Source organism: Lynx canadensis, chromosome E2 (assembly GCF_007474595.2).
Source record: "Lynx canadensis isolate LIC74 chromosome E2, mLynCan4.pri.v2, whole genome shotgun sequence".
In the NCBI taxonomy this organism is placed as follows: Eukaryota; Metazoa; Chordata; class Mammalia; order Carnivora; family Felidae; genus Lynx; species Lynx canadensis.
In genome coordinates this window covers 48,617,492-48,886,324 of record NC_044317.1, presented here as the reverse complement: position 1 = coordinate 48,886,324, position 268,833 = coordinate 48,617,492, and the positions used below count along the sequence as shown (strand labels likewise).

Sequence of the window (268,833 nt, the reverse complement as noted above, 5' to 3'; positions counted from 1 at the left end):
AGACAGCCCCCCCAGACACCCCTTCCCCTTAGATCTGCCTCCCCTCACCCCACAGCCCCCCCCAGGCACCCCTTCCCCTTATCTGCCTCCCCTCACCCCCCAGCCGCCCCCCAGACACCCCTTCCTCTTAGATCTGACTCCCTCCGGGAGGCCCCCCTCAGATACCCTTCTTCCTCGGATATGCCTCCCCTCGAGACAACCCCCTTAGACACTCCTTCCCCTAAAATCTGCCTCTCCCAAACAGCACCCCTCAGATACCACTTCCTCCTTGGATATGCCCCCCCCCAGACACCTGTGCCCCTATCTGCCTCCTCCCTCAGACATATTTTCCCCCTTGAATATGCCTCCTCTTTCAGACACCCCTTCCTCCTTGGACATGCCTCCCCTCTCAGGTCCTCTCTCTCAGACCCCTTACTCCTTCAGATACCCCTCTCCTCAAATACCCCCTCCCCCCTCCTCACCCGTCTCTCAGAACCTTTACCCTTCTGACAGCCTCTCCCCCCGCGGATACCCCACTACACAGACACCCCCCCACGCGCCCCCAGACCCTTGGACATCTGTTCCTCTCAGACACCCAGCCCTCGGGCACATCCTCCCCCTTAGATACTTTTCAGCCCCTCACCGCTCCTCCCTTTGAGACCCCACCTTTCAGAGAGAGCACTTTTCTCAGACCTCCTCGTTCAGACACCCCCCTCAAATACCCCACCCCCACGACGTGCTCTTATAAGACAGCCTTCCCCGCAGACACCGCTCTCCCCAAAGACCCCGCACGGCCGCTCTGCTCCCCACAAGCCCCACCTCACCCCTTGGACGGCAGACAAGAGTTGGCAGATGGCCCATTCCCTCCAGACCTGCCGGGTCCCCACGGGCACCCAGGCGGCCCCCCCCCGCCACCCGGTGTCCACTGCGTCTCTCCCACACGGTCCTCTCCATCACTCAGGCCCCCGGCCACCTCATCTGCCTCCTCAGGGTCCCCCCTTCCTGCGGCCACTTTGCCCCCACACCCCCATGTCCCCTCTGTCTCCCATCCAATCTCCCCAACTTTCTCTGTTGCTCTCCCTCCCTGTCTCTTCCCCCCCCCGCCCCCCCACACTCCTCTCTCTCCCCTTCTCTGTCTCCTCCTCATCTCTTTTCCTTTTTTCCATCTCTCTTCTCTCTTTCCTTGTCTTGCTCAACCCAGGGGGTCTCCTCCCATCCTTTCCCACCCCCTCTCCCCAACCCCTGTGCCCCCCCCCCCACCTCCCTCGGGTCTCTCCCATCTCTGGCTTCCCCGTGCCCCATCCCCTCCGTCCCTTCTTCCGCCGGCTCTCCCCTCTCCCCAGCTGTGCCACCACCCCGGCTCGGCTCGGCCCCCAGCCCGTCCCGCCTCAGTCTCCCCATCTCCCTCCCGGCTCCGGCTCCGCACCTCGCCGGCCACCTCTCTCCCACCTCCCGCTCGCTCTGCCTCTCCGGGTCCCCCTCCCTCCTGCCTCCGCCCCCGCCCCCACCCCCACTGGCCCCTCTCATTTCCGTGTTGGTTTTGATTTCTCTTCCCGACGCTTTCAACTCCCCGCCGCCTCCTCCGGACACGTTATAACGAGGAGCCGTGGGATCGGCGCTCCGGGCCCTGCTCCCACGCTCCCCCCCGCATCTCTCACGCATCTCTGCCGTCTCGCCATCTCTGCCTGCCCCTTCTCTGTCCCCGTCTCTGTCCGGTCAGGCCCACAGGGACTGGGTCCCTGCCCTGACGGACAGGGTCCACACCACCACGTCTCAGGGTCCCCGTGTCTCTCTCTGGGTCCCCACGTCTCTCCACGTCTCTCCTCCCCACATCTTTGTCTCTCCGTCTCGTCTCTGTCTCCATCTCTGTCTCCGCATCTCTGTTTCTGTCCCACTGTCCGTCTCTTGGGGTCCCTTTGATCTCGCCCTGCCCCTGGCGCCCCCCTGGCCCCATTGATCGCCGATCGACCGGTGGAAGGAGCGGGGCCTGCGGGGCTGGGGCTGCGGGGCCAGGCAGGGGCCCGGTTAGGACGCTGGACAGACGGACAGCCGGCCCCAGACCCGGTAGCTGTGGAGGGGGAGCCGCTGCAAACCCCCGCCCCGCCCCGCCGGTCCGCGCCGTGCGGATGGGGACTCCGGGCCAGCTTTAATTTTTAATTTTATTTTGCTTCCTCCCCCCCCCGCCCCCCATCTCCACCGCCTGCAGCCACGGCACTGAATGTGTGTGTGCTTGTGCGTGTGCGTGCAGCAGTGTGGGGAGAGGGGCTGGGCAGGCAAGACGCTGCCTCTCCCCTCCTCGCCAAGCAGTCACACAGACCCACAATCCGGCCCAGGCACACTTCACACAGACCCACACGGCACCCTCGGCCCCCCCCCCCCCGCCACCCGTGTCATACGCAACACACAGACACGCAGGTCAAAACAGCCACACGCCCCGTGACCACCACACACACACACACACACACACACAATCACGATGCTCACAGATATTCACAGAGGAACACACGGTTGTCTAGGGATACACACACCACCTTGATCCCACCCGGAAGCAGAGACACACAACCATGGACAGAAACACACTGACACAATCGCACGCAGACACGCAGACCTACGAGCATGCACGGACACGGCGCCACGGACACGGTGCCACGGACACGGCGCCACACCCACCTGGGCACACACACCAGCACAGCCAAGCCAGGGACACACACGAGGGACGCAACAGCTGCACACAGTGCCACACGCACCAGCACCAGAGACCCTGTGTCACACACATGGTGACACAGATGCACACGCGGCACCGAAACAGCCACCATGAGACCGCACGCACACACACACACGCACGCGCACACACACACGCACACGGACCAGCCCGCCCAGCAGCACGCTCACACCCAGAGGCCAACTGGGTGACGGGCTGTGTCGCGGCGAGGCGGGCACTCGGAGGTCAAGCCGCCGTCTGTCCGGCTGTCTGTCCACCCGCCCCCCACCCCGCACTTCTCCAGCGCGTGTCTGCGTGTATAAAGCGGGCACCCTCTCAGGCCTACGTCTGCCTCTGTCTCTCTAGAGATGGGGCTCCCGGCCTCAGGCCCACGGGCTGGCGGGGTCCGTCTCACAGAGGTCTTTGTTGTTCCATCCCTCTCTCCGCCTGGAGCTCCAAGAGTCTCAGGGTCTGCGGTTCTTGTCTCTGTCTTAGGGCGTCTCTGTCTCTCTCTGTCTCTGGGCGTCTCTGTCTCTCCACATCTCTCCTCGCCTCTGGTCTCCTCACCACCGCCCCCCCAGCACCCCGGCCCCCTGGGCTGGGGTTTAACCAGTTGTTTTGATTTCTCTAAGCTGCTCCGGCCGCCTCGGGAGCCGCCTCGGGCCTCACCCCCCCCACCGCCCCTTCATCCCTCACCCAGCACCCCCTCCCCTTAACACAATCTGCACAAGTGGAATGAAAATTGATTTTTTTTTTAAATTTCATATCTTCTCCGGGGCTCTGTCTAAAGAGGAGAGAGACGCGGCCCAAGACCCTTCTCCCGCTGCCGCCCCCACACGCGCACACGCACACACACGCCAACAGGCACACACCTCACAGCTAGACACACACGCGTATACACCCTGACCCTCCGTCTGCACCCGCGCCGGGGACACGGCCCTCCCTAGGCCACACACCCACGCGGGACACATCTGGGCACACGGCGGACACACGGCAGACTCTCGCACCACCCTCTCCAGGCCTCCACCGGTAGGCACGCGTCGCGCACCGTGCGCCCTGTCCCCTCCGGTCACACACGGCCCAGCCGCCCGCTGTCGCACGCTACCTGCGCGCGTGCTCGCACACGCATCTGCCCACATCTGTGCGCACACGGGCCCGAAGGCGGTCTCACCGCAGGCACCAAGGGGGCCTCTGCGGCTGTCCCGAGGAGGACTGGGCCAGGAAGGGGACGGGGGGGCTTTCCTGCCTGGACTTGCCCGCCCCCCCCCCACCCCCAAGGTCACCCCCACTCCCACCCCTGCCCGCATCAACCAAATGCTTCAGCCTGCCCCCGGGCGGGGGCGTCTCTGCATCTAGGGTGCGTGAGCACACGTGTACGTACGTTCGCACACAAACACGCCCCTGGCTGCTTCTCTCCAGGCCACACGCCGTCATCCCCACAACAGGCTGGCTCATTTGAGAGCTAGCGCATCTCCACACGGGCACACGAAACGCGCAGGGACAGACGGGGCGCCTGAGCGGCTCGGTCGGTTAAGCATCTGACTTTGGCTCAGGTCATGATCTCACGGCCTGTGGGTTCGAGCCCTGCGTCGGGTTCTGTGCTGACGGCTCAGAGCCTGGAGCCTGCTTTGGATTCAGTGTCTCCCTCTCTCATGATGCCTCTCCCCTGCTTGCACTCTGTCTGTCTTTCAAAAATAAATGTTCAAAAAAAAAATTAAAAAGTTAAAAAAAAAAAACAAAAACGGAGGGGCAGGAGCACGCAGGCCCCCATGACAGAGACCCACGGAATATACGCGACACACACAGGGCAGCGCGGAGCACACGTCTGTGCCCGCGCGTCATCACACACACACACACGGCCTCACGCGTGCTGGGGCGTCGGCTCCCACGTGGAGAGCACACGCGCACCAGCCGGACGGGCACACGTAGACACGCAACCACAAGCGCACAGGGCCTTCGACACTCTTCGGGGGCACACGCAGGATCGTTTCACGTCCGGCCTCGGACTCGGACACAAGCCCACAGGCTAGGAGACACGACGGCACCTCCTTAACACAAAACGCACCGCCACCCAGGCTCACGCGGGCCGGTTTGACGCGGTGGGGGTGGAGGTGGGGGTGGGGGGCGTGAGTGGGAGCTGTGACCACAGCCCACAGCTACTCCTTCACGGTGTCCCACGCCCACACTCGCCAGCCCGGCTCCTGGGGTGGCGCCCGCCCGCCCCCCCCCCATGCCTCCCTTGGACTAAGCCTTCTGGTCTCCTCGCCTGCAGAGGCGTGGGCCGTCCCGGTCACCGAGACAGGCCAGCAGACTTGGAAAGTTCAGACTCCGCACCACTCCAGAATCGTGGGCAGTCACACCAGATGCCCGCAGAGGAGCGTCACACGCACTAGGCACGCACGGGCTCACAGACACGGCTCAGACGGCGTCTCCCAGCCCCCATGGGCTCCCGCTCCCACGCTTAGTCCCCGCTGCCCTGGAACGCACAGGTCTCCGCAGGTCACGTCTGCACGCGCTGCAACACAAGTCACAGCCACATAAACCGTCAAGCCCGCCCCCACCCCCCACCGTGTCACACACACACATACACAAACAGAGTTACGGTAGCTTGCGCGTGTGCCCACGCACATACACACACACCAGACTCTCTGTGTGAGACAGGAGGACGGGCGGGCAGACAGACGAGGCACCGGCCTTCCGGCCCGGAGAAGGTGTGTCTGAGACGCGATTTGGGGAAGGCGAGAGGCACCAAGCCATGGCAGCACCAGAGACCTCACACCCACCCTCTCCCCCTCTCTCTCCCTCTCGCTGGTGTCTCTGGGTCTGTCTCTCTGTCTCCGTCTCTCTCGTTCCCTGAGTCCCAGTCTCTGCACGAACATCCCTGGGGCTGTGGCCAGCACGCGGAACCGTGTCAGTTGGGGGGGGAGCGTCCCCGGGGAGGTGGGAGCCGCAGTGCCACGCACCCCGCCTACCAAACAGCACTGGGGGAGGGGAGGGCGGGAGGCGCCACCGCGGATGTGGACCCAGAGCTCAGGCTGCTTCCCTACCCCCTGCCTTCCCCTTCAGAGACCCCAAGAGATGAGGAAGCGTGGGGGACGGTAGAGGGAGAGGGAGACACCCAGAGAAGGAGAGTGGGGGACAGAGACAAGCAGAAAGCAACAACCTACCGGGAGACAGAGGGGACAGAAGGGGACGAGTTAGGGAAACCTGGAAAAGGGGAGCGAGTCAGAGCCGCTTGGACAAAGTGATTAGGGAGACAGAGGTCGGGAAGAGAGCTGTTCCAAGGAGGGACCCCGTCAGGAGAAAGGAGAGGAGGGGCAGAGATGCGGAAAATTGAGGGATTAGGACGGAGGCAAAGGAGTGGGCAAGGAGGGCAGAGGCTGCAGGGGCTACAGGGGCAGAGGAGGCGGGAGCAAGGGGAAGGCACGAGTGTGGGCTCATGGCCAGCACAAGGCCCAGCTGTGGTCTTGGGGGGGGGGGGGCCCAGCATCCCCGGGGGCTGACCCAGCTCTTGGCTCCCACCCCAACTCCAAAACCCACCTGCCCCTCCTCCTCACCTCCAGGCCAGGTCCCACCTCCTGCCTCATCCTGAACCCCAACCTCTTCCCTAGACTCCTCAGTTCCAGCTCCCTCCCCTGTCTCATCCCTACACCCCAGCACCACCCTCCCCCGCCCCCCGCCAACTGCCTTGTATCAGAGACAGTGACAGAGGTGCAGGGGCAAGGGCTGTGATCTGGCAGTGCCGGAGGGGTGGAGGAACAGACAGCTGAAGGCAAGTGTGGCCAGCTAATCCCAGTGGCCGAAGTCCAAGAGGGCCCCTCTGGACCGTGATGGCCAAGAGGCAGGGGCACCCTGTGTCCTGTTCGTGGGGCTTGGCACCAAGTATGTGCTCAGGAAACGGGGCTTAAGTGAAACTCCTATTAAAAGGAGGCAGAGAACAGAGGGACAGACAGGGAGTCAAAAGGGACAGAAAGCCAGAGACCAAGGGGCAGTGATGAAGGTGGTACAGCGAGACGTGGGGTCAGGGGCACAGAGATGGGGGGGGGGGACAGGAAGACTGAGGGATGAAGCAGGGGGACAGACAGATGGGGGACTGAGACACAGGAACAGAGGGGGACAGAGAAACAGATGAGGAACAAAAATGGGGGAGAAGTGAGTGACTGAGGGGTCAGAGAAAATGAGGACAGATAAATGGGGGTCAAAGACCCAGGAAGGCAAACATAGAGGCAAAAAGGGAAGAGAGGCACAGGGGGACAGGCAAGCAGGAAACAGAGGGCAGGGCCCCAGAGCCTGGGGCCAAGTGCAGGTCCTGGGCCCATGGGAGCTGGGTGCCTGGGCTGCAGGGGATCCCACGAGGGCCAGAGAAGGGCCGGGGTCCGGCCAGGCTGGGGGAGGCTCGGGGCTCCAGGGGCATCGCACGGTGCTAATTCAGCTCCATCGATCAGACGGGATGAGAGCAATAAATTATTGTGACAAGATGCAATCCTGGCCCGCGCACTGCCGCCGAGGCGGATCGATCCCTGTCCCCAGCCCCACACCGGGTCCCATGCCCAAGCCCTGGCCCGGACGCCTCTGCCCATCTCTCTCTCCGTTCCCCCACCACACATACTCCCACCAACATCCAGGTGGGGCAGCAGCCCTTGGGAAGAGATGGGAGCAGAGAGGAGGCCATGGAGGGAAGATCAGCCCCCATCTGGCCCAGGTCCTCTTGCCTCCCTCACCACCCCATCCTCACCACACGACCTGGGAGGCAGCAAGTGCCGTGATGCCCGTTTCACAGATGCGGAAACTGAGGCTCAGACAGGAAAAGTAACTTGGCCAAAGTCCCACAAGGGTGAGTGGGGAGGCCTGGACTCAAACGTGGGTCAGGACTTCAAGCCCCCAAAACCTGTACTTTCGGAGGAGAGAACAAAGGAGAGGGAAAGAAGAGGTGGGAGGAGACAGAGAATGAGAAAGAGACAGAGAATGCAGGACACAGAGAACAAGAATCAGACCCTATAAAGAGAGAAGATACAGAGACACAGAGACAGACGGAGGTGGAGAAACACAGCGAACAAAGAGACAGGGAGGGAGGAAGAGAGAGACAGAGATACACAGAGAGACAGAGACTCAGATTCGGGAGACAGAGAGGACGCACAGAGAGGGAGGGCGGGCAGAGAGGCACCAGGCTGGGGAAGACGGGTGTGCAGAGATGGGTAGTTCTGCAGGGCAAGGGGTGTCTGAGGAGACAGGAGCGCGTTGGGAGGAGCTGGGCTGGCTCCGGGCAGCTTGGACGGTGGGAGGGGTGAGGATGTGAGTGACCAGCTCGGCCCCGGGGAGTGGGTGTCAAGAGACAGGTGTACGAGCAGGGAGATGGGACACGACTGATGGCAGGAGTGGGGGGAGAACGCGAGGCCAGGGAGCAGGAGGGCTGCTGGGTCACGGAGAAACAAGGGTTGCCAAAGTGACAGGGCGGACAGGTGCCTCTGTGGAGGAAGCAGGTCACCTGCTAGGCAGGTGGGGGAGGTAAGGACACCTGGATGACTGAAGTCAGATGGCCTCCAAGAACTGCCGGTTTCTGAGACCTCAGAGAAACTACTCCGTTTCTCGGGGCTCAGTTTCCTTCTCCGTAAATTGGGGATAAGAATAAGGACCTGCCTCCCGGGGGGGCCTCGTGAGGAGGAAACGAGACTGTGGTTAGAAAGAACGGAGGACACTGCCAGTCACCGAGACAGTCTGAATAAGCAGTGGCTGGCTGGGGCTCCTGGCTGCCTCAGTCAGTAGAGCGTGCAAGTCTTGATCTCAGGGTTGTGGGTTCGAGCCCCGTGTTGGGTGCAGAGATTAAGGTCTAAAACAAAACAAAACCAAAACGCAAAGAAACCGGGCAGGAGCTGGGAACATGTTCCGAGCAGGCAGGTGCTACTCAAGGAGCGGTCCGCGGGCCAGGAGCACCTGGAGCTTGCTAGAAATGCAAGTCTCAGGCTCCACCCCAGACCTGCCGCACCAGGGTCTCTGGGGCGAGGCCCGGAGCAGTATGTGCCAGCGGCCCCTCCACGTGTTTCCCCTGCACACTGAAGTCAGAGAGCCTCTGCCTTAAGGGAGTCTGTACGATGCAGAGGGCAGGTGTGGGAACCCCTGGGAACAGTGTTATGTGGTCAGCAAATGCTACAGGTGTTACTTAAGCTCATCGAGGAAGGTGTTCCCTGGGGGCTAGATGGCCGGTGACATGTCCTGTGAAAGGGACAGGTATCTCCAGAGGCGAGCAGGCTGGAGACAGGTGCGAGGGTTCTGAAGGTTAGGCTCTCAAGGTGCCGGGGTGGGATGGGGGGGGGGTGACAGGTCGCACGAGCAGGTAGTGAAGACGAGCACAGCTGAGACAAGGTGGCTGAGAGGTGTTGGGGTATGTACCCAATGTCTGTAAAAGTCGTGAAGGGGGGTGGCCTGGCTGGCTCAGTCGGCACAGCATAAGACTCTTGATCTCAAGGTCATGAGTTCAAGCCCCACACTGGGCATGGAGATTACTTAAAAAAAATTTTTTTTTTTTTTTAAAGAAAAAGCAGGGCACCTGGGTGGCTCAGTCGGTTAAGCTTCCGACTTCGGCTCAGGTCATGACCTCACGGTTCATGAGTTCGAGCCCCGCGTCGGGCTCTGTGCTGACCGCTCAGAGCCCGGAGCCTGCTTCAGATTCTGTGTCTCCCTCTCTCTCTGCCCCTCCCCCACTCATGCTCGGTCTCTCTCAAAAATAAATAAAATGTTTATTTAAATAAAAAAATAATAATAAAAAAAAAGCTGTGAGGGGACAAGAGCTACGTGGACGTCAGTGAGAGGGAAGGAGAGAAGGGGACTCGAACCTGGTTCACGTCTGTGGGGCAAGAGTGTGGCCAGGCTGCGGATGCCAGGGGTATGGCAGAGACCCACTTGAAGAGATGAAAAGCAGAGAGAGATCAGGGAGGCGACAGGTTGGAAGCCTCGGTACGTGTTTGCTGCAGGAGTGAGTGGACAGGACATTGGAGCCGGTGATGCTCTGGCAGACAGGTGAGGAAGGGGCAGGTGTGGAGAGACGCTGGGGTGACCTCGTGCAGCAAGGAAGGGGGGATGTGGGAAACATGGGGAATTAGTTCTGTGGGGAGGAAGAGAAGTAGGTAGTGCCTGAGGGACGGTGTGGGGCAACAGGTAGCTGCCTGAGGCCAAGGTCAGATTCCCCGTCCAAACCTGTGTACGTATAAGGTGGTGGTGTGAGAGACAAAAGAGAAGCAGAGACAGAGAGATAGAAGGAGCCAGATGCAACGTGAGCAGCAAGTGTGGAGGGGGGAGGGGTGACTTTCAGGACAAGGGCTCGTAGGAGACATCATGGCACGGGGAGGCACACGAGGAAGGGTGCCCAGGGCCCACTGCACGTGTGAGCAATCAAGCCGTGCCGATTAGGAGACAGGTGCGGGTAGGTGGGTGCATCTGCCGTCTGGGGTGAGTCACCTGAACTGACAAGTGGCAAAGACAGCGGGAAGTAGGTATCTTTGGGCCAAAGGATGGGAGACGGAGTGTGGGGGCGTTAGGTGCAGGCAGGGAGCGTGGTGGGAAGCAGGTGTGTTCTCAGGTGACACATGAGTGGGAAGTGCTTCTGGAAGGACAGGTACGAGGGTGGACAAGGTTAGCATTGGAAGGGAGGAGTATGGGACGGGAGAGGTGGGAGGGGGCAGGTTAAGAGGATGAGTGCTTATGTGCGAAGGACGGAGAGTGTGGGGGGGGGGCGGGGGGCGGAGAGAGAAGATATGGTGGACAGGTACTGTTTGAGACACAGAAGTGAACAGGAATGTGTGAGAAGTGTGTTTAATAAGTGTGTTTAGAGCTTCAGGGAATGGGGGGGGCAGGTAGGAAAGGGACGATGTGGCCTGCGTGGGACAGAGGCAGGGATTCGAATGGAAGGGGCCGATTTTGGAGAACAGGTGTTACCTGGAGAAGCAGGTAAGGGAGGACACGTGTCACCGAGAGATCATAGCATCTGTGGGGCAGGTTGCAAGGGACACGTGTTTACCTGTAAAAGCAGGTGACAGGAAATAGGTGACACCTACAGGACAGATGAAGAGAACAGGTTACCTGCAGGGGACAGGTATAAGGAGACTAATGTTACCTGGAGGTCCAGATGTGGGGAACTGAAGGGGACACGCTAACGTGACGGGTGTGTTGACACATGTGAGTGAAAGGTGTTACCTGCGGCCACAGGTGCGCGCAGCATCATGGCTCTTCAGGGCGATTCACTGCCTTGGTTTCACCTCCTTCCCGCTCCTCCCCTCCCCAGGGGCCAGGGCTGGCGCTGGGATCCCTCCGCGGCTTCGGCCCCTGGCAGGGCGCGCAGTTAGCTCACGCAGCAGCTCTGGGCTCAGCGAGGCCGGCCGGGCCTGCCGGGCAGCCGGGCTCCTGAGCTGCTTTCTCGGATGCGGAGCGCGTCTGGCCTCGGCCCCCGGGCAGGTAGCGGGCGGGCCGTTTTAGCCGTGATAGATCCGCGCGCCGCTTGTCTCTTAATCTCCGGAGCGACCGATCGATTCGCTATTTCCCTTTGTTGCCAGAAAATTCGATCCTGGGCCTGGAATTAGGTCCCCGGCTTAATCTGAGCGGAAACCAGCGAGGGGAGACAGAGACAGAGAGCTGGAGAGGCAGAGACAGGAGATAGCAAGAGACAGAGAAAGGCAGAGACAGAAGACCTGAGAAAGACCTGGGGAGAGAGAGGACAGAGATTCTGCGATCGTCCCGAGAGTTGGACCCAGGAGGAGAGAGAGATGCCCAAGACAGAGATGAAGAGTCAGAGACAGACTCTTGGAGTTAGAGGTGCCAGAGATGCTGGAAGAGACAGACACAGTCAGGAGAGACCCAGCCACGGAGGAGATGGCAGAGTGGCCCAGCATGGCCCTGGACGGTGTGGAATGACAGACAGCAAAGGCGTGCAGCATACTGGCCACCTGTCCCCAGAAGGACACAGTCCCTGGAAGGTCAGGAGCTCCCGCCCCAAAGTGTGCAGACCCATTTATTTTGGCCAAACGCCCCTTCCACCAATATCCAGACCCCAAATATCCAGAGCTAAGTGTGCAGACCCTCAGCCTTGAACTCCAGCTCCAATCCAGACCTCCCAGCCCACCACCACCCCCAGCTAAACCTTCATACTGACCACAGCCCCAAAGGTCCACGCCCCATACTGACTCCAGCCTCAAACTGTCAGCTCTCAACCCCAAATAGCCAGTCTCTTGGCTCTGAACCCCCGGTCCCAAATTTCAAGCCCTCAGTCCTGGTCTCTAAAACCTCCAGGATTCTAGCCCCGCACGTCCAAACCCCCCAGGTGGCCCGTCGCCCCGTTCCCAAATAGACCCCAGTCTCTGCCGCCCCCGTCTCCAGCGCTCTCACGCACTCCGCCGCCCCTGTCCCGTGCGCGCACCTCCCCCCTCTCCCCCACCCCACCCCACCCCACCCCACCCCCCAGAGCTGGGCGCTGCCCCCCCCCCACCCCCGGCCATCCTCCCTCCCGTTCCTGGCCTCCCCCTCCCTCTTCCCCTCCCCGGCCTGCGTCCGTTTATCCTGACGGTTCCCTCGGTAGTCACCCTTCCCTCGCCCCTCCCCCCTGCCCCTCCCCCTCGGTCCTTCCCGGTCTTCTCTCCCCTCCCTTTCCTTTTTTTTTCGGGTCGCCTCCGCTCCGGTCCGGCGAGAAGTGTTTAAAGTTCGGATCCCGCAGCCATGGCCCCGGCGGCGTCCTGGGGAGCGGGCTCCGGGGCGGGGGGCGGGGCCGGGCTGGGGGCGAGGCCCGGGGGCCCCGGGGGACGGAGCGGGAGCGAGAGTCACTGCGAGACCCGGACGGAGAGACCCGGAGACGGAGGGACGGCCCGGGGAACCGCGGAGAGGGGGCCGAGCAGAGACCGCGAGACGCGGAGAGAGAGCGCGGGAGAGGAGGCGGAGAGGCGCGCCGAGAGCCGGAGACGCGGGCCGCCGGGACGGGGCGGCGGCGGGGCGCGGGGCGCGGCGGCCGGCCGTCCTCCTGAGCCTCCTGCGCTGCTTCCTCCTCCTCCTCTCCTCCTCCTCTCCTCCTCCCCTCCTCCTTCCTCCTCCTCCTCCTCCTCTCCTCCTCCTCCTCCTCCTTTCCCTCTGCTCCTCCGCGCGCCGCGCGCCTCCGCCCTCGCGGCCGCCCGGCCGGCTCGGCGCGCAGATATATGGAGGCGGCGGCGGCGGGCGCTGCGGGGGAGGGGGCGGGAGCGCGATCGATGGAATATAATTTTCCTCAAACTCGGAAAATAAAGTTCAGAGCTGATCAAATTTGAAAACAGATGTCGAATCGCGACTCTAAATAAGGTTCGATCCCGGGACTGAGGGAGTGGGGGTGGGGGCGGGGTGGGTGGAGAGACCCCCCTCCCCTTTCTCTCCCCTCCCCGCCCCGCCCCTCCCGAGGAGGACGCGCGGACGAACCGACTGGCGGGCAGGAGGTGCAGGGAGCAACTACGCGGCCAGGACCCCTGCTGGACGCTCGAAACGGACCCGGACACACAGACACACAGGCACCCGGACATGGGGACGCGCGGAGACAGTAACACAGTGCAAACACACGCAGGATACACAGCCTAGTGGGCACTTGGGCACTCAGACACACACAGAGAAGTACATACACAAACAGATGGACCCTGAATCACTGACCCACAAACTGGACACACAGACACACACAGAACCATGGCGACACACGGTCACACTCCACCTCTGAACACACAAAGCTTGGGTGACACACAAGCCCAGGGCATCTGGACAGACACACTGACAAGCACAGAACCCCGGGGCAGGCAGGCTGACACTCCCCTTCACACGCCCCACGCCTTGTCAGGAGCTCACTCACACCTGCAGGGACAGGGAAGGGCCGGATCTGCTCCCGCTGAAATAACAAGAGCCATGGCCTCAGGCCTCCGAGAGCAGCAGCCCCCAGCCCCAGAGTTCAGCTCCCCTCCAGACTCCCTGGCCTAGCCTGACCATGGCCTTCGTCATCCACTCTCCCCTTCCCCTCCTTCCCCTCACTGCTTCTGCGCCCCCCCCCCCCCTTTTCTCTCCCATTCTCAGGTCAGGCTCTGCCCCACCCCCAAGCGCCAGTGACCCTTTCTCAGGGGAACAGCAGCCCTTGGAGTCACTTGCCTCAAGAGGGAGAGGGTCTCGGACCAAAACAACAGTCCCCAGATGAATATGCCCCGGCCAGGGCAGCTATGCAAGATCTCACCAGCCCCAGTGGCCCCTGGGCAGGGAGGCCAGAGGGGGTGGGGGGTGGGAGTGAGACGGAAGGATGGAGCGAGAGGATCTGAGAGAACTTCAGCAGGCTCCAGCCCCACCACCGCTCGCCAGGCACTTGGGCAAGTTACTCAGCATCTCAACGTGAGCTAGTAAGCGCGAGCCTCACTTGGCCCAGCTGCGATGCAGGGCGATCACGACAGCTACCTCCGAGGGAGGGGAGCAGCAGGACGGGGTGGGGGGGAGCGCTTCCCCCTGGGTCAAGCACGAAATAAACCACTTGCCATGAACGTCACTACTTTGGAACGATCATATTAAAAATACTAAACGTTCCTCTAGAAAACGAGAATCCCCTCATTTGTTTCCACGTGGACCCACGCTCTTCCAGGGAGCCAGCAGGAAGCCCCTGCACTGGGCGTCTCCACCCCTTCATTAGGCCATTCCGGAGACCCCTCTGGAAAGCCACCGGTCCTCCCGAGTGTCTAGAACCACTCTGGACTGTGTACAGCATCCCTGAAGATAGCTCACCGGCCGGACTTGAACCTCTGGGGTGTCTGTGACCTCCAGCCGACTGAGGAGAACACCCACCCACCCAGCAACTTCGTGGTCCGTGGCTCTGAATGCCAAGGAGGAGGTTCCAGAACACCCCCTGGGAGGTAGGACTCCTCGTCTGCACGTGATGCCATTCAGGGGAGAAACAACACCCTCCAGGTGTTTCAGGAAAGCTAGAACACTGTCAGGACATCGAGAACACCTACTGGAACGTACTTAATGACCATTAAATGCACGAAGGAACACCTGGGAAGAGAGAAGGGACACCTGAGCAGCAAGAACTCCATTAACTGTATGTTACACCCTTCAGTTAGAGAGCCCACCGCTGTGGGGAGGCAACACTTTTTACACTGCACGCAGCACCCTTCTGGAAAATAGTAGAACATCCTTGGAATGTTAGTGACAGCCACCCATAAGACAGCAAAGAGCACCAGCCAAGAGGGCTTTCATACTCTTTATCTCTAAATATCTCTTTGTCTCTAATCCCGGCCTCTGGGATTGGCGAGGGCAACCCAGGGCGTCCCACTGTAGGTAACACCTGTGAGGGGCTCGCATTGCCCAATCGGAGGTTATGGCTGACCGCCACCCCCCACCCCCACCCCACCCCCAGGAGAGCTCTGATGCCCTTGGTGGCCAGGACCAGATAGGCTGAACAGTCATGCCCAGAGGCAGGCACGCACACACCCGTCTGACCGCTCAGAATCACCCCCCTCCCCCCCCCCCAGCCCGGGAGAACACCTTCCTGATTTCTGTGACACCTTTTGGGCTGTGCATCTTTGGACAGTCAGCATTCCCTCTCTGAGCCCCAGGCGGTTGGCGGGGATCTGTGAGGAGGATGCCGGAGTGAGTGTGCCGCGTCCTGTAGGCCCGCAGGAACCCAATCGAAGGGAGAGTTCTGACCGGACAGCCTTCCCAGGGAGGGGCGTGACAGCCACCTAGGCTCACCGTCGCTCGTTAGCAGTATTGCCAACACCTACCGGACCGAAGGAAGCGTCTCGCAGGAGGGGGACCATTAAACTGTAGTTAACATCCCCAGGGAGGCTGCAATAGCAGACGACTGTAGTTAACACCCTACTGAGAGAGCACACCCTCAGGGTGTTTAATGCCCCCTGGAAAAGAGAGAGAGGACACCCTCGCCAGCCAGCAACAGCCAGTGGACTGAATCTATTACCCGCGAAGGCGAGGACACCTCTGGGATCTGTAACGCCCATTAGACTCTTTTGAACCCCCAAGGAGTGAGAAGGCCCCTCTGTTGGGACTAACGCTTGCGAGGGGGTCTCTGGGTACAGGAAATACCCACTAAAGGCGACCGAGAGTGGAGCCAGGATGGGTTTCAGCGGGTCACCCGCCTCAAGAATCCACCTCCTGACCCTCCCCCTGCACGGCTCTCCCTGAACCTCAGGAGTTCAAGAGCAGGGTGGACTGAACAGGGTCCGTGCATAATTACAATGATTATGGTGATTGCTTGGGGCCGGGCACGGGACCAAACTCTGCACAGAGATGAACTCGTTGACTTCGGTCAGTAACAACCCGGTGAGGTGGCTGCGGTCACTAGCATTCTCTCCATTTTACTGATGAGGAAACCGAGGCACAGAAGTCACTTGCCCCCTGTTGTACAGCTAGTTAGTGTTGGAAGTGGGACCCGAGCCAGTGGAGCCTGGCGGGAGGTGGGGGGAGTTGGGGGAGGGGGAGCCTGTTTTCCTAACCACCAAGCTGGCTACATCACCTGCTGTATACACCCCCACTCCACCTGCACGTATTAGACTCCGGTCCCCGGCTTTGAAGGACACAGCCTCGCCCAGTCTGCCAGCACTTTCTCTGCGCAGGCTGACGTCCCCACCGGCAAACCCTGGCTCGAGGCTCCCTGAGGGCAGGGCCTGTGTCCGATTCCTCTCTGGGTCCCCAGTGAGGGCAGAGCCTGTCGTTCAGGGACCTGGGGAGACCCAGGGAGGGAGGGAAGGGAAGAGGAGAAAGGCGGTAAAGAGGGGTGTGGAAAGGAGGGCGGGGGAGGGGGACCGAAACCGGGCCAGGCCTCACCCGAGGTGTTGGGGAGTGGGAAGGAATCCAGGGCCCAGGGGAGGCAAGTCTGCTGGGGGGGGAGGGGAGCAGACAGCATCCCCGCCCCTCCCCCACCGCTGCCCACCCCCACCCCCTGGAAGGTGGTAGAGGAACGCCGGCAGGGGATGGGGGAGGACGGACAGACCACCACGCAGGAGGCCGGCCGGAGAGCAGAGGGAAGCAGCCGGCCAGGGCGTGGTCATAGGGGGCCGGGGGTGGGGGTGGGGGGGTCAGACAGACGGACAGGCGCGGGGTGTCGAGGAGACAGAAGGACAGACGGGGCAGGAGGGGGGTGGTCCCTGAAGAAGGACTGGCAGGCTTGGGGCTCGGGGTTGGGCGGAGAGGACGGACAGACAGCAGGGAGGGGCCCGGGAGGGGGGGCCGACGGAGGGCGGCAGCGACCGGCGGCCAGATGGGTGCGGAGGGCCGGCCTGCAGGCGCGGCCCGCGAGGCCGGGGCCAGGCCGAGGGCGCGCGCGGTGGCGGCCGGCGCGGGGAGGCGGAGGCCGGGCGAGCGGTGGTGTTTGTGGAGCTGTCGGCTGCGGTGGAATTATGAAAAATAGCAGGCATCGGAGCCGGCCTTCAGCTTCGATTAGGGGAGATGGGACATGACAGGTGCGATCAATACGCAGCCGTTCTATAAAGTGTCAAGTAATGAATCAATTTCGACTAAATTTTCCATTTTTCAGAGGCCGTTCTCCGAGAGAAGAATATCCTCTTTTGTAAAGATATTATTATCGATTTCGGCGGCAATTTGACATCAGGGGTAGTTAATTCCACTCAGAATAAAATTGAAAACACTTGAGAGAGAAAAGAGAGAGGCGAAGAGTGAGACAGAGGGAGAGGGGGGAGGGCGGGAGGGGCCGGGGGGGAGAGAGACGGATGGACAGAGAGACAGAGACAGAGACATAGGGAGAGGACTGACGGTGCGGGGGGGCCCCCGGAGAGACGGGGGCAGAGAGATGTGCAGAGACACGGAGACAAACCGAGAGGCCGGAAAGCCCACAGTTACCAGGGGGCGACAGAGACTGAGAGAGACGTTCCGAGAGAGACTCAGAGAGAAGGGGGCTGGGAAAGCATGACAGAGAGACAGAGTGTCTCTGAGAGAAGCCCAGATGTTAGAGACTTGCCACAGAGGCGCGAAGACGTGGACAAAGACAAATTCAGAGAAAGGGGAAAATGGCAAGAGAGGCAGGGGAAACAGAGAGGGAAGAGACACAGAAAGTGAGAGCCAGGAAGGGGAAGTTAGGGAGCTGGGCGGGGGGGAGCTCCACTGAGGTTAGGGACAAGGGACCAGATGAGAAGGGGTGGGGCAGAGGTCCCAGGGCGGAGGACGCATGCCGAGATGGGTAGAGCCTGCTGCCCAGCCTGTGCTGTCCCCCCAAGTCACTCTGAATGGTGTGTGCGTCTCAGTCCCAAACTGCTGGTTGAGGCAGAGTGTGAGTGTGTGTTGTGCGTCCATGAGCTTCCCTGAGGTGTGATCCAGGCTCCTGGAGTCGGCCTGGGGTTGTGTTTCGGGTCGGGGGGTGTGTGTGCCCTTGCTGTGACTGGATCTGATGATTTGTGTGTTTCCCGGGACCCGTCTGTGTGTGTCCCTATCTCTGTGCCTGCACACACTGTGAGTCCCTGGCCTTGCAGCCCCATGGGTGTCAGCGGCAGGCCCAGGCCGTGGTGACAACATTTCTGGCTAGTGCCTGCCAGTCCCTCAGCTGAAGTCTCCATCCCCCCTCCAAACCCCTCCCCCAGCAGCTCACAGGCTGCCTGAAGAGAGGAGAGAAGGGGCTGGAAAATAGGACCCCTGGGTTCTGAGAGAGAAGATGGCTAGGGACCCCGACTTCTGAGTCTGAGGGAGGAGGGGCTGGGGGCCCAGACTTTTGGGTCTGAGGAGGAGGGGCCGGTTGGCATGGACACTGCCGAACAGGACGGTCCCCACAGAGGTAGTGGGACTGGCCGGGAAGGTCCTCAGCCCTCCTGTCAGCCTCCCCACCAGAAAAGCCTGTGCCTGCTGCCCCCTAGTGGACGTGGAGATGGGGCCGGCCAGGGACAGGGAGCCGACAAGGTCAAGGGAAGCAGAGGGACAGATCCACAGGGGAGCAGAGACAGAGAGACAGGGACAGAGAGATATGGACAGAGAGTTGAACACAGGGACAGAGACGAACAGGGGACAGAGGTGTAGGCAGACAGAGGAGCAAGGGTTGGGCAGGCAGAGGATTGAGATCTCGGATGAAAGGGAGAGAGAGACGACGTGGAGACGGGCAGAATCAGGGGTGGGGACAGAGGAGGTACACTAATGTTGGACAGAGAAAAAAGCTGGGCTGGTGTGGAGACTTGGGTGCAGATAGTAGGAGAGACAGACAGGAGCCATTTAGATAGGACAGTGTGACGGGGGATGGCAGATAGCTCTAGAGAATGGAGATGTAAGGAAGAGGAAACCCAAGGAACAGGCAGAGAGAAGACAGGTAGATAGACAGATAAGGAGGTCCAGACCCAGACAGAGACAGGCAGACACTCATGGAGAGACAGAGGCAGGTGGACAGAGAGGTACAGAGAAGCCAGGCCCCCCAAAGCCAACTGGTCACCCTGAGATGGAACAGAAAGGGAGATGTGGGGGGGGGATGAGGCTGAACCCCGGATTGGGGGAGACTGTGGCCCAGTGGGGGTTCCAGGCTGAGGGGCTTCCCAAGGCACGGCTTAGGAGTGAAGCTGGGGAAGGGGCTCCCCTGGCCAGGGTCTTTGCCCGTCACCCCCTCCTAATCCCCCCCCCCACCCGGCGGGCTGCCCGGCGGAGGCGACAGATTGAGCGATGAGACGCATTACGCACTTAATCCGCCTGATTGAATGTTTTGCTTTCGCCCAAATTGAAACATTAAACAACACGGGACGAGAAGAGGCGGCCGCAAATCACTCATGAAAGATTCATCTTCTCCCCGGCAGCCGCCACCGCCCGCCTCCACCGCCGCCCGCCCCAGCTGGGAAGCCTTGAGGGTGGGGGTGGGGGTGGGGGCTGGGGCAGCGCCCCTGCCCACTCGGTGGGGCCCCAGCCCACATGGTCCAGCGAAGTTCTTCCCCCTGTCCAGCCTCCATCCCACAGGTGGTCTGAGAGGGGACTTCAGATCCCTCGACCAGCCCGAGCAGCATGACCTTGGCTCTGTCCCTGTCACTCTCGGGGGGGGGGGGAGCCCTTTTTGCCCCCTCTGGGGTCCGCCTCTCCAGTTCCCTTCTTGGACCAGCTCAGGACCCTGGGGCATGGAGGGGCTGCTCAGTGTTGGTTTGGGGCAGGAGGGGTGAGGTCTGAGAGCCTCCTCTCTGTGTGGGTTCTAGATCCAGGAATGCAGTGGCATCTGGGCTGGGTGAGTCCAAGGGGGTGGCTGTTATGTCAGGATGGATAGAAATAGGGGGGCAGGGAGCGTGTGGCTGTAACTCCATGGGCCTGCGGATGTCTGTCTGCCTGTCTGTATCTGAGTGTAACTTTCTCTATGTGCAAGTGTCTGTGATTTTAAGGGTGGGACTATGTGTGACTTTATCTGCGGGTGCCCGTGTGTGCCTGTGTCTGTCTGTCTGCTTGGATTTGTGTCTATGTGTTGTTTGCTCTGGGTCTGACTTGGGGTCTGCATTTAACTGTTTCGTATCCAGGTCTGTTCTGTGCATCCCCGTATCTCTCTATCTCTCTCAGTCTCTGCGTATTTCCTTCCCTGTCTCTGGTTGCGAGGGCACCTGCTGGGGGCAGAGACCAGTCACCAGAAGGAGCAGGGCTGGGGTGAGGAGAAGCAGGGGAGAGAAGAGGCAAAAAAAAAAAAAAAAAAAAAAGACAGAGAGAAAGACAGGACAGTGGTGCCGCTTGAGAGCAGGGGAGCAGGGAGCAAGCGCGGGGAGCTGGGGGGGGGGCGTAGTGGGCGCCACGGCCGGAGCGGGTGATCAATATTCGATTTAGGTTTTAATTCCGGGGCTTTCGGAGCCTGTCAGCCCTGATGTATGAGCTCACACCGGGGCCGCCCAGCCAGCCACCCCACGGATGCCCATGGCCTAGTGGCCTGTCCTGGCCCCAGCTCCCTGGCCCTGCCAGCTGCCGGCTATGGAAGAGGGGGAAGGGGAGATGGGCCGTCCCGGAGGCAGAGGGAGGGGCTGCCCACGCACGTGTGCACGAGTTCACGGTGGGATTCGCACCTGGCCACCCGCTTACCTAGTGTACCTGCAGCTCTGCTCCTTCCTGCCCGTGTTGGAGGGAAACAGGAAGGAGACCCAGGCCCTGTCCCAAGGGACCCACAGAGCTCCTCAAGCGCGGTCTCAGGGACTCCCTGCTGGAGTCCCACAGCCTGGCACCGGTCACACACATCCAGATACACACACAAGCCCTGGGTTCGTGCATACCTGTGCATGCCCGGACATGAACATTCACGCGTCCACACACACGCCTCTGGGCTCCAACACACATGTGCACGCACACACACACACACGCTCTGATACACACATCCACACGTGTATCCTCTGACATAGGCGTGTCCACATACAGATTCTGACACACACACGTAACCCCAAGGCACATACAGACACATGATAAAGGTGACACATTCATGGGAAGTAGGAGCAACATGGGCGACCGTGTTCTGGGGAAAGAGCAAGAGACGGGAACAAAAAGACATAAACACTCAGGGACAGAGACCGACATAGTGACAGAGGTGGGGGAGTCTCAGGCAGGTAAAGAGAGCAACAGAGAAAAACTCAGAGAGCAGAGCCAGAGATGCTCAGGATGAAGCCAGGGGAGGCTGCCAGGACAGGTGGGGACGGCCAGTGGACCGAGAGGAGTGTGGGAGGGGGATGGGGGGCTCTCCCTTCTTCTCCAGATGCGCCCCCCCCCAAACCCTGTCTCTCTCTCAGGAAGATGGATCCACCGCCCTCCCTGATGACAATGCTGTCTGCGCAAACTTTAATTAACACTTTGAGTTAATTAGTTCGAGATCATTTAGGAGTAAAATGTTTTTATTAGGGAGGCTGCGAGCCTGTTGATGGATGGGGCGCGATTCGCTCTTCCGCCCGCGGGGACAGCCGGTAAACAGAAATCAATCAGGGGCCTCCCAACCCAGCCCCCCCACCCCACCCACCCCACCCCAGTGCCAAGCTCCCAGCCTAGGGCCCAGGAGTCCGGGCTCCCAGCCCCCGCTGCCTCGCGGGACCCAGGAGTCCTGGTCCCCAACCTTCTCCTCTCTCAGGACCCAGAAGTTCGAATCTCGAGCCCACCTCTCCCTCGGAGCCCTGCTTCTGCGCCCCCCACCCCAGCTCCATCCTCCTGAAGACCTTGACTGCTGAAGCCTCGGCTCCCACACCCTCCCCGGCTCTCGGGCAGAGATCAAGGGGCTGATTCACTGCTGGGGGTGGGGTGGGGTGGGGTGGGGGTTCCCAGGGCTGTGGTGGGACCCTTCCCTCGGCTCCCTCCCCGGGTCCCTGACTCCGCGTCTCCGCAACTTTCTCGGGGCCGCCTGGTCCAGCCCCCTGCCCGGCCGTCCCGGGGTCAGGCTCCCGCAGCCCCGCCCGCCCCGCTGACGGCTTCATCAGGTGTCTGGGCGGCGGGCGGGGGGAGGCCGGGCGGGCGAGGGGAGGCCGGAGGGCGGAGGGGCGGAGGGGGCGGGGGCTCCGGGGCCGATAAATCTTCATCAGGCGGCGGCGGGGGGGCCATTAGGCGCTAATGGGAAGATGGAGGGGCCTGTCGGCCGCGCGGGCCGGGCCTCATTTGTCCTGCTTCCCGCTCCATTGGCCGCCGCCCCCGCCCCGCCCCTCCCCCGCCGCCGCCGCGCGCCCCATTTCCGTCCAAACCTTTGCAGGGGGTAGGGGGGATCCTGGGGGTGGGGGGCCCTGAAACAAGAGGGAGTTGGAATGTAGGGACTGAGTTAGAAATGGAGGAGGGGGGCCGGGACGCGGAGGGGAAGGGGGATCGGTAGCTGAGGCAGAGTTTAGAACGCGGGCGACCGAGATAGAAAGCAGGCGGAGGGGGGAGAAGAAGGCTGTGGGGTGGGTTAGCACGAGGAGAAAGTAAATACAACTCCCTGGAGGAGGGAGGAACTGTGGAGGGGGGACCTGGAATGCGGGAAGGGTGGGGACGGGAACAAGGTGGGGGCGGAGGGGGGCGGGCAGGATTGGAATCAGGGGAGAGGGTCGGCTCTCCGGCCCCGGCCTCCAGGGCGGGGGGCGCAGCAAGGCGCGCGGGCGGCGTCCCTCGAGGCAGAGGCGCGGCCCCCGCCCGCCGCCGCCACCGCCCGCTCCCGGACTCGCGCCCCCCGCGCGTCCACTCTGATTTCTCGGCCCATTTTTCTTCCTCTCCTGTCACTCCGGCGCTCGCCCTCCCGCCGCCGGCTGCCCCGCCGCGCTCTGCTTCCCGCGGGAACCCCCCGCCGCAGCCAGCCCCGGGGGCCCGCAGCCGGGCTCTGCGCCGCAGCGCCCCCCGCTCCCACCCCGCCGGAGCCTCTTAGCCTACGTATTCCAGGCGTGTCACCCCCAAATCGGTCACCCCCAAAATGGACTGTCCCCTTGAACACCCACAGGAGGGACCCGGCGTTGGCGTCAGCACTGGGGCTGGAGACCTCAGAGACAGTGGCCAAGTCTTTAGCATTCCTGGGCCCCAGTCTCAGATTCCCCTAGATACCCACAGACCGGGTATGTGAACCCCACCCTCCTTCAGAAGTCCCCATGCAGGCTGAAGACCCCTCCGGGCAGACCTCTATTTTGAGCTGAGTCACCCCAGGCCTCATGAATAGTAACCCAGACTCCAAAACAAGGACTGTACTAACCTAGCCCCAAACACCCCAAAATGAGGATTCTGGGCCCCAGTCCCATTCACCCCAGACCTCCAGCCCAGGAAAATGATAGGATAAAGGAGATGGGCCTTAGCTCAGTCACCCCAAAATGAGCACCAGTAACTCCACAAGTCACCCCCAAAATAAATATTCTCCCAGACTCAGTACCCCAAAGTTAGGCATCAGAAGCCCCAAAGTTGGCACACCTAAACTAGACTTTCCTTACTGAACCCTAAGCAAACGTGAGGACCCAGGATAAATCATGATCTGGACACATGGGCCTTCAGCTGCTGCTACAACGTTCAGCATGTGACCCTCCCCCATTCTCAACACAAACTAGGAAATGAGACTGACACTCAGTCACCCCTAAACCGAGCAACCGCCATCTTGATCCCCGACTCAATCAATCCCAACTTGGGATCTGGGCTGCCAGTTTAAGACTGCCCCACACCAGGCATCTGGCTCCCCAGACTCATTTCCATTACCCCAGGATGAGGACCCCCCCCCCAGTAAATCACCTGGATGTTAGTCATTCAGGTCTCTACCATCACCCCAAATGTTGCATTGGACCCAGTCATTGGTGACCCTGACCTAGACATTCGAACAACCAGCCATTTGAACAACTATCCAGAGTTCCAGATGCTTCCCAACTTGGTATCAGCTGCCCTTAAAATATACACCTAAGTTTCTTCCCTTCAGGGCTCACCCCCATTTATAAGGGTTAGGAACGTTTCAGTAAGTTAAGCCACCAACTAGTCAGCTAGCCCCCCCAACCTCAGACACCCCAATGATAGACTCTGTGACACTGAAGCTTAGCGATCCCCAAATTACACCTTTGGACCCCAAACTTCAGTTACCCCTTTACTAACCATTAGAACCTCATAGACTCTTATCCTTCCAAAGTAGGCAAATCAAGTCAAGAATCCCCAAATCAGTTATCTGGAGCTGACCCTCAAGGTCCATCATCCTAAACCAAACTCTAGGAACCCCACAATCAGAGCGACTCAAACTCAGAATTTAGGGTGCCTGTCTCAAGCACCCCTGTAGTGGGTTGATGGTAGCTCCCCCCCGCCCCCCAACAAAGATAGGTCCATGTTCTAACCCCAGAACCTGCTAATGTGACCTTACCGGGGAAAAGGGTCTTTGCAGATGTGATTAAGTGAAAGATCTTGAGATGAGATCATCCTGGATTACCTGGGTGGGTCCTAAATCCAATGATGAATGTCCTTATTGAGAGACAGAAGAGGCTCAGTTGGTTGAGCGTCCAACTTTGGCTTGGGTCATGATCTCATGGTTTGTGAGTTCGAGCCCCAAGTTGGGCTCCCTGCTGCCATTACAGAGCCTGCTTTGGATCCTCTGTCCCCCTCTCTCTCTGCACCTCCCCTGCTCTCTCTCTCAAAAATAAACAAGAGGGGGGCGGGGAACAGAAGAGGAAACATGGACGGAGAGAAGAGACGGCAGGCAAAGACTGAGGCAGGAGGGCTTGCAGTCGTGAGCCCAGGAGGGCCAGCAGCCAAAGGAGCTGGATGAGGCAAAGAAGGATCCGCCCCTAGAGCCCTCAGAGGGAGTGTGACCCTGCTGACACCGTGACTTTGGACTTCTGGTCTCCAGAACTCCGAGAGAATACATTTCTGCTGTTCTAAACCACAGGAAACAAGTATAGCCCCCACCCCAAAACAAAATTCTGTATCTCTAGACTCAGTGCCCCCCGCCAAACTAGGGATGTGGACCCCCATGGTCAAGTGCCCCCAAACTAGCCTTTATTCCCCAGACCAGGCTTCTGGGTCTCAGACCAATTACCCACCACTGTGGCATCGGGGATCCACAGTCACCCCCAAATTTGTCAACTAGATCCTATCATCACCATTAAATGAGCCTCAGGATCCCCCACAGACAGTAACCTCCAACCTCTTTATCAGCACAGCTTCGACAGGCCCCGAACACTGAGCTCCTCTCAAAGGGGCAGCTGGGACCCTAGTGTCATCACCCCCAAAATAAAGTAAGTATTAGAACCCTTCTAGGTGGTTAACCCTAAACTCAGCAGCTGAGCCCCAAGGTTAGTTCACCCCTGAACCAGGTATCAAGATCCCCACATCAAGCCACCCCTAATCAAGGCATCTAGGCTCCCCAAAGTCAGAGGCTTCCTGTCAGTCACCCCTATGTAGGTACCTGGGTGATGAGCCTCAGACACCCCCAGACTAGGCAACAAAACCCCAAACTCCCTCACTCCGAAACCAGGTACAAGGAACCCCAGTGACAGTTACCTCAAACCCTGGCAACTAGGCCTTGAGGCTCAGCGAGCCCCAAATCATGTGTAAGTATTAGGAAATCTTCATTAGTAACCCCCAAACTAGGCACTTAGTCCCCCCTCTCAAATGCCCCTCCAAAACTAGGCTCCTGTCGGGGCGCCTGGGTGACTCAGTCGGTTAAGCATCCGACTTTGGCTCAGGTCATGATCTCACACTCCATGAGTTCAAGCCCCGCGTCGGGCTCTGTGCTGACAGCTCGGAGCCTGGAGTCTGCCGCGGATTCTGTGTCTCCCCCTCTCTCTGCCCCTCCCCTGCTCGCTCTCTGTCTCTCAAATATGAATAAACGTTAAGAAAAAAAATTTTTAATTCAAAACTAGGTTTCTGATACACAAGAATGACAACTCCCCCCAGGGAGGCATCTGATGACACGGTCAACCACAGTTGGCCTAGGGAGTCACTGCCAAACTTGGCATCAGAGTCCCAGCTGTCACATACATCTTGGACTCCCAGTTGGTCATCCCAACCTCAACATCTGGACGACTTATAGTAGGCACCCCCAAGCTAGACATCTGAATGGCTCGTGTCGGCTACCGCCACCCGTCACTCTCAGTTGGACCGCTGGGTCTCCAGAGGCGCTCACCCCAAACTTGACAGGCAGAGCGCCACAGGCATTGAGACCCCACAGTCATGCCGAGGCAGGCCTCAGGAACCACCTGCTGTCCCCACCTGAGCCTGCGCTATCACAGCTTCAGAGCCTGGCTTGCGACCCCCCAAATCAGGAACATGGGCTCACAGACACCCAGAACTTGGCAGGAGGGACTCTGGTCACCCCAATTTCGGTATCTGAAACCCAGCATCCCACCTCCCCAAAGGAGGGATCCGGGTCCCCGGTTTTTCTCACCTGCAACCATGAATCTTGACCGCCATAACCATTTGCCCCTGAACTACACTTTGACCCTGGGGACCCTGTTGTATCTGATTAAGACAGTCAAGGCTCTCTCACGCCCCCTCAGTCAGAAAGCCCCACAGCTCATTGTGCCACAGCCTCAGAGACCCCTCAGCCTGGCATTCGGGCCCCAGCCTCAACTTTCCCCACATTGGCTACCTCTGTCCCAGTGTCCGTCGCCCCCACACTCACGTGTGGGGGTGCCCCCAGCCTTGAGAGCCATTGACTCTGTGTCACAGACACCCCCAAACCCAATCAAGCATCCCTCCAGTGGATCCCGGGTCCTGGAGTCCTGACCTCCGGACTCCCAGGTTCCAAGTGCCCAGACTCCCAGCTTCAGTAACTCCCCAACAGGGCTCCACGCCCTTGGCCACGTTCACTCACAAGTGTACGTTTATCCAGGGAGCCCCGCACCTGGGTGCAGGAAAGCCCTGACTCCATCACCACAGGAACACTCAGGTATCAGCATCCCAGACTCGGCCGCATTTGGAAGGCCCCAGGGCCCTGCACCCCGAACTAGGAGACTGGAATGACAGTTCCTGCCACCCCAAACTGAGAAGGGCAGTCCTCAGTCTCTGCACCCCCAGTTGTACAACCACACGTCCAGCCTCTGCCCCAAGCCAGTCAGCTGCCTCCCATGTGGCCACGCGCCACACAGCTGGACTCCTGGCCTGAGACCCCACACCAGGCCCTCTGTCATGTGAAACGGGGCTCCCGCTCCCCAGTCCTACTGCCCCCAGAGCACCGGGCCCTTGTTATGAAACGTGTCCGCAACGAGCATCATCTCAAATCGTGCCATCAGATCCCCACTTTATGCTCCCCCGGACTAGACCACTGAGCTCCTCATCTGTTACCCCGAAGTACGTACCAGCCTCTGAGACCCTCAACCAGGTACCCCTATTCTGTCATCCGTAAGAGACAAACAGACACCATCCCGGTTCCTTCAAACTACCCACCGGCACCCCCAGTCTCTGCTACCCCATCCCGTCACCCCCAGATAGATCAGGGGAACTCCAACCCATCACCCCAAGCAAGGTGACGGGCCTCACAGTTTCTGAACCTAAACTGAACTGGTGTTCACACAAATGGGCCCCAAGGACACCAGTCTCTGTCACCTGGAACTGAGCGACTGAATCCCCCACTGACGACGCCCCAAAACAGGGCCCCCGACATCTGGTCTCATCACCCCAACCTAGACAGTTGATCCCAGCCTCTGTCTCCCCCAACTGGACAACAGAATCCAAATCTCTCTCAACCCAAACTGGACAAAAGGACCGCTCAGTCATTGTCGCCCTGTACTAGAAAACAAGACCCATAGTTTCTGTCACCCTCTCAAGACGACTAGACCTATAGTTTCTGTCACCTCAAATGTGACAATGGGGGAAATAAAGTCTGTCGCTTCAACTGCCTTCACAAGTTAGCAATCTGAGCCCCAGTCCCCCACCCAGACTACACAGCCAAACCTCCAGTCTTAACTGGTTTGTTACCCCAAGATATCCTGGGACCCCAGCCTCTGTCCTATAAAAGTAGACAGCCAAACCTCAAGTCTCCTTGCCCCAAATGCTCATTAGTACCTCCGGTTTGTCGCTCGACGCTAGATAACCAGACCCCCATCTGGCATCCCAAATATCTCAGGGACCCTCATCTTTGTCCCACAAAACTGGGCAGCCAGACGTCCAGAGTCTGTCAACCCAAAGGGTCCCTGGGACCCTGCTTTCTTTTATTTTTTATTAATTATTTTTAATGTTTATTTATTGTCTTGGGGGGGGGGCAGAGAGCAGGCAGGGGAGGGGCAGAAAGAGAGGGGGACGCAGATGCCAGAGCAGGTTCCAGGCTCTGAGCTGTCAGCGCAGAGCCCGATGTGGGGCTCTAACTCACGGACTGGGAGATCATGACCCGAGCTGAAGTCAGACGCTTAACCCACTGAGCCACCCAGGCGCCCCCCGCTTTCTTCCCTACAACAACCAAGCTTTCAGTCTCTATCAAATACTCCTGGAACCCGTTCTCTGACCCACAGCACCAGGCAGCTGACCCAAGACTCTGCTACCCCCGAACAAGGCAAGGGTCCCTCTGTCATTCAATATCGAACACCTAGGTGCGAGAAGTGTCACCTCACGCTAGAGATGGGGACCCCCATCCCCTTTAACCTTCATCTGGTCAGGCAGACTCATCTGCCTGAACGGGACCCTGAACGGAACAGACCCCTCATTCCACTCATGCCGAACTAGACCCGAGAACCCCAGACACTCCGTCCCGAAGTGGATTCTTAATCTCTGTCATCCTGAACTAGACAGCTGGCCTCCTAGGCTCTGTCACTCCAAGCCAAGTCCTGACTCCCAGAACCCTAGTCTCTGCCACCCGAATCTAGGCAAATGAACCCCCACTTTGTATGTCCCAACATCCAGATCCCCAGGATCTGGCCTCCCCGTGAGACAAAGAAAGCCCAGGGTCCTCCAAAATCCCAATCATGACAACCACGTCCCTAAGCTCTGCCTTCCAAGCCAAACAACAGACCCCACTCCAATGAGGTGACCAGACCTGCAGCGTCTGCCGTTTCAAACTAATCAAGTGGACCCCAATGTCTCTCACCCCAAACCAAAGCCCCGAACCCCATTGTCATCAACCCAAACCAGATAACCAGTCCCTCGGCGGTCTCTATAACCCCAAACTGGACAATTGGACTCTGTGTCTGATACCCCAAATGAGATGACCAGACTGCAAGCCTCAGACACCCTGATGGAGCACACCTGATCCCCGATTTCTGTTGCTCCAAACTAGTACCTGAATGCTCAGTCTGGCATCCCAAACCTTAAAATGTCGGTGTCTTGGGCACCTGGGTGGCCCGGTCGGTTAAGCATCCCACTTCGTTCGGGTCATGATCTCACGGTTCGTGAGTTCGAGCCCCGCATCGGCTCTGTGCTGACAGCTCAGAGCCTGGAGCCTGCTTCGGATTCTGTGTCTCCCTCTCTCTCTGCCCCTCCCCTGCTCGCAGTCTGTCTGTCTCTCTCTAAAATAAATAAACGTTAAAAAAATTAAAATAAAGAAACATTAAAAAAATTAAAATAAAGAAACATTAAAAAAATTTTAATGTTGGTGTCTCAGCCTAGCAACTACATACTATCTGTCTCCCCAAACTACATCTTAGAATCCCAGCTCCATCACCCCAATCCTGACAAAAACCCCCATCTCAGACAACTCCAGTCCCGGTCACTCCCGACCAGACAAAAGAGTCCCTAATCTGTCACCTGACATTTGAGAACTAGACGCACTGTGTTCTTAACCCCAAACTAGACAAGCAGACATTCCCCAAACTAAAAAATGTGACTCCCCAGTCACTGTCACTGCACATGGCCACGAGACCCCCCCCCAAACTCTGTTGTCCCAAGTTACACAGCAGGACCCCCGGACTCTTCCTGCTCTAAACTAGACAGCGTGGCCTGTCTCTGCTGCTTCAAGGGGACAACAGACCCCAATCAGTTCACCTCCAGCCAAGGGGACACGCTACCTTGTCATCCCAAGCAAAGGTTCTGGACTCTCATGGTCGTCCCCCCAAATTAGCCACCTAGATACCCACACCCCTTTTCTATCACCCAAAGCTAGATAAATGATCACCTCAAAGCTGATAAAAGATCCCAAATTTCTTTTTTTTTTCAATTTGAGAGAGAGAGAGAGAGAGAGAGAGAGAGAGAGAGAGAGAAAACTAGTGGGGGAGGAGCAGAGGGAGAGGGAGAGAGAGAGGGAGAGAATCTTAAGCAGGCTCCACACTCAGCTCAGGCCCCCACTCAGGGCTTGACCCCAAGACCCTGGGGTCATGACCTTAGCCGAAATCAAGAGTCGGATGCTTAACCGACTGGGCCACCCAGATGCCCCGTCCCCAGTTTTCTATTACTCCCAACTAGAAACTGTCTCCGCAACTGAGACAACAAGGTGTCCCATCTGAAACCTAAAATGAGGCTTAGGCACTCCCTGGCCCCGTCACTCAGCACGAGACTAGATCCCTTGTTCCTGTCATGCCAAACCTGGACCCACGGGCTCTTTAATCATGAAGTCGACAGCCACATTCCCAATTTGTCACTCCCGGACAGCCAGCTGGACTCCCAGGATCCGTCACCAAAATGGACGACCAGTCCTTTGTCCCCTTGGTGAGACACCGAGCCCTCCTGGTTTTTGTTGCCCCAATCCAAACCTCTCAACGCAAGGTCATTCAGGAGGCATGTCTGGGGTACAGGCTTGACCATCCGGATGGAAACTTCTGGTCTGAGACATCTCAATAACCCAACATCAGAATTAGGGACCTGTAATCAGTCATTCCCCGCCCCCACCCCCCCACGCGGTCCTCGACCTCTGGGCTGGTCTAACCTCTGGGCTCTCAACCTCCCAACCCCAACCATAACCCCCCAACCCCAGGCTGCTGACTTGCCACAGTGATCTCTGTCTCGGCCCTTGGGCCCCTGACCTCGTCATGTCCAAACAAGGCAGCCTGACCACATTCCCTCCAGGCTCAGCAGCATAAACTGGACGAGGTGGCCACCGACCCCGTGGGCTTGAAGACTGTCTCCCCCAGGAGCACAGGCATCTCGATCAGCAAACAAAACACCATCTACCACCCCAGACCTGGGATTGGGAGCCTGGCCTTGGAGTAGACCCGGGGGGTGTTGGGGGGGGGGGTGCGGCCTCCTCTCCTGGCTCCCAGGTTTCATCTCCCAGAAGCCCATCTCTGGCTCCCTCCCTGGAGAAAGTCTACAGGAAGCACTTTTCCGCCCTCTGGTGGCGGCCACTGGAAGCACGCCCCCCGGTGACTGACTGGGACCAATGTGGACCCAGACACCCAGGCCCCCTGGTCTCCCTGTCTTGCTGGAAACTGAAGCCTGGGGGTCATCCTTGCCTGCTCCCTCCCACTCAGCTCCCACGCAGGCCCGTCACGGAGCTCCTTGTCCTGAACCTGTCTTCCCTGTCCCTCCTCTCCCCTCCACGTCCCTGGCTCATCCTCCCCGGCCCCATTCCCTCTAACCCATCCCCCACACGACCCCAAAGGGATATTTCTAAAACTCACACCTGACCCTGTCCCCCCAGTGTTCAAAACCCTTCTAGAGCCCACATTACCTTAAGCTGAAATCCAAAGACCTTCTCTACGGCTTGCAGATCCTGCATGATCTGCCTCCAACAACATCCCCACCGTCATCTCCTACAGCTATTCTCCTCACTCCCTTCACCCAGTCACAAGCGCTGCCTTGTCACTGAGCAGGTCCCACCCCAGGGCCTTTGCACTTGCTGTCCTCTCTGGCCAGAATACTGTTCCTCCAGACCTCCAAGGAGCCATCTCCTCCTGGTGCCCAGCAGGGCCCTGCCTCCCCACGCTAAGTGAGCCCTCTCCTTCCACAAGGACTCTCTAGCCTCGCCCAGTCCGGTTTTATTGGTTTCACAAGCTGATCACTTGCTGAGTTTCCTGTCTGCTGGGTGTTTGGTTTGTGTATCGAGCGCCTCTCCCACCGAACGTGAGCCCCGGGAGGGCAGGGCCTCGTCTGTTTGTGGTGCTGCTGTTTCCCCAGCATGTCAGCCAGCGTGTCCAGTAACCCCAGGATATGAGCCCCAATGTAACTTTATATTTTCTACTCAATCACCTTTTTCTTAAAGTAGGTTTCATGCCCAGCATGGAGCCCAATGTGGGGCTTGAATTCATGACCCGAGATCAAGACCTGAGCTGAGATCACGAGTCAGATGCTCGACCGAATGAGCCACCCAGACGCCCCATCTACTTAATCACATTTTAAAAAGGAAAAAAGTGAAAATAATACATTTACCTCGTCTCTGCAACATATTGTCCTTCCAACATATAGCCAGGATAGAAAATAATTAAGACATTTTATACCCTTTCCTGCTAAGTCTTTGGAACCTGATGTGGATTTTATACTCACAGCACATCTCAATTCAGACCAGCCACGTTTCTTTCAAGTGCTCACTAGTCACATGTGGCTGGTGCCTCGTGTGACGGAATGATTCCAGAACAACGCGGGGTACGCAGTGGGCACTTGATAAAACACCTGCTGACGGAATGGTGAGTGGGTGGAGTTTGGGGGGCGACACTCCAGGTTGGAGAGGCCAGGGGGCCGCGCTGTAAGGTCTGGGACCGTGGCTCTGCTCAGGCCACCCCACCCACAGCTCTTCCCGGGGCTGCTTCCATGTCCCCTCGAGGCTCACTGAAAGGTCACCTCCTCGGAGAGCCCTCCCAGACCAGCCCTGTGTGGTAGCCCCGCTTTGCTGTCACATCTGCCTGGTGTTTCCCCTGCCGGGCGCGGTCCTCTTGTGTCAGTGCTCCCAGGTGGCGGAAGGTATTCATGTTACGACGAAACGCAGGCTGCGTCACTCGCAACCTCACTCAGGGTAAAACCACAGCCCTCACCGAAGCCGGCCAGTTTCCCGCTGCCCCCACCACGTGGGCCTCCTGGCTGCACCCCCAGGACCCCCAGGCTCGCTGCTGCCTCCGGACCTTTGACTCGCTTCTCCCTCTGCCCAGAGCATTTTCTTAAGGATCTGCAGCTGCCCCTTCACTCAGCGTCACCTGGGGGAGGCCTTCCTCAACCTGTGACTCGTCTCCAGAACTTTCTTTATGCAGGAAAGTGTTAACACGGTAGGCTGTCCTTGCAGAGGGCTGCTTGCATAGTTGGCCCCGGGCTGGTGTCTGGGAACTGGGATTCCAGAAGGCTTCCCCCCGGTCCTCGATAAGAGTGACTCACTGTGTCTACACTGTGCCGAGGGTACTGTTTATGCCGAACGCCTGCTTTCCTTCTGGGAGTCTGGGCTTCCGGTACACGCTAGACGGAGGGTGCTCGTGTGGCCGCCCCCCAGCAGAAAGCCTGGGCAGTCTCTAATGAGCCTCCCTGGCAGACATCCACACCCACTGTCACAACTCGCCGCTGGAGGAACCGAGCACAGCGTGTGGGAGTCCCCTGAGAGAGGACTCTGGGAAGCTGGGGCCGGGATTTCTCTGGATTCTGCCTCAAGTGCCTTTTCTCTTCGCTTTGTCACCTTCCACGATAAAGAATTACAGCTGTAGCTCCAACTATACACCGAGTCCTCCTAGCAAATCACTGAACGGGGCGGGGCGGGGGGCGTGGTCTGGGGTACCCCTGGCTGGCTCACTCTCCGCCCCTCCCCAGCACTCACCACCATTTGCGGTCCTATCATAGTTTAGTGGTTTATCTTGCTTGATGAATCCCCCACCGCCCCAGCCAGGGGCCCCCTCCTTCTTGGTCTCTGCAGTCTCCCCAACACCCCCCGCACGGGCCCACAGAAGAGCCCGGGGAGTATCGGCCGAAGGACGACTGTAACAGCTTTATTTCCGAAGCTGGAATCCCTCCCTGGGCCTGTAAGGGGGCTCCGGCCAGGAGTGCAGGGCCGTGCGGGGCAGGGGAGACCAGGGACGAGGCAGCTGCCTCGGGGGGCCGGCGGGTCCTCAGACACCTCACACTGGTTCCATCTGCAGCTCCTCCCCATCCCCGGCCTCGGTCTGGTGGAAGGCGGCATGGGAGCCGATGACCACGAGGGTGGCTCCTGCGGGAAAATGCACAGATCAGGGCCTCACTCCTCACCTGCCCCCCACCGCCCACCCCGGCTCCCCGGACCCTGTACTCACCCAGGACCCAGAAGACGGCAGAGCCTGCACCAGCCAGCCAGAAGAAGGGAAAGGAGACGGCCCCGGCCAGAGCGTACTGATGGGCTGGGCTCACCTCTCGGCCTGGGGGACAGACGGCATTGGACACTCGTGCCCTCTCCCCGGTAACTCCCAGTGCCCCCCACGCCAGTCTGGTGTCACAAGCTCCGGGAGCCTCAGGATCATCCAAACTCCTCATGTCAAGGGCCCCTCCAGCCCTGGCCTCACCCATTTCTCTGATGTTCCCACAAGAACACCTCCCTCCCTGCCCTCTCCCTGCTGTTCGCTGCCCTTCAGCCACACTCCTGCTAGGGAGCCCCCAGGCTCCCCCTTCCCCAGACTATCGCTCTCCTTTTTTTTTTTTAAATGTTTATTTATTTTTGAGAGAGAAAAGAAACAGAGTGCAAGCGGGGGAGGGCAGAGAGAGAGGGAGACACAGGATCCGAAGCAGGCTCCAGGCTCTGAGCTGTCAGCACAGAGCCCGACGTGGGGCTCGAACCCACGAACCTGAGTTCATGACCTGAGCCGAAGTCAGACACTTAACCGACTGAGCCACCCAGGCGCCCCAAAAGTTTATTTATTCATTTTGAGAGACAGAGTGCAGGAGGAGCAGAGAGAGGGAGAGAATCCCAAGCAGGCCCCACACTGCCAGCATGGAGCCCGATGTGGGGCCTGAACTCACGAACCACAAGATCATGACCCACGCCCAAATCAAGAGTCAGACACCCAAATGACTGAGCCACCCAGGCGTCCCTGTGGGCGTGTTTCTTGTGTCTGTACAAAGTTCCCCAAGAATCTGGTTTATGGCTGATGGAGAAACTGAATGATTTCACATAGTAATATAGATTTCTGGCTTCTCGCCGCACAGCGGAAGATCAGGTCTCTGTGCCTCCGTGGCAGCGGGGTCATGGCTGTGCTCCAGGCACTCCCTCCATGCCCTGTGTGTGCCTGACATGCCCCTCAGCCAGCTCACCCCTGTCATGGACGGAACGTGCAAACCCCTGAGGGACTTTCTCTTAGGTCTTCCCGTTTGAACCCAGCTCTCCCTTTTCACCACTCGGAACCGTGAGCTTCCCCCGAGTGGAGACTCAGGCCCCTCTTTCTTCCCAGTGGTGCCTAGGGCCAGTCTGGGACCACATGAGCCACAAACCTCAGCTTCCCTCTCTGAGCAGTCCCAAGATCTTTCTGGCCCCACCCCAGGAAGCAGGAAAGGGCAGGGACACAGATCTAGGCCGGTGTAAGGTCGCCACCTGGTGTCCAATGTGGGTACTTGCAGCTGATGCTTTCTGCAGGGAGGTGGAGGATGGAGGAGGAAAAGTAGGTTTGAGGGACAGGGTGAAGAGTAGGTTCTGGGGTATCTCCAGGCTGAGGAGTACCAACGCGGCGGGGCGGGGAGGGGGGGGGCGGCTGTCTGAGACTGGGTGTGAGTATCTGGTGTGTCTGAGATGGGTCGAGTTTGAGGGATCTGGTGTAGATCTAGGCTTGGGCAGACTAGGGTTAGGGGTCTAAGGCTTATGGTCCAAGAACAGGATTTGAAGGATCAGGAAACCGCCTGGGCAGGGGATTTCTCACCAAAAAGCACAAACTTGGACTGCAACGTGCGCAGATAGAGGATGTAACAGGCACCAAAGAAGACAGCCAGAGCCACCAGCAGCATGGGGGACGTCACCCTGGAGGAGGGTAGGGAAGCATGGGTCAGGCAGCTGGGAATGAGCCAACCAAGGGAACCTTGACCACCTACACCGGTGGATGGCAGGCTACGCCCTTGAGACCAGGTCACATCTGGTCACACTGTGTCCCTGCCAGGCTGACGGGGCCGTAGGGGCCTGGCCAGTGAGAAGAGGGACTGGACGCGGAGGGCGGGGCCGACCGGGGGTGGGGTGGGGGTGCGGGGTGGGCAGTGCTCTGGGGGGGGGGGGGGGGCGAGGCCCGGCCGGTGGGGTTAAGTGCGGGGCGGGAGAGGCACTCACACACAGTACAGGATCAGGCCCAGGAACACGAACACATAGTTGCTCTGGTAGTATTCCACGTTGCGTACGAGGCGCTGGCACAGCTCGCCCAGGTTGCGGGGCCGCGAGAAGCGCCGCTGGTCCACGAAGGAGCCCCAGGGCCGGATGGTCGCGCGGCGCCTCTCCAGCCACTCACGGCCCGCGCCCGATGGGATCAGTTTCGGCAGCAGGGTCCTAGTGGACGGGGCCGGGTCAGCGGTAGACCGGGATGGAGCCTGGACCCCCAATCCCCTACCCCCGAGCAATAAGGGGGCCGAGTGGGGGGGGGAGGGCTGGACTCTGGGGTGCTACGGGGTAAAGGTCCAAGACTTCTGGATCTTGGGAGGAGGGGCCGAGGGCCCAGACTCCAGAGTCCTCGAAGAGGACACCAGGGGCCCAGACTCTAGTGTCTGGGGCCCGGATTTCTGGGACCCGAGGGAGGAGGGGGCGGGGGGCCAGGGCTCCCGGGTTTCGGTCAGGGGCGGGCTAGAGCCAGCTTGCTCACGAGGCGCTCAGCCCTTCCGGCTCGGCATCCTTCTGCGGGTCCTTCTCGGCCGCCATGTCTGTGTCGTGAGGGGTAGGGCCGCTGTAACGAGCCCGGGGCTCTGCAGACCCCAGCAGCCCCGCGCGAGCTCTGCCCCACCCAGCGGAGCAGACGTGGCGCCGTTCCGGAGCCGCCGGGGCGGTGGTTCTGCCGCCGAGTATTGTGGGAGTTGTAGTCCTGATGACGCCCGGGAGGGTCTGGCTCGCGAAACACCTTGGGAGGTGCAGTCGCGTAAAGCGGCGGAGCGCCTCTGGGCATCGTGGGAGTTGTAGTTTTAGAAGCGGGGCGTTCGGCTTGGGGAAGGTGGGTCTTCAGGAGTCGGGGAGTTCCGGGAGATCGAAAGGCAGAAGCAGAAGCAGTCGTCGTGTACTCACTCCCCTGCAGGGTACAATGGGGATCGTGGAGAACTGTCGTCCTGACTCTAGAGTGCATACAAAACACCCAGAGGGCTTGATAAGACACTCACGTGTTCTGACTCCGCAGATCCAGGGTGGGGCCCGTTAATGTGCATCTCCAACGAGTTCCTAGGTAACGCGGATGCTACTGGTCCATGGACCGCATTTTGAACGGAGAGACTAGACAATTCGTGGGAATCTATTTCTTTCCTGGAGGCAGACACTGGCGAGAGGGCCACGGTCGCTGGAGTGGGTATCTGAGATGGAGGGCAAAGCCCCCCCCCCCCCGCCCCCCAACCCTTGAGCTCCCAGGGATGAATGGGTTAGGACTAGGGACTTTGGGACGCACCCTCCTCTCCCATAGGAGAGGGGAGTTGGGAAAGGGTTGAGAATTTTTAAAAGAGGGAGTTGTTGGGGCGCCTGGGTTGCTCAGTAGGCTCTGGCTCTTGACTTCAGCTCAGGTCATGATGTCACGGTTCCTGGGTTGGAGCTTTCACATGGGGCTCTGTGCTGGAAGTGCGGAGCCTGCTTGGGGTTCTCTGTCTCTGCCCCTCCCCCGCTCACGTGCTCCGTCTCTCTCAAAATAAATAAACTTAAAAAAATGTTAAATAAATAAAAGAGGGAATTGTTATAACTGAAAGACCCGGGATTCTGGAGTCAGAGATGAAAGTCTAGGCTGTGTCGACCTTGAACCTCAGTGACTTCATCAGGGCAGTGGAGATCCTAATAGTACCACACTCACTCATGGGGTTATGATGATTCAGTTAAATGGCCCATATACAGTGCTTGAAAGAGTCTTGACACTTTATTCACTTCAATAAACGGTAGCCAATGTTACTGCCGCTACATTATCATAAATGTTTTGATTATTTCTAGAGGTAAGCCTTCTCAAAAAAAATTTTTTTTTAGCGTTTTTATTTATTTTTGAGACAGAGAGAGACAGAGCATGAATGGGGGAGGGGCAGAGAGAGAGGGAGACACGGAATTGGAAGCAGGCTCCAGGCTCTGAGCCATCAGCCCAGAGCCCGACGCGGGGCTCGAACTCACAGACTGACTGTGAGATGGTGACCTGAGCCGAAGTCGGACGCTTAACCGACTGACCCACCCAGGCGCCCCTCAAAATTTTTTTAAAGTTTATTTATTTTGAGAAAGAGAGTGAGGGCAGGGGAGGGGCAAAGAGAGAGGGAGAGACAGAATCCCAGGCAGGCCCTGCCATGTCAGTGCAGAGCCCGACGCAGGGCTCGATCCCACGGACTGTGAGATCATGACCTGAGCCGAAACCAAGAGCTGGACACTTAACCGACTGAGCCACTCAGACACCCCTCAAATTTTTTTTAATGTTTATTTATTTTTGAGGGGGGGAGGGGCAGAGAAAGAGGGAGACACAGAATCCGAAACAGCCTCCAGGCTCCAAGCCCGACATGGGGCTCGAACTCACGGACCGTGAGATCATGACCTGAGCCGAAGTCGGACGCTTAACCAGTTGAGCCACCCAGGCGCCCCAAAAGTAACCTTTATACCCAACATTGGGGCTTGAACTCACAACCCCGGGATCAAGAGTCGCATGTTTTGCCAACTGAGCCAGCCAGGCGCCCCTGGCCTTCCTAAATTTAACAGTCGCGTATTAGAAGCTGCAGGCCCCTTGGATGTCCCAAGGTGTGGCTGGTGTCTGAGGCGTGGCCCTTCCTTTCCCCTAGTTCCCACAGCCACGGCTCCCTCTCAGCCTTTGCCCCTGCCCCTGAGTGAGGGTGGGTTCATGGCCAGAGTTCTAAAGGCGCACACCAGAAGGGCCTCAGGAAATGTGCGTGGAAATACGGGGATTGTGGGCTCCCTTACGTGGAGTTTCAGGGCTGGGTGGACCTGACGAAGAATATCCAGCCAGAATATCCAGGTGACTGTTAACTCCACTGTCTCCTAAGATCCACTGTCCCCTTTGGTTTGGACTTGGAGGCCTGCTGGAGGGCGTTCCCATGGGCTGGGGAGACGGCCCCTGCCAAAGGGGCCAGTGAGCAATAAGCCGGAAGGGCCCCTGTTGCGGGGAGGTCCCGAGCTGAAGCTGAAGGAGCCAATGAGCTGTACTTAGAAGGTCAGATTGGCCGGTCACCGTTCATCCCTCCCTTTGTCAGCCCCAGGCCTGCAGCCCAATCTTGTTGAGGCGTCCCCCTTGGGTCCGGCTACAAAGGAGGACTGTTTTTTTTTAAATTTTTTTTTTTCAACGTTTTTTATTTATTTTTGGGACAGAGAGAGACAGAGCATGAACGGGGGAGGGGCAGAGAGAGAGGGAGACACAGAATCGGAAACAGGCTCCAGGCTCTGAGCCATCAGCCCAGAGCCTGACGCGGGGCTCGAACTCACGGACCGCGAGATCGTGACCTGGCTGAAGTCGGACGCGTAACCGACTGCGCCACCCAGGCGCCCCTACAAAGGAGGACTGTTAAGGCACGGTCAGCCCAGTGCGTTAATGGGGGAAGTGGCACCCAAGTTCAAAGCCATGGGGGCAGCGGGGGTAAGCAGGGGCGCCCTCGAGAGGGACATGGATCTCGGGGACAGTCGGAGACAGAGGTCCAGAGGCCTCCTCCCATGGCCAACCTTGAGAAATTTGGGTCTGACTTTTGTTACGAGAGCTGTTGGGTTTCTTCAGCGAAGGTGTCGAACAGCATGGGCCGTGGACAGTGGTGTCCAGAGGCATTGTGGGGAGTGGCCCTCAGAGGGGTGGGGGGACTTCGAGTCAGGAGATGGGGCCTTGGCACAGGGGCGATGTGGGGGAGGAGGCCCTAAGGCAGAGAGTGTGAGAGATGGGAGGGCCCCTGAGGCAGGGACATGGGGGGAGATAGTGGGGAGAGGGGGCCATGACGGGGTGGGTCCTGAATTAGGGGGATGGAGGGAGATAAAGGGGCCCCTGAAAAGGCCGTGGGAGACGGGCCCTAGCCCTGTGTTCCCTCCAGTCTGAAGCCTCCTTTCTGCCTCTTGGATCTCTGCAGGGAGTGGAGCTGGGAGTGTAGGAGGGCCTTAGCACAGACGATCAGGAACCTGGGTTATATCCCTGCTGTGTGACTTCAAGGAAGTCCCTGCCCTCTCCGGGCCTCAGATTGCGCAGCCGTCTATGGGAGTACGGGTTTCCCCTACTATCCAAAATGGAGCGTTCCTATAAAACCTCTCAAAAGCCAAAATGGCGTAAAGTGAAGAGTATCCCCCGCTCTCCAAGAGCTCATGTCACACGACTTGACTTCTCCGAAAGACTTACATTCGCATCTGTTTTGGCTAACTGAAACAAATCTGAAGACCATTTTCCCTTTTACAGAAAAGACCACTACGCGCTCATGTAGGAAAATGTCATTGGTGCAGTGGGCCTGGGCACACACTCACGTGGGGTCTCGGCATCCTGGTCACCCAGACACCTGTGCCGGGAGGCAGGTGGGCCCTGATCTGGCCCCAGGCCCTCCTCTGACTCACATCTCTGGGCTGTGTTGAGCGTCTGACTCTTGCTTTCGGCTCAGGTCATGATCCCACAGTTCGTAGGTTCAAGTCCCAGATCGGGCCCTGCACTGACAGCACAGTGCCTGCTTGGGATTCTGTGTCTCCCTCTCTTTCTCAAAAATAAACAAACATTAAAAAAAAAAAAGGTAAACATAGTCTGTGCCATGGTCAGCAACCCCACTCCTAAGCGTGTACCCTGTACAACAGAGATGCGTACATGTGTCCTCATCAGAAGACACTGTTACAACGTTCCTATTTCTAGTGGCTCTCAAAGTTACAGATACATGGGACAATGTGTTCAGGACAAGAAGGCAGACACGTAAGACAACACGTTTGTAAGATTTCATTTATAAAAGCCCAAGAACAAGTGTGGGGGCTGCTGACTAGAAAGGGGCAGGAACTTTCTGGATGGATGGAAATGTAACATAACCTTGATCCGGGTGGTGGTTATGCAATGTAATTTTTTTTTTTAATTTTATTTTAGAAAGAGAGAGAGAGTGGGAGAGAGTAGCGGGGGGGGTGGGTGGGGAGGGAAGAGAATCTTAAGCGGACTCCACGCTCAGAGCAGAGCCCCACATGGGGCTCGATCTCATGACCCTGGAATCATGACTTGAGCCAAAATCAAGAGTTGGATGCTCAACTGACTGAGCCGCCCAGGCGCCCTGCAGTGTAATTTTTAAATCATCGAGCTGTGCCCTTAAGAGTTAAGATTTTTGCACTTCACAGAAAACTTATCTCAATAAAAAGAGTGAGAGAATAGCACAGCACTTAGAGGTTGGACATCTTAGGTTCAGATCCCAGATTTGTCACCTCTCAGCTGTGTGACCTTGAGCAAGTCATTTTCCCTCTCTGTGTCTCACACCTTGTGAGGACTGAATGAGCTGATGCACACAGAGTGCTTAGAAGAGGGCAGAGTACAGAGCGGGCACTCAACGGATCACCATCATCACCATCGTGGTCGTTGTCCTTGTCACCGGCATTGCCCCGTCCCTTCCCCATCTACTCTGATACGAGAGGCTTTCGAGACTCCCTTCCTCTTCCCTGTTCTGATCCCATAATCCCATTGCCTGGCCAATTCAAGCTGCTCTCACTCTAACCTTGGTTGGGTCTAAAACCCCATGACTCGAGGACTCCGAGATTCTGTGGCTCCCAAGCTCGTGCCAGGCAAAATTCCTGAAGCTTCGTGAATCACCCAGCAACAGGTGCCAGCGCCCGCCCACACCCCGGGGCCAGAAAGCAAGTACAACACACACTTCTCTCTCCCCACTGATATATTTGATAATTGTCCAGAACCAGAGATGGCATCAGCCAGGGGTGAGGGGGAGTAAAAAAGAGCCCAGGGAGGGGGCTGGGTGGGGGCAGGGAGGAAGGGACGAGGAGAGGGAGAGGAACAGAGACACAGAAAAGAGAGGGGGGAGTGGGGGGGATGGGGAGAGAAGCCAGCCAGAGGGGAGAGAGGGCGGGAGGCGGGAGGTAAGTTGAGGGGGTGAGGGTCAAGGTGGGGCCACGGGGAGAGAGGGCCCCTCCCCCAGAATACAAAATGGGGGGACTGGTGGGGGCTGTCCTGGGCTTGGGGGGCAGGGAAGAAATGGGCGATGTGGGGGGGGTGAGGTCAGTAGTAGGTTTCCTTCTCCACCCAACCTGGAGACAAAGAAAGAAAGAAACAGAGAGAGACATGGAGACGGGCACAGGAGAGAGACAGAGACGGAGAGGAGGGAGACCAGAGAGCCAGGGAGAGAGAAGTGGGGAAGGGGCGGAGGGGCAGCACAGAGGGAGGTGGGGGAGACACAGAGAGAGGTCAGCACAGGGCTCCGCCCACCTCGCCTCCACCTGCCCCCCTGCCCCCCAGCCTCCCCCCTCCACCCGCTGGGCCCCCTCACCCCCGGGGTTCCTGCGCAGGATGAGTTTGCGGATCTCATCGTAGACGAAGATGAGGAAACTGTAGGGGAAGGCACAGAACCACCAGCTGGGCCTGCGGAGAGGGGAGGGCAGGAGGGCCTTGGTGAGGGGTCATAATGGGGGACACAGCTGCAGAGTCTGGAGAACAGGAATGCCACCCTGGGGGGATCCCCCCTTGCCCTTTGGGCCCACAGGCGAGGGGTGCCCTGGCCGGGGCCTGCAGGCTGCCCCCTGTGAGGACGTCCTCAGGGGGCAGGTTCAGTGGCACCAGAACAGGGCCTGTGGCGAGCCTGGCGGGCTCAGTCGGTGGAGCGTGTGACTCTTGATCTCGGGGTTGTGAGTTTGAGTCCCACGTTGGGTGCAGAGATGATTTAAAGATAATAAAATCTTAACAATAACAATAATAATAAAAAGAACAGGGACTGTGATGGGGGGCACAGAGGTGGGGCCCAGAGAGACACCAGGAGAGGTGGGGCTTGTGAGGATGTCCTGCAGGGGAGGCTCCTCTGAGGCTTCTGGAGCAGGGTTGTGGGAGGGAGGGGCACTCACTTGAGAGGGTACATGCGGAGGGCCACGTCCATGCCTGGGCAGTAGGACAAGAAGGCAGCGAGGGCCGTCTCCTCAAACAACCCGAAGATGAGGATCTTGTTCCTGGAGGCACAGGTAAGGCTGGGCCCAGAGAACCTAACCCAGCCCCCAATCCCACAGGGACAGGCACACCCAAAGGCAGACGGAGACAGGCAGACCCGGAGTCACACAGAGACAGAGACGAGAAGAGACAGAGGCAGAGAGACGGCAGCACAGGAAGATCAAGACAGAGACGGGGCGCCTGCGTGGCTCGGTCGGTTGAGCGTCCAGCTTCGGCTCAGGCCATGATCGCACGGTTTGTGAATTTCAGCCCCGCATCGGGCTCTGTGCTGACAGCTCAGCGCCTGGAGCCTGTTTCAGATTCTGTGTCTCCCCGTCTCTCTGCCCCTCCCCTGCTCGCGCTCTGTCTCTCTCTCCCTCTCTCTCAAAAATAAATAAACATTAAAAAAACTAAAAAAAAAAAAAAAAATCAAGGCAGAGAGACAGAGAGAGCAACAGACACGCACACAGGCGCGGAGAGGTAGAGCCCGCGACACTCCCGCCCCCGGACACACACGTAGAGGCAGACTGAGAGAGAATCCGAGACAGACGGACCACTTGAGAGAAAATCGCTCAGAGGCCAAAGCTGAGACACGGCGCACGAGGGGAGGCACAGACAGACACACAGAGGGGACAGAGAACAGGGCCTCGGGCGGCCAGCCCTCACTTCATGCCCTGCTGGAAGACGGAGTTCCTCCGGGTCTTGCAGATGATCAGGTCGGCCCACTGCACGACCACGATGCTCACGAAGAAGGCCGTGTGGCACGTGAACTCCACCACCTTCCTCTGCTCGTATGTCTGCAAGAGCGGTGACAAGCGGTCAGCGCCCGGGGTCCACGTGCCCCCTGCCCGGGCCCCAGGGCAAGCAGCGACTCTGTCCAGGTGGGGCCTCCCCACTTTGGCTCGTGGCCCTGCGGGAAGAGCAGGGGCTGTACGGGGAAGGAGAGAAGTTAATCGTGGCCTCAGTTGTCCACCAGGAACCGGAGACCCTGCGGGGCTCCCGGGACAACGGACACCAGCCAGGCTTTGAAGGGATACACAGGGACGGAGAAGAAGGGGGCGAAGGCGTCCCGCCTGGTGGGGCAGAGCATGGCCAGGGGACTCGAGGACCTCGGTGGGCTGAGCCAAGAGTGCCAGGGGGCTCCCAGCACCCGGCAGAGGCCTTCACGGCGCCCCTGGGGCAGAGGGGCCGTCCTAAGGAGCAGCCCTGCGTGGCTGGGACAGCCGGCCCCGGGCTCCTGTCGTGGGCAGGGGCGCTGAGCGCTGACCGGGAGGCCCCCATGCTGCGGGGCCCGCTCACTCACCCACTGCTGCCCGTAACTGTCCTCCAGGTCATTGACGGTTCGGTCATCCCAGTTCAGCCGGATGCCCACCAGGTTGCTGGGCAAGAAGCCATTTTCTGCCAGGATCACAAAGTAGGAAAAGAAGCCACCGAGAGCCTGGATCATTCCTGGGGGTGGGGAGGAGATGAGCAGAAGCTCAGGGAGGGGCCGGCAGCCAGTCCAGGGCACCTATGAGGCCCCGTGAGACTCCCACTGGGAGGTCGGTGAGGCCGCCTCGGAACCCACCGCCCGAGCCTCATCTGAGGCTGGGCTCCCGGATGGCAACCCGAGGGCGCCACCTGGTGGTGGGAACCTGGGACTGGAGCCTCAGGGAAGGGTCTCACCTGGAGGCTCTCTCCCACCTGAGCCAGGCCACCTGATCATCAGGGAATCCCTGAGAAGGCCCGCGTTTCAGTCTAACAGGCTCCTCAGTGCAGGAGTGATCTCCCCAGGCCTCTGACCACCACCATGAAGCCTCTGCTTTCTGGAACACTCCTAGCAATGGGGAGCTCAGCACTTCCAAAGGCTCTGCACACATCACCTCCAGCAGCAGGTTGAGGAGGAGGTGGGAGGGGCTGGGGCTCACTCCTGCCCTCAGAGCGCTCACAGGCTGATCTTGTCTTTCCCGCCACGGAGGCGGGTGGGGCAGCGGGCTCTGCAGTGGCCAGCCTGGGGCCAACCCTGACCTGCCACTCCGTGTCCCATGTGCTCCTCAGATGCACCCCCACGCCTGTCCTCCAGGTGTACCCGCCCCACCTTGGTGACCAGCACCCATCTGTAAGTCACTCCTTCCAAACCTCCAGCACCAAGTCCTACTCTCTCCCCACTCATCCAACACAGGGTTTCAGAGTGCTCATTCTGGGCCAGGCTCTAGGCCCTGCACATCCAGCCGTAAATGAGGTGCGGTCCCCAAGTCCTCACCAATCTGCCCGTAGGCCATGCTGATGAGCCTCTCATTGACCAGCTTGTCCGTGCGTGGGTTCCTGGGCTGTCTCTTCATGATGTCACTCTCCGCAGCCTCGTATGCCAAGGAGATGGCAGGGACCTGGGCAGGCAGGGCCACATGAGCCGGGAGTGGGGGACCCTCCCTTCCCGGGGCCCAGAGAGTGGCTGGGGCTCACCATGTCAGTGCCCAGGTCAATGCAGAGGATGGTGATGGTGCCCAGAGGCAGCGGGATGTTGGCCATGATGAACAGTAAGAAGGGTGTGATCTCAGGAATGTTGCTGGTCAGGGTATAGGCGATGGACTTCTTCAGGTTGTCGAAAATCAGGCGGCCTGAGGAAGGGGCAGGCTCAGATCCCGGGCACCCTGGCCCTTCGCCCCTTCCCTGCCTGGTCCCTGAGTCCTTTCCAATCTACCCTCCCACCTGCCCACCTTCCCATGGAGACATCCAGCCATGACGCCCTGTTCAAACATTCTCGAAATATAGCCACTTTGGAGAACTGTTTGGCAGTTTGTATTAAAGCTAACCACCCCTCCCCCCACTGGTAATCCTACTCCTAGGTTTAAATAAGTGTTTACATCCACCAAAAAGTGCAGGAAGGTCCACCATAGCGTTACCACCATAGCCAAAACCCTGAACCGACCCCAATGCCCATCAGCATAGGAGTGGATAAACCAATTACGGTCCATCCACACAACAGAACACCACTCAGCAAGAAAAAGGAACCAGCCGCAGACACACCCAACTCCGTGGATGAATTTCACAGACGTTACGTTGAGTGAAACGTAACACAAACGCGTTCATGCGGCACGACTCCATTTAGATGAGGTTTAAAACTAATCTATAGTGCTTATTTTTAGGAAGGGAGATACGGGCTGGAGGGGACGCGACGAAACCCTAACGGGGCTTTATTCCTGCCACACATGCTCTGCTCTCCCCAAACGTCTGGTGTCTCATCCTGAAGTATCGATGGAGGGGATGATGATTGAAATGTGCTTCGACGCGGGGCCCCTGGGTGGCTCAGTGAGTTGAGTGTCTGACTTTGGCTCAGGTCACGATCTCGCGATTCGTGAGATCAAGCCCCACGTCAGGCTCTGCGCTGACGGTGCGGAGAGCCTATGTGAGATCCTCTCTCTCTCCCTCTATCTCAGCCCCTCCCCCACTGATACTTTCTGTCTCTCTCAAAATAAATACATAGATAGATAGACAAATAGATGGGGCGCCTGGGTGGCTCAGTCGGTTAAATGTCCGACTTCGGCTCAGGTCATGATCTCACAGTTCGTGGGTTCAAGCCCCGTGTCGGGCTCTGTGCTGACAGCTCGGAGCCTGGAGCCTGCTTCGGATTCTCTGTCTCCCTCTCTCTCTCTGCCCCTCCCCTGCTCATGCTCTGTGTCTCTCTCAAAAAAAAATAAAATAAATAAACAAATAAATAAATATGCTTCAACATGATCCAGTGTGTATGCTGAGACGAAACAAGATTGGCCATGAGCTGTCGTGGATGGTGACCAGGCTCTTTGCTCTGCTGTGCGGTCTGCCTGGAATTTCCCCTACTGGAAGTTAAGCTTTGTGGGGGTTTTTTCCACCTCAGAGAGGCCTCCCTTGCCCCCCGCCCCCAATCTAGGCAGGACCCTCGATACATAGCATCCCCCGCCGGGTTGCTCCTTAGGGCTTGTCACAATTTACAGCTAGGTTTGTTATGTTACAATCTGTTTGCTAATTTGTTAAAAGCTGCCGCTCCCACCTCCTTGAGGGGAGGGACCAATCACGTCTGCTCTGCTCACACTGTCTGTCCAGCCCAGTAAATGCCTGGAAAGTGTGAACGGTGTATCCACAGATGTGCGCACTGTGAACACACAGACGACTTGGGGAATAAGAAAGGGGTAACCGTGGTGTCTTCTGGGACAAAGGAGACAAGGGATAAGGGCATTTGTCACTTTAGGCACAGCTTTACTGCTTAGATTCCCCTTGATCATGCATTATTTTTCGCATTGGGGAACGTTTCAAATGTGAGAGAGAAACTGCAAGAAAATGCACCGCAGCATGAATAGTGACTATTTCTGGATGGTGAGCTTATGGGTGATTCTAATTTTCTGCTTAATGCTTCTCTTAATTTCCTATAATTATCAGGAATGCCTCTGGTGATCGGAATAAAATTAACTGTGAACAAGCCCCATCTGTGGCCACACTGAGGCCCCCTCAGTGTCCCCCACCCCGGACACCAGGCCCGGCCCCACACATGCTCCCTCACACCGCCTCGCCTGTGTGCATTCTGTTCCTCGGCCCAGAACTCCCTTCCCTGCCATTACTCTACGTGAACATTCCAACTCAGCCCTTGGGGCTCCATATAGCGATCCCTGTCCACTCTGGGAAGCTTCCTTGCCCCCTGACCCCGGGCTGGGGGAGGGGGCTCCACAGGGGTCCCGAAGGACCCTCTGCTTCCCCATCCTTGCATTTAAAGGTATTTTAAAAATGCTTCCACGTCTACATCACCCACCCAACTGGGCCTGCGCTGGGCGATGCTGGGACCCAGAAGTGCGTCAGCACAGCCCCGCCACCAGGGAGCCCCCAACCCCACGGGGTTGAAGGGACAAGCTGAGGCTTCACCGGGGCTCAGGAGGATTCTGGTGTCTCCCCACCATCATTCGGCTGCAGCCGAATGGGTCCCTCTTGCCCTTCTCCGACCTCATGCAGGAAACCCAGTCTCCAGGACCACCCCGGCCAACTCACCCTCTTCTACACCCGTGACGATGGAGGCAAAGTTGTCGTCCAGCAGAATCATGTCCGCTGCCTGCTTGGACACGTCAGAGCCGGCAATGCCCATGGCCACACCGATGTCTGCCTTCTTCAGGGCAGGGGAGTCGTTCACGCCATCGCCAGTCACGGCCACGATTGCTCCCTGGAGGGACAGAGAGTGAGGATGACGCCCAGGGGCCTGGCCCCAGCCCCCTCCTCATCAGGGACCAGAAGTCCTGGCCCCTGAGGGACTTCAGGCTGAGCCCACCTGTCTCTGACAGCCCTCCACGATGATGAGCTTCTGTTGGGGGGACGTGCGGGCGAAGACGATCTCCGTGTGGTTCTGCAGGATCTCATCGATTTGCTCAGAGGTGAAGTCCTTGAGGTCAGTGCCATGGATCACACAGGCCTTGGCATCCCTGGGGAGAGCAGAGAGCTGCTCAGGACTCATGGGGATTAGTGGACGGACAGCCAGGCCAACCCAACCCATACCACACAGGAGAGGCAGAGGACCAGGTTCTGAAACCGAGCCTCAGGGAGTATAACTGACTTGCTCAGGGTCACACTGCCCGTGAGCAGGAAAGCTGGGACGCGGCCCTGCACCAAGCTGTCCGTCCTCACGTGTGGAGGGGGAGCAGGACCCAGGAGCCGTGTCAACAGGGGAGACCCAGGAGGAAGGGGCACAGACGGTCCCAGTGGGAGGCCAGGTGGGGGCAGAAGCCTGAGCCGGCAGGGGCGGGCTCACCGGGGGTTGACCTGGCTGACGGGAATGTTGAGCCGGGCAGCGATGTCCTCCACAGTCTCGTTGCCCTCGGAGATGATGCCCACGCCCTTGGCGATGGCCTTTGCCGTGATGGGGTGATCACCCGTGACCATGATGACCTGTGGGCATGGCGTGGAGACGGTCCAGCCTCCCTGCCGGCCCCTGGGGCCCCGGCCCCGCCTCCCCGGCTGCCCCAGGCCACACCTTGATGCCGGCGCTGCGGCACTTGCCCACTGCGTCGGGGACGGCGGCCCGGGGCGGGTCGATCATGGACATGAGGCCGACGAAGCAGAGGTTGTCCGTGGTAAAGTTCACATCGTCACAGTCAAAGGCAAAGCCTTTGGGAAACTGCTCCTCGGGCAGGTAATAATGGCAGAAACCTGATGGCAGGACGGGTGGGGGGTGTGAGGGCTCCAGCCTCGGACCTCCGTGCTTCCCGCCCACAGCTCCCAGCCGTCAGGGTCCCCGCAGTCTGGACAGTCCCAGCCGGCGGGGGAGTCTGTCAACATTTATTGCCTGAAGATGCCTTCCCCTCTCATTCATTCATTCATTCATTCACTCATTCATTCATTCATTCATTCATTCATTCATGGTGCATTCTGGGAGGTGCTGTTCTAAGCCAGGCTCTGGGCGGCATCACACCCCTCCACACCCTCAAGGGCCCCCCAGAGCTGGCCCAGCCCCTGCCCCAACTCAGCCCCACCCGTGGAGCGCACCGAGCACTCGTTCGCCCAGGCCGCCGAGCTCGAGGTAGGCATTCTGGAAGGCCTCCTTCATCTCCTCGTCCAGTGGCTGTTCCTTGCCCTGCAGCAGGATGGTGGAACAGCGGTCCAGGATGCGTTCGGGGGCGCCCTTCATCACCAGCAGGTATCGGTTGTCGTTGGGGTCCTCGGTCTCGTGGATGGAGAGCTGTGGATAGGGCGGAGGACGGAGGGTGGAGGGTGAGCGTGCCGGGACGTCTCAGGACCAGAAGCTGCCCGCCCCCAGCTGGGGGAGAGGACTCCCCTCTCCACCTCCAACCCCCCTCCAGCTCAGAGCCACGGGTGGTAGGACAGACCACAGCTGGGGCTCCCTCGGAAGGCACTGCCCAAATCTCTCTACCCGAGAGCTCCATCTGGCTCTTGGAGTCTCCCACAGAGATCTCGGCTCACCCCTGCCCATGTCTGTCTCTCCATCTCACAGATATTTCTGCCCATGGGTCTCTCTCACAGAAATCTCAGCCACCCATAGGATGTGTCTCTCTCCCTGCCTCACCCAGCTCCCTCTCACCCCACATCTGACCTGTCACCAAATCTGCTCAGCTCACCCCTCAGATACACCCAGATTCTGACCTCTCCTCACCTCCCCCCTGACCTCCCCCTCCGGCCACCCCCATCTCTCCTAGGGAATGTCACAGCAGCCTCCACACTGAGTCTCTGTGTCTGCCCACCCCAGCCCTTCATGTCGCCTCCCCAAGGCAGCCAGGAGGCTCCTTTAAAAAACGTGAGGCAGGGGCATCTGGGTGGCTCAGTCGGATAAGCGTCCAACTTTGGCTCAGGTCACGATCTCGCGGTTTGTGGGTTCGAGCCCCGCGTCGGGCTCTGTGCTGACAGCTCAGAGCCCGGAGTCTGCTTCGGATTCCGTGTCTCCCTCTCTCTCAGCCCCTCCCCTGCTCACGCTCTAGTTCTCTCTCTGTTTCTCAAAAATAAACATTAAAAAAAATTAAAAGAAAAAAAACCCCACAAAGTGTGAGTCAGTGGAAAACGGTGCAGCCACTTTGCCAAAAGGTCTGGCAGTCCCCTAAAAGGCTCAATGTAGGGGTCCCATCTGGGCCAGCCATTCCCGAGGCACAGGCAAGGTCTGTACGTCCACACAGAAACGCGTGTGTGAACATTCCCAACAGCGTCAGACACAGTGGCTCAGGGGGGCGAACAACTCGTATGCCCGTCAGCAGGGGAACGGGATGAACCAAATGGGGGGTATCCGGACGATGCAACATTATCCTGCCGCGCAGAGGTCTGCTTGCACACCCACCACAACGCGGACGGACCCCGAGAACGCTACGCTAAGTGAAAGACGCCAGTCACAAAAGGCCACGTGTCATACGATTCTGTTCCTCTGAGATGTCCAGGATAGGTCAACACAGGAGAGACAGAAAGTAGGTTAGTGGTTGCTTAGGGATCGGGGAGATGGGGGACGGGCAATAGCTAAGGAGTGATGGGGCCTCCTTTCGAGGTGATAAAATGTTCCGTGGTCGTGTAGTTGATTCCGCTTATCTGTGAATATGCCAAAATGCGGAATTACAGACTTTACGTGGGTGGCCTATGGTATGTGAGTTATACCTCGATGAAACGCTTTAAAAAACATTTTGTTTAATGTTTATTTATTCTTGAGAGAGAGAGTCAGAGCATGAGCAGGGGAGGGGCAGAGCGAGAGAGGGACACAGAATCCGAAGCAGGCTCCGGGCTCCGAGCTGTCAGCACAGAGCCCGACACGGGGCTCGAACTCATGAACCGTGAGATCACGACCTGAGCTGAAGTCGGACGCTTAACCGACTGAGCCACCCAGGCGCCCCTCAATGAAATTCTTTTAAAAAACATGAGTCAGGTCCCATCTCTCCTCTGTTCAGAGCCCCCCCGTGGCTCATGTCCCTCTTAGAGTCACAGTTGAGTCCTCCCCACGGCCCACAAGCCCATTGGGACCTGACCAGGCACCCACTGCCCTGGCTCACCGCTCCATCATCCTGGCTGCCTGGCTGTTGTTCAGACACATCAGGAAACCCCTGCCTCAGGGCCTTTGCACATGCTGGGCCCACTGCCTAGCACAGTCTTCCCCCAGACACCCGCAGCTGGCATATTCTGTATCTCCTCCTGCCTTTGTCATCGTCTGTCTTCTAGCACTAGAGTATAAGTTCCATGTGAGGGGAGACTCTCCTGCTTCACTCACTGCCACAGGTACCAGCACCTAAAACGTATGTGCCTGACATGCGGTGGCTGCTCAAAAAAATGGATTTGTTGAATGAATGAGAGATCTCTGGCCGGCACTCACTCCCTGCTGCAGGATGACCTCCATTCCTCTGCCTCCCACTCTGGCAGAGGCCTTACTCTCACTCTTGGGTCTGCCTGTTCCTTACCTAACCAGGTCGATACTATCATTCCCATTTTACAGACGGTGAAACCAAGGCTCTGGGAGGTTAGTAACTGGCCCAAAACGAGGGGGCAGCGGGGCAGGGGTGACCACCTATAGGCATTAGAGACTGCGGCCCAGGCTCGCTCTCCCGGGCGGCCCAGAGTACCTGGTATTTGTTGGTAGAATTGAAGGGAATCTCGGCCACTTTCTTGTTCCGTTCACGCATCAGCTTCACGGAGCCGGAGGACAACTCGATGCACTTGAGCAGGGCAGACTCTGAGGCATCCCCGGCCACGTCCCTCTAGGGGAAAAGAGGGCTGTGAGCGCGGAGCAGCGGGCGGTGGGCGTGGGCAGGGCCGAGGCGAGGCGGGCAGCTGGACCCACCTTGAGCACGGGGATGTTGTCCTGACCTCCCTTGAAGACGGCACGATTGCAGAGTCCGGCGATGTGGGACAGGGCTACCCAGGTGTGCGAGCTCTTGTCGAACGAGGTCCCTGAAGGAGGCATGTGTCACAGGTCACGGCGTCTCGGGGGCCAGACCCCCCCCCCCGTCCCTGCCTGGGCCCCACTCTCACCTGACTGGTCCTCAGTGGTGTCAGCCTCATGGATCTGGTTGTCAAACCACATGTGGGCAACCGTCATGCGGTTCTGGGTGAGGGTCCCCGTCTTGTCCGAGCAAATGGTGGATGTGGAGCCCAGGGTCTCCACGGCCTCCAGGTTTTTCACAAGGCAGTTTTTCCGAGCCATGCGCTTGGCGGTCAGCGTCAGACACACCTAGGGGACGTCCAAGGGCCGGCAAGTTACAGGTAGAGGCCGGCCGCAGGGCTGGACCGGCAACGTGAGCACCAACAACCCACCCGCCCGGCCCAGAGACAATCCGGGATGGCCCGTGGAAGAGTTAAGCGTCAGTGAAGCATCCGACTTCGGCTCGGGTCATGATCTCGCGGCCCGTGAGTTCGAGCCCCGCGTCGGGCTCTGTGCTGACCGCTCAGAGCCTGGAGCCCGTTTCGGATTCTGTGTCTCCCTCTCTCTGCCCCTCCCCCGTTCATGCTCTGTCTCTCAAAAATGAACAAACGCCAAATCATTCCGTCGATATGAAATACAAAAACTACACTGCTTAGAAGCCGGGGTAGGGGTTACCTTTGGGCTGGTGGGGGGTGCAGGGGGAAGCCGAATAAGGTCTTGAGGGGGTTTCTGGGGAACTCGATCTGGGTATGGCTGACACAGGTGCATGCTGACTCAGCAGCCTGTGCGTCTGTACGCGCGCCCCCAGGTATGCACACGCCATGTCTATAAAAAGCCTTTGACCTACCCTAGCTTTGAACACGCTAATATGGAAAATGCTCCAGGATATATTAAGTAAAAGAATTGGGGCGCCTGGGTGGCTCAGTCGGTTGAGCGTCCGACTTCGGCTCAGGCCATGATCTCGCGGTTCGTGAGTTCGAGCCCCGCGTCGGGCTCTCTGCTGACAGCGCAGAGCCTGCTTCGGATCCCGTCTCCCTCTCTCTCTCTCTCTGCCCCTCCCCTGCACTTTCCCTGTCTCTCAAAAATAAATAAGCGTTAAAAAAAAAGTAAAAGAATCAAGGAGCAGATCAGGATTCCTGGGACAGTCCCTTCTATGCACCCTGAAAACAGCATTTACCCACACGCTATGATACGCCCACACCTGCTGGGCAGCGGGAGGGTGGGGGGAACCACTACTTTCTTTTTTAACTATTTCCGTGTATCCTTTAGACTTTTTACCGTGAAAGCGTACTTCTTAATTTTGTACGTGAATTTAAAAAGGGCCAGGACCGCGAGCCCCTTGTGCCTTGCAATGTGTCTCAAGATTCTTGTGCGCTTGTTTTGTGAGGCGGGCTTTCTGAGTCCCCAGGCCCCGTCGTCCAAGATCTAGGAGGCTGGGCCCTCGGTGTGCAACCTGGCCTCACCAGGAAAATTGCCATCAGGCCCCCCGCCCCCCTCTTCCCTCAGACGTGGGAGTCCGGGCCTTACAGTGACAGTGGCCAGCAGGCCCTCCGGGACATTGGCCACGATGATGCCGATGAGGAAGATGACAGCCTCAAGCCAGGTGTATCCGAGGATGAGGGACAGGATGAAGAAAGAGACGCCCAGGAAGACAGCCACGCCGGTGATGAGCTGGATGAAGTGCTCTATCTCAATGGCGATGGGCGTCTTGCCCACCTCCAGCCCCGAAGCCAGGGTGGCAATGCGGCCCATGACAGTGCGGTCACCCGTGGCCACCACCACACCTCGAGCCGTGCCTGTGGGGTCAGAGGGGGTTAGGCTGAGGTGGGGATGGGGTCTCAGTGAAGTTCAGAGGAGCCCCGAATCCCAGATGCACAGCCCTCCGTGTGGCCCAGCCCTGCCCCAAGCTGGGTGCCCCCGGCACACCCTGCCTCACCTTCCACGCAGTTGGTGGAAAAGAAGGTGATGTTCCGAGTCTCCAAGGGGTTGTCGTGTGTGCAGTCGGGAGAGCGGGTCTGGGGCTCTGATTCGCCGGTCAGGGAGGAGTTGTCCACCTGGGGGTGGGTGAAAGGAAAAAGGGCTCAGCCCTGGGATCAGGGAGCATTTGTCCAGAGGACACCGGGGCCGAAGCCTGTATCCCTGGAGGTCACAGCTAGAAGCCGGGAAACCTGGGCGGGTGAGTGGTGTCTGGGGGGCTAGAGGTTGGGCTCTTGAAGGAGGGAAGCAGAGGTTTCTTGCCAAGGTCTAAGATATTGATGGGTCTGAGGGGTGGCGACCAGGGGCCTGGACTCCTGGGTCCTGCGGGAGGAGGGGATGTGGGCTTGACCCCTGAGTCTGAGGAAGGAGGGGCAGGGGGCCTCGACTCTTAGATCTGAGGGAGGAGTGGGCTGGGGGCAAGACTCCTGGGTCTGAGGGAGGAATGGCTGGAAGCTTGACCCCTGAGTCTGAGGGGGGAGGGGCTGGGGGTCTGGACTTCTGAGTCTGAGGGAGGAGGGGCTGAGGGCCTGGACTCCTGGGTCTGAGGGAGGAGTGGGCTAGGGGCTTGACCCCTGCGTCTGACGGAGGAGGGGGCTCGGGGCAGGACTCCTGCATCTGCGGGGGGAGGGGCTGGGATCCCGGACACTTGAGCCGCTCCAGGGAGGACAGGCCCACCTTGCAACCGTGGGCTGAGATGATTCGCAGGTCGGCCGGGACTCGGTCTCCACCCTTGATCTCCACCAGGTCCCCGACCACCACCTCCTCAGCATTCACCTGCATCTTCTCACCCTCCCGGATCACCAGGGCTTGCTGGGGGCAGAAGGGAGAAGAGTCAGCATCCCGGCTCTCTGCCTGGGGTTGTATGGCACACCTCACCCCCGCATTCCGACTCCCCGCTGGCCCCTTCCTGGGCTCCACTCACCTGGGGAACCATGTTCTTGAAGGACTCCATGATCTTGGAGCTCTTGGCCTCCTGGTAGTAGGAGAAGCAGCCGGTGATGATGACCACGGCTGCCAGCACGATGCCCAGGTACAGCTGTGGGGAGACACAGGGTCACACCCCAGAGCCACTCGCCTTGACATTTGCAGAATCCGGGAAGGGAACGATGAGTCAGTGGGGGGAGGGGGAAGGGTCTGTATTTGTGCGTCTGGCCGCAGGCTGCGTGGTCCGTGTGTCTGTCGGCCCGTTCGTGTTTGAGACCCTCTTTCTGCACATGGGTGTGTTTGAGTCTATGGGTCAGTCCGTGTCTCTGTTTTGCGTGTCCATCTATCTTTCCGCCTATGTTAGAGAGTCTGAGTGTATGCTATTATCCATCCACGTGTCTGTCGGTGTTTAGGTCAGTGTGTCCGTCTGTCCGACTGTCTGCATGCCTGGCTTTAAATTCACGGCGCTGTGTTTGAGACTTTGTATGTAGATCTCTGTCTTTCTGTCTCTCTCTGTCTGCCTAGGTCTGAGACTCTGTGTCTATCTGCCTGTAGGTTTCACCTTTTTTTTTTTTAAGTTTTATTTATTTATTTGTTTGTTTATTTATTCATTTAGTCCTGTGTCTGTCAGTCTACGTCTGTGTGTCTGTGTGCCTGTGTGTCTGTACTAGGCAGGTGTGTTTGAATCTCTGTCCAGGCGTGACTGTGTTGACTTTACATGTGTTTGCAGGCATACTGTGCACGCGTGTGCGTGCATGTGCGTGTGCGAGGATCTCTACGTAGCCAGTGTGTGGCTCTGTGTTTATGGGCACAGTGTCTATTGAGACTGTGGCCCCCGCTGTGTGTCCCCTGTGTTGGGTGATGGGTCACGACAGACCAGCAGGTAGGCATGCCTGGCTCTCTACATGGGTGTACTCACTTTTTGGGGTATCTTTCAGGCCATGACCACCTGGTGGAGCCTGTCCCCAAGGCCACTGAGATCACAAAGCCTTAGGATAGCACCTTAGCTCACGCATCTGGCTGTGTGACCTTAGACAAGTTACCTGGCTTTTCTGAGCCTCGGTTTTCCTCATACCTTCTCTGGTTCCCTCACCGAGTGATGATGAAAGTCAGATGGGAAAAGAGTTGGAGACTGGGCTCTGAGAAGTCTGGAGGGGTGGGAGAGGCAGGGTAGGATGCGTGCCCCTAAATGCATAGGCCCTTGGCAAGGGCCGTGGGGAGGGCACTCACGTTGTCGCCAGAGGGATCGTCCTCTGTGCCGGCCTGGATGCCATAGGCCAGGAAGCAGAGGATGGCTCCGATCCACAGCAGGATTGAGAAGCCCCCGAAGAGCTGGCGGCAGAACTTGACCCATTCTGGGGTGGTGGGTGGTGGTGTGAGCGCGTTAGGCCCATCCCGGGCCAGGATCTCCTGGGCTTTGCTGTGGGTCAGACCCTGGGAGACACACGATTCACACAGAACCCTCCCTGAGCAACCCTGGCACCCCCACCTGCACGAGTACCCCAGGCACCCAGGGGTCCTGGCCCCCAGCCCCCTCCCCCCTCAGGCCCAGCCGCACCTGCACGCAGTCTGTGTTGTATTTCCGGCAGACCTCTTCCACGGACATCTTGTGCTCTGTCTGGGGAACGAGAGTTTGTGGGGAGGCGGTGAGAGCCTCTCCGGGGAGGAGCAGGACCTGAGAGCCTCAGGCCCATCCCCAGCCTGGATCTCCTGTCTGGGAGGGTGCACGGGCACAAAGGGTGGGGCTTACCATAGCCACCTCCTTCTTGAGGTCATCCAGGTCCCTGCGGTCTTTGGTGCCCTTGCTCTTCTTGGGCGAGCCCTTGTCATCTTTCTTGTCCTGCGAGGTGGCGACACGATAGCTGTCAGAGCCACCAGACTGCGGGCGAGAAGGGGTTACAAGGGGGACACCGGCCCTCCGTGCCCCACTCTCACCCCTGCCTGCTTCTGTGCGGGTCTGGGGGTCTCAGTCTGTCTCCCAGGGCTCACCTGCACCTCCCTGTCTCTGCCCTGTGTCTCTGTGGGGGTCTCTCTCAGAACCGAGGGTCTTGTCTCTTGCAACTGGCCTCACCATCTCTGACTCCATGTTATCTCTGGGTCTCTGTCCCCCAGGGTCTCCGTCTGGGTCTGTCTGTGCTTCTCTCTGTTTCTGTGCCTACTCCTGCGGGTCTTTCCCCCTCTCTCTGGGCCTGTCCAAACTCCCCGAGCGTCCATCTCTTGCTACGTCTGTCTGTCTCTGTCTCTGGGTCTGTCTCTCCAGGTCTCTGTGCCTCTCTTGTCTTATTGCTCTCCTTTGTCTGTCTCCTGCCTCTTCATATTTCCATCCGTCTCTCTGTGGCTGTTTCTTTCCCTGATCTGTCTCCCTTGTCACTTCATGTCATCCGTCTCTCTTCCTCTGAGTCTCTTGGCGTGTGTCTCTGTATAGTTTTGTCTGTCTGTCTGATCTCTGGCTCTTTATGTCTCTCTGTCTCATATAATGTCCATTTCTGTCTCTTGAACCATCTCTCCCCGAGCCTGGCTGAGTCTCTCTCTGGGTTCTCGTATCTCTCCAAGTCGAAGTGTTGTGGGATCTCAGAAGGTCTCTGTGTATCAGTATTTTCTGTCTCTGTGTCGTTCTCCGCCCTTATTTCTGTTCCTCTCCTTCTTGTGTCTCTGTCTTCATCTCTTGAGCTGTCTTCTTCTCTGGAATGCTGGGCGTGTCGCTCCCTATCTCCTGTTTCAACCACCTTGTCTGTCTACCTCTCACCATCTCACTCTGCAACCTTCCCGTCTGTCTCTTTCGGGTCTGTCATGGCATCTCTGTCCTTCCAGCTCCAGATCTCCCCACTATGTCATTCTCCCTGTCTTCTCTACCCGGCTCTTTTCCTGGGCTCCTTTCCCCAGCTCCATGGATGTCTCGGCCTCTGTCTCTCAAAGGACCCAGCAAATCTCAAGAGGCCTCACAGGCTTGGCAGGAATGGAGAGGAAAGGTGCAGGTGTTGGGTCACAGCTGGGACAAAAGCCCCGGAAGCAGGCTGCTATGCACAGGGATGGTGGCCGGCTGGATATACAGCCAGTCCTGAGGGCCTTAACTGACAAGCTGTGGGCCCTGGCCTCCCTCTTGGGGGTCGGTGGGAGCCACGGACAGCTCTGTACAGGCGACGGGCAAGGTCAGGTCTCTGGAGGACAGACTAGGAGGTGGCTACGATTTGGGGTGCAGATGGGCAGGACGCAAAAGCCCCAGGCCTGGCTTGAACTGGATGCAGTGTGAGGGGGTGAGTGAGGTTCTAGTCCGGGAGCCCGGGCGAATGGAGAAGGCAGTGTCCCTGGAGGCTGGCAGGAGAGGCGGGGCCAGGCCAGGTGCTGGAAGAGGGCTGCTGACGGATCCTGCGGGCCCAGAGCCAAGCTGGGATCCCAGGCTCAGGCAGCTCAGCGCTAATCCCCTCGTGACCTTGTAGAGGGCTGAGCTGCCTGCCGTCTGCCCCCAGACCCAGAGGCTGAGCCTGGGGGTTGCTGCGGCCTGGAGGCCCAGGAGCCTCTGAGAGAGTTTCGGGGGGTGGGAGGGAGGCTTGGCCCTGGGCCAGCCCTGCAGCAGCACTGCGTCTGACTCAAAAGCACAGAGGCCTGGGGGACAGGGAGGGCACATCTCCATTCCCGGAGCCAGGAGGGGTCTTACCTCCCCACAGGGGTGGACCCACGGATGGAGAGAGGTGGGACAGAAGGTCACGGGGTCAAGGTAGAGAAATGAGGGGGAGAACACAGGAGAGGAGAGAGATGGGGTCCTGGCAGGAGTTGGGGAGAAAACCAGCAGCCCACCCCTGAAACCTCAGGAAAAGCTGGGAGAAAATACTTGGAGGAAGGAGGGGCTGGGGACCCTGGACCCCTGAGTCTGAGGAAGGAGGGGCTGGGGGTCTGGATCCTGGGTCTGAGGGAAGAGGGGCTGGGGGCCTGGACTCCTAGGTCTGAGGGAGGAGGGGGTGCAGGGCTGGAGTCTGGATCTGAGGGAGGAGGGGCTGGGGGTCTGGATCCTGGGTCTGAGGGAGGAGGGGTTGGGGGCAGGACTCCTGGATCTGAGGAAGGAGGGGCTGGGGGTCTGGATCCTGGGTCTGAGGGAAGAGGGGCTGGGGGCCTGGACCCCTGGGTCTGAGGGAAGAGGGGCTGGGGGCCTGGACTCCTAGGTCTGAGGGAGGAGGGGCTGGGGGCCTGGATTCCTGGGTCTGAGGGAGGAGGGGCTGGGGGCCTGGACTCCTGGGTCTGAGGGAGGAGGGGCTGGGGGCCTGGACTCCTGGGTCTGAGGGAGGAGGGGCTGGAGGCCTGGACTCCTGGGTCTGAGGGAGGAGGGGGTGCAGGGCTGGAGTCTGGATCTGAGGGAGGAGGGGCTGGGGGTCTGGATCCTGGGTCTGAGGGAGGAGGGGTTGGGGGCAGGACTCCTGGATCTGAGGGAGGAGGGGGTGGGGACACCCCAGTCCCTGGCAGGCGAGCCTTGGCTCCTGCTTGCCCTTGCTATGACCAGACTCCCTTGGGGGCGGGCTTCCATCTGCTGGAGGGGGAGCCGAGGCTTTCCCAGTCAAGGCAGGAGGCCCAGATGGGCGCACTGCGGGGCGGGAGCGCCTCTGAGGGTGGGGGACATGCCTGTCTCGCCGCAGCCAGTCTCTGCGTCTCCTCACCGTTTTCCGCTGTCCACCTCCCCCTGACACCCTTTAGCTCACGCAGCTTCTGCACCTTGGCCAGCCTCCCCCCCCCCCGAAAAGGGTGTCTGGGGCCTTCATCTCTGAGCATCTCTTCCTCCACTTCCCCTTTTGCTTTCTGCCTCCTCCTCCCATCCTTCAAGCTGACTTTGGTCATGTCTGGGTAGGAAATGTCTGTCCTTGGGTCTCTTAACGTCAGACTCAGTTTCTCTCTTTGTCTCTGTATGCCTCTCCACGTCTTTGTCTCACCCATGTCTCTGCATGTCTCTCTGACCATGTCTTTGTCTCTGTGTCTACGTCTCTTTCTCTCTGGCTCTTTCGGAGCATCTCTCTCTGTCTCTGCCTGTTTCTTTCGCTCTTTCCATATGTTTCTGCCTCTCTGCCTCCAATGTCTAAAGAGCCTCTCTTCTGTCCCCTTCTTTTCCTAATGCCTCCCTTCCTTCTCTGGGGCACGCAGCCTCAGTCCTCTCCCCTAATCTGCCCACAGTTCCCCTCCTTCCATTCCACTTACCTGGAAGCCATCACTGACTCTCACCTCCCCCCTTCTCTCTCCCAGTCCTCTCCCCATCCAATTCTTCTCCATCCCCCTCGCCCACCCCAAGTCACAGATTTGCAGCCCCACCCCCACCTCCATCCTTGGGCCCATCAGCCTTCATCCGCCATCTTTCTCCCCATCCCTCATACTCCCTCTCCATTAGTCTCTCCCATCCGGACCCTCTGTCTTCATCCTACCCAGCCCAGCCCACCCTCCTCCTTCTCCCACTCTCCCCCACATGGCCCCGCCCCAGACACGCAGGGAGGAATCCAGGGCTGCAGAGGGGATCAGGTGGTCAGCCAGGGAAGGAGGCGGCATCTGCTGGAGAGACTCACAGACAGACAAGGACACACGGACACAGAGGCAAGGGCATAGCCAGACATGCACGATACACTCCCCCCACCCCCCACCCTCCACCTTTGCACACATGCGCCCTCAGCCAGGCACTCAGTCTCCCTGCCATGGCTCTCCTGCTTCTCCCAGCCCCCCCATATCAGCTTCCCCAGATTAGGGGCTGGACACACACCACAGCCCCAGGCCACGCGCCGCACTGCGGAGCCCCCCCATCCAGGCCTGGAAGGAGAAAGAGAGGTCATCTGGTGTTCATCCCATAGCCTGGGCCTGTCCCCACCCGGCCAGGGAAGCGGAGGGGTTTCAACACCCCCAGACACAAACACCAGCTCTCAGACACACCCAGACACGACTGCAGACAGACACAACCTGGGGCCGCCGGATCGCCGGCAGACGGTGCTGGCAGGACCTGACAGAGCCAGGAGCTCACACACGCGCACACGCACACGCACACGTACGATGGAGCATGCCACCACACCAGGTCAGGCAGAGATGCCGAGGGCCGGTCGGTGCCCCTCGGACCCCGCACACAAAGACACGCCAACATACGCCACAGACCCCGCGGCCCCAGGCGGCCCCGTGCACACGCTCAACCGGGGCACACCAGACGGACGGGCCGGGTCACGCAGACCTGGCCGCGGAGCGCAGGGGTCCCGGAGCCCCAGCCTCCCCCCTCCCCCCCCCCCCCCCCCGCAGACACCCAATGACACTGGACCCACAATGTCGCACACACGCACGGCCCGGCCGGCCCGAGCACCTACCCCCATCTTGGCGGCTCCGGGGGAGAGGGGCGGGCGGGCGGGGCGGGGGCCGGGGCAGAGGCCTCAGGGCGGGCTCAGGCGCGGGCTCGGGCTGGGGGGCCTCTGCAGCGCCCGCGCCTCGGTCCGCGCGTCCGTCCGGCCGGCAGCCCTCCCGCACTGAGTCTGCGGCGGCCGCCGCCTCCGCCTCCTCATATGCCCGCGCCCGCGGGGGGGCCGGAGCCGGCCAATCAGGGGCGCCGCCGCCCTGACGGATGGCCCGCGGCCCCGCCCCCGGTACTGCAGCTGTCCTCCCCGCCCCCCAGCCTCCGCAAAGTGGCGGCACCGCCGAGGAGGGGGAGCGCTGCGGAAGGGGGGATCCCGGAGACCCCGCAATGAGGGGCTTGGAGACCCTCGCGGTGGGGGGTGGCGCTTCCGAGGAGGGGGCGCTGAGGGAGAGAGAGTCCCGAAAACCCCCTCACGGTGGGGGTGTTGCCACCAGGAAGAGGGCTGCGCTGTGGGAGGTGGACACACCGGGTGGGGGGAAAGCCCCGCAAACCGCCACGATAAGGCAGGGGGCCCAGAGCCCCTCCCTCCGCAGTGAGGCGGGGGCGGGGGGCTGGAAACCGTGTGGGGGTGCTGTTCAGGAGGGGGAGCTTGAGGGAGCTTAGGAGGCAAGGAAGACCTCACACTGAGACCCCCTCACCCTTTGCCCCGACACACAACTGCACGGGTCCACGGCAGACACGTCACAGCCAGAGGCCCCCACCAAGCCTCGTACTCACCCATAACTGTCACCTAGATAGCCCAGATGGGGAGGACACACAACCCCCCCCCCAGCTTCACAATCACATTCCAGAACACACCAGCTTGTACCCTCACGTGCCTACTACACCACCCCATCACACAACCCTAGAGATTCACCAACGCGTGGAAATAAAACACACGCCCTCCCATCACAAAACAGAATCACAATCACAGTCATAAAGTGCCACGTAGATTAACACACACCCTCAGAACACTACATCACAGACATGCCTATCACACACTCGACCATACCTGGCCCCGTACCATTTCACATAGGGACCGACAACCACGAAACCCGTAAATCCATAGACCAACACATATCCACACTCGGCACCATTGCACACACATAGGCCTTACGCAGCCTCACACACCACACGAGCCTTTGTTTTGGACACTGCTGCAGAATCACACAACAGCACACACATCAGCACACACGCCCCCCCCCCCCAGTGAGCAAAAGCCCACAGGGCACAATCGCCAAAGCGTTGCTAATTGTGAATGACAGGCAAAAAGGTGCACACAGAGTGACACACAGCACAATAATTCACAGAAATAGATCACGCGATACCATCCCACACACTTCCCACACTACACACATCATATAGTATAGTGCGATCACATACACCTCTGCTGTACCTGCAAACACAACCCGATGCCCCCACCCACATGCCACACACATCCCATCTCGGTATGCACACACACAGGCTTGGCTAGCACACACACCTTGGCCTGCCACACACACACACACACAACACCCCATCAGTCACCCACTGAAGCCTAAGGAGTGTCACAGCCTTTCACCCCCACCCCTTGCTCTATGAGGAACACCCCACACTTTCCCTAGGGCCTGTCGAAGGGGCAGAGAGCAAGGGAAAGCTTGTCCCTGTAGTTTTCTCGGAAAGTGGGAGTGGATGTGTGGGGGACACAGGCAAGGGGCACAGCGTGAGCCTGGTGTGTATGGGGGGTGGGTGGGTAGTGAAGGTTACGGACCTGGTCAGGGAAATATGTGAAAGGCTAAAATAAAGGCTAGAGTGAGACACACACAAAAAGATAGAAACAGAGAGACAGATATTCAAAGCCGAAGAGAGACAAGCGTGGACGAGGAGACAGGGCCAGAGAGTAAAAGCGGCGTAGGGAGTCATCTTCTTTGGCTTTCCCCAGCACCCAGAGCCTCGGCCCAATCCTGTACTCTGACCCATCCCCATCCCTCCCTGCTGTCCCTTGTTGCCATGGTAATAGGGAGGCCGAATATGCAGCAAAGGAGGCTGGGCCTGCAGACCTGGCCTGTCTCCATGGAGACTGGGGAAGGGGGGGGAGCCACATCTTCTAGCCCAGGTGGTTGGCACCCAGGTCCCCTCTGCAATTCTGCCCCCTTCCTGGGGGCGTGTGTGGTGGGGGGAGGACCCATATCATCCCTCCCCCCCCCCACACCTTGCCTGTTTCTGGCAGGGATGGGCCTGGACCATGGGGAAAGGGATGGGGGGACAGGGACAGAGATGCCTAATAGGGTGTTTGGATCCCTGGAGATTCTAGGCTCTCTCTCCTCCATTCTCCAGTTGTGCTGGGGGAGACCTTGGCCCCCCCACATGACACCCCAGATACAGGCTATGTCCCCCCCTTATGCACTCCCTCCTCAGACACTAGCCTGGTGAGACTGATGACTGTGCACCGTGCTCCCAGCGCGAGGCTCTGCGGAAGTTGAGGGGGAGGAGGGAAGACTTAGGAAGGTCACAGGGATGGACAGGGACAGGGGAGCTCAGTGAGAGAAACATAAGGAGAGACTTAAGAAGAAATAGACACAGTTCAGGAACAGATAGAGGCCGATACAGACAGACTGACTGACAAAGACAGAGAGGCCAGCAAAGTCAGATGAGAAAACAGATGGAGGGAAACAGAGCAACAGAATTGCTCAGTGAAGGTGACAGAGAGACACAGGGACATAGAGAGCCAGGCAGAGACACATTTGGCAAACTGGGGAGACTCAGAGATAAAGACCCAGGAGATACTTGGAACAGAAATGGGGACAAGTGGGAGGGCTCGGAAATGGGGAGAGACCTTAGAGATCAGCTGCATGGTATTGGGATCGAGAAGTGGAGAGACCAGAAATCATATTCTAGTCACCTCAACACACAGAGTTCGGCCCAAGGGCAGAGACATTGATTAAAGTCTGTGCAGTTGATGTGCGGACCAACAGAGACACTGAGACCAGCTCGCCCCCACACCTGTCCCGGAGGGGCACACACACAAGTGCCAGGGGCACAGAAGGGTCCAGGTGGAGACTGGGGGGGGGGTCCTGTGTGTCAGGCGGGGTCTCCTGGGTGTGGCCTCCCCAAGGACCGAGAAGGCAGGCAGGCCCTGCAAGGGAGACAGGGCAGTGCGCTACAGTCGCGCCGGCCGGTGCTGAACGGACAGCTCCCGGCTTCCGGCAGCGTGCCCGAGAGGAGGGCCCATCCTCTCCTCTCCCCCACGCTGTCCCACTCAGTCTGGCTTCCCTCACCGCTCCGGCCCCCTCCTGTCTCCAACTAGTTGTCTTTGGCTTCTAGTCTCCAGCCTGTCTCTGTCCCACCTCATCTCTCCTTCTCTCAGCCCCAGTTCCCTAGGGTCTCTTAACTTTCCTGCTTCATCTGTCTCTCCGTCTGTCTCATCCCTCTCGTCCCCTTCTCCATTCTACCTCACCTCATCACGGTTTGTCTCTGTCTCTCCCCGCCTTTGCCCGACTCTCTACTCCTCCCTCTCTACCCCCCTCCTTGTCTTTCCCCAGCTCTCCCTCTCCCCCACCCCTGCCCCATCTTTTCCTCACCCCACCTCTCCATCTCTCCCCCTTCTACTCGGCCTCGTTATGGCTCTCGCTGTGTGACCTTCACTCGTCCTTTCTCAGCTGCAGTTTCCAGTGGAAACCTCCAGCGGGGCGGGGGAAGGCGGAGACAGAAAGCAGACCCACCCCTCTCCCCTGCTCAACCAGTCCTTCAGCCACCCCCAGTCTACTGGGATTTCTCACTTCCTCTCCTGGGGACTGGGGAGGTACATTTTCAGCCGAAACACAGGGTCACAGTCACAGACAGGTGGAGATGGCCCCACGGACGTATGTACACACACAGGCACACAATTAACAAGTTACCAAATCACCCTGGCCCAAGCACACACCTGCCACTTGCGTGGCCACCCCAGGCAGGGTCACACTGAGCAGTTCACTCACCCTCCCCTTCCCCCAACCCCATCTGGTTTCTGTCTTTCTGTGTCTCCGTTCCCTGGTGTCTCCTCCTCTCCAGATCCCTGCATCTCTCTCCATCTGTCTCAGGGTCTCTGTCGCAGCCTCCTTCTGTCCTGAGAGAAGGTCAGTGGAGAGGGGCCAGCTGCCAGGACCTGGGCTAACCTGCTGGCTGAGGGCAGGGCCCAAGGGTGGAGAGAGTCCAGGAGTGACCATCCAGTGTGTGGTTCTCAGCAGACTCCCTGGGGAGCCCGAGCCTTTAATGCCCTCATACCTCCAGGAAATGAGACCCAGGTATCCCCAGTTTTTGGGGTTTTGTTCTTTTTTTTATTCCAACAGGGCCTGGGGTGTGGCAGGGGGAGGGACGGGGGCCCAACTGACCTCCTCCCTGGGGGGTGTCTCATAGAAATTCCGAGGTTTCTCCCCAAAAAAAAGAGAGAAAGAGAAGAGTTGAGGGGCGCCAGGGAACACCCATATGCCCAGAGGCCCTCCCGTTCTCCAGAAGTGGGGAGGGCTGTGTCAAGTCTTGGGGAGCCTGAGCAGTCCCAGGATGGGGCTCTCCTCGCGGACTGCTTTCCGCTTCCGGAACGGCCCCGCAGTCCCCGGCCCCCGGAGTCCTCGATTCCTGCGCTCCTCCTGTCCGCAGTGGGGGGCGGGGGCGCAGTGCGGGGTCCGCGGCACCCTCTGGCAAGTCCACTAGGGGGCGCAGGAAGGCTCCGGAGCCGGGCCTCGGACGACACCGTGAGCCGAAGGCAAAATCGCGGCGTCCGGAGCACCGGGGCACAAGTCCCGACCCTCGCCCGCTGGGGAAGCGGGGGCGGCCCGGGCTCCGTCCCTGCGGTCAGTCCCGCCGCCAGCCCGGCTCCGCCCGTGGTCACTCGTGTTCGGCCAGCTCGCGGGGGCCTGCGGGGCCTGGCCGCGGCCGGGGCGGGCTGGTGGCTTCGGCGGGGGCGCCTAGGCCACGCGGGGGCGCGCCGGCCCCGGACGCCCGCAGCGCCTGGATGCGCCGACACTCCTGGCAGACGCGCACGTGGGTGCAGGGCGTGGGCGCGGGGGGCCGGGCCCCGCCGGGCGGCCCCGGGTCGTCCAGGAGGCGCTGGGGGCCCCCGTGCGCGCCGCCCGCATCCCCGCCCGCGCCGGCCGAGTAGAGCTTGCCGTTGCTGAGGCGCATCTCGCGGACCGCGCGCAGCGACAGCAGGGCCCGGCTCGCGCCGCCTGGGCGCCGGCGCCGGCGGGAACGCGACGTCTTGCGGCAGGACACCGCGTGCCGCAGCTCCTGCAGCATCTCCTGGCACACCGACACCTGTGGGCGGCGCAGGGCGGGGCGCGGTGGTCACGGTCCGTCGCTCGCTCTCCTCGCCGCCGCCCCCTCGCCTGGCTTCTGCGTCCTCTTTCCCTTCTCTGCCTCGACCCCCCTCACCCTGCGCCCCCGGGCTCCACTCCTCCCCTCCCCTCCCCTCTTAGCCTCCGCTTTTCGCGTGCTGTCTCACCTCTCAGCCTCTCTGCTTCCGTCCTCGGGTTTCTCCCTGAGCCTGCCCTCGCCTCCTATCCAGGCCCCTGTCTTTCCCTTTCTTGTCATTCCAAAGTCTCTGACTCCCTCCTGCTTGTTTTCCATCTTCTGCCTCTAACTCATGCTACCAACTATGGCAAGACCTATTTACTGAGCGCCTGCTGTGTGCAGGGACCAAAACAGGAAGTCCCTGCCCTCGTGGAGGTTGTATTCCAGCGAGCAGAGACAAAACTAACAAAAATGTAAATACAGGGAGTATGTTAGCCCGTGATGAGTGCTGGGGAGAATAAAATTGGCAAGAGGTGGGGAGCGATACTGCATCTGGAGTAGGATATTAGGGAAGACGCACCCGGAAGACCTTCAGTAAGACTGCAAGGCTGTGCAGGACAAAGGTGCCGAAAGGGAACCGGGTGGTTTGTGGGAGGAACCACAAGCAGGGGCAGGGTTGCTGGAGTGAGGTTCCCAGGAGAGAGAGAAGACAAGGTCCAAGAGCAATGGGGCCCACAGGCCACTGTAAGGGTCCGGCTTTTATTCTGAGTCAGGTGGGAGGCACTGGGGAGCTTTAAGTAGAGGACTGCTGTACACAGGATCTCCCTGGTGCTGTGCTGAGAACAGACGGAGGAGGGCAAGGGCGGGCTGAGTGGCAGTGGCCAAGGAGGTGAGAAGGGGCTGGATTCTGGGTGTATTTTGAAGGTGGAGCCAATAGATCCAAGGGAGGCATGAGACAGAGGGGAGAGCCAAGGGTAATCACATCTTGGTCTGAGCAAGGAGAATGACAACATTGCCTGGTGCGTGGGCAGGAGCTCTGCCTTGGCCATGTGATGTTAAGTGGGTTACCTGTCAGACATCCATGGGAAGATCAGAGTTCACAGACCCTGGGTCCAGGGAGAAGTCCCTGTGAGGGATGCTCACTGGGGGTTATGGCAGGCGGCTCCCTAGAGTCCTGCCCTCCAGTGTTCCCACCCTGTGTGGTCCCCTCTGCCTTTATATCAGGGCTGCTGTGTGACCAACAGAATACGGCTGGTGGCTTCTGCTGGGTTGGCCCTTGGATCACTTGCTCTGGGGCAAGCCAGCCCAGCCGCCACGGCGTGAAGACACCCAAGGAGCCCTACGGAGAGGTCCCTATGGGAGGGACTGAGGCCTCCTGTCAGCTGCCATTGAGTGTGTATGTTCCCCATGTTCTTTATTCTATCCTAGGATGTTTTGACACAGAGAAAACCTTGCTGGTCAGGGAGAGAGGGGCCTTTCCACAGCTAGATTCTTAGGGATAGCAGAGGGCTGAGAGCCCAGCTCTCATATGCAAACCAACCGATCCCAGCTTGTACCCCCACCCTCCAGCTTAAGCTGACTCTCACACCAGGCTGCCCTAAATCACCCAGGACCAGGTACACACAGCTACAGACCACCCTCTAGCCCTGAGCCCACCGACATTATCCACACTAGCCAGTTCTAAGCTGTTTGGCCTGCCCGGTGCCCCAGTGCCGTCTGTGGCCTAGGCTTTCAGCTCCGGTTCCTGACCAAAACCTGGTGCTTCCCCTGTGGCCCTACGTGGGTGGCATCACCCCGTCCTGGAAAATGTAACAAAAATCTTCTTTTGGTGGCACTGGCCTCTCCGTGTCATCACTTAGTCACCTCCATAAATCAAAATCCTGCAAGTACATTTGGAGACAATACGCCACCTTGGAAGTGGACCCTCTGGGTCCAGGCGAGCCTTCGGCCAACATCATGACCATGACCTCATCAGAGACCTTGGCAGCCAGAACCACCCGGCTAAGCTGCTCTGTAAACTGATGTAAGTTTGCTGTTTTGAGCTGCTGAATCTTAGGAATGTTACGTGGTAATAGACAGCTAATAAAGGTCATCAGTATAGCGGTGGTCTTACAAACCATTTGGCTGGATGGGGTCACCAAGGGGTGGAGGAAGACACAGAAGAGTCCAGGACGGAGCCCTAGAACCCCTCAACAAAGGACGGGCCACAGAGGAAGGAGAAAGGGGGGGCGTAAGCATGAAGAGAGGGTTTTGAGGCGAGAGCTCAGCTGTGCCAAAGCCCATCACTACCTCACGTATGACGAGGCCTGAGACCTGGGCTGGATTTGGGCCTGGGTCACTGGTGACAAGCAGCTTCAGTGGGGATGTGGATGGGAGTGTGTCGGAGACTAGATGCAGCACAGGAACTGATGCAGCAGAAAGACACTCTTTCAAGGTTCTACGGTTAGGGGAGGAGTGGGGGTGGTGTCCAGGAAGGGAAGCGGGGTCAAGAGAAATTTCTGGAAGATGGGAAAGCTGATAGCACGTCTGTATCCTGACAGCCTTGATCCAACAGAGAGGAGGAAACTGATGGTGGGCGGAGGGAGCAAAGAACCGCTGAGGGATGTCCTTGGGGGGGCGAGAGAGGAGATGGGGGCACAGGGGAGGGTGCCTCAGCTGGAATTATGGGTATTCCCTCGGAGTAACCGACAGGGCGAGTGGAGAAAGACAGGTGCCTGGATGTGGAGAGGTCTGTATGCTCTCCTCTAACTCCTCCGCTTTTCTCAGGGAAGTGGAAGTAAGGTCAACAGCCAAGGTGAGGAGGGGGAGGGGGCTGGGGCCTGGAGAGGCGGAGGTGGACCCGTGAGGGAGCGAAGGGGCATGAGTGGAAATGGAGGAGTGTCACTGGGCAGCACCGGCCCCGTGGAGCTGGGACCAGCCAGCAAGCCCGCTGTCTTCCAGCCGCACCCGCTGCCTTTTTGTCACTTCTCAGTTCTCCTTGCTTTACCCCCTGCCCCTCCCCACTCCTTCTCCCCAGCCCTTCTTTCCCCTGCATCCTCACCTCTGCCCATGCCCGCTTTCCCTCCTCTGGCTTTCCTCACGCCCGGCTTCCCTCTCCCTTCTGTCCATACGCACCTCTCCTCGGACCCCCTTTGCCCCTGGGGGCTCTTGGATCCTCTCTGTGACCTGCTCCTGGCCCCTCACTGCTCCTAGACCCCCTCCAGGAAGGCTACCAATGCCACAGTCTCCATGCCCCTCCGCCCCTGACACCCCCTTTCTCCCCCACGCCCTCTGCCAGCCTCCTCACCTCTTCGGACTCTGCCGACCTCCGTGTGGACCATATGAATTCCATGACCGCCACGAAGACGGCAATGATGAGGCCACAGATGAGCACGACAAAAATGCCACCAATGTTCTCCATGCCCAGACCTGGGGGTCGAGGGGGAAGTCACAGGGTGGGGGCTGCGTGGGCACGGGGGCTTTAGAGGGCTTCGGGATGGGCGTGGGGTGTGGGGGAGCTGACCTTTAGCTCGATGATCCTCCTCCTTGGGGCACCGGCCCCCCTCCCACCACTTGCGCTTCAGGATCTCCAGCCGGTTGTTCTCCTGAAGCTGCAGGATGGCCAGGGTGATCTCATCCCGGAACGGGGAGCCTGCACCGGACGGACAAGGGGTAGACTGGCCGTCGGGGCCCCGGAGCCCTGCCCGCCCAACCCCCAACTGCCCCCTCACCACGACCCTTCCTCCTGCCTCCGCCGCATCCCCGGGGCTCGTCCCCCTCTACCTTCAAGTCTGACCACTGCTTGCCACCTCCACTGCCACCACCCTGGGCTGGGCCCCCACTAGGCCTCATGTCACATTTGTCACCGTCCCCTCCCTGCCATGCCCCTCACCTCCCCCCACCAGCCAGAGGGACAACTTCAGAAACAGTCATAGAGCTCGCCTCTCTCGTGCTCAAAATTCTCCAATGGCTTCCCGACGCAGAGAGCACCAGGTCCTTCCCTCGGCCTCGAGATCTGGGGTCCACTGGCCCCGCCACCTGAGGCTCCTGCTGCCCCCGAGGCTCTCTGTGCCAGCCACACCGGCCTCCCAGCTGTGCCTCGAGTCCTCCAGGCACAGTCCCACCTCAGGATCTCTGCCTGGAACGTTCCTTCCCTCCTGTCACTCAGGCCTCTGCTCGCATGGTGCCTCCTCAAGGGGTCTTCTCCAATGACCTTCACTTAAAATGGCACCAAGCACCCCCTCCCTGTCACTCCCTTCCCCTTACTTCACCTCAGAGCGGTTATCACCACCTGACATCACTTTATAAAGCTGCGTGTTTATTGTGTCCTTGCCGTCTGCGCCCCTGGTCGAAGGCAGGAGGCTGGGGGCTTCGCGGCCCCCTGCTGTGGTCTTCCAGCACAGTGCGTGCCACACACAGTAGGGCATCAGGCAATCTGCTCAGTGAATGAATCTCCAGCCACCTCTCTCCTCCCTACCCTCGGATCCTCTCCTCAAACCATCCTTCCGTCCAAACACCCCACACGTGTCCCGTCCTGTCATTTCCTCAGTCACCACACCTCTTCAGCATTTCCCAGGTGCCAGAAACTAGGGACATGGGCAGGTGGAGTCATTAGTATTCAGCAGCCCCTACGATGTGCCGGGTTTGTAGACCCTTGGTTAACGGACATTAATTCAAGTCCCTCGTGATCCTGGTACTACCGGGTGTTACCACCCCCATTTTCTGGACCAGGCAGGTGACATTCCTGCCTAAGGTCATGCACGGAGTCGGGGGGCTGGTGTGGAGCTGGGATTTGAATCCAGGTCGGTGTGACTCCAGAGCCCGTCCCCCCGAAGCACTGGGCTACGTGCTTCCCTGGCACAGGGAAGCTGCTAAGACTGGAGGTCATTTGTTACGCAGTAATAGATAACTAACACAGCAGTCATCAGCAGATAGATGGATTTAAAGGTCAAAATGTCAAGATTTGGTGATAAAATTGCTGGGTTTCCAGCACTGAGCCCTGAAAAAGCATGTCCAAGTCTCCCAGGCAGACCCATCCCTGCCCTCGTCCCTTCCATCATCTATATTCTGAGCACCTGCTCTGAGCTGGGCTGTGGGCTCCGTGCAGAGACTGTAAGGTACATAAACCCAGGTCTTCCCCCTCAAGGGGTCCTCGGGCCAAAGGGGAAGGGGGCAAGTGTCATGGCCTGCAAGTACTGGGCTATGCACAGTCACACGGGATTCTCCCAACAGCCATGGAGGGCTGGAACTGACTGCTGCCAGGCCCGTGTTTGCGGGTTGAGTGCAGAGGCTCAGAATGGCGGTGACATCCGCCCAAGGCCACGCACAACATACCCGGCCTGCCACAGGGAGGGCCTGGCCCAGTCCCGGGCCGGCTCACGTGGCTTGGTTTCGGATACCCAGGGCCCCCTCCACATTCCCCAGCCCCAAGGCTGCCATACCCAGTGGCATGCCGATGCCGTAGCCCTTGGTGTCGAGGAGGCCCCCGATCTGGGTGAGGTTGCAGTTGAGACGCCGGTGGTACTCGTTCATGGTGGACTCGAGCAGGAAGGCGTAGCGGGAGTTGAGAACACGCGCGATGCCTTCTTCCGTGCTCTTGACAAACACACTGGGCTGCTTCGACTGCATGTAGTTCCACATACGCTGGTACGTCTGGTACCGTGAGTTCTGGGGGGGGGGACACGGGGAAGTCAGGTGAGGGCCTTTCCACCCCCTGCATTTCCCCTGAACCCTGTCCCCTGCCCTCCAGGAAGTCTCTCTCAACTGGAAAGAGTGAGGAGACCAGAGGAAGGCAGGAAGAGCCAAAGTCAGAGGAGAGGGACAAGACAGATTGCGCAAGGTCAGGTCCAAGCCATCTGCACGCCCACCAGGCCAGCGAGGGCCCTGAGGACAGAAGGCTTGGGAAGAAGGAGCCATGGTCTATTCTTTAGCCCCTCTTCTCTCTTCCACCCCTGGGCCTGGCTCAGCCTGACACCCAGCCCTGTCTTCCGAGCGCTCCCAGGCCTAATGCACAGAAGCTCAACCGCAAATTTACCCAGCGCCCAGCCTGGGTCGGGGAGACCTGCAGCATGCCAAATAGGACCATTTACTTCCTTTAGGCCCTGCAGGAACCTTCTGGCGAATGCCCCACTCTGCCCCAGTTAGAGCCCCGAGGGAGAGGCCTGTGGAGGCCAAGCTGGGGATGACCACCCCCGTCACTACTCCTGACACACGCCTTCCTTCTCTGATCTGATGTTCAGACGCTGCTCTTCCTGTGTGCCCCACAGGCCCCTCCCCAGGGCTCAGCCACCTCCCAAACCTACTTTTCTATTTTTCCCAGCTGCAAACTGGTCCCACGACCCACCAGTGAGACCTCCTCTCCTTCATGCTTCAACCAGTGGCCCCTGCCCAGCTCCAGCCTCCCTCAGACCATTAGTCTACCCCTGTTTGCCCCAGAGGGAACTTTCAGCTCTAAACAGGTCACCCCTGCCCAGTAACTATTCCCACCTCCCCACTTCCAGGTCCTAATCTCAGCCCTATCTTGGCATTTAGGGCCTCTACGGTCACTCAAGCCTCCTTGCCGGGCTTGCTTTCCTTTGATTCTTTCCCACCACCCCATAATACACAGGGACGCACACCTTTCATCTTGAAGGGCCTTGCCTTCCTCTCTGCTGGCCCATTTCCCCAGGCCTGACCCTTCTAGCAGCCTCCATGACCCCATTTGGCCCATCTAGCACTGATACAACATTAGCTCCCGTATCTGCCTCCCTTCTGTTCCCTGGGGGGAAAGTCCAGTTTCTCCAGCCAGACAGCAACACTCCCTGTGACCCCACAAGTGTGTCTTCTGCTTCTCAGCTTCCCTGACTGTCATGACAATCAATCCCTCTGACCCAGGAGGCCCTGCCCAGCCCCACCCTGGGCAGCTATGCACGATGGGGATACCAACACCAAGCCCGGGCAACTTCAAAGGCCCCCACCTGAAAGAAGGTCATGGTGGAGCCAGCATGGATGGTGCCATACTCAATGTTGGTCTGGTCTGCCAGGTCATCAGCTGACTCCACGGGCACCTCCATGCGCTGCACGGTGAGGAAGGCAGCCAGGTTGGCCGTGTAGGAAGAGATGATGATCAAGGTGAAGGCCCACCTGAGGGGGAGAAGGAGCGAGCTACAGTCTGGAGGCCCTCGCCCCCGGCCACCCTCCCACTGTGGCCATGCACCCTGTTGGTGGTGCCACTCTTAATGACCTCAGCATCTAGAAGGCTCAGTGACTGCTGACTAGTGGGAAGGCTGGAAGCACCGATTCTAGAGCCAGACTCCCTGGGTTTAATACTGCTTCCAGAGATTTCCACTTTCAGATCTAAGAGAATAAGATATCCTGAAAATACCCTCCCACCATCAACAACTAGAAAATTAGACAGAATATAGAAAACTATTTAAAGACGTAGGACAATAGGCATCACAGGACTGTAATCCCTGAGGAAAAAAAAGCAACGAAGTGAGACTTATCGTTGCCCAGGCTGTCTGGCTGAATTTAGTTTATAGAGTGAGGTGCCAGAAAGGGAAACCCAAACAGTCTGGCAATCTCATGAGTTGCAGAGGTGGAGACCAGAGAGGCCAAGATGGCTAAAATTTGTGGGACAGGGAACCTAAGAAGAGGGAGCTGCACAGAGAGAAAGGATTCCAGAAATGTGCACAGAGTCCCCTTGAGTCTTTGGCTGAATATCAATCTGTGTACAGATAGGGTGGAACTCTAAGGGGCCAGAGAAGAACCGCTTTCAAAGACAGAACAATTCCCAGGGTTTGCACAGGGCTGGGAACCTTTTGAGATCTCTCCAGCCTGAGGAGCGAGATCTGACCGAACAGATGAGACATTCAGTAGAGACCCCAAAGGACAACATATTACAAACAGAGTTAAGTCAGCCCTAGAATAAAGACTATGCCAGATCTCTAACAGCTTTAAAAAACAGGCCTGGAAAGGATCAAAATTATCCACAAGGAATTTAACTGCCCGCCAGAGAACGTCCAAGACTCTTTAAAGTAATACATTCAACAACGTAAAACAATGTAAAATTCAAAATGTCTGTTATCCAATAAAAAATTACCAGATAGGGGTGCCTGGGTGGCTCAGTCGATTAAGCAACTGACTTCGGCTCAGGTCATGATCTCACGGTTTGTGAGCTCGAGCCCTGGGTGGGGCTTTGTGCTGACAGCTCAGAGCCTGGAGTCTGCTTGGGATTCTGTGTCTCCCTCTCTTTCTGCCCCTCCCCCACTCACACTCTGTCTCTCTCAAAAATAAATAAACGTAAAAAAATTTTTTTAATGAAGAGATTTTTAAAATGAGGAATATGTCTTTTATATTTACCCACACATCTACTATTTCTGGTATTCTTTGTTGCTCCATGTGCATCCAAGTTTCCATCTAGCATTAGATGGAAGAAATTTTACCTGAAGAACTTCCCATAACTTTTCCTTTGCTTTTAAAAAAGATTTCATTTTCATTTAAAAAAATTTTAAACATTTATTTATTTTTTGAGAGACAGAGACAGAGTGTGAGTGGGGAGGGGCAAAGAGAGAAGCAGACACTGAATCCGAAGCAGGCTCCAGGCTCTGAGCTGTCAGCACAGAGCCCGACAGGGGCTCGAACTCACCAACCATGAGATCATGACCTGAGCCGAAGTAGGAAGCTTAACTGACTGACCCATGCAGGCGCCCCAGAAAGATTTTATTTTTAAGTAATTTCCATACCCAACGTGGGGCTCGAACTCACAACCCAAGATCAAGAGTTGCACACTCTTCTGACTGAGCCATCCAGGCACCCCCGTCCCCAAAATAACATTTCTTGAAGCGCAGGCCTGCTGGCAATTAATTCTCCCAGCTTTTGTTTGTATGAAACATTTGTTAGTGGATCTTCGAAGGATCTTTTTGATGGATATAGAATACTAGATTGACAGGTTGTTTTTCCCTTTCAGCACATTTGTGCATTGTCTCCTGGCTTGCATACTCTCTGACAAGAAGTCTGTTGTCACTGTTATTTGATTCTTGCATGTGTCATCCGCACCCCCCCCCCCCCCCCGCCTTCTGGCTGCATTAAGACTCTCTCTTTATCACGGGTTTTCAGCAGTTGATTATAATGCGCCTTGAAGTGCTTTGTGTGTATGTGTGTTTATCCTACATGGGTTTTATAGAGTTTCTTAGATCTGCAAGTTTATAATTCTCATCAAATTTGAAAAAGTTTTCACCATTACTTCTTCAAATATTTTTTTTTTCCTGTTACTCCCTTTTTCTCCTCTCCTTATGGAACTTCAATCACTTATGTAAGACCACTTGCTATTTTATTCCTCAGGCCACTTAGACTTTGTGCCCCATTGTCAGTCATTTTTCCCACTGTGAATTCCATTTGGATTCTATTCTGTCTATTCTATTCTATTGCTGTCTTCCAATTCTCTTTTCTCTTCTGCTGCAGTGTCTGATCTGTATAAACCATTCCAGTAAAATTTCCCATTCAAATGTTGTATATTTCATCTCTACAAGTTCCACTTGCTCCTTTTTTATATTTCTCTCTGCATTACACTCAGGTTTTTCTTTATATCCTTGAGCATTCTGAATATACCTATAACAGCTCTTTAATACCCTCATCTGCTAGTTCCATCATTCTGCCAATTCTGGGTCTGTTTCAAATGAGTGACTTCTCTCTCACAGTTTCCTGTACCTTTGTATATCTGGTATTTTTTTTTATTTAAAAAATTTTAAATGTTTATCTACTTTTGAGAGAGAAAGAGACAGATTGTGAGCAGGGGAGAGGCGGAGAGAGAGGGAGACATAGAATCCGAAGCAGGCTCCAGGCTCTGAGCTGTCAGCACAGAACCTGACATGGGGATCAAGTCCACGAACCATGAGATCATGACCTGAGCCTAAGTCAGACGCTTAACTGACTGAGCCACCCAGGCACCCCCTCTTTATTTTTTTAAAGATTTTATTTTATTTTTTATTTTTTTTTTTTTTTTAAATTTTTTTTTTCAACGTTTATTTATTTTTGGGACAGAGAGAGACAGAGCATGAACGGGGGAGGGGCAGAGAGAGAGGGAGACACAGAATCGGAAACAGGCTCCAGGCTCTGAGCCATCAGCCCAGAGCCCGACGCGGGGCTCGAACTCACGGACCGCGAGATCGTGACCTGGCTGAAGTCGGACGCTTAACCGACTGCGCCACCCAGGCGCCCCAAAGATTTTATTTTTAAGTAATCTCTACACCCAATGTGGGGCTCAAACTCACAAACCCGAAATCAAGACTTGCAAGTTCCAGGGGTGCCCAGGTAGCTCAGTTAGGTCTCCAACTTCAACTCAGGTCATGATCTCGCAGTTTGTGAGTTTGAGCCCCACATCGGGCTCTGTGCTGACAGCTCAGAGCCTGGAGCCTGCTTCGGATTCTGTGTCTCCCTCTCTCTCTGCCCCTCTCCTGCTCATGCTCTGTCTCTCTGTGTCTCTCAAAAATGAATAAAAGTTAACAATTTTTTAAATAAATAAATAAACATAAAAAAAAAGACATTTACTGTTTAAGCAAACACACACACACATACACTCCTAATATATTATGGGGCTCGTAAGACAAGTAGAAGTAATCTATATGACAAGAATAGCTCAAAGGATAGGAGGAGAGATGGGAGCATACTGTCATAAGGATCTCCATCTTATGTGAAGTCGTACAATGTTACTTGAAAGTATTTTGTAATCAATTAAAGATGCATATCGTAAACCCAAAGCAGCTACTAAGAAAAATTTAAAAAGAAGTATGCTATTGAAGTATGCTTCAATGGTAGACATGAAACAGAATCCTAAATATCTCAATAAATCCAAAAGAAGGTAGGAAAAGAGGGAAAAAGGAATCAAAAGAGACGGAACAAATTACAAGTAAATAGCAAGTTGGCAGATTCAAACCCAACCATCACAGTCATTACGTTAAAGGTAAATGGTCCCAACCAAGGGCTGGCAAACGATGGCCCACAGGCCAAATCTGTCTTGCTATCGGCTTTTGTCCAGCCCGCAGGCTAAGAATGGTTTTCACATTTTTAAATGTTTAAAAAGAAATTGAAGAGTATTACTTCAAGACACGTGACATATAAAATTCTATTTTCAGTGTCAATGTCCATAAATAAAGTTTTACTGGAACACAGCCACACTCATTCATTTATGTATCGTCTATGGCTGCTTTCACAATACAGTCAGAGCTGATTAGTTGTGACAGAGACCGGATGGCCAACAAAGCCTAAACTATATATTATTTGGCCCAATACTGACAAAGTTTGCCAACCCCTGCTCCAAGACCTAAGTACATGCTGCCTATAAGAAACTCACTTTAGGGGTGCCTGGGTGGTTCAGTGGGATAAGCGTCTGGCTCTTTTTTTTTTTTTTAACATTTATTTATTATTGAGAGACAGAGCATGACCATGGGAGGGGCAGAGAGAGGAGACACAGAGTCCGAAGCAGGCTCCAGGCTCTGTGCAAACAGCTCAGAGGGGCTCGAACCCACAAACTGTGAGATCATGACCTGAGCCGAAGTCGGATGCTTAACCGACTGAGCCTCCCCGGAGCCCCATCTGACTCTTGATTTCAGCTCAGATCATGATATTGTGGTTCGTGGGATTAAGCCTCTCATTGGGCTTTGTGCTAAGTGTGGAGCCTGCTTGGGATTTTCTCTCTCTCTCTGTCTCTCTCTCTCTCTCTCTCTGCCCCTCCTCTGCTGTGTGCACCCAGGCACGCTGGCTCACTCTCTCTCAAATATAAATAAACTAAACAAACAAACAAAAGAAACCACTTTAAATATAATGATCTGGGGCATCTGGGTGGCTCAGTCAGTGAAGAGTCTGACTCTTGATTTCAGCTCAGGTCATGATCTCATGGTTTGTGGGTTTGAGCCCTGCATTAGGCTCTGTAATGACAGTGCAGAGCCTGCTTAGAATTCTCTCACTTTCCCTCTCCCCCTCCCCCACTCATGTGCCCTCTCTCTCTCCCCCTAAAAAATATACATACATACATACATACATACATACATACATACATACATAAAATGATCCAGGTAGGTTGGAAGTGAAGGGATGGGAAAAGACATGCTACACCAACACTAAGCACGAAGAAGCTGGGGTAGCTATGTTAATATCAAATACAGGTAACTTCACAGCAGGCATATTACCAGGAATAAAGAGGGGGCATTATACAATGACAAAGGGATCAATTAATCAAGACAACATAACAATCCTAAACATTTATGTACCTAATTACAGAGCTTCAACATTCATGAAGCAAAAACTGTTAGAACTGAAAAGAGAAATAGACACGATTTCTCCACAATTACAGGTGGAGATTGCAACACCCCTCTCTCAATAATTGATAGAACAGGCAGACAGAAAATCGGTATGGATATAGAAGCCTTGAACAACGCTATCAACCTACTGGCCCTAATTGCCATTTATAGCACACTGCGCCCACTGACAGCACGTTCTATGCAAATGCACACAGAACACTTACCAGGATAGACCATATGCTGAGCCATGAAACAAGTCTCAATAAATTTCAAAGGATGAAAATCCTACAGAGAATATTCTGACCACAACGGAACTGAACAAGAAATCAATAACAGAAAGATCTCTGGAAAATCCCCAAATCCTGGGTCTATCACTGCCTGGCCGTGTGACTTTGGACTCACCTGTGAGCTAAGACAGTCACAGGCTGCCCCTCACAGGGCTGTGGGAAGAGCGAGCCACATCTGACACAGAAGGAGCACCGTGCGTGTGTGCGCTCACTATCTTGGTGACTTGGGAGAAGAGGCACCCACTGGCCTTGCTATGGAGCCCAAGAGCAAGCACTTGTCTTACCCTGACCCTTTCTGGCCTCCTGCCTGGCAGGTGGGCGTGGCCGGGCTCCCTGCAGATAGTCCAGATCTGTGGGCCATGAAGACAGGCAGAGGCTGGGAGAGCCTCCCAGACCCACTCACCCCCTCCAGCAGATAGTAACAAACACAGCAGCTAACCTCTGCTGAGCACACACGTACAGCGCTGTGCTAGGCCCTGGGGTGGGGGTGGAATAGAGGACAGAGGGATGAATAATACAGCCTCCCGCAAAAGAAAATCAAAACCCGACATGCAAAGACCCAGGGTCTGACACAACTCTCCAGAAACCAAGTCCCTTCAAACCCACTGCAAGGGCCAATGTCATTCACTCAAGACAAAACTGTTCAGTGCCTAATACATAGCAGGTACCACCTTGACCCCAAGGATACAGCGTGGCTGACTGGTGATAATGACTGGGCAGGGGCGGGGGGGGGGGCGCTCACTGGGACAGAGCAGGGGGACACAGATGGGGAGCCTGAATTGGAAGCAAGGATGTGCACTCCATTTTGGACAAGCTATTTTGGGGATGCCTGTAGAGCACACATGGGGAGGGTCTGGAGGTGAGGACTTGGTAAGCATCAGTTACAAAATGCAAGGGGAACCAGGGCTGGATGAGAAGGACTCGGAGCGTACAGAGTGGAGAGCCCCCTGGGAGGCGTCTGAGGAAGACGCGTGGTTAGGTGTTGGGCACCCTAGTGGCTCCTGGTGTTGTTGGGTGGGGGCAGGTGTCCAGCAATGCAGTCCAGTCTAAACAACAGGGAAAATCCAGTACCCGACTCTCTGCCCCTCACTCCTTGGTAGACAAAAGCCAAAAAAATGTCTGCATGGTTATAACAGAAACCGAAATTTCTAGAAACGCATGCATTGTTCAGATTGAGGAACAACCAGATGTTCTTGTGTTTGAAAGTTTGCCAAGAACCCCTCACCGGTTTGGAGCTCAGGCCTCTGACACAGCAGCCCTGCTCACGGTATCTGAGTCACCGAATCAAGACTCTTGGAACGGTTGTGTTAGTAAATCGCCACGTGCATGGTGATTTGTGTTTGTGCAAACACACTCATTTACCGAATAGCTCAAATCGTCAAGTCTCAGGTGTCCACATGATTCTATTAAATGGTCTCCCTTCTCGTAATTTCCAATGTACCCATTACAAGCGAATGCAGCCACCTGACTCCCGCGTTCTGTCTTCTAGCACAGCCCCGCCCAAGCATTTATGCATCACTATCCTATTACTCTATCATAGATCACTCCCCTTTCCCCCCTTCGTATTGCAATTAGGGCGCGTATTACCGATTTGTTTCAAATCACATGTGTACGTAGGTGTGTAAGGAGATATATTACCCTTGAATTTCATCAGGGTAGGAAAGCAAATGTTACAAAATGTTTGTGGTAAAATGAGGGCGCTGGGGCTGCAGGTACTGTCACGTCACTGGTGTGGAATGAGGAGCTCCTTGTGAGAGACGGCGAGGGTGGTCACCACCGCCCCGCCCCTGGCCCCTGCGAAATGAAACAGAGGATCCAAAGCGGGAGGAGGGAACCAGAGGGCCACCACAGCCTGGAAGCAAGGAGTTTCTAGAAGGAGGGTGGCCTATATGCACGTACTGGATGCGTCAGTAAGGGGGTCCTATGTGACCCTGGTGGGGCCAGGGGAGGGAGAGCCAAGCTGCTGGCTAGATCTGAGGTTGCCAGGAGGACTCTGAGGACAGGACGCCTTGAGGAGGAGTTGAGGAAAACAGCAAATGAGTGGCTGAAGACATGGCCTAGGAGCCTACCTGAGGTGGATGGACCTGAAAGTACGCAGGGTTCAGGGAACAGGAAAGAGGGAGCCCCAAGGACCACTTTGCGAGAGTGACCAAGGGGGAGCCCGAGAGGATGGGGCTGAGGTCAGGTATAACCTCAAAAACATGGATTTTGAAGGGCGCCTGGGTGGCTCAGTCATTTGAGTGTCTGACTTTGGCTCAGGTCATGACCTTGTAGTTCGAGCCCCACATCGGGCTCTGCGCGGTCATTGTGGAGCCCACTCTGTATCTTCTGTCCCCCCTCTCTCTCTGCCCTTCCCCCACTCACACTCTCTCTCAAAATAATTAAATAATTAATAATAAATAAATTATTAACAATATAATATACAATTATATATAATTATATATATAATTATAATATAATATTAAAAATATTAATAAAATAAAATTAATAATAAATAAATTAATAAAATAATTAATTAATTGAGGCAGAGCTGTCCTGAATGATGACAAGGCCTTGGGTGTGGCTGTAGGAGGCTGGGACCCCAATGCACACTGAAGATGAGGGGCTCAGGAGGTGGGTTCAGGGCCCTCCGGCAACCAAGTCCCCTAGGATACTGGCCCCGGACTGCCGAGTCACTGTGCTGGGGTCACATTTGAAAACTAACAAACATCTGTTGAAACATCCACTCACCGAGCGAATGTGTGGGAGGGCTGAGAGTGAAGACGAGAGTGAGCTTGGGGTCAAAGTCTCCAGTGAGAGGGGGCGTGACTGGGAGCTTCCAGGGTGACGGTGATGGGTACAGGCGGAGAACGCCCAGCTGAAGAGGTCCCTGACCCAGGAGCAGAAGGGAGGGCCTGCAGAGAGGAGGTCACCGGTCCGCCACCTGGCCTGAGGATGTGGCCGTCTCTGTCACATCAGGTCTCTGGGCTGTCTGGAATGTTCCTCCCTCTCCTGGGCGTGGACACCTCTGTTTTAGCCTTTAGGACTCAGCCTAGGTGTCCCCTCCTCAAAGGGGCTTCCCGGAGTGACCCCATTCCCTGCTGTTCTCTCTCACGGTACCCTGTTTGTTTCATTTAGTAGTTTGCATGCATGTTGACACGTGTGTGACATTGACAATGTCGGTAGGTTGCAGGTGGGGTATGTGGGAGGCAGAAGAAAGCTCCTCCTCTTGCCCCGCCCCCAGAGATGTCTACATCCTAAGCCCTGGAACTCATGAGGTATTGTCCCCTTATAGGGTAAAAAGATCTTTGCAGAAATGATCAAGTTAAGGAATGTGAGTTGGGGGAGATTATCCTGGATTATCTGGGTGGGCCCAGTGGTATCACAAGAGTTCTTATAAGTGGAAGAAGGAGGTTAGAGCCACAGAGAAGATACGAGGATGCAATGCTCACAAGCCAAGGAGTACAGGTGGCTTCTAAAAGCTGAAACAGGCAAAGAAATGGATTCTGCCCTGGGCCTCCAGAAGGACCCAGCCCTGCCAAAACCTGGACTTTAGCCCAGTGAGATTTCCGCTTTCTCACCTCCAGACCCATATGATGTTTATGGGTTTATGTTGTTTGAAGCCACTAAGCCTGTGTAACCTGTTGCAGCAGCGATCGGAAACTAATACAGGGTATGTAACACTTGAAATGATGCCATTCCCAAAAAATGTCATCGAGACCCAAAAGGGTCAAAGACAGTGGGCCAAGCGAACTGCCGACAACTTGCTCTGTGGTAGTTCGTCCCACTCAGTTGGGACAGAAAAACCTGCACCCATTAAAGGTTAGTCGGGAACAAGTTTTGAATGAGACAATGTCTTTGGGATTCACTTGTTCCTGGAACAAAATGGGACGTTCCTGTGTCTGTTTATTTGCTTAGCTATTTATTCTGGGTTCCTCTGCCTCTCGAGGCCGGATTCTTCACCTGAGTGCCTGGCACAAGGAGGGGCCTGAGAAGCATCTGGTGAATGACTGTCGATGCGTGAATTCTAACTGACAGGGAGGAGGGGAGGAAGAAACGCTCTTCCAGAAGGGCCTGGGGAGGAGGCTGGGCTCAGGTGGCACCGGGGTGAGTGGCCCCGGGGAGAGAGCCCGCTCGGCCTGGCCCTGCCTCGGGAAGAGTACGCGGTCTCAGCCCTCTCATGCGTAAGACCAGGAAGATGCTGGCCTATCCGGTGCTCCTGAATTTTCAAGAAGAGTGAGAAGTCTGGATTTGTGAGTGGATTTGCCCAATTTTAAAATGTTGCTAACTAATTCAAATGTTTAAAAAACCTGGGTGGCTCAGTCAGTTAAATGTCCAACTTCAGCTCAGGTCATGAGCTTGTGAGTTCAAGCCCCGTGTCAGGCTCTGTGCTGACAGCTCGGAGCCTGGAGCCTGCTTCGGATTCTGTGTCTCCCTCTCTCTTTCTGCCCCTCCCCGGCTCTCTCTCTCTTTCAAAAATAAACAGACATTTAAAAAACCGTGGTCCAGACACAGGTTGACAGTGTCTGGTCTCTGACATGTGACTTCTTGGAGCTTGTGATGGGGGCTAAATAGGCTCTGTCCAGGTTACTGGGGTCCCCAAGGGACTCCCCAAGGAGTATGTGTCCCTGGACCGTGCAGGCTGCCCCAAGTCTCTGTGACTGCCTGCGCGTGTACGAGTCAGCAATAGCCACGCGTATGCTGTTCCAGTTATAATTCTCACGTCAGAAGAAGTACTTTTCTGCAACAGCCCAACCGAATCCTGCGGCGTGGGGATTTTTATCCCCAGTTTTCAGATGAGGAGACTGAGGCATGGAGAGAAGATGTGGCCTACGCAAGGTCATACGGCTAGTAGCGGGCAGAGCTGGGGCTCAGCTCTCTCCACCCCATTCCCCGCCACACAGTTGCCGGAAGGGGACCAGAATCCTCCCAGGCTTGGAAGGGGCCCTCCCCACCCAGGTTGGGACAGACAGAAGGCCTCTTACCAGACTCCGCTGACGCAGCGTGTGGACAGCGCCCGGGGCATGATCTCCGAGCCTTGTTGCATGAAGCCCCCTACAGGGAACCAGAGGCTGTTGCCCAACGTGTACTGGTTCTCCAGGATGTGGGGGCGTGCCCGCAGGCACGGGTGTGGGTTATACCACTCGTAGGGGCTCAGCCTGTGAAGAGACACGGGGGCGAGGGGTGGATGGAGCCAAGGTAGAGAAAAAAAGGAGAGAAACAGAGGAAAGCGACAAAGACACCATGATGTGAAGAGATGGGGGGGGGGAGGCAGTGAGAAAAAGGAGGGAAAAGAGAGGCAGAGAGAAACAGAAAGAGATACACACAGAGGGAAGAGGAAGAAAGAAACACAGAGAGAGACACACAGAGAAAAGGCAGAAAGAGATGTATAGAGAGACACAGAGGGAGAGAGAGAGAGAGAGAGAGAAAATGGAAGTGGGGGGGAGGGGAGAGGCCCAGACAGAACGTGCAGGTCAGTCACGGAGGCCCCAGCCCACGCCTCTTCCCCACCTCCTTTTCTTTTTTTTTTAAATTTTTTCAACGTTTATTTATTTTTGGACAGAGAGAGACAGAGCATGAATGGGGGAGGGGCAGAGAGAGAGGGAGACACAGAATCGGAAACAGGCTCCAGGCTCTGAGCCATCAGCCCAGAGCCCGACGCGGGGCTCGAACTCACGGACCGCGAGATCGTGACCTGGCTGAAGTCGGACGCTTAACCGACTGCGCCACCCAGGCGCCCCCCCACCTCCTTTTCACGGGCAGCAGGCAGTGGACTCACCTGGCGGCCAGGAACAGGACGCAGCTGACGGCCAGGTAGGCGAGAAGCATGAAGAGCCACACGGCAGGGGAGAAGGGGTCCAGGAAGGAGAAGTAGCCAGGCTTGCGGCCCTGTGGGGGGAGGGAGTGAGGCCCGGAGCCGCCCTGGCCTCAGCTGCGTCCCCAGCCCCCGCCTCGCCAGGCGCCCGTGAGCCCGAGTGGCCCATCAAGGTCCAGCCCGCAGCCTCCGCTGCCCTTGGGGACACAGGTGTCGTGCCCACCACCAGGCTCCTGCCCCACAGCCTCCGCGTCTCCAGGGGAGCCCTACCATGTGCACTCGGTAGAGGATGCTGATCCCCAGGGTCATGAAGGGTTTGGAGAAGTCGATGACCTTCTCCCGCTCGGCTGTGATGGTGAATGCGGCCACAGCCAGGTCTGCCTTCTGCTGGAGGGGAAGCAGGGCGGGGGCAGAGGGGTGGGCCAGGGAGACAGACGGGCAGTTAGGGAGAAACGCCCCGACAGAGCTCTCGAGAGAGAGATCAGCAGGAGCTGAGAGACCGGCAAAGAGAAAGGATGAAGACAGAGGGGCCAGGAGCCTACACCAGGTCCAGAATGGCACCCTGGGCCCAAAACTGGAACCCTGTCATCTCACGTCTGCCGGAAGAGGCTCCCGAGGCCCCTTCCCGGCCCAGCCGCCCCTCCCCATCCTGTCACGTTCGTTGCTAAGGCCTTGCTTTAACAACACCCCCCACCGACCCGCATATCTCCCACCTCCCCCACCACCCAGGTCCTGGAGACAGCCTGGCATTGGTGTTGAGACGCCCGGATGGTGACCCGTTCAGGGCCCTTGTCAGGCCTTGGTCTCCACTTCTGTCTTCAGAGTCAACAACTCGGAGCACGTACTATGTGCTGACTCTGCACCAGGCTCCACACTAGGTAACACTTTCTATAGATTACCTCGAATCCTCCTTCCAACAGCTCCCAGAGGGCCACTGCTAGCCCCATTTTAGAGATGGAGAAACTGAGTCTCAGAGAGGCAAAGGTACCAGTCAGCAAAGGCAGGAGCTGGGGACCTTAACGCAGAGGTGGGACCTCTACTCTCCTGCCACCGGCAGGCACTGGCGACCTACGTGTGTGCATGAAGGCGCCCCCCAGACACAGGACCAGCGCCCAGCTCCACGGAGGGAATGACCTTGGGGGGAGCTGCACGTGGTTTCGAGTGGGGGAGGGGCGCCAGGGGTCCGGGCCTGAGGTGGCGAGGGTGGGGAGCCGGTGGGGTGGGACGCGCAGAAGAGTTTGGGTTAGGGTCTGGCTGGCACGTCCAGAAACCCTGATCCGAAAGGCTCACTTTGCTCCAGCTCAAGAGGACTCGGCCGGCCTTCAGCTGTGGGCTGGACACAAGACTGGGGAAAAACCCAGCGCTCCGCATACCCTCCCTGCCACACAGACATACACACGCATGGCACCCGTGAGCACTGTGCACGGTCGTGTCTCTGCCACCACTGACGTGTGCACACCACACCACGTCCACACACACGTGCTAAGACACAGGCTGACCCAGGGACGCACCACCCACACAGGTGCAGGCGGACAGACTCATGCCCTGTCCACGGTGCGGGGAGGGGCGGAGACACACGGCGGAAGGGCCTCCCCGGGAGGCGCGGGGCACACACTGGCACACGCGGCCCTCACATGCGTACATACATGACGGAGCAGGCAAGGCAGGGCGCTGGGAAGGGCCCGGTGCGGGAATGGGGAGCCCCGGCTCTGCCCTGAGTTCGCTGGGTGACCTCGGGCAGGGGCTTCCACGTCTCGGGGCCTCAGTTTGCTCATCTGCAAAATGGGGATGAGGGTTGGGCAAGATGTCTCACACGGCTCTCCTGGTCCTGGGATTGGGACCCGGCTCCCAGGATATCCCTTCCAGGCATACTGACTCTCCCCCAGGCCTCAACTTTGAATTGACTCCAAATTCAAGCAGAGACCACCCGCAGGGCTGAAATAAGAGCAGAGGTCCCAGGAGACTGGCCCAGGAGGAGACACACACTCACCCAGGAGGGGCTGAGACTGGGCACACACGAGGTAATACAGGTCTGGACAGAACTGGGGCGGGGAGGGAGATGGCACCAGCCTCAGGGTGACTTGAGGGCAGGGAGAGGGCACAGCCCCAGAGCAGAATCCAGAGGCGGCAAAGTGTGGCAGGGGCCCAAAACCTGGCTGGATTGGGGGAATTCCTCGATGGGGACAATAAGGAGCATTTTGCCCCTCTTTATGCACTTGCCATTCTTCTAATATGTGAACTGCCAGGAACAACGTCAGCTCACACAGGAATCCTATTACTTACAGGTGCCCATGGGAGGTGTGCCCTGGGAGGGCCCTCCACGGGGGGCCCAAGTCTCCATTTCAGAAGGCAGGAGGCAGTGGCTTCTCGGATGGGCTCAGGAGGGCACTGGTGGTCCCTGGGTCAGGTGCCAGGACCCCACTTCCTCCCTAACGGGCTCCCAGCTCCTTTCTGTCCCATCCCTTGCTCTGCTCACTAGCCTCCTCACCCACTTGGAGACCTCACCTAAGGCTCACACCAAGGCCAAACCTGCTCCTTCCCTTTCCCGAATTCTCCACATCTCCTCTAGCAGCAAGAGCAGTGGTTCTGCTGCAAAACACAACTCATGGGGTGCCTGGGTGGCACAGTCGGTTAAGCGTCCGACTTCAGCCAGGTCACGATCTCGCGGTCCGTGAGTTCGAGCCCCGCGTCAGGCTCTGGGCTGATGGCTCAGAGCCTGGAGCCTGCTTCGGATTCTGTGTCTCCCTCTCTCTCTGCCCCTCCCCCGTTCATGCTCTGTCTCTCTCTGTCCCATGTCTCCCTCTCTCTCTGCCCCTCCCCCGTTCATGCTCTGTCTCTCTCTGTCCCAAAAGTAAATAAACGTTGAAAAAAAAATTTTTTTTTTTTTCTTCAACGTTTATTTATTTTTGGGACAGAGAGAGACAGAGCATGAACGGGGGAGGGGCAGAGAGAGAGGGAGACACAGAATCCGAAGCAGGCTCCAGGCTCTGAGCCATCAGCCCAGAGCCTGACGCGGGGCTCGAACTCACGGACCGCGAGATCGTGACCTGGCTGAAGTCGGACGCCCAACCGACTGTGCCACCCAGGCGCCCCAAAAAAATTAAAAAAAAAAAAAAAAAAAAAACACAACTCAGATCTGTCCACTTCTCTCCATCCCCCCCTCCAGGCCCCCACCATCGATGTGTCTCTCCTGACAACCTCATTAGCCAGCTCACCAGCCCCCCAGCCACCACTCAGAACACCACAGTCCAAGGGGTGCCTGGGTGGCTCCGTCGGTTAGGCGTCTGACTTCGGCTCAGGTCATGATCTTGCGGTTTGTGAGTTCGAGCCCCACGTTGGGCTCTGTGCTGACAGCTCACATTCCGATTCTGTGTCTCCCCCCTTCTCTGCCCCTCCCGTGCTCATGCTCCATCTCTCTCTGTCTCTCAATAATAAATAAATGTTCAACAAATTAAAAAAAAAAGAAAAAAGAATACCACAGTCCAAAGGGAAAGTCCTATTTAAAACTCTTGGGTGGCTTCACACTGCACCTAAAATAAAGCCCTTTTCCAGCCAAGAGGCCCCAGGTGATGTGAGACCCACCTGCATGCTGGCCTCACCTCATGCCCTTTCGCCTCACCCACTCGGTTCCAGCTACAATGGCTGCCTTTTGTTCTTCAAAATGCAGTTTCATTCCCCTCCTCAGGGCCTTTGCATGTGCTCTGTAGCTCTTCCTCAATATTCGAGGCTTAGTTCATACCTCACTCTTTCAGCCCTCCCCATAGTGGCATCCAGATCGCACTCACCACCACCCCGGGTCCTCTTTCTCATATTACCCATTACCCTGTTGTTTTTTTTTTTTTAATGTTTATTTATTTTAGAGAGAGAAAGACAGATTGAGCACACAGAGAAGGGACAGAGAGAGACAGAGGATCTGAAGCAGGCTGTGCACTATCAGCGCACAGCCTGACTCGGGACTTGAACCCACGAACCATGAGATCATGACCCGAGCGGAAGTTGGACGCTCTATATCCTGCTTTATATCCTGCTTAGCACTAGTGAAGATGAGCCTGCCATTTGCTTATTAACGGACTGTCTTTCCTACTAAATTACAAGCTCCTTGCCTATCTGGTTAGGCACAACCTACACGGAGCTTCCCAACAAATACTGTTGGAGCTTGGCCAAGCCTCGCCTCTCTGGACGGCACCCAGGGCTGCTCAAGTTCCCACCATATCCCTGGGCCTCTGGCTCCCTCTCGCGCCAGCTGCTCTCTGGCCTCTGTATCCCTGAATACACCACTTCCTCCGCCCGAGGCACCCCACTCTGCCCTGCAGAACTGGACCCACCCACTCCTACAGGGTCCCCTTGCTCCCTCCCTCCTCTGCGGCACCTTCTATGGGCTCCCCACATGCCAGGCCCCCCTTGATCTATCACAGCATTGAGCTCAGTTTGGAAAAGATCTGTTTGCTTTTCGGCTTCTGCTACCAAACCTGCAAAAGCAGGGCCAGCTGGATGCATCGTTGTCTCCTCTGCTGAGAGCCTGGGAATGTCACCCCTCCTCAGGGAGCCTCCCAGAGCCTCCCAAGCAGAGATAGCTCTCCTTCCGTGTTTCATGGAGCCGCACATGGGTCTAAAGGCTCACACTTACACAGCATGTACCCCATGGCCACCATTTTGGGGCGTCCCCTCCACAGAATAGTCCCCAGAGGGACCCTGTCCTTCCCACCATTGAAGAAACAGAGACATAGTAAGGGTAAGTACCTGGATGTAGCTGACCCCAGGATTCAGAACTGGTCCCCCTCTGAGGAGTGTCACCTGTCCGCTGTCCCCACCCTCCATGGCCGGGGGCATCTCAGGACAGGGTCCAGGTGTGCAACTCCTCTCTGGTCCCAGGGAGCTCGGGAGATGGGTGCTTTGCAAATGACTAGAGTGAGCAGGTCCTTGAACTTCTTGTGAACACACAGCAAACTCGGCCCCCACCCTGTCCCCAGCGTTGTCCCAGGCTTCTGCCTGGGGTCCCCTTCACACCCCCCACCCCTCACTTCTGTCCCAAGCTGTCCTGATTCTGTACCCCTAACACCTCTGGGATCGCTTCCCTCCTCCTGCCCAGATGCCAGCATCTCAGGACTGGAAAGTCCAGCCAACGGCTCAAGGGACCCCAGAAACTACAGCCTGGTCACAGCAGTCCTGCTTAAACCCAGCAACAACTCTCATTCTCCTTCCTCTGCCATCCAAACTCCTCACCCGGGCCCCTGAGGCCCTGCCCCACCCAGCCCCTCACTACCTCACCAGCCTCACCCCCTGCTATATACTGAATGTTTGTGTTCCCCCCACAAATTCGCATGTTGAAATCTTAACCCCTAACATGATGGTGTGAGGAGGTGGGGCCTTTAGGAGGTGAGGGGGGCACGAGGGTGGAGTCAGTGCCCTTATCCCATTCCATCCAGAGAGCTCCCTCGCCCCTTCCACCACACGAGGCACCGCAAGATGGCTATGAGCCAGGAAGAGGGCCCTCACCAGACATCAACTCCGCCAGCACCTTGATCTAGGACCGCTCAGCCTCCCAAACTGACAGAAATAAATGTCTGTTGTTTACAAGCCACCCCATCTGTGGTATCCCGTGACAGGAGCACAGACTTAGACACCCGCCATCTTGCTCCGTGTACCTCCCGCAGCAGCCACGCTGCCCATTCTGTCTGTCCATCCATTCATTTGCCTACTTGACAAATGTCTGCAGAACACCCACCACCGACCAAGCACGATTCCAGCTTTGGGAATCCAGCGGTGAATGTAAACCGATAATGTCAGGTGCTATGAAGACAAAGCAGGGCAACGTGATCGAGCCTGCTGGGAGACGCTGGTTTGGATGCACTCCCCACTGCGGGGAGGTCTGGAGTACAAACGTGGACGAAGTGTGGGGCGAGGCCCGAGAAGAACTAGGGAGAGAGTTCCAGGCTGAGGGACAAGCACATATAGCCCCCGAGATGGGAAGGGACTTGCAGTGTCCAGGGTGGCCAGAGCCCCTGGGAGGGGCCGGCAATGCAGCAGAGCAGGGAACAGAGCCCTGCTGGGCCGGGCAGGCATGGGATGGGGGCTGGACGCTACTCCAAGGGCAACAGAGACGTTACATCAAGGGTGTGAGCAGGCGGATGACGTGATCTGGTCACCGTGAGAACAGACCACAGGGGCGAGAGTGGAAGTGGGTGTCTTGGGGGGCTAAGGAAGTCCGTGGAGATACTTGGGGTGGGGCTAGGTGGTCAGATCTGGGTTTCACTCTGGAGGACAGACCCATCCTTAAACTGCAAGCTCCTTCTAAGGTCCTCTCAGAGCCTTTGGAAGCCCCTTTCCTACCTCTTCCTCCTCACCCTCAATTTCCTAGCACAGTCACTGATTTCCTAAAGAAGATTTTCCTCCACAAGGGGACCCTGACATTTAATCTCTGGAATGAAATCCGGAGAAATCCAAAGGATGAGCCACCTGTAGAAATGATGGGATAGATAGGGCTGTCTAAATGCCCACAGGCCAACCAACCAAAGCATTCGTGATTGTCCCCCAGCCCCAAAAGCCCTCTATCCCAGCTGTTTCTGTTTTGCCATCAGCTCTCTGTCAGACTCTGCCAATAGGGGGCGATAGCGGGACGCTGCAAGGCTGGAGGAAGAAGGGACCTGCCTGCTCCTTTGGGCTTGCTCTCAGTGGATCCTCCCAGGGCAGCATTTAATCCAGTTTGTGGCTTCCCTGCATTTGTAGAACCGGCCTCACCGGCCTCACCAAGCCCCATTCGGGGAAGCCAGCGCCAGCCAGCAAGCACCTGCCTCTTAAGCTTCCAGCAGTTTCGGTTCTTCTCTCTACAGAAGAGTTCCTTCAGAGCTAGGGAAGCAGCCATTTCCCGCCTTGCAACCTCCATGACACCTGGAGAGCAAGGGTGTGCAAACTGCGGCCCTCAGGCCAAGTCCGGTCCATCTGCCTGATTTTGTGAATAAAGTTTTATTGGAACACTCCCAGGCCCAACTGTTTAGGTATTTATTGCCTATGATTGCTTTCCATCTGGCACAAGAGTTGAGTAGTTGTGACAGTATGGTCTGAAAGCCAAAAAGACTTCCTATCTGGCCCTTGACAGGAAAAAGTTTGCTGAGGCCTGCCTTGGAATTCAACTTTTACCCTCGTAGTTACCTAGTTAACAACTTGGTTCCTAGTGAATGAGTCTCTGGGACAACCTGTGTCCTGGGAGGACCCTGACTGATGCAGAAATGACGACAGCCCGGTCACGAGAGCACTCGGGCCGCAGGGTCACGCACCGTTCAGCCTCGAGGAGGGCCCACTAACGAGCACTTTCTCAAAAGGAGAACAGTTAATCTGCAGAAGAAGGCACAACCCGCTCCCAAACCCCAGAGGTCTGCACCGTGAGTCACCTCCAGGTGCCAGTGTCCCTATTTGCCACCAGCACTCTGCACGTCCCTGATCTGCTGGGTCATCAGGCCCAGGTGGTAGATCAGCTTGCACACAGCTGGCATCTGCAGCGGTCTTCGCGTGCTCTGGGCCTCCCTCAAAATGAAAAGCCGTGTGGGTTTCTAGTAAACGGGCTGAACCAGCACACAACTTATCCCCAAATCCCCAACCCCACCCGACGTCACCAGTACCAGACAAACAGCACCCCCTCCTCAGAAGTCTGAGTTTCAGCTCCGTGGGGCCCTTTGTCTGAGTTTCTAAGTGTTAATCTTTCCAACTTCTTCCCCTGTCCCCTTAGGCCCTCAGGACGGTGGCTGCTTCCTGCCACCCTGTGATCCCTTAGTTCGCTTTCTACCCTTCCAGTTATCTGGTTAACAACTTTACATTCAGGTAACAATTCTTTACACCAGATCCTCTCTGTTCAAGTAGCTGTTGGGATTCCATTCAAGTACCTGGTGCTATTTTTGTCTCCAGATTGGATCCTGACCGGCTGATGTCAACAGCACGTTGACTGCCAACCCCCTTAAATGCGATTTCCTGCTCACGAGATCTGATCGGTGTAATATTGCCAGTGGAGCGGACCAGCGTGACCCCGGGTGCACTGTCAACATCAAGTTCTCTGTGGCCTATGTGATGGCAGAAAGCAAGGAAACAGGTATCACCCGGAGGCAAGACTGAAGACTCCTGGTGGACCTCAGAAAGCGTTATGGAGAAAAAAAGCATTTGCCAGGTCAGTAGCTCACACCAGCTGCCAAGGGCTGTGTTGACTTCCTCCAGCAAAGCTACTTAATTTGGTCCGGCCACCGCAATCGGAGTCACCGCCTGATTACATTTACAATAATCCACAGTCCTTGTCCAAGATCCATCTGCCTCCCGCACAGGCCGAACCGGCCAGTTGACTGGGGATGAGATCACTACCTCTGCTTCTTTCAAGCCGTTAACGGCGGCACTGATCTCTGCAATTCCCCCAAAGGACGTAGAATTGCTTTTGGATTACTATCCTGGGAAGGACGGGGAATTCTAGGGGCTTCCGCTCGGTTCTTTTACGGTAACGGCCCCGACTCCACGGGTCAGCGAGCCAGTGTGGGATTCCGCTGGCTGCAATTATACAAGTGGGACCACGGAAAACACAGGGTGGGTCTGAGGACCTATCGGACCCATTCTGAGTGGAGCTTGGCTCAGACTCCATCTATCACCTGACCACATAAGGCCTGCTGCGGTCCACCAGGAAAAATCAAAGTGATCCGCCATCTATAAAAATGATGGTGGGGGACACCTGAGTGGCTCAGTCGGTTAAGGGTCTGACTTCGGCTCAGGTCATGATCTCGCGGTTTGTGAGTTTGAGCCCTGCGTCAGGCTCTGTGCTGACGGCTCAGAGCCTGGAGCCTGCTTCGGATTCTGTGTCTCCCTCTCTCTGCCCCTCCCCGGCTCACACAGCTCGCTCTTTCTCTCTCAAAAGTAATGAACGTTAAAAACTTTAATTAATTAATTAAAATGACAGCAGGCATCGGGGCAAGGGTGGGGGTTGTCTATCTAAAAGCCAATCACAACCCTCTGTGGGAGGGGGAGCCTGTATAGAAACTGCTGTAAGCTTTTCCGGAAAGCGGCTGGATAATATAGAACAAAAGCCATACGAAGGGACCTCCTCTTTTACCTAGTCATTCTATTCAGAGAATCAGTTCTAATCAGCTGCAATGCAGACCGTGCTTGGGTGCATAAAGACAAATAAAAATACCTGAAAACAACTAAATACAAAAAAAAAAATGCTTCGCTAAATCACAGTCTCTCCACATGGGGATTAGTATACAGCTATGTAACACTCTGTTTAGGTCGAAACATTTAGGTATTATTTTTGGCCTTTCTGATCGGCAGAGGTTTTTTGGGTTTTTTTTGTTTTTTTTTTTTTTTTGTTTTTTTAAAGATTGATAATACCTCTTGCTGGCAAAAGTGTGGGAAATCTGACATTCTCGTGCACTTCTGGTGGGAATACAAATTGGCGGAACGTTTTCGAACATCCATCTGGCAGTCTCCGCTTAAACAACATCGTTCACTCTCTCTGACCCGGCGCTTCCGCTGTTTGGAGTTTATCCTCCAGGAAGACACCCACAGATCCACAGCCCAGTTGATGGTGGCATTGTCTACACTAGCAAAAACTGGAAACCACCCAAACAGGGGATGAGTTAAATAATTCATGCTCAGCTGCACAATGAAATCCGTATTTCTCCTCTTGAATTTCAGAGAGTCACCTCCAACAACCCATGCCCAGAGACAACTCTTATTTCCCCAAATCCACCAAACAGCTCCTCCCACGTCCTCCCCATGGGGGAAACCAGACTCACCACCCACCCAGCTGCTTAGGCCACATCCTGCAGTCACCCTTGACTCTTTCCCTCGTGAGCACACCCAACATGGCCAGCACTGGAGTATAAGCCACCTTCTTTCTGCCTTCTGAACCCTCCAGTGGACTTCTAAATGGACCATCCTGGGTCTACTCTTCTCCCATTACGCTCTTTCTCAAGAGAGCAGCCGGAGTGATCATTTTTAAATGATTCGAAAATTAAGGTCATACGTCCGTACAATGGAACATTATTCAGCCCTACACAGGAATATATGGTCCATGATCCATGCTACAACATTTTTGAACCTTGAACACGTGGCGCTGAGTGAAAGAAGCCACGCAAAAAAGGCCACATATTGGATGACTCCATTTACATGAAATATTTAGAATAAGTAAATCCAGGGAGACAGAGAGATTGGTGGCAGGGGTTAGCTGACTGGTGGTTGTTGGGAGCTGGGGAAAGGGGGAATGGGAGCTGACTGCTTCATGGGTATGGGGTTTTCTCTGGGGGTCACAAAAATGTTTCAGCACTAGGAAGAGGTGGTGGTTGTACAACATTGTGAATATACTAAATGCCGCTGAGTTATACACGTTAACATGGTTCATTTTACGTGATACGAATTTTACCTCAACAAATAAAGCAGAAACAAATGAGATCACGTCACATTTCCTGCGTCAATCCTTCCACTGGCTTCACACACAATGAAAATAACATCCAGGGGGCACCCGGGTGGCTCAGTCGGTTAAGCGCCTGAGTCTTGACTTTGGCTCAGGTCATGATCTCACAGCTCGTGAGTTTGAGCCCCACATCGGGCTCTGCACTGACAGCACAGAGCCTGCTTGGAATTCTCTGTCTCCCTGTCTCTCTGGCCTTCCCTTGCTCGCACATGTGCGCACACGCTCTCTCTCTCAAAAATAAATATCAAAAGGAAGAAGAAAAGAAAACAGAAAATAACATCCAAACTCCTTACCCGCAAGGCCCCGTGATCCAGGCTCTGCTCTGGGACCTTGTACTCTCCCTCACCCACTCCCCACAAGACTCTGTGACAGCAGTAATTTCATCTCCATTTCAAGAGAGGACACTGAGTTCAGAGAGGCGACCCGTTGCGCGGGGATCACGTGGGCACCTGAGGCTGGCTCCGCCTGACCTGTAACTAGCTCCTGGCCGTAGGGGGTCTCCACGGAGGCCACCCCGACCGTCCCTCAGGATGGGGCACTCACTGCCCCAGCTGCCAAGGGTGCTGGTGGCTGATCCCTCTCAGCTCTGTGGGTGGAAGAGCTTCCTCGCCCAAGGCACTGACCCTCCCTGAGGACAGCCCCTTCCAATGACAGGCCGGTGGGGCATATAAACTCCTACCCCTCACCTCGGGGGCTGTCTTTGAGGCCATTCCGGCTCCAGAGCTCCAGCTCCCCCGCCACAGGGCCAGTCGTAACTGCAGAGTCTTAACTCTGCCCAGGCCGGCTCCTTCACTCCCTCACAAGGCTGGTTTCCAAGGGGGCCTCCTGCCTGCTAATCTCCACATCAGAGTCTGCTTCCCCGGACCAACCTAAGATATCTGCTTTGCCCTTGAGGGCGGGGCCTGTGGGCACAGACTTTATGGTGTGGGGCACTATGGCTACAACGTGTGAGTGACAGGTCAGACTGGCATTGTAGAAGATCCTACTAGGGGACAAACCAGAAGGGAGAGAGCTGGGAGGCCAAGAGGCCAGTGAGGAACCGAGGGGCCGGGGCCTGAACTCACGGCCACGACAGTGAGGCCAGGGAGAAGGCCAATTCCAGCAGTGGCCACTGGGTGGAATAAACGGACCGGAATTCAAGACTGGCCTGGGGACAGGTGGGGTGGCTGGGAAGATTCCGGTGCCCCGGGCTGGCTTCCATCTGGAAGTCACTCATCAGTTCTGGGCCAGCCTGTTGGGGGCCAGCCCTGGCTCTGCCGGTCACTAGCCGTGTGGCCTAGACATGGGACCTTGGTGCCTCACTCTCCATTAGAGAAAACTGGGCTGAGACCAGGCCCTCCTCATGGGGTGGGGTTAATACAGTTCAGAAAGCCAGCGTGCGTGGGCATCATCCTGTCCACTCTGAGCTTTCCAAGTACCTGCTGGGTGTCTGGGAAGGACCCGAGGTCGGAGGCACCTGGCTGCAGCCCCGTGGGAGGGGAGGGCGGTGTGGAAATCCCTTCACCTCTGAGCCCCAGAGCAGCAGTGGGAGGACAGGGATTGTTAGGATCGTTAAGTAACACTTGAAAAGCCTCCGGCGTGTGGTGTGGAGTCAACAAAGGCTGCTGCTGCGGCTGCGGCCGGGAGAACCCGAGTACCGCACGAATCTCCGTGTACTTGGCCGTCCCACGGCAGGCAGGCAGGCAGCTGAGCCTCTGCAGGGCCAAGCCCCGCCCACCCTTCGTGTTCCCAGCCTGCTCCTCCTCCAGTGTTCTCTCCCTAAATGTCACCGCCGTCACCCAGCTGCCCAGCAACAGAGAGGCTCAGTCCTCTCTCCTACGTCCCCCGCCCCAGGCAGTCACCAAGCCCTCCCCCTGTCCCCCCCTTTGCCATCCCCCTCCCCCCCTGCAGGCCATCCTGCTGACCCCCCAGCCCGAGTGATTCGGTTTCCTCACTTGAGCCAGTTGAAACCTTGGGGACACATACCAGGAACCTCCTACTGACGGCCCAACTCTTAACCTGCTCAGTAATAGCAACGCCAGGCCTGGCCACTGTATCCCCAGGGTACAGCACAGGCCTGGCACACAGTAGGCCCAGGTATATGCTAGCTGGTTTGAGAACAAACACGTGAACGTATGCACGTGCTGGCCAGGCTGGTAGGAAGAACGTTAATAAGAATAGACAATAGAAAGGTGCCTAGGTGGCTCAGTCGGTTGAGCGCCCAACTTCGGCTCTGGTCATAATCTCACGGTTGGTGAGTTCGAGCCCCACATCGGGCTCTGTGCTGACAGCTCAGAGCCTGGAGCCTGCTTCAGATTCTGTGTCTCCCTCTCTCTCTGCCCTCCCCCGCTTGCACGCTCTCTCTCTCTCTCAAAAATAAAATAAACATAAAAAATTTAAAAAGAAAAAGAATACAGAATAGAGCACATGCTTATAGTACCCACTACCTGCCAGGCCCTATTCTAAGCCCCAGGAATAACTCGTTTCATGCTTGTGACAGCTGTGCGTACTAGTGACTATTATTTCCTCAATCATACTGTTGAAGAAATGATGTTACAGAGAAGTTGAGTAACTTCCCCGAGGTCACACCGCTAATAGGCCGCAAAGCCACGATTCAAACAGGACTCGGGACCACAATCACAGCAGCCCATCAGAAAAGCTCCTGGCCTCTGTCTTATGCTTGCCCCAGATGACACCATCAGGCCAAAGCCTCCTCCCCTCAGGTAGGCCTGAGGCCCTGGGGGTTAAGTCAGGGGCTACTCTCCTAGAATCTGCTTATTTCTGGGGACACCGATGAATGAATGGTTCTGAGCCTACATGACTGAGGACCAGGGTGTGGAAACGGAGGTCATGGGGAAGCAGGCCAGTCTGGTGGGAGCTGGGCCACCAGCTCTCCTTGCCCCCTGTCTTCTCAGTTTCTGGCCTCAGGCCCTTCAAACCCACCCAGGGCAGAAGCTTTCAAACAGGCTAGCAGCTGTGGGGCAGTGCCTCGGGCCTGCCCCTGGGGTGAGGCGGGGAGAGACCTAGCCACCAGGACTCCAGGGACACCCCCACTCTGCCTCCACCAGAGTTATTCGGCTTTGTCCAAGGGTTCTGAGAGTGCTTTCAATTGGGAAAAAAGGTTCTGCAGTCAAAACAGCTTTTGAAAATCAGTGCCCTGAGGAATAAATGCCCTTGTTAAGCAAAGTGGCCTTCTCAAGTCTACCTTGGTGACATTCAGGGGTTTGGATGCAGTGAATTATGGGATGGAGGAGACAGGAGGGTGAGGATCCTGGATGTCCTCAGCCAAGTCCAATGTCAAGGCTTCCGTGACTATTCGTGGCCACAGGTCCCTGCTCTGTGCACCTGCCCTAGGCGAGCCGCAAGCCTGGGGCCTGTCTCCCAGGACACAGTCCTGCCCCCAGGCGTTCACCTACATGGTTTCTCCTGCCTAGAATAAATACAAGGAGGGACCACATATTGAGTCCTCCTGCCTCTGACAAACAACACGTGCGGTACTGTCCCTGTTTCCCAAAACCCTCATGACAGACCCATGAGGCCTCCTTATCCCCATCCTAGGCAGGGAAAAACAGAGGTTCACGAAAGAGAGACAACTCACCTGAGGATTCAAACCCAGACTGGTCTGACTCCAACAAAATACTCTTTCCACACCACCCTTGCCTACCACCTCCCACACCCCTGCCTCTCTCCCCTCCTCCCCTTCATCCAAATCCCACCCACACTCAAGGCCCTTCCAGGGGACCCCATTCTCTCTCACCCTGACTCCCCTTCTATAAATGCCACTTCCTATTCTCTGAACACATTCCCTTCTTCCCATATCCCCCACCTTGCTGACTGCCTCACACACCTTGGGAATCTGCTTGGGTGTCACCTCTTCTGGGAAGGCCTCCCTGGATGCCTGGCTGGGTCGGAAGCCTCCTCTGGGTCCCTTCTCTGAATTTTCTCCGTCACAGCCCCAAAGGCTGTCTTGTGGTCATCTGCGTTCCTGCATCCTAAGGACACCCTAAGCTTTTGAGAGCAGGGTCCAGGCAGGTCCACTGTGCTTACTGCTATAGCCTACGCCCAGCATGGTGCAAGGCACACAGTAGGTGCTCAATAAATGAGTTCAACAGGCAGCCCTGATGTCTGCCATGTGTGAGGCCCTCCCAGCAGGTGCGGGGCACAGTGCACCAGCGAGCGCTACCCCTGTCCTCCTGGCCCAGCCCTGCCACCTGTAGGAAGCCTCTCTCGACCCCCTCAGTCTTTGTCCGATTCCAGCTCCATGTCTCTTTTTGTGCACCCAAAACATCTCTGAGAGCCAGCTAAGCCAAGGTGGCGTTAGGGGAGCATCTGGCAAGGCAAAGCAGGCCACTGGAGGTGACACATCGCCTCTCATCCCCCACACCGCGCCTGCCCCATGGTGCTCACCAGGCACAGCAACACGGCGCACCTCGTTAGGCGCCAGTGGCTGAAGTGCCACTGGCTGGTGGCCTCCCCACACCCACCTGGGCCACGCCCCCTTCCCCAGACCCGGCCCGGCCGTACCCGGTTGATGAGCTCGCCGACCATGCCCGTCCAGGAGCCGTTGGGCTCTGGCGCCCCGTACAGCCCGTCTTCCACCAGCCGTAGGCGGTAGCGGAAGCGCAGCAGCTCAGCCAGCTCCCGCAGCATGTCCACGCAGAAGCCCTCGAAGCGCTCGTTCCCGGACAGGGCCTGGAAGTTTGGCCGCCGCATGACGTACGGGTTCTCCTGGGAAGCAGCAGAGAAGCGAGGTCAGGGCCCGGGCGTCCAGCGGCTGCTGGGGGAGCGCGGATCAGGAATCCACCGCGCTGCGGGATGGAGTCACCGCCTCCGTTCCTTGCGCACAAACGCTCAGGGTGCGGACTGGGCCTGGAAGCTAGGGCCACAGACGCCGGGGGCTTCCCCTCTGGCAGATCACGGGGAGCTGTTTTAATCTCCACCAGCCAACCTGATGCTCAATCGTCTCAAACTCAAATGCCTACCAGGGGAGGCGCGTTAGTAACCTAAGAGTGAATCACACTGTTGGGAGATTGTGCCAAACTGGAACAGGGGCTTTCAGATTTCTGACTAGGACCTCACAGTAAGAAATACATTTTACCTTCCAATGCGAACCACACATGCGTGCGCGCACACAGGCACTTAAATAGACTTTGTTCCTTGAAATGGTCCGTATCCTTAGTGACTAAGGGCAGCACACCCTGATTATTTTCTGTCCTGCTCTACCTCGCTTTCCTACACGACCAGTAGCGACCCACTGAACTGACTTGATGAGCTAGCACGGGATCAGAGGGCCACCAGGACTTAGCTCCAGCCGACACCACCACCACCACCACCACCAGGGAAGCAGGCCTGAGATGCCAGATGGCCCAATGTCAAGAATGTTAGAAACCTCGGCTGTTTTGTAAAACGTCCTGATTACAAAGGTTAACAGCCACACACATTCAAATACCAATCCTTGTGATGCTTTGCAGGCTAAACAAATAACCTGAGACTGTGAAGAGGTTTGCTACCTTGATGCTTATTTCTGAGGGGTTCCAGCAAACCTTACTGACCCCCAGTGCACCAAATAAGCACAAAGGCAGAGGAAATGTGCCAAAGGGCTAGTAAGACGAGGCATATGAAGATGATGTCAGCAAAAAGGGAATCTTATCTTGACACGGTTATTGTCTGAACGGGTGTTTGTATAGTGTCACTTCAGACTTAGGCACAAAGGAAGTTAGGACTCAGGACACAGCGGCAGGGGTAGGTGGGGGGGGGGGGGGCCTTGGCAAGAATCTCCACAATGGTTACCTCCCACGGAATCCCTGCTATGTGCCCAGCCCCTGCACTTCATGTGCTCGCAGGAAAGAATCGCTTTAACTCCTGGCACTGACCTCACACTGGAGGCATCATCAGACTCATTTTACACATGTGGAAACTGAGGCTCACAGAGGTCAAGTGAGGCGACTGGTTACACGGCGACAGGGACGATGAGGCCAGGTCTTATTATAGGCTCTGGATTCCGGGACCACACCAAGCCCCACAGCTGGGGGGTAGTGGGATGGAGGGAAATCAGTGCTTCTCACTCTCCAACGAAGCTGCCTTTCCAAGCCCAAAACTGTGGAACTGGGAGTAGGAATGTGAGATAATCCTAATAATAGCAGCGGTAGCTAGAATTTCTTGCAGGCTTGCTGTGTGACAGCTATTCTGTCGGCGTGGGAAGTCGATATTATTACCTCTGTTTTAGAGATGAGGACACTGAGGTCCCAAGAAGTGAAGTAGTAAGCGGCCAAGACGGACAAGCTGGTCTGACTCCAGAGGTCTGCTCTTAAGCCCCGTGCAAGACAGAACCAAGGTGGACACAACCAGAAAGCGGCATGGGAGAAGCCAGACAGACGGAGGACCCAGGCCGGACCCAGCATTAGAGCTGGGAGGTTCTCCCCAAGCTCTTTCGATATACAGAGCAGGGAAGCTCAGGGAGGTCATGTGTCTTGTCCAAGGCTACGCGGCGGTGAAGCAGGGCAGTGGGGAGGGAAGGTGGGGCGAAGCTGGGGCTCAAAACCCGGTTCCCGGGCACGTTCAGTGAAGCCCTTGTTCCTTCCACCAGGGCTCAGCTGATCTCCAAACTCAAGGCTGAGGCGCTTGGGTGGTGGATCTGGGTTCAAGGTCTCAGGATCAGGGTCTGAGCTTAATAAGGTCAGAAACAGAGACTGGGGCCTGTGAACAGAAGTCAAGATCAGAAAACAATGATCTAGGACTCAGCAGGGAGCCCCAGACCATCAGAAGCAAGGGTCTTATGGAGCCGCTCATTCAGGGTTTTCAGACTTGTTCAGAGCCTTCTGCGGAAGTACTGCAGACAGTGGGCTGGTGCTAAGTCTGATTCTAAGAATCCATCCCACAAATGGCTGCGCATCTGTACATAAAATGTACGCCCGACAGAATCATGGCAGCACAGCTCCCGGTGGGAACAAAGACTGCAACAGCCTAATTTGGGACAGGTTAAAAAGATTATTGATGTCATCAAAGACTCCTAGGCAACTACTAAAATAACAAGTTCTATCGGATATATTAAGAGAAAAAAAAAAGCCACAGAACAACGTGTACAATATGCTACTCTTTGTGAAGGAAAGACTGAGTGCTTGTACATGCATAGAAGCTTCTGGAAGGATGTGGCCTCTGAGGGAAAAAATGGGCGCCTGGAGGGAGAAGGAGCCTGGCTTTTCACTCCCCACCCGCATGTGCTGTTTGGATTCTATTTTACATAGGTTTGTATTAACTTGTGTGTCTTCCTTGATATGATGAATTGTTTTAATTAAAAAATGTAATACTAAATATTAAAATATTAAAATTTTTTGAAGTAGGATATCTAAATGTATACAGAAACACAAATGGTCAGGAAAAGCCAGAGCAATCCTAAAGAAGAAACTGGAGAATTGACCCTATTGGGTATTAATTAATACTTAATTTACAGCCATGGTATTTGATGGGGCACCTAGGTGGCTCAATTAAGCGTCCGACTTCAGCTCAGGTCACAACCTTGCAGTTTGTGGGTTCAAGTCCTGCATCGAGCTCTGTGCTGACAGCTCAGAACCTCGAGCCTGCTTCAGATTCTGTGTCTCCCTCTCTCTCTGCCCCTCTCCTGCCCGTGCTCTCTCTCTCAAAAATAAATAAATAAGTAAATAAATAAATAAATAAATAAATAAACATTAAAAAAATAAATAAATAAAATAAGCTTTAAAGCTATGGTATTTGAAACAATGTAGTATGGGACCAAAGATAGACAAACTGACAATAGAACAGGGAGCTTGGAAACCCACACATAAAGAGATACTTGAGGGGCACCTGGTTGGCTCGGTGGGCAGAGTGTGCAATTCTGGATCTCGAGGTTGTGAGTTCAAGCCCCACATTGGGTGTAGAGATTACTTAAAAATAGTAAAATCTTTACTATTAAAAAAGAAGATGCTTCATCACAAAGGTGAGACTGGTGAAGGAGAAAGAATGGTCATCTTTAATAAATGTGCTGCTCAATTGAACATCCACGTGAAATAAATATTCTGAGCCCTTGCCTCACATGGTACATAAAAATCAACTTCATGTGGATTGTAGCTCTAATCGTACAAGGTAAAATGATTAAGTTTTTAGAAAACGAATAGAAGACTATCTTCATGACCTTGGGGTAGGCAAAGAATTCTTAAATTCTAAAAGCATCGGGGCAACTAGGTGGCTTAGTAGGTTAAGCGTCTGCCTTCGGCTCAAATCATGATCTCATGGCTCGTGAGTCTGAGCCCCGCGTCAGGCTCTGTGCTGACAGCTCGGAGCCTGGAGCCTGCTTTGGATTCTGTGTCTCCCTCTCTCTCTACCCCTTCCCTATTCACACACACACACACTCTCTCAAATATAAACAAACAGTAAAAAAAAAATGATAACTTCTAAAAGCATTAATCAAAAAGGAACAGAAAACATGGATAAATGGACTTTAGTAAAATTAAAAATCTTCCCCTTTCACCAAAAGATTGAAAGTGAAGAGGCAAGCCACAAAGGGGAAGATATCTGCACTACACGTATCTGGCGAGAACTTGTATCCAGAAAATAGAAATGACTCACAAATCAGTAAAAAGGTCATATATCCCCATTTTTTTTTTAATTAAAAACAAAAAAAGACTTGGATGGGGGACTTTCCAAAAGAAGACTGTTGGGGCGCCTGGGTGGCTCAGTTGGTTGTGTCCAACTCGTGATTTTGGCTCAGGTCATTACCTCACAGTTTGTGAGATCGAGCCCCGTGTAGGGCTTTGCACTGACGGCTCGGGGCCTGCTTGGGATTCTCCCCCTCCCTGCCTCCCTCCTCCTCCCCCCCCATTCAAAATAAATAAATAGACATTTAAAAAGAAGACAATTGTCAAATAGCCAATAAACCGCAAAAAAGGTGGTCAACCTGCCTGTTAGGGAAATGGGAAATGGAAATGAAAACCACAATATGGTGGGCATGAGGGTCAGAAGGGTACCGAGCTCAGGGCTGTCGGGAAGACTAACAGAAGCCAAGAATTGGCACAGCACTGAGATATCAGCCATGGCGGGTGCTATCTCATCAAGGATGCAAGGAGAGCATGCCTTTCATGCTGGGAAAGCAGGCGGCTTTCTTACCTCATGCAATCCTCCCACAGGCCTTCAAGGTGGGATTATTAGACCCATTTTATAGATGAAGGTATAGACTACCTGAAGCGGTAGGGGGTGAAGTCAGGAGGAGAGTGAGGGCTGACCGACCCCAGAGTCACCAAAGAGAAGGATGAAATGTCCCAGCTTGACGAAGACCATCACAGGGTCCACCAAGTGTTCTGGGAAAACTCTGCAGGAGGGAGAGGGGCTGGAGGCTGAGGGAGAGCCCTGCACAGCCTTGCCTCATTGGGCCTTTTTGTTCATTTTATTTTTATTTATTTATTTTTCCTTTAAAGTTTAGTATTTTGAGAGAGAGAGAGAGAGCACGAAAGTGCAAGAAGGGCAGAGAGAGAGGGAGAGAGGGAGAAGGCTCCACACTGTCAGCACAAAGCCCGATGCAGGACTCGAACTCACAAACCGTGAGATCATGACCTGAACTGAAACCGAGTCAGACACTTAACTGACTGAGCCCCCCAGGCGCCCCACCTTGGCCCTTCTTTTGCACCCTAGCTTCCCTGTGGGGCCTCTCTCAATCGTGGTACCAGCCACCCTCTCGGCTCCGGAGCAGTGAGGCCTCACCCCCGGACAGCCTCCCCTCCACCTCGACCTCCCCCTGCTCTCCCTGCTCCCTCACACCCAGCCCCTCTGCCAGCCTCAACCCCCACATCAGCTCCCCCTCCCTCCCCACAGCCCCTGTTGCGGGAATACAAGTCAGAAAACACCGGTGAACAAATGGGCAGGCCCAGCTGTGCACATGAGGCCACCGCCTCCACATCCAGTCTGGCAAACATTTCCTAAGGCCCCCTGCTCCTATAGCTCATGCTTCTGGGGATGTCCGGCCCTTCCCTCTGTGTGCTCCCCACTCCTATACAGCTTCTTTTTGTTTTTTTTTAGATGTTTGTTTATTTTTCAGAGAGTGAGACAGAGAGAAAGAGAGAAGAACACAGAATCCCAAGCAGGACCTGCACTGTCAATACAGAGCCCAGCTCGGGGCTCGAACCCACAAACCGTGAGCTCATGACCTGAGACAAAGTCGCACGCTTAACCGGCTGAACCACCCAGGTGCACCCCCTTCACAGCTTCTGAAGCCCTGTCTAAGGCCACCTCTTTTGTGACGTTTTCCTCAAACCTTCTGAAGCTGAATCAGTTCCTTCTTTCTTCGGGGGGAGGGGGGTCCCCTCATTATTCTGTGTCGGAATTATTATGTCCAGGTCTGTCTCCTCCATCAGACTGGGATCCCCTCCCCCAGTGCCACCCAAGAGTAAGGAAACCACAAGACCATCTGTGACTATTCATGTGCTTCCGGCATTTGTGTAAGGTCTGGTGCACAGTAACTTCAGTAACTCTTTGTGGAATGAATGAATGAATGAATGGTGAATGAATGAATGAATCCATCAAGAGAAGCCTAAGTGTCAGCAAGAAAACAACGCTGGCTCTTGGACAAAAGGGGAGACAAGTATGAGAGAGAGATGAGGCCTCCAGGGTCATGGCTCAGCTCTCCTGACATCCCCTCCCTGACCTCTGTCCCTGCTTCCCACCTAGGACCCTGTCTCTTCTGGCCCCAGGAAGCCTCTGGATCTGACCACACTCCCCCACGCAGGGAGGTGTGACTTCTCCCAGCCAGCCCAGCCTGGCCCTCAGGGCCCCTCAGTGAGGCTGTTACAAAGTGTCTGGTTTCCCGTCTGCGGGCCATCTGTCCCTCCCCAGCAGGCTCACTGGCCCTTCTCCAGGGGGACACGAGGTCCACATTAGATCAGGAGTCCCCTAGGGGCAGAGAGAACAGCTCTGCGCCGCGCTGCTCGAGGGGGCCTCTGATGTCCTGCGGAACCTGTGGTAATCCTCTCAGCCTCCGCGTCCACGGCTAGGAGCCGGCCCAGCTCGCGGGCTTACTGAGGGGCTCTCATAGATGGCACGTGCCAGCAGGCCAGGGACTTGGCTGCTCTGAAGGGCACGGCTGCCTGGCACACCAGCCTCCAGGCCCAGCTGCTCTGGGCCGCCTCCAGCTCACTAGGTCCTGTGCCTCACCCCCTGCCGGACCCCCCGGTGGCCCACTGTGCCCAGCGGGAGGCGGCAGGGTGTGGGAGAGGGGGCACAGGCTCCGAGCAGGTCGCTCGGCTCCAGCTGGGATTTGTCCTGTGACCTGTTTCCTTACCTTCAAAATGAGGAAAATAAGACAAACCTCATGGAGCACCCGAGAGGTTTACAGAGCAGTGCCTGGACAGGGCCCAGCACAGCGGCTGGTGCAGAACAGGGTGCTCTGTAAATTGTCGCTGACGCACAAAGCCCCCCCCCCCCCCCGCCCCGGTCTCTGATCTGCTAAGCACAGAAGCAGCACCCATGGGGGCTACAGGACCACGTCCTTGGCTGGTGCTCAAGTACAAAAGGACTGGAGACGCAGAGCCCGGCGGCTACGGATCACGCTCTGGAGCCTCAGGGACGTGACTTCCTCCCTGGCTCTGCCACGTACCTGCTACGGGACCCGGGGCAAGGTGCCTCACCACTCAGAGCCCTGGTTTCCACATCTTCAAGATGGATATTAAGTTGTCACGTGTCAACACACTCAGTTGGCAAGTGTGGCAAAATGACCACTCTAGCGACCGTGACTTCTGGGGGCCAGACACTGTGTGAGGCGCCCTACCTGTGCAGCCTCGTGGAATCCCCACGACCGCAGTCATTCCTATCTCTGCCGTGCGACAGCCAGCTGGCGGAGCCTGTGCCCTCCCGTGTTTCAGCAGCGATTAGGCCGGTGACACCTTGGCCACAATCAGGATTGCTGGGTGCATGGGTCACATTCCCTGCTGGTCTGTGTGCGGTGTGAGCCAAGGGATCCTCCTCCTTCACTAGGACTGGGCTGGGGCACTGCTCAGGAAAGGCCCCTCCACCTACTGCCCCCCCCCCAGGGCCACTCACCAGAATGGTCGTGACCACCAGTGTCTTGTTGGCCAGTGTCTGCGACAGGTTGATGTCCAGGGTGGTGGCGTTCATGGCCAGGGTCCGGTTAGAGTACCATACCCCGATCTGGGGCAGAGAAGGTACCATCAGCACACGCCGGCCCTGCCCCCACCCCATCAGGACTCTGGAGCGTCCCCGGGTCTGCTCACCTCACGGTGGCCTTGCCGGGACTTCTCCAGGATGCGCAGGGTGTAGTTGGTCCTCTGCCCTTTGCTGTTGAACTCGACCCGCCCGGTCAGCCCGTCATACTCTACCTAGCAGGGCGGGAGGCGGGCAGAGGGAGGGGTGGCAGGGGCCCAGACATAGGGCGGGAGAAGCCCAGAGAGATGGAGACACAGAAGAAGGAGACAGAGAAGAAGAAGAGAGAGAGAGGGACCAGGGAGGACCGCGGTTAAACGAGAAAGACAACACGCCAGCAAAAGAAAGGAGATGGGACAAAGATGCAGGGGGAGCGCAGTGCAGACAGGGAGAGGGAGGTCCAGAGGGGAGAGATGGAGGAGAGGAGGAGGAAGAGGCCCAGAGACAGACAGCAGGAGGTGGGTGGGGTTGGTAGCGGGGGAGAGGGCAGAGGGGCCACAGGGTGGACACAGTTAGCGTCCCAGCCTGAGAAGGACAGCCCTGCCCCCTCGGCCCTCCCCGCTCCCCGCTCACCATGCGCAGGTAGTTCATGAGGCTGGTCCCATGGGGCCAAATATTGGCCGACGTACAGGCCAGCGGCTTCACACCGATCTCTTGGCTGCGGTTCAGCTCCCGGACGGCACTCACCACCACGTGCACGGCGTCAAACATCAGGGCCGCCGACAGCTGGGGTGGGGGGCAGAGGTAGAGTGAGGATGAGGAAGAGGCAGCTCAGGCAGGGGGCCCCAACGCCCCCGTGGTGCTACCCACAAGCCCTCAGACAACTCCCGTCTCTCCAGGAGCATGACACGGTGCAGGTCGGCAGTGAGGACCGGCCTCTGAGTGTCTTTCTCAGGGAGTCAGGTGGCAGCGGGAAAAACGTGCATGCTGCCCGTAGCTTTGTGGGAATAGCTCCTCCTGAATCATGCAGCCCTGCGCCTGTTTGGGGACGGGCTGGATGGCCAGCCGCGTCACCTCCACAGGGGGATGCTGGTGGGCCTCAGGGTGTGCCCGGGAATCCGCATCAGCGTGGCTGACGCAGGATGCAGGGTGTGGGAAGAGGGCCACAGCCTGATTATGGCTGGGCGCACGTGTGTGGGGGCTGGACGGAAGTGCCTGTTTGTCTACACGCAAAGTGCCAGGGGGGGCGTGGCATCTAGGAGGCAGGCGAGCATAAGGGCTGTGAGCCTGCGCCTGGGAAGCAGGCGGCTCTGAGCTGGAGACCCGGCTCTCCTATTTCCTACGGGAGGCCCAAGTCCCCACCCTGCTCGGAACCTGAGTGTCCTCCCGTGTAAGATGGGGATGATTGTCATCTCTGCCTCCACAGGCTAACGTGGGCACCAAAGAAAGTAATACATGTCAGAGTTCAAAACTGCCCGGCACACAGTGAACGCTTGATACAAATTGGGCACCGAGCTGTGACTGAGGACGTGGGGCATCTGTGTGTGTGTGTGTGTGTGTGTGTGTGTGTGTGTGTGTGTGTTTGCGGGAGTGTCTTCGCTGGGTTGGTGTGAAGGTCTGAATATCTGTGTTGTGTAGACAGCTGCAGGGGCACACTCAAATGTACCTCTACCCACGTTATGTCTGCACCGCCTGACTGCATGGCTCAGTGTCCACGTGCGTTTCTATGCGGTAGGAGTGCCTTGGTATCTTGGCACAGGACTAAACGTCTGTGAACAAATACACCTAAGTGTGTACCTTTTGTATATTTGCGTTTATTCAACATATATTATTGGACACCTACCCTGGGCCAGGCTGATTTAGGTGCTGGTGATACAAAGACAAAGAAAACAGAAAGAAAACCCTGCACTCATGGAACTTACGGTCTAGATATCCGTATCTGTATCTAAGCAAAACATAGAGAATTAGATATGCAAGGACAGGTACTGTGCAGAAAAATACAGTACAGAAGGGAGCTGATTAGCAGGGAGTTTCTCGTTTTTATGGTGGGGACCAAGGAAGGTCTTATAACTGAGGGAATGTTTGAGCAATGACTTGGCAATGAGGGAGTGAGTCGCTAGTTCTCTGGGGAAGCACATATGAAGCAGTGGGAGGAGCAAGTGCAAAGGCCCTGGGGTGGGCATGTGCTAGGGCCATAGAGGCACCTGGAGGAGGCCAGTGTGGCTGGGGCAGCCTGGGAGGTACAGAGGAGGAAACAGATCAGACTTATCTTGGGGCCACAATGTGAGGCCTCACAGTAGGTACTTGGAAAGTGAGTGGGGGCGCTGGAGGGTTCTGGCACCATCTCACCAAAGTACAGAAGAAGTGCTCACCGCGGGACCTGGATAGGTGCTGGCTTCACAGTTCTCCCTCCAGGACATGTTGAGGCTGCGCACAAACTCGGGGTAGAAGGGATGTGAGGTGTTAAACATGGAGAAGCCCAGGATGTTGGAGGTGTCCTCCACGATCCCGTCCAGGTGCAGGATGGGGAAGTCCTGGGGCCAAGAAGAAAGGGTGAGGCCTGGGGCCAGGCCCCACATGGGGCAGACACCCTGGGAGGGGGGTGGGGGCCGGAGGGGCCGCGTTGGGGTACGCACCATGGTGGTGAGGATGTATTTGTAAAACGCTGAGGTCATTCCCAGCTCTGAAGCCTGGAGGACATGGGGCGGCACAGAGGCGACAGGAGGGGCGGAGGCCCACAGGCAGAAGCGAGGAGACGCCAAGAGAGGAAGAGAGATTTAGAGACAGGCCTAGTGAAGACACCCATGGGAAACACAGTAACAGACACCCAGAGACGGAGACAGGGAGAAGGAGCCGCGCAGGGGCAGAGGGAGACCCTGCTCCCTGATGCTGCACCAGTGGACAGGCGACCTGGGTGGAAGGAAGGCCTTATTGGAGGAGAGAATGGCACCCCCAGATGCCCGCATCCCCCTGGAGGGCACTTACAAGACTGCCTTCTGGAGACAGACAGGCAAAGGGACGCCTTAGAAACAGGACAGGCCGGGAGGGTAACCTCAACTTTAAGCTTCTCCCCGCGCTGCCCCAAAGCCAAGTTGGGGTTGCTACTATGTGGGGCCCAGCTTGGTCACAGGCCAGATAACCCCCCCCCCCCGCCATCTTTACAAGCACTTCGCAGCGAAAGGCAACCGACTGGAATCTCAAAATGCCTGTTTGGAGACCCTTTCTTCACAGTCCTTGAGGCAAACAAAACTAGAAGGCCTCTCCTGCCACGGTGTCCGAGCCTGTCCCCGCTACGGTCATTAGAACATTACATGGCACCAGCCAGCATCGGCCGAGTGGCAGGAGCTGTTATCGTGAGGCTCACAGCCCATTCCACGAGAGGAGAGTGACCACGGGTCCCTCGGCTCGGCTCGCGGGACCCCAGCCCAGGCCTGCCTGCCTTCCGAACACGAAACCTTTTCTCTAAAACTTCTTGCCTCAAGGGCCCTATGGATTCTGTCCACGCTTCTTCCTGTACACTACAATCAGTAGTGACATATGGTTTTAATTTAAAAAAAAAGAAAAAAGAAAACTGGAGAAAAATAAATAATACAGATTAGATTACGAGGACGAATTAAGAGCAGGGAAGCAATGAATGATTAATGAATGTGGGTCACTGCTGGAGGGTGTGTGGCAGGCCCCGGTGCTACCCCCTCCCGGGCGCCCTTGAGCCAGCCTGTTTAACTCCAGCCTCTTAATCCACAAAATGGTCATCACGCCTGCCCCGCAGCCTGGGTGGGAGCCAAATTAAAGAGTCCGTGCAAAGTGCCTCCACGCGGCAGGACGGGCACTCAGTGCAGATGACAGGGAGCTCCCCGCACCAGCATCTACTCTGGGCCAGGACCTGTCTGTCCCAAGTGCTTCCCCACCATCCACTCACTACCCCTCAGGGCAACCCACCGAGGCAGCAACTGAGCACAGAGAGGGGAGGCGACTGTCCAAGGCTCGACCACCGGCGCGACCGCGAAGTGGCCAAGCTGAGACAAACCTCACGATTATCATCCGCTCGTAGGAAGCGGGTCTCTACCGAGTGACTCCTGAGGCCCGTGGGCATTGGGCGACTTGCTCTGTCACCCAATGCTTCTGCCCCGACCCTGTAGAGAGACAGAGACTGGGGGACTCACTTTACGGAGGATGAGGTGGGAGATGGACGCATTGGCATCAATGATGATGGTGGACACCTTGTCATCGCGGATCTCCTTGAGCAGCGGTGTGGGGTCCCGGCTGTCATCCAGCATCCTCACTGACAGCGTCTCCTTGGAGATGAGGAAGCCACGCACTAGCTCCTCCAACCGCAAGAGGCCTGGGGGAGCAGGAGGGCCCGGGTTAGGGTCCCTGTAAGTGTCCCAGGGTGACTTCCTCCTCCTCCAGTGTAGGGGAGCCCAGGAGGGGATGAGGGCTGTACAGCCCAGAGCGTGGTTGGCTCTCTTGGGATACTGGGCCCGTGGACCCTGTGCTCGACCTCCACACACCTGTCCCCTGCCACCTTTCCGCCGCTGGGACGTGTGACGGGGATCTCAAACTTCACTCACGCAAGCCACATTTCCACTCCTCTCACCCAAGCCACCACCTGCCTGCCAGCCACTCAGGCCCAAACCCGGACAGCAGCCCGGCCTCCTCCCTCCCTCTCCCTCCCTCTCCCTCTCTTTCTGTCTCCCAGATGCGCCCAACCCACCCAGGCTCTATCTGCAGAGTGCAGCAGACCCCACGTGCCGCACCACCGCCACCACCCTGGCCTAAGCCACTGCCTTCCCTCACCTGTTATGACAGCCACACTTGTCCCCACGTCCGTCCCCGTCACAGCAGCCACAAGCGTGTAGAGCAGATGTGTGCCTCCTCTGCCCCAAACCCTCTAACAGCTCTGGCCCATTGAGAGTGGAGGCCCGCATCCTCACAGCCCCCGGGCCCCACTCCACCCACCCACCCCTCGCCATCCCCTTGACCTGTCTCGCACACGCCACGGCCACGCTCCTGCCCTGTGGCCTTTACACTAGCTGTTCCCTCTTCTCCCTGGACCCCCATGCGGCTCCCTCCCTCTCCACCTTCAGATCTCTTACCCAAACATCACCACCTCGAGGAGGTGATCACCATCCCATCTCGAATGGGAGGACTTACTACTTCCTAGCTTCTCCCACAAGACAGCAGGCCTGACAAGGACAGGGGTTCTGGCCTGGCTCGCACACGCACCGCTCTAGCCCCAGGACCCAGAACAAGGTCTGGGCCGTGGCAGGTGTTCAGTAAATACCTTTTGAAAGACGAGTTTCTCCTGGAAGTTACTGAGCACGGCCCTCTCTCTTTTTCCAGCTGTGCACCCCACCCACAAACCCACCGGCCTGCCGGACATCTCCACTTGATGGTCTCCGAGACGCCTCGACCCCAACCGCACCTCCACCTAACCGTTCTGTCCTCCTCCTCCTCCTCCTCAGGCGGAACCCAGTCACCACAGCGACGGCGCCCTCTCCCTTCCCTCGTGGCTCCTCAAACCCATCCTGGCCTCTCCGGCCTGCCACCACCACCAGATACCTAACCAGTGCCCCTTCTCTCTGCCCGTCTCTGGCCTCCCGGCCATAGCTCGTGGCATTCTCCAGTCAGTTCTCTCTGCTGCAGCCAGCGCTCTTCCTGCGACACACACCCGGCCTGTCCCCCGCCCCGCCCTGCGTGGGAAACTTGCACCACCGCCATCATCCTCGGGCAGAGGTGCAGGGCCCTACGTGGTCATGCTTCCTGCACGCGCTGCTCCCCTGTTCCCACACTGGGCACCGGGCTCCCTGGAAGCATCCTTGAGCCTCTCAAAGCGGCCACGTTCCCTGGGCCCTCGGCCCCTGCCCTGCCACACCCTCCCCTCTTCCTGACCCCAACTCCTCCCCAGCCTTTAGGTCCAGCTTAGAGGCCCCTTTCTCGGGGACACGGGATCTGAACTTTCAGACCCAGGTAGGATTCCCTTCTACGTGCTCCGACGGCACCCCGCCTGCCCGCTGACAGAGTATGGATCACTCTGCGTCACAACCGCTCGGCCACAGCATCCCCCACGGACCCTGGAGTCCAATCCGGGACCACACCTAGTGCAGAAGCGCCAGGGCCTCGCAGGGGCCTGGCACATAGGTGCTAGTTACTATCTGTTGACTAAATGGTCTCTCGGGGGAGGTGGGGGGGGTCTGGGTTCCTGACGGGGAAGGATGGTGGGGACCAGGGGAGCCTGTGCCGTGCGGGAGACCAGATCTCTCGGGCAGGGGAGTTTGGGGGAATAAAAACAAAACACCCAGTTCTCCCTCACACTCGGCCTTGGCGCAGATGAGGCTGGCCGAGGGGTAGTTGAAGGACTTGAGGATTCGGGAGACGGCCAGGCTGACGTCCTCGTTACTGGGGTACAGGCTGACGGACGCGAAGCGCAGGTACTGCAGGCGGGGTGTCTCCTCGGGACCCACCTTGATGTGGGGGATCTGGACAAAGAAGGAGGCTTTGCTTCTATCCTGCGGCCTCCTCCCCAGCCTCGCCTCCCAGGGACCCACCCCTGCCCTGTCCCACACTCTGCTCACCTCCTTCTCTCCACAGATATGGCTCACGGTGGAGGCAGACGCAGGGCTGGACGAGGGCCCCAGGACGGACACGACCCCCTTGGGCAGGATCTGACACACTGCGAGGGGTGGGAAGAGACCGCAGTCAGGGACCTTCCTCTCTGTCCCCACCTGGCCCGGGAGCACATCCGATCCTTGGAGCTGCCCGATCCCCCTTGGCCGCCCCAGACCCAGAGGACCAATCCCTGGTCCCACCCGCTGCAGTGGACAAGACAGAGACAAATGGGGAGAGATGGCAAGAGGGATGGGTTAGACCATGAGAGAAACAAAGAAAGAACAAAGAGGAAAAACCAGGGACCTCCTGGCTGCAAAGCTAACGCCCGGCTCCTCAGCCTCTATCTCACTCACTCCTCCTTTCCAACAACGCCTCACAGCCCCTCCACCGCACAACCACAGCGAGGGCCCCTCTCCACCCCACATCCCAAACACCGCTCTCCTGTGGCTTTCGTTTGCTCCTCTTTCTTCTGCGTTGTTTTGTTTTTTTTTTTCTTTTTTCCCCTTGAACTTGCGCGCGTCTCAAAGACTGGGAGGCAGAAGCTGTTTTTTCTGCCTGCCCGGTGCCCATTCTCATGGCAAAACCCTAACTTCTCCTCAGGGAACCATATGTTTCCCAGGACTGGCTGGCACCCGAGCCAGGATCACAGAACCACACTGTCCTGGCCACAGTGATTGGTTCAGAGATGGGGACGGGCTCAAAGCAGGCCATCAAGAGCCTTCCCCAGGTTTCTGCTACAATTATTACGTAGTTTGCTAAACAGGTAAGATGTAAGCTTTGAGCTACTGGGGCCGTCTTGCCACCAGTTAGGGAGGGTATTCCTGAAAATGAACCCAACTTAGAGGAAAACAGGACCCACGGATGAAGACAGAGAGCTTCCTGGGACATGATATGAGCGCCTGGATCTAACCATGCCTGAAATAGTCCTGGGACATCATTTGAGTACCTGGATTTAGCCATGCCTGAAATTAGTCCTTAGGCCTTTTCGTATTATAAGCTGATAAATTCTCTTTTTCCCTTAAGGCAGACTGAGTGGGTTCCTGCCACATCCAACTAAAAGCATCCTAACTAAATGCCTTACCTTCCTCTAAACTTGATTCTTCTGTGCCTTCCACATTACTGAAGGCCCCGTTTGTGCAGACCAAATATCTAGAAACAATCCTTGCCTTTAATCCTTCTCTCAATAGACAAATTAGTCACCAAGTCCTGTCTCTTTTGTCCTCAAATTTTCTCATATCTTTCCCCTTCTCTCCCCTGCCCTACTTTTTAGGGCTCTCAACTCAGGCATGCCAACTCAGGCATGATCACCCAAATCTAGCCTCCAGATTCACCTTCCAGAAGCCCGCTCCCTGACCTAAACCCATTGGTGGCCCCCTTCTGCCTACAGGTGAAGGTGACATCTTTTAGCCTGCCACTGTCGCCTCTTTGAACTGGCCCGTCATTCTGCCCAGCCTCACCTCCCACTGCTGTCACACTTCAGCCCCAAAGTCTCTCATGATCTCACCAAGCATGTCCTGAGTCCAGGTAGCCAGGACAGGCTCAACCCCACACCCTGTTCTTTGGCTCCATATATCCCCCTCCTCTGCTCCAGCTCCAGACTATAGCATATGCCTGGAACACCATTTACCTCCTCACCCTCCATCCCAGCTTCTCCCAGTTTGTGTTCTGTGCTGCGCCAGTCAGAAAAGTACAAGAAACACTGTACCCCATTCTCCCTCTCGCTAATATGAAACACACGTGAATATAACAAAGGCTCTGATGGGGCCTGTAAGAAAGAAAACCAATCTAAGACACATTGCAGACAGCATCTCCTGAGGTATACGACCCCAACACATTTGTTCAAGAGATACCCATTAACATTTACTCAGTCTGTCAGTATCCAACAAATACGTATACACCCCTACTATGTGGCTGCTGTTCTACAGGGCATACTTTGAGCAATGCCACTTTTTCTATATCCTGCTTGCCTTTCAGACCTCAGAACTTTGGTTTAGCCCTCTCCAGAATGCCTTCACTGTTCCTGCCCCTGAGGCCCCCTGGCCTCACTGTCCAGGCCCCTCATTACTCAGCTCTGGGCACTGTGTCCCCAGCCAGCCATGAGTTTATCTTTCAAATGAGGCTCTCAGCTCTTACAAGGCAGGACCGGGGCTGGCACCCTCCCTACCTCCCCATGCTCGGCAGCACCATCTCTGGAAAGGAAAAAGCAGAGCAGACATGAAGGAAGGGGCAGGTGGAGCTAGAAAGAGACAAAGCAAGCAAGCTGAGGAGGCCAGGAGCTGAGGGACAGACCGAGGGCTACCAGCCTGCCCTGCCTCACCCCACGCCCCCTGTGGCCCTGCTCACTGGTGTCCGTGGTCTCGTACTGGCTGTCCCGCTGAAGCTCAAAGATGTCTACTTCCACCCGGGCCTTGGCTGGGACTTCGATGATCCCGTTGATCTGCTCCCGGGCCAGAGCCAGGGCCAGACGTTCGCCGCGGCCACACACTGTCTGGTCATCCAGGATTGCAGCTGAGGGGACACGGGGGTTGGGGACCAGACTCCTGGGTCCTGAGAAAGGAGAGGCTGGGGTCCTGGACTCCTGGGCTCTAAGGTAGGGGTGGGGATGCTGATATGGGTCTAGACTCCTGAATCTAAGGTTGGACACAGCTGGAGATCTGGACTGCTGGGTCCGGGCGGGGGGAGAAGGCGCTGGGGGCTGCTGTTCCCTGTTGCGGAGGAAAGCTGAGACCTGAAGCCCAGATTCCCGGGTCCTGAGGGATGGGCAGGCTTGGGAGGGTCTCTGCAGAGGCGGGGCAGGGGCTGTAGGGCCTCACCCATGCGCAGTGATGAGAGCACCTGGCAGCTGGGGCTGGCGAAGGCAACAATCAGCAGCAGCAGCAGCTCAGCCGGCATCTTCCTCCCCTCCTCATGGGGACGCAGCTGCCGCGGCCCCCACTCGCCACCTGCAGGGAGCCCCCCACCCATGGGGAGATTGCTGAGGTGGGGGCCTCAGAGCCCTTTGGAGGACTGCTAGATGGGGTGGTGACCGGAGACCCCGGGACATTGTGAGTGAGCGCTGAAAGGCCCTGCCCTTGTCAGAAGCTGACAACACCAAAGGCATTGATACGAAGGAAGCTCAGGCTCTGAGGAGCACTACCGGGGAGGAGCTCACGGCACTGAGTGGGACAGGCATGGCTAGAGGACATTCACAGCTACCAAAATGGGAGGGATCTCAAGTAAGAGCAAATTCCAGGGACCATCCCCACCCCAGTAGGAAACCAGGAAGTGCCACCCCCCACCCAGTCCCGCCCCTGTCTCTGGGCAGGCAGCGGTTACTAGGCAACAGAAACTGGCTGGAGAGGATGCGGTGGTTGCTAGGCAACCCCATCCCAGGCCTCACTTGCCACTTTCCTGACGTCCCTGGTTCCCACAATCCCGTGGGGAGAGTGGCCTGGACATCCGGGGTCTGGAGGGGAGAGTATCCGGGAGTTAAGGAAACTTGAGGAGAGAGGGAATGATGGAGAGAGACAGAGACACACGTGGAGACACACAGATGGAGACAGATGGATGGACCCGAGGAAGCTAAGGAGCTAAAAAAAAAAAAAAAGAAAGAAAGAAAAAAAGTAAAGAAAGAGAAGACAGAAACAGGGAGACAGAAATAGGAAGAGAGGCTTAGAGAAAGAAAATACAAAGACACCCAGGAAAGGAGAAAGAGAAAAAACAGACAAAAATACAAGGGAACAAGAAGACAAGAAGACAGGGGGGACAGAGATGAAGAGGACAACGGAGCTTCTGGGTAGGGAAGGACAGGACTAGGAGCAAGGAGGAAGGATGAGGCAGGAAGGCAGGGAGCCATGGAGACGGAGGAAGGTCAGGGTGGGGAGAGGAGCATAGGGCAGGCAGCAGAGAGGGAAATCAAGGCATAAGAGAGACACAGAATAGAACAGGAAATACAGAGAACGGAGAGAGGACACAAGCCCACTTGAGATGCCACCAGAGAGAGCTGGAAGGGAAGAGTAAGGCAGGGAGGCTGCTGTCTGCCAAAGCAGGTGCCAGACTACAGCCCCCCACCCTGCTCAGGGGAGCTGAGGATTAGGGGGAGACAGTGCATCTTTGCTTCCCAGACGGCTCCAACGCCAGTGAGTTAGAGTCCTCCAGGTACCCCAGCCTTCTATGGGGCACCCCCCAGGCAGGGATGAGTTTGGCTGGATGCACGGCTTCTCCTGGCCGAGAGCCGTGCCCCAAGAGAAGGGGCGTTGGGCTTCCAGGAGAGAGCATTACTGTGAGGCCCAGAGTGCTGTGAGGTGAGCCTAGGGGTCTCGTTGCACCCCACCTGATCCCCATGGATGGAGGGCTTAAGGTAGTGAGACAGCAGAATGAAACCTGCCAGGGGAGGGTAGAGGCACAGTGCAAGATTTTGGACCATCCTGGTGGCCAGGAAAACCTAGGCCATGGCAGCAGGAGAGCCAACAGTCTCTGCTCTGCCCCGACTCCCACGTGACCTTGAGCAGCTCCCTCTCTCAGGGCCTCTGGGAAAGGCAGGCTGAGGGGTGGGAGGGCATCGTGGACAGGCTGGGGGCTGCAGATGGTAATCCGGATCTACAGTGAAGACTTCAAGGGTGGAGGAGCAAGGGAAGTTGGGGGACCAGGAAGAACTCTCAGGGGGAGGATTGTGGAGGGCGGGGCTTGGAGAGAGGCAAGAGTTGAAGGGGGGTCATCCCGAGACATCAGGGGCTTCTGGGGACAAACCAGGGAACAGAGACTAGAGGACAGGGAAGACGGAGGGAGAGACAGGGACCAGAGGGCAGGGTCCCACAGGTGGCAGACATGGGTGGGAGCAGAAACACAGAGTGTAGGGCCAGGGTCTGGGACAGCACATGGACAAAGACATACAGGAAGGCCCAGACAGAAAGACAGACAGACCAAAAAGAGGTACCTGGGGCTAAATGAGAGAGAAGGACCCACGCAGGGCGCCTAGAAGTGAGACACCAAAGGAAACGGAGACAAGACAGAGAGCGCGAGGTAGCAGAGGCAGGGAATCGGGCAGGCCTGAGCCCCACAGGCCCAGACACTTAGGCAAAGCCAAATAAAGGTGGAAGCATAGCAGCCAACCAGGCAGAAGGAGCCGAGTGAGGGGCCCTGCCAGGGGAGGCAGACAGACAGGAAGGCAAGACATCACCAAGGTGAGAAGGCAAATCGGTGAGACAAGTGGGGTGAGGGAGAGGGCAAACACACAAGAACACAACAGGTGCAAAGACTGCAGGAAGGGGAAAAATCTGCAAAACTCTGCAAAGGAAGAGAGCTAGTTGGAAAGAGAGCCGGAGAAAATGTATGCAGGAGCCACACAGCAGACCTAGAGAAGAGGGAGGGGCGAGTGGGGCAGACACACACTAGAAGGGGCAGTGAGGGCCAGGGAGGGAAATGGAGGCAGGGAGGAAGAGCGAGGGGCACAGGCAGGGACAGGGTGAGTGCCCACATAAGGGGGCCAGTCCACCCAGAGATGCACCCACCAGGGTGTCTTGAGGAGGTGGTCGATCCCAGAGCCCACAAGGCCCGAGGCATGGGGAGGGATGAGGACAAAAAGGCCAGGCCAGGACGTAGAAGTGAGCAGAGGATGGGGGGTGAGTGAGACCACCAAGGAAAAGACAAAGTAGACCACGGAGTGGCTGCGGCTGAGGAGAAAGGAGCCAGACCCAGAGTGGATCTGGGGGAGGAAAGCAGAAAAGTGAACAGGAAGACAGGCTCCAAGTGCAGGGGCAGAGGAGGACAGGGGAGCAGGGGCACAGGCAGAGCAAAGCATGGATGGAGAGAAGTGGATAGAGGGCCAAACCTGTGGGTGCTTCCAAAAGAGCCAGACGAGATGCAGGGGAGTTTTGAAAAAGGGGGAGAGAGAGAGAGAGAGAGAGAGAATCAACAGAGACACAACAAGAAAGAGTTAGGCTAACAGCAAAGGAGAGAGAAGTTGGACAGAGTCAGAGAGAGGCCTGAGAGACACACGAAATGGAGATGGAAAAAAAAGGAAAGACATTTCCAGGAGACGGACAGCGGATGGGACAGGGATGGCAGGCAGAAAGGATGAGGAAAGAAGAGAGGCGGAAACAGAGGGAGAACAGAGCCGGTCGCCGTGGGACCGCGGCTGGAGAAAGCAGGGGCGGAGACTGGCCAGGAGTCCCAGAGAAGGAGTGAGCCCGCAAGTAAGAGCCAGGCAGCCCCTCAGGACCCCAGGGGCTGGGGACAAGGCTGAGCTGTGCACCCAGAAGAAGGGTGAAGAGAGGCTGAGGTGAACAGAGGTTGGGAGACGGGGGAGGCACAGGGCAGGCCCTTGCTCGTGGAGGGGGGCAGGGGGAGGTGGGGGCCCCACCAGACGGTCGTGAGCCCAGCCTTCCAGGACCCAGGCTGGCCCGAGCCCAACCCCCGCCCCGCAGACACTCACGGATCCTGGTGGGACGGAGGGCTGGGCTCCCTCGAGGCCCGAGAAAGACAACGGGGAGATGCTCTGGCGCTGGGTGGTGGTGTGGCCGGGGGCGGGGGGGAGAGGGCAGTCCACGGGGCCCCCTCCCCCGCCTCCGGCAGTGGCCCCCAACTAATCCAAAACGGGGGCTCCCCGGAGTGGGGAGGAAGGACAGGTGGAAGAGGAGAGGGCGGGCCAGGGAAGGGAGGAAGGGGAAAGGAGAAAATGGAGGAGAGAAGGGGAGAGAGGAGAGGGAGAAGGAGCAAATGGAGGGGAAGGAGGGAGGAAAGGAGGAGAGGAAGGTGAAAATGGAAGGGAGGGGGGCACAGGCAAAGCCGGGGGAGGGGGAAGCCGGCCCAGGAAAGGGCCCCCGCCCCCTCCCCTAGCCGGGCCGGCCTGGGGGGGCCACGGGGGGCGAGGACTGGCTGGAGACAAGGAAGCCGGCCATCAGGAGGAGTGGGGGAGGGGAGGGCTTGATTGGGGGGAGGGGGCCACCCCTTCCCCCCTCCCCCCTGGAGCCTTGGCCCTGCCCTGGATGAGGCAAGGGCCTGGAGTCCTCAAGCCCTCAGCCCCCACGGGAAAAGCATGCTAGGGGCGGAGAGAAGCCGAGGGGTGGAGGGGCTGGGGAGGATGGGGTGTTGGGAGACCCGGAGAGCCAAGAAGGGGGCAGGCGGCGAGGTGGAGAGATGGGGAGGAGGGAGAGGAGGAGGGAGGGAAGGATGGAGAGGAGCAGGTGGAAGAGGAAGGCAGAGGAGGGTGGGGTGTCCCGGGGGCGCCCGGTGCAGGGCCTCAGTGGGAGGGCCTGGCCACGGACTCCTGGTCCCCTGCGAGGCGCAGCCGCCGGCTCTGGGTCCCCAGCTGGGCCTGCCTCCCTGCTGCCGGCCACCGCCGCCACCGCCACTGCTGCCACCGCCACTGCCGCCAACACTACCACCACCACCACCACCTCCGCCGCCGCCGCCGCCGCCACCTCTCCTTCTCCCCTCCGAGGCCGCCGCCTGCCTGCCTGCCTGCCCGCCCGCCGCCCGCGCTGGGTCCTGGAGCGCGGGGCGGGGGGGAGAGAGATGAGGGAGGGAGGGAGGGAGGGAGGGAGGCAGGGAGGAGGGCGGGCAGGAGGAAGGGAGGGCAGCAGGCGGAGAAAGAGGAGGGAAGGGAGTGGGGGGGGGAGGGGGAGACCGTATTGGTCGGGGCTGGGGGGCCTGCGAGGAGAATGCTGATGAGGGGAAGGCGCTGCATTGGATGGAGGGCCCACCCCTGGGCCACCCCCTCCACCACCATGCCACCGCCCTGCCCAGGAGCCCACGGAGATGAGAGGCAGGGAGACCTGAGGAGAAGGCCATGGAGCTGGGGGGAGAGGGCTACAGAGATGAAGAAAAATGCAGAGGAAAAGCAAGACAGCCATCAAAACTCACAGAGGTGGGCCAAGGTCCACAAACCCCACAAGGACAAGAACAGGGGAAAAGCCCAGATAAAAAAGAAAAAAGCCTATGGAGGCATGGGAGCAGACCAGAGACAGCGACGGACCTCAGAGACGAGGGCAGCTGGTGGACAGAGAGAGAGTCCCCCAGGAAGATGGAGAGAGGCCCATGAGAACAGAAAGCACTCCCTGGACATAGGGAGTGGTCCACGGGGACAGGAGAAGGCCACGGACAGGAGGAGAGGCCCGCAGAAATGGAAACAAGAATGCATATCATAGAGACAGGGAGGCGGGCCAAGCAAAGTGGGAGAAGGTCACAGAAATGGGGATGGGTGGGTACAGATACCAGGAACCCGTAAACACAAGGACGTGTGGACACAAGAGGTCCCCTAAGGCGGGAGCAGCCAACTCCTGGAGACAAGGGAGAAGCCCCCAGAAGTAGAAATAGCCCCATGGAGAAGAAGAGATGGGGCGGCAAGTATGGGAATTCTCTATAATGCATAGAGACGTGATGCACCCAAGACATGAGCGGGTGGGGCGAAGAGGCCTTCCTTCTCTAGCTACCACTTGAGCAGAGAGGCAGTGAGAAAGGGCAAGGAACTGGAGGGCAGAGCCAGAAGTGGGAGACTCCCTTCCAGGGAGCCCACTGCAGCATCTCAGAGGGAGCTGAGCAGGACAGGGGGATGGAAGACAGAAGCAGTGACACAGATCTCGGAGTGGGGGTGGGTGGTGCACGGCTGGGTGGGGGGGTGAAATTTGGGGGGAAGGAACATGACAGTTGGCGCTGAAGGCTGAGCCCGTGACTCACCACCACCCCCAATGCTCGTGATGGGGAGGAGACACTGACACACTCACGTGCAGCCCCCCAGCACACGTGACCATATGCCTTTCTCACACACACACACACACACACACACACACACACACACAGAGCACATGGCAACCCTTACACCAGCTGAGCATAGGAAGCCCTCATCCCATATGGAGCATCCCTGACATACGTCTGACACATATACGGCATCCTGAAGGACCACCAACTTTGCATACACTTCCTCACCCTACGTGGGCAACACCCATGGTCCCCCAACACCCACCCTCAGCTCCAGCTAAGCCTGAAAGCCCAGACTCATGCCAGCCTATAGGCCTTTGTTTATGCAGGGCCCCCCCCAAAAAGAATGCCTATCCTCTGTAAAATAAACCTACCCCAGAAATCTAGTCCCATGCCACCACCTGCACAAAGACTGACCCAGGGCTCAGCCTGCTCATGTATCATCAGAAGAGAAAGATCCTAGTCAACCCAGATAAACTGGAAAGTCCAAGCAGAAGGTCTGAGCAGAAAGGGGCCTGACACGCCAAGCTGGACCCTTGCATTTTCAGGCAGAAAAGGGGGCTTTGGCAGGAGTGAGAACCTGCCCAGGTGCACGGGGCCTATCAAAGCCTGAGGCTGACTTCCAGGTTCTCTGGCTCCCACCCCAGGGGATTTCACCCTGATGGCAAACGCAGATTACCAGCTTTGGAGCTCACACATTCCCACCAACTTCTTTCTTCTGCTTCTTGCATTCATCCATTCAACATGCCCCGCAGGACAGGACATCCACCTGCCAGGCAATAGAGCCTGGGGGGGCGGGGGGGAACCAAGAGCATAGACCAGGAGTCAACTCCTGGGTTGGAACCCTGGCTCTGTCTCCTCCAAAGGACAGGCAAGCTACTTAACTTCTCTGGGCTTCTTGAGGTCCTAATGAAAACAATTCCCACACAGCTTTTACTCTGTGCCCCACAACCATGAGGCAGGGGTTAGGGCCTTCATTTCACAGATGAGGAAACGGAGGCACAGGGGATTTAGCTTGTCCAAGACAACAGCTGGAAATGGCAGGGTCAGGATTTCAATCCAGACAGCTTGGTATAATTATATTGGCTTGGTGTTAGGGATTTCAATTTAGTGGAAAGCTAGGACAGCCAGTTAGAAATCAACTGAAGGACACCACAAAGGTGATGACTGAGAAGTCACACCTAGGTCCTACTCAGTGCTTGGGAGTCCCTCAGTAGCTTTTAGCTTCAGGAAGGTAATGACCAACTCCTCGAGACTTAGTTTACTCCTCTGAGAAATGGGGTGGGGGTGGGGGTGGGGAAGCAGTTAGTACAGAGAATCTCTTGAAGCTCCTGTCCATGGGTTGGTTCAGAGGGTAGCTCTAGAACGTAACAGTGCGAGGCCAACGCCCTGAGGTTGGCCAAAGGGGGAGAGTAGTGATGGCCAGAACCCCTGGGTCAGCGCAGAAGGAAGGCACCTTGGAAGGAAGCAGAGTCCGTCTCCTACAGGGTCACTTTCTGCAGGTTTTCATCCTAGTCGTCCTTCAGGTTTTCTCCCCCCACCCCGCCCACACTCCCCGTTTCTTAAATGAAACTCTCTTTGCTTTTCGTTTTTCCCCATTTCCTCCCCTCTCCTTCAGGTTTTCCTTGTTCCCTCAGATTCCCTCGCTCCTCGCTTCTCCTTTGACATTTCCCTTCCCCCCTTCCTCAAGAGTCCGCCGGCTTCTCTCCCCTTCCTTCTTGTTGCTTCCGTTCCTCTTTTTAATGAAGCGAGTCTGGAGCCTCAGTTTCCCTTTTTACTCCATGTGCTCGCTGCTGCAGTTTCCCCTCCCCATTTCGCGCTGACTGATGATGCTTCACTTTCTCCGTTCGCTCCGCCGCGGTTCCAGTGCCACAGTTCCCCCACCCCCACCCTCTGGGTGTCGTGTGCCTCAATTTTTCCGACTTCCCTACTCGACCCCGACCCGACTCCAGCCCGGCGCCCCCAAGATGGCGCCCGCAGTCTCGCTCCGCCGCCTGACGTCACCGCGCGGCCCTCCCTCCTTCAGGCGTCAGGCGGAGTCGACGAGGAGCTGGAGGAGGCGCATCCTCCAGGGGGCTTAAGGGGGCGGGCACTATCAACCCCGGGGCTGGCCGGTGAGGGAACATCGCTAGAGGATTGGTTGGGCACTGCGAAGGATCCCGACGATCCATACTATTGGCCCAAGGCTCAGAGACGTGAGCGTCGATTGGTCGAACGGCAGGAGCCAGTCAGGCGCTGATTGGGCGCGTTCGGCCGTTCGCGGAGCGGCCGAGAAGGAAGGTAGGCGGGGCGTTGCTGAGGGCGATTGGGGGCGAGAGCGAGGCTGCGGAGCAGACGAGAGGCTACGGCGGGAGCTAGAGAGGGCGCAGCGCTAGGGTGGCCGCGCGAGGGGAGTTGCGGCCCGGGCCTGGGCCCGGGGCGTGCGAGACGGCGGAGGCGGGTGAGTGCGGGCGGGCGCGCGGAAAGCCGGCCTGGCTCCCCCTCCCCCCCTCCTGGCCTCCCCGTGCCACCCCGCCTGCGCACTGAGGGCCGGAGGGGACGCGCGCCGGGCGGGGAGGGCGGAGCGGCACCAACGGCCGGCCGGGCGCGCGGGCGGCGGGGCGGGGGCCGGGCCGGGGGCGGGGGTGGTGAAAGGGGCTAGAGTCGTGTGACGGTCCCAGTGAGGAGGGGCGAGGCTCGGGCGAGGGGCTGGGAGGGGCCTGGGTGGGAAGGGAGGCGTTTGGGCTGCCTCTAGGAGAGGCTCCAAGGCTCATCGGGGCCATGGTCTGGCCGCGGGCCGTCTAGGACCGGAGGGGGGTGGGGTGGAAGGTTAGAGGCGGCCTGGGTGTCCGGGGAGGGGGGTAGGGCGTGAGGAAAGAGGTAATGAAGTTAACATAAAGAGAAAACCTAGTTATGCTTGTAAGGAATCAGACCAGTGACAGGGATTTGGTGTGAAAAGATGGTAGCAAATGGATATCCTTGGAGGGGAGATTTAGAGTTGAGGGCGAGGTCCGAGTGTGGAGAATGGGGTTACGTTAACGTGAAAAGGAGTTAAACCAAAGGGGGGTGGATACCACTGGAATGGGCTGAGAGGAGTCTCTGTGCATAGGGTTATGTTATGTAAAAAGGGTGGGTGTCCCCAGGATAGGTTGGGTAGAGGTAATGTTTTGAAAAGTAGGGAATTCGGTCAGATGAAGAGTAGGAATTGGGTATCGGTGTGCTGGATGGGGGAGGGTCTTGGTATCTCTGGAATGAGAATGAGATGTTAGGCTGACAAGAAGTTAGGGGTCTGGGTATCCCCAGGGTAATAAGCTGGTGAGAGGGTTCTGGGTGTAAGGAAGAGGGGTTTGGCTATCCTCTGGGTTGGGGGCTGGAGGGATTCGACATAATAGTAAGATAGGGTCTGAGTATTTCTAAAGGGGTTTTGGGTAGTAGGAAAAGTGTGCGTGAAAGTTTTAAGGCTCTGTGAGGGGTAGTCTGGATATTCCTGGATTGCGTTATCTTTCTGCAGAGATCTTTCTGCAAAGCAGAGAAACTAAGTTGTTAATGAAGAGGAGGTCTGATTATCGCTGGAGTGGGTTAGGGTGGGTTTGGCCTTTTTGCAAAGAAGAGGGGCTTAGGTTGATATGAAGAGGGGATCTGGGCGTCCCTAGATGGGTTAGGGAGGGAGGGTGGGGTCTTTTTTGCAAATAAGAAAATACTAGGTTAATAATGCGAAAGGGGGTCTGGGTGTCCCTGGCGTGGGTTTGTAAGGAAGGGTTTAAGTTGATGTGAAGGTGGTATGTGGGCATCCCTGAGATGGGTTAGGGTGGGTCATTTTGTAAAGAAGAGGAGCTGAAGTTGACATGAAGAGGGGTGTGGGTATCCCCATAGTGGTTGGGGTGGTTGTGTATGAAGATGAGGCATTTAAGTCAATGTGAAGAGGGGATCTGGGTACCGGAGAGGACATAAGGATTGTAGGTGAGGTCTCAGCGTAAAGAAGAGGTAATTACGGTGAAGAGTATCTTGAATTAGGGTGGTGAGTAGAATCCAGGTGTGAAGAAAGGGTTAGGTGTTTTTGAAATGGGGCTGGGTAATCTGGATAGGGGGTTGGGTTGTAGGAGAGGGCTTTGGTATATAGAGAGAAATTTGAAGTCGGGGATCTGGGTATCATGGGGAGTGGTGAAGGGGGAAAAAGTGTAAAATGTGATGGGTTAGGCCAACATGAGACAAGTTGATTGAGGGAAGGGAGAGTTTGAGGAGTCTGGGCACCAGAGGGAGAGACCGTGTATACTAGATGTTGGGGGTAAAGGAGAGGGACTGTACCCTGTGAAGGCCCTGAAAGTGGCGGGCCCCTGTGGCAGTCCTCTGGGTGTAAATAGAAGTCAGGAACCTGGGGGAGGGAACAAAGGGGGAGTGAGGCTGGGAGAAGTGGCAGCGGTCAGGGCCTGTGAGGACGCTCCCGGGCACCTGGGAGCGGGAATGGGGTAGCGAGTTGGTAAGAAGAGGAAGTCAGTGGAAGGAGGTTTGAGTGGAGAAGACACAGGCTCCTGTGTGATGGGCGTGGCTGTGGGCCAGCTGTGAGGCACGGGAGGTGAGGGGTTGGACAGGTTATAAGGATCTGGTGGGTGGAGTTTGATGCGTGTTGGTTCAGAGGTGAGGAGGGTAGATTCTGGGAAGGGACCGCTGGGAGGTGTTGCGCTTGGTCTTGTGTGTGCAGGAGAGGAAGGATTGTTAGGTGGGGGGGGTGGGAGTGGAAAACGGAAACAAGTCCGAGGGTAAGGTACATCTAAGGTTTCGGTGGGTGATGAAGGGAAGGAATCGTCCCTGGGAAGGACTGAAGAAACGCTAGTTTAGCTGTGCTTTGTCTCCACCTCCCTCTTTTCACAGCCCAGGGCCTCACTGCCACCATGACTGAGGAGTCGGAGGAGACGGTCCTGTACATTGAGCACCGCTATGTCTGCTCTGAGTGCAACCAGCTGTATGGATCCCTGGAGGAGGTGCTCATGCACCAGAACTCCCATGTGCCTCAGCAGCACTTTGAGCTGGTGGGCGTGGCTGACCCTGGAGTCACTGTAGCCACAGAGGCAGCTTCCGGCACGGGCCTCTATCAGACCCTGGTGCAGGAGAGCCAGTACCAGTGCCTAGAGTGCGGGCAGCTGCTGATGTCGCCCAGCCAGCTTCTGGAGCACCAGGAGCTGCACCTGAAGATGATGGCTCCCCAGGAGGCAGTGCCAGCCGAGCCACCACCCAAGGCACCTGCCCTGAGCTCTAGTACCATCCACTACGAGTGTGTGGATTGCAAGGCTCTCTTCGCCAGCCAGGAGCTCTGGCTGAACCACCGGCAGACGCACCTCCGGGGCACTCCCACCAAGCCTCCGGCCCCGGTTGTCCTGGGGTCCCCGGTTGTCCTGGGGCCCCCTGTGGGCCAGGCCCGCGTGGCTGTGGAGCACTCATACCGCAAGGCAGAAGAGGGTGGGGAGGGGGCCGCTGTCCCTTCTGCTGCTGCCACCACCGCTGAGGTGGTGACTGAGGTGGAGCTGCTCCTCTACAAATGCTCCGAGTGCTCCCAGCTCTTCCAGCTTCCGGCCGACTTCCTGGAACACCAGGCCACCCACTTCCCTGCTCCTGCCCCGGAGGCCGAGGAGCCTGCCTTGCAGCAGGACACCCTGACTCCGTCCCCTGCAGAGGTGCCCGCGTCTCAGCCTGATCCCCTGCCGTCCTCTGACCACAGTTACGAGCTGCGCAACGGTGAAGCCGTTGGGCGCGATCGCCGGGGGCGCAAGACCCGCAGGAACAACAGCGGAGAGCCGGGCGGGACGGCCGCCCAGGAGCTCTTTTGCTCCGCCTGTGACCAGCTCTTTCTCTCCCCTCACCAGCTACAGCAGCACCTGCGGAGTCACCGGGAGGGCGTCTTTAAGTGCCCTCTGTGCAGTCGTGTGTTCCCCAGCCCTTCCAGTCTGGACCAGCACCTTGGAGACCACAGCAGCGAGTCTCACTTCCTGTGCGTGGACTGCGGCCTGGCCTTTGGCACCGAGGCCCTCCTCCTGGCCCACCGGCGAGCCCACACCCCGAATCCTCTGCATTCGTGTCCGTGTGGAAAGACGTTTGTCAACCTCACCAAGTTCCTGTATCATCGGCGTACGCACGGGGCGGGGGGTGTCCCTCTGCCCACAACACCAGTCCCGCCAGAGGAGCCTGTCATTGGTTTCCCTGAGCCAGCCGCAGCAGAGACTGGAGACGCAGACGCCCCGGAGCCCCCTGTGACCGAAGAGAGCCCGGGAGGGCCCGCCGCCCCAGGCACCTACCGCTGCCTCCTGTGCAGCCGCGAATTTGGCAAGGCGTTGCAGCTGACCCGGCACCAGCGTTTCGTGCACCGGCTGGAGCGGCGACACAAGTGTGGCATCTGCGGCAAGATGTTTAAGAAGAAGTCTCACGTGCGTAACCACCTGCGCACGCACACGGGCGAGCGGCCCTTCCCCTGCCCGGACTGCTCCAAGCCCTTCAACTCGCCCGCCAACCTGGCACGCCACCGGCTCACGCACACGGGGGAGCGGCCCTACCGGTGCGGGGACTGTGGCAAGGCTTTCACGCAGAGCTCCACCCTGAGGCAGCATCGCCTGGTGCACGCCCAGCACTTCCCCTACCGCTGCCAGGAGTGCGGGGTGCGTTTCCACCGCCCCTACCGCCTGCTCATGCACCGCTACCACCACACGGGCGAGTACCCCTACAAGTGTCGCGAGTGCCCCCGCTCCTTCTTGCTGCGCCGGCTGCTGGAGGTGCACCAGCTCGTGGCCCACGCTGGGCGCCAGCCCCACCGCTGCCCATCCTGCGGGGCTGCCTTCCCTTCCTCGCTGCGGCTCCGCGAGCACCGCTGCGCGGCTGCTGCCGCACAGGCCCCGCGGCGCTTCGAGTGCGGCACCTGCGGCAAGAAAGTGGGCTCGGCTGCCCGGTTGCAGGCGCACGAGGCGGCGCACGCGGCTGCCGGGCCCGGAGAGGTCCTGGCTAAGGAGCCCCCTGCCCCTCGGGCCCCTCGGGCCGCTCGCACGCCTGTGGCCGCCCCGACCGCCTTGGGGGGCGCGGCCCCCGCGGCCCCCGCGGCCCCGGCCCGACGCCGGGGCCTGGAGTGTAGCGAGTGTAAGAAGCTGTTCAGTACAGAGACGTCGTTGCAGGTACACCGGCGCATCCACACGGGCGAGCGGCCGTACCCGTGTCCGGACTGCGGCAAGGCCTTCCGCCAGAGCACCCACCTGAAGGACCACCGGCGCCTGCACACAGGCGAGCGGCCCTTTGCCTGCGAGGTGTGTGGCAAGGCCTTCGCCATCTCCATGCGCTTGGCAGAGCATCGCCGCATTCACACGGGTGAGCGGCCCTACTCGTGCCCAGACTGTGGCAAGAGCTACCGCTCCTTCTCCAACCTGTGGAAACACCGCAAGACCCACCAGCAGCAGCATCAGGCCGCCGTGCGCCAGCAGCTGGCAGAGGCGGAGGCTGCCGTGGGGCTGGCCGTCATGGAGACTGCGGCAGAGGCGCTGCCCCTGGTGGAGGCCATCGAGATCTACCCTCTGGCTGAGGCCGAGGGGGTCCAGATCAGCGGCTGACCCCGTCCCTTCTCCCCCTTCAGCACCGCCATGTCCCGTTGCTGAAGAACCTCCTCCAGCATTCCCTCAAATCTGTAGATACCGTGCCCCTCTCTCCATCTCTCCCAACAGCCGTGTAAGTTCTGTAACTGGATTTATTCTCTCTTGTGAGGGGGTTGCTCTGGGGTCCTTGATGTGCGTAAAGGTGCCCCCCCCCCCACCTTCCACCTTTTAGCACTGGTGGTCCCAAGATGGAACAGTCAATAAAGACTGAGTTGGACGTTTATGTGTTTCTGTCTGGCCCAGCTGTGTGGGGTGGGATTTGGGAGCCATGAGCCCAGGTTCTTGGGTCTGAGCTTTTATGGCTGTGTTCTCAGCACCTGGAACAGGGCCTGGCAAGTGGTAGGAGCTCAGTGGACATTTGCTGAGTGGAAAGAGGACGTGGAGTCCAAGGGTGTGGCTCAGGGAGCGGGGATATCACCCTGGTGCTCCAGGGGAAGAAGCGTAGCTGTCTTGCCACTAGAGGTCCCCACAGCCCCATAGAAAAGCCTGAAGCTGTTTCAATTGGTGGCAGGAACATTGGGAAAAGTCTTCAGATTTCTTTTTGCCCCTTCTGCACCCCCATTCTTGGCCTGATGTGAGCCATCTCCCTCAAAGCCATCTGGTTGTCTCACTGGATCCCTGAGGGCAAACGCAGGTCCGAAAGGTATGATCTCCAGGGCAGAAGAAGGTGGCTCCTGGGACCAGACCCAGCTGTGGAGTTGGAGAACTCCGATTCTGGGGGTGGACAGCCTCATAAGGGGAGCTGCCTTGACACCTACCTAGAATGGGATTCTGTCTTAACTAGTAGACGTGGGGAGAGGGGTGGTTTGAGTGACTGGCTGGTATTTGAACGTCTAGTTTACTTCTAGTACTTACATGTTTATCATAATCATACTCCTCTTGTGAGGGGAACATTTTGCAGGGAAGGAGTCTGAAGTCAGAAGCAGTGAGGTGATTTACCCAAGGTCATCCAACCCACATAGGATAGAGCTTGAATTTAAGCCTAGTTTCATCTGGTTTTATCACCCTTCTGCTTTTCTCCACAGTCTAATGCCTTTTACTTAGGAGAGGGCGGTCGAGAAGGATGATGGTGACTGGTGGGAATGTCCAGTTGCTTTGCTTGAGCCGCAGCCCAAGAAAAATAAGCCCCGCCAAAGTCATTTCAGTCTTTGTGTTGGAGAAAATTCTTATTTGGGACCCTAATAAATGAGAGGTGAAGGGAAACCGTTTGTATGGAAACCAGGAAGAGGGAGGCCTGAGAGCTGTCCACTCAGACCCTGTTACTCTGAACACCCCCTCAACAGCCCCGTCGCCTCTGGGCACTGGGCTCAGAGACCTACACTGGTTTTGTCTTATGTTCAGGTGAAAACGAGAGATTGAGAGAGGGAAGACTTATCAAGACCACATAGGTGGTAGACCAGAGCTAGAAGCCAAATCTCGTAACCAGTAATAGAGATTTTACTACATAAGCCTCATTTTATTGAAAAAAGTTCAGGGACCCCTGGGTGGCTCAGTCAGTTGAGCGTCCGGTTTCGGCTCAGGTCATGATCTCGTGGCTCCTGGGTTCGAGCCCCACGTCAGCCTGTGTGCTGACGGCTCAGAGCCTGGAGCCTGCTTCGGATTCTGTGTCTCCCTCTCTCTCTTTTCCTCCTCTGCTCACGCTGTCTCTCTCAAAAATAAACATTAAAAAGGAAAAATAAATAAAAGTTCAACCTGTTTGACAACCGGACAGCTCCTAATGAAGAGCAATTATGTGTTAAGTAGTTGTTTCAGAGCGTGTTGCTCGTGGGCACCATCTTTGAGTGACCTCATACCCTGCAGAAAGGACTCAAGCCATCTTAGCCCAGCATGCTAGATCCCCTTTAATCCCCACGTAAAGGTTCATTCTCAAACTGCCTCCTCAAGAAGAGCTGCAACATCCTGAAAGTCCTACTGAATAAGTGCTTAGAACAATTGGAGGATTTATCCTTGCCAAACCAGATAAAGATAAGGTTATATCAAAAGGGACAGGAAGGGGGTGGGGGTGGGGGCGGACCCTGAGAGTGCTGGTTGACTCCAAGATTCAGCAGAGAAGAATGGCTCTGTGACTGTGGGATGATCACCCTTCCTCAATTGTGGTTCTTTTTCAGAGCTTCTAAATGAAAACAAGACTCATTGTTCACCGTCACTCTGCTGAAACTTGATGGTCCTCAGTTGAACTACTGTCTTAAAAAGGGTGGCATGGGACGTCTGGGTGGCTCATTCGGTTAAGCTTCTGACTTTAGCTTGGGTCATGATCTCTCGATTTGTGAGTCCGAGCCTTGCGTTGAGCTCTGTGCTGACAGCTCAGAGCCCGGAGCCTGCTTTGGATTCTATGTCTCCCTCTCTCTCTGCCCCTCCCCTGCTCTTGCTCTCTCTCTCTCTGAAAAATAAATAAAAATTAAACAAAACGGTGGACTAATCAAGCCCTTGTTGGATGCTGGGTTTTGAGTTAGGCAAAGTTTCTTTTTTTGGTGGGGGCACAAGTGAGCGAGGGGCAGAGAGGAGGGAGAGAGAGAAGCGGGGCTCACTCGGGGCTTGTGTTTTTACCCGAAGCGGGGCTCAAGCTCATCCAGTGTGGGACTCCCAACTCACCAACTGTAAGATCACAATCTAAGCCAAAGTCCGATGCTTAACGACTGAGGCGCCCTGGGCAGGCAAAAGTTCTTGAACTTTAATGTTTATTAGGCAATTCCCCTAGAGATTGATTTTTTTAATGTTTATATTTGAGAGAAAGAGGGAGACACAATCCGAAGTGGGCTCCAGGCTCCAGGCTGTCAGTCAGCACAGAGCCCATGGGGCTCGAACTTGTGAACGATGAGATCATGACTCGCGCTGAAGCCAGACGCTCAACCGACTGAGCCACCCAGGCCCCCCTCCCCTAGAGATTCAGATCCAGCAAACGGGTGGATGAGATCCAGGAATCTGCATTTTAAACACACCAATTCTGGGGTGCCTGGCTGGCTCAGTAGAGCATGTGACTTGTTAAGTTTATTTATTCTGAGAGACAGAAAGCGCAGGGTGAGGGGCAGAGAGAGAGAATCCCAAGCAAGCTCTGCTGACAGAGCACAGAACTCCACGAACCGCACGATCACGACCTGAGCCGAAATCGAGCCGGACGCTTAACCAACTGAGCCACCCGGACACCCTGAGTGTGCAACTCTTGATCTCAGGTTATAAGTTCAAGCACACATTGAGTGTAGAGATTACTTAAAATCTTTAAACGTAAATAAAAACACCAATTCTGATGCAGGCGACTTGCTGATCACTCTAAAGATCCTGAATCGTCCATTTTTAGTTGGATGTGGAAGGCTTGCCTATGCAGAAATGTCAAGGGAACAGAATGGTGGTCCTCTAGTGCCCGCTATGCTCCTGACAAGAGGCCCGAGTACGACTGTACAAGGGAGGGCATGTGGTGCCGTCGGGCACATTCACGGGGCTGCAAGTGGATGCAAGTTCAACTCTAAAGAGTGCTCTCAGGTGTGCTGTCTGTGCTCGTCACTGGATAGCCTGGGTGACAAGGAACTTAAGTCTGTATGGTTCTGACCGCACGACCCTACAGGAAGGGGCTGGACCAAATGACCTTCCTCTGTACCAACATCCCACTTCCCCATCCTTCCAGACTTACCTTGGGAACCGGGGAGGTGCTTTTTTATTCTTTCAGTCTTGCCCAAACGAGGCAGTGCTAATTAATACTTTTCGTCCAAGTGATCCAGCCCCTCTTCAATTCTTCCTTTCTCCTGTCTCCCCCATCCCCTACAGTTGAGTTTGCAGAATACCAGCATCCGTATGCCAAGCGTACATCAGAGGATGGAACAATGACAAGGTGACATGGTGCCAGTGAGAAAACCCAGTTGTTGACACCGTTTCTGATTTTCAGTGGTGAGGTCGTGGGGATCAGCCCGTGGCCTGGCCTGTGAAGCCGTTGTTCTTGCCAATTGACGTAGTCAAGCTGGGCACAAAAATTTGAGTGAATGAGTTCATGTCACTCTGAAGAAGAGCGTGCCCTGGACCACCAGACAACTTCGAAGTCGACTGTTTTGAAAGGGTCTTGCTGGTCCTCTGGGGATGGAAGTGGGGGAGGACTCACCGGTTTCCTGACTTTCCCATAGTTCTCATCTATTGAAGACCGTGTGCTAGAGATCTGTTCTAAGCACTTATTACATCATCATCTCATTTAATTCCACAAACCCCACAGATGAGAAGGACATCGAAGGTTATATATGAAAAGTCACATATCTATAAAATGGCAGAACTGAGAAACGAATCCAGACGTTTGAATTCATCCTAAATTCTGAGACTTAGGTCTTCTGATTCGTGAGAACCTGGCTTGGGCCCTCCTTCTGAAACATTTACTGTTTGGACAGAAGTAAAGCCCTCCCCTCCATAGCACACATGTACCCACCACCCTTCCCAGAACACAGAGGAGACCAAGGGAGAGCAGGCAGCGTTTCTCTCTGTACAGTTTTTACTTTTTTATTTTTTGATGTTGTTCAGATGAATGACACACTCAAGTTACAAAAATGGGGCCTTAAAAGAAGCACATTGTACAATGAACAAGCAGATTGGAGTTAAGAACACTGAAACGCTAACCCGCTACCACGAGAAGAGACAGGGTGGGGGGGACAGGATGGGGAGGGAGGGGCTACCAACACAGGGGTCAGACAGAACTGAAAGTGGGGCTAACTTGCTGAGAACGGATGAAAGGCAGGTCTCCTCCAGGGCCTACTCAATTTCCAGATGCCCTTCCTGGTCTCCCTTGCCCACTACTAGCCACCTCCACCCCTCCCCATTCCAACCTGGTCATCTGAATGAGTAGGTGAGAGACACCCACCCCAGAAAGGGCTGAGCCACTCAGATCTTTACAAGGTGGGTGGTCATCTTGCCCTATTCCAGGCTTGGATTTGGGAGCTGGTGGTGGCAGCAGTGGGATAAGAAGCCAGAAAGGAGCTAGCAGAGAGAGGAGTTGATCAAAGATCAGGCCCCTGCTTTTCCCCCAAAGACTCCTTGCCCCTTTCCCACCCCACCATGATCCAAAGGCCCTCTCTACAAGTGGAGAGAGGCCCCCAGTCACCCTGCAATTATGTAAATAAATAAATACTGAGCCCCTGGGCTTGGAGGACAGGCTGGGGGAGGGGCAGCAGGGATAGAGGAGAGGATGGGGAGGCAGTAGGGAGGGGTCACAGACATAGTAAATAGTTGTCTCCGTCCCAGCAACACTTCTCTCTAGATTTTGCTCTCCTTTTTGTGTTTGTTTAACAAGGAGCTAACATTTCAAGGACAAATACTTAAAAATATACATTATTTTTTCTTTTTTTTTTCGCCTTTGTCATCGTCATCTTGCTTTGGAGACTGCTGAGGTCAAAGTTCAAACCGCACGCAGGAACTGCGGCTTGGAGTTTTTGTGTATTTTTTTTAATTTTTATTTTTTAATTTTTTTCACTTTTTTTTCCAACGTATAAAAAGGTAGCGGAGTTGTCTGTGGGTTTTTTTTTTTTTTTTAAATGGTTAAATCTTTGGTTTGTTTCTTTTTTCTCTTGGAGGCCTTTATCTCTCGCACTTGCCTTTCCCACTCAGAGGCCAGTGGGGGCCCGCGTGTCTCAATCTTGCTCAGTCTGTCTCACTCTCTCTCTCTCACTCAGTTCCCCCTACCCTGGGCTAAAGGGAGAGAGAGGCACCCTGGGATTCGGGTGGGCCAGGAAATTAGTCAGGTCAAGAGGTCAGTCGCCTACTTGGCTAATCCCTTACCCTGTCTTCCCAGGGCAAGGGGCTTGGAGACCCTCTCTTGGCCCTCCCAAGGGAGAAGATGTCTGGGAAACTCATACCCTTCCCCCACCCCCCACTCCTGATCTTAGCCTCAACTCATACAGGGTTTGGGTTCCCCATTTCCACCCACCCCCACTTATACCCCCAGCCCCTCCCTCCCATTTCCAGCCCCCACCCTCCCAGAAGAGAACAGAGAGAGGTGTTTTAGTTACTGGCATTTCTTTTTTTTCTTTTTTTTTCTTTTTTTTTTGGCACAAAAGGCCCACCATTAGGGTAGGCCCATTCTCTGTCCCTCCCTCAAGTAGGAGGTCAGGGCTGGGGAGAAGAGAAATTCAGAAGGCTCCCCCTTTCTCCAATCCACTCATCTTCCTCTCTTTCTAGCCCAGGCCCCTGGCCCCCCACCTCAGACATCTCACCTAGCCCAGAGCCTGGTTTGGGGTCTCCCTCCCCATCCTCCACATAAAGTCCCCCAGCCCCCCAACTCTCTCGCTCACACACAGACACACGGACACAGGCTCTGTACAGACCACAAAATAAAAACGATGAGATAGTTTTGTTTCCCGGAGTCGAGACAGGGGGTACTGGAGTGGAAGGGGCAGAGCGGGGTGGGGGGCATGAATTCCCCCATTACCTTCCCAACCCTGGCTCTCTCCAGCCCCCCAGCCCCTTGCCCTGGCTGGCCCCCAGCCAACGATATTTGGTTTCCTTTTTTTAACATTAAAGTTCTATGAGGTATTTGGTGCCTTATCTCGAGTCCTCGGGGGAGGGGGGCCCAGGGGGGAGACCTGGGGCACACTTGCCCCTCCCTCCCTCCCACCCCCTTCCCAATATTTGGTTTCACAGCTGTAGTTAAAGCTTGGGATTTGGTTATTTTTCCCCTCCCAGGAATTTTCTTTTTTTCTTGTTTTTCTTTTCCCAGTTATGGGGGTTGGATGGGGAGGGTCCCCACCACCCCCGGCTGCACAGGGGTCCCTCCACCAGTGTCAGGGCATCGGCCCCATCCCTGCCCCCTGCTTCCTCCTCTCCTCTCTGCCCCACTCCCCCCACATCGGGGTGGGGGAGAGGTCCCAAGTGGCAGGACTTGATGGGGAGGAAGCAGGATGAAGTGGGTGGTGGTGTGTCCTGGATTTTCTTTCCTTTTTTTTTTTTTTCTTTTTTTTGTTTTTTTTTTTTGTTTTTTTTTTTTTTTTTTTTTGTGTTTTTTGTTTTTGTTTTTGTTTTTTTGGTCTAGAATCATAGTTTTTGTCTGAGTCATCTCCACCATGCCTTCCATGCTGCCTGTCTTCTCGGAGGGGTTTTTGGTCGTAATTCCTTTCACTTTGCTCTGCTCAAATGTCCTTCCTATCTGTTCAGGAGCCCTTGGCCCCCCTCTCCACCCTTGGGCTGGGGCCCAGGCCCTCTCGCCAGTCCCTTCTCTTCAGGAAATAAAAATGGACACACTCAGAGGTAGGGTAAGGGCAGGGAGTCGGTTCAGCGGAGAAGCTTACATTCCGGCGAGGACGGGTCGATGGCACGCCAGGCCCGGCGGTGCCAGGGCGGGAGGGGCGGCCACTCCGCCGCTGCCCAGACAAGGCACCCCGAGACCCCCGAAACAGCCGAGTCTCTGCCGTCTCCGTGGCCCAGCCCAACAGTTTCATCTCCCGGGTGGGAGAAGGGAGACAAGAAAGAAAGGGAGAACGCTGAGGCCTCGGGGCCCAGGGCGGCGTCCGCCTCTCCTCCGAGTGTCCAGCGGCACCCTCTGGCTCCCGTGTGCGCTGCCCGGCGGGGGCCAGGCCTCTGATTTCCATGGCTCGCGTCCTTCACAGCAACACTTTGGTTTGAGGAGAGACACAGCAAGGTGGGGATTGAGAGGGGTGAGAGGGAAGCGAAGGAAGAGGGAGAGAGGAAAGCAGAGAGAGAACAGACTGAAGAGAACAGAAAAAGAAATCAAAGGAGGAATCAAACCGCCCGAAAGTTTGTTCGTTTTCCTTCGTCCATTCTTTTTGCTTTCTCATTCCTTTCTTCCTGTTTTGTTTTGTTTTGTTTTTTTTTTTTAAAGCTTTTTCAGTTGATTGGGGGGCAGGGAGCTTGGGGCTCTTCACCCCTGTCCCTGACCGCCCTCTCTCAGCCCTGCCCACCCGCTTCCATCCGCCCTGGCTGAGGGACAGGCCCTGCCCCAGCCTCCCCCTCCGGCTTTCCCGAAGACGACGTCCATGAGGTATTTGTGAAGAGAAAGAAGCGTCTGTCCTTCCATCCGCCTTGGGGACCAAGGGCCTGGACCACTGGCGCAGGGACTTGGTTCCACCTCGCGGCTCCTTCTTATTCTTGAAGAGTCCTCGTCTTCTTTCCCTTAAATATATATATATCTATAAATTCTTTTTTTTTTCTAGTTTTAATTTATTGTTTGTTTGGTTTTTTTTGTTTTTTGTTTTTTGTTTTTTTGGTTCAAAACTTTGTTGGCCTCCACAATAGCAGGAGGGCAAAAGTGGCTCCCAGCGATGTCTCTCCTCTGTCCGTCGAGATGTGTCCAGGGCTGGGCAAACAGGGGTCCAGCCAACACTCGAGGGAAGTCTTGTGGGAGTGGTGGCCACCACAGCGCCCTCTCGGATGGGGACCACAGATCATGGCACTGTCCCCGCCACATGGACCCTGATGGGGATGCCACCTCGAGGAACCCCACCACTGGGGTGCGTGCGTGTATATATGTGTGGGGGGGGGGGAGAGGAAGAGGCATCTGCCAGTATCAGAGGGGCACAGGGTGGGAAGAGCGAGGTGAGTTCTCTTTTTGGTTTCTGGTCAATGTCAAAGAACGTGAAGGATCCCACGGATAGGCACTGGAATATGAATTTTTTTTTTTTTTTCAGGGAAACTGACAGACGAGGATGGAAAAAAAGACAACTTGAATGCCCTCACCTCATCCCCTCTTGCCTGAAGCTTCCACCTTCCCCTGGGCTGGGGAGGGGGGTAGATTCCAGAGCAGAGGAGGGTGACAGAGTTGAGGGGGGACATGTGAGAGCTAGAACTTCGCAAAACAGCCTAGCCCACCCTTCAAAGGGAAAAGGGGGGAGGTACAAGGGCTGAAAAGTCATCCCAGGCCTGCCCCTGAACTCTCCCCTGGCTGGGGGAGGGGAGGAGGTTAAAGCGAGACCCCCTGCCCAGGTGGGGAGAGTTGGGGGTCGAGGGAAAGGGGGGACACATGGTAGGGACACATTCTGTTGAGCGCAACGCTAAAAATTCTGTACATCCTTTGGATGAAGCTACTGAATATTTGGTGTAAGGTTGTTCAGGCCCTTTCTCTTTCACCTTCTGGAAAAGAACATTTGGCGGGTGGTTCTGGGCCCACCCCATCGGCCCCAGGCTGTGCCCCGTCTTCACTGGCCCAGGGCTGGGGGCTGGGGCTGGAGGCTGGCACATTCTCTTTTGCCTTCTCTGGCCCCCACTGGGGGAGGCAACGTTGGGGGTTGGCCCCACAGCCAGAGGCTCGGCGCGAGGTCCTCCCTGCAGAGGCTTCTCTGCCCCTGGCTGGGGTTCGTATTTGGTGTCGTAGCGGTGAGGGTGAGCACACTGAGGTCTGGCTCGCAACTGGTTTTTGGTTTGGTTTTGTTGGGGGATTTTTGGTTTTGGTTTTTGTTTTTCACCTCTGGTTCCTTTGGGGCAGCTGGTTTCTGTTGTGATTATTTTTGGTTTCTTTTTTGTTGGTTGGTTTCTTTCATTTTCTTTCCTTCTTTCTTTTTGTGTGTGTGTTTTGTTTGGGTTTTTTTGTTTTTTGTTTTTTGTTTTTTTTTTGGTTAGTTGGGGTTTTTTGTTTTTGTTTTTGGTCTTTCCTCCCTTGTCACTCCTGTCCAAGGACCCTCCGCCCCACCACTGCTGGCCTCCTCGCCCTCTTCCCAGGCGGGGGACTGAGGTGGGGGTCAGAGGAGTAGGAGGGGAGGCAAGGTGGGCCCTCACTCGGGCTTGGACCCTGCCTCGGGGCCCCCGGGGCCTCCAGGGGTCTGTGCTGCCGCCTCACTGCAAGTGGAGGAGGAGGACGAGGACGAGGAGGAGGAGGACGAGGAGAGGCCTGGAGACTTGCTGGAGATGGAGGCTGCCACGGCCGCAGCCGCTGCCGAGACCAGGCCCACGCCAGGCGGGGCGCTGAGCAGGGGCAGCCCAGCGTGGTTCAAGAAGAGCGGCGAGGTCACCAGGCCGGGGCTCCCCGGGGCCGCGCCGGCCGCCCCCAGCACCAGGTTCCCGCTGCCGTCAAGGCTGGTAAGGGGCAGGGTTCCACCAGAGGCCAGGGCTGGTGGGGAGAGAGAGAAGCTGGGCTGGGGGCGCCTTCTGGCATCCTGCCCGCAGCGTCCCCTGTCTTCCCATCTGCCCCACTGATCCCCATCAGCACCCCTCACACCTTCCCCAAAGGTGAGATGGGTATGAAGAGGCGAGCGATGCAGTGAGCAGGGGCAGGATGGCATGGCTGGAGCAGCAATGGGGGGGGGCTCGAGGCCCCAGGGGGCCAGGCTGGAGGCGATGGGAGTGACATGAGGCAGCACGCACCTTGGATAGTGGCCAAAGGGTTGTTGCTCATGAGGGCTGGACTCAGCCCGGAGCTCAACCCCACCATTGTGCTTCTGCAAGAGGCAAAGCAGAGGCGTTAGCAGGGGCAGGGACCCGCCGGGCGGCAGAACTGGGGCGCGGCTCCCACCCGGGAAGCAGCGGCGGCGGCGACCCTGCTTCTCTCCCCACAGCCTCCCTAACTGCAGCCGTCCACTTACCCCGTGCTGGGGTTCAGGCCCGACAAGCCGATAGCCGAGTGGCTGCCTTGAGGGCTGGGATTTGTGCTGTTGGTGGTGGCCGGGGGTGGGGGAGTGACAGAGGGGATGGAATTGAGGGGGGGCGCGGCCCCGCCCCCGCCCCCACCCCCTCCGGCTGTCCGGCTGGGGTGGAGCGTCCCCACAGCTGAGGATAAGGTAGTAACTGCCAGAGAGAGACAGAGAGATGGAGACTTGAGCTTCCACTCGTCCTCCTCAGAGGACCCCGGGTCGACTCCGGCTTGTCTTGCGGCCCAGCTCGTATCTCCTCCGGAGGAACAGACAGGCCTCCCGCCCTCTCTGCCCACAGCCCCGGTGACAGCAACCGCTAATCGCAGTGTGAGCAGCTGCCACGCACTGAGCCAAGCCCTGTGCCCAGTGCGCTCACGCGGTGCGAACCCCGCCCCGAACCTCAGCGCCGGCTCCCCCTCTCCGGCGGACCGAACCGGGCGCCCTGAAGACCACGCCCTGTGGCTCCCTCTGGGGGCCAGGCAGGGGGTTGCGGCTGTGCGCGCCGAGGAGGACGGGGCTCGGAGCCCAGACTCAGGCCAGACAGCCAAGGCAGCAATTTCCTGACTGTTATGCCCCACCTGTACCCTTGGACGAGTGCCTTTACCTCTCTGGTCTTCAGTTCCCTGATGTGGAAAATGGGCATAATAATAGAAGCTACTTCATTAAAAGGGCCTGAAGATAAAGTGAGTTAATATTCTTTCTAAAGAGTTTAGATAGTGCCAGGCACACTCTTACTACTTTATAAACTTCCACTTATTATTTCTTAACATGAGAAAAATCAATATGGCGTTTTTTTTCTTTTATCCCTTTTTTACTTTATTTATTTCAGTAATCTCTACACCCAATGCGGGGCTCGATCTCACGACCCCAAGATCAAGAGCTACTCTATTGCCTGAGCCAGCCAGGCTCCTGTTACACATGCCCTGCCCCAGGAAGGCAGCAAGGGGGGCTTTATGCACAAGTAGCCGTGTGTATATGTGTGTGTGTATTACACACACCCAAATACTTATACACACTCTTATATGTACATATTCACGTATATAGCTTTGTAGGTATTATACATTCACAATAATTTTATAAAAAACTGAGGCTCAGAGAGGTAAAGTCACTTCTGGAGTTCACATAGTTTAAAATGTCAGGAACAGAACCCAAGTTCAACTTTTAGCAACCCCAAGCTTTTCTCATATGAAATCCTGGAGCAGATGAAAGCTGAACTGCTCCCACAAGGAGGGGTAAGGTCACTCTCTCCCCTCTGTGCCCCCTGCCTCCCTCATCCCCAAGCTCAGCCTTGAGGCCCACAGGCACCCTAAGCCACTAGAAAAACCGGTGCCTGCACCGTGTCCTCCCAATGCCCCCTCACGGGCTTCTGCCCTCCCTGACCTGTTGTGCTCAGACTGCTGGAAGCTTGGGACAATGGCAAGGTCCCGGCGCCCCCTTGGGGTGTGACCTGGGGAGAGAGGAAAGAAGGCATGGTTAGGCCACTTTCCCAGCAGCCCCCATGATACTCTCTGATGGTAAGACCCCCCGTTCATCTGCCCCCAGGCTGGGGAGAGAAGGGGCTTTGGGCACAATGCTATGCTTGTATTATGCCAAGTTCTTTCCATCATATCTATCTTAGCATCTTCCTAAGTGATCTGAGCCACAGGGAGGAAATAATCATCAACTGAGAGTGTTCCCCCACCTCTCTTCTGACACCAACCAGTTGCAGGTCTGAAGTGCACGCGTGCACGTGTATGTGTGTGTGTGTGTGGGGGGGGGTTATGATGACCAGGGGTGTCTCTGCATCAGAGTGTTGGGATGTCACATTGCCTTGATTTTCTGGAACCACCCAGCAGCCTCCTTCTTGGCCTCCGTGCCTCCAGTCTCATGCTTCCATCAACTCTAGAAACCTCACTCTTAATGTGACCCTCTCCCTCCTCAGCTCAAAACTCTTCCTCAGCTCCTCACCGCCTAAGGTTCAAGTTCGAGCTCCTCAGCATGTTACTTGGGAGTCTGGCCCCCGCCTATCCCCTACCCCTACTCATATACATATACATTCCCACTCCAACCACATTAAATTGCACTGGAGTTCCTCAGATTGGGCTCAGCACACCCAGGCTTCCAGGCCTTTTTGCACAGCAGCCCCTTGCCTGGGCTTCACGGGGCTGGCTACCTCTCCCTTGTCCTTTGTAACTCAGCTCGGATGGTCCCTTCTTCCTCCATACCAGGGAGGGGTGGGACGCTCCTCTGGGCCCCTTGTTCCTCGCTGTAGTGTCGCAGCCCTTTCCACACTAGATGCAATGAAAGGGTGTCCCAGTGTGTCTGATCCCGAGTGGGTCTGTGTGCTGCGGTGGGCCTGAGCGTATACTCAGTATGTAATGCTGTCCCTGCCTGCCTCTGTGTGGTTGTGAACCTGTGTGTGTGGGAGTACCTCCATCCCCTACCTGGGATCCATCCCTGTGAGGCCCCGCCCGGTGATAACTGTTTTTGGCTATGTCGGTGTGTGTCTGCGGGTGCCTGCATCTCTCACATAAGACCGCAGTTCCTTGGAAACTGTGTCCCTGTGTGACTATGCTTTATCCATGTGACAGACGGTCCCCAAGGGTGAGTCTTCCTGCCTCCGTGCCAGGCACTGTGGACCACCAAGTAGGCCTGGCTTCACAGAAGCGCCTGCCTAGGGGCGGGGGTCTCCCAGAGCCTGCCAGAGCTTTATGCCCCCACCCCCCAGAAGCGTTCTTGGTACCAGATGGGGGCTGTAGCTGGCCGGCTTCCCCGGGCTGGGCAACATGGGGGCTGCGCTGCAGGGGTTGATGCGTTTTTCCTTCTGGCGCCGGTTGCAGAACCAGACGCGGATCACCTCCTTCTCCATGTGCAGCTGCTCCGCGATCAGCAGGATCTCCTCTGAGGTAGGCTTCTGGTTCTGCGGGCAGAAGGGCTCCGTTAACCGCAGGTCCGACCCCCTCCCTCCTCGGCCCCCATCCCCGCCGGCCGTCAGGGCCGCCCTGGAGGCCGGGGTCTCACCGCTAGAAAACTCTTCTCTAAGGCGAAGCGGACGTTTGTCTCAATGCTGGTCCTCTTCTTGCGTCTCCGGCCGGGGAGCCCGTCGAAACCCAGGCTGGGGCTGCTCAGCTGGTTGGGACTGGGCAGACTTGAGTCCACAGACATAGTCTCTGTGCCCGGGAGGAGACGGGGAGCATGAGAGGGCGCCTCCCGCGCGCACAGCCGGCCGCCCGCTCTGGGAGCCCCAGCGCAATCCCAACCTGCGTCATTGAGCCACTTCTCCAGGAGGGGCTTGAGTTTGCACATGTTCTTGAAGCTCAGGTTGAGGGCCTCGAAACGGGAGATGGTCGTCTGGCTAAAGTCGTTGCCGTAGAGCTTGCCCATGGCCAGGCCCACGTCACCCTGGCCCAGTGGGGAGGGAATGGGAAGGCGGTCAGGGCCAGACCTCTGGGCCACACCCTGGCCCCGCCCACTAGCCGACTTCGGCCTCTCGTCCCGCCCACCACCTGGCCACGCCCCCCGGCTCAGGAGTTGGGTAGCGGGTGCCCAAGAGAGGCGTGGCCCGTGCCTCACCCACCACCTGGCCAGGCCCGGTCACCCTCTGCCCATAGCCCGTCCTGCCCGGTGGCCCCAGACCTGCGTGAAGCCCAGCTTGATGCGGCGCTGCTTGAAGGTGCGGGCGAACTGCTCCAGCTCCTCCAGGTCACTGGGCTCCTCGGGGTGGGATGGTGGCTCCAAGCATTTGGGGGGCTGCGGGTGCGAGAGGTGCGGGTCGGGCAGCGTGGGGCGGGTCACGGCCTGGTGGGGTCGGCAGGAGGGTGGGATGCAGGGCCGAGGACCGGGATGGGGCTCAGCAACGGCTGCGCGGTTCCCCCTCCCTCCCTCCCTCCCTCCCTGCCGTCCAGCCTCTTCCTGCTCACTCTCCTCTACCTGTCCCCAGGAGGCTGATCCACACTCATTGTCAGTCCCCAGCAAAGAGACACTCTGCTTCTCCACTAGGGTCCTCTCACTGCCTGGAACTCTCTGCACATACCCCCACCCCCAGCCTGCAAACTCCCAGAAAGGAGCAGCCAGCTCCTTTAATAATAATCCTTCATGATGCTTTACGGATTTCAACGCTCCCTCCTACCCATTTTTTTTTTAACACCCCTTTCAAAAACTATGAACTATTGGGGCACCTGGGTGGCGCAGTCGGTTAAGCGTCCGACTTCAGCCAGGTCACGATCTCGCGGTCCGTGAGTTCGAGCCCCGCGTCGGGCTCTGGGCTGATGGCTCGGAGCCTGGAGCCTGTTTCCGATTCTGTGTCTCCCTCTCTCTCTGCCCCTCCCCCGTTCATGCTCTGTCTCTCTCTGTCCCAAAAATAAATAAACGTTGAAAAAAAAAACAAAAAAAAAAACAAAACTATGAACTATTTCAGGGCTTTTTCCCCCCCGGGGGGGGGGGGGATGCGGGCCATGGTTTTATCCTTCTTTCAGGAAGGGAATCAAGCACTGTGCTACCGAATTCCAGGGTAACTCAGGCAAGTTTCTTAAAATCTCCCTGGGCCTCCATTTTCCCCTCTGCAGGATGGAAATAATCGTGGCTGCTCTACTGAACCCATGGGGTTATTGGGAGAATCCGGTTCAAGGTTACAAATTAAGTGAAAGTATTTTTATTTTTACTTTTTTATTTTTTTTTTAAATTTTTTTTCAATGTTTATTTATTTTTGGGACAGAGAGAGACAGAGCATGAACGGGGGAGGGGCAGAGAGAGAGGGAGACACAGAATCGGAAACAGGCTCCAGGCTCTGAGCCATCAGCCCAGAGCCCGACGCGGGGCTTGAACTCACGGACCGCGAGATCGTGACCTGGCTGAAGTCGGACGCTTAACCGACTGCGCCACCCAGGCGCCCCTATTTTTACTTTTTTAAAGTGAAAGTATTTTTTAAAGTAGATGGGGAGGGTGACTGGGGGATTTACAAAGAAGCAACTGCTCTCTCTCTCTCTCTCTCTCTCTCTGGAATGCTTCACTTCCCTAAAAATAAAAGATCTGAAGCAGGTGGTGAGTGCAGCCACGTTGGTCACAAAAATCCTTGATCCATTACCTGAATGCTGGGGCAAGATGTGTTTTGGAATTCAGAAATTTTGCAGATTTTAGAAAGCCTACATGGGCACATATCAGAAATAAGGTGACCCCCCCATCAGGGTCAAGGCATCACCCCATAATTGAACACATTAACAGCCCCCAGCAAAGCAGGACTATCACACAGGAGGGAGGAAGGAAAGCCATACTCCTTGCCCCAGGTCTAGAGGGGTTTGGCAGCCAAATGACTTCTGGTCTCACATTACAAAAACAGCTTGGTTTTCCAAGCATTTTGGATTTCAGAATTGCAGCTCAGCCCTGTATTAGTCCGTACATTTGGGGGGCTTTCTGAAATTGTTCATATTTTTTGAAAGGACTGTTAAAAAAATGGGTAGGAGGGAGCGTTGAAATCCGTAAAGAATCATGAAGGATTATTATTAAAGTCTAGAAGCCAGTCAGCAAACTGAAAGGCCAGGCCACAGCCTATAGGTTTTTTGTGTACTTAGGCACGTGTGCATTTTGGGACACAGCAGGGGTCAGATCAAAATCATTCATCAGGTTTCTCAAAGGAGTCCATGTGTCTGAAAGGGCTAAGAGCCACTGGCCTGGCTGACTCCCCTCATTCTGTGGAGGAAGAAGCTGACCCAGACAGGGAGAGCAGCTTGACTGAGGTCCCATAGCAAATCAGTGGCACAGCAGGGCTGGACCCCAGATCTCCTGACTCCTGTCCTGGCCCTGATAGTTGTGGGGAGGGTCAAAGGGAGAGGAGGCCCTCTCCTTCCCACCCCTGCTCACCCAGCCTGGCACACGCGGGGGGACATTCTCACCTGCGTGGGCAGCCCGGCCCGGGGCTGGGAGGTCAGAAGAGCTCCCTGGGTTTGCTGAGGTAGCTGGAAGAGATTTGGCGTCGGTAGCAGGCCTGGAGAGACAAGGGGAATGCACGGGGTGAGGGGGGAGGGAGAGTTTTGTGGAAACATCGTCAGGGACCCATCCTGGTGGGACCTTACCTGGCTGACTCTGCTGGGCCTGCGGCAGCAGGAACTGAGCGGGTGGCTGGAGGTGGTGACCCGGCACAAGCACCAGCTGCTGAAGCTGGAGGAGCTGCTGTATGTCCTGGCAGGGAGGGGGGTGGACAGAAAGACAGCCTGAGTCCCGGCCCGGCCCCATCTGCATGGCCTGCCCTGGCTCCGGGCAGCGGGCAGCGAGCAGCGGGCAGTGAGGGATAGAACCTGGTCTCTGAATGGCGCCCCTGAGCTAAGGGCACCCAGGAGGCTTCCCCCAACCCCGTGGCTACCAGAGCGTCCTATCTGGGCTGTCCTGGGAGGGCTCGCTCTTTATTTACCTTTTCTTTCTTGAAGAAATATTTGCCTTGTCTTACATTCCCACAGAACAAATAGCATCGTTTAAAAATGTAAATCAGACCAACTCTTCCCTCCTTTTTAAAACACTCAAGGCAAATGATAATCATGTCTGGAATTACCTTTAAAACACTCCAGCAAATAGTGAGTGAGTAAATTGGTTCAACCACTTTGGAAGATTCTTTGGTAATGTTATGGTTTGAATTGTGTCCTCCCCTCAGAAGATAGGTAGGAATCCTAACCCCCAGAACCCTGGAGGGGTTCACATATATGTGAACCACATATATTTGTGCTCCATGTATATTTGTCAGATAAACCAACACTGATGCTTCATAATTTACTCAACAACTTTTATGCGCAGTTGAAAATTATGTCACTTAGAGTGACATTATTTTGCCTTCGGGGAAACAGAGGGATGACTCATGCCCCTCAATTCCTCCCAGTGCTATTATTATTCCAAAGACCAATTTAATGTCCTAGGAAGTAAACAAGCTGAGGAAAAGGTCAAGATGATCAAGGTAGAACTAAGTCTTCAGGATGGGTCCTAATCCGATATGACAGGTATCTATAGGGTAAGGGGGAGTGTGGACACAGAGACAAACATGCACAGAGGGCAGGCACTGTAAAGAGACCCAGAGAGAAGACTGGCCAACCTGCCAACACACTAGCTTGGGACTCGGAGCTTCTAGAACTGTGGAATAATGTCTACGGTTTGTTGTTGTTGTTGTTGTTTTTAAATAGGCTTCACGCCCAGTGTGGAGCCCAATGAGGGGCTTGGACTCACAACCCTGAGATCAAGACCTGAGCTGAGATCAAGAGTCCGATGCTTAACCCACGGAGCCACCCAGGCGCCCCTAAATTTCTGTTAAGACAGCCAGTTTGTAGTCATTTGGTAGGACAGCCCTAGCAGACAAATACTGGCACTGTTTATGAAAGCCGAGCCTACGCCTGCCTCATGACCCAGTGGTGCCACGCCAGGGTATAAGCCCCCATAAGTGCATATGTATGCTCACCAGAAGACATGTATCATAATGTTCACGGCAGAACCATCTGTAATAGCCAAAACCTGAAGAAAGCCCAAGTACCCATCAAGAATCGAATAGGTTGGGGCGCCTGGGTGGCTCAGTTGGCTAAACGTCTGGCTTCAGCTCAGGTCATGATCTCACTGCTTGTGGGTTCGAGCCCCACGTCGGGCTCTGTGCTGACAGCTCAGAGCCTGGAGCCTGCTTCGGATTCTGTGTCTCCCTCTCTCTCTCTGCCCCTCCCCTGCTCATGCTCTGTCTCTCTCTGTCTCTCAAAAAATAAATAAACGTTAAAAAAAAAGAATTGAATAGGTAAATAAACTGATTCACTGGAACAACAACGAGAAGGGCAGTCTACAATCTATAAGAACACACAGCACTATAAACTTCCCAAACATGATACGTGGAAGAAGTTAGACATGATAGAGAACATCCTGTATGGTTCCATTTGCATGATAGAAGTTTGGGAGGTGGAGGTTAGAAGGCATCCCAGGGGCTCCTGGGGAGCTGGCCATATACAGTTCTCAATCTGGGTGTGAGTTACATGGGTGTGCTCAGTTTGTGAGTGTCAGTGATCTGTGCACTTTTAGTATTTGTTATACTTCAATGAAAAAATTTCAAAACCTTTTTATGCTTATTTATTTATTTTGAGAGAGAGAGAGCGAGCGAGCAAGGGAAGGGCAGAGAGAAAGGGAGAGAGAGAATCCCAAGCAGTTTCCACACTGTCAGCATGGAGCCCAGTGTGGGGCTCGAACTCACAAATTGTGAGATCGTGACCTGAGCTGAAACCAAGAGTTGGACACTTAACCAACTGAGCCACCCAGATGCCCCCTTTTTTTAAGGGAAAGAGGGAGAGAAAAAAAAAAATCCAGCATCTCCAGTGAGGAGATAGACGAAACAGGATTGGCAAAATGTTGATATCTATTGAGCTGGGTGAAGGTACATGCAGTTCCTTATATCATACTCTCTACTTTTAGGTTTGAACATTTCCAAAAGAAAAAGCAAGACCCCCTTACACACACATACACAACACTCCAATGGCTTCTTGTAGCCAGAACAATACAACAAAAACTATTCATCTGATCTCTATGGTCCTTAATACTGAAACCTGTCCTAGTCTTCCTACCTCAGGACCTTTGCACGTGCAAAGGTTCCCTCTGCCAGGCAGTTCTAGTTCTTATATTCCTGGACCCTTCTTGTCACTCAGGTCCTCATGTAAAATCACCTCTTCAGAGATATCCTCCTTGATCATCTAATCTAAACCAGCCACCACCATACCTCCTGTTACCTCCATTTCACCTCCTTTATAAGACTTATCACTATCTCAAGGTACCTCTTTTTCTGTTTACGCTTTCACAGTGCATCTCCCTCACTGGTAAGTCAGCTCCACGAGAGTGTGATCTTGATGGTTTTGGTCATCATTATAATCTCAGCATCTAGAATAGCATCTGGCACCCAGTAAGTACTCCACATATATTTGTCGAATGAACCAACACTGATGCTTCATAATTTATTCAACAACTTTTATGCGCAGTTGAAAATTATGTCACTTAGAGTGACATTATTTTGCCTTCGGGGAAACAGAGGGATGACTCATGACCCTCAATTCCTCCCAATGCTATTATTATTCCAAAGACCAATTTAATGTCTTTGGAAATTAATGTCTGAGGAAAAACATAAGTAACTTGACACAAATGGGTTCATTTCTTCAACATATAAAGAGTGATTACAAATCAATAAGAAAATAACTAACAATCCAATAGTAATCTGGCCAACAGGTCTGGTGATTGCCCAGCAAATACAAAATACATTCAATACAAATGAATGAAAAAACATTCAGATTCACTCACAAGAAGAGAAATATGGCTACAACTGCACTGAGATACTTTTTTTTTTCTCTTATCAGATCAACAAAGAGAACGGCAGTGCATAACATGCTGTGTCGGGGTGTATGAGGAAGCAAACACTCTCAGGTGTCACTGGTGAGAAGATAATTTGGCAATGTCTGTCAGAATTACAAAGGCATATACTCTTTGACCCATTCCACTTCTAGGAATTTATCTTAGAGATACATTCACACTTGTGCAAAGTAATCTCTCTAGAAGGATATTCCTAGCGGCCTGCAGTGTTTTAGCAAAAGAGTTGAAACAAGCTGAATGCACAGCAGTGGGGAATAGGTAAATGAATTAGGGTGGATCTTTATGGTGCAATACTATGCATTCATGAAAAGGAAGGAGGACACTCTTTGTGTCCTGATATGGAACAATCTCCAAGATGTCCTGTTGAGTGGAGAGCTCAAGAGGCATGACAGAGGGTATGATGTGCTGCTGTGTGTGTGTGTGTGTGTGTGTGTGTGTGTGTGTGTGTGTGTGTTTTAAAGTATATCTAGGTATTCCCTGGGTATGCGTAGACTATACCTGGAAAACTACACCAGAAACTGGCAAGACTGTAAATCCTTCCATAACTCGAGTTTTGAACATTTACCTAGCATACATAAAGCAATAAAGCTGTCCCACACCCACTGACCCAATTGAACAGTCACTTCTGCCCAACATCCCTGTTTCTCCAACCATTCCTGTTTCGACTGTTCGAGGCAGTTCCCTGTCTACTGCAAAGGCTTCTGCCTTCTCCATGTGCTTCGGAAAGTGGACAGAGTACCCAAATGCTCCTGACCTCTTGCTTTGTCACTCTAGCTGCCAGTCATCTAAGAATTCGGCTTAAGGGGCTTGAAGTCCCAATACTCTGTCCTTTGAAACTGTCCATTCTGCCTTCTCTTCCAAGACTCCTCCACCTGATAACTCACATGGCAGCCTCCCTTCCACATGAGGCCTGGCCCCCAAGTGAGTGAAGCTTGGGATTCAGCCCCTTCCCTTTACAAAAAACCCTTCCCAATCCCCATACCTAATTTTGGTTTCATAATTTTGTCTTCTTTTTCTCAGAAAGGCCCTGTACACCTGGGTGGCTCAGTTGGTTGAGTGTCTGACTTCAGCTAAGGTCACAATCTCACAGTTTGTGGGTTCGAGCCCCATGTCGGGCTCTGTGCTGACAGCTCAGAGCCTGGAGCCTGCTTCAGATTCTGTGTCTCCCTCCCTCCCTCTGCCCCTACCCCACTTGAGCTCTGTGTCTCAAAAATAAATAAACATTAAAAAAAATTTAAGGCCCTGTAACTCGTATAAACATCAGGCCCCACAAACTGAACCCACCCTGCTCTAAACTGCAATGCATTTGCTTATATACAGTTTTCCCTCTGCTACACTGAAACTCGAGAAGGCAGAGGCCATGTCTTAGTTTTCTTGCATCCCTGTCCCTCAACAGTCTGGCAAGCCCCCATTAAATGCACACTGAACTGAATCCAAGAATAAAGCCAGAAATAAAGTCTTATTACCAGTGTTCTTCTGATTAGCTTGCTGATTGCAATATTTGTTAACTACTCTGTCTCCCTAGTGTGACTCAGTGAAAATCCCACTTTCTCCCCAGACGTCTAAAAGAGAGGTGTCTGCAGATTTCTTTCTGAATCAGCAGGGAGAAGAAAAGGGAGGGGGAAATGCACCCAATTTGCAAAAGGTCTCATGGTGAGAAGTCCAAATGAAAAACCCAAACACACCCCCATTCACTGTTACTCAGACCAGAAACTTAGGGATCAGTCCCGACACTCTCCGTCCCTTCCTCTCCACCATCCGATATACCTTCAAGTGCTAAAAGTTCTAAACTTTTTTGTGCTCTGAATTATTTGGTGTCTGACAAAACCTACTGGCTCCTTCTCAGAGTTAAAAAAAAAATGCGTGAAACGGGGAGCCTGGATGGCTCAGTTGGTTAAGCGTCCGACTTCAGCTCAGATCATGATCTCGCGGTTCGTGGGTTTGAGCCCCGTGTTGGGCTCTGTGCTGACAGTCGGGAGCCTGGAGCCTGCTTCGGATTCTGTGTCTCCCTTCCTCTCTGCCCCTCCCTGGCTCACACCCTGTCTCTCTCTGTCTCTCAAAAATAAATATTAAAAATTTTTAATAAAAAGTGCATAAAATGAAATACATAGGATTTCATAGGAAATCAACTGTATTGAAAAAATCATCAAACATTTTGAATAGATAATAATAATCTTTGGGTTTCTTTACAGCACATTAAATAACAAGGTCAAGCAGTACATCTGATGACTACTGTAATTTCAAAGTGATGATGAACGAAAACAATTACTTTAAAGGATCTGTGACAAGTGTATCGAAATATCTTTGTATTCCATTGTCCAAATACTTATACAAAGTCCAAGTACTGCTAATGCTATTGTGGTCTGCTGTCTATATTCATAATAGAAGGAAATTCAACATTTGCAGTTAGAGGATAGAAAAAATTGAGACATAAGCTTTTCCCATCCAAGTTCATGGACTCCCTGGAATTCTATCCACAGCCCCCTCCAGGAGGTTCCTGTTCTGAAATGTTAATTGAACAATAAAGCTTCTACTGGTTTTTATCACATTTGAAACAATTCAACTCCTTGCCCTGACCCTGCATGACCCCGCCTTCCTTGTCTCTCACAACTCTCACTCCCTAACTCTAAGCCAGTCACACTAGTGTTCTTTCTGTTACTGAACCCAGAAGAGGTCCCCACCTCAGGGCCTTTGCACATGCTGTCCACCACCCCCTCTTCTTGATCTGCACATGACTGGCCCCTCTTCATCATTCAAGTCTCTGTAAAATGCCCCCTCCTGAGAGAAGCCTCCCTTCTCTACCTGCTTTGATGAGTCTTCCTCTCCTCAATGTCTATTACATCATACTCTTTTCCTTCCTTTATAGCAATTATCAGCTATGAGCAGGCACCAGCTTGGAGAGGGCACAGACTTGTCTCTCTTATTCCTCACTGTATTCTCCATGCAAAAAGGCGCTCGGGCATAGTGGATGTTCACTAAACATTTGCTGACTGAAGAAATTACAGAATGGGAGAAAGAGAGAAGATTCTGGGTGCTGTGCTGTCTCAGGACTGGGGTTAGCCAGTAGGAGGCCCCATTTCTCCACAATCTACAGGCAGCGAGCAATCTGAAGCCACTTGGGGGCGTGTTACGACCAAGTCAAGCTGGTAGAGAGGTTAGAGGAAGTGGAGAGAACCGGGGAAGGGCCCCTGGCCAAGATACTTAGTGGCTCTGTCCCTAACCTGTGAGAAAAACTAGCACACCCCGCCAACGCTGAAAAGGGAAGAGATGGTTTCTTGGGTTTCTTGTTCATCACTGTGTTCTGATCACCTCCACCCTAGTACAGGCACCCAGCAGGCCATCAGTGAATTTCCAACGAGTGAATGAGTAAAACCTAGGACAGACCGGTGGAGTCTCAGAGCAGACTGGCTGCGTTTTGACGCACTGAGATCTTGGCCACAGTTGGGCAGAAAGACTGACAGTTTACGTGACTCACGGGTGAACCGGAGGGCAATTGTCCATTTTCCCGTTTGGACTCAATTCCACCTGGGGGTGGAGGGAGGTGGAGAGAAAGCCTTTAAAAGGAACTGGGCCGCGTGGGCCCAGGTGCAGCGCCTCACTCCAGCGCACAGGGCAGACTCCCCATCCCCCAACTGCAGGCCCCCACACATGCTCTGGCAGCCACCCAGCCCGGGATGGTGTCTGCGTTTCACTCAGCAGTCACCCCTGAGATGGCACACCATGGCCAGTTCTGGACACCCCATCCCAAGACATGGACAGCTGTCAAGTCCATAGCAGGGAGGACAGGAAGGGGGTGTCTGGGGACCACGTAAACTACATTATCATCAGTCGTGTTCAGCATGAGGATGGGCTTCCCGACCCTCTGAGCCGTGTCAGGGCACCCGGTGGTGGAGTGGGCTGCGTGGGAAGGCAGAGAACACCTGTCCTGGGAGCCACTGGGGAGAAACTGCACCCCCACTTGCCCGGAACTGTGCCGCGGGAGCTCCCACATCGGGTGGGAGGGAAGTCAGAGGGGTGCAAGGGTCCCTGCCGGCTGGGAACCTGGGGGTTCTGAGTCTCAGCCCTGTTGCCTGCTTCTAGCTGTGTGACTCGGGGGAAGCCAGCTCTTTCTTCTGGGCCTCGGCCTCCTTAACTATATAGGGGGACAGTGCACAGGCCTGGAAACCTGACTGTCCTTCACACACTGTGGGACCCTGGGCACCCCTTCCCCTGTTTAAGTCTCAGTTACCCCACGGGGCTCTTAAAAGAATTCAGCGTGACAATGCACCTAGCGTGTTTAGCCCGATCTCTGTTCACTGAAGCGGGCCTGCGTAAATGGTAGTCATTATTACTGAGTCACACCTTTCTCAGGGCCTCGGTTTTCTCATCTACAAAATGGGGTTAATAATGTCTAACTGTTTACAGGATTGCTCTGAGGCCCGAGTAATATTAGCATGTGCAAGGTGTCTGGGAAATCACAACACGCTCCCCGAGCACAAGCGTTTGCTAGCCCTGCACCCCCATGTCACTCCCCCCACGTCACCCCACCGGATCATGAACTCTCAAGGGCAGGAAACCCCATCCTCTGCCCGGCAGCTGTGAGCTGTCCACACCCAGCCTCTCCACCGAGCTTCAGCTTCAGATGTCCGTCTGCCTATCTGATGTCTCCACTTGGATGATTAATAGACTCTTTATACCCTGCTGTGTCCAAAAGGAAACTCCTGGTTCCCTACTCCAGCCCTCCAAATCACACTGTGCCTCCCCTGTCTTCCCCAACTCAGGAAGCTCCCTCACCACCATCTGATTGCTGAAGCCCAAATCCTAGGAGTCATCCTTCATCTATCCTATCCGTATAAAATAGCATCCCAGACCCCATCATCACCCTCATTTCCCACCTGCATCGCTGCAAGGATTTCCCACTGGGCCCCTCGCTTCTACTCTGGTCCCCCACAGTCCATTCTCCCCGTGGCAGCCAGAGGGAGCTGTGGAGAGGGTCAGTGGGGTCATGCCACCCACCTGCTTAAAACCCCCAACAGCTTCCCGTCAATGTTTCCCTGGTAAACATTCCAAACTCCTTGATCTGCCCTACAAGGCCCTGCAAAACCTGGTCCCGCCTGCCTCCCCCTCACCTCTTAATTTGTCCTCCACTCACTTGCTCTGCTCTAGCCATACCACTTTCCTCTGTGCCCTGATGTCAAGCTGCTTTCCACCTCAGGACCTTTGCATTTGCTGTTGCCTTTTCCCAAGTTCTCCCCATGGCTTCTTCTTGACTGACTCATTCAGACCTCAGCTTTCAAAGGCCACCCTGTCAGTGAAACTTTCCCTGGCCACCCCATTAAGAGTGGCCTCCTCCCTCTCTGACACCAGCCCACTTCATTTTCTTTAGTACGCTTCCTCTAAAGTGGTCTTGTTTTGCTCATTTGTTTACCTGTTTACTCTCTGCTCCCTACTAGAACATAAGGTCCTCAAGGGCAGCCACTGCTGCCTTGTTCACAGCTGTCCCCTTGGGGCCACAAACGGGCACCTGGCATACACAAGGTGCTTCATAAGTGCTGGATGAATGCGTGAATGACTCTGTCATTCCAGGCACTTCCCTACAGGAAGCCCTAAAGTTTGGGGGGAAGGGATATGGACAGAGGTGGCCTGTCTCTAGTGTGGGATTCTCTGTGCGCCCCCGTCCCCCAAAGGTTGGCCCTGCCACGTGGAGCCCAGGAAGTCCCAGAGATTGGGGCGGGACACCAAAAAGCTGAGACCCATCTGACGGGGAGAAGAAACACCTACATGCACATTGTGTGTTACATCCCGTGCTGCCTCCTGTTAAAATTCCAGGATAGATGAGCAACAGCAGACCCCAACCAGTTGTGGAATGACTGGTACGCCTCGGCCCAGCTCCTGGCCGCCAGGGGCCTGTGGGTACACTGACGACACGCCTCCAGGTTTGGCTGCCCTGGCACCTGCTGCCCCTTCTCCAAGCCTCGGGAGCCATCTCTTCCTCTTGGGGACTGGCCCTCCCCCATTCTCAGGTCACATGGCCCAAGTGGGCTGACCCTACCTCCTTGGGGGGCAGTGGCTGAGGACACTAACTCAACCCTGGTCGGTGGGAACAAGTCTAAAAGTGCCGGCACCCATTCTGCCTGCCTCAGAATGAAAAAAGAGACAGAGTTTGGGGCTGGGCCTCTTCAGTGATCTGAGCCAAATATCCCCTTCTATGTCTTCAGCCACCTGGAGGGGAGTCTGGTCTAGCTGACACCCCTCCTAGCTCATCCTGCGCTGTCTTCCACTGCCGGCCCCCCACCCCCGCCTCCCGGAGCCCCCCCTACTCTCTCATTTTACCTTCCATGCCTGAAACAGCTTTCTCCACTCCGTGTACCTGGTAAACTCCTACTTGTCCGGGCTCAGGTCAGGCACCACCTCCTCCAAGAAGCCTTCTCTGATTCCCTCAGGCACAGGTCACCTGTCTTTTCCCACACTCCCACCACACCCAGTCGGTTTCTCTGGGAAACCTTTGTTCAGTAGGGCCTGCCAGCCTAAAAGATCTTGTCGAGCTTTATTTGCCATAGTCATATCATGAAAATAGGGATTTTTTTATTCCCTTCCAAATACAAAATGATGTTTTAACAGTTAATGTAAATTTTCAATCAATGTCTACCCCTACCCCAGACAGTCTGAACTACTCCCCTGGAGAGATGTCTTCCCTACCCTTGATTGAAAAGCTGCAGCAAAACATCCCTCATTGATTCAGTAAACATCCAGGTGGCCCCTTTGGTGGAAAGCATCATGCTGAGCGCTGGACACACAAATTATAAAAGTGTGTTATAATTGTCCCTTTCTCTGTACTAGCTAGGAAAATGCAGGGAAGATTCCTGCCAAACTGTTTAACTGACACTACTTTGGAAGCTGGTGGTACAGGGACGGATGGGGGACTTTCCCTTAGTACATTATGTAATTTTAAAGTGATAGGGCTAGGGGTGTTGTTTACTTTCTTAGTATTTTTCAAGTAAAACATTTCTTAGTGGTTCATTGGTGTGTGTTTCCCTACAAGACCGGGAGGCTTTAGGGGGCAAGGAAGGGTCTGAGTCACTTCTAAGTCTTTAGCTTCCCGCCAGGGCCTGACACACAGGGGGCTAGGAAATGTCTGTGAAATGACCATAGGACAGAGCTGAGCAGTCATGGGAAGTAGAATTGGCAGGCCCAAGAGACATAGACTGAGGAGAGGGGTCAAGCCCAGGGGTGGAATGACTGTGGATGCAGGGAGGCAGTAACACAGGAGGAATGTGGTACCCACGTTCCGGGTTGTTCCTGGTCGGCATGGTGCCTGGAACTGGGGATAAACATTTGTCTGTTGGGGAAATGAGGTCACAGGGTGACAGAACTCCCAGAAAACAAACTCTTGGTCCTGGCTTTGCAATTGCAGACAACAGGACTGAGCAGATGAGAGCTGGGGAGGGAGGAGCCAGAGGAAGGGGTTGGCAGGACGGTTAGAGGAGGCGTCCTTGAGAATCAGAGACTGGGCGGAACAGCAGGTGGCAGAGGACTAGCTTGCTACAGCCTGGGTCGCTGGGTCCTTGGGTCGCAGGGAACTTGGGGGAGGTGGTTCTAGGAGTTTACAAACAGAAGGAATGCCTCCTGCTCCCAAGGGGGAATGGCTTGGCCAGTTTGCACTGGGTGGCTCTCTCCCTCCCCCTCCCTGTGGCCTTTGTTCCTTCCACAGATATTTCCTCAGGCATTTTCAGACACAGCACTGGTGATTAAGGCCAGAAGGAGAGGAAAGGGCTGGGGACTCCCAGAGGGGGCAGGAGGCAGGAGGCAGGAGATTATAAACCAGCTGGAGGGAGGGAAGTCATGGAAAACTTCCTGGAGGTGTGGACTCCCAAGCTGAGGCTTAAAGGCTGAAGAGGAGCTGTCCAGGTAAAGGGAGGGAGCCGACTTCCAGGTAGAAAGGAGAACAGAGCAGGGGCACTGATACTTGGGACCTAGTGAGGAGCCCCGAGCCTTGGTGTTGCTCCGTGAAGAACTAACTGCAGGTGCTGTGAGGCGACCTCCTGCTGCTGGGGTCTCTGGTGGCCAGAGCGGGAAAGCTGGGGACAATAGCTAAAGGCAGCGGCCCCGGGTCCTATGGTTAGAGCCCTGGACTCCCAGGCCTGGCTGCAGGGCTATCCTGCCCCTTGTGCTCACCGGGTGACCTCGGCCAGGATGAGGATTTGTGGATTCAAGGAGGTCACCGTTAGTACAGCACCTGCCAGACTCTAGTTACAGTCACCATGGCGAGCCAGCCATTGTGAGGCTAAGTTTGGAAGAGCCGTCACGGGGCAGCGGGCACAGATTGCTGTGTGTGTCTGTACAGAACCAGGCCCAGAGGCAGGAAGCCCTAAGAAGGCAGATACCAGCTCAGCGTTAAGGACGGTCTCACCTGGAAGCATTGGTAAGTAGTGGAACGGGCCTGCTGGAAGCTGAACTCTGTCAAGGGAACAACCTTATGGGTACTGGACACCTCTGTGTAGACAGCATCTGGCCCTGGGGTTTCATGGAAAGGGGTGGGTAGAGAGAAAGAAAAGCAACCCAAGGAGCAGCCATTGTGGGAAACACAGGGCTGAGGGAAGTCAAACAAGGTTCCTTGCTGCAGGACTTCTCAGGACCTTCACTGCCCTGGAACACAGGCTACAGACTCAAATGTTTACAGAACCCAGGCAGACAGCACAAATGGGTGACAGGGGCAAGTGTGAATGGGGTGGAGAGTGCAGGTCTGTCAGGAGGGGAAGCCTGCTCAACTCCTACTCTGTTCCGACTATCCTTATGGGAAATTTTTTGGCCACTATCATGGGTTGAATCAGGGCTCCCCAAAAGATACGTCAGAAGTCCTAACCCCCAGTGCCAGTAAATGACCGTATTCGGAAACACGGTCTTTGCAGATGTAATCAAAGTAAATGAGGTCATTGGGCCCTAATCCAGTGATCGGTGGGAAGTGTGAACACAGAGACAGACGTGCACAGAGAGAAGGTGGCCATATGACCACGGAGGCAGAGATTGGAGCGATCCAGCTATGAGAACACCAAGGATTTCTGGTACTTCCAGAAGCTAGAGGAAGCAAAGAGGGGTTCTCCCTAGAGCCACCCAGTTTGTGGGGCTTTGTCATGACAGCCGCAGGAAACAAATACAGCCACTAACTCATGATTCAGTGTGTACCCAAAGTCTCCAGAATGGCCAGAGGACACAGCATTCCCTGACCCAGTGGCCACAGGCCCCCGTTCTGAGAGTCTCTCACTGGATCCTCCAGGGCACACATTTTCGGGCACTAGTTCAGAGTCTCAGCCTTTCCTTTTTGTGCCCACATGGGCACCCTTCCACGGGGGTGAGTCCCCTGGTTTCCTCAGCTGTAAATCGAGGACGAACCCCACCAAGATACACAGAAAGCGCTTAGCCGGACACTCCATCACACGGGGGATGTTCTCCCTCTGAGCCTCGCTTTTCCCCACCGAGACATGGGGGGCAGCATCCCCCAAGGCTTCCTGGGGTTGCTGGGAACTGCCTGGCACACACCGGTGGTCCCAATGGTCGGCCCCTGTGGACCGGCCGGCCCCCTGCACGCCGGGCTTCTGCGCATCGTCCGCTGGAGGCTGTGGGCCCCCCCCGGGGCTGCCCTTACCTGTGCTGTGAGCTGGATGGGCTGGGACAGGGTGAGCTGTGGGGTCCCGGGGGGCTGGCTGGCAGGCTGTGGTGGCGGCAGGTCGCCTCCCCCAGAGGAGGCCGGGGGCTGCGAGGTCGAGGAGGAGGCAGAGGAGGAGGAGGAGGAAGAGGAGGAGGAGGTGGAGGAGGCGGCGGCAGCGGCCGCGGCGGCATTGGACTGCTGCACGGCTGCGGCCAGGAGCTGGGCCTGGGCTTGCTGCAGGAGGAGCTGCTGCTGAGCCGGCATCAGCGCCGTGAGCTGCGGGGGTGGGGGGCGGGGGGGCGGGCGGCAGGGGGGTGGGGTGCCGGGGAGGGGTGTGGGGAGGAGCAGAGAAGGCAGAGAGGGGTTAGTGCCTGAGCCAAGCAGGTTAGGGCACAAGTCTCACAGGACGACTGAGGGGGACAGGAGGCAGGCGCGAGAGCGCGGCCGCAGTCCTGGCGGGACACCCCATGCCACCGGTCCTGTAACAGGTGGGGGGTGGCTGGTCTCTGCCCACGTGCCCGTGCTTCCCCGAGTACTTACCCCGGCTAGCTGGCTGCCTGTCAACATGAGTTGGGCCTGGGGCAGATGCGGCTGGGCTGGCTGGGGGGGCGGGGGTGCTGCGGGGGCTGAGTCGCCACTGGGGTCTTCAGCCTTGATCTGGGGGGGAGAGAGGCAGGGTCCGGGACCCCAGAATGTTAAGTGGAGGCCAGAGAGAATGCCCACCTGTGAACCAAAGAGAGGGCACGTGTGTGGCAACAGCAGCCTGGGGCCGGCCGGCAGAGGAGGAGTGGACCGGGGTATAGAGGCAAGACCCTGTACTGACCGGCCGGGGGTCTTAGGCCGCCTTTCTGGCCTCAGTGTCCTCAGCAATCACATAAGGCTAACACACTCCCTGCACCCAAACCCCCTACAGGAAGAGGGTCACCTTTGGGGAGCAGTTTTCCCCTCTGGGGGGTCAGCTTCCCCATCTGTAAAATGGGAAATGTGCCAGCAGGGGACTTGGAACATCAAAGGGTAGAGGTTCTGGGTCCCACACCCCTCATCTGCATTAGCTACAGGTGCATCTCTTATTAATGGAGTAAGACTTCGCTGGAAGAAAGGGTCTCAGGTTATTAAAAAAAAAAATCACCACCTTAGAACATGGGTCTGGAATTCAAACGAGTGTGGAAACAGGCAGACAGTGCAAATGGGTGACCCGGGCAGATGAGGATGGGGTACACTGGCAGGGTGTGCAGCCCTCCCGAAGGAGAAGCTTGCCCAGCTCCCACTCTGCTCCCACCAATCACTCATTTTAAAATCGAGAACAAAAACACAGGGCGCCTGGGTGGCTCAGGGGGTTGAGCGTCTGACTCCCGATTTCGGCTCAGGTCACAATCCCATCGGTACTCTGCTGTTGTGCAGAGCCAGCTTGGGATTCTCTCTCTCTCTCTCTCTCTCTCTCTCTCTCTCTCTCTCTCTCTCCCCCCCTCTCTCTCTCTCTCTCTGCGCCCCTCCCCCCTGCTTGTGCTCTCTCTCTAAAATAAAAATAAATAGATAGATAGATAGATAAAATCTAAAGCAAAACCAAAAAAAAAAAAACAAAACAAAACCCTAAAAACAAACCAAAATCGCTGGCAAGACCCGCAAAGCACATATGAGGGCCAGATGTGGCCCAGATGCTGCCACCTTTCAGCCTCCACCCCAGAAGTCCACTGAGCCCCTCCTTCATCTCGGTGTGGGATGTGGATGCCTCTCGCATCAAACGCATAGGACAGACCGACACAGTCCTGGCCTCCCTCCTCTCCTAGACAGAAAGCCAGACCACGGTGGACTTGCCTGATTGGGCTGTTGGTAAAGGACGTGTGGGGGTAGGAGGAGGTATGCCTTGAAGAATCACATGCTCAGGCCCAGAGGGGACACCGGGCTGAAAGGATGATCCCTAATCCTTCAGCCCAATGGCCCAGCACCATTTTGCAAAAGGGAGTCCAGAGAGGGAAAGCAACTGCTGCGAGGTGACCCAACAGCTTGGCAGGGGTGTGGCATTTGGAATGCAGACTGAGACAGACAGAGGTCGGGGAAAAGGCCAAATAACAGAGGGTGAGTGGAGTGTCCCAGGGTACGGATACAAACGTCAGGAAGTTTAAGGGGCGCCGAGATGCATCGAGCCACCGTGAGTGTTAGAAGCCAGGCCAGTGGCCGTCCCCGGCAGGGAATCAAGGGCCTCTGGAAGTCTGGTCATGTTCTGCTTCTTGATCTGGTGCTGGCTGCATGGGTGTTCAGTTTGTGAAAATCCACAGAGCCATACATTGAAGATCTCTGTGTATGTCACATTTTAATTAAATGTTAAAAAAAAAAAAAAAAACCCCAAAAAAAACAACCCACACCAACATGGTCAGAATATTGGTCCTCTTTCAGGTTTCTTTCATGCATTCCTTCTGGTTCTCTTGAGAAAGTCTCCATTAGGTGCTAGGATGGCTCTAAGGCCTTGTCCCCAGCATGACTCATCTCCCTTTTTAAGGAAAGAAGGAAAGCCCTCAGGCTTACACCTGACAGGCAAGAGTCTCTGGGTACATTTTAATAATCATTGTATTGGGCACCTGGCTGGCTCAGTCAAAAGACACTGAGTCTTGATCTTGGGGTCATGAGTTCAAGCCCCACATTGAGCGTGGATATCACTTAAAAAAAATCACTGGGGTCCCTGGAGGGCTCAGTCGGTTAAGCATCCGACTTCGGCTCAGGTCATGATCTCATTGTCCGTGGGTTCAAGCCTCGCGTTGGGCTCTGTGCTGACAGCCCAGAGCCTGGAGCCTGCTTTGGATTCTGTGTCTCCCTCTCTCTCTGCCCCTCCTTTGCTCACGCTCTGTCTCTCTCTCAAAAATAAATAAACATAAAAAAAATTTTTTTTTAATCACTGTATTTATTTCCATGGCAAGTGATTCTGGTTTTCCATTCATGAAATTTCCGCTAAAAAAAATGTATTTCAGCTGTTGAAAAAGCAAGCCAGTTCATGAGCTGAAAATTGTTGAAGCTGATTGATGGGTACCTGGGGGGTTATTTTCATGCTACTCTCTTTTTTTCCTCCTTTGTTATCTGCTTCACATTTTCCATAATAAAATATTTTTTTAAATGAAGCCAATTAACAAAATTGTGATGTAAGTAATGGTACACAGCGGTGTATGGATGTGTCTGAAATCGTGATGGGAGCACATGAATCACTGCAGTTGGGGAAAGACTAACACAGAAGAGGCCGAGTGAGATGGAGAACAGGACGTAGTGTGGACAGAGGCCTGGAGTCAGAGGCCAAAGCCCTCTCTGCCTCGGGCTTTCTCCGGGAACCAGGGTCCAGGCTGGGGAAGAGCCGCGAGAATCCTTCCTTCCCAGGGCCCCACTGGTTTCCCCATGGAGAAGCAGGGCTGCGGTGGGACTAGGAGAGGCTGCAAAAAATGCAGCTGGGGAAGGAGAGGGTGGGGGTAATGGACATACACTCTGCTCCAAGAGCTAAGGCCAGAACTGTGCCCGAGATCAGAGGGAAGGAGGCCAGAGCCAGACCCCTTCTCCCCTCGGCCCTGTCCAACTCACTCAGCACGAGATACCCACCCACTAAGCTGCACCCGGGGCCCCAGAGCCCATCCAATCCGATAGCCCCCATGTTAGAGAAAAGGAAACTGAGAAGCCCAGCGGTGGTGGTGGGTGGGCAGTGATTTTCCCATGGTCACAGAGTAGCTCTCGGCTCCCAATGCCATCCCTCTGCTACCTTTGGCCAGGGTCAGCAGTCCTTCCAAGGACCACCCCCGCGCGTGCCCTCCATGCTGCCTTCAGGCCTCTGGACCTGCGGCTGCCTCCACCAGGCTGGAGCGTGGAGACCTGGGCCCCAGACACCTCAGGAAGCCCAACGATGCCCAGCAGCAGGCAGGGCCCCATGTGGATTAGGGATTTGTTCTGTCTGGCCACGTCCAGATACCCCATCATCCTTAGCCATTCTTACTGGGTCTGCCCCCCTCCCCCTTACCCTCCTCCATTGGCTGGCCCCTGAATGTGTGTGTTGGGGGGCTGGGGTGGGGCGGGCCCCTGTCAGGGAAGTTGGGATGGGGGCGGGGCCTCAGCTTCCTGTTGTTCATCACCCTGGGGCTCTGGGGGGGATTTCCCTGGCCACCCCCACCCCCCCAGGGAAGGGGAAGGAGCCTGGGTGAGTCACAGGCCTGGGGCGGGAGCCTGAGTGTGAGAAGGAGCCAGAGGAGCCTTGTCACCGAGTTATTGGGGCTCCGTACCCTTCAGGCCCCAGGCCCACAAAGGTGCGTGGGACCCCGTCCCCGATACCAACCACCACCCATGACAGGACACCCTCCCGGTTCCCCCATCCTGGCGGTTCTGATAGGTGCTTACCTTGGTGCTGGGGCCAGTTGGGGACACGGAGAACGGGGAGGTCTTATTCTGAGGGTTCTGTGAAGAAAAAGTTGGGTTGGGGGAATGGGACGAATGAGATGAAGCAGCTTCTGACACCCCGCCCCTCGCCCACAGGGGCCACCTCTGTTCCCTTCTCCCCCTCCCCACCCCTCCTGCCCATCCACTCCCTCCGGACCTGATGGTTAGTGTCTGGTCCATTTCTTTCAGTGTCTGCAACAAGAGGGAAAGAGTGAGGTGTCACCTGTGCCCCCCACATCCCCGCAGCTCCCCCACCACGCGGGGCTTCTGCTCTCTCTGCTCCCCTCCCCACCCACCTGTGTGCTCTGCCGGGGAGTCCAGACCTTGCTTCTCGGCCTCCAGGGGCTTAGACATTCTTATTTCTGGGGACAGAAGAGGCATGTAAGTGGGGTGAGAGGGGGGAAGCCAGGAGGGCTCTCGGGGCCCCCCCTCCAGCACCACCCCAGCCTCTCCCCAAATCCCCCGCACCCCCTGCCACCTTGCAAGTGCCTCTTTGAGGAGGCATGCCCTCCTTACTGGGCCTCTGCCCTCCTCTGGCAGGACAAGAAAGGGCCTTCAGGCCTTGGGGGTCTTGCCTGATCCTTTTCACCCCTGCAGAAGGTGGCACAGGGAGGGCCACCTCCCGTGAGGCCTGGGGCGGGGTGGGAGGTAGCCGGTGGTCGTGAGAAGGCTTCGGTGCCCAGGAGGAGGTGGGTGATGTTCCACAGGAGCGAGTCAACCTTGGGCCTCCTCCCGAGGCGCGCCCGTCCTGCCTCACCAGGTTTCGGGTGAGACATGTTTTCCACTCTGAGTGGGGCCTGGGGGTGTGAAGGACTGCAGCGTCCCCAAAGGAGTGAGTCTTCTGATCTCTGCCCCTCCTCCAGCCCACAACGTTCCCGTCCACACCTCACTCCCACCCGGCCTCCCGCTCCTGGCCTCCCTTCTCACATTCGGCACACGGGGCCCAGCAGCCCCATTCTGACCTCTGAATTCCGACTGACTCCAACTGCATCCGGCTCTGCCCCTGACCTGGTCCTTGGACTTAATCCTAGGCCTCACCTGGACTTCAGCCTTGAATCCCAACTGCACACCCCAATCCAGCCTGGGTGTCCCACTGTACAAATGCAATCCCATTCTACAGTCCCATAAACCCAGGAAATGACAGGAGGTGACAGGCAGCAAGCTAGCACCGGGGACAGAAAGCAATGGAGGCAAAGCGATGCTCTGTCCTCACAACACTCTGATGCTGGCAATGGAAAGGTGATCGTTTACCAGTGCTAAGCACAGTGTTAAGGATGATTCAGGGCTCACAGTAACAGTTGGTGCTGATATTACCCCCATTTTATAGACGAGGAAAGTGAGGGCCCAAGAGCCCAGTGAGACAGCAGAGGCGCCCTGACTGGACACCTGTCTGCATGACTCCAGGGTTCACGCTTCTAATCAGGACTGCTATGGTCTACTGGACCCCCCCCCCCCGCCCCGCCAACACCCCACTGTGACTTCCGCCCACCTCATCTCCAGCTGTCACCCCTATTCAAGTTCACCCTGACTGACACTGACTGGAAACCCAACCCGGGTAGACCCTACATAAACCTGGGCTTCTGCCCTATCCGTTCTCGATCCCCTTACCCATCCTGAATCCCAACTCCTATCCCGATGGTCCGAGTCCTCCATCTGACCTTGACTCCCAGCTTGACCTCAGACCTTTCTCCTGACCCTGAATCTGACTAGCAGGTCTCCCCCACAACTCACTCCACATCCCTGCCTTAAAACACGATGCCACCCTATCAAAGGGGCTGTCCAACTCAAGTGGGTTCTGCACCCAAGGTATTTTAAAAAGGCCAGCTACAGTAGCTAGGACATCCTCAGCAACTGAAAAAAAAAAAATGTCCAGGAATTTTGCAATTGAGGGTTATTTGACATGAAACGCTGCTCGGCTTTAAAATTCCTGATTAAAAAGCCAGGTCACACACTGCTGGTGGGAGTGTGAATCGATATAAGCACAATTCAGGAAAGCTGGGGAGGCACCCCCCCCCCAGGACCCAGCACATCCACTCCCGAGTGTCCATGTGAGAGAGAGGGGCATCCTGCCCACCAGGCCCATGGGCACATGTACCCAGCAACCCTTTTGAAATGACCCCAAACTGGCAACAACCCAAGGGCCCGTCAGTGGATCAACACAATGTGGTATGCCCATACAACGAAACACTCCACCGCAAGAGAAAGAACACGCTCCTGAATCACACGCACTGCTGAATCTTGCAGGCGTGACACCAAGGAAAAGACATCAGACACAAAAGCAGACAGACAGTAGGATTCCAGTTACGGGAAGCTCAGAAAACAGGCCAGATGATATCAGGTGACCAAGGTCAGATTATGGGTACCTTTGGGGGGATGCTGACGGGGAAAGGGTGTGGGGAAGCCTGCAGAGGGTTGGAAATGTTCCGTATCATGATCTGTCGGGTGGCTCTGTGGTTCTATCTATACATATGTAAAAATTCATCAAGCTGCACCCTTAAAATTTGAGCACTTTATTGTATGTATGTTTTCACACACAAAAAAGAAAAAAAATTAAAAGCTAAAACAAACAAACAAACAAACAAATGAGTACACAGTCCTACTAAGGCATAGGTTGGTGAAGGAGGTGTGGGGAACAGGTGCCCAGGATGCCACGGGAGCTCAGGTCCTATTTCCAGGCACTAGGAGGGGCATGAGTGGATAATGATCTTGAGAGACACAGGAGGACGCAGCAGGTGCTGGTGCCAGGCGCGGAGACCCCACTCCTGCCTCTGAGATATCAAAGGCAGAGGTCCAGCCTAACCCTGCCTCTAAAGGGCCCTGAACTTGGCCCAGCTCCAGGCAACTGCTAATGCTAGTGTGGTCCGGCATCCCACCCCGCCTAGCATCCCTGAAACCCCTGCCCCAACCCCCTTTCCTGGCCCCTCCTTCCAACTAGTGTCGTCCATCTTTCCCCAGGGAGATCCTGCCTACAACCTGGCCCTGAACCTTTCCACAGCTCCCTATCTCCTCAAGAAAAGCCCAGATAGGGTCTTTAAAGAGGTAATTAAGGTAAATGAGACCATTAGGGTGGGCCTTAATCCAATATGACTGGTGTCCTCGTGAGAGGTAGATATTGGGACACAGACGCGCAGGAAAAAAGACCATGTGAGGACACAGGGAGAAGATGGGCATCCCAAGCTAAAGAGAGAAGCCTCAGAGGAAACCAACCCCACTGACACCTTGACCTTGGACTTTCAGCTTCCAGATTTCAAGAAAATGAATTTCTGTTGTTTAAGCCACCCCATCTGCAGTACCCCATTATGGCAGCCCTGGGAAAATGATACGGCCTCCCACGGTCATGCCCTCCCACTGTCCTAGCCCTGAGCCCACAGGGCTGTGACCTTCTGTGTCTTAGTCCTTTCCCACCAGACCAGAGGGTGGGCAGGCCGGGTCTGACTCACTGCTGGGTCCCTGGCATCACCCAGCTTAGAAGAATGGGTTATAAATGTTGGCCGAACGTCCCTCCCTGCACCTCTCTCTCTTACTTGTTCCTGCCTCTGTTCTATTGTCCCTCTGCCATTTAACACATTTCCTGAGGCCTTGGTGTGGGCTGATCCCTCTGCCTGGAAGGCTGTTCCTCACTCTGGCCACCTGGCGACCTCCTACTCATCCTTCAGGACCCTGAACAGGTTCTGTCGTCTATGGCAGTGGCTCCCCCCACCCTGGCTCCTGCTGGCCCAGCGTCTCCCCTTGTGACTGTCCTAGAGGCTGTAGCCATCTGGGCCCCAACAGGTCTCCCCCATCAGACTGGGAACCCCTTGAGGGCAGGTCTGACTCATCTTGGGGTCCCCAACACTGCCCAGCCCAGGACGTGCGGGTCGAGTGAACAAGGGGGGCCCGAGGCCCTGATCTCCCCCATCGCTCCAGGCTTTTGGCTCTGCTCTTCCCCCACCTGGTGACCTTTTCTTCTCTAAGAGCAAACCCCTGCTCCTCTTTAAGGTCCCAGCTCACACGTCACCTCCTCTGTGAGGTCCTCCATGCCTCCTCAGGTGGTTGGTGTCTCTTGTCTGAGAACCCCGTGCCCCTAACACACCCTGACTCCCTGGGCAATGGCCTCACCCTGCCCCAAACTGTGAACTCCTTAGAGCCCAGGCTGGTGTCATAATAACACTAATGCATGCAAGAATCTCCGACAGGCCAGGACCCAATCCTGTCCCAGACAAGCCTTTCTCCCTGCTGCCACCTGCCACCTTGACCTTGAGCCCCAATCCCCAAGCAACTCCCACCTAAACCTTTAAGGTAACATCTCCTCTGCAGGGACAGTGGCTGAAGAGGCAAAGATGGCTTAAGGAGAAATCTCCACCACTCTGTTTCCATAGTTGTCCCTAATTCTTCCCCGACCCTGACTCCCACACAGCCGGGCACCCCCACAGCATTTGGCTGGGCTGACGGCAAAATGGCCAGTGTCGCCCTTCACCCAAGCCTGTCTCGCTTTTCTTTCCTCCCCCATCAGAGCCCAATCTGAGAAAAGGGTTTCATAGACTCATCCCCACCAAGCATGAATAGGGGACTCCATTTCCACCACAGATCCAAAGCCAAATGATGCCTTAACACTCTAGGACATTGGCAATCCCCTTAAGAGGCCTGCTGAGGCACCCATCCTACAGGCTATCAGCCTCGGCCCAGGCCCCTCTCTCCTGGCTCTGGAGAAATACTGACGCCTATTCCCACTCAGACACTCTGCTTTCACTGGGACAAGGTAAGACCGGGGCATCTGGATTTTGAAAAGCCCCCACCGCCACTGCCACCGCCACTGCCACCGCCACCGCCACCGCCACCTCCACCAGGTGATTCTAATATGCTCCAGCTCCCTGCACCTTCCAAAATCCATCTCAAAGCCTCATTCACACAGAAAGGCTGCTTGGTTATATGGCCATAGCCACCCCTCCCTTCTCTCATCCCTGGCAGTGTGTAACTCCTTAGAGGACCAGGCAGGAAAAAGCGATGCAGAATCCTAGCGGGCCCCTTGAATCCTACCATCCTGGGGTCAGACACACCCAGGGCTACCCACACCCTTGGGGTCACACTCGCTTGCCCCACTGCCTCAGGCCTGGGACTCTGGGTCCCCTCCGCCCTCCCCACCCCTCCCTTACCCCTCCCTCTCCGGACTTTCACTTCTCCTCTGCATTTCCCCCAGCCGGTTTTAGCAGACTTGGGCCAGCTTCTCGTTAGCACTTACCGAAAATGGGGCTAAATATAGAGGGCCCAAGGGCTGCCCCTCACCCCTCCTGGCCCCTCTTGGCCTGTCCCCTGGGTCTCCTGCCTTCACAGCCGGCTTCAATCAAGGCTGTGGCCTGGGAGCCCCTGTGGGCAGGGTTTGCGCTGCCGGGAACCTCTGTGGGCCCAGCTGGCCCAGTCCCTGCCTCCGTAGGAGCAGCACTGCACCTCCCCCCCCCACCCCATGTCTGTCCCCGAGCGAGCGGCCTCAAGGGAGTGAACACTTCTGAGCTGTCAGGAGGGAAGGATGGAGATACAGGCAGCAGACACAACAAGAGAGGTGGCCCCACAGCTGTGCCACGGAACACACACACCACAGCCTCAGCCAGGCAGGGCCCCAGACAAGGAAAGAGATCATGCAGACACACACAGGGACAGGTGTGCAGAGATCCTGGGTCGGGATGTTTGTAGAGAAGACATATGCCCAGACACAATGACACGGGTAGATATGCAAAACACACACCCAGACATGCGCATGCACACCTGCGTTTACATACACACACACACACACACACACACACACACACACACCCAGAGTTACTCAGATACACACAGATGTGCACACACTCATACATCCAGAGTCACTCACAGACAGATACACAGATAGACACACAGACACACACAGGTGTGCATACATATCCATACCCAGGTCACTCAGACAGACATACACACATACGTGTAGACACTCACATGCCTAGAATCAGCTCATCCTGGGAGATGGCCAGGGGGGACTCCCAAACCCTGAGCTCAGGCAGGCCAAGTGATCTGGCCAAGGCCACGCAGTGTATTCATTCATGTCCAGGCAGGGAACCCAGGCGGGCCTCCCAGGCAGGGCAGTTCTGTGAGAGATCCCAAGTAGGGGGTCTAACTCAGTACCTAGCACACACGAGGCCCCCATTCAACCCCAGACAGGGAGGAGTCAGTGGTGGAGCAGAGCTCGGAGCTCTGCATCTACACTGCACGTGCACCTACACATATACATAATTGCACATAGAGTCACCCCGATAAATAATCATGTGCCATCCTGCAAGTTGTCTTCCCTCCACGTCAACCCCCTCCCTCACCTCCTTTGCCTTGCTCATACCCACTCATCCTTCACATCTCAGCCCAGACATCCCCTCCTCCAGAAAGCCCTCTCTGACACCCCACTGGCCCAGCTGGGCAAGTCTTCTGGGCTCCCACAGTTCCCGTGCCTCCGACCCCTCTGCCTGTGCTCCCTCCGCTTTCTGGCAACAGGTCCATCTCTCCCACCAGGAACTCCAGGAGGACAGACCTGTTTCCGTTGTGTTTCCAACACCCAACACGAAAGTGCTCAATAAATACACGTTGCTGAAGGGCCACAGGGATACCTGCACATACACTGATGCGCGTAGGATGGCACATGCCAAATCAAGACCCATCCCCACGGACACTCGCAAATGTGACACAAGCCGACAGTCATGCTTACATGGCCGCAAATGAAACAATCACCAAGTACTGACGCTTGCTGTGTTCCAGGCACCGTGTTAAGCATTTACACGTATTACCTCGTTTAACTCTCCCGTCAGCACTGCTGAGAGATAGCTATCATTATGCAGAGATAGACACATTTCACCAAAGGAGCCAACAAATACAAATCACCTTGTAGGGTGCCCGGCACACAACATTCACTCAGTCAGCTGACACATAATACATTTTTGCGTGGTGATAAGTGCCATAAAGAAAAGACAGAGCAGGGCAAGGGGTCTGAGAACGGTGGGATTGGTTGCCAAGTCAGACGGGGAGATCAGGGAAGGCCTCCCTGAGGAGGTGATATCTGGACAAATGAAGTGAGGCAGTGAGCCAAGAGGTCATTGCCAAGGCTAGCCCACAGTGCCACACACAACAGACCCTCACACACAGACACATGAGTCACACTCAGAGGACTCAGAACCACCACTCACATATACACGCACAGAAACGCACATACCAAAAGCCCTGCAGCTCAGTGTTCCCAGCCCTTCGCAGCCCTCACCCACTGGTCCTCCTTATAAGAGCCTGCTACCAACACTGGGCTCCATCCTCCCTCCCCTAGAGCCCTCAGAACACTGCAGCGGAGATAGTTGGGGGGAGGACAGAAGCCCCCAGGTGTCTGGAGTGGAAGGGAAGGGGAAAGAAGAGCTGAGGGTTGAGGGCGGGGACCCAGGGTGGGAGCGGGGGAGCTGTTGAGGTACAGAGCGAAAGTGCAGAGGAGACAGCTAAGGAGGAAGGGCAGGGCCGGCAGCGGGTGCTGGCCCCAGGCCCCTTACCTGGAGCCCCCATGCTGGAGTGAACCGTGCTGCCCGCCCCGCAGGGCTGGGGGAACAACTGTGTCATCTCCCCGCCCTCTCTGGGGGCCAAGCCCTCTCAGCCGGAAGTCACCCAGGGAGGAAACCACAGGGTCCGCCCCCTTCAGAAGGGAAAATACTCTGGCCCCAAGGCCCACCTCAGGAGGCGGTGGACCCCAAATCATGTGTGTGTTGGGGCAGTGGGGGTAGTGGGGTGGAGGGCAACAGGCTCGAGGAGCTGAATCCTCCCACTGGGTCTCCAGGAGGTTCCTGCAACAGCTGCCCCAGCCCTTCAGCGGCCTCCACCAGGGCAAACACATCTGGAACAGGGCATGTGGGTCTGGGAGAAAGGGTGGGCCCGTAACAACAACAACAACAACAACAACAACAACAACAACAACACTAAACCCTGGCTAGAAGTTTTTTGGGGTCTTTCCCAATGCCACACTTGACAGGTGCACCTGACAGGCATCATCTCTTGAGATGATCACTATTTGCCCCATTTTACAGACGAAAAGATTGAGGACCTGAGAGCTGAGGTGGCTTCCCCAAGGGCCCAGAGCCAAGAAGCATTGAAGCCAAGAAGCACAGCAAGTGACGTTCGCGGTGGGTGTCCCGCAAGGCTGTGGAAAGGGAGGTACCCAGCCACGCACCTGTCCGCAGGTGAGGCGTCCGTCCACTGAGAAGGAAGCGGTGCCCTGGGACAGTGGCTGTGAGGGCGAAGAGGAAGGGCCGCTTGGCCCAGAGTGGCAAGATGTCCACCAGGGGCAAATGCGGGCGCCCCAGGCGGTTTGGGCGAGGGGAGCCCCGGGTCCCCTGACAGACTGCCCGCTGGCCTTTCACGGAACTGCGCTCCCGGCCCAGCATTTCCCTCCGCGCCCGCCAGAGGGCGGCAGCGCCCAGCCAATAGGCCGGAGGGAGGGGCCGGCTGCGGAGGAGGAAGCCCCTCCCTCCGCTCCCCTCCCCGCCCCCCCACCCCCACCCCTGCGCGCACACCTGCGAGGGTCACACAAAGGCGCAGGACTCCCAGCGCACGGCGGCGCAGACAAAGGCGCGGCCGAGCCCGCTGCCCTCTTCCTCTTCCCCGCGCCCGGTCCGAGGCTGTCAGGCCACCTGGCGCCTCCAAACAGGCCGCCTGTCCGCCCTGGGCCCCGCGAGACTCGCCGCGCCCACGCTGGAGGAGGACTCCCAAGCCACACGCGCACACGGACGCTTGGACTCACCCAAACGTATACATACACTCAAGTATTTCTACACATGAGCCCCGGCACTTCACACACATGTGTCCACGCGCAGACACACGGGAACCCTCCTCTGTGTGCCTAGGCTCCCTACCCAACATCCCTAACTCTTGTGTACAGAAACCCCTGGGCACCCTCCTGTGGGCACGAGGGCATATCTACACATGTGTGCTCAGGCACGCCTCCTGGCCACGTGTGCCCACATTCACACCCATGCACACTAACTCGGGATATATAACACACAGGCAGACCTTCCCCGGTGCCCTTCCTTCTGCACACAGGCCCTGTGCATCCAGACACACCCAAGCGGGCAGGCCCACTCAAGGGTAATGACCAGTGTTTTTCACATCTGTACACAGAGGGGCCAGTTCCCAACTACCGACACTCCACAACACCCCGAATCATAAAGACCGTTTCACTGAGGAGATCCACAGACCACACGACATCAACCCAGCTTCAACTCAGACCTCCTGCCTCCTGGTCCACCCCTCTCTGTCTTTCAGATGCAGGGTTTCTGTGCACAAGGGCCTTCCCAATAGCGGTCTGGCGGCAGTGGGGTACCGGAGCCTCATCTTGAAGCTGCATTTGCACAGCAGGTTTTGTTTGGATTTGGGATTTATGTCTTGAGGAGGTTGGAAATGAGGTCATAAGGACATTATGGGGGGCCAAAACCTCACCAAGCCACCCCCATACTCCGCCACGGACACAGTCAATGTCATCCATGTCAGGTACGTGCTTTCTGGACATGACTGGGTGTCAGCCCCTTATGGTGAGCACGAAAAGAAGCACCACCCGTTTCGGGCGCTGCCTTCCCAGGTCTGTAGCTGAGTGGGGGAGCCAGGAAAGGGCTCAAGCACTCCCCCTTGGGATGAAATCGCCCTACCCCTCTTGCCTCCCAGGCTGACTGAGTCCCTGACTTGGAGTCAGGGAGTCCAATGAGAATGGGTCTGAGACGTCTGCCTGGTGGGAGAGGACAGAGGGGCAGCGTTTGGGCCCACTGGGTGGGGAGGCCCTGGCAGCCAGGAATGGGAGGCCCAGGCAGGGCAGATAGTGGCCTCTCGGCCAGAGAAGAGGCCTCAAGCCATGTTGAGCGAGGCAGGTAGGGTGTGGGAGCTGGGGAGCAGTGGGGGGCCTCTCGGGGTGCAGGGAGCCTGGGAGGGAGGCAGCGCAGGGGAGGCCAGGCTGGGCTCAGGGCTGAGCGGTAATTAAAGGAGACGTAGGGGGCTCCCCAGGGCCAGCGGGGCTGGTAACTGACACGCGGGCCCCATTGCTCTGCTCATATTTCTCACCGGATCGATACGTTTGACTCCCGACAAGACAATAATCGCTTGTACGCGGCCGGCGAGTCGATCAAATACATTATTAGAGCGAGGTCCCCCGGGGGCCCGGCGGGGAGTGGTAGGGGGGGAGCAGCCAGCCCACCGGGGACAGCAGAGCGGGATTCTTCACCCCTCAGGGCCCCCAGCCATGGCCTCTTCCTCTCTGTCGCCCCTGGGGACCCTCTCTGTGGCTTGGTTCCCTGGCTTCTTTCGGGATTCCCGCTGTCTCTGGCGACCTCTCTACTCAGCCCCCAACACATCCCTGCTCTGCGTGGGGACCCAAGGGGTCTTTCTCCACAAGTGCTGCCTCATCTGTAGGGCTCAGCGTGTGGGAGCTCAGAGAGGCCCCTCCGACCCCCAGCTTAGCAGGAAACAGGGAGACTGTGTTGCAGGCCACACTGAGTCAACAGCTGGGCCAGGAGAGGAACTGGTGATTCATTGACACCAACCTTCCTCTGCATCTCAGCACATCGGCCTTCAACAGAGACCAGGCCAGGGCAGCCTCTGGGGGCAGGGGGGTGTCAGGCAAAGCTGGCTTAGGGACCCAAACACATAGGAAAACAAGATGAGGAGTGGCAGACAGACACAGAGACAGAGGGGTGTTTGGCTAGTCCTGCTGCAGGGTCATGCCATCCTCCAGTGCGCCCCAGCTACTCTCAGACCAAACCCAGCTTTGGCCTGCCCTGGGCACTGCTTGCCCACCTCTTCCCCCACCTTCCTGGTTTCTGGGCTTGAGCCTTCATTTCCTGTTCACCCTTGGCCTTGCCCTCAAAACTGCTTCTCCAGTGCCCCTAAGTCAAGGTCAAGCTGCAGCCACCCTATGATCTGCTTAGGAGAACCCAGCATCCAGAGACTTAAAATATTTCTCCTTTGCTGCCTTCATCATCATCGTCATCATCATCATCATCATCAATCATCATTACCAACAGCAGCAGCAGCAGCAGTGTCACTGTCTATTCTGTGCTACTTGAGCCAATACAGCGGTTCCCATCTTCACGACAATCTGAGGAAGTAAGGTCTATTATCATCCCCATTTTACTGATGAATTGGAGCTCAGAGAGGTGAAGTCACTTGCCACATGTCACACAGCGTGTGAGTGGTAGAGTCAGGAATCAAACCCAGACCTGTCCTCCTCACAAACAACATGGCAGCAAACAACACAGCCATTCCAGGAGCGGAAGGGAGGCACGATTGGCTGGTACAGACTGAACAAGGAAGATATAGGAGACAAGGTGGGGAGGCAGGGCCACACCCCAGGGCTTTGCAGGCCAGGTGAGCATTTTGGATTTTACTGCAAGCACAGTGAGATGCCACTGAGGGGGTCTTGAGCAGGGAAGTGACGTGGCTCTGTAAATGTTTTTGTGGATGATTCGGGCTGCTGTGGGAGGTCGGCCGTGGGGAAATGGGTGGTGCCCACATGAGATGGAGGGGATAATGGCTGGGACCAGCGTGGTGGCAGTGGGGGAGAAAAGGAACAGGTGTCCCTAGAAGCAATTTTGAGAGTAGACCCCACGAAATTGGTGATCTGCTGAAGGTGGGGTGTGGGGGGGGGAGGAGGGAGGAGTCAAGAATGAAACCCAGGAGCACAGGAGTACCTTTCCTACCGCAGAAAGGTTGGAGAGGAGGCAGAGCTCAAGCTGGGATGAGAAAGATTTGGCCAGGGCACCATATGTGCCTTAGGCTGGATTTGATGTTGTAGGTGGGAGACTTTTGAGCAGGAATAGTGTGTGTAAGAGAGATCCGCAGCATGAGGACAGGCTAGCGGTGGAATCTAGAGGTAGGGTTAACAGAGAGGAGGCTGGGACAAAGACCCAGATGACAGGGAGGCTGAGGCCATGAGGGTCCACTTTCACATGAGATTCTACAGGACTCTAGTGGGCCTGCAAGTGGAAGACTGGGCAAGTGCCTGGGTCACAGATGGATAGTGGGAGGGAAGATGCCCAGGTCAGTGCTGGGGACAAGATCAGGAAGCAGCATCTCGGAAGCAGTAAGTCCGTGGACTGAGAAGTCAGCAGATGCTTAATAAATTCACATCGACACAACATTTCTTGTCGCACCACCTCCAGCCTCCTGACACCAATTTCCCAAACCTGCCGGAATTCCCAGGAGTTCACCTCAACTGAGAAGGAATTGAGAAGCACTGTGATATGACTTAAAGAAGATAAAAGTCACAAGACCAAGCAGATCCCCATTCTAACCTGGCCATTTGGTGGCTTAGGGAAGCCCCTGGCACACTCTGGGCCTCAGTTTCCCCATCTCTAGGTGGGAGGTGTGCTGAAGGAGCTCGCAAAAGCTTCTTCCAGCTCTAACATTCTGTGCTTGAAAAGAACAAGAATGGGCAAGATAGTCTGATGGATCAATTAGCTACACAGCAAATATAGGAAGAGAGAGGGAATGTATTGCAGCTTATTCTAAGAAGGAACTGGTTGACTATACTCAGGATTTCACTGACTCCTTGCCTTTTATCAGGGACTTTTGTTATCCCCATTTTAAAGAAATCAGGGAAAGTGAGGGCCACAGTCACAGCTAGGCCAGGGCACACCCACAGTCTCCCTGATCCCAAAGCCTGTGCCTAAACTGCTGTGCTGAGCTCACTGCTCCTCCTCTTGGCTTGCATATGTCTCTCAGATTGTAGGTCCCCTGAGAACAGGGTCCTTGGCATCCATCAACACCTATCCACCAGGGCTTCCAAGGAAGCTAAAGAAACAGGTGCCTGGCCCTGGGCCTTCCCCTGACAAGGCACCGCCCTTGACCCAGGAGCCGACCCCCACCCCCATGCTGTCCACACCAATCCAGCCCAGACTTCCCACTCTTCCAGCATGACCGCAGGTGGGAAGCCACTGACAGTCCCACGTGCAGGGAGGGAGCTGTCCAAAGGCTGAAGCACAAAGGCCATCGTCCTTGGTCCAGGAGCCCTCCAATAACTCCCCTCTGCCCCTCAGACAAGCCCGGTCCCTGCACCATCAAGGCCTCCAGGGCCCTGAAAGACTTCACCTCTCCCCGTGGAGAGCACTGCACCCCAGCCACACTGGAAGAAGCCAAGTCTGTCCCCACCTTGGGGCCTTTGACCTTGCTGACCCCTCCCCTAGAATGCTGTTCCCATCTCTTTCCATTCCTCTTGTCCCTGAGAACTCAACTCAAAGGCTGCCTCCTCCGAGGGGCCCTCCCTTACTCTGTCTGCCTTCCATCACCTGGTTTCATTTTCATTGTAGCACTCTCTAGAACTCAATTACTGTCAACTTGTTTTACTGTCTGGTTACCCCTGTGAAATGTAAGCTCTCTGAAAGCAGGTGTCTTTTTTTTTTTTTTTTTGTCTTGTTCACTGTAACATTCCCAACACCAGAGGTAGTGCCTGTCACACAGTAGGTGCTCCAACTTTCTCTGTTGAATGAGTAAATCCCTCAAGGCTCCCAGAGCCCACAGAATGAAGTCCAAGGCTGGCTCTCCAAGCCCAAGTGGGTAAGGGCCTCTGCTAACCTCTGCAGCTACTTTGCCCTCAGAGCTCACCTTCTTCAACACATTGGGTTGGCCTTCCTGCCTCCTTTGTCAGCCTTGGCTCAAATTTCCCCTCCCAGGAAGCCTTCTCTAACTCTGCCAGAGTCCCAATTAATAGTAATGACCTCCTCTTCTGACAGCTCCGGGCAACATTCTGGGCTTTAGCACCAATGGTACTGCATTGTAATTACTTCCCATGGAGGCTGCCCCACAGGGCAGAGCTTGAGGGCAGGGCGGCATCAGATTTGTTGCTGTGGAGGAGGAGCCCAGCCCTGGGCCTGCAGACTGCCAGAGCTCCAGGAATGTTTGTTGCTTTGGGGCCCGCACTCTGCAGACTGTAATTATCCATACGGTGTATATAAGCACTGGTTTAGGAGTCAGACATATGAGGATTTGGAAACAGGTTCCTTCATTCACTTGCTGTGTGACCCTGGGCAAGTGAATTCACCTCTCTGAGCTTCAGGGTCCTCCTCTGTGAAATGGGGGGCAGTAACATGGGCTGACAGGAACTTCACTAATTTTAAACACAATACTTGCCACCGTCAAGGAGTTCAGAAATTTCACGAAGTGTTCATCACATCAAGGTTTGAAGTAGAGAAAAATCGGAAACAACCTAGATGCCACCAATAGGACAGTGGCTAAGTAAATTATAGTAATATGTGCATCTCCCCAGTATGTGGTTATGAAAGAGAACAAGACAGACATACAGGTATGGACACAGAAGGTTGTCCAAGCCACTGTTAAGTGAAAACGCAAACTGCAGAAGGATTTATACAAATTAATATCATTTATGTAAAACAGCTACAAAAAAAACACCATACTTTTTCTATGGGTGTGCAAGAATTGACAAACGCAGACAAAAAGGTCTGAAGGTAACTAACTAATGACAGCTACCTTTTGTGAGGGGACCAACTAGGAAAGCAGAGAGCTTTTAACCTTTTCTATTACAGTTTTGGTTTTTATAGGAGATTGTATTCATTTTTTGAATTCAAATTAGAATGCATTAAATGAGACATAGGTGACTAACTACAAAAGAAAAGCAAAGAAATGATTATCTCCAAAGTGAGGAACAGTGGTTACTTCCAGCAGGGAGGGAGGGGTGTCTTGGAGAAGGGACACACAGGGGTGGGGGCTGCTGGGTGCTGGTGGCCTTCTTTATCCCCACCTAAGTGGTGTCTGCACAGATGTTCGCTCCATAAAGATTAAGTTGTACATTTATGATTCGTCCACATGACTGCGCTTCCTGTCGGCAGGGGCCAATTCATACACGTTGTAGTATCATTTGCTCCCCACCTGCCCCTCACTCCACAGAAGCAGACCTTCACAGAAGTCTGTGTTCAGTAGGGTGCGCCCCATAGCTGCAAGTGCTCTAAGGGGCTGAGCCGCTGTCCAGGGTACTAACAGCCCAAGCCTGGGAGGCCTCAGGAGGCTGACCAAATATGCCAGCTTCAAGACTCCTTATCCCAACCAGCTGGCTAACCTTGAACCCTGCCATGTGACCCGACCAGAGCCTGCCTCTACCACATCACCTCCCATTGCTCCCCACCCATCACTCACTTCCTTCTTGCTGGCTTTCTGTCCCTACAACCCAAGCCCAAGCTCTGACATGCCTCAGGACCTTTGCTCGTGCTCTCCCCCTGCCTGGTGCCATCTTTCCCCAGCTGTTCCAGGGCCCATTCCCTCACTCATTCCAGGGTTCCACTTACATGTCCTCAACAGGGAGGTCTTGGTCACCCTGCCTCACATTAGCCTTTTCTCTCATTTCTATCCTCTTTCAGCACTTCTCACTGCCTAACATTCCAGTTTCCGCAGGTTACGTACTTGTTTATTATCTGCCTCCCCCACTTGAATCTCCACACCAGGAGGATAGGGAGCATGTCTGTCCTGTTCAGTTTTATCCTCCTTTTTTTAAAAGGGCCTCAGCTACCCCAAATTGCATTAATCATAAGCTTTGGTTCACTGCCTACTCCCATTGTTGGCTGGGCAGAGCTCCCATTATTTATTTGCTTATTTTATTTATTTTAAATAATGTGTTCATGTGAACCTACCGCTTAACATTCAGATTGGAATCATGAAAATAATCACTCTGACTCTTGTCTGACCTGTTCACCACTATGTCCCCACCGCTATGTTCGCATAGGAGGCATTTGGTAGCTATTTACTTAGGAATAAATTAAGGGACAGTGACCTCCACACCATGCAAAAGGGAGTTGATGGGAGTGCCTGCCTGGCCTCACAAGGAGGCAGATGGGGGTGGAGAAGAAATCAAAGGCCAGGCCCTCCACAGGGGACAGGCTCCCCTATCGTCCCTAGGTGCTCCCATCCCCGACCCAGCCTGGCCCAAAGCCTCTTCTGTGCAAGGCAATTCTACACCTTCATGGAGGGCCCACTGTGCCAGACCCTGTGCCAAGAACTAAGGACACCAAGCATGTCAGCCTTGCACCCACCCTTGAGGAGTTCTCAAGCCACCATGCCCCTGGCCCCAGACTGTCCACTGTTATCCTAAATAGTACAAACAGCTACCCGGCACCTGCTCCGTGCTTTCCTTGCTCATCTCCCGACATCTTCCCAGTGATCCAATAAAGCAGGTGCTGTTACTTTCCCCTCTTTCCAGAGGAGCACCCTGAGGCGGGTCAGAGTGGGCAAGGACTTGCTCAGACCAGGAAGGGGCAGGGTGATTCCAGAGCCTGGCTCTCCTTCCCACCGGGTGTCCTGCTGTGCGGGTTTCTCCTGTCAGAAGACCACAAGGTCCTGGACCTCCCGCATTTCTGCAAAAGCAACTGAACGCAGCAGAAAAGGCGTCAGGTTCGGAGTCACATAGTGGTAAGGTCCCCGTGTCGCAAGGGCAGGGGTGGCATTTGCACCAGGTATCACATTCATGAAGGGCCTCATTGAACAAGATTCCCATTTTTAACTTTCCAGTTGAGTGCTACTGGCAAACCACACCGCCTGTGGGACACTATGAATCTTTTTTTACTAAATCAAATAATTTAATAAATGACCTTGCAAATATTAGTCGTTTGGCATTTTGTTGTTGCTGCTGCTGAGAGCACGAGTCTCTAACTGCACTTTGGTGTTCCTTTATTCTCAGCATACTGGGAAGCTCAAAAATTAGAAGTGGCCTGGGCCCCTCTCCGCCTCTATGGAGCTTGCCGAGTCCTTGCTGTGTGATTTCAAGCAAGCCACCCAACCTCTCTGAGCCCCTCTCGGAGCTGTGTGGCCTCTAAGCAGCATCCACAGATCCTTGTCTGCAGGAGCTGCTCCACATTTATTCGGAGGCGTTTAACTTGAGGGAACCAGGTTGGCCCACATCGTATGAGACAGTCCCTGCCACCATGGAAACAAACTGAGCTCTCTGGACATTTGAAAGAAAGTGAAGGATCAAGGGAGATGTGTAGGTTTTTGGTGTGACAACCATTTATTGAGATGGGACAAGTGTCTAGAGGAGCTCAGGGACAAGGAATCCAGAGTTCAGCTTTAGACAGTTATAGGAGGTACCCTGCACCGGCTGGCTACAAACACTGCCCGTGCATTTTCTTATGGAATATTCTCACTGAGTGGTTCTACAAGAGAATTACTGCCAATATGCCCATTTTACACATGAAGAAACTGATGCTGAGCAAGGTTGAATCATTTGCCCGGGCTGACACAGATGGAACCAGGGTCGGCATCCAGGCAATTGGACTCCAAAGCCCATGTTGCCATCCTGCTGCTCTACCTCTCCCCATACCCTTACTCGCTTCTTCCCTTTGGCTTGGCAGAAAACACTGGGCTTGGGCCTGGACTTGCTGTCTGAGACATCACATGCCTCCCATCCCTGTCCTGGCTATGGCCTCCTGCCAATAGGAGCAATTCGCTAAGAGCTTCCGTGTCGGTTGCCTCCCTTGAGTCACGGCACCACGGGGATGCACCCTGAACAGCGTCCCCGGGGCCCCGGTACTTTCTCCAAGTTCACACAGCAAGGCCAGCCGCGAGGAGAGCAAACACCTTCGGACCGACTCGCCCCCTGCACCACCTGGCTCAGAGCGCACCTCCTCCGTGGAGTATCCTAAGGAAGGACCCTCAGTTACCTCCATGCAGAACCTCTGTCTGGCAGTGAACTTCTCCTCTGTACCAAAAACACCAGGCACTTTGAGGTTTGTGTAGAAAACATGAAATAGATACAAGGCAGGATTCTGCCTCCCAGAGGCTTCCCCTGAGCTCCTAGAGAAAAAGTAGCACAGTGACAGGAAAGGCTTGGGTATGTGCGGGGTCAGACCCTCTTCCTGACCAGCCGTGTGACCTTGGATTGGCTCGGAGCCTCCATATGAGCACCATCCCCAAAGCTCCCTCTGATTCCTCTACACCCCCAGGCTGGGTGCCACCTCCTGCCTCCTCCCTGCAGGGCTCTGTGTTGCTATGCCTGACCCTCATAGTCTCCTCTCGCCCTGGCACCCCAAGAGGGTCTTTGTTTTTTTTTTAATTTTTTTTTAATGTTTATTTATTTCTGAGACGGAGAGAGAGCGCACGCGCGCGTGTGTGGGGAGGGGCAGAGACAGAGGGAGACACAGAATCTGAAGCAGGCTCCAGGCTCTGAGCTGTCAGCACAGAGCCCGACACGGGGCTCGAACTCACAAACTGTGAGGTCATGACCTGAGCCGAAGTCAGTCACTCAACCGACTGAGCCACCCAGGCGCCCCCCAAGAGGGTCTTTCTAAAACTTAATCAGGCTGTCACTCCCTTGCTTAAGACTTCAGGGGCTTCCCTGCATTAGAGAAATAACCCAAACCCCTTAACCCAGGCTGTGAAGTCCTGTGTGATCCGACTCCTGTCCACACCTCTCATCTCTTCCCCTACCACTCTCCCCTTTACCTACTCTGCTCCAAGCCACACTGCCTCCTCTCTGTTCCTCAAATCAAACTCTTTGCAACCCCAGGCCCTCTGCATGTGCTATTCCCGCTGCCTAGAAGACTCTTTGTCTAATTAAGTCCTATTCCTCTTTCAAGGTTCCACTTAAATGTCTTGCCCAGATGCTGTTGACTCCCTATAAACTGTCTCTTCTTTGGAGTAACTTATCACAATTTCTGATTTTGCTTATTTAACTGATATTTACACTTAAAGATCCACATCCACTCTGGTTTGTCGACTCCACAAAAGTAGACTGCACCAGTTCTGTTTACTGCTCTATCTCCAGTGCCCAACACAGGGCCTGGCACATGGCAAGGGCCCAGCAGAGGTGTGGAATGTGTCAATTAAACAGATCCTTTATGGGGCCGAGCAGCTGAGGCAGGACTTGAGTCTTCTGAGCCTCAGTTTCCACTTCTATAAAACCAAGATAATAATTCCTCCCTTACAGGGTAGTGGAAGACCCAAACAGACAAGGAATATTGAAAGTCCTCTGGAAAAAAAATGTTCTTCAAATATAAAAGTTCAGAAGAGCTAGAACCTAGAGGCTGAGCAACATTCAGGGAAGAGTGAGAGAGAAGGGCACAGCCATTTGTCAAGCAGCCTTATCTGCCAGACATTTTACATTTCCTCGTTCACTGACTTCCAGGAGGTGGTGGCTGTGAGCCAGAGAAGAAACCGAGACTCAGAAAGGGGAAGCTACCTGCCCATGGTGTCACAGTAAGTCTGTGGAAGAGTCAGGATTTGAACCCGGCACATGGAGACAGTCACGTTTCCCATGAATCTCCAGCAGAACTTGGCCTCTTGCAGTGGGGCTCTGGACAAATATTTAACCAGTTGGATCCGTGAAAAAAAAAGGCGGGGGGCAACCAGAGTTGTTTGGACCTGAATGGCTGTCTCACTGGCTAGTGACCTTGGGCAAGCCACTTCCCTTCCCTAAGCCTCAGTACTCCATCTGCAAAGTGAGAATGATGACCATGCTCACCAACGGTTGGGAGTTCAGCCAGAGCCTGCAGGTCGAGAGCTTAGCACGAAGTAAGCTGTCAGGAGCAGCTGTTAGGACCGTTACTCTTGCACAGGAGGGAACAGCATGAGCAAAGTCTTGGGGGCGAGGTTTGGGGGATGATGAGAGGGCAGTGGAGAGAAGGTTGATCAGAGAGGACCTCTCAAAGGAGGGGCACCTGAAGCCAAATGGACTGGGACTCCCAAGTCTGCGCTCAGCTGTCAAGGCGGGCAGTGGGAAGTCTTGACATGTCCTGCACTCCATAAAGGTGACAATCTGGGGGGATTGTCCTCAAGCAGCCAGGGAGCAGGTGAAATGGACACCAATAAGGTTCCTCCATCTCCTGCCCGTCTCTCCAGCTTCTGCTTCCAGACCCCTCACCTCCCAGGTCTCCAGACCCCTCGCCTCCTCCCAGGTCTCCAGACCCCTCGCCTCCTCCCAGGTCTCCTGACCCCTCGCCTCCTCCCAGGTCTCCTGACCCCTCGCCTCCTCCCAGGTCTCCAGACCCCTCGCCTCCTCCCAGGTCTCCTGACCCCTCGCCTCCTCCCAGGTCTCCTGACCCCTCGCCTCCTCCCAGGTCTCCAGACCCCTCGCCTCCTCCCAGGTCTCCAGACCCCTCGCCTCCTCCCAGGTCTCCAGACCCCTCGCCTCCTTCCAGGCCTCCTGACCCCTCGCCTCCTCCCAGGTCTCCAGACCCCTCGCCTCCTTCCAGGCCTCCTGACCCCTCGCCTCCTCCCAGGTCTCCAGACCTCTTGCCTCCTTCCAGGTCTCCAGACCCCTCACCTCCTCCCAGGTCTCCAGACCTCTTGCCTCCTTCCAGGTCTCCAGACCCCTCACCTCCTTCCAGGTCTCCTGGGCCTCCACCAGTATCCCATACATCTCAGTCACCTGCCAACCTCATCTCTATCCCAGGGTCCAGCCCAGCCCCAACTCAGGTGGGGCCCTTCCCCCACACAGCCCACAGAAATCTTTCGCTCTTCTGTTAGGAAGGCCTTTTACTAATTAGAAAATTGGGGCGCCTGAGTGGTTCAGTCATTTAGGCATCTGACTTCAGCTCAGGTCATGATCTCACGGTTTGTGGGTTCGAGCCCCACATTGGGCTCTGTGCTGACAGCTCAGAGCCTGGAGCCTGCTTCAGATTCTGTGTCTCCCTCTCTCTCTGCCCCTCCCCTGCCGATGCTCTGTCTCTCTCTCTCTCAAAAATAAATAAAACATTTTAAAAAAAAGAAAAGAAAATTATTATCTGAAGATAGGACAAAACATTTCATGATGGTGAAAAGTAGGAACGTTTTAGGCATAAGCAAGCACATGGCGTGTGGGGAGGTACGTGTGTGTATATACACCACATTTTTAACACACACTGCCTCTTTCCACGTGCCAGCGGGATCACAGACACACAGCTCTTTACTCCCCTTCACAAGCCAGGGAGCTGCGGGGCCTGACAGGAGGAAATGGGAATGCGGCACTAGTGTAGGGGCTTGGTGACTGGGGGGTCGCTGAGTTCTAGGTAAAGGATGGCGGCTTGGAAAGGAGACTGGGGTTCATCCTGGAATCCTCCCTCTCGCGAGTGCCCCCCTACCTGTCCACTCCCCATCGGTTCAACCCAGAGATGTCCCAATCCCTCTGCTCCTCCCTGCTCTGCCCCCAGCCCCGCCCCCAGCCCCCCCCCACCTCAGCGCCCCCTCTCTCTTTCTCCTCCGGCATGCCCCACCATTACACAGGCTCCTCCTCACTTCCTTGTTGCTTACCCATCCACAGAGACCTCTTGAACCCATGGCTCATGGCAGACGCTGAGCTAGGGACAAGTGACGCTGTCCTCGCCCTCCAGGGCTGATGCTGGAAGCGTTACCTGGAGTCAGGAACCCGTGCCCTACACCACCCCCTAAAGCTCCACCTGCCCTGGCAGGACCAGAGGGAAAGTCTTGGCATCTTGGGCTTTCCCCAGCTTCCCCTTCTGGGTCTCCAGGAGAAGGTGAGAGGGCGGGTCTGCGGCATTGAGGCTGCATCGTAGGACACCTGGACAGGGTTATGACCAGGCTCTGCAGCAGAACCCTGCCTAGCTGCTCCCCAGGAGCCTGAGAGAACTCCAGACTCTCAAGGCACCCACAGGTCACCCACAGGACGGGGAAAACAGAGGTTCAGGGCAGGCAAGTGACAGGAGCGAAGTCACACGGCACATCTGGGGGACCCAATCCCCAGTTCTCCTGCTCTGGCTCAGCAGGTGCAGACTCGTTCCAACTCCAGGCACTGAGGCCCCCCGGGGAGAAGAGAAGAGGGGCTTGAGATCTCTCTGCACTTCCTGCTGATGTTCTAAGGGCCTGGGCCTCTGTTTGTTTTCACGCTGAGGGAGCGGGGAGAAACCAAGAAAGACGTGCAAGGAGAGGAGCGATGTGGGGGCAGGCAGGGCAGGAGAGGTCAGAGGGAAAAGTGTGTAGTGAGTGGGCAGAGAAAAAGCGTGTGGCGGGAAAAGAATAACTGGGGACTCTGCAGGTAGAACAGAGAAGGGTGTGGGGGTTCTTACATCCCTGGAGGGAGGAGACAGTCAGGAATAATACAGAGACAGAGACAGAAAGATGCAAAGAAAGAGAGACAAAGAGAAAGAGAGAACAGAATTGGGGGGAGCAAGAGCAAGCCGGGTGGGGCTCCCAGGGCCTCTGTAAACTGCTTCCCCTGACACCCCAGTGGGGAAGTCCTGTGGAGGAGGGGTCATTGTCCCCAGCCCTTGAGGAGCTGGTGTGGGAGGGGTGTCCAATCCCACACTACCCCTTCCCCTGGTCCCCAGACAGTGTGAAAGGGGTGGCTGCAGGCCCCTGAACACAACCAGCCAGCCCCAGGGGCAGGGGCCTGCCTTCCCCCACCTGTTCTTATCCCCTGCTCTGGGGGCCGGCTCCAGCTCTCCTGACTTCTGCCCGCATCTCCCTCAACCTGTGGCCATCATCTCCCTGCCTGCCCACCCTGACACCGACCTGTCCATCCCCGTGGCCCCCCAGATGACTCGTCCACAGCCCACCTTTCTGCTCCCCTGCAGGTTTGGGGTTAGCAGCCTTGATGGGGAGGGGGCCTGGTGGATTATTGAGGATGTACTGGACTGCGGCTGACACGGATGAGGAGGAAGAGGAGGGGGTCTTGGTGATGGACGATGCTGGTTCTGCAGTGGGGGGTGGCGGGGAGGGGGTGGAGGAGGGCTGGGGGAGGGGTGGTGAGGAAGCGGGTTGAGGGGGGAGCAGGACCAGGCTCACATTTGGCATTCAGGGCAGCTGACAATAAAAATGCTTTATTGCCAAGAAACTGGATCGATCGGGGCTGGAGGGGGCCGGCAGGGGGGACGCGGAGGGCTCAGCGCAGAGGCCGGCGGCCGGGCCTCCGCAGCGACCAGGGCCCGAGCTGCCCTCCCCCCTGCGCCCCCCTCCCCGCCTCCTGCCCTTTCTCTCTCCTGCAGCCACCGCTTAGTTCTTATTATATTTTTTCTTATATATTTTTTCCCCCAGCTTCTCCTGCTCCTGTTATTTTTTTTTCTTTTAATTTTTTTTTTTTTAAACTCGCTGCACTCCCAATGCCGAAGGCCAGTTGGGGGTGGGGTGGGGGTGCCTGCCCAGGCCAGGCCCCTACCCACAGGGCGTCCAGAGCTACTGGCTCTGGGCTGAGCCCCTCTTTGCCTCCACATCCCCTTGTTCAATCAGTCTCCCCCCAGAGCCTGCCCCTGTGGGTGCCTATCTCCCCTGCCACTCATCCTAAGGGCCTCCCTCCACCCATAAAATACCCCCCTCTCTGATGGGCCCAGGGCCCTGGCCAGGCCTTCCTCCCCTCCCCCCTACCTGGCCCCCTGCTCACTCCCAGAGCCATTTGGCTGATGGTCAGAACTGTCCGTCAAGGGGGCTCTGAGCCCCTGGGGACCCAGATGGGAGGAGGGAAGGGGAGAGGTCGGGGGTCAGGCCACGTCCCCTCAGCTCAGCTCTTTCCCCTCCCCCTTCCTAACAAAGGGAACAGCCATCCCTATGCTGGGTGGGGGCGGCCTGGTACTCAGGGAAGCAGGGAGAGAAGGACTGTGGGGATGGCCATGGGCAGGAGGCGGGGGTGGGGCTCGCCTGCCCCTCCTCTGCCCTCCCCCTCGGGTCAAGGCTAAGGTGATTCCTCAACCTCTCTGGGAGGCTGGGCTGGGCTGGGAAGGGAGGAGGATCTGGACAGACAAAGAACCGGAGCCCCCGGGAGTTGGGGGCTGGGGGGGGTCCCCCGCACCTGGGACCCAGGCAGCCCCAGCTGAGGGAGGGGCAGCAGGCACCCCTCTGGCCTTGGTCTCACCCTCTGCATGGCCCTGCCTCCCATCTGTACTGATCCCTGCAGATCCCAGAGCCACACAAAATCTTTGAGCTCGGGCAGGGTTAGACGGGGCTAGGGGGGAAACTGAGGCCCAGAGAGGGGAGACGGAGTCAGAGCTGGGATCAAGGATGGAGGGTTCTCAGTGCTGTCTGGAGCCTCACCCTTTTCTCTGCTCCTACCTAAGGAGACATCCCTGCCTTCCCTGCCCAGCGCTTGGGAGGCTTAGGTAGGGGGGCAGGCGGTAAAAAGTTCTAAGGGAAGGGAAGAGAGGGAAGAGGGAAGAGGAGGTTGAGAAGAGGGAGAAGCTGAGTTTTCTCTCTCCTCCGAGAAAAAGGGGGACCAGGGAAAAGAAATTCTAAATGTGATGTGTCTCTAGCACTGGCCCGGTACAGCTTCAAGGTGAAACATCAAGTCAGAAAGGGCAGGAAAGCAACGTGGACTGGGCCTTCCCAAGCACCCGGCTATCGATGGCTGGGGACGAGGACGTTCAGCGAGGTTCTTTCTCCTGCCCACCAACACATAGCAAAGGAAGATTCACACTCCCGTCCATCCCTAACCCCACCCAACACAGCCTCAGAGCCTCCCACCTGCCCAGCCCAACTGTGGAGGGCAGAGGGGAGCCAAGGCAGTAAACAGTTTTGAGCCTATCCCTCCACACAGCCCCCCAAACCCTGTGCCCGCAAGAGATGAAGAGATGCCAGAGGCAGAACGAAATGGGGAAATTTGTGCTTAAATTCTTCCACGAAGCTGGCTCTCAGGGAGAGGGCCGCAGCCAAGAGGACATGGGGGGAGGATAAGGTGGGCCTCTTTCTGGGGGGGTGGGCTGGCTGGAACATGGCCCCACAGCCTGCCAAGGAGGCCCCAGATGGGCCGAGGACTAGAGGGGTCCCGCTGCCCTCCCCCAAACCTCCCCTCCCTTCTCTCCCTCTCTTTCTCGGCTGGCTATCGACCGGGGCTGTGACATGGTAGATCAATACGGCAGGGATATAAAGCCGGCTGGCTGCCTGCCTGCCTCTGCCTCTCCCTCTCTCCCCGCTTGCCTTGCTTCCCTTTCTCAGAGCCGCACCCAGGTCCCCCACCCCCATGGCCCCCTTACCCACACCTCCGAGGGGCCAAGCCCCCACCCCGTCCTGCCAACCACCCCCCCTACAGCAGGAGAGCTTAGGGAGGCTGAAAGCTTGGACAGCCAAGAGAGGGGGTGAGTATGGGAATGGGCAGGGAAGCAGATGGGGACGGGGGTCACACTGGCAGGTAAGGGGGCTGGGATCAATTAAGGACAGTCCTCCTGGAAGAAAGCAGGCATCCCCTCAGTTGGGAGCAGCTCGGGGAGATGGGGCCCTTTGAGGGTATGAGAGGGATGGACCTCTGGGAGATGGACAGAGGGTACCTGGGGGTGCTGGGGAGACATTGTCCTGAGCCCACAGAGTGGGGGAAGTCCTGGGTGGGTGCTGGAGTAAGGTAAGGTGAATGGATGCCCAGAACAGTGGGGCAACCCCCAGGCAGCCTGCTGCCCATCCACAGAGTCCCTGGCTGCCCCATCCTTGGGTCTCTGTCGGCAGAAGCTGCCCCGGCCTCGCCCCAGGGCCTGGCCTGCACGTGTGTGTGGCGGGGGAGGTGCGGGGGGGATTGTGAGGCTTCGGACAGGGGTTCCAGGGCAGCGCTGTGCTGTCTAGCTGCTGTACGTATAGTGTGTGCGTGTGTTCCCATGCACCTGGGCGGCCGTGTGTCTTTGAGTCCCTGAGCTCTGCTGTGGAACTCCAGGACTGTGTCCCCGAATGTCTCAGCTACTGAGTCACGTCCGTGTGACCATGAATCTGTGGGTGTATCCCCAGGGCCTCGGCAGCCCTGAGAGTGTGTGTGTGTGTGTGTGTGTGTGTGCGCACGCGCTTTCATGAGTATCTCCCCTACTCTGGGCATCCCCACACGTGTGTATGCAGATCTGCCTGACCCTCGGGGGAGTGTGCGTGTATCCCCAGCAGCACCTCGGTGACCTTCCGTCCCCAGGTGACATGGTGGCTGTGTGTTCTCGCGTTCCAGGAAACCCGCGTGTGCGAGCTGCCGCCTGAGTGTGTCTGGGCGGGCATGAGTCTGTGAGAATCTGGGGAGTATGCAACGAGCCCCCGTGTGTCTGTGTGTGCGGACTCTGTGCCTGCGTCTGTGCGCGGTTGTCTGTGTGGTTGCGTCTGTGTGTGTGCGAGCTTCTTTCTTTCTGACTGTCAGAGAGCCAGTGTGCTTTCTGCGTGTCTACGTGATGCCACGTGTCCCTGTGTGCCGAGGGCCAAGTGTATTTCCACGAGTGGGATGGAAGCTCTGGGTGTGTCCTGCGTGTGTCATGGTGACTTGGTGCATCTGACAGTGTTGGCAGGGGTGGGGAGGGGGGTCTCTGAGTGGGGGAGGGTGGCGAGGCAGCAGAGCTTTGCCACTGCGGTGCCGGCTGGCCCGTTTTATAGCTGTGGCTACATCAGCTACATCGCCTCCAAATCCAAATGCGAGGGCCTCTTCTCTTCCCTGTCAGAGGCCCCAGATCGCTTTGCCAGGACGGGCCCACGGCCCCCTCCCCCTTCCCCCTTGGGCGCCGGACCTCTGCTCCTCAGCACCCCCTGCTTTAGTGGACGCCACCTCAACTCCACCAAGCGACCTCCGTCCCTCCCAACCCCCCCAGCGCCACCCGCTCCCCCCGCCCTCCCCCCCACCACAAGTCCAGTCCAACCCAGACAAAAGCAATTACTCCTGAGGTAGGATGTGAGTGTGGGTGTTAGAAACAGAAAAAAGGGGGGAGGGAGGGGGAGTGAGAGACACACACACACACAGAGGCAGGGATGGACAGCCAGAGACCTGGAGAGACAGGGACGAGAGAGACAGAGGATGAAAGAGACTGGAAGAGACCCAGACACAGGAGGAAGCGGCAGAGAAAAGGAGCAGAGGAAGGGCAACCGTGCAATGGAGAGACACACAGACACAGGGGCCAGACAGACAGAGAGCATGGAAGACACAGTGATGGAGGCATGCAGATAAAGCAAGGATGGGGGCCAGATATGCGGAGGACTGAGGAGTTGGGGGGATGGGAACAATTCACAGAGGGAAACAGAAAGACAAGACAGACAGGGAGAGCAAGACAGAAAGGCAGAGACAGCTGGGGAGAGACCTCGAAGCTGGAGGTGGAAGGAAGTTGGGAACGTAGAAAACACTGAGGCAGCAAAGCTAGAGAGGGGCTAAGGGGGGCTCAATCCAAAGCAGTTTCTCTTTCTGTGCACTCGTGTGCGTGGGTATACACACACGCACGTGTGCACACACACACACACACACACAGTGGCTTTCTTTCCGCCCCACCCCACCCCCGGTCAGAAGTCAGGGGTGCCTAAGCCCTAGGGGCCCACAGTCCTCCAGGCCTGTGAGCCAAGGCAGGGAGGGAACAGGATGGACAGACAGGAACGGTCTCCTGACAGCAGCAGGGAGGGGTGGGAGCAGACTGGGCTCCTGATCACAGGGCAGATGGGAGCAGTATCCCCCTCTTCCCACAGCCCCTGCCGCCTCTCCCTCCACACACAGGAGCACACACCAGGGGCCTTTGCCAAGTACAAGTTCCTTACACTCTGCCCCACAGCAGCCTGCTGAGGGGTGGGGCTGCAGACCCCAGGTGTGGGTGCACCCCGCCCCTGTCACGCCCCCCCAGGCCGATGGCCCTCACCTCCACCAGCTCATTCTCACACCCTCACGTACACACTCTTTCTGACTATCCCTGAGCCCCTTGCCTGCTCTCCCCGCTGACTTTTTGCTATCTCCCTGTCTCTTTGTCTGCTCTTCTCAGCTGCTCCCCCTCTCCAGGCATTTCTCTGTTGCGGGGTGCTCCCTGAGTCTCCCCGAGTTCATCTCTCCCTTTCTCAGATGACTCCTCTGGCCCTCCTGTCCACACATGTCCCCAGAGAAGGGCAGATGGCTGTACAGGGGGCCTGAGAAGCTATCCTGGAGCAGTGGGCCAAGGGCAAGAGAGGGATACCTCCTTTCTTATTTCTCCCTCAAGCACCTTTTTTCCTCCTCTCTTCCTCACCCCCCCCCCTCCTTATCCCCACCAGGTCCACATCTCCATGTGGCTCTCTCTGGAGACAGAAAGCTAGACGTGGACCCATACAAACCCCACTTGCAAGACTGGAAACAGATCCAGGCTCAGAACAAGGAGGGAGTGGGGTGGAATGGACAAGCCAAGACCCGGATGAAACCAAGCAAAGGAAAAAAGAAAGGGACAGGGGTGGAGCCCCAGGATGGGGAAGAGGAAAGGAAGGAAACCAGAAGCAGAGACAACGTAAGCTGGACAATCCCGGGGGTGGGCTGGAAGTGCACATATTGACTTCCAAGAAACGTTGCTAAAATGACCTAGGGTCAGACTCTGTGGCCTGACCTCTGTCTACCAGCTCTCTACTTGGAGTTAGGGCCAAGTGCCTGCCCGCCACCCCTGGGGCTGCATGCCTGCCAGGACAATGGGCACTTCAGCCTTCACTTGCTCTGGGACTGCGAGGCCAGGGATCCAGCAGTCCCTGAAGCTGCCGAGAGAGGAAAGCCATTTGCACTTCCTCCACGTCTGTATTTGGGTCCCACCCCGTGGCTGACAGACGCTCCCAGTCCTGGGTGGGTGACAGCTATCTCCACCCAGCCAGTGCCAGCCAAAGGGAAGGAGTGATCTCCTGACACCTCGGAGCATCCCACAATGGCAAACAGCACCTCGAATCCGAATCCGACTCCACACCCAGTAAGGACTGCCTCCAGCCTGCAGCCTCACACAGACTCGCCCTATGGACCACCCCTGTGGGGCCCACCCACAGGCAAGGAGCCGCCCCCCGCTGAAGCTGCTTTCTGGCCCAGCCACCCGACCCCGACCCCGAGACCCGTCTGTAACAGCACATGCCCTATTCCGGTAGCCAAAGTGCTAGCCCCAGGTGCAACGTAAAGGTGGCTAACTGGGCTTGGGGCATCCAAGCAAGTCCCCAACCCCGCATACTGACTCCCTGGTTCTGGTCTGCAGAACACCCGCAGTGCCACTCAGACCTGCATTTCCGCTTCTGGAGCATTCTGCTGCCACACCCATACTCTCACCCACGGGAGGAAGCGACTGCCTTATGGCTCCATGTCCCTGCCTCTGAAGCAGCCTTGGGTTCTCTCCAAGGCCCCTCACCAGAGCCAGCAATGGAATCCTCTCACCCACAGCTGAGCTCCTGCTTCTGAGGCAGACTCTCTCCCTCAGGGTGTGCGGGCACCCTGGGAATGCCACCTGTGGGACTCCAGGGCCTCATCCACACCAAAGGCCACCAAGTCATTTTGTGGAAGGACACAGGGGAGGGAGAGACGAAGTGGGAACACCACCTGCTCCTGCCCAGCACTGGGAGGGCCTTGGATGTCCAGCGGACAGTAGCTGTCCATGGGGACTCTGAGGCCAGGCCAGCATCCATGGTCCCCAGTAGTGACCCACCCACTTGAACAGTAACTTAGCCTTGGCTTCTCCTAACCCTGCAGGAACCCCCTCACCACCTCCTCCTCTCGAAGACTGCCTGAGCCCGCCCCCCACCCCCCAGGCAAGTCAATCATATGCCACTCCCTCCTGACCCCAGCACCTTGCAGACCTGTGAGTTCAGGGTAGTGGGTACATATGCCTGTCTTCCCACCAATCTGGGGCCCCTCAGAGGCCACACAGGTCTGCCTCCCCTCTGTGTCACCAGACTGAGACACAAGGCCTGGCACACTAGAAACCCCCCAGAAATGTTGGCAGAAGGAATAAATGGATGGATTTGGGTTTATGTGTCCATGTGTTCATTTCTTTATTCATTCATTCAACAAATCCTTACTGAGCATTTACACTGTGCCAGGGACTGGGTGCAGACAGCTAATGGGGGGAGACACTACACACACAATATGTGATCAGACATGGTAACGGTGCTCAGGAAGGAGGAACAGGGTAGGGGGCAATGCAGCCTTAGTGAGGGGTCAGGGAGCCTTACACAGAGAGGGAGAGCCGGAGAGCCGAGGTAGGCTGAGGAGTGAACTCAAGCAAGAGTGGAGAGAAGGGCCCAAGAGAGCGGAGGGGAGGGGAGGGGAGGGAAGGGAGCCGCGTGCGCACAGAGGCAGACAGCACCTCCAGGGCTGGAGGGGGTCTGGGCGCCGAGGAGGCCTCCAGATACTGGAGTGGAATCACTCACCTTCCAAGTGCGGCTATAAAGGATAGTGGGGGTGGGGGCAATGTTTGATGTAGTTGTTGTTTTGTAACAAAATGATATACCGAAGAGAGTGTGGCCTCCTTCAGACACGTCTGGTGGGGGCGGGGGGGGGGATGAACTTTCCCCGTGGACCACTCAGATATATTGGCAGCAGCCTTCAGGGCTAGTTCACAGACTCCATCAGCTAAACACCCCCTGTTGTACATTTTTCTCTAGTTTCTAGTGAAAAACCAACAAATAGCCCAAGCATTATCCAACCCTCTCCATTTTTAAATTTGTCAGGGTTGGCAACAAATAAGACTTCAGGGGTTTCCCCCCAATCAAGTACCTCCCCTAAGCATAAGGATCAGCCATCCCGAGGAGATTCGAACTGCTGTGGTGAGTCCTACTGATGTGGGAGAGCAAGAGCTTACAGCTCAGGCAGACCTGAGCGCAAATTCTGCCTCTACTGCTTACCTGCCTTAGGCCAGTTGCCTCCCCTCTCTGTGCCTCAGTTTCCTTCTCTGGCAACAGGGGACCACCATCCACCTCACAGGCTTGCACTGAGGATTAATGCAAAATACCCAGAGTAGGCCCTGGCATGGAGGTGGCCCCTTGGTAAATATCAGTTCCGCCATTTGGATGCAACAGCTCTCGGCATGTGTTACCGAAACTGTCACACGTGTGTCCATGAAACCTTGGATACTTAACAAACATCTATCTGAACACAAAGAACGAAAATCAGAGACCTGGTTTGCGACTTCCGCCAGCTCTGAAACATAATTCCTTTAACAGCCTCTGCTAATTTAGCCCAACTTTCAGGCATTCCTCAAAGCCAACCTCTAGTCCCCAAATTCTGCAACCTGGAAGCTCCTCAACCCTCTTTTTTTAAATACATATGTGTGTGTGTGTGTGTGTGTGTGTGTGTGTGTGTGTGTGTATATATACACATATATATACATATATATGTAATTTATATGTGTATATATATATATATATATACATATATATATGTACTTTAATTTGATTTTAAGTCAGCGCCACACCCAATGTGGGGCTTGAACTCACGACCGAGAGGTGAAGGGTCGCATGCTCTATTGACCAAGCCAGCAAGAAGCTCCTCCTTGACCTTCTTTTCAACATCAAGAGCATCAGGGGACCTGAAAGTTCCTGGCAAAGCTACAATTCTGGCTCCCTGGAGAAAGTTCACATCCTATACTCAGACTCCCACATTCCTTACCAGTTAGAACGGGGTCCATGGGTGCGTTTCAGGGGGTCTGTGAAGATCCTGAGTTGGAGCACAACTGGGGAGATATAGGGATGGGTTTTCCCAAGAGAAAGTCTATACTAAAAGTTGTATAACTAGAATTCTATGGGCCAAAGATTGCCCAAACCATGCGGCTTGGACCACAGGGAGATTTTTGAAATTTTGTGTTAGTAGCCAACATTTAAAAAAATGGGAGACGGGCGCCTGGGTGGCTCAGTCGGTTGCGCGTCCGGCTTTGGCTCAGGTCACGATCTCGCAGCTCGTGAGTTTGAGCCCCGCCTAGGGCTCTGCGCTGACGGCTCGGAGCCTGCAGCCTGCTTCGGATTCTGTGTTTCCCTCATCTCTCTGCCCCTAACCCACGTGCATCCTGTCTCTGTCTCTCTCAAAAATAAATAAACATTAAAAACATTTTTTTAATGGGAGATTTCACACGAAATTCTGGGTATCTGACTTCTTTTGGAAAACTGGAAAATCTGGCAAGTGGGGTTTGCATCTCTGCAGGGAGACAGAGAGTGGAGCTGAAGAGCAGTCGCCCACCGCAATGCATCTTCTAGTCCACTGTGGTTCCTACGACCGCAGGTTGCAGACCCTGGGATACAGCTTTCATCTGCTTCTTCAGGTGAGTGTCTGACCCCTGGTACAGCAAGGATGCCTGGGTAGGACGCCTATGAGGGCCACCACAGACCTCCCCAGACCCCGTGAAACCCATCCGTGGACCCTATTCTAACTGGTAAGGAATGCAGGGGTCTGAGTACAGGATGTGTGCTTTTTCCAGGGAACCAGAATCATCCTGAACCTGAACAGTCCTGAGGCCTGTGGGTTAAGCTGCTCTGGTAGAAATAGACGTGGCAGCATGGTGGTGGTAGGGGTGCAGGTCCCACCCCAGAGGCCCTGTCCCACCTCTCTCCGGATCCTCACTACCGGGGCCTCATCAGGCTGAGCGGAGCAAACACCAGAGCACATGCCCAGAGCCCGTTTCCTCATGAGCTGAGCTGCTGGGGAGCACTTGCTTCTGTTTAGGAGTCTCAGTGGGCTCCAAGGAGGGGTCTCACAAATCCTCACTTGTTCAGGGGATCTTCCAGCTGTATTTTGAGCTCCTGCTTCCTGAGGCAAATGCTTCCATGGAGTGACTTCTTTCATCCTCCCATCCTGTGTGGTGGGTGCTGTTATAACCCTCCTCTGACGGATGGGGAAACTGAGGATTACACAACTCACATGAGGCACAGGGGCCATCTGGCTCCTGGAGTTGGAATCTGAACTGCCTCACTAGCCTTCCGCCCTCAGGACAGCGCTTGAGGAGGGTTCTGTTATCATTCCCTTTATAGATGAGGAAATGAAGGCTCTGACTATCCCAAGTCACTCCCAGTTAGGAAGGGAAAGAAAGGGGGTTCACACAGGCGTGTCTGCCCCCCAGCTGTGATCTGAGCCACCAAGTTATCCATCTCTCTCCTGCTGAGCATGATACTCACCAGCAGAAACCCTCACGGTCACCCACACCCAGAACCACCTGTTTGGCCAGAAAGCCGCGGGACACACAGAGCATAAAAACGCAAAACAGGCTAACCTCGTGGAGGACAGAGCAAACCAAGGAAGGGCACCACTCCTGGGGTGCAGCCAGGGAAGAGGAGGGGAAAGCAGGGACTCCTGGAAGGGAACAGGACCCGGAGCACAGCAATAAGCAAAGCTCTGAGGCCGTGGCCCTTACCTCTTGGGCAAACGCAGCGAAGCTAATACATTCAGGCCACCAACCCAGTCCAGTCGAGAACCTGGAAAGAGAGGAGAAGAGAGTCAGCCTCCTAGGGAATATGTGAAGCATCCCCAACTCGGGCAGGATGAGGCAACTCCTCAAGTAGAGGAACTCGGCTCCTGTTGCACCATCCGTAGGCACCTCTTGGCGAATGTGGACTCAGGTCCTGCCAGCCACTTGTTGCCCTCAGCGGTCATTTCCGGGCTCTGAGCCTCAGTGTCCCCATCTCTTAAATGGGCATCCCACTGCCTGCCTTGTTGAACATCTGTCTTTCCCATCAGACTGGAAGCCTCCTGAAGGGCAGGGACTGTGTCTTACAGTGTTTGCCTTTGGCAGAGGGCCCTCCAAATGCAGGATGCCCCAGTAAGAAAATGATGGGCAATGAGCGAAGGGGTGGACAGATGGAGGGATTAATTAATTCACAAGCTATGTATTTCAAAGGACGGGTGGGGGGATCAAACGAGAAAGACATCTGAGAGAGTTACTCGTCAGGTGCCTGCGTGCTGCAAGGAGATGAAAATAAAAGTCCTGATGATATTTCTGATTCATATATTCATTCATTCATTTACTCGTTGGGTTAATCGGCAGATACGGAAGTGTATCTAGGCTGGGCTCTGGACCAAGGGTGGGGGTGCAGAGGTGAATTAGATAAGGTCCCTGCCTTGTCTGCTGGAGGGCTCACAGGCAAGAACCAATGCTAACATGCTGGGGTAAGGAGAGGGTGCTGCAAGAATCCCAGGGGGAGTCAGGGAAGACCTAAGAAGGGTGCTACCCTCGAGCAGAACACAGCGAATAAACTTTAGTCAGGCAGAGGGCCGGGAGGAAGGGAAGAAAATGTCAGGCCTTTACCTGCCCAGGGGACACCAGACAAGTGGGAAAGATGAGGCTTCAGGGATAGCAGAGGCTGCACCCCACAGGGCCTGGGCCTAGCAGCTAGGGGAAGGGGCACAAGCCACTTTGTCTTTAGAAAGGTCCCACTGTGTGCTGTGCAGAAGATGGAGAGGACAGAGAGGACATGGGGAGACCAGTCACCAAAGAGTGTCCACAGCCCTGCAGGGCGGCAGAGTGACAGCTGGGATCGGCCATACTTTACAGATGCAGTGGATGAGGTTGAAAAGAGATGGGACTTCCCTGGGGTCCTGTGGAGCTGGGTGAAGGAGGGAGCTGGTTAGAGAGCAAGGGCCCAGGTGCCTTGTCTGAAAGCCTGGTTTCTTGCCTTCTGGGAACATGGTCCTCCTGGGAAAGGAACCCACACAGAGATCTCTTTTGCCCCTGCTTCCTGTGGGCTTTCAGAGAAGGAGCGGGGACTGTAAGATAGGGAGAGACTTCCCAAAAGAGACAGGATGTCAGGGAGACCTTCCCCAGGCAAGTACTGATGAGTTCACAGTGAGGAGCAACGTCCATCCGTCGAAAAAGAGAGAGCCCTGTGGGGGAGTTAACAAAGCCGGTAAGCCCACATCGGTCTCACACGTTTGTGCCCCATACGTGCAGTCCTGAGAGGGGAGACAAGAGGGGGACAGGTAGGATGGCCATGGACCTGGAAGTCTGGTATACTACTTTCCTGTCTCACGGCAAATATGCTGGCACAGATGGGGAGACTGAGGCCCAGGACCAGCCAAACGCACACGGAATTAGTGGAGGCTGGACAGAAGTTGAGAAGGAGAAAAGAGAGAAAAAGACAAGCTGAGACAGTAGGGAGAGAGACGATGGCTGGACGGATGGATGACTGGATGGACAGATGGATGGACGAAGGGATGGATAGGAAAGGGAAGAGAAGAAATGGGGAGACAGAGAGAGTAGGTGTGGAGAGAGCCACAGGTAGAGAGCAAAGCCCAAACGGGAAAAAAAAAAGGGGGTAAAAGGAACAAGAGGTCCCCCCAACTCCACCCTCCCAAGTCCCCCTTTCTTTACTGGGGCCTCTATCTTCATGGGTGGAAGGGGACCAGGACCCCTGTTCCCTGGGGGGAGGGAGGAGCTGGGGTTTCTCCCCTCTCAGGGGCTGCTCCCCCCACATACCCCCACCCCCCCACCCCTGCCCGGAGCTAATCAGCGGCTGTCATCTCCACGGTGAGGTCTTGGTTAAGGAGATTTAGGGCCGGGATCAATAGGAAATTTAAAAATCGATGCAGCGCGCAGGGCAAAATCGATGGCGTTTAATCGCCTTGCCGATTCCCAGTCAAAACAATTAGCCGCGCTGAGTGTTGAACACGGTGGCGACACGGCATTAACCGTCAATATTGGTGTAAGTGATGGCGGGCGGGCGGGGGAATCCCTGGGCCTCCGAGGCAGACACTGCCCGAGGGCTGGGGTCTTCCCGGGGGCAGTGCCCTATGTTGGCACTTCCCTCCGGCAGCAGCCCCCACGCTCAGCTCTCCCGTCTGCACTCTGCCACCCTCAGCCACCGTGCCCAATGCCCATGATGAGCAGCACCGTGGCTGGGCCCTTCCTCCTCTTGTCAGCTCCCAGCCCCTGTGCCCTCATACGCCCTCGGACAGACCCCTCTCCCCAGGAAATAACGTCTCCCCTGTGCAGGAGACAGAGCAATGCCTTGGAGCTGGAAGATGGCAGGAGCTACTTAGGAGAGGCCTTCTCCCCATTTCACAGATGGGGACTCTGAGGGAGAAGGAGCCAAAGCAGCTGGCCTCTAGGGATCTGGCACAGGAAAGGAGGAGCCTGGATTTGAGTCCCGAGTTCTCTGACTCCGGAGACTATGTTCCTTGCAGCTGCGCCACAAAGAAGTTTCCAATGTTCACTCAGAGAAGGAAAGAAAGCCCTCAGCTCTCCTCAAAGCCAATATAAATGTGTGTTCCCTGGTCTGTCTGCTACCCGCCGGCCAGACTGTGAGCTCCTGGAGGCTCGCTTGGGGCTTGGCTCCTCTGGGGAGTCCCCAGCATCACCCAGGACAGGGTACGACCCTGAGCTGGAGCATGGGACAGGCCTGAGTATGACAGTGCCCCTTGGCCCCACACGCAGACTGCCCACCTACACTGCCACCTAGGGCAAGATGCGCAGAGCAACGGGCCCCGCCCCCAAACACGGGAGCTCAATATGTGCAGCCCAGTAGCCCTTAGTGAGAGCAGCTGGTGTTTCCCCAGTGCAAGCTGCAGGCCAGGCCGCCAGGCATGCTTAGCTGCTCTGTAGATGTGATCTCACAGAATCCCCACGACCCCGTTTGGTGAGGAGCATCCCCAAGACACAGAGGAGGAAATGGAGGCTCAGAGAGGTGAAGTCCTTTGCCCAAGGTCACACAGCCATGAAAGGGCAGCTCCGTCTGACCGGACTCTGAGAGACACAGGACACAGAGCAAACAAAATCTAGCGACAGTAAGCAAGAGAATGTAATGCAAAGAGAGGGTGCAGGAAGCTAGCACCGAGGCCCTGGCGGGGCGGGGAAAGCAAGGCAGGAGCAGAACTGGAGATGGCACTCCGGGCTCCGGGCCCGGTGGGACTAGGATGGGAGATGGTGAGGCCAAGGCTGGCTCTCACTTTCTCTGAACTTGCCAGAGGACTCCCGGTTCTGGGGTGCTGCATAGCGGAGGGCAGAGGCTTCTACCGCGGCCACCTGCTCCCTGGCGCGGAAGAACAGGGCGGGGGTGTGGGTAGGGGAGGAGACCCATGAGATGAGCCAGGGATTGATCTGACAAGGTCCTAATCAAATGGTCAATATCACTGACCTGACCACTTAACCTATTGATAAGCTGGCAAGGATGGAGCAGGCAGCGAGTGGGCTCAGGGCGGGAGACAGTGAGAGGGGCTGGGGGGAGCCCGACGGGGCAGCGCTCAGGCCCACAGCGTGCGTGGGTCTGGGGGCTTGGAGAGGCTGTTCTCCTCTTCAAAGCGCCCCCACCTCCCCTCTGTCTGGGGGCTCCTACCCAAGCTTCTCCCTCCACTCAGGGCCCCTCAGCCCTGCCCTGAGTGAGGCTGCGAACCATCCCCAGCACCCGAGCCATCCCAGCTCCCCTTGGATGGTGCCTTAGCTTTTCATACATGTGAAGGACTTCTCTAAGCCTCGATGTCCTCACCTGTCACCCGGGGATCATTACAATCGGGAATACCTAGATGTCCTATGACTGGGGACCGGAACGATAAACGATAGTACAGGAGGACTGCAGGGCTGTAGAAAATATGCTCAAAAGAAATTCATTGACAAGGGAGCGATGCTCATAATCCACTATTAGGAAGCAAAAGGCAGGTTATAAACTGATATGTGGCATGTGATCCCATTTGTATGAGACACACACATACACATACACACACACACACAGCCCGCCAAAGAAAAAGGTTTAGAGCAGAAGTCAGAATTCTGAGTTTGGTCCCACGCATCTGAATTTTAATAAGTTCTTTGGGTAACCTCGAAGTCATACACCCATTTGAGAAAAAGCTAGCCAGAAAGGTAGGCATCAAGAAGTTAATTTTTCTTTCTCGTTTCACTAGATTACCATGGTGGGGTTTTTTCCTCAACTCTCTGTATATCTGCATTTTCTCTTTTTCTACAGCGAACATTGTGGCACATCAGTTAATGTCTGTAATTGCAGAAAGTGGGGTTAATGAGCCCCACTAGGTGGCTGGGAGCTCGGTGGACTCACAGTGAGTGGCGTTTCTCCGGCCCTCTCCCGTTTCCCGGCCAGGCTTGTCTTATGTCCCCACTGTGCCCAAGTCCAGCAGAGTCCAGCGTGCCCCGAAATGAGAATAAAGCTAAAGCCCCTCTACTTTCTCCTCTATCAGAGAAGGCAGGGTGGGACCAAGCCAAATTCTGTGCCCTATGCCCTCTTCAGGAAACTGGCTGAGGGCTTATAGACAGGAGGGACAGCTGGAGGAGAAGTTGTGGCCCAGAGGAAGGGAAAGAATTTTCCCAAAGGCACCGAGCTGGTTGTGACAGAGCTGGGACACACGCTGGGGTTCCTGGCTCCTGGGTCATGGCCTCCCACTGCTGGGAGGGAAGACATTGCAAGAACAAGTGTGCATGTAGACTAGAGGGCTCTCAGGAGAGCACCGACTTCTATGGGACAGAAGAGCATGGTGGCCAAAAAACAGGTTTGCTGCCGCCTCGCTGTGCGACCCTGGGCAAGTTACTTCACCTCTCTGAGCCTCCGGTTGCTCAGACATAAAGTGACGATAAGAACACCTGTCTCACAATGCTCATGTGAGAAGTCAAGACCATGCTTATAACAAATTTAGCAGAGAAACTGACGCAGAAGGCGGCAAGGGAGTGGGAGAAATGGTATCAGGATTACCAGCCATAAATGACATATGTGAGTAGGGTGTACAGAGGGTGGGAGGGAATTGGGGGGCGGCGAAGGGAGGGGGTGTGTCCTGGTACTCTGTCTTGGGGTGTGAGCAGATTCAGTGAAGACACCTGGCTAAATATGTTTTTTGTTCATTCATTCATTCATTCATTCACTCATTCATTCACTCAATAAGCATTTCCTAAGGCCAGTTCTAGGCCAGACCCTGTGCCAGGCCCTACAGTCCAGATATGAACAATGGAAGATCCCACTGGGTTAGTAAAGGGGAATTAGGGATGGCTGGGGCTGGTCTCTCATCGGAGACTTGCTGCCTCAGTGGCCTCCAAACTGGCCCTCGGGGCTTCTGCTGAAAGGGGCCAAGTACAGGCGCACAAGCCCCCACCGCCCGAGCGGCGTGGCGCTTCAGGCCTGTGTGTGTGCGTGCACACTGGAATAGTAAGCTCTGTGCGGCAGGCTTATGTTCACCTTTGTGATTCACAGCACCGTGCACGGGGCCTGACACTCTGGGGACACGCCATGCTCAGGGGTTTTTTTTTCCTCCGTTTTTTCTAATGAAAAAAAAAAGTTCAAAGCACCCAGCACAATGCCTAACACCTGGCAGGTACTCGATAAATAGCAGCTATTATTAGTATCATCATCACACACGCGCGGTCACTCTTCATCCCCACAAAAACCTTATTTCGCCGAGGAGGAAAGTTGAGGCTTAAAAAGAGTGATATGATTTGCCCTCGGCCAGGATAGGACTGGAGGCAGGGTGCATGGGTCCGGGGTCCCCTCCCCTGTGGCTAGGGTGTGTGCTGGGTGGGGGGGAAGAAGGAGGAGGGAAGAGGTGGGGAGGTGAGCAGGTGAGATGATGGGGGACAAGGAGAATTGGCTGGGGTGAGTGGAGTGGTGAAGAGAAACGGAGTAGAGAGAACAGCCCCAGGGTGACAGGTCTGGAGTCTGGCTGCTTCAGGGTTCAGGCAGGCAGTGGCCTGACTTGCCGATACCCAGGTAGGTGCATCCCCCTGGAAGGTGGGCTCCTTCTACCCTTCTGTAGCACAGCAGACGCCCATTTCCACCCTTCATTACATGGGCAAGTGGGATGACAGGGGACTTGCTCCTGTTCGTCTGACAAACATCCGCTGAGCACTTGCAGTGTGCTGAGTACCATTCTAGGTGCTGAGGATACACCTTTGAACAAGACAAAGTCCTTGCCCTCACGGCATTGACCTTCTAGTGGAGGGGTAGATATAACAGACAAGAATACATATCTAAAAGCTAAGAAGGAAAATAAAGCAGGTGAAGGGGTAGGTCACAGAAGAATGTTTCTTTAGACTGAGAGGTCAAGAAAGGTCTGTGGGGGGTGGGGAGGGCAGGACACCTGGGTGGCTCTGTCGGTTAAGTGTCTGACTTTGGCTCGGGTCATGATCTCACGGTCTGTGGGCTTGAGCCCCGGGTTGGGCTCTGTGCTGACAGCTCAGAGCCTGGACCCTGCTTCAGATTCTGTGTCTCCCTCGCTCTCTGCCCCTCCCCTGTTTGCACTCTGTCTCTCTCTCTCAAAAATAAATAAACATTAAAATTAAAAAGAAAGAAAGAAAGAAAGAAAGAAAGAAAGAAAGAAAGAAAGAAAGAAAGAAAAAGGAAGGAAGGAAGGAAGGAAGGAAGGAAGGAAGGAAGGAAGGAAGGAAGAAAGAAAGAAAGGCAGGCCTGTGGGGTAAAGTGGGTTTTGAGTAGAAGCCCAAATAAAGTATGGGATAAGGGCTTTCCTGGCAAAGGAAACAGCAAGTGCAAAGGCCCTAGGCAGGACCGATGTTGGTGTGTTTGAGGAACACCAAGATGGCCAGAGTGGACTGAGCTTCTGGGGACAAGAAAAAAGGAGTAGAAATTGAATAGGCAGGTGGGCGCCATCATATGGGACTTCTAGGCTAAGGAAGATGTTCTAGGGAGGGGTGGGGGTGAGAAGAGGGATGATAGGCTTTCTCACTGTGGCAGGTGAAGGTTGGTCTCACCTTCAAAAACAAGGCTTCATCCTCATCCCTTTCCCATATACCCCGTGGGGCCTTCTGACCCATTCATTCTCTAAGAACAACCTCAAGAAGCCTTTAATAAACCCGTGGAGTCCCTGACAGGGTTTTGTCAGGGGACTGGGGACTCCCCTGGAGCAGGGAAGGGTCAGGCTCATCCGTGTGCCTTGGCACGCAGCTCAGGCCTGGCCACAGAAGGCCTCAGAAAACAGTAGCATATGGGCAGTCACTCAGGGGGACTGTAACCCTCGACCTCCAGCTCCCACCAAATCTCCACGTGGGAGAAGTTGTAGCTTGTCCAACTCTGCTCAGAGGCCAAGATACGGGGCTGGGAGCAAGGGGAAGGCTGTCTGTGTCGCCTCCCTGGCCAGGCCTTGGGCAGGGATCCTAGAGTGGACAGGCAGGGCAGGAGGTCCCTCCCTCCAGATCTTGCCATCTTCCTCCTGTCTCTCTGCCATGCCAGGGGATCCTCCAAAGGATCCCTGACTTGGTTCCCAGCTTACATCCTGTCGAGTCTCTCCCGCAAAACGCTTCCATGCTACATGGTGCATCTGGAATAAATCCTGAGCCTTACAGACCTTCCCAGTGATGTCAAGCCTCATCTCTCACCCCTCCCTGCACGCCCCTGCTAGTCCAGCGGCTTCCCACACTGGCTCACACCTCCGTGCCTGTGCATAGGGAGTGCCTCCATTTGGAAAGCCCTCTGCTTCCCCTTTTCCTCTAGACCCTGCACACCCTTCTCCATGTCACCTCTTTGGTGAAGCCTCTGGACTCCCCCAGGCAGCTTGGCCTCCTGCTCCGCATGGTCCCAGCATGTTCTGTGTGCTTCTATCAAAGCCCCGGTATCTGGGCCCCAGCCAGTGGGGGAGACTCCATTTGCCACCAGAGAGGTTTTCTAGACGGGCACTAAGGCACAGCAAAATTGGAGGCGGGGCGGGGATCCGTGTCCTGTATTGTTTATGCCTGTGTGGTCTTGGTGAGTTTCGGGAGGGATGCATGTGCACATTTAGAATCTCTGTATTGTGACTAATGCTCAGCTTAAATGTCACTTCCTCAGAGGTGTTCCCCCTGACCCACCAATCTAAACCAGGCTCTCCCATGACCCCTCCCACAGTCTCGTTTCCTTCCTTCCCAGACGTTATCACCGTTTATAACTAACTATACACGGAGGTCTGATCAGTGCCCGTCCTGTTGGCTCAGAGCTCTTGGAGAGCAAAGCCCAGGTCCGTCTTATAAATCATTTTTTCCCAGCTTCTAAGACAGGGCCTGGCTCACACAGGGCTGTGTTCCTGTGTGATGAGTGGATTCATTCCATTAATATTTTCAGACTTAAGCATCTACCCATTTTCATTTTGCTCTAAGGGGATGAGTCTGAGGAGGGGGGTGTTTGTGTCTATAACTCAGAATACGCCTCTTCCACTCACCATGAGTGGCTTCCCATAGGACCTCTGAATGTGGCCTGCATGCACCCACGGGCATATAAGCTGGGATGCCACCATGTTTTAGTGTCCGTATTTGTACCCTTTCTGTTGAAAAAAACAACTCTCTATGTGAGGAGCACCCTGGTGCTTTGGTATCTGTCTTGTGCTGTGATGTCTCGGTACATACGTGATGCACGGATGTCTGGGGTTTTGTACCTGTGTGTATGTGCCTATCTGACGTGTCCGTGTTCAAATCTGGCAGTCCATTTCAGCATCTCTGGTGATGTAGGCACAAACGTCTGTGTGGATCTGTAGGCTTTAGTACCTGTGCATTTTCCAAGAGAAGCTCTGGCCAAGGGGATGTGCACCTGGGTCTCAGGACCCACAGGTGTACATGTCCATCATGTGTCTGAGAATCTGTGTGTGAATCTGTCTCAGGACCACTGCATATGTCTACATGTATATTTCAAAATTTGCCTGTGCATCTGTTCAAGACTTATGTAGCCTCTGTAGTTTGGAGAGAGAGAGAAAAAAAGAGAAAGACAGTGTGTGTGTGTGTGTGTGTGTGTGTGTGTGTGTGTGTGTGTGTGGTGTGTATGTCAGGAGTGACCTGGACATGTATATACCTGTGTGTCTCTCTTCCCCTAGCTGCTACTGCCTTCCCAGTCTGGATGAGTACCTATTCTCTCCTCTCTCTCTCTCTCTCTCTCTCTCTCTCTCTCTCCCTCACACCCATCCATGCTCATGTGTGCCGTGTGGATGGGGAGGGGGCCGGGGTGTCGGCAAGCTCCTGTGTCACAAGGTTAATTTCTCCGCAGCCAGGCAGGCTGGGCCCTGAGGGGAGTGGTGGGGGAGGGGCTGGTCCCCACAGCCCCTCTGATAAATATGTATTTGGGGCTGCTGTGCTCAAAGGTCATGGGGGGAGAAGGAGGAGGAGGGGTGGTCTGCACTGTGCCGGGCTGCTGGGTCCCAGCCAGGCCCAGGATGGGTTGCGTGACTGCTTCCAGAGGGATGATGAGATTCAGGGAGATGCCGCCCTCATCCTGGTCTGGCCCACCCCACTCACAGCCATGCTCAGTGGGAGATGCTGTTGTGGACACACAGATATTCAAACTCTGGAGCAGGCAAGCACATAAGCCCACGCCCGCCCATACCCAGACAGAGGCTCAAACGATGCACAAAGACAGCCTTGTGAGCCACCAGATGCGCAGATAGCTGGGATCCCAGAGCCAGACCCACATCCCTTCTTCCTCACCTAACCTTCACCCCAACGCCAAAACACTACAAGTGCAGAAGAACGAAGACCATCTCACAATAAGAAAGGTCCCCACACACTCAATAAACACACGCACACTTGGACACAAAGGTGCACGGGGTCCGGTGAGAAAGGCACCCGGACACTTTGTGGGTGTGCATGTACACACACACGCATGCACGCACACACACACACACACAAGCAAGGGCACACACAAAGGTGCGCACAAAAATGCATACCAAGAGTCCCGAAGACACAAAGTTCTACGGAGACAGGTGCACGCTGACAATCGTAGATAACTGTGCGTGCACACAAACACACACATGAGCACACACACGTACAAAGACCCCAAAAGCAGGCAGGATGCACGGCGAAGCCAGGCTGGGAAAGCCACCCGGATGCAGCACAGCCCGCTCTGGCCCTTTCCCCACTGAGGCGAGAATAGCCGCCCCGTTTCTGGTCTCTGGCCCCCTGGCCAGCTTCAGCCAAATGCGCCATCATTTGTCCAGCCCCGATCACATCAATTGTCGAGCCTCCCCTCCTTGCTGACCAGCCATCTCGGCCATCAGCGGCCTCGGCCATTAGCCGGCTCCCGCCTCTGGCCTGAATTTGTTGAATCTTCCTTACCTGGCAGAACCGTCCAGACCAATGGAGCCCTTCCGGGGTGGTCTCCCTGACCCTTCCCTCAAGGGAGTCTGATGTCCCTGTTGTGTGACCCACAGCCCATGCCTCAGGGCGACCCCCCCTCGGCACACTGCTCATGCTGTCATTCTTCAATGACCGCTGGCCACGGTGGTTCTGGTGGATCGGGAGACTGTGTGTTTGAGTGTGTGTGTGTGAGTCCGCTTGCAGGCATGTGTGTATGGGTGATGGGATGGCTACAGCTGTGCTTTAAGTCAAAAGGAGTGTGTGTGTGTGCGTGAGTGTGTGTGTGTGTGGTGTGTGTGTGTGAGAGAGAGAGAGAGAGCAAGAGTAAGGGGTTAGGATATCAGCAGCTGTGCTTAAAGTCAAAGAGAGTCTGAGTGTGGTTGTGCATACGGGGACTTAGGATGTCAGGGACAGTGCTTCACACGTGTGCACATGCGTGTGCATGTGTGTGTGCTTTCCTGCCAGCAGTGACTCAGTGTGTAAGGCTAGCCTGGATGTGGGAGGCCATGAGGGGCCGTTTCTGTCTTGGGCACGGGGGGCAGCGCAGGACAGACGTTTGCTTCTCGAGCGGTTGTGAGCAAGTGGAGTATGTCTCTCCCAGACTCCGTTGCCTGTGTTTGTGAAAGTGACAGATGCTGTCTCCCTGGCCTCACTGCGGCGGATTAAGTCTGCGAATGCCACATGAGTCCGCACCCCGGTGGGGGAGGGTCCCCAGCCTGCTCTTACACACGAGTGTGTGGCCACAGCCTGTGTGATACGGGATCCTGAGGATAAGGGCTAAAGTAGCCCCCTTGGTTTCTGCGAGGGAGACTGTGTCTGAATGGACGCCAGGGAGAAGGGTTCCACATGAGGGCATGGGCGCATGCACTCATGCTCACATACTAGTCCGTGTTGTCCAAGGCACATTGTCGCGAGATACACATGTGTGCACGTGATCGCAATAGTGCTGGCTCCTCACAGCCGGCCAGATCAAGTCCAAACTTCTCCGAGCCTCCATAGACGGGCCCTACGACACTGTGCCAACCTCTGCTCTTAGGGCCACACCCCCAACTGGGGCTGCTTCCTCCCAGTTTCCATCTTTCTGCCGTCTTTCTGCACCCCCCTTCCTTGGTGACTGAGCATCTTCAAAGACCGCCCTCCCTGTTTAAACCCACACCTCCCTCCTTGTCCAGAGTCCCAGTGACTTGGAAACTCCCTCCATGCTCACAGTCCAGGTACCAGAATCTTGTCTAAGGCTGGGATGGGGGCCACTTCAGAGTCTGTGGTTGGTGTCTGATAACCATGTGCAGGTAGGGTGTGATCGTGCTACCGTTGCCTGAATACCTCAGGGAACTAACTGTATACTTCATTTGCTCAGTGACTCACACTACTCGATAAATACCTATTGAATGTGGGGACCTAGTATGTAGGGCCACCACCTCTAGCCTCCTTCTGACTGTTTCAGAGCTGGAAAAGCTGCCTGCCCCAAGCACCTAACGAAAGTGGGGCTGTGGGCAAATGAGGGAGAGTCACCTGCCTCGCAAGGCCACAGCCTGGGGCTCATGGGCAGGGGGCGGGGAGAATGTAAGCCCATCTGTAACCCTGTCTTTGAACAGGCCCAGGCTCAAACTGTCACCAACAGAATGGGCTCTTGACCTTGCTCATTTGCCAGCTTTCCCTTCAGGATACAAAGCGAGACCCAGGTCCTCGAAGCCCTCACTGAGCCACATAAGGCATCCATCCACCTGACGGGTCCTGGGAGACAGGTCTGTGGATGGACATCTCAGGGGGCAGGAAGGAAGTGGGGAAGGGGCCAAGCCAGAGAAAGGAAATGGTGCTGGGACAGCTAAAGGGAGAGGGAAAGACCTCTAAGGACAGACTAAGCTTGGTACCAGGCCCAAAGGTGTGGGTGCTAGCACCGCTGGGTAGCTTACAGCCTGGGAGAATGCTATGGACCTCAAACCCTTATCTGTGAAAGGGACATCATCAGGGCTTCTATAAGATCTAGGTGGATGTAAGGGGCGTGTATCATCGTCATTATTATTATTATTAAATCAGGAGGTGTTGGGCCCAAGGGGAAAATGATGAGTGATATATATTTAGAAGAAAGAACAGACCCCAGTCTGAGGAGACCCCACACTCACTCTCTCCTCGAACAATTCTCCATACCCGGGTTCCTTAAGCATTTCAATCCTGAAAAAAATTCCTGGAAATTAACCAGCACATATCAGACATGGAAACTGCTCCCTTGCCCCCATCGAGGTCCAAGCAGCTCCTGGCATGGCCATCTGTCCCCCTCATGCCTGCATCATGCCCCCCACATTAGGATTACGAGCCAGGGCTCTCACAAGTTCTACCCAGTAGGGTGCTGAGACTAGGGCCCCTAGCTTGGCTGTCACACTAGTGGGAGAAGGGGTTCTGGCCTACGGCCCCTGCATGTATGAACCAGAATATGGAGGAGGCCTGGGGGTGGCCACTGATGGATCCGCTAGAAAAAAAATCTAGCCAGCATGCTATCTAGGATATATAGGCTAACCTCTATGACACACACAGCGTGGGTGTGGACACGTGCACACACACACACACACACACACACACACACACGGTGGCCAAGTTCTTTCCTTGCCACGGCCTCTGTCACAGACACCCTCCATTTTCCCTGCAAAGACTGGCAGAGGGAAGTGAGGAAGAGAGGGTAACCAGGGCCCCCAAGAATGGCACTGCAAGCAACCAGGGGGTTGGCCAGTAGCTTAAGGGAAACGGGAATGGGGATCTGGACCTCCCAGTGGGCACGAATGGGCCTCTGTCCAACATTACCCAGAAATCAGGAAGTAGACACAGAATTGCGTTACCAGCACCTGGAGATGCAGACCGCAGCCCTGATCTGCTTCCCTCCTGGCCTGCCTACCACCCCCTGACACGGGACGCTTTGTTACTAGGGAAGAGCCAGGGAAGGTTTCTGTGGGCTGGCTGACTTCGGGGAGGGGGCATCTTTTCTTGTTTTGTTTTCTTGAACCCAGCTTCAAGGTTGCTGTGCAAGCATGCTGTCGAGCCCACCCATATGCCCATGACCCCTGTGCACATCTCTCATCATGGCACCCAGACCCTGCTTCATAAACCCACCCTCCCCCTGACCCGGGACACACAGAGACACCTAACGAAAACAACAGTGATAATAACAATAATAATAGCTCCGTGCAGCAATGGTACTTTCACATGTGACTTTATTTAACATATATCCTCATGTGCACACACCACGTTCAGACCAGACCTCGTACATACGCGCAGAACCTCTACTACAACCGTGCTGCACGTACACGCCAGTGCACCCACTGCCGATGCCAGACTTGGCACACGCATGGACGGCTACCACGCACAGAGCCAGCGAGTGCCTCCCAAGTGAACGCTCGGCGAGGGGCCCGTGAACATCCAGACAAGGGAAGAACCAGTGTAAATACACGCGCCTACTCCCTCCTGCACATGTATTGCCCACAATGGGAGCCCCCCGTACCCAGCCCCCTGCTGAACACACATGTCGTGATTCTACACCTCTGGCTCCTCACTCTGCCAAGGCTCCCAAGCTCTGCACACAGTCAGTCCATCCGGAACACCTCTCGCAATGCACACAGGCCCTGTTATACACAGACACTGCCGCCATGGTCTGACTCCGTACACACCAGACCCCCACTGCGCAATGACGCTATATTCCCATGCCCTGGGGGAGGGGGCAAATTTCACCGACAAGATGGCAAGAGACTAAAACCTACTGAGTTAAGCAGCTCATGGGGTCTTGCTCTAAACCCAGGATCTGCTCCCCAACTCCACAGGCCCTAAGAGCTAGGGGGAAAGTGGGGAGTGGTCAGCAGGCCAGATGTTTTCTCTTAGGACCTTTTACCTGGGACTCAGAAGCTCTAGAGATCCTCTCAGATGGACCCCCCCCCCCAATTTTCTCCCCTTTTCACTTCCCACTAGCCATCCATGTCATTTTCTTCTCTGTCCACACCCTTCTCTCTCAGTGGGGCTGAGTCCATAGCCATGAGCCCTCACTTAAGGTATTCCCCTCCCCCTCCAATGGCCCCAGTGAACATCCAGCGGGGACTTCTCTAGGAAGCCAGGGGAAATAGGGGGTGGCGCTAGAACCCCAGGGCAGACCCAAGCCCCCAGCAGAGAAAAAAGACAGGAGAAACACATGGGGGTACGGAATCGGAATCGGGGTTAAGCTCTGCTGGGAACTCGGGAGATCCTTGTCTTTGCACAGACCCCCTCTCCCTGGCACTCTGTTCAAGGCCAATGCCACAAAAGTGATGAATAAATGAAACTGAGGGAGGGGACAGAAAGGACAGGGCAACGGAGAAAATGAGTGGCAGGGAGGAAGAATGAAAGAAAAGGGGAAAGGGGGAAGGGAAAAAAGAGAGAAAAAGAAAGGAAGGGGTGGGGAGAAAGAAAGAAAGAAAGAAAGAAAGAAGAAAGAAAGAAAGAAGAAAGAAAGAAAGAAAGAAAGAAAGAAAGAAAGAAAGAAAGAAAGAAACTGAGTGGGGAGGAGAAAGCTTTTATTGAGAGGAAGAAGAGACAAACTGGAAAACAGGGAGAAAGAGAACCCGGTAAGGAGATGGAGAAAAAGCATCCGAGAAAGGACAGGAGAGGAAGAAAAGAGAAGCAAGCTCAGAGGCAGGAGGAGGCCGCCAAAGGGGTTCCCCAAGTTACAGACTTTGCCCAGAGAGCTGAGGGGTGCATCCTAGCTCCCCAACATCACTCCCCAGCCCTGGAGCTCCGCTCCCACCTCTCCTCCTACCAGAAACGCCACCGCCTCTCCGCGCCCCATCCCAGCTGCTCCCTCTCCTATCTTCCACCCCACCGGCAGTCCAGAGCACCCCATTTCTTTCTCTTGCCCCTCATTTCCACCCCCAGCCCTTTCTGGTCCCCCGTGCCCTCTTACCTCTCCCCCCCATGCACCCTGCTTGCTTCGGCGCTTCAGACAGCATCAGCAACCAATATCCTCACACTAAACCGGCCCCCACACCCCCAGGAAAGGGGGGAAAAAAAAGCAGGCGGCACCACCACCAGCCCTGACCCCCTCTCGCCTCATTCTCTCCACAGTCGCCCCTTCCCCAAACGCGGGGTCAAAAATGGGGATCCCACCCAGCCCGGGGAGCCTCTCCAAAGCGCCGAGGCCAGCCGGGAGCGGATGCCACCTCGCCTCTTCTCTGCACTCGCTCCTTTTTTGTATACGATGGCCCCAGCTGCGATGTGTTTTATTTTCATCGTCTTTTTATTGGTATTATTTTTTTTCTCTTTTTCTTTATTTTTTGCCTGGGGCGGCAGCGATGCGACCACCGCCTGGTCTCCGTCGCCAGCTCCCGGCCGTCGGCTCTTTCTCTCTCCGCGCTGCTCTCGCCTCCCTCCTTTCTCTTCTCTGTCTCCGCTCACTCCTCCGTCCTTTCGGCTCCGTCCTCAGTCACTGCGCTCTCTCTCTACTGCCTCCCGCTCCACGCCTCTCCTCTCCCCATCCTTCTTGCCCCTTCTCCCCTTTTTCTCTCCCTCTTCACCTCCTCTCCGTCCCCATTTCTTCTCATCCCTCCCCACCCCCCCCCCCCACACCACCACCACGCTCATCTCCTTTGGTTCCCTCGCCGCCACCGACAGCAAGCCATCCCCCTCGCCCCCAAATAATAAAAATACCCAGCCAGGGGCAAAGCCCCGACGCCGGGCGCCGGGAGGGAGGCGAGAGGGCCGGGGCCGCAGCGGCGGCGGGCAGCCGGAGCGCGGTGCGGAGCGAGCGGCGCCCGCCCGGCTCCCGCCCGGAGAGCTCTCTGCAATAGGCCGAGCCGGCTGCATTAAGCTTCTTGCAATCAATAAAGCGCGGGTCAGATTATGCAAAGCGCAGATATTAATATGCAAAGTTTTAAAGATTTTTAAATGGAAGGGCGAGCGCGGCGCGGGCGGGCGGGCAGGGGCTGCGAGGGGAGAGGGAGGAAGGGAGGGCGGGCGGGCGGGCGCGCAGGCGAGCTGGGGAGAGGAGGAGGCTGCCCGCCGCCCGCCCGCCCGCCCGCCCGCCCGGCTGCGCCGCGCCGCCTTGCCTTACCGCTGCTCCCATCGGTAGGCGCCGCTGTCTTCGCCATGCGCGTCAGCTGCACGGCTCCGAGGGGATGGCCGAGGAGGAGCCGCCGCCGCCAACGCTACCCCCGCTCCCGCTCCCGCTCCCGCGCCCGCTCGCTGCCTGCTGCTGGCGCTGCTCTGGCCGCTGCTCCTCGCCTGAGCTGCCGGCGCGAGCCCAGGCGCGCGCCATCCCCGGCTCCCACCTTGTCCCCATGGCAACCCCGGGCCCAAGGATGCTCAGAGAGAGAGCGCGAGCGAGAGAGCGAGGGGGGAGAGAGGGAGAGGGAGAGGGCGGGGAGCGCAGGGGACACGGAGGCAGGGAGAGGCCCGAGACCCACAGAGACACAGAGATACACAGAGACAGAGCGACTCAGAGATAAGCAGAGATAGGCTGAGACGGATAGAGACGCAGTGACAGAAAGAGGGGAGAGGGGCGGGGAGTAGAGGGGGACACCAAGACAAGGAGAAGCCCAGAGATACACAGCGCAGAGACACACAGAGACACAGAGACACAGAAAGAGACAGAGAGGAAAGGGAGAGGAGGGTGGGGAGCAGAGGGGGACTCAAAGGCAGGGAGAGACCCTGAGGCACAGAGACACCCACGGACGGAGAGACATCCAGAGACAGAGAGAAAAGGGAGAGGGAAGAGGACCAGGAGCACAGAAGACACAGAGGCAGGGAAAGACTCATAGAGACAAAGAGATGCCTAGAGACAGAGACACAGAGATACACAGAGACACACAGGAAACATAGATGCGGGGACAGAGAGAGAAGGGTAGGGAGCAGAGAGAGACTCAAAGGCAGAGAGAGGCCTCAAAGAGACCTCAAAGAGACACCAGAGACACAGAGACAGGGAGGAAAGGGAGACAGGAGAGACCGTAGTACAGGAAACATGGAGGCAGGGAGAGACTAACAGAGGCAGAGAGATGTCAGAGATACACAGAAACATATGAACACAGGCACAGTGCAGGGGGTGAGAAAGAGAGGTGGGGATCGGTAAATGGGGGCACGCAAGCAGAGAGGCACCAAGAATCACAGAGACACCCAGAGACAAAGCGATAAGGGGAAGAGGTCTATGCAGAGAGAAAAGAGATGAAGCGCCAGAAAGACAGCCACAGAGAAGCAGACACACAGACAGGAGATGGAGTTATGTATCTCTATCTATAGATATAGAGACATAAAGAGAGAGCGTCAAAGAGATAGACGCAGAGATAAGAGACACAGACATGCAAGAATCAGAGATAGGAGAAAGAACTACACTCAGAGTTGGAGAGATACAGAGACAGGAAGACAGAGACAGAGAGACAGAGACAGAGAGATAGACATGAAGATAAGAGAGACATGCAGAATCAGGGAGTACGAAGAAAGAGCCATGGCGGGGGGGGGCAAAGCCAGATAGACACACGCAGAGACCAAAAGATACAGAGACAAGGCAGAGAGAGACACACAGAGAGACAGAGGCAGACAAGAAGACAGGTGATTAGTGAGAAGTAGACAGAGAAATAGACAGGGATTCTGAAAGAACCTAAGAAACAGAAGGAAAGAAAGAAAGAAATATACAGAGAGAGACACAGAAGTCAAGATGGGAAGAGACAGAGACCATGAGAGACAGAAAGCAAAGACTGATTTTGAGGGTCTGAGCAGAGAAAGTGCTGAGCAGAGAAACACAGAGATACACAGAGAGACAGTGACAGAGAATGCAGGAGACAGAGAAGGAGACGAAGACAGGCATCAGAAGAGGCTTTCTGGTGGATAGAGATCCATGGGGAGATACAAGACAGAGATAGTAAGAGATAAATGAAGAATCAGAAATTGAGACTAAGATTTGGAAGAGGAAGGGGGACAAAGAGACAGAGTCTAGGGAAAGCATAAAGGGGCAGGCTGGGGTGAGAGCAGAGACCAGGAGAGTGACAAGTGGGTCTAGGGGAGCACCCAGGGGGAGAGAGCAGGTGGGGGGAAAGGAGAACAGCAGGGATAAGAAGGGGAGGGGAGGGAGGAGGGCAGTATCCGCTCAGTGAGCACCTCCCCTGTGCCAGGCACTGTAAGGCTGGGAGAGAGAGGAAGGAAAGGGGGGCTGAGGGGAAAGGGACCCTGGGCAAGAGAAGGTGTGCTCTGGGTCCGGGGAGGGTACGTGGCTCCCACCCCAAGTCAGAAGGGGGCACTGCGATGCGGGGAGGAGGATGGGGCTGCGAGTGGTACCCAGACTGACAGGGTTGGGGGAGGGGGGAGGAGGAGGAGCATCGCGCGTAGTCTCAGCTCAGCAGCCACAGCTGCCCAGCGCTTTGTTACCCTCCCTGCTGTCCCGCACAGACTGCGTGGGCACACGGGACCCTTGTGACATGTGTGTGAGAGACACACAAGAATCACCAACTGCCCACGTGTACAGAGAAGGCTCCAGGGACCTACACTGCAAGCGCGGAACAGAAATAAATACAGGAAACACCTACCCCGCGGGCGTACAAAGTAAGTACACGGGACATGTGCAGCGCATAACAGACTCGGAACTACCTACTAACCCCTGTACTCGGCAGCCTCTTGGGACCCACACTGTGTGCACAACACAAATAAATGCAAGAAACACCTATCCCATGAGCATACAAAGTAGGTACAGGGACTTTGGCAGCACGTGCATAAGAGACGTGGAACCACTTAATACCCCCTATACAGAGCAGGGCCCCAGACCCCACGTTGCTTGTGCACAATACAAATAAATACAGGAATCACCTGCCCCACCTGCACACAAGCTAGGCACACAAGACCTATAAGCCTGTGAACATAAGGGACACAGAATCACATAACAAGCAACTTCCTGGGACCCATACTGTGTGTGCACAACGCAAATAAATGCAGGAAGTACCCTATGGCTCGTGCCTATAAAGTAGGCGCACACCTCACTGACCTCCCTGGTATGAACATGATAGACACCCAAAAGTAGGTTCTGGGGACCCACAGGCTGCATATAACCCACGGAAATAAAATAAATACCCACCCTGTTCACATACAAAGGCACACGGGTCCCACTAATGAGGGAACTCAAAAGGGGTGTGTGTGATGACAACACAAGAATGGCCCACCCTGGAAGGATCCAGAAGGAACAGTGGGCCCTGCCATGAGTATACCCAACAGACTCCCAAGCACCCCATTGTGTGCGTGCACAGACGGGGCACGGCAGACACCCCGATGCCTGTTAGAAGGGAAGCTCTGGCCAGGACTAGGGCCAAGGATATCCTGTTCTCTACCTCGCCCCCAGCACCTAAAAGGACACACGCATGGCGGGAGCTCCTCCCTCCCAAGAATGTGATAATTATGTGGATGATAAGTACACACTAAGCACTCAAGCACCAAAGCTAATGCTCCAAAAATGTTGATCTGATACATGCAAAGCCCTCATCGAATGCTTACTGGACAGTGTGCTGAGCGGTGATGGTCTGCTGCCTACACAGGAAAGGTGCCTTTTAAGGATCCAGGGTGTCCATACGAAGCACAAGCTGACACCGCTCACATCCCACAGGCACGTCCAGCAGGAGTCTCAAGCGAGCCGTGGAGGCAGGTTCCCCTAACTGCTCCGAGGGCTCCACCGGGTCCTGAGTCAGGACCCCGTGAGGGTCGCGGCAGCCACCAGGCGCACACAAAGATGCACACGGTACACTGCTCACAACACGGGGAAACTGTGTGCTCCCCCTGCTTCTGAAGGAGCCCCAAATCCAGAAGCGCTGGATTCCTCTGAAGAGTGTGCGCACATGTGAGCCTGATGGAGGCTGGGTCTGGGGAGGGGTGTGCAACTCTGCCTGTGCTAGAGAACTTGTGTGCTTAGCTCTTCAGAAATGTGTGTGTAAGCAAAACAGTACCTGGTGTGTGCTAAGTGCAATGTACTGTAAGCTATGGATAAATTGTGTGTGTGCATCTATCTGAACACACGTCTAGATGGATACACGTGCTCACTAATGCAACGTGTCTGCTCACCCGCGGCCAACAATCTGTGTAAGTGTGCGGGTGTGGACATCGTTGTGTCTGGGTCCCCAGTCTTCTGTCTCCCTTACAACCTGAGGATAAAGGGTGTAAGATAAGGGAAATAGAGGCACACAGAGGGGAAGGAGGAGGGAAGTGGCACAGGAAGAGGGGAAGAGGAAAAGAACCAGCACGTGAATGGGGCCTTGAGAAAGAGAAAAGAGGCTCCAAGGAAGAACCAATGGGAGAGGATAGGTGAGGAAGGAGGAGCACAGGGAAGGAGGAGAATGGGCTGGGAGAAAGGAGGGAGGCTGGCAGAAGGAGAAAGGGAGGCGAATGGGACCCACTGGAGAATGCAAGAAGAATACAGAGGAAGGTGACAAGAAAAGGAAGGGGCCTGGGAATGGAAGGAGGGAGGCGAGGGAAGGAAATAAGAGAGATGGAGGTTTTTCTGGTCTGTACAAAATTTAGAGATTCCCCCAAGGGCCTCCCACGGGCAGGTGTCTAAGTGGGGGATGAAGGGGAGTGGCAGAAAGCAGAGGAGAAAAGGAAAGAGAAACCGTAATGTAGCTCCCCAGCATGGAACAGCCAGTTGCCACCAGCATCCTAAACAGGTCTCGAGAGAGGGGTTCCTGAGGCCCAGAGAAAGAGGTACACAGAACAGGCCAGGACTGGCATAGAGGCCTCTGAGGGGATGTGTCCTGGAGAAGGTGGGAGGAGAGCCGAGGGACTGGGGACTCAACAGAGCCTCAACAGAGACTTCCAAAGGCCAGAAGTAGGCTGGAGTGGGCTGGAGAGGGGGGTGCAGAGGGTCAGGTGGAGGGACGAAGCTTAGCAAGGGGTGGAAGAGCAAGGACTTGTGGACTGGAAACGGCCAGGGCAAATGGAGGAGCAGCTGGAAGGCACCGCGAAGGCCATGGGCACCTGGCCAATGAGCCCGGTCCGATGCACATCCAAGGTTGAGAGGCTCTCCTAGGTGGTCTCCCCCAGAGCATTCGGTTCAGTCCCATTTAAGAAAACATCTACCAAGTGCTAGTATGGGCTAGGACTGTGTTGTGAGCTGAAGACACAAAGGTGACCCGAGGCACAACTGTGCCTTCACAGAGACCTTGTCTGAGGGTAGGGGTGGGGGCGGGAAACCGACAATAAATCTTCAGCTATTGATAGCTGCAGAGTGAACCCCAGAGCAAAGTGAGAGAAGCTGGACACAGAAGACTACATAATGTAGGATCTCATTTATATGAAATTCTGCCCAGACCAAAACTACAGCGACCAAAAAGCAGATCAGTGGTTGGAAGTGCTGAGAGTAGGAGGGGCTCGTGGGGTAATGGATAGGTTTTGCATCGTGGTTGTGGTGGTGGTTACATGACTCTGTGCGTGTGTGTGTGTGTGTGTGTGTGTGTGTGTGTGTGTGTGTACTCACAATACACTCAAAACTCATGAATGCTACATTTAAATTGTACTGCAATAGGGGCACCTGGCTGGCTCAATCTGACTCTTGATCTCAGAGTTGTGAGTTCAAACCCCACACTGGGAGTAGAGATACTTAATATACTTAATATACTTAAAAATAAATGCAATAGATTGGATCCCTGTGTGGCTCAGTCACTTAAGTGTAGGACTCTGGCTCAGGTCATGATCTCATGGTTTGTGAGTTCCAGCCTCCCATCGGGCTCTGTGCTGACAGCTTGGAGTTGGCTTCAGATCCTGTGTCTCCCTCTCTCTCTGCCCCTCCCCTGCTCATGCTCTGTCTTCCTCTCTCGCTCAAAAATAAATAAACATTAAACATTTTTAAATAAATCAATCAATACAATAGGGGCCCCTGGGTGGCTCAGTTGGTTGAGTGTCCAACTTCGACTCAGGTCATGATCTCACAGCTTGTGGGTTTGAGCCCCACATCAGGCTCTGCACTGATAGCTCACAGCCTGGAGCCTGCTTCGGATTCTGTGTGTGTCTCTCTCTCTGCCCCTCCCCTGCTCGTACTCTATTGTAATCTCGTACCCTATTGTAAATAAATACAATAGGGGCGCCTGGGTAGCTCAGTCTGTTAAGCATCTGACTCTCGATTTCAGCTCAGGTCATGATCTCATGGTTCATGAGTTCGAGTCCTGCATTAGGCTCTGCAGGATTTTCTCTCTCCCTCCCTCTCTGCCCCTCTCCCATATTCTGTCTCTCCCTCTCAAAACAAACAAGTAAATAAACTTAAAAAAATAAGTACAATATTAAGTATAAAAGATTACACTGAAATAAAGCTGATCAAAAATAAATACACAAATAAGCAATTATAAGCCAGAACATTAAGACTCATAATAAGGGGGCACCTGAGTGGCTCAGTTGGTTAAGTGTCTGATTTTTGATTTCCACTCAGGTCATGATCTTGTGGTTCTCAAGATCAAGTCCTGTGTTGGGCTCTGTGCTGACAGTGTGGAGCCTGCTTGGGATTCTCTCTCTCTGCCCCTCCCCTGCTCGCACACACACACTCTCTCTCTCAAAATAAATGAATAAATGTTAAAAAAAAAAAACTCACTAAGGAAAACTGAGTACTCTGTAGGAGCCAAGAGGAGGTAGAGGGGGCAGTGAGAGAGGGCTTCCAGGAAGAAGTGATGCCTGAGATAAGACCTGAAGGATGGGAGAGAGGGGTGAGACATTTCCATGGAGGAGAGTCGTTCACATGGAAGCAGGTGAGAACAAGAAAAGTTCAGTATGTCTTTTTTTTTTTTTTTTTGAGAGAGAGAGAATCCCCAAGCAGGCTCCATGTTCAATGCAGGGCTCAATCCCATGACCCTGGGATCATGACCTGAGCTGAAATCAAAAGTTGGACAGTCAACTGACTGAGCCACTCAGGTGCCCCTGTCTTTTTTTTTTTTTAAGATTTTATAATTAAGCAATCTCTATATCCAATGTGAGGCTCAAACTGACAACCCCCAGATCAAGAGTTGCATGCTCCACCAACTGAACCAGCCAGATGCCCCAAAAGTTCTGTATGTCTTGAGCACAGAATGAAAATTGGGGCTAATGAGAGTAGAGAAAGTCAAGGTCCAATATATAAACCCCACAACTACTGGGAGTACCATGTTGGATAAGTACCCCCTACACCCCTAAAGGCCCACAAGAGGGAAACTATAAGATGGGACGGGGAATTGTGAATCTGTCCCTCTACCCTACAAAAAGGACTTCCTTCCCCTGCCCTTCCAGAACTTCTTCCCTACTCCCTTCACATCGGGATGTCTCTCCTGCTAGAAAACAGCGTCTGCAAAGGGCCAACCCCCCTAATTCCTTCCACAGCCCACATCTACCAGCAATCTTGCAGGTCACAGTAAATCCTTCCAACCTGGATTCCGTGTGGCCACTGCCCCCTGGTGGCTAGAGCCATGCATTACTGAGGATGAAGGGACAATCCCAAAGCCAGGCCTAGACTCTGTCCCTCCAGAGCCCAGTCCAGGCCACTCCCATCACTGTCCCCTTCTCATACTGCCTCCTTCTTGCTAAATCAAGCAGATGCTTTTCAGTCCTATGTGACTGGCCTTCTCTGCAGCACACGGCACAACCATCTTTGAAAAATCCTCTTTTCATCTAAGAAAGCTCACTCTCTTGGTTCTCCTGCTCTGTGTCTGCTCAGGCAGGGTGAATTTTCCCCCTTTCACAACTGCCTTCTCTAAGCTGGTAACCCCAAATTTGTCTCCATCCTATCCCTGTCTCCTAAGTTTCAGAACCAGATATCCAGCCACCTCCTGGAGGTCCCAAAGTCACCTCAGAATCAAAATGTCCAACCTAAACACCCTGCCTTCCCCACCATGCCCCACCCCCACCCTGATATGGGTTTCCTCTCTCCATACTGGCACCTCCATCCAACCTGGCAGTCAAGTCAGAAAAACGGCCCCCAGCCTTGACAGCCAATTTGTCACGTTCACCTCCAAGTCAAAGTCCCATCCAGTTCATTTACCTTTTTAAAAAAAAAAAATGTTTATTTATGTTTGAGAGAGACAGACAGAGCATGAGCAGGGGAGGGGCAGAGAGAGAGGGAGACACAGAATCTGAAACAGGCTCCAGGCCCTGAGCTGTCAGCACAAAGCCCGACACGGGACTCGAACTCACAGACCGTGAGATCATGCTCTGAGCCGAAGTCAGCCACTTAACCGATTGAGCCACCCAGCTGCCCCCATTCATCTTCTTAATATTAAGATGAGCCATATAAAACTTGCCAATAGTCAACTGGCTGTTTCTTACAAAACAACAGTTTCACAAAATTCAACCTATTTCTCAAATCTGTCCCCTCTTCTCTTCCAGTGATCCCTGCCTCCAGGCCCTCATTCAGGCCTCCACACCTCCTGCTCGGCCTGATGACCTGCTTCCTACCTGGTCTCCCAGCCTCCAGTGCTGCCCTTTCTAGTCCATCCTCCACACTGGCCACCGGGGTGATCTTTCTACAACATGGCTTTGATGAAATCACTCCCTGCTTCAAACTCTTTCAGGGCTCCCCATTGCCAACAGGATGAAAGCCAAAACCTTCCTTAACCAGTTTTTCAGGCCTTTCCCAGTATCTGGCTCCCCTCCTGCTTCAGTCAGCACCCACTACACACCATATACTCCAACCACACCAGACCACCATGACTTCCTAGAATTGGCTTCCTCTGACCTCCTACCCTTTGCACATGCAGTTCCCTATAACTGGAATATACTTCTCACTCTTCTCCCCCCGGATAACTTCCATTTGACTTCAGGAACCATTTCACATAGGGGGTGCCTAGCTGGCTTAGTTGGTAGAGCCCGTGACTCTTGATCTCTGAGTCCAAGCCCCACATCGGGTATAGAAATTACTTTAAAAAATAAAGCATTTTGGGGGCAACTAGGTGGCTCAGGCAGTTAAGCATCTGACTCTTGATCTCAGCTTAAGTCTTGATCTCAGGGTCATGAGTTTGAGCCCCATGTTGGGCTCTGCGCTGGGCATGAAGCCTACTTGAAATAAAGTTGTTGTTGTTTTTTTTAAGAAGAAGAACCATTTCGTATATCCTAGGCTATCATAAATCTCCAGTTTACACATTCATGCATTTATTTTTTTTAACGTTTATTTATTTTTGAGACAGAGAGAGACAGAGCATGAACGGGGGAGGGTCAGAGAGAGGGAGACACAGAATCTGAAACAGGCTCCAGGCTCTGAGCTGTCAGCACAGAGCCCGACGCAGGGCTCGAACTCACGGACCACGAGATCATGACCTGAGCCGAAGTCAGCTGCTTAACCGACTGAGCCACCCAGGCGCCCCTACATTCATGCATTTAATATGCAGAGCTGGAGTACCCATATAAGTACGGCCTCTATGGAAGGTGCTGGGGATTCCAAGAGGGAGAGAATACAATTCCTGCCCTCAAGAGCTCAGGGTCTAGTAGGAGAGACAAGCATATCAATAAATCAAAACACATAATGTGCTGGGACACACCAGCCTGGAGAAATTTTCTTAAGTTTTAAAGGGGAAGTAATGCTCCTGAAGTTGGAGGGGCATTAAAATCAGAGAGGACAGTATGAACAAAAGCATGGGTGTGAGGAAGAGGAGGTTGCGGGCAGGCAGGCAGTGAGATTGCTAACGTAAAAACTGTGACAGAAAGATGCTGCTGGAAAGGCTGGATGGTACCCTACCATTAAGCATCTTTTGATCTCAGAGGCCATGGGGGTTTTCATCAAGGACAGCTCTGTGTTTCTGAGAGGATGCATGTGAGGGGACAAGAGTAGAGGCAAGGAAAACCAGGAAGCTGTTGCAATAACGGAAGCCAGAGGTGGTAAAGGCTGATGTTGTGACATCAGCACCACAGAGCAGGTGACGGGTTTGAAAAACCTTGAGGTAGATCAAGTCAGCAAGGCTTTACATTTGGATATGAGGGTGAAGGAGAGGGTGGCGTCAAGGATGGTGGCCATGTTTCTCAACCAGATGACTGGGTGGATGAAGTTGCCATTCACTGAGATAGGAGAAAATACAAGGAGGCAGAGAACTTATTCAAAGAGGTTCTTTTCTTATGTCTAAGGTGCCCATGGGACGTGCGCTGGGTCCGGTGGTCTATACCAGTTCTGCAGTCGATATTAGGATATTTTCAAATGCAGAATATTCATGGAGAGAATCTAGGCTGAAGGTCTGGACATCATCAGCATACTGGTGATAGCTAAACCCATGTGGGTGGATGATGTCTCTCAGGAAGGACATGTGGAATGAGAAGAGCTATGGGCCGAGAAAGGAGCCAGGGGAGAGTCACATTTCAAAGATGTGTAGCAGAGGAGGAGTCCCTATATGGACCGGAGAAGAAGCTGTCAGGGAGAGAGAAGAACCACGAATATGCCACGTCATAGAAGCTGTGATAGCAGCCTCAAAGAGGCACCCAGTGACCCCTGCCTCCTGGTAATCAAGCCTTTGTATAATCCCCTCCCCATGAGTGTGGGATGGACCTAGTGACTCATTTCTAATGAACAGAATATGGCAGAAGTGATGGGTTATCACTTCCAAGATTAGGTTATAAAAAGACCACAAGTTCTGTGCATGCTTGCACATCTTTTTCCCCTTCTCTCCTCTCTCTCTCTCCTTCCCTTCCCTGATCCCTCTGTTGGATCACCCACCCGGAGGGGAAACTGTGGCATGCTATCCGCCCCACACACAACCCGAGCCTTCAGACGAGATCACAACCCCTCAGCTAAGCCGCTCGTGGAGTCCTGACCCACAGAAACTATGAGATAATAAATGTTTGTTGTTCTGCAATGCTGTCTTACAGGTTGATTTGTTGTGCAGAAGCCGAGGGAAGAAAGCTTTTCAAGAGAGAGGTACTGGTCAATGGAGTCAAACACTGCAGATAAAGACTGAAAAACGTCCTTGGATTTGGCAAGAGAATGTCACTAACAAGTTCAGTGCAAACGGTTTCAGTGAGTTGAGGCTCAAGTGGGAGATGAAGGCTGGGGCTGGTGAGCAAAAGCAGGATGTCACAGACATCCAGTTTCTACCTGTCCAGCATCCATTTCCCCCTCATCCATGACAGCTCCCTGATTTTTCTCTGAGTAACCACCCATGGCCTACCAGATACGATTCCATGAGACTGTCCGTCAGGGTGCCCAGCTGTCCACAGGCCAAGGGGAGGCCATGTGATTCAAGCTGCACCAATCAGAGGCTCTCCCCTGGAATTTGAATCATGAGCTTACGTGACCTGACGCTGGATCCTGGTTGGAGGCTGATTCATGCAGCAGCCAGGGCCCTGAGGAAACGGTGATTCCTTCCTGCCATCTCGATCCCTGCCACAGCCCTGATTCGAGTCCTTTCCGAAGCGAGGCTCTGCAGTCTCTCCTCCCTCATGTGTGCTTGCCACCGTCATTTCCTTCTAATCGATTCCTTGCTTGCTTACAGTTTGCATGAGTCAGTCTCTGTTGCTTGCAGCCAAAGAACCCTAACTCATACGTGTTCTCTCAAGAATGTCGGATGGGATGAGGAGGAGGAAAAAGGACAGGCACTGGAGGTAGAGGCTTTTTGTTAGTTTTTAAGGCAGCAGAAACTTGGACATGTTTATAGGCTAAGAGGGAGGAGAGAGAAGGAAGGGCAGTTGAAAACAGAAGGGAAAAATGACGGAGTAATACCCTGGGAGTCATGACGGCTGGGTGATGCACAGGTGGAGAAGCTGGGCTGGAACACAGCCTGGAGAAGTGAAGTAAATCTGGGTGCGGATACCTATAGGTTTGAATAGGAAGCTGAAGGAAATGACAACTGATTTGCCTTCATTGTATTTATTGAGACTGGAAGGGTAGGGTCAGGGGATACTCATGGGAGAGTGGTGACTGACAGAGAGGCTGACCAGGATTTGGACTGGCACCCATATGCACTACTTTGCCACCATCCTTCTCTGAGCCAGTGTCAATCGCCTGGACCGAGGCTGGGGATCTGCTGCTAGATGAGGCAGGAGGCCAAGGTGTAAGGCAATCAAGAGTGTGCTGGTCATTTGTCTTTCCAGGTCCACTCTCCACCCTTCTCTACCCATATGGACAACATCACCTGGGCTCCCCTGCCCCCTGACATCTAACTGGGTCCTCCATAGAAGCACCGGCAGGATGTTAGAGTGGGAGAAGAAAGCATCATTCTGGATATTTCTTCTCCTGCTCCCGGATCTCTGCCAGTACCGTTGTTTCTGGCAGTGGCTGTACCTTCCACAACTTCAGCACCTCTCAGGCATGTTCCATGGCTCTCACCAGGCTCCGATAATACCATTTCCTTTCCTTACCCCTGCAGACCTAAGGGTGGTGACAGCTTCCTGCTGCTTTCTCCTCCCTTGTTGGTTCCCTCAACCCTGCCCACACCTCTGCAAATAGTTCCTTCATTAAATTATCTTCAAAATCCCAGCTGTGATGCCCTCTGTTTCCTGCTGGGACCCTGACTGTTAGAGAGCTAGTGAGAGAGATCAGATAGTCTAATCTGAGGCTCTGGCTGGGCAGGGAAGGGAGAGAAACCAGGAGGGGTCTGGCCAACTGGCACCAAACAGAGGGATCAGGGGAGAGAAGCTGTTTGTGAGTTAATGCTGCAGGTGTGATGGCAGAGGGGGCCTGTGGGCCTGGAAGGCAGGTGCTGGGATCAGACTGCAAGATCCTGGATTCTGAGCATGGAAAACAGCACCAGGTGGTGGTTAAAACCAGGCTTTTTGTTTTCTTTTGTTTTAATATAATGTATTGTCAAATTGGCTTACATACCAGACCCAGTGTTCATCCCAACAAGTGCCCTCCTCGATGCCCATCACCCATCCCCCCCATCCAACCTGTTTGGTTTTGTTTTAAAGATACTATTTTTTTAAGTAATCCCCACACCCAACGTGGAGCTTCAACTTACAACCCTGAGATCAAGAGTCACATGCTCTACCCACTGAGCCAGTCAGACACCCCTAAAACCAGGGCCTTTAAATTTGGGACCCAGAGTGTCCTGTGTTAGCATCCCAGCCCTATGTGTCAGCCAGGGAAGTGACTTCACCTTCCTGAGTGTGTATCCTCACCTTTAAAATGAGGCTACTAATACCAACCTTACAGGTTTTTGTGAGGGGTATGCACATGTAAACCACTTGGCACCAGGCCTGGCATGTGGAATAAGTGCTCAGCAAATGTTCACTATGCACACTGCACTTCTAAGTAGTGACTAAGTCCAAGGTGTGGTCACGGGAGTGAATGGCTGGAGTGGGATCAAGGTCAGCAGAGATGAGGTGGAAAGAGATCAAGAGGCTGGAAGGATGGGTCATCACGGGAAGGTTAAGTATCCCAGCAGGATGGTGGCATGGGTAGAGATACAGTCTATGAGGCGGTGTTAGAGTCTTCAGGAATGAGGGCAAGTGACCAGAGAGCCAAGAGATGTCAATGAGGAAGTGGCACAGAGGATGGTAGAACCTGAAGGCATAAGCCTCAAGGAAGCCCAAGTTCTGTGAAGCCAGATTAGAGTCAGTGTCTGCCACACCTAAGCTCCCATAGCCCCTTGTATGTCCCTTTGAGATGCCCCCAGTGATCATATCCGCCACTAAGCCAGAGCTTGTCAACGGAGGCAATGGATCTGACCCATCCTGTAGTAGCTAGAACAGAAGTATACACTGGTAAATGACTGTTGAATGACTGGGGAGGTCTGGAAAGGAACAGAGTCCTGGGTGACATTTAGTAAAGTGGCAGGGCCAGGAGGTCGAGGGAGATGCTAACACCCAGGACTCTCTGGGTCCCAAATTTAAAAGCCTTGGTTTTAACCACAACCCAGTATTGTTTTCCATGTTCAGAATCCAGGATATTGCAGTCTGATCCCAGAACCTGCCTTCCAGGCCCACAGGCCCCCTCTGCCATCACACCGGCAGCATTAACTCACAGAAAGCTCCACTCCCCTGATCCCTCTGTTTTGTTTGGTGCCAGCTGGCCAGACCCCTCCTGGTTTCTCTCCCTTCTCTGCCCAGCCAGAGCCTCATATGACCATCTTATTCGACTTTGTTCCATTCATTTCTCTGCACTCTCTTTTAATAACCTAGTGCCTTACAAAAGACCTCTTATTCAATTTAAACACATGTTTCCTGGGGTGCCTGGGTGGCTCAGTCGGTTGAGCATCCAACTTGGCCTCAAGTCATGATCTCGCAGTCCATGGGTTTGAGCCCCGCGTCGGGCTCTGTGCTGACAGCTCGGAGCCTGGAGCCTGTTTCGGATTCTGTGTCTCCTTCTCTCTCTTAACCTTCCCCATTCATGCTCTGTCTCTCTCTGTCTCAAAAATAAATAAACGTTAAAAAAATTTAAAAAACAAAACAAAACACGTGTTCCCTGAGATCTCATACATGCTATTTCACCTATCTGGAATACCCTTGCCCATTCTATCCACCTAAAGACTCCCTACTCCTCATTCAAGAATGAGCAGAAATTAGCCATCAAGGGGAAGAAAAAGAAACCACAATGACACCACACTGTTCATCAGATTTGCAAAATTAAAGTGTCTGACAATACCAAGTGTTGGCGAGGATGAGTAAAGAGAGGATGCAAAGACAGGGGTGCCTGGGTGGCTCAGTCAGTTAAGCATCAAACTCAATTTCAGATCAGGTCATGATCTCACAGTTCATGAGATCAAGCCCTACATCAGGCTCTGCACTGACAATACAGAGCCTGCCTCGGATTCTCTCTCTGTCTCTCAAAATAAACTTTAAAAAAGAGAGAGAGGATGCAAAAAGAACTCTCATTCAGTGCTGGTGGGAGAGTAAACTGGCACAAACACTTTAGAAAAATAGTTTGGTGATATGGTAGGCTGCAAAATGTCCCCAAAAGGTATCCACAGCTTAATCCCTGGAATCTGTGAATGTTGTATGTGGCAAAAAGACTGCGGATGTGGTTAAGTAAGGACTTTGAGATGAAGAGTTACCCTGGATTATTTGGATGGTCCTTAAACACCATCACATGTATCCTTATAAGAGGGAGGTCATGGGAGATGTGTCACAGAGAGAAGAAGAGGCAATGTGACCACAGAGGCAGAGATTGGAGTGATGTGGCCACAAGCCAAGGGATACTGGCAGCCACCAGAAGTTGGAAGAGGCAAAAAGCAAACTCCTCCCTAGAGTCTCTGGAGAGAGTATGGGTCTGCTAACACCTTGACTTCAGTCCAGTGAAAATGATTTTAGACCTTGGGCCTCCAGAACTAGAGAGAATACATTTCTGTTGTATTAAGCCACCAAATGTGTGGCAATTTATTACATCAGCCGTAGGAAACTCATATAAGCAGGATCTACCAAACCTGAACATACCCATGTCCAGCAATTCCACTTGCAGGTATACCCCTACAGAAATGTCAGCATTTGTTCACCAAAAACCATGCACATGAATGTTCACAGCAGTATTATTCATAACAGCCCCAAACTGGAAATAACCCGAATGTCCATCAACAGTGCAACGCATGAAGTACTTATTTGTGGGATGTTCATAAAAACTGAACCAACTACAAACACGTGGAAGAACTTCACAAACAACACTGAGCAAAAGAAATCAGACGTGACAGAAGACATACTGTACGATTCCATTTTATATCAAGTGCAAGAAGAGAGAAAGTTAACTACATCACTGAGTGACATAAAACTAGCAAAAAAAAAAACACCAAAAAACGGCAAGGAATTATGACTGTAAAACCCAGGATAGTGTTCCCAGCTGGGGGAAGTAGGGGGTTGTGATCAGGAGGCAGCACATGACAGCAGGGGCCTTGGTGGTGGGGGGGAGGCTCCTGGGGTGCTGGCAATGTATTTCTCAGTGTAAGAGGCGCAGGTGTTGTACAACTTCCTAACACCACCTACCTGTTGTATGTACTTTTCGGAATGTTATCTTTCACAGATGAAATGTATCGTGGTGGTGGTCATTTTTAATAGAATGAGCCGGGGTCCAATCCATGAAGCCTTCTTGAGGCCCTCCACTCAGGGCCCTCTGGGCTCCCCCAGCCTCTGCTGCTCATTCGGTCACTGCCCGCTCTGGGTGTGGCTTGCCCACCCCCATCAGAAAAGGAGCTCCCCGGGGTCACCACCCCGCCAGAGCGTTGTCAGGGGCCCCGGCGGAAGCCGGCGCAGGGCCAGGGACACGGGCGCCACCACGCCCCAGGCACACGGGGCCCGCCTCACATTACCAGCTTCCACTGTAATTGTACTGTAATTGACATCGGCCGCCAGCCTGGGCGGGAGGGGGGGGGGAGGGGCAGATGGCAGCTGTGAAAATGAAAGGGCGTCTGACTGCACAGCCACTTACCTCTGACTGTGTCCATCTGTCTCTCTACACCCCATTCAGGAATGTTCCCTAAAGGCCTTCACAGGGCCTGTTCTCTCTGCTGGAACGCTACCTCTGTCATTCGGTGGAACTCCTATTCATCCTTCATGAGCCAGCTCCAGGCTCCTCTCGTCTGTGAAACCATGGACTACCTTTCTCTGAGCTCCCACAGGCCCCTATTTCGCCTGGTCGCAGCCTGTCCGTGCCCTGCCCCACGGAATCTTTCTCCACTCCTGAAGCTCTTTGATCTCCCTGGGTTGTCTTTATGGCCTGGGTCTGACTCACTTCTGGGCCTCAAGGGTGTGTCGGTCACCACCGGTGCCCGGCGCTGGCTCTGGCAAGTCCAGGCGAGCTCCACAGCGGACGCGCTTTGAGAGGCTCAGGAGGCGCGAGACAGCTCAAGGTTCCCGCCACCGCCGGCTCCTAGCATGCACTGCGCCTGCGCGGGCCCCAGCGGCCTCGCGGTTAGGCGTCCCTACCTCGGGCACGCGCGTGCCAGCGAAGGAGGCGGACCTCCGGCTGACGTGAGTGGAGTGGGAGGGGCCTGAAGAATAGGGATGGGCGGAGCATGGGCAGGGCCTGTGCCGCGGAACTGACGCGTGGACGGGGCCCGAATCTCTTCCAGCTAGGAGGCGGGGTCCATCACTCATAAGGGGCGGAGACACACGCTTCAAACCCTGATGGAGAGGCACACCGCGATTTGGCGCAGCAGAGGCAGGACCAGCAGCAGCTTCCACTCCCAAGTACGGAAAGCCCCAAATACCGGAGAACCTACTCCCGCCCAGACCAAGGAGGGTCCCCGAACCGGAGGGAAGGGGTGTGGAAATCCCCCCACCTGTCTCCCCAACCTGCCGTCCACTGGAGGAGTTGTTTTCTATCCTCTAGGCGAGGCACTTCCCCTCCCCGAAGCCCTCTTCTGTCAAAAATGGGGGTAAAGCGGTGCCTGGGAGACTCAGTCGGTTGAGCGTCAGAATTCAGCTCAGATGATTTCACGGTTCATGATGATTTCAAGCCCCTCATGGAGAGGGGGGCGTTGCTGTCAGCACAGAGCCCACTAGGATCCTGTCCCCCCTCTCTGCCCCTCCGCTACTGACACTCTCAAAAAGTTGTTTTTTTTTTTTAAATGGGGATAATAGATCTTGAGTGGGTGTCCAGCAGACCTAAGCTCCCTCTCAGAGAGGGTAGAGGTATGACAGTCTGAAGTCACATAGCCACTAGCTAGACCAGGTCTTGACTCCTGGACAGGACTCAACTCCTAGACATGCCACTCTGCTCCTACACACCAAGGGAGGCCAGGGGTCCAGGTTCCCAAATGTTAACAGGAGCCCCCCACCCCCCATGAAATGTTAGCAGTCCCTGCCCACCCCCTCTTACCCCACCCCCATCCCTGGTTCCCTTCCCACGCAGTAAGGAAAACATGGGGTATTAAGAAACCTGAGTTCCTAAGCCCTTAAACAAGGGGTGGGGAAAGAACAGGAGGCCACAACCTCCTGTAGTCACAAGCAGCAGGAAGAAGTGTTGGGCCTCAGGAGGAAGCATGCAGGTCCAGATTTAGGAGAGGACTGTTCAGAAGGCATGAGGCGCCATCTGGACAGGGATTCCAGGCAGAGAACTGTGGCTCATGATCCACTCGCTTTCCAAAGCTTTGGGCTAGATATCTAGCCCACCTCAGTGAATAAAATGAACACTGGTTAGTACTCCCAGGAACATCCAAGAGCCAAGCATGTGCAAACGGGGTTGAGAGAGGTATGACCCCAAGGCAGTATTTCCTTTGACATATGACGAAACTGAGGCCCAGAGAGGCGGGCAAGCCTCTGGCAGCAGCGGCAGATGATACTCCGGCCTCCTGCCCTTCCTCTAGCCTGATACTGGGCCAGGAACTCCAGGATGGGTACTGGGCCCAGGACCTCATCAGCTCCTTCCTCCAGCCCATAAAGAAAGAGTCCTAGGGAGTCTCGATGCCCACCCTAAGCCCCAGTCCAGGGCAGTTTTATTGGCGCCATTTATAAAAGGCCTTTCCCATCAGCCCCAAGCCTCTGCCTTCCCTTTCTGAGAAGGAAGTTGGGTTTCTGATCCTGGCCCCATAGGCAACAACACACTTGGTCTAATGCTGCTGCACTGTGGTGTGACATGCACTGCGGTGTGACACGCTGGGTGCAGGTCCATGTCCAAGTCTGCACGTCCAACTCTGGGGGGGCAGGAGGATGTGGAGCCAGGTCTGTGTATGGAAGCTGGGCAGAGCCCTGGCCGGCTGTGGAGATGTGAGGGCAAGGTGAGCAGGCCCCACGTGCACCCTAGCCCCAGGGCCCAGCGGTGCTGGAGTCCAGGGTTGGGGGCAGTAAAATCAGAGATCCTGAGAGAGAAGCCCTGAGGCCAAAGACATGTGTGGAGCAGGCCAGGGCAGCCAGGGGAAATTCCAGAGGGGGCAGTGTGCATGTGTGCACAAAGCCCAGGGTCAGGGACACGGTGTGCAGGGGGCCTTTGGTGAATGTGTAGATGTGCCTCCCTCCTTTCCGGTCTGCATGCCTGTGCCCCTGGCCTCCTGAAGCTGAGGGAACACACCTGGGGGTAGGGTTGGGGGAAGGCTGGGAAGAAAACTCAGGTGGAAGTGGTTTAGGCCTCAGAGCCCACATCCTGTGGGAGAGGCTGTCAAGGGGCCAGGCCATCTGTCCAGTCCTCAGAGCTGCTGGAGTGACAGTCCTCTAGGGGCAGAGATGGATGTCCTCCGGGGGAGAAAGTGGCCCGGAGGCTGGGAGGTGGGTTCAGTCCTTCCAGGTCCAGGATCAGGAGGCCTCAGTTGGGCGCCGTCCTCCCTCCTCCTCCATCAGCAGCAGGCGGCGCCGGCCAGCCTCGTAGTCGGCCTCGTCCACACTGACCAGCAGGCGGACAGCCTCCCGGCCCACGGCCTCACGAAGGGCCTCAGTCAGGAACACGCCCCGCAGGGCCTGCAGCAGGGCGCCACTCAGGTAATCGCCCCAGAAGGCGTCCAGATAGGAGAGCTCCGAGAACTTGATGTCACACACCACGGAGCCCAGGTCCCGGGAGCGCAGCACTGCAGTGGCCTGCCCAAACACGTCCAGCTGCCGGGCCAGCGCCTGGGGCCGCCGGGATGCCACGCCCTGCTCCAAGGCAGGCCCATGCTCACAGTACTCTGCTCGCACCCTGAGCCGGATGTCTGCGGAGGAAGGAACGACTGGTCAGGGAGGAGCCAACACACGACATACTGCGCAATGGGACCAGGGGGACCGCAACCCTTCCTCCCACCATCGAGCCTCCTCCAACCAACAGGCTCCTCCCACCCCGCCATGGGTTGCACTGCACCTCCCCACATCCTTCCCCCTTCTGATAACCACACCCAAGTACGGGTGACACCCTCATATGGCTTCCCTCCTGTGGCCTGGCCTCTGTTACCTCTTGACCTGGCGACCTCCTCTCCCCTCACGTGCTCCGCTCCAGCCTCAGTGCCCTGCTGCACCGCCCCCCCACCAGGCAGGTTCTGCCCAGCTCTGCCTCTCCTTTGGCTGGAGCTGCTCTGCCCGTCTTCACAGGACTTGCTCCCTCTCCTCCTTCAAATGCCACCTTCCCATTGAGGCCTCATCTAACCTACTTAAAACTTTACCACCATCACCCTGGCCCCCAACATGTCCAGTCTCCCAGACCCTGCTCCATTTCTTCCCAAGGCACATATCACTTTCTAACCTCCTCTGCACTTTCCTTTATACTGTCACGTTTACCACCTGTATCCCTGCCGCCCCTGAGTCCCCAAAGGGACTGTTTCATTCACTTGTGCAGCCCTGTGGCACACGGTGGGTGCTCGATGTATATTCGTGAAAGAATCAACACATGAACTAAAGGACCTGCCTTGAGACAACCAGCCTCACCCCCTCCTGCCTTCAGGGACACTCCTGCAGGGCCAGCCACATCGCCGGCACCCATCCACCCAGTGAGCACCGCCCAGGAATCTCCAGGCTGAAACTGGGCTGGCTCGACTGGTAGCAGGCGCTCTCTTCCCTCAGAGGTGGCCGAGATAGTGGGCCGTAAGCCCGAAGCTGCAGGAGGTCACTCGGCCACCGAGAGGGGAGAGAGCACGAGGACTACTCAGAATCACTGAAGGAGAGGGAAAAACGGAGCTCCCCATGCAAGCCCTGGGAACACCTGGATTTTCAGCTACCATCCACTCCCTCTGTGCTTAGGCCAGCTTGAGTCGCGCTGCTATTGCTTAGAAACCCGCCCACATCTGCCCAAATGAGGTGGCAGCTCCGCACAGGGCACAGGACCTGGGACTTCCTAGACTGGCCCTGTAAATGTGACCTCAGGCATGTCACCTCCCTGTGGGATTACTGAACTCCCACCCGTGACTCAGGCTACTAACAGAACCTCCTCCCCACACAACACGGCTGCCCTAAGGATCAGCTAGGAGCTGGAAAAGACAACAAGCACTCCGAATTTATTTAATCCACAAACACACCATGTAGCAGGACCTGCTATCACCCCAATTTACAGGTGAGCGAATGGAGGCAAAGAAAAGTGAACTGATTTGCCCCAGGTCACCTGGCCAGGGAGTGGCAGCCCTCCACAGAGGTCACTGAGCCTCCGGTGCCCCAGAGGACAGCTTCGGGTCAATGGAGACGATTCTAACCCAAGAGCCTCCAGGCACCTGTGTGACCTGGAACAAGTCACAGTCTCTCTGAGCCCAGGTTCTTACCTGAACGGGGAATTCCGACTCTGAAAGATTGTTAAAAGGATTAAAAAGAGAGCAATGGATGGAAAAGGACCAGCTAGCACAGTAAGCCATGCCTGACAGGTGCTCCAAGAACAGCAGCCGCCAGAAGCTCCAATGTACCAAATGCTTTAGGCCAGGCCACTGAGCAGGATCAGCCTTGGGGGGCAGGGGCTCTCAACCCATTTGACGGATGAGGAAACTGAAGCTCTGGAAGGGGGAGGGCCATGTCCCCAACTCCCTTTACCTTTCACAGTGTCAGCCACAGAGCACAAGGTGGAAGACAGTCTCTGCTCCCCCAGATGACTTCTCAGTACCACCCACTTCCTCTTCCCACCCCAAACCCCAAACCCTTCCTCTTTCGGCCTGGAGGGGAACCTCACCCTCTCAGCTCAAGGCCCAAGGAAACCTACCTGGCCTCGGCCCCTAGGACTTCCCACAGCACCAAGACCCAGCACCCTCCACCTACAAACCACCTAAGATCTCTGGGCCCACATCCTTGCCTCCCATGAGTGTCTGACCATGCCTTCAGTTGGTGGGGGCCAGGGAGCAGGGGACTGGAAGGAGCAGCACCTGTCTAAGGCCACACAGGGAAGCTCAGTGGCAGAGGCACAGAGCCAGGTGGCGGAGTCCGACAGACCTTGAGGCGAGTCCCGGCTCTGCCACTCTCTAGCTGTGGGGCCTTGGACATGTGACCTCACCTCTCTGAGCCTCAGTTTCCCCATCTGAAAAACATAAACAAACAAGAGGCCCCAGCCGCACGGTGTGGTCATGAGGGTTAAATAAGGCGACTCATGAAGCACTTGCCCCAGGGCCTAGGACCCAGAAAGCACCCAGAAACAGGAACTGCGATTTCAACACCCACCTCTCTAGCCCACAGCCCCTGCCCAGGCCTGGCCTCTCTCACTTGGACCCGAGTCAACCTCTTCTGCTCCTTCGGTCCCAGCTGCATTCCCCCATCCCCTGCCCTCCAGGCACAAGGGCAGTGCCCCCAACACAAGTCTTACTCACACAACGACCTGTCCACCTCCTCTGCCCTGCAACACCCATTCGCCCAGCAAGTCCCAGCCCACAGAACCGCACATCCTATGCAGGTGAAATCCTCCCAGATCGCCTTTCTCCTCAGCACAGATCGGCACTCAACCCGTGGCAGAAACTGTTCACCCAGAGCCTATCCCCCACCCATGGCGGGTAGAAGGACAACAGGACCAGGATGGACTAGTGTCTGTCCCATCCATTCTTTCATTCAACAGATATATTTACAAAGTGGCCGGAATGCTGGCGTGATGTGCATTCCCCCACCACAAGTGGGCCTGGAAGATATGGAACCCCAGTTAAAGAGCACCTCTCATGGGCCAGGTCCTACCCAAGGGCTCTCCCAATCATGGGCCCCAAATCCCCACAGCACTTTCCTCATCCCCACTGACAAGTGAGGAAATCCTTCACCAGACCACAGTCCAACCTCGGGTCTGGAACACGAGAGTGTGGTACACAGAGAAAGAGGACAAGGAGACTCCATGAGGAAAAAGGAGACCTACACAGTACGTGAGCCGCCTCTCTGTCCCTGGCCCTGAATCATGGGCACCAAGCTCAGTCTCTCCTTTAGTCCTCACCAAAATGACTGAAGGGCAACAGCCGACACATACATAGTATTTACCACGGCCTGCACACACGTGTCACATTTATTAAGCCTCTGATTATCCCTGCAACCTCATACGGCAGTGCTATTACCTCCTTTCTGCAGATGGGGAAACTGAGGCACAGAGGATGAATCACCTGCCTAAGGCCACACAGACAGGAAATGGCAGGGCTGGAATTCCAACTGGGGTGCCTGGCTCCAGAGCCTGAGCTCTTAACTACCCCTGTCCTGTTTGCTGCCTCTCACACAACGACATACAGAAACCTGGAATTAAAAGACATGCCAAGGGCCACGAGAGAAAATTAGAGCGAGCGAGGTGTAATTTAGATGGCAGTGATCAGACAGCCCCTCTCTAGGAAATGACACTGGAAGTAAAATGTGAAGAACAAGTAGGTTGAGAGAGAAAAACCAGGGGAGTGAAGAGCAGCATTCCCGGAATACAGCATGGCCCGCACGCCAAGTCCGGAAGCAGGAAATGCACTTGAGGTGTTCACAGGCTGGGGTCGGTGTGGCAGGACCTCGAGGAGAAGGGCACTAGGGCACGACTGAAGGGGTGGGGCCGAACCGGGTGGAGCAGGGAGTCCGGGGCCTCCCAAGGTGACCACACCCCTCCGCACCTCCAGGGCCTCCTACGTAAAACCAGCACCTGCTCTCCGTGGGGCCGCTTTGGGGATGACACAGCTGGATGAAAGTCAAGAGCGGAGGCCAGTGCCTGGCACATGATGAGCCCTCGGAGGGCCTCAGGAAGGACGTGACCTCACGCCAAGACGACTCCAGCTGCACTGCGGAAGCAGCAGGGGGGTCAGGAACAGGGCCAGGGCAGGAGTCAGGGAAGGCCAAAGGTGGCTGGGCCATAAGAGAAGCAGCAGACGTGCAGAGAAGCGGACTGCCTGGCCCAGGTGCGCCACTGAGGAGGAGCAAGGCTCAAAGAGTGTCTGGCGCCCGTGCGGCCAAATCGTTTCCTCTGGCCACAGTCCCTCTCCACTAGGGCAGCTGTGCAGAGGCTCCCTGCCCCCAGGGCAGAGGCTGTGGCTACACTGTCTTAGTGAGCAGAGATGCTCTGGCTTCCTGCACGCAAGTGGGCCCCAGCGCCCCCTGGTCCCCCTGCCCCTCCCTTCTGGGGCAGAATGAGACGCCAAGGCAAACGGGAGGGGACTCCCAGCAGGTGCTGGTTTTACAAAGGAGGCCCTGGAGATGCAGAGGGGTGTGGTCACCTCAGACCGGTCACCAGACTCCAGGGCCAGCACCATCCTCCTCTGGACACGGTGGCACCCCATCCCTTGCTTTAGTCTCTTCCCTGAGACATGTCAAACATTAAGATTCTACTGAACAATAAGGAGAGGCTGCCACCAACGGCAGAGACAAAATCAGCAGCTGCTACCTGCTTCCTGATGGAAGGCCATGATACCACCTGGGAAGCGAGCTTGAAAATACAACAGAACATCAAACCAGAATCTGATCAGACCTCTCCAGACCTGACCACCAATTTTCAGGAAATACAGACAATAGGGGAACACATTCAATCCCTCTACCGCAGGATGCGATTGGCAAACTACAGAACTACTTTCAACAACTACAAAGCAAGGGGAACAAGGGAGAGAAAACGGCAAGATGGGGAAATCTCTGAGATCAGGAGAGGGTTAGGAGAGCCAGCACTCATGAGACAACTGGATCTTAAGAGCGCTAATTAGACAGGGTTTTTTTGGTGTGGGTTTTTTTTTTTTTTAAGGAATTCTGATCTTTTAGAAGTACACAGTGGAAAATCTACAGATGAAATAACAAGACACCTGAAATTGACTCCCAAACAACACGGATGATGCAGCAAGATCACCCATGAGTTGACAGCTGCTGAAACCAGGTGAAAGAGGGACAAGGTTCATCACGCTGGCGTATCTGCCTCTGTACCTTCTCCACAGAAAACAGGGAAAAAAGCAAAGCTCATCCTGTCACTCAAATCCTCTGGTTGCTTTCCATCATTTAAAGAAACGAGGGGCACCAAGGTGGCTCAGTCAGATGAACGTCCGACTTCAGCTCAGGTCATGATCTCACGGTTCATGAGTCCAAGCCCCGCATCCGGCTGTCAGCACAGAGCCCACTTCAGATCCTGTGTCCCCCCCGCCGCTGACGCCCGCCACCTCCCCCACTTGTGCTCTCTCTCTCAAAAATAAATAAAACACCAGGGCGCCTGGGCGGCTCAATCGGTTAAGAGTTCAACTTCAACTTCGGCTTAGGTCATGATCTTGCGGTTCATGAATTTGAGCCCTGTGTCAGACTCAGACCCTGGAGCCTGCTTCAGATTCTGTGTCTACCTCTCTCTCTGCCCTTCCCCTACTCACACTCTGTCTCTCAAGAATGAATAAATAAACGTTAAAAAAAAAAAAAAAGTGTTTTTTTTTTTTTAAAAAGAGTCGGATGCTTAACTGAACCACCCAGATGCCCCAACTGCTCATCTTATGGACAGGGCCACTGAGCTGACAGCTCAGAGCCTGAAGCCTACTTCAGATTCTGTGTCTCCCTCTCTCTGTTCCTCCCCCACTCGTGTTTTGGCCTCTCACTCAAAAATAAACATTAAAAAACAATTAATAAACAAACATTAAAAAAATGTTCTTTAGGGGCGCCTGGGTGGCGCAGTCGGTTAAGCGTCCGACTTCAGCCAGGTCACGATCTCGCGGTCCGTGAGTTTGAGCCCCCGTCGGGCTCTGGGCTGATGGCTCAGAGCCTGGAGCCTGTTTCCGATGCTGTGTCTCCCTCTCTCTCTGCCCCTCGCCCGTTCATGCTCTGTCTCTCTCTGTCCCAAAAATAAATAAACGTTGAAAAAAAAAAAATTTTTTTTTAAAAAAAAAAGTTCTTTAAAAAAAAATAAATGAAAAAAAAAATAAACAAAAGCCCTGGCCCATGGCTGCTGGCCCCGCAGGATGGGCCCCACCACCTCTCCCGGCCTCACCTCCTAGCTGTCTCCTTTTGCTCCTTACTCCAGCCTCGCCAGCTTCCTCACCATCCCTTCATCACCACCAACTCACTTCTACTCAGACCTTGGCACGTGCTGTCCTGTATATATAACCCTCTTTCCCAATCATCTACATGCTCACTCGGTCTCTTCCAAGGGGGCTTCTGAGACGACCCTACCTTGAAAATGCCTCTTAAACTGCATTTCCCATCACTCCCCACCCCTTGCCCTTCCTTCTCTCAGTCTCCACCTGAAGTTTCTGTCTCCTGCCACCAAACCATGCACCCTGTGAGCACAAGCGTCTGCCATCCCCACCGTACCTAGCATGTAGTAAATGCTCTGAGAACACACGTGGGAGAAGAGAAGGAACTGACCCTGCCACTCTGCAAGGTCGGGGCTATCACCCCTACCTCAAGGCTGTCTGAGAATTCAGGGCCAAGTGACTAGCATGCCCAGCACAGCGCCCAATGGATGTCTCTGAAAGAATGGAAACTAAAGAGGTCCTGTGTCCAAACCCAGGACACTCCAGATGTCCCTCCCCTTTGGAAACAGAGTTTAGTCTAGTTCTACCCCTCTCGGGAGGGCAGCTGACTAGGGCTTAACCCCCATAGCTCTCACACAACAGGAGGGGACAAGAATGGCAGATCACTCGGGTCTGGAAGCGCCTCCTTCCACCCTTGGTATTAGACGCTGTTAAAGGTGAGCCATCCCGGGGGCGCCTGGGTGGCTCAGTCAGTTAAGCGTCCAACTTTGGCTCAAGTCATGATCTCACAGCTCGAGGGTTCGAGCCCCACTTCTGGCTCTGTGCTGACACCTCAGAGCCTGGAGCCTGCTTCGGATACTGTGTTTCCTCTCTCTCTGCCCCTCCCCGACTCGTGCTGTCTCTGTCTCTCTCTCTCTCAAAAATAAACACTAAAAAAAAAAAAAAAAAAAAAAAAAAAAGGTGAGCCATCCCTGCTTTTTCAGAAGAAACAACCAACAACCAGGGCCCTACTGGGGAGGGCCTCCCTCCAGCCCCACCCTGCCCAGTGAGTCAGCAGTCAGACCTGCTTACAGTCCTCCCAGCAAGCCCCAGCCACACCCTATGTAAGCACCTCCCTGCCACAGCCCTGCCCTCAGGGAAGAGACCCGAAGCCTCTGCAGCCAAGTAGAGACCCTTCCCCAGCCTCCGCTCAGCAGGCTCCCTAGGAGGCAGTGACTCCTTCTGCCAGCCAGGTAGCTCTGGGGGGCTCTGGTAATTACTGCCTGCTTCGAGGAAGAGTCACACTGGGCAGCCACCCCCACAAGCTGGGGGCTGTTGGAGGACACTGGCTGGCTCTATTGGTCTGTTCCTCCCGGCAGCACTCAGCACAGGTATCTGCAGCCTCATGTGACACTCCGGGGAGGAGGAACCAGAGTGGTGTGGGCTGAGCGAGAGAGAAAGCGTGCCCACCCGCACCCGTCTACTCCCCTTAGGACCAGGGAGACTTTCTCAAAGCCAAAGTCTAAGCACGAATCTCCCCCCTACACCCCATCCCACCCAGCACACCTGCAGGCCCAGGCAGCCTTGTTAGTCCACCCCTTCTCCGTAACAGAACTTCCCTGGGCCAGACCTTCGGCCTCACCTGCTCAGGCTGTGCAGCCTCTTTACTCGATTCTCTGCTTCCTCTTTGTTCAAATTACTTAACACATCCTGGCAGAGCATGCCCTATACGCTTAGCACGGGTCTAAGTCCTTTATAAATCGTAAGTCGTTTATTAACTGATCTTCCAGATGGAGTCGGAGTTCCGTCAAGACCAAGTATCAGGGCACTCCTCCAATCCTCTGCTGAAAACCCTACATAACACTCGCCGTATGGAATAAAATCCCAACTCCCATCTACTCCAAGGCCTGCCGGGCCCAGCGTCTCGGCTCCAGCCGGGTTCCTCCACCCACTCCCCACCCTCTGTTCATGGCACTATCTATAAAGTGAGCTTCAGTTTCACTGATCTGTCGCCCTACTAGAAGGTCGCCTCCCCAAGGGCAGGAACCTCACCGCTATTCCTGTCCCAAGCACACTGCACAGTAACAGCACGAAGAGGCACAAACTGGTAAGCAGCGCACAGCATGGGCCCCAGGCCAGGCGCTGCTGTGAATGTATTACCGGCTTAACTCATTTTCTCTCGCCACAACCCTACTTGAAAATCACCACTGTCAGCCTCATCTTACACAAAAGAGTTCAGCCACCTGCCCAAGGTCAGACAAGCTATTTAAGTGCCAAGACCAAGAAATGAACCTGGCAGCCTGTCCCAGGATCCTCATTTTTCCCTGTGCGATATTCCACCACTGCAGAAGAAAAGACTATAAAATACATAAACCCATGAAAACATTTACTGAAAAAGCAAATGAAATTGAGAGCAGGGAGTGGTCTGCAAAGGCTTCCTGGAGAAAGTAGCACCTGTGATCTTTCAACTCCGGACCAGACATAAACAAGCAAGATAATAACAGAAAGGACATCCGAGTCCAGAAGGACAGAAGCCACTGCCTACCCACTAGGTGTGCCACACTCCAGACGAGTGCCTGTCTCTCCCACCCTGTGTGCAGCCTGTCACAGGCTCCGTGCATGCATTCACCAAAGCCCGCAGACACCTACCACAGGTCACTTTGCCTTCTGAGGCAGGTCTGGCTGGCTCCTGCTGCTGCTGCTGCTGGGGGGTGGCTGGGGCCCCTCTCCGCCGCCGTCTGGCACCACCACTGGGCCGGCCCCGACTCCGCCGCTGCCGCTTGGTTGGTGGGGAACCTGAGGAGGGAAAGACAGGGCATGCTGAGACCAGGATAACAGAGCACTGAGGCAGGCGCCTGGAGAAGAGCTCAAGGCTGGTCTCCATGCCATGAGACCTTGGGTGAGCCCCTCTGCTTCCTGAACCTCAGTGGCCCTGTCCATAAGATGAACAGTTGGGGCACCTGAGTAGCTCAGTTAAGCATCTGACTCTTTTTCTTTTTTTTAATGCTTATTTATTCATTCTTGAAAGAGAGACAGACAGAGTGTGAGCAGAAGACAGAGAGAGAGGGAGACGCAGAATCTGAAGAAGCAGGCTCCAGGGTCTGAGGCTGACACGGAGCTCAAATTCACGAACTGCAAGATCATGACCCGAGCTGAAGTCGGATGCTTAACCGACTGAGCCACCCAGGTGCCCCAAGCATCCGACTCTTGATTTCCGCTCAGGTCATGATCTCAGTTTGGGAGTTCGAGCCTCGCATCGGGTTTTGCACTGACAGCCCGAAGCCTGGTTGGAATCCTCTCGCTCCCTCTCTCTCTGCCCCTGCCGTGTTCACCTGTGTTCTTTCGCTCTCAAGATGAATAAAATAAACATTAAAAAAGGAAAATACATAACCAGTAAGTATAACCTAGCATCATTCAGAAGAGCACACCCCACCCCCAGCAGTCCCACATCTGACCCTGAACAAACCCCTGCACACTCACACCAGGAAACAAGCCACTGGGGCACTGTTTATAACTATCTAAATGTGAAAGCAATGTAAATATCTGACAAGTAGTACAGAGTAACTTCCCGGAGTAGCCTGTTTAGTGAAATAAAGTAAAATATAATGTAAGTGGCTATAATTTGCTACATTTTACATTAAAAAAAGAGAAAACAAGAATACATACATACTTGCTATTTTTATAACACAAAACACCAAAGATAAATCGGAAATAGTGAAATTGGTTACCTATTGACTAGGGGGTGGGGGCAACACTGGAAATGATTCTTCTAAGAACATCTTTCCTATGTACCTTAGTTTTGACTTTTGAGTCATATAACCGTTTTACATATTCTAAAAATTTAAGAGACCAAAATGACACCAACCATAAAATTAAACAGAAACAAACGAATCTAGCTGTGTATGTGTGTGTATATATATATGTGTATATATATATATGTATACATATATACACACACATATATATACACACACACATATATATATATACACACATACATATAATTAGTAACACGAACGAGAGAATTATTTCAAGTCACTTGGAAGAACATTCTGACTGTATAAACTCTCAGTGGGATATACTCCTAGGACAGGAAGAACCACAAATAAATGGTATGTTTCGTTCAGTAGATGTAGTCAGCAGTGGTACTGACGTCATATTTTCAAAGCTATTTTATGATTGTTGTAAAATGAAGCAAATAAATCCATTTTCCCAATGTTATTAAGAACCAAATTCTTAAGGGGGCCTGGGTGGCTCAGTCTGTTCAGCGTCCATCCGACTCTTGATCTCGGCTCAGGACATGATCTCACAGTTCTTGAAATCGAGCCCCGAGTTGGGCTCTGCACTGACAGCGTGGAGCCTACACGGGATTCTCTCTCTCTGCCCCTCCTGTACTCGCTCTCTCTCAAAATAAACTTAAAAAAATTTTTTTGAAAACAAAGAAAATTTTTAATGTGAAGAAAAAAATCCTCGTAATGTTAATTTTGAATTGAAAACACCAATAGAAATTTTTTTTTATTTTTTAAATTTTATAGGTTTTTTTTTTTTTGTTTCTTGTTTTTGTTTTTGTTTCTGAGAGAGACACAGAGTGCGAGAGAGCTGGGGAGGGCAGACTGAGAGGGAGACTCAGAATCCTAAGCAGGCTCCAGGCTCCAAGCTGTCAGCACAGAGCCTGATGCGGGGCTCGAACCCATGAACTGTGAGATCATGACCTGAGATGAAGTCTGACGTTTAACTGACTGAGCCACCCAGTTGCCCCAAATAGGAATTTTTTTTTAAAGCAGTCTTTAACTCTGTTCACTAAAAGAACCCAGAAAAATGTGCCTACTCGGCACCCAAGTCTTGGTCTCTACATGCCAGTGCCTCTAAAAGAAACCAGGCTTCTGGAAACAGCAGATTGCAGGGCTGGAGAGAGAAAAGTACAAGCTGAGTCCAGGACGCCTTACAGTGGCACAGAGCAGGAAACCCAAAGAATGATAGAAGCAAATCAAAAAGACAGTAGGAGCTAGTCAATCTGAACATCAGGAAGAATGACTAACATATTCTAACCCAGTAAATAAATAATAACACGAGTCCATAGTGACACTCCCCCACCCCTCAGGACAAGAGAGAGAGAAAAGACAAACTTTTTTTTTTAAGTAAGCTTCATGCCCAGTGCAGAGCCCAACAAAGGGCCTGAACTCACGACCCTGAAATCAACGCCTGAGCTGAGATCGAGTCGGACGCTTAACCAACTGAGCCACCCATGCGCCCCAGAAAAACTCTTGAAAGACTACATGCCAGCTGATAGACATTGAAAAAATAGTAAGAAAATCACCCTTTTGTGAACACCAATGTAATGACCAGTTCAGGCAGAGATCAACAGTGCATGCTAAACCCACGGGCGATACCGCTGGGGAGCTGGATGTGCCCAAGTGTCACCCCATAGGTTATTTACTAACCGTGAAAGGGGAAAATGTGCCTTTATAAAGGACAAATATGGCAGACAGCACCTTAAGCAAGTGATCAAACTTCCCCCTCACAGCAAGAATAGCAGACCTTAAGCTTCCTGATGCACTCCACAGCGAGGCACACAGCATCGACTGAGGAACATTCCTGCCAAAAACATGTAACCTGAATCTAACCAAGCCTCCTGACCCACTTTTTTTTTTTTTCTTTTTGCACCTTACTTTCACCTCACTAAGCTATTACTCCTGGAAATTACCCAAGTTTCAACTTATAAACTATAAACAATGCCCAGTGGCTGTTGCCACACTTGTCTCCTGGTGTGAGTATTGGGGGGGGGGGGGGGGAGGGAGTGGCTTCCCACGTCACAGGAGATACAGGGGACAAAGGAACCAGTTAAATGACACCAGCAGGAAATTATCAGGCACTTCCTGAAATAATCACGACATTCTACAAAACAACGGGCCTGACCAGGTCAATGAGGTGACGGATGTCATGGGAAGAAAAGAAACAAATACACAGTTGGGGAGAAGTTTGGGTTCTAAACTAAGAGATTAAGGAGACATAATAATTCAAAGCAGAGAAACTCAACTATGAGTGAGTCCTGAAAGTAGAGTCACTCTTGGGGAGATTTGAAAATGAACCATTAGGATATCAGAGAATTAGTATTTACTTTCTCAGGTGTGGTAACGGTCTGGAAGTGGTCTAGAACATTCTCCTTATTCTCAAGAAATGCCTGCTATTTAGACGGAAAGTGTCCCGATGGCTGTAACTTCCATTCAAAGAGTTCAACTAAAAACCCATCGTTACGTGTACATGCACATAAAGCAAAAGTGGCAAAATGTACGGGCACCTGGGTGGCTCAGTTAGTTAAGCATCCTGCTTTGGCTCAGGTCATGATCTCATGGCTCATGAGTTTGAGCCCCAAGTCAGGTTCTGTGATGACAGTTCAGAGCCTGAAGCCTGCTTCAGATTCTGTGTCTCCCTCTCTCTCTACCCCTCCCCTGCTCGTGCTTTCTCTCAGAAATAAATAAACATTAAAAAAAATGTTTTTCTTAAGTGGCAAAAATGTTAAAATTACTGAATCGAAGTGAAAGATATGAGCGTGTTCACTGCATCCATCTTTCAATTTCTCTGTATGTTTGAAGTTATGTTTGAATAATTCAGGAACTAGGAAAGAGGAGGCTGCATAAATGAATTGGCACGGCAATTAAAAGCAACCAATTAAAGGTCCTCGACACGAGTAAATCTCAGAAAGGTATCCAGCAAAGACAGCCACGTGAAGAATACCCACCATGTGAGGTCATTCGGATGAACTATAAAACCACAACAAACAATTCCATTCATTGCTTCTGGACACATACTTTTGTAGAATAAACACACACACATACACACAAAGGAATGCGGAGACAGAATGACCCCTTGGTCCCCTTCCTTAATGGGCCAGGATGGAGCGGGTTCATCAGGATTCAGAAGGAAGAAAGGGACGCTGCCATCGTGCCCACCCACCTAGGCTCACCTGTCTCCCATTGGCCCTGCTGGGCATTTGAGGTACTGCTTGACTGGCGACGGCGACGGCGGCTGCCTTCTGTCCTTTTTGAGGAAGAGCTGGAGGTGCCATAGTTGTAACGTTCCGGTGACACTTCACGGAGAGAAAAATGGAAAGAAGTATTCACAGCGTCTGGCACCCTCCTAGGCCCAGCCTCCAATTCCCACCTGGAGATAGATTACTGCTCCACTGGGAGCCCAGGTTCCCCACAGGTCGGAGCCCAGACATCTGCTCCCTCTCAAAGGCTTCCTGCCTGGTGGATGCTAGATGCCTACAGAGATAGAGAAGACTCAAGACCTCCCGGGGCCACCCCACCCCTATCTACAGCAGCTCCAACTGTCAGGGTTATTCTGTAAGCCAAGTCATGGTCAGGCCCCTGCAATGTTGCCCCCAGCTCTCCCTGAGGCCCCAAGGAGTAAGCACGGTCCCCAAATCTTCTCTTCCGTAGCCTAACCTCCAAACACATTTTTCCAAAAACACTGTCACTTCTTCTCCAGTGCTGCCTTTCTCCTGGTTATCTCTAGGCAGGGGAAGGTCACAATCCCCCTCCCCAACTATCTACTGCACCCCTAATAACCCAGCCAAGAGCTCAACAACTCAATCCCAAGACACACAAAGGACTCCTGTCCTTTAAATCCTTGAATTCCTCATCTTCTTAGGACTGCTCCTCCATGAGTACTTCCCTCAGAGGATTAAGGGCAGAGCCAAGCCCTCAGAGCCCAGCCAGCTGCCTTTGAATCCTGACTCCCACACTTTCTACATGTGTCATTTGCATGTCCCTGTGTAAAGTGGCTTATCTCCCTCTCTGCTCCTGCCACACAGGTCTCTGATGATACCAAATTCATTCCTGACCCAAGGGGTGAAAGCCTGTCTTTCCCTCTGCCTAGCATATTCTCCTGTGAGATCTATGCACATCAGCAGTACAGCCTCCATTCAAATGTCGCTTTCTCAGGAAAATCTTCACTGGTTATCCAATCTGAGAAAGGCCGCCTTCGCTATAAACCGCTGCCTATTTTCTATATTCTGTTAACTTTGCTTTAGTCTTTTTATAACCAAACCTAAAAATAAATTACCTGCCTTAATGGCTGCTCCCCTCCCCCCCCCCACACTAAATATAAGCTTCATGGAACACACACTTTGTCAGTCCCAACACCTTGTAACTTCTGTGCTCAACACACACGATTCAGTTCTTATATGTAAGCAAGCTGCTTAACTCCTCTTAACCCTGTGGTTTTCTCTGTATGGTGGGAACACTAACAGAACTTCCTCATGGGATTACTAGGAGGATATAAGGGGATAGTTCACACGAAGGGCTTACCGTGGTGCCTGGCATGAAATAAGCCCTCCATAAACACTGGCCACAAACCTCACTGATGTGGCCAAATTCCACAAGTTCACCTCTCCCAAAAAGCCATGCCTCCTCCCTCTTGTGTTCCTCATTGATACTCTGGGAGGAGGGGCGGCGCGGGTTGGGACACAGGCTGATATGGTGCTGTCCATATCACTGGCAACCATAGAGTCCTAGAGAGAGAAAGGCCCTGTCCCCACCGGAAGTCTGTCATCCTCCCATTCAACCTTACCTGGACGGCGCCGCTTGCGCGCCAGGTGCGGCAGCAGGTCGTGGCGCGCCAGCACGCGCAGGAGTTGCCCCAGCAGCCGAAGGTTGCTCTCGTCGCACTGCCCGCGGCGCTCCAGCTCCAGCAGCAGCTCCAGGCCGCTTCGGGCGCGGGCCAGACCGCCGGCCGCGCCGGGGGCCTCGTCGAGCAGGAAGGCCAGCAGCTCCAGCTCGCACTCGGTCAGCTGTCCACCCACCACCTCGAACATACGGTGAAGCGACAGCATCCCGTAGTAGTCCAGACATTCATCCTCCTCCCAGCTCGGGGCCGGGGTCAACCCGGACAGCGCCATACCCGGGGGAGGGGGGGCGGCACAAGCTCAGAACCAGGGCCTAGAACCCACACAGAGGGGAGGGGGCAATGGTCAGCGACGCGGGGACCCGGACCCCACCCCCGCCAGTGCGTCTCCCCAACCTCGATCCGCTGGGCAAGGCTATTTTCACAACCCAGCCGTCTCTGCCTCCCCCTTCCCCCAGAAAGGAATGGTATCGCCCGAGGTCCCCTAGTAACAGGTCGAGACGCTAGACCCCGCTCGTCCTCCCAGACCCAGCCCGAACGCCCCTCCTCAGGTGGTATGTCCCGAACCAGCCTCCGGACCCGACTACGTGATTCGGCCCGAATAAGCGCGGGGGCCCATCCCAGGGCACCCTGCCAACTGCCCTTTGACTCTGGGTGGCACTGTCCGGACGTGCCCCTTGGCTCCGGCCAGTGGTACTGTCCGATCAGCGCCGCGACTCCACCCAAATCATACCTTCCGAAAGCGACCCACTGCCCCCCACAAGTGGAGCCTACCAAAGCAGCCCTTCGCCCCACACAGGTGGTGCTGCCCTAACCCGACCCTCTCGCCCTGCAAGGGCGGTACCGCTCTCTCCCCAACACCCAAGTGGTTCCATCTACCCGCCACCAGTCGCCCTCAGGCCTCTCTGGATCCTCACCGGGTTCCGGCGTCTGACGACTCCTGGGCGACGGCCGCAGCCACTTGTTTTGGATCTTTCTGGCACCTTCTCTATTATTACGCCTGCGTCACCTCGCCCCTCCTCCTTCCCCCAACTCGCGCAGGTGCGACCGCCACGCCCCTCCAGCGCAGGCGCAGAGTGAAGCTTCTAAGCCCCACCCCTCCGGGCCCGCCTCCAACCGTAGCGTCTAGCTCGCCAGTGCTGCGCCTGCGCAAAGCGAGAGCGATTCCGCCTCTGAACTGGATCTGGTACCTGGTTGCAGGGTTCTTCTGTGAGCCCGTGACTTAACCCGTCGGGTCCTCGTTGCCCCCCATGTCAAATCCATCTCATGTACTACAGTTCCATCCTAATCACGACCTAGACGCCCACATTACCACTGCTCCTAGCTGCCCATGGCAAAGGACCACAATCCCAACAGTCCTGGCTTCAAATAGCGCCTAGGCCCCTTTATGATCAGGAATTGGACACTCCCCCATTACACTGCCCCTTATTCCTAATGGCAACCAGGAACCTACATCACAACTGTGCCATCTCATGCCCCCAACTGAAATCTCCCTTCATCCAACACAAACCCCCATAGCTAAGTTCTTCCCTGATCAAGACCAGGAAGCTCCCGCATCTCATGTTAGGAACCAATACCTCCTTCCCGATTGCAATAGACCCCTCACCTCCTGATGTCATCCATCACAGTCCCCCATTACAGTCAGACACCCTGTCCCCGTCTCAAACACCCCTCCCTCTGAAACCCTTTCCAATCTCTGCCCTCCAAGGTCACAGGGCCTTCCAATACCCCCTCTTCTCACCTGCACCTACAAGTTGCACTCTCTCTAGCAAGAGAACTGGAGTCCAGGCTGTGTGTCTGAGCAGCTCCCCGAGGCAGGGCCTTGGGCGCGGTGGCCACCCCCCCAACACCCCCCCACACACACACCTTGGTGAGTCAAGGCCAAGGCCCGCACGTGCCTTGAAACAAGTCCCCTACCCAGAGTGGTTCCCATCCCTGGGATTATCTCTCCTTAGAAGGCAGGAGACCTGGGTCCTGATTGGCACTGGCTCAGCGCTGGCTCTACTTGGGCTGCAGCAGTGACCTCGAAAGAGTCCCTCCCTTCGATGGCAATTGTCACCTACTGAAGCCCGGTGAATATCCTTAAATCAACCGAAGAGTGGGAGGGAAGGGAAAGCAGTTTTACAAACTGGGAAGGACTATGTCCATGTTACATGGGTTATAGGGAGCACCCACGGTGTATCAGGCCCTGTGCTGAGAGCTTTTACGTGTTTGATTTCATCCAATCCCCTCAACAGCCTTTGAGGTGAGTCAAGCCCATTTTACACACTACTAAAAGTGAGGTCCAGAGAGGGGAAGTACCCTCCAAAGCTGTGTCTGCCTCCAAAGCTGTGCTCTCGGAGATGCTCAGCCTCTTCAGCCATGAAATAACACCTCTGTCAAGGTCTCCCGCCACCCATTCCACTCCCTGGGCCCTCTTTTCCAATGATGCCCTCTTCTCACCGCTTAACTTTCTGATTCTTGGCAGAGCAGCCCAGGAGAACTGCGCAGGCGCTTGTCTGAGGCCCGACTCCGCCCACAGGGCACAGTTGTGTGCGTGGAGAAACTCGCCGAACCCCGCCTGAGTGTCAACACGCAGGCGCGGGGGCGCGTGCCCTCTGCTGCCAGCTCTGATTGGCTGCCACGGGTAAGGGCACCGCCCAATGGTAGGTGTGGATAGTGAGGGGTCCCGCACGCCTGGAGCAGAGAGGGTCTGTGTCAAGAGCGGCGGGGGCTGCAGGAGGCGAGAGAGACGGGTGAGGGCGCCGCGGGGCGGGCGGGGGAAGAGAGCACTGGGCGTACGGAGGGGGCGGAGGGAGAACGAAGGGGACACTGAGGGACGAAGAGCCTTGGGGCCTGCGCTAGGGCGGGAGCGGCGCGGAGTGGAAGGAGAGCGCTCCTTCCTATGTGCCCTAGAGCGTTGATTAAGCTTCTGCGGCGTGCAGGACCCTACCCTTGAGCCCGCCGCCCCCAGCCCTTACAGGGTACTCTCGTGCTACGGAGTTGAGAAGTGCGGTCGGTGAAATGGGATGTGTAGCGGAAAAGTTGAACTTCCAGGCCCCTGGTGGGTTCTTTCCTGGAAGGACTTACTGATCTATGGTATAAAAAGCCCTTGTCTCTCCCTACCGATAGTACACAGTCCCATAATTGAGAAGGGAGGAATGTGGGCGAAAAGTCCGAATTTTAGATTACTCGAGGCAGCCTTCTGGAAGAACATTTACTGGGTGCCTACTTTGTGTAAGCCTTACCCCAGGCCTTGGGCCTCGCCCCATGGGAGTTCTCTGGAGTGTGGGGCTGTAAACAAGGAAGAACTGAACTCTTGGGCTCCGGGTTGACTACTTTCAGGAAGATACCTTATTGGGTGGCCGTTGTGTGCAGGGCCCAGGCGACTCGTATATTAGTGAGGGAGTTGGGATTTGTGGTTAAGAAAAAGTAACTCCTGGGCCTTTAGTGAATCATTTATTCGAGGAACATTTATTGGATATCAGCTGAAAACAGTCATGTGCTAGGCTGTGTTGTTGTGGAAATTCACGGTCTAATAGGAAAGTTGGCCTGGTGGAAGAAGTGCAATGGGCACAGGGAGAGTTAAGCTCTCATGGCCTCACTTCCGGGAGGGAGCATTATTCATTCACAGAATATCTACTGAGTACCTGCTGTGGGCTAATCATTGTTCTTGGTGCTGGAACCACATCAGTGATGAAGAGACTAACATCCCTCCGGGAGCTTAACATGAGCAACTTTGCATGCCTGGGTGTAAGCTGAGTTCCACCAGCCCTCTGGCACTAACAGATGAGTTAAAGACTGAGACAGTGGAGATTGGATTCAGAAAATTAGCAGGGGGTGGGAGGGCAGTCATTTACTAAAGTGCCTCTGAGCCCCTGCTGTGTAAAGAGGCCTGGGTTGAGCCCACGCATGTAGAAGGGGAGACAGGGCACATAGGCGGAGGTTCAGAAGTCAAAAATCCCTGGCCCGGGTCCGTGGTTTTGTTGGTGACATCAGCCCCTACAGTGAATCAGACCTGCCCTGCCTGCATGCTCAGTCTGGAGAGGAGCACAGACCTCAACCCGGACTCATGATAGTTGCTATGATAGAGGTGGCACAGGTTACCATAGGAACCCAAAGGAGGAAGGAGTGGATGGACATCACCCTGAGAATGTAGAGATGTTGTCAGAAAAGGCTTCACAAAGGAAATGCTGGGCAGGAGTTTGCTGGACAAGAAGAGGAGAGAACTCTCTTGGCAGAAGGAATGGCAACCGCAAAGACTTAGGACTCAAAAACAGCATCTCTGGAGAACTCCAAGTCATGGTTCTGTCTAACCTTTCTCAAGTACCAGGGTGTTTGTGGTCAGTACTACTTTTACCTCGTTTCACAGGTGACAAAACAGTCTCGGAGGAAGTAAGTGGTGGAACGCAGATTCAAGCCAAGGGCGGTCCGGTCCAGAAGCCTGCGCTCTCACACACTGCTGCATGTCTGTGTGTACATACAGTAGGAGGAACGGGGCTGAACAGTGAGGAAACTACAGGCAGACGATGAGAGGCATAAAGAGAGGTGTCCTTAGAAAGGGTGCAACTGGCCCTGCGGGTAAGGAGGGAGGGTGACGTCTGAGGCCAGACTGAAAGAGGCTGTCTCTCTCACAGATGCCCAGCACCCTGGGGCAGGGGTCGGCTACAGAACCACAGGTTCATTGAAGACTGAGGCGTGAGCACTGGATGCAGGCTTGCCGATTGACAGAGGCCGGTGAGCGACAGGATGGGCAAGGAAGCTCTTGAGACATCCCTGCTTCTCTCAGGTTCTCGATGTTTCACCAGCTTCCCCTTTTTTCTCCAGGCACTACTCTCCCTCCCCACCATGGCAGAGGTGGCGGCTGAGGTGGCCGAGGCGGCCGAGATGCCAACACAGATGTCACCAGGGGCGATGGAGACATCAACACCGATGTTAGGAGAGGTGACGGAGATGGCAACAGAGGTGACCGAGATGACACCTGGGGAGGCCCTCGCCTCCTCCCTTTTCTTCCAGCACCACCAGTTCATGTGCTCTGAGTGCGGCAGCCTCTACAACACGCTGGAGGAAGTTCTCTCTCACCAGGAGCGGCATGTGCCTGCTGTCACAGAGGAGGAGGCGCTGGTCACCCAGCATGCTGGCCTGGAGCCAGAGCTCATGGCGGGCACCGAGGATGGGCCTTTCCAGTGTGGGGAGTGCAGCCAGCTCATCCTGTCCCCTGGTGAGCTCCTGGCCCACCAGGACGCCCACCTCCGGGAGTCTGCAAGCCAGATCCAGTACCAGTGTGGGGACTGCCAGGAGCTCTTCCCCTCTCCTGAGCTGTGGGTGGCTCATCGCAAGGCCAGGCACCTTTCTGCTACGGCAGCCGAACCACCGGTGCTGCCCCCTCTGCCTCCCCCGGCACCTCCCCTCCCTGCTCCACCCGAAGTGAAGATGGAGCCCTACGAGTGTCCCGAATGTTCCACCCTCTGTGCCACTCCCGAGGAGTTCTTGGAGCATCAGGGCACCCACTTTGACTCCCTCGAGAAAGAAGAGCGCAATGGGCTCGAGGAGGAAGAAGAAGAGGAGGAGGAGGAGGAAGACGACGAAGAGACGGAGGAGGAGGAGGAGGTGGTGCCAGAGGTTGGTGATGACGCCACGGGAGGCGACAGGGCCACAGCCGGCCGGGCCCGGGGCTGTGGGGACTGTCCCCCCCGCTGGACGTCAGCCGAGGCACGCCGGCGACACCGGCGGGCATCCCGCGGCCCGGCATCGGCAGCCCACCCCTTCCACTGCGACCAGTGCCAGCGCAGCTTCAGCTCGGCGAACCGGCTGCTGGCTCATGGGCGGGCGCACGTCGGCGGCACGCACGAGTGTACAACCTGCTCCAAGGTCTTCAAGAAAGCGGCGTCGCTCGAGCAGCACCTGCGGCTGCACCGCGGCGAAGCCCGCTACCTCTGTGTGGACTGCGGCCGCGGCTTTGGCACGGAGCTCACGTTGGTGGCTCACCGGCGGGCACACACCGCCAACCCCTTACATCGCTGCCGCTGCGGCAAGACGTTCAGCAACATGACCAAGTTTCTCTACCACCGGCGCACCCACGCGGGCAAGAGCGGGGCGCCCCCCGCGTTGGCGGCCGCCTCCCCGGCTCCGGCCGAGCCCTCGCCGCCGCCGCCACCACCGCCGCCCCCCGCCCCGCCCGCCCAGCTGCCCTGCCCACAGTGCTCCAAGTCCTTCGCCTCGGCTTCCCGGCTCTCCCGGCACCGGCGCGCCGTCCACGGGCCCCCCGAGCGGCGTCACCGCTGCGGAGTGTGCGGCAAGGGCTTCAAGAAGCTGGTCCACGTGCGCAACCACCTGCGGACACACACGGGCGAGCGGCCCTTCCAGTGCCACTCGTGTGGCAAGACCTTTGCTTCTCTGGCCAACCTCAGCCGCCACCAGCTGACCCACACGGGTGCGCGTCCCTACCAGTGCCTGGACTGTGGCAAGCGCTTCACGCAGAGCTCCAACCTGCAGCAGCACCGGAGGCTGCACCTGCGGCCCGTGGCCTTCGCCCGCGCACCCCGCCTCCCCATCACCGGTCTGTACAACAAGAGCCCCTACTACTGCGGGACCTGCGGCCGCTGGTTCCATGCCCTGGCAGGCCTGCGACTGCACCAGCGTGTCCACGCCCGAGCCCGGACCCTGACCCTGCAGCCGCCCCGATCGCCACCTCCTGCCCCGCCCCCACCCCCTGAGCCTCAGCAGACTATCATGTGTACGGAGCTGGGGGAGACCATTGCCATCATCGAGACGTCCCAGCCTCTGGCACTTGAGGACACGCTGCAGCTGTGCCAGGCCGCCCTGGGGGCCGGGGAGGCGAGCGGGCTGCTGCAGTTGGACGCGGCCTTCGTGTGACGCAGCCGAAGAGCAGCAATAAAAGAGTTTGGTTGCCAACAACAATCGTGAGCACCTCCGGGAGAGAGGGGACCACCCCCTGGCAAGCCACTCTGGCACCTGATTGGGTGCCAGGATCCACCCTGGCCTCTTACCCACTGACTCCTCACAACGGCCCTGCCGGGTGTGTCTTGTCACTTTTCTCCGCCTCAGGGTAAACTGAAGCCCTGAGATGGGACGTGATCTGTCCCGGGTCCCCCCGGTGCGTTGCAGAGTAGCGTTTGCCGAGGCTCTTTGCTCCGCACCTGTCACCCTGGTGCCCAGCAACGTCAGGTAACCTTTCCTGAGCCCCGACCACATGCCAGACCTGTGCTGGGCACTGTTGCATACCTCTGCGGGTTCTCGCTTGTCCCCAAGACTGTCACCTTCCCTGGACCCTGGGCATACAGGACTTGGCTCTGCCTGGTGGAGAGAGAGGTACTTGACTTCTCTGGGCTTCCTTAAGCTCACTTTTGACAATATGGAAGGAAATCTCTAGGTACCCACATACTCAGCTGCAGGCTGGGTGATGCTGGAACCCCGGGAATGACTCAGACCCAGACCCAGGCTCTACCCCAGGAGACGCTCAGTGGCAGTGGAGTTCACACAAGTACAGATGGCCTTGCTCTCTGAGTGTGTGTCATTGATTCATTCAGCCTGGGAGTCCACGGGCCTCCCTCCCACATGCCGGGGGCCAGAGAGGAGTCAGGCTCCTGCCCTGCCCCTGGGGAGCAGGCAGATCTCAGTCCCGGAATCCTCAGGACTGTGCTGGGGATGCACAGGGACGGTGGGATCCCAGAGCAGGGAACAAACCCCTTGGAGGAGGTAGTCCTTGTGGAAAACTTAGGAATCGCCAGTGAAAGAGGAAGAAAACGTAACAGGCAGACGACACTGCAGAGAGGGTGAGTTCTTGGTGTACTTGGAGACCGTCCAGTTACAGCCACAATGACAGCACACATGACCGCCTAGCCGTGGCAGGCACCACAGCTCGCACTGCACATGGATTGTGACCCGGCGGGCCCGTGTGGTGATCTCAGCATTAGCCCTGCTGTACAGATGAGAAAACAGGGACAGGCACTCACCCAAGGTCTCACACTAGGCAGCAGTGTCGCTGAGATTTGAATCCAGGTGGTGCCTTCAGCCCACATCTGTAACCAGCACCGTTGAGCGAGTGCAACGTTTGAAACCGGTGCAGGGGTAGGGATGTTCAGGGGATTTGCTACATCTGGAGGAGAGGTGAGCCAGTGTCACCGAGCAGTTGGGGTTTGGTGAGGCCTTGAAAGATCAGAGGGGTTAGGAACAAGAAGGAATCCCCAACCTTTTTGAAGTCTACCTAGAGTGGCAGTCCTTCCCTCCCTAAACAGGAATAGATGATTTATGGCCGGTTCCTGGGGCAGGCTCCCACCAGGCCTCTACACACCAAAGTGCTCAGGTGGGGAGGCCTGGACCTGGGAAGGCTGTGAAAGTCAGACTAAGTTGGGGTAGCGGGGATGGTCAAAAGTGGGCCTTAGGGCTCCCCGGCATCAGGGTGGGGCAGGGGGGTGGCTGAAGATGGTCTAAGGGGAAAGGATGGGGCCAGACCAGGGCCGAGGCCATGGGAGTGGGAGGAGGGTGAGGCACATCCTCACTGACCTCACGGCTGAACAGATGTGAGCAGTAGGGAGGTAGGGGGGCCCCGGGAGTGCCCCTTGCCCAGACCAGCCCTTCTGTCCTGCTGTGGTCTCCTTGCTAGATGCATTTATCTTACAAACAAGGTGATATCCAGAGGGTCTTGAGCAGGAAAGGCCAAGGATTGTTCTGAATAGTTTACAGGTGCCCATGGGGCTGGCCCAAATAAACTGGAGAGTTCAGATGCCACAGGAACAGTCCCTGAACTCTTTGGGACATGTTCAAAACCCCTTCCCTTTTGGGGCTCAGTCGGTAGAGCACGCAACTCTTGATCTCAGGGTCGTAAGTTCAAGCTCCCCGGTGGGCGTAGAGATTACACAGTAACCAAGAAAAAAAACTTCCTTTTTTCTTCACAAGTGAAGTCCAGTGGAGGACGTATCAGTTGCTCCTCCTTCCACTTTTGAGGCCTCCTGCCCTCACGTATCATTGGCACCACATGGAGGAGTGGCCATTTCCCTCTGCCCGTGGCCCCACCATGTTTTCATGGAAGGGGAGGAGGGAAAGAAACCAAGTTCTCTGTGCCAACCTTCCCAGGCTTGTCGCTTCCCAGCATCCCTAGGTATGGGCCGGCTATGTGCCCTCTTTAAAACAGAAACGAAAGCTTGGAGATCTGTTAGGGCTTGAGGACAGCTACTCTGCCCGTCTGTGCCCACTAAGGGTCTACATCTAGGCTGTTTTGGCCTGAGTGACCCCTCATCATTCAGTGTCCCTGTGAAACAGCATGTAGCTTAGGCTATGAGACATAGAGCCATTTGTTCAAAGTCTCGACTCCGCCACTTCCACTCTGTGGCCTTGACCTCTGATCCCATTCTCTCAACTGTCGCCTGGGGATGACAGTGCCTGCTTCCCTCCAGATCAGTGCTGGGTCCATGAGGCAGGCTCCCACCAGGCCTCTGCAGTGGATAAGCCAGACTCAGTTTGTCACATGTGCAGAGGGGAGCTGAGGCACAGGAAAGCTGGGCCTGTGAGGCAGGGCCGGGACTCAAGCCTCCAACAGCCCAGCGTGGTGGGTTCACTCAGCCCCTTTCCCCTGCCTGAGAGGTCCTGTCCCAGAACAGCCCCTCAGGCATCACCCTCACCTCTGTGGAAACAAGGCAGCCAGACAGGAAGCAGGTTTTCATGCCAATAATTTATTGAACGGAGGTCTGTACACAGGCAAACCTTACTGTGGAAACTAAGACATCAGGAGCTCCCCCACCCACCCACCCCCAGCCCTCCAGGGTTGGGAGAGGAGGGAGGAGACCTTAGGGGCAGAGGACAGGAGGGGGGACAGCTGTAGAAGGGGGACGGGCCAGGTTGGACGGTGTGAATCGACGTTTTCTTTAAGAAAAAAATTATAACAATCTATTTACACCCGAGGGGGAAGGAGGAGCAGGGAAGGGAGGAGGAATAGACGGGATGGTCTGGTTCTATTTACAAGGGACACAGGAGGGGAAGGGGGTTGGAGGAGTGTAGGCCTGGGAGGAGGGGAGGGGGCCGAGGGGGCAGGAGGTCCTCATGCCTCCAACCCCCTGTCCTTCCTTCTCTTCCCTCCCCACAACCAGTTAAAATCCTCTTAAAAAGCCCACCATAGGGTGAGGCTGGTGAGGGAGGGACTGGAGGTAGGGACAGGGACTCATTTACCTCTGCCCTCTAGTCTAGGGGCCCAGCCAGGTCAGGAGCTTGATGGGCTATGGTCCCCCTTCCCAGCCCCACTGGAGGCTCCCAGATGGAAGGGTAGTTGGTGGGGCCCTCAGGAAGAGTTAGTGAGGGGAGCTGTGGCGTCGGTCGACTGCCATTCCGAGCCGGTCTGAGCCTCACTTAAAGCTGAGGGGGAGGAAGAAGCAGACAGTTACCCTTTGCCTTGCAGACCTCCATCCCTCCAAGAGCAGGAACTCGGTGGGGGATGCTACATCAGAAACAGACAGCTGCCACTTTGGGTCCAGGGTTGCATGCTCAAATGCCAAAGGGCCAGGCTGGTCATGGACGGACTCCAGAGAGCCAGGCCCCACATAAAAGAGGGCAGCTGGAACTTGGCCCCGCTGACAGCACCACCCCGAGGAAAGGTAGGCCCGCACTGCCCAGTCAGATTTTCTTCCCCAAGAGAGACAGGAAATCTGAATTTGTACATGCAGTGGCCTCAATTTTTAAACGTGGACAAATTTAACTTTTTGTTTGTGTGTGCATGCCAAACGTTTGCCTTTGGCTTTCCAGTTAGCACTTAAACACAGATATAGATGATAATAGCCTACAAAGGTGACCATCAAGGCGTATACGATCAAAGTGTCAACAGCTTCCACACATGTGCAGGAAACTCTAGGGCTGTGGGAACAGGCCCGCCTCCCAGGCTGAGAAAGGCTTTCATCTGCCACAGATGGCCCCTGACTTACCTTGTGAGGATGGAGTGAGGGTGGCAGTGCCCGCTGGGGACCTCAAGTGAGGAGGGATGAGAATGGCGTTGAGAGATGGTTGGATGGAGAGTTCTAGGGACAGGAATGGACATGCCCAGTCAGGAGGCAGGGCACTGGGAGACAGGGTCAGGGTTAGGAGGGGGCACCAGGTAGGGACCCAGCTCTTGGCAAGGGTGTAGCCACTGAATGCTTTAAGTGAAAAACCAGAGGGAGCCTCGCACAGGTGATCACAGGGCATGGGTTAAGCAGGGTCAAGTCTCCTGTCTTGGAGGCATCTCCTGAGCCCCCAGGCCCTTCCTGTAGCCCACCCTCAGCGCCCCACTCCTGTCTGTAACACCAAGCACTCCTCCACATTCTCTGCCTGCCCCTCCGGTTCCCCAGATCCCAGGCTGTGCCCTCACCGCCAGGACTGAAATTGAAGAGGGGGGGAAGCGGGCGGTTGTTGGGAAGCTGGGTTCCGTGACATCGCAGTTCATCAAAGAAGCTGTGGGCGCAGGCTTCCAGAGGGGACAGCCTTGAGGACGGCGTGTACTCCAGCAGGCTAGAGCAGAGCGCGATGGCCTCCGGCGGCGTTCGAGATTTGAACACCTTAGGGGGAGGGGACAGAAGTCACCAGGGTGAAACGCCCCAGCACTGGGTTAGCCAGCATCGTGCTGCTACGGGGCCTGCAGCAAACGTGACTGGGTCCCGCACACCCACTTTCTAACTGAGGCACCACCACTGAGGGGCAGTCACCTTCTTTCGGGTGAGCAGTTCCCCCAGGTCCCATCACTGGACGGGCCCTGCTGGGAGCCTGTTTCCCCACCAGAAAAATGGCACTGTCGAACTTACCGTCGATCCTCACCTTCTCGAGTATGGGAGATGCCATAAAATTGGAAATGGGATGAGTTACTAACCCACTCCCAAGCCCTGACTCTATAGCCAGGTCCCCAGGCCAGCTGGCCTCCAAAGGGGACCTCAGCCATGCTGCCTGAGCCCCTAGCCCTTCCCCACCTTTGTCCAGGGGTGAGCTTTAATCTGGGGAAACTTGAACTCCGTGTAGTTGGGGTTCATCTCTCGGATCTGTTCCCGGGTTGGTGTTCCCAGCACCTGCAGAGAAAAGGAGGGGTCTGAGCCAAAGCCCCTCTCCCTTAGCCACCCCCCCCCCACACTGTGCCGTGCCCTCACCTTGATGATCTCCACCAGCTGGTCTACCCCACTGTCCCCGGGGAAGATGGGCTGGCCCAGGAGGAGCTCAGCCAGCACGCAGCCAGCTGACCACACATCTGAAGGGGGAATGGGGGAGGGTCAGGGCTCCTCCACCCATCTCCTCACAAGTGCTTCGATCCCCCCCACAGTCACCCCGAGGGTGCCAGGAGCCCATTTTCTCAGCCCTGAGAAGCAGCACCCTGCTCAAGGTCCTACAGTTTAGAACGCCGGAGCCTGATGTTGAACCTCCAGGTCTGACTGACTGTGCCGCACTCTCCAATCTAAGTGTTCCAGCCTTAATTGCCTCTCTCCCCTCGGTGACCCCAGTAAGCCCCTTCTCTACCTCTGGCCTCCAGATGGCCCAACATACCTAGAACAGGCATCTGTGTTCTTCGGGCCTCGGGAAGATAAAGCCTTAATTTCCAGGCCTAGCCTTTATCCTGCCCACAGGAACAGCTGCAACCTGGGAGTCTTGCCCCCCTCCCTGGTCTGTACTTGACCCCCAAGGCACAAGTTCACACCTAAGGACCATTCAGTTTCTCCACACTGCTGATGAATGTTCTCTCCAAACCCTTTCATGCCCCCGCCTCTTGCCTGGAAGGTAGTGCTGCCATCCCCACCAATGGGGAAAGACACGAGGCCCTGTGAGCAAGTCACACCCTCGCGGTAGAGAGCCACTGATTCCCCCAAGGTCACTGTCAGCCCCTCCCCCCCAAGGCGAGAAAAGAGGGCTGACTGGGAGGCTCCAGAGCCCGCATGGACTCTGGAGTCAGGTCAGCTTTCAAAGCCCAGCCCTGCCCAACCCCAGCAGTGCGAATGCAGGCAGGCGGCCTCCCCGCTCTCAGCCTCAGACTGCTCATCTGTGAACCGAGCATACGGCAGCATCGCCCTCCAAAGTTTGTGAGGACTGGATGAAAGAACACACGTTAAGCTTTTATCGCCGAGCTTGGCAGACAGCACACAGAAAGAACTCAAAAACTGCCATGACTGCCGTTGCCCACCCCCACCCTCCGGGAAGTCTGACCAATGGACGAGGTGTAATCAGTGGCTCCGAAGATCAGCTCCGGGGCCCGGTAGTAGCGAGAGCAGATGTAGGAGACGTTGGGCTCCCCCCGGACCAACTGCTTTGCGCTGTGGGAAGAGATGGGTGGGAGTAAACGCAAGGCCAGGGTTGGGGTCCCTCCTCGCCCCTTCGGCCACCCAGCGCACCCCAGGTCAGACCCACCTGCCAAAATCGCAGAGCTTGAGGACAGCAGTGTCAGGGTCCACCAGCAGGTTCTGGGGCTTGATGTCGCGGTGACACACGCCCTGGGAGTGGATGTAAGCCAAGCTCCGGAAGAGCTGGTACATGTACACCTGGGACAGGCAAGGGACAGCACAACTGTGGCCCAGGGCTGCCCACGGAACTTGCTAGTGCTCCACCCTCTTGGCCTCAAGAGCCCTCCCAAGCACCTCTCCAGTTGACTCACAAACTCTTCTACTGCCCCTGGGTCCTCAAACCTTACTCTGCACCAGGCCCACTTAGAGGGCTTGTTAAAACAGGGACCTCTGGGGCCCCCTCCCAGTTTCTGATTCAGTAAGTTCGGGATGGGGCATTTGCGACAGACCCCCTCAGGGCTGGCACTGCCCCGCACCTTGAGAATACTGCCTCAGTCACACATCTCAGCAAAAGCCTGATAAACACACACACACACACACACACACACACACACACACACACACACAAGGAAGGCCTTGCGGGAGCCAGTCACTCAGCTCCAAAACCACTGGCTATAGGAAGGGCTCGGCTTCCTTCAGCTGCCAGTCAAAACCACCCACGGGCTCGCCTCCCTCCAGCTGGATTTTCCTGCCACTCTCCCTCCCACTGGCTAGAACGTAAGTGCCAAGAGAGCAGGGATCTTTGTGTGTTCATCGCTGCTGTGTCCCCCAGGACCCAGGCCAGTGCCCAGCACATAGCAACTGCTCAGGCCGGCTTCCTGGGCCCCCCTCCTCCATCCCCACTGCCCTTGGCTAGAGATGCCGCTTCCTCACCCTGCACCTAATGATCTCCCAGAAGCCTTCCTTGATCCTTCTCACCCCCAAAGCAGGCAGGGCCGGGGGCCTCCTGTTTCCAGAATTCCCTGTGTTCCTTCTACTATGGCAGTTGCTAGTAGTTTTATAGTTCTTTGTAACGACAGCTGTCTACTCCACTAAACTGAGAGCTCTTCAGGAACAAAGCCTGGGTCTCAGTCAGTTAGGCCTCTGGAACTGCATTGGGTTCAGCACACAGGTAGCCACAGTAGGGATTCACCAAACCAGAGGACTCCCCTCCTGGGAGGCACAGTCCCCCAGCACCAACCCCTGATAGAGCTCTGTAGCTCACCGAGGCCCAGGGTTCTTAAAGCTAGCAGGAGGATCTTCAGCCAACCTGAACCCACCCACCTCCTCCCAGTGCAGAAGGCTGCTCCGGGGGTGCCTGGGTGGCTCAGTCGGTTAAGCGTCTGACTTCGGCTCAGGTCGTGATCTCACAGTTCGTGGGTTCAAGCCCCGCGCCAGGCTCTGTGCTGACAGCTCAGAGCCTGAGCCTACTTCGGATTCTGTGTCTCCCTCTCTCTCTGCCCCTCCCTGGCTCACACTCTGTCTCTCTCTCTGTCTCTCTCTCAAAAATACATAAACATTAAAAAAATAGTAATTAAAAAATAAAAAAATAAAAAAAAAAAGAAAGCTGCTCCGGCCTCTGTTCTCCACATCATCCCTAGGCTCATTCATTCATTCATTCATTCACCCATTCATTCAAACACCTCCTGAAAGAGACTAACACCAGGGGCACAGCACCAGGCCCTGGGGAATGAACCCAGGTTCTGTGGACAGCAACCTTCCTCCAACCCTGCCTCCTTCCCACTCCCCTCTGCCAAGGCTTTGCAGGCCAGGACTCTGACTTCAGCATCTCTCCCTTCACATTCTCGGTCCCCACCCCAATTCTAACTCCACCAACAATACTGGTGCCACTGGGCTCCCAGGGTGGACCCGAGCAGGTACCGTGCAGTCTTCCCCAGACCCCAGTCAGCCTGTCTCCCTGATTCGGTCAGGCCTCAGGTTGGCTTGCCCTGCATTTGGCAAGCTCTGTCTATGGTGGTTATGGAGTCAAGAGCAGGGAACACACAGCCTGCAGAGACCAACATAAAGTTGGGAGGAAGAAGGAACCCACAGAAGGCAGGAGGATCCAGAGCCCCTGGCTTTGTAGGCCTGGGTCCCAGCAGCCTGCCCGCCTGCCCACCTTGACATAGATGATAGGGATGGTCAACTTGGCCTTGGTGAAATGGCGGGCCACCCGGTACACTGTCTCGGGCACGTATTCCAGCACCAGATTTAGATAAAGCTCGTCTTTCTGCAGAGAGCAAAGGAGAGGTGTGAGGCACTGTGAGGAAAGAGCGGGGGGGGGGGGGGGGGGCGGGGGGAGGCTTGTGGGGGATAACGGGGGAAGGACTGGCAGTCACGAGAAAGGCAGGCAGGAACACGGGTGGAGTCAAGGTGGAAGACTCCCCCGCATGGGCAAGGCCTCACCTTCTCTCCACTGGAGTAGAAAAAGTATCTCAGCCTCACAATATTGCAGTGGTCCAGCTTACGCATAATCTGCAGCTCTCGGTTCTTGGGAGCAAAAGGAAAGTGCCTCAGACAACGGCCGACTCTCCCCGCCTCCCCTCCCTGGAGCCCCTCACCACAGCCCTGCTCCTCTACTTCTGCCAACAGAGCCAGGTGGCTACTCCTTGCGTCCCAGCTCCAGGGCCCCTCTAGCACAGACCCTAATTCCTTACCACTACCCATTTCCCTCCCCCACAAGCTGAAGGCCTATGGACTAAACCCAACCTACAGATCAGCTTTCTTCAGCCCACTGTTCAAAAATTCCCAATGCGTTGCTAACATCTGAAAATCAGGGGTCTCCATGTATGAATCCACTTTTCCTGCTTGTCTTGAAAAATCAGATGATATGGCCACACAAGGCCCGAGTGCCAACAGACAAGTACTGGCCACCCAGTTCACCCTGGTCCCCACTTCTCTCTATTGCCTCCCCTGGAGGTATCTGGGCCCTTGAACCCTGACTTGGATCTTAAGTCCCAGACTCCAGACTTCCATCTTCCCAGAGCCTCAGTCTCTTCCCTATTCTCTGTTCCCCTGAGTTCTGGCCTCAGAATTCCCACCCTCAGATCCCTCGCACTTCTGGGACTCCATGCTAATCAAATTCTGGCCCACACCCTGGAGCTCCTCCTGCCCAAGGGTTCTCACTGCCAAGACCCAGTCCCTGACCTGGTTCGCTCCCAGCCTAGGTTCAGTTCGTTTATATCCAGGCCAGCCTAAGCTCCAAAATGCCAGTCCTTGCAACACCAACTGTCCCTCGACTTCTACCTCTTCCATCTCCTTTTGGTTCCCTGGACCTCCACTAGGTTATAGGGCACATCTGTCCTCAGGGGGACAGATGCCCACACCAAGGCACATGGTTTGGTGAGCAGAGTACAGTCTGGATTTCATCCTGCACTTGCCAAGCACCTGGGTCAGAGCACGACCTTCACAAACACACTCATCACCCTCTACCAGCTTCCTTTCTCCTCTGGGCAGAAGCGTAACTTAGCGGGTAAGGTGGAAGGCTTCGGAATCAGACAAGCCAGAGGCTAGTCTTGCTCTCAAGTCAATTCTCTTATCTGAGTCTCGGTCTTAGAATGAGGATAAGACACCAGTGTCCACCCTCAGAGAACCTTCATGTGAATCAAATAACAACTTGCCTAACAAAGCACTTCACCCAGAGCAAAAGCCCAACATCAGCTCTGGGCTCTCTTGGAACCCACACTCCCATCTTCCACACACTTTTCCACTCCTTTCTCTTCTGGCTCATGTTCAGATCCCGTGAAAACCCAAATCCAGCACCCTCACTAGGGTGCTCTCACCCATTATGCCTGGTCACACCTCCTTGTCCCCATTTGCCCCAAGCTACCTTGAACCTCTTGTCCTGGAGAACCTTCTTGATGGCCACCAGTTCCCTGGTCTCAGCCAGCCGTGCCTGGTACACGACCCCAAACGAGCCATTGCCAATCACTTTGATGTCTGTGTAAGCCACCTCCTGGGATCGCTCTGGGCCTTGGCCTAGAGTCGCTACCACTGTGGTCACCTTCCCGCTGTCACCTGGGGAACAAAGGGGACACACATCCACTGACCTTCCCCCTCTTGCCACCACCCAATCACAGGGCTGTGGGGAGGGAGGCGAATCTCTATAGGATGCTCACTGGGGGCCTTTGTCTCTTCTCTGTCTTTGAGCAGAGGTGGCTGCTGGATGCCTCTGGGTGCCCTTTCTCCTCTTCCCTTCAGGGAACCCTAAATCCTGCTGCTTCTCTGGGTGGGAAGACACTGACACTTAAACTTCTTGCTGTTCAAGGATTGATAACCCAGAATTTCTACCTCTAGTGAGCAGCAAATCACTGGTCCCGCTTGGTCTGAGGGCATCCTCATACTCTCAGATGATGACTGTATCCACTCTGAGCTTCCTGCCTGCTGGCCCCACTCCTGACTGGGAAAAGCCTGACCTAACCTCTCCCACTTACCAGAGCAGTGACCCCGAGGCACTTCTACTTTAGGAAAGCACTAGCCTTTCTCTCAGCTTGAGGGACAGTGACCACTAAGTCCTCCTTGCTAGAGCTGATAACCACCACTATTTTTTAGTGGCAGAAAGGACTCCTCCAGGTATGAGTGACAAGGTCATGACTTTCACAATAAGCCCTTCCCCAACTACTCTGGAGTTAGAAAAGGTGCTGACCTGGCCTCCTCATCTGTGTGGTCCAGAGTTCCAGACCCCTTCCTGTATTTGGGTGGTCCCCAATGGACAAGTACTAAGTCGTGAGACTGATGAACCTGGCCTCCATTAACAAGGGGCCATCCCAGCCTCAGTCCTTTGAAGGAAAGCTGTAAGTTCCAATTCCATTCTCTGAACAGCAGCAAAGTTTTGTGGCATTCTTAGGGAACAGTGACCTCTTTTCTTTGGTGAACTTTTCATCAATTTCCCAAAGAAAAGGGGTCACTGATGAACCAAATTTGTTTTGAGGGGCACTGACACCTTCTTTTGGAGGAAGATGATCCTATGTGGCTATTCTTCCAGAGCTAATGACACCATACCTCAGAACAATGATAAGGGTAGAACCTTAGATCCATATTCAATGGGGAACTGTGACCCTCCCTGACACTGTTCCATTTTTTGTGGAAGGAGACTTACCGAGCAAGTTTTTTTTTGTTCTGTTTTGTTTTTAAGTAAATTCTACCCCCAACGTGGGGCTCGAATCCATGACACCAAGAACAAGAGTCGCATACTCTACAAACTGAACCAGCCAGGCACCCCAAGCCAAGTTTTTGGAAGAACAGTGCCTATGGACTTGTTTGGCAGGGTATACTGATTCCCAGTCTGTCCTCATTTCTAAGAAGCACCAACTATTAATTTCCACCATTGGGGGTACAGTTCTATCTGTTAGGGACAAATGATGGTAACAGGTCTTGCATTTTAAAAGGAAAGACTGCCTGGGTACCAGTTTGGGAAGCCCTGGCCCTATCCTTCCGGGGACACAGTAACCTCAAATCCATTCCTATGTGATATTCACTCCAAACCTCCATCGTCTAAAGGGGAGCAAATTCGATCCCCTTTTTGGGGTGACGGTGATCTTCTTTTTGGGAACAATATCCCTTTAGCCCCATGTGCAGGCGAGGATGACTCCTGATCCTGTTGTCTAATGGATGGCAACATCAGATTCCTGTTTTTAAGGCTCAGGGACCCAACATCTCAGTACTAGAAGAACAGAGACCTGCGACCCCTGTTTCCTTGAGGACCACTAATCTAATCCTAATATCCAGTCCTAAACTCCAATTGATGGTAACCCCTTAAATCCCTTTCTCTGGGAAGAGGAGCGCTCAAATCCCATCTTTGGAAGCACAGGGAGCTGGACCTCCTATCTGGGCATATGGAAGAAGCTGATCGACGTTTGAAGGGCTTCGGGAACCTTGATCTCCACCCTCCACGGACGCCGCTAATACTCACGGCCCAGCTTCACTCCGGGCGGCGGGAAGCTAGTGCCCGCACCGGGGCCGCCGCTGCCTCCTCCGCCGCTGCCGCTGGGGCCACCCCCGGAGCTCGAGGCCCCCACGCCCCCACCCATGGCTCCGACTGACGCCTTCCCACCGCCGCTGCCGCCCGGACCGGAGGCCGAGCCCCCGGGGCCGCCGCCGCCACCACCGCCTCCGCCGCCTGGCTCCGCGAACGAGCTGGTCCGCGCCCGGCCCGAGCCCCCAGGGCCGCCTCCTGAAGGCCCGCCGCCGCTCATGGCGCCGAGCGCAGGCCCAGGCCACGGGGCTCGGGCTGCCCGGGCTGCCCCCGCCGCCGCCGCCGCCGCCGCCGCCGCCTCCCCCGGGCTCTGGCCTCTTCCAGGCCGCGCCGCTCGGGCTCCGGCTCCGGCCCAGCGCCCGCCGCGGGGCACGTCGGGAGATGCAGTCCGCCTGCCCTACGCGCCGCCGTCGCCGCCCTCGGTCCGCACAGAGAGCCGCGAGGCACGCCGGGAAATGGAGTCTGCAAAGGCCTCAGAGCCCACCGCGGGGGATGACGGATCGCGCTGCACGTCAGGAAAGAGTCCTGGGCAATAAGTCAGCCAACTGTGTCGACTGCGGACTCTGAAGCACATTGGGAAGCGGAGTCAGAGTCGCACACTCACACACTCACTCCATTGCAGCAACTGTGAGCCCTAAATGTGCTTCAAAAATGTAGTCGCAGCCACTCTTTCAGTGAGCTTTGTAGGCCGATGCACGCCGGGAAATGGAGTCCAGACGCTTATTTAGTCTATTGGCCGTGTATGCCGATCCGTGCCAAGTGCACGGTGGGAAATAGAGTCTGCGCCGGTGCATCCGCAGATACCGGACCGTGAAGCAAGCCGGGAAATGGAGTCGTCGCCACGCCCTCACCGCATTGCAGGTGTAACGCGACTTCCAAAGCACGCCGGGAAATGGAGTCCCAGGTACTACTTAAGCCCCAAGTGGACACTGCAATTATGGAGATAGGCTGGGAAATAAAATAGGTACGGCGTTCCTCTGCATCTCCTACGCTATGCCGCAGTCCCTACCGGGAAATGTAGTCAACACCAAGGCTTCAGAGTAGTTGCTACAGTGAACTTTGTGTCTTCTGGGAAATGAAGTTCAAGGCGGCCTCCCCGTTTGACTGAGCGGGAGGGATCTACGAGGAACCCGAAGCATGCTGGGGAATAGTCCAGTCAGGATACTGACCCTTTGTGAGATGAGACTGCAGAGGCTTGCTGGGAAGTGGAGTCCAGCCGGTACTTTTGGGAAAGCGAGAGCCGAAGGTGAAAGACATCAATCCCCCCGGGAGACTGTAGAGTGTTCAACGCCTCCTTCCCCTCCCCCAGGTCCCAAGAAAGTGA

At 55.6% G+C, this 268,833-nt stretch overlaps 8 protein-coding genes across 20 annotated transcripts; 2 read left to right on the top strand and 6 right to left on the bottom strand.

The window, feature by feature from the left end:
• Positions 1-33,800: 33,800 nt before the first annotated feature.
• Positions 33,801-36,801, bottom strand: RABAC1 (Rab acceptor 1). The gene is made up of 5 exons (XM_030299060.1): positions 36,634-36,801; positions 36,111-36,323; positions 35,713-35,810; positions 34,123-34,224; positions 33,801-34,040 (listed from the first exon to the last, which is right to left on the bottom strand). Exons 1-5 carry the CDS (start codon positions 36,687-36,689, stop codon positions 33,952-33,954), a joined length of 558 nt encoding a protein of 185 aa, XP_030154920.1. The 5' UTR covers positions 36,690-36,801; the 3' UTR covers positions 33,801-33,951.
• A 5,181-nt stretch (positions 36,802-41,982) lies between these two features.
• ATP1A3 (ATPase Na+/K+ transporting subunit alpha 3) lies at positions 41,983-61,645 on the bottom strand. The gene is made up of 23 exons (XM_030299433.1): positions 61,621-61,645; positions 57,057-57,185; positions 56,865-56,924; positions 56,537-56,740; positions 55,305-55,418; positions 55,058-55,192; positions 54,342-54,459; positions 53,933-54,201; positions 52,516-52,714; positions 52,325-52,434; positions 52,107-52,241; positions 49,549-49,741; positions 49,037-49,212; positions 48,815-48,951; positions 48,338-48,488; positions 48,064-48,232; positions 45,514-45,668; positions 45,314-45,437; positions 44,375-44,520; positions 43,738-43,868; positions 42,993-43,094; positions 42,425-42,516; positions 41,983-42,185 (listed from the first exon to the last, which is right to left on the bottom strand). The coding sequence occupies exons 1-23, from the start codon at positions 61,624-61,626 to the stop codon at positions 42,157-42,159; spliced, it is 3,084 nt and encodes a 1,027-aa protein (XP_030155293.1). The 5' UTR covers positions 61,627-61,645; the 3' UTR covers positions 41,983-42,156.
• Positions 61,646-65,926: 4,281 nt separating this feature from the next.
• Positions 65,927-120,993, bottom strand: GRIK5 (glutamate ionotropic receptor kainate type subunit 5). Of its 3 annotated transcripts, none has more exons than XM_030299245.1 (20): positions 120,769-120,993; positions 117,170-117,298; positions 116,700-116,864; positions 114,323-114,420; positions 114,061-114,226; positions 111,911-112,089; positions 110,384-110,437; positions 110,120-110,281; positions 108,381-108,533; positions 107,879-107,983; positions 107,688-107,795; positions 100,170-100,373; positions 85,496-85,612; positions 85,190-85,299; positions 84,396-84,569; positions 73,826-73,991; positions 72,311-72,536; positions 70,393-70,521; positions 70,177-70,298; positions 65,927-66,914 (listed from the first exon to the last, which is right to left on the bottom strand). In XM_030299245.1, the coding sequence occupies exons 2-20, from the start codon at positions 117,246-117,248 to the stop codon at positions 66,486-66,488; spliced, it is 2,946 nt and encodes a 981-aa protein (XP_030155105.1). In that variant the 5' UTR covers positions 117,249-117,298; positions 120,769-120,993; the 3' UTR covers positions 65,927-66,485. The 3 variants fall into 3 exon arrangements, with proteins under 3 accessions (XP_030155105.1, XP_030155106.1, XP_030155107.1); XM_030299246.1 differs by having other exon boundaries at positions 85,496-85,609; XM_030299247.1 differs by lacking the exon at positions 110,384-110,437.
• Positions 120,994-125,323: 4,330 nt separating this feature from the next.
• Positions 125,324-130,884, top strand: ZNF574 (zinc finger protein 574). Of its 4 annotated transcripts, none has more exons than XM_030298935.1 (2): positions 125,324-125,472; positions 127,881-130,884. In XM_030298935.1, exon 2 carries the CDS (start codon positions 127,901-127,903, stop codon positions 130,589-130,591), a length of 2,691 nt encoding a protein of 896 aa, XP_030154795.1. In that variant the 5' UTR covers positions 125,324-125,472; positions 127,881-127,900; the 3' UTR covers positions 130,592-130,884. The 4 variants fall into 4 exon arrangements, with proteins under 4 accessions (XP_030154795.1, XP_030154797.1, XP_030154796.1 ...); XM_030298937.2 differs by lacking the exon at positions 125,324-125,472 and adding an exon at positions 125,730-126,995; XM_030298936.2 differs by lacking the exon at positions 125,324-125,472 and adding an exon at positions 125,730-127,029.
• A 7,542-nt stretch (positions 130,885-138,426) lies between these two features.
• Positions 138,427-172,947, bottom strand: POU2F2 (POU class 2 homeobox 2). The gene is made up of 16 exons (XM_030297347.1): positions 172,734-172,947; positions 164,836-164,901; positions 164,697-164,731; positions 164,501-164,557; positions 160,679-160,795; positions 160,136-160,414; positions 147,222-147,327; positions 147,042-147,133; positions 144,790-144,951; positions 144,414-144,555; positions 144,175-144,323; positions 143,897-144,073; positions 142,555-142,621; positions 141,127-141,328; positions 140,909-140,982; positions 138,427-140,654 (listed from the first exon to the last, which is right to left on the bottom strand). The coding sequence occupies exons 1-16, from the start codon at positions 172,945-172,947 to the stop codon at positions 140,320-140,322; spliced, it is 2,274 nt and encodes a 757-aa protein (XP_030153207.1). The 3' UTR covers positions 138,427-140,319.
• A 59,395-nt stretch (positions 172,948-232,342) lies between these two features.
• Positions 232,343-249,301, bottom strand: DEDD2 (death effector domain containing 2). Of its 2 annotated transcripts, none has more exons than XM_030299541.1 (5): positions 249,197-249,301; positions 248,226-248,593; positions 246,616-246,738; positions 242,301-242,447; positions 232,343-233,558 (listed from the first exon to the last, which is right to left on the bottom strand). In XM_030299541.1, exons 2-5 carry the CDS (start codon positions 248,551-248,553, stop codon positions 233,167-233,169), a joined length of 990 nt encoding a protein of 329 aa, XP_030155401.1. In that variant the 5' UTR covers positions 248,554-248,593; positions 249,197-249,301; the 3' UTR covers positions 232,343-233,166. The 2 variants fall into 2 exon arrangements, with proteins under 2 accessions (XP_030155401.1, XP_030155402.1); XM_030299542.1 differs by lacking the exon at positions 249,197-249,301 and adding an exon at positions 249,159-249,183.
• A 1,605-nt stretch (positions 249,302-250,906) lies between these two features.
• Positions 250,907-255,785, top strand: ZNF526 (zinc finger protein 526). Of its 7 annotated transcripts, none has more exons than XM_030299537.1 (4): positions 250,931-251,014; positions 252,631-252,653; positions 252,896-252,995; positions 253,086-255,785. In XM_030299537.1, exon 4 carries the CDS (start codon positions 253,107-253,109, stop codon positions 255,132-255,134), a length of 2,028 nt encoding a protein of 675 aa, XP_030155397.1. In that variant the 5' UTR covers positions 250,931-251,014; positions 252,631-252,653; positions 252,896-252,995; positions 253,086-253,106; the 3' UTR covers positions 255,135-255,785. The 7 variants fall into 7 exon arrangements, with proteins under 7 accessions (XP_030155392.1, XP_030155397.1, XP_030155395.1 ...); XM_030299535.1 differs by having other exon boundaries at positions 252,631-252,730; XM_030299534.1 differs by having other exon boundaries at positions 252,631-252,806.
• Positions 255,786-257,930: 2,145 nt separating this feature from the next.
• Positions 257,931-267,776, bottom strand: GSK3A (glycogen synthase kinase 3 alpha). Its single transcript, XM_030299540.1, has 11 exons — positions 267,447-267,776; positions 265,365-265,552; positions 263,942-264,025; positions 263,655-263,765; positions 261,624-261,754; positions 261,423-261,529; positions 260,378-260,475; positions 260,204-260,299; positions 259,612-259,798; positions 259,190-259,282; positions 257,931-258,626 (listed from the first exon to the last, which is right to left on the bottom strand). The coding sequence occupies exons 1-11, from the start codon at positions 267,727-267,729 to the stop codon at positions 258,553-258,555; spliced, it is 1,452 nt and encodes a 483-aa protein (XP_030155400.1). The 5' UTR covers positions 267,730-267,776; the 3' UTR covers positions 257,931-258,552.
• Between the last annotated feature and the right edge of the window lie 1,057 nt (positions 267,777-268,833).

Coding starts and splice junctions, on each gene's coding strand:
- RABAC1 (XM_030299060.1), bottom strand. CDS start 36,689: ATGGCGGCCGAGAAGGACCCGCAGAAGGATGCCGAGCCGGAAGGGCTG. Junction 35,811..36,110: donor GGCCTGATCCTGTACTGTGT/GTGAGTGCCTCT, acceptor ACCCTCCTCCAG/GGTGACGTCCCCCATGCTGC. Junction 34,225..35,712: donor GTCCAAGTTTGTGCTTTTTG/GTGAGAAATCCC, acceptor TCTGTCCCCCAG/GCCGAGAGGTGAGCCCAGCC.
- ATP1A3 (XM_030299433.1), bottom strand. Junction 43,869..44,374: donor ACAGTTACGGGCAGCAGTGG/GTGAGTGAGCGG, acceptor CCGCTCTTGCAG/ACATACGAGCAGAGGAAGGT. Junction 42,186..42,424: donor CCTGCGCAGGAACCCCGGGG/GTGAGGGGGCCC, acceptor CTTTGTCTCCAG/GTTGGGTGGAGAAGGAAACC.
- GRIK5 (XM_030299245.1), bottom strand. CDS start 117,248: ATGCCGGCTGAGCTGCTGCTGCTGCTGATTGTTGCCTTCGCCAGCCCC. Junction 100,374..107,687: donor TGGTGGTCACGACCATTCTG/GTGAGTGGCCCT, acceptor GCTGCTTCCCAG/GAGAACCCGTACGTCATGCG. Junction 70,299..70,392: donor GGAGGATCATCGAGCTAAAG/GTCAGCTCCCCC, acceptor CTCGACCCCCAG/GTCTGGGCATGGAGAACATT.
- ZNF574 (XM_030298935.1), top strand. CDS start 127,901: ATGACTGAGGAGTCGGAGGAGACGGTCCTGTACATTGAGCACCGCTAT.
- POU2F2 (XM_030297347.1), bottom strand. CDS start 172,947: ATGCTGGGCCGGGAGCGCAGTTCCGTGAAAGGCCAGCGGGCAGTCTGT. Junction 160,415..160,678: donor CAGGCAGCCAGCTAGCCGGG/GTAAGTACTCGG, acceptor CCACCCCCGCAG/CTCACGGCGCTGATGCCGGC. Junction 144,556..144,789: donor TCAAGCTGGGCTTCACGCAG/GTCTGGGGCCAC, acceptor CCACTGGGCCAG/GGTGACGTGGGCCTGGCCAT.
- DEDD2 (XM_030299541.1), bottom strand. CDS start 248,553: ATGGCGCTGTCCGGGTTGACCCCGGCCCCGAGCTGGGAGGAGGATGAA. Junction 242,448..246,615: donor GCAGGGCCAATGGGAGACAG/GTGAGCCTAGGT, acceptor TTCCCTCCTCAG/GTTCCCCACCAACCAAGCGG. Junction 233,559..242,300: donor AGAAGGCAAAGTGACCTGTG/GTAGGTGTCTGC, acceptor CTTCCTCCGCAG/ACATCCGGCTCAGGGTGCGA.
- ZNF526 (XM_030299532.1), top strand. CDS start 250,922: ATGGTAGGTGTGGATAGTGAGGGGTCCCGCACGCCTGGAGCAGAGAGG. Junction 251,015..253,085: donor GCAGGAGGCGAGAGAGACGG/GTGAGGGCGCCG, acceptor TTTTTTCTCCAG/GCACTACTCTCCCTCCCCAC.
- GSK3A (XM_030299540.1), bottom strand. CDS start 267,729: ATGAGCGGCGGCGGGCCTTCAGGAGGCGGCCCTGGGGGCTCGGGCCGG. Junction 265,553..267,446: donor GCCCGGAGTGAAGCTGGGCC/GTGAGTATTAGC, acceptor TTTGTTCCCCAG/GTGACAGCGGGAAGGTGACC. Junction 264,026..265,364: donor TCCAGGACAAGAGGTTCAAG/GTAGCTTGGGGC, acceptor TTTGCTCCCAAG/AACCGAGAGCTGCAGATTAT.